This window comes from Mustela nivalis (genome assembly GCF_964662115.1).
Source record: "Mustela nivalis genome assembly, chromosome: 13".
NCBI classification, from domain to species: Eukaryota; Metazoa; Chordata; class Mammalia; order Carnivora; family Mustelidae; genus Mustela; species Mustela nivalis.
Window position 1 is genome coordinate 26,832,420 of NC_139032.1, and position 288,358 is coordinate 27,120,777.

At 38.8% G+C, this 288,358-nt stretch overlaps 1 protein-coding gene across 10 annotated transcripts; it reads right to left on the reverse strand.

The window, feature by feature from the left end:
* Window positions 1-81,571: 81,571 nt before the first annotated feature.
* Window positions 81,572-239,196, reverse strand: AGTPBP1 (ATP/GTP binding carboxypeptidase 1). Of its 10 annotated transcripts, none has more exons than XM_082696534.1 (26): window positions 238,945-239,196; window positions 212,526-212,590; window positions 200,868-200,992; window positions 190,526-190,593; window positions 187,090-187,153; window positions 186,505-186,651; window positions 185,563-185,694; window positions 183,202-183,295; window positions 176,016-176,053; window positions 172,683-172,891; window positions 170,511-170,688; window positions 161,835-161,932; window positions 156,775-156,891; window positions 145,133-145,848; window positions 136,439-136,522; window positions 134,785-134,871; window positions 134,555-134,703; window positions 116,097-116,184; window positions 112,805-112,949; window positions 110,189-110,342; window positions 108,832-109,012; window positions 106,776-106,905; window positions 105,659-105,790; window positions 103,204-103,380; window positions 99,318-99,478; window positions 81,572-82,325 (listed from the first exon to the last, which is right to left on the reverse strand). In XM_082696534.1, exons 2-26 carry the CDS (start codon window positions 212,555-212,557, stop codon window positions 82,148-82,150), a joined length of 3,684 nt encoding a protein of 1,227 aa, XP_082552660.1. In that variant the 5' UTR covers window positions 212,558-212,590; window positions 238,945-239,196; the 3' UTR covers window positions 81,572-82,147. The 10 variants fall into 10 exon arrangements, with proteins under 10 accessions (XP_082552660.1, XP_082552664.1, XP_082552666.1 ...); XM_082696536.1 differs by lacking the exon at window positions 81,572-82,325 and adding an exon at window positions 87,937-88,094 and having other exon boundaries at window positions 238,945-239,180; XM_082696538.1 differs by lacking the exon at window positions 200,868-200,992 and having other exon boundaries at window positions 238,945-239,162.
* Between the last annotated feature and the right edge of the window lie 49,162 nt (window positions 239,197-288,358).

Consider the following 288,358-nt stretch of genomic DNA (forward strand, 5'->3'; position numbering starts at 1 on the left):
GGTGAATATCTGCATACATGCTGCCCAGCAATTCCCTTCCTGGCATATACTCAAAGTCAATGTGTCCACAAGTGGACCAACAGACGTGTATAAGAATGCTTTGGGTGTTACTCCTAACATCCAGAATGTTAAACAACCCAGATGTCCAGCAAGAGTAGAATGGAGGAGTAGAAATGTAAATGATACACCCACTGTGGAAATGTTATAGTGATTCCTCAAAAAATTAATCATATGGCCCAGCAATTCCACTTCTGGGTATACACTCAAAAGAGCAGAGATCTGAATGGATAGCTGTGTACCCATGTTCCCACCAGAACTATTCACATCTGCTAAAAGATGAAAATGACCCAAGTGTCCCTCAACAAATATGGATAAACACAGAGAAAACAAAATGAATGGGAAAAACAAAAAGATTCTACACAAAGGAATATTATTTAGCCTTAAAAAGAAATAATCTGACTCATGCTATGATGATAGCAGATGATGAACCTTGAAGACAATAATTATACTAAGCGATGATGGGAGAGGATTTGCCAGTTCGACATTGTTTCCTATAAAACACACGTTACATAAAAATCTTAGCTTTAAAAAATAGAATGAACATGGGACGCCTGGGTGGCTCAGTCCGTTAAGTGTCTGCCTTTGGCTCAAGTCATGATCCTGGGATCCTGGGATCAAGTCCAGCATCAGGCTCCTTGCTCAGCGGGGAACCTGCTTCTCCCTTTGCTTGCTGCTCCCCCTGCTTCTGCTCTCTCTCTCTCTCTCTGACAAATAAATAAATAAAGCTTTAAAAAAAAAAAAAAAAAACCAAGAGGAATGATTTTGCTGAAATAAAGGCAAGAAACTCTTAAGAGTAATGTACAACAAAAAAAAATTAATTAATTAAATTACACTGCGTGAAATAAGCCAGACACAAAAAGACCAATATAACGATCCCACTTATATGAGGAACCTGGTGTAGTCAAACTCTTAGAGGCAGAAAGTAGAATGATGGCTGCAAGGGGCTGAGGAAAAGGGAAATGAGATGCTATTGTTTAATCCCCATAGATTTGAGTTTGGGATGACAAAGTGGTGACGGTTGCAGAACACTGTAAATATGCTCACTGTCACTGCAAGGTACACTTAAAAATGATTAAAATGGTAAGTTTTATGTTATTTATATTTTGCCACAATAAAAAAAATTTACCAGTGGATTTGATAACCTGTCACTCATGTAATGGAATAATATACAGCAATGAAAATGAAAACACACATAGATTTTAAATTTTTAAAATCCAGTAGCAAAAAAAAAAGTGATGTGTATGTTTGAAAATACATAAACAATGACAAAAATAGATGCAAAAGGACACTGTTACATCCTTAGAAATATAGAGAACATATTTTTAGCCATGGTAGAATTGCATTATGTTCCAGCTTTATCCAGGAAGCCTTCTGAAAACTGAGGCCAAGAAAAATTCAAATGATTGAGACAAATACTTAGATGACTTTTCTTTTAATATTTCTTACTGAATAAATTCTAAGCTACCCAGTTCTATCCTGGACCCTGGCATCCCTTCCCCGGCTACACTAATCATTCCCAGGGGCAGGGTACTGAGGCCACAGTCACTGGCTAGGAGCTGAAGTAGACAAGGCAGTGAAGACTGGCTTCTCAAGTGTGAGATTCCAAGGAGGGATGGACAGAGTCAGGAATGGCCCTTAGAGAGGATTCTTGCCAAGACTGCAATTTTTGATTAATGTTTCTGAGGCAGGCAGAGGAATAGATTGTTTCAAGTGGCCAAGAAATACAATGTATCAAGTTACTCAACCTTCCTTTTGGGGGAGAGAAGATTCCTGAGGCTCCCATCAAACAGTGACCCCGGTGAGATGCACACATGCTCATCCTCCTCCCTTGAGAGGGGAGAGGAGGAAGACACTGGCAGCACAGTGTGCCAGGTGGGAGTTAGGGGGAGTTCAAGGACAACTCATACCCAGAGCCAGGTGAGCCAGGACCCTGACAAGCCCTCACTACTCCAACATCAAGTGGGCAGAAAAGAGCCACCGGGAGCCACAAAAGAAGATTGATCCAGAGAAAAAGGAAATAGTATACAGTTTGCTGAGGCTAAGGAATCTCCACTGTGTTTATTCTTTTAAAAAAATGACAAACACTCAAATAAGCAGAAAAGTTATTACTGAAACCTGCAGCCCTATACTAGTCTTCTAGGATTCTCTCCCAGAGCCCTTGGAAGGAGCGTGGCCCTGACCACACTGCCAGAAGTGCGAGAATTAATTTCTGCTGTTTTAAAGCACCTACTTTGTGCTGGTTCCTTAGAGTAGCCCTAGGAATCTATTACAGTAAGATATTCTGAAAAGTGTATTTGATGTAAATGGGTACAGTTCAAAGTCAGTAACAATGAAATAAACAACCTTTATCCACAACCTAGTTTACAAAAGGGAAGTTACTGGTAGCTTGGAAGCCCCTCCAATGTGCTCTTCCCAGATCACTATTCCCACCCTTACCTCTACTATCTGAAATTTTGTGTTGAGCACTCCTTTCATTTTCTTTATAATTTCTTTACATATACATATATGAATCTATCCCGAAATAACATGGTGCTTAGTTTTGCCTGTATGGGCTTTTGTAAAAATTGAGTCATACTTTATATGCTCTTCTTTATGTATTTGCTAAACAATTTGGTTTTTTTTTTTAAGATTTTATTTGACAGACAGAAATCACAAGTAGGCAGAGAGAGAGAGAGAGAGAGAGAGAGAGAGAGGAGGAAGCAGGCTCCCTGCTAAGCAGAGAGCCCGATGCAGGACTCGATCCCAGGACCCTGGGATCATGACCTGAGCCGAAGGCATTAACCCACTGAGCCACGCAGGCCCCCCAACAATTTGGTTTTGAAGAGTAATTTATGATGATGTGTAATATTTCACATACAATCCATTTACTTCACTACAAATAATACCTCAGTGGTCTCCTAATTTTGTGTTATTATAAACAATATTACCATGAACATTCTTGTGTAGGTCCCCTAAAACACATGGACATTACAATTATAAAAACGTGGGTTACAACAGGTCTAGCATTGAAATAGAGTTTCTACCTAACAGAATTGCTGAATTATAGAATGTGTTTATGTTCAACTTTATGAAAAGTACACTTTAAGTCCATAGATAATAGAATTAAAAGGAACTCTTTATATGTCAAAGTCACAGACTCAGAACAAGATAGAAAAGATGAGATTAAAAAACCAATCAGTTAATAATCCAAAACATCTGACAAGGACACGAAAGAAATACAGACCAATCTCACTTATGAATATAGATGTGAAAATCATAAGTAAAATATAAGCAATTCAAATGTAAAAATACCTAATAATAATATACCAAGTTGACTTTACTCCAGGAATGCATGCATGACTAAATATTATGAAAAATTCATATAATTTATAAAATGAGTCACACTATAAAACATGAAAGTATATGATCACCTCAATCAGTATTAAAAAGGTTTGATAATATTCAGAATCTATTTCTCTTTTTTAAAAAAACTCTTTATAAATCAATACTAGATAAAGTGATTTTTAACATGATGGAAAATATCCACATTAAAATAGGAACAAAGATAGAATGCTTGCTTTCACATCCATTATTCAAACTAAAATCTCTAGTCTCTGTATTAAGAGAAAGTAATATATAAATATAAAGGAGACAAAAATTAAAAAGGAGAAAAGTTATTATTCAGAGATGACATACGATTTGCAAGTGATTTTTCACCTAGAAAACACATGATTAAAAATCTTGGATTGTAAAACTTACCTTTGAAAAATGTTCCCATAATGGAGACAGATAAACATACCACTTGGTAGTGTGTCCTGCAAAGACAATTTGTCCTATGGTATTGGCACAATGTTTTTAGTGGAGCAACAGATTAGGGAGAAGACTGGCATTAATAATCCATGTTGTACGAAAAATGTTAACTATTGACACAGGTATCATGACAAAATGGTCACATCATTAGATGAAACAACTGGTTCACCTCCCCCTTCTCGTACTCACTCTTAGAACTGTATTGGGTGGAAGGGGGAATGGAATTGTCTAACATTTGTATCATTACCTCTTTTCTCTCTATTTTTTTTTCCTGACAGAGCAGACATTTGAATTTATGTACTTCAAATGTATAAATAATCTAACATCATTATAAATAAAATCTTAATATCCAGGTGTGGCGGCTTGCAAATTCTGCTTTTGCTTGATGCCGGGCTTGGTAACAAAATCTAGCCCTGCTACAAATCCTATCTCTCAACAAATAATCCTCTCACACCAAAAATATTACTAAAAACTAGAATTTGCTAAGATATTGATAGTGCCGGAGGTTTTGCATGTGTGGAAAGTGGGATATATGGGAAATCTCTGTACTTTTCATTTGATTTTGCTATGAACCTAAAACTGCTCTAAAAAATATATTTTATAATTAAAATATAGAATTTGCTCATTATGTGCAAAATTAAAGAGTTGACATCACAGAGTGCATGTTATTTCCAATAGGCAACTCCTTTGGGCAATTAGGACACCAGCTCTTGGTTCCAGAATTAAGAGGCCCAATTGTGGCTTTTTCCAGCTGAACCCATGTCCATGACCTGTGGTCTATGGAGTCAAGAGCTGTACTCTTGAGATCACATGTCTTCAAACTGTCCTTTTGTCCCTCACCTACTCTCTCTTCTTTTCTGCCTATGCAATATTTCTATGCCTCCCTTATTTTATTTTTTATTAGAAAAGCTTCTTGTTATTTTCATGAAACCCCAAAACCAGCTACATGATCATTTTTACCCTCAACCTTCTTAGTCTTTTTGCAGTGAAACCAGGCTCTACGTATAAACAAAGGTTAACATCAGCAGTAGAGATGCTAAGACAGTCTTCACCTAGCTTACAAACACAAACACAAATTCTTTCTATGTATACGCATTAATTTGTTAGAAAATATTAAGGAAAATGTCCTTTTGCATAGCAACAAAGACAAAATAACCTGAAGTCAAATCAACAGAAAATGTGCAGGTTTTAAATGAAAAGAATTGGCAGCATATGGAGGTACCCAAAAGCTACAAAAGTGGAGGGCTATACTGTGGTCCAGATTATAAGTTTCTATATTGTACAGATGACAATTATCACCAAATTAACAATTAATGCAGTGAAATTCCAAACAAATTCTCAATGGTGTTTTTTTATTTTAAACAATAAAGATAAATAGGATAATATAACATGTATACTATCTTGTAGTGAAGAAGGCCCCAGAAGCATAGAATAAAACCCAAAATCCATCTAGAAACTCTCTCAATGGACCGCACACATAAAAATTTAGAATTTCTGCCTGGAAAACAAAAGCTATGTAAAAGTAAGAAAATGCAAAGGCAGAGGACACGCTAAAATAAGTTTACAACATAAAAAACAGAAAAAAGTTGACATATTTGGAAGAGGTATTTTTAATCAATAAAATACTACATAACAAGAAATCAAGAAACAAGTGAAGAACACAAATGGGTCACAAATGGCCAATAAAAATACAAAGTACTATTCAATATCAATAGTAACCAAAGAACGCAAGCATTCTTAAAATAAGATAATTATCCTTTATCACTAGGCAAAGATTTTTTTTAAGTATTCTTAAGGATTCGGGAATTGCACATTCTCATACACCATCAGCGTATGACAGGGTATAAACCTGCATAATTTAAAAAGTGCTTTGGCAGTAAACATAAAAGCCATAAAATGTGCCTAACATTTGACTTAATAGTCTTTCTTTCAGGAATTTGTTCCATGGAAATAACTATACAAAGGGTCTAATTACCTGAGCAAAAGAATGATTGTCTTGACCTTTATGGAAGGTGAAAATTTAGAAACAGTCTGAATGTCCAGCATCTGCCAGGCCCATTAAAATTAAGCATCGCGGGGTGGACTATTGGACGGCCGTGAAAAATGACGCTGCCGGCTCCAGGATGTTAGCAGGAGGAGTCGCGGCAGCCAGGCACCTGCCCTCCCCACAAGCACCGCCAAGATGCCCAAGAGTAAGGGCAATTCAGCCCACAGGCAGTAAAGGAACCCCAAGCTATCAGCAAAGTGGTCCACCAAACCCATTTCTGCGAAAGTTTAAACCAACCCCCACCTCACAAAGGCAACAGGGAACTCTCAGTCTTCAGAATACAAACAAGTAAAGGAGAAAAAGGAGCAAAAGGAGGGGCTGAAGTGGGTCACAAAAAACCATAGACTGATCTGCAGAAAACAGAACAAACAGGAGCAGCCAGGCTCTGAGGAAGTCAAGCAAAAGCCCAGTCTGGTGACGAATATCCTATCCCAAGACTTCTCTGTGCTGCCTGCCCTTCCCTTACTTGTCAACTGTCTTGTAAAGACAAGATTTTTAGAAGCTCTGGAAATAATCATTAAGAGGTTTTGGGGGATTTGGGGGTTTTGTGTGTGTGTGTGTGTATGTTTTACATCTTTAGGTAAGTGTCAATGCTTTTTTCTTCAAAGGCTAAACTAAGACCTGTTGTTCAGTGTTTCTGTACAGCCAGGAGTCTCAGGAATATTGGAATGAAGTAGCCTGTGGCATCTTATGCACCAATTTAGCATCCCACAGGCTGGTGCTGGGGAGGGTTAGAGCCCATTATACAAAACACAATTAAATGCCATGCATACTCATAATCATGTATGCAGTATGTCTCAAAGATTTCAAATTGTGAAGCTTCTACCCCCATGTTCTTTGAGAGCACAGTTTTTTCAAGGCACCTGCTCCCTGACTTTGGGTCACCCACTTAGACGTGAGTGTCACCTGTGACATTTCCAGTAGCAGCAGTCCAGTCTATCTTACAGCTTTGCTAATACACTGCTAAGATGGGACGTTTTTTAGAATGTATGATATTAAGAAGATTTAGAAGTATGATATTAAGTCATGAATTCATGGAACTTTAGACTTTCACTGAAGTGACTGGGCAATTTTTTAGAAAACAATTACAACCATTCTTTTTTTAGATTGTTAATACTTGCATAGGAATTACATTCAGATTCCTCCATGTATAGATTCTTACATGTAAGAATTGTATACAGATTGTTTATAGTGTCTGTGAACAGAAGAGGCAGAAGCCTTAATATCTTAATTATTACCCAAATGAGGGGGAAAGGGGAGGGAATTCTTGGTGGCTCAGTCAGTTAAGTGGCCAACTCTTGATTTTGGCTCGGGTCCTGATCTCAGGGTCCTGAGATAGAGCCCTGCACTGGGATCCTCACTCAGTGGGGAGTCTTCCCTGCTTGAGGATTCTCTCTCTCTCTATCTCTCTCTCTCTTTCTCTCCTTCTGCTCCTCCCCCCACTCACGCTCTCTCTCTCTCTAATAAAGGAATAAATCTTTTTTTAAGAAAGGGGTGCCTGGGTGGGTGGCTCAGTCAGTTAAGTGTCCAACTTGGTTTCAGCTCAGGTCATCATCTCAGGGTCCTGATATTAGGACCCATGTCAAGATTTTCTCCCTCTCCGTCTGCCCCTCCCCTACCACCACTTGCACTTGTTCTCTCTCTCTCTCTCTCTCTCAAAAAAAAAAAAAAAAAGTGCATATATACTGTATTTTATTGACTCAACCACCTACATTTTTCACACAGGTCCTGCTATCCTTCTAACTGCTTGTTTGTGGACATGCACAAACCCCAGCAAAGCTTCCATACAGTTATCATTTCAAATCAAGTTACACATTTTATTGGTAATAGAGCCACTGAGTTTCATTCTTATTTAAAATACCTTTCCAAAGATTTCACCATAACTTCATTGGAACAAATGTCCATAATGTATACAGAAAGATAGGGAAACAAAAAAACAAGGAACAAACTTAATATTATTGAAGAAAATAATCTTTGTTGAAAGAATGAATTTAAGTTCATTTTTTGTCCTAGAGAAGACACAACCAAATGCTCAATGGGACCCAAGGAAGAAAATATGCAGAAGTGGCTAAAGATAGGAAAATACAGAAAGATAGCCATCACACACCATGCGATGCAACTGAAGGGTGGAGAAACACAAAAGTCAGAAGAGATGAAGGAAATTTTAAAGCATCAGGAAGCTGCTTCTGTCAGACGGAGAAAGACAAATACCATATTGATCTCACTGATATGAGGAATAAAAAAAAAAAAAAAAAAGCCAAACTCATGGATACAGAGAACAGATAGGGGCTTGCCAGGCGTGGGGGCTGGAGAGTAGGCAAAATGGGTGAACATCAAAAGGTACAAACTTCCAGTTATAATATAAGTCCTGGGGATATAATGTACAGCGTGGTCACTACAGTTAATAATACTGTCTTCTATTTCTGAAAGTTACTAAGCGATTAGATCTTAGATCTTAGATCTCATCACAAGAAAAGACGTATAACTATGTGTGCTATTGAATGTTAACTAGACTTACACTGATCATCTTACAATATATACAAATATCGACTCATACTGTACACTTGAAACTCATATAAAAAACAATATAATATATGTCAATTACACCTCAATTTTTTATAGTTTTTTTATTCATTTATTTGAGAGAGAGAGAGAGCAGAGTGAGTGAGAACATGAGTGAGAGGAAGAAGGGCAGATGGAAAGGGAGATGCAGGCTCCCTACTGAGCAGGGAGCAGAGCCCTATGTGGGGCTCGATCTCAGGACCTCAGGATCACCATCTGAGACTGCGGACCCTAACTGACTGAGCTACCCTGGCGCCTCTACACCTCAACTTAAAAAAAATAAAAAAAAGAGGAGGAGGAGAAGGAAGAGAAGGAGGAAGAAGGAAAAAGAAGAGGAGGAGGAGAAAGAAACTGGTCATGACACATAGGACTATCAATGAGGCATTGTCCCATAATTTAAATGGCAGCATTTTTTTCTTTCTTCCTCAGCAGAACATAAAAAAAAACACTAACAATAATGATATCTTACATTCAGTGAAATATAGTTTTTGTGTTAACATGAAAGATAACCTTGATACACTGTAAGCTTCCCTTTCAGCAGCACACAGGCTAAATAAAAGAGAATGATCCAGAGTCGATGTAGCACCTGGATAAGGGCAACATGCAACCTCACAAAGTATTCCACGGTCTTTCTATTTCTTAATCTAGGTGTTTATTTGTGAACATCCACCCATCTGTACACTTAGGTTTGGTGCACATTTCACTAAGTGTGCCATGATTTAATATAAGTTTCTTGAAATATCAGTGCAGAACAGTTTATAGAGCATGGATACCTTTTTTTGGTAACTCGGTGCAGGTGGGCACGTATTCTCCCATTTGTGTGCACGTTCGTGAATGCAGGCATAGAATCTAAATGTCAATAGGAATGAGCGGAAGGCAGGTACCTTTCACTTTCTTCTTTCTCCTTTTCTGTGTCTGAAGACTTTCTACAATGAGCACATTGTTTACAATCGGAAGAAAAAGAAAGGCCTACTGTCACTTTACAAACACATGCACATAAAACTGGCATATTGTGCTTCACAGAAATTGTGTAGAGAAATAATGAAGGATGTGTACAAATCAGCTATTAGAAGACTCATCACATTCATATGTTCTACCCAGTATTTTCATTTCTGAGAATTTAGCCTACAAATGATTAGAGATATCAGCAAATATTTATTTACTAAGTTGTTCATCACAGTGTTTTATAAAGTATCAAACACTTCAATAACATATGAATAGTTAAATTACTGTACATTCATACAATGAATGCAACCACTAACATGGGTGTGGATTTTGAAGAAAATGTGATGACGTAAGAGATGCCTATTCACACCTGTCAAATGAAAATGTGCAACACGAGACTCTAAATGCAGTATAAAAGATTTTGTAAAATAGGCATAAGATAAATATATGAAATACACATGCAAATAAAAAAGAAGAAATACATGTAAATGTTTATAGTGGTTATTTCTAACTGTGAATTTTACCTTTTAATTGTCTTTTTATACCTTTCTGTATTTTCTAAATCCTATAAAATGAGTATTATATATTCTGTAATTTTTACAAAGTCATTTTTTAAATCACTGCAGTCACACACTTAATCCAGAGAGCAAACATCCACACCAAAATAAAAAGCTGATTCTACAGAGAAGTACAGAAAGTGGCCAAGGCCCTGCTTTGCAGCCTTGTACTCACCGTAACTGAAAGATGCCCTGTTATTTAGAGTCTACTGGGTCCATTGAAATGCAGCCCTCTTACTCCCACTCATCTTATTTCCTTCCCCAAAATAAATTACAAAAACTGATGGAGGCAGGCAGAGGAATGTAGTTGCCAAGAGATACAACAATCAATGTAAACATGAGAAAAAAGTAAAATGAAAAATAATAGTAGACACAGTCATAATCCAGGGTTATTTAGTAACAAGACATAGAATCCCATAGACTTGAGGGCAACAATGAACTAAAACAATCCATATCCACATCCAGAATGTAAGTCAAGTCATTAAAAACTTTTCTATGGAACATTTCTCTATTAAAAACTCTCAAGTTATAAAATTTCATAGAAGTGAGCAGAGTTATAAAAGTTAGAACAAGGAGTTTTATAATTTTTTGAATGCATAACAAACATTTCCTTTAATAGATTAATATTGTACTACCATATTTATAGAGAAACATAAATAAAAAATATAATTTTTGAAGGATCAGAGTTTGAAATGTGTCTTACACCATAAATGGATCATTTTGTGCATTAATTTGGTTCAGAATTCAGCAAACTAATATCTATGTGTTTTATTCACTCCTTTTATTACTGAACACTTTATTAAAACATAAGATAAATTCAGAGAATCATTTTATTCACATTTTTACTGAGAATTTCTGTATTAAAAAGAGGGAAGTAGAAAACACCACCTGCTCAGTATTTAATTTATCTGTCACCTTGTGATTCTTCTGGCAATCTTATAAGAGATGAGAAGAACAAACTATAGCCCTAGTCTAACACTATTGGATGATTAAATCTGGCTGCTTTTTGATACATAATGAAGCCCTTTTTACCTGACAGACTCCCTTTCTCTTACAAAAAATAAAAAGCAAAATAGATCATCTTTAATACCTATTACGTTACATTTTACATGGGGGAGGAAGGGTCTTTACTTCTATCTGCTCATGTCTTCTATACATCACAAATTTTTCTCAAGGTAAGCACCTAGGATTTGAGACAAAGAAAAGCAATTTTGTAACCATAACAATAATAATCACATATACAGATCTATCTATCTCTTTATCTACCTATATATAGTAAGTTATGCTAATATGTGAGTCTTGTATTACATAGTAAGGGCAGTTACATTTAGAAGTGATTATAGGCAAAGATGACTTATGGATAAGAACTGCACTAATAACATACAACAGTGTTTTTCCCAACAGTAGCTTGTAAATTATGGAGGAAAGTATTCGAGATAAGAGATATTTGCCTAATTTTTAAAATATTACGTGAATGGCTGAATAATGATTATCATTTATTAATGTTTGTAAAAACTTTTACATTTTATGTCTATTATCCCACTGTTTCCAAAAGCATGAGAGATGCAACAAGCAAAAAGAGACATTAAAGATGACTGGACTGAAGGCAACTGTGGTTCAGCCACAACAGTAGCTACAACAACATGCAACATACATAGGAGGCACCCCTGAAGCACCAGGTCCTGGTGAACAGGGGACACTACACTGCAGGGCACTATAAGATCTCCTCTTCACAATGCCACTACTTTCAAGAGCAGGAGACATAGCTGACTTTCCTAACACACATAGGGAGTTAGACAAAATGGGGAAACAAAAGAAATATGTCCCAAATAAAAGAACAGAACAAAACCACAGCAAAAGAGTTACATGAAACAGAGATAAGTAACATGCCTGATAGAGAATTTAAAGTAATGGTCAAAAATATACTAAGTGGACTTGAGGAAAGAATGGAAGATCTCAGTGAAATCCTCAACAAAGAGATCAAAAACAAAAAAGAACCCATCGGAGATGAAGAACTCAATAACTGAAATTTAAAATACACTAGAGGGAATAAATAGAAAACAAGAGGAAGCAGAAGACAGATCAATGACCAGGAAGACAGAGAAATGGAAAACAATCAGGCAAACAGGAGAAAGAAAAAAGAATAATAAAAAAAGAGAATAGATTAAGGGAACATCAAGCATAACAACATTCACATTATAAGAATCCCAGAAAGAAAAGAGAGAGAAAAGGAAACAGAAAATTTATTTGAAGAAATAATAGCAGAAAACATGCTGAATCTGGGGAAAGAAACAGAAATCTAGATCCAGGAGGTAGAGAGGGCCTCCAGTGAAATTAATCCAAGGTCATCCACATAAAAACACATAAAAATTAAAATGGTAAAGTGTAGGGATAAAGAGAGAATTCCAAAAGCATCAAGAGAAAAGAAAACAGTTACTTTAATGTAGCTTATCAGGGAAACCTGATAAGCCTATTCACTGATTTTTTAGCAATAGCTTTGCAGGCCAGAGCAAGTGGCATCATATATTCAAAGGGCTGAAAGAAAAAAACCTGCAACCAAGAATACTCTATTCAGCAAGACTATGAGTCAGAATAGAAGGAAAGATAAATACTTCCTCATAGAAACAAAAGTTAAAGTAACTCATCACTTTAAACCAGTCTTATAAGAAATGTTAAATGGAGGGGGGGACGCCTGAGTGGCTCAGGGGGTTAAGCCTCTGCCTTCAGCTCAGGTCATGATCTCGGGGTCCTGGGATCGAGCCCCATGTAGGGCTCTCTGCTCAGCAGAGAGCCTGCTTCCTCCTCTCTCTCTGCCTGCCTCTCTGCCTACTTGTGATCTCTGTCAAATAAATAAATAAAATCTTAAAAAAAAAAAAAAAAGAAAGAAATGTTAAAGGGGATTCTTTGAGTGGAAAGGAAAGACCATAAGCGGGAATAAGAAAAGTAGGAAGCCCAAAGAAATAAGGGATTTGCAAAATAAAAAGAATGTAAAGTATGACACCATATATCTAAAATGCGGGGGGAAGGAGTAAAAATTTAGTACTTTTAGAATTAGTTCAAACTGAAGCAACCATCAATGGTAATATAAACTGCTATATGCAGAAGATGTTATATGTAAATCTAATAGTAACCACTAATCAAAACCAGTAATACATATGCAAAATATAAAGAGAAAGATCCAAGTATATCATTAAAGAAAGCAGCAAACACTAAAAGAGGAGAGCAAAAGAAGAAAGGAACATAGAAGGACTACAAAAACAAGCATAAAACAAGTAACAAAATGGCAATAAGTGCACATCTATCAATTGTTACTTTGTTAATAGACTAAACACTCCTAGCAAAAGATAGAGGGTGACAGAATGGATCAAAAGCAAGATCCACCTGTATACTGCCTACAAGAGACTCATTTCAGACCTAAAGACATATGCAGATTGAAGTGAAGGAATGGAAAAGTATTTATCATGCAAAAGGAAGTGACAAGAAAGCTGGGTAGCAATACTTACATCAGAAAAAAACAGACTTTAAAACAAAGAGTGTTATAAGAGACAAGGAAGGAAACTATATAATCATAAAGGGACCAATCTGACAAAAAGATGTAACAATTGTAAATATTTATGTACCCAACATGAGAGCACCCAAATATATAAAGCAACTACTAACAAACATAAATGAAATAATCAATAATAATATACTAATAGTAGGGGACTTTACATCAATGAATAAACCATCCAAGCAGAAAATCAGCAGGGAAACATTGGCTCTGAATGATACATTGGACCAGATGGATCTCACAGATATATTCAGAAGATTCCATTCTAAAACAGAATACACATTCTTTTCAAGTGCACATGGAACATACTCCATATGCCACAAAACAAATCTCAACAACTTCAAAAAGACTGAAGTCCTACCAGGCATCTTTTCTCACCACTACATTATAAACTAGAAGTCAACCATACGGAGATTAAATAACATGCTAATAAACAATGAATGAGTCAATCAAGAAAAAAAGGAGGAAATTTTAAAAAATGGAGACAAATTAAATTGAAAAAACACTGCTTCAAAATCTTTGGGATGTGGCAAAAGCTGTTCTAAGAGGGAATATTATAGCAGTACAGGCCTACTTCAAGAACCAAGAAAAATCGCAAATAAACAACCTAAGATTACACCCAAAGGACATATAATTTAAAAAAGGAAGAAACCTTAAACCAGAATAAGGGAGGAAATAATAAAAGATTAGAGGAGAAATAAAGGAAAAAGAAATTAAAACACCAATACAACAGATCAAGGAAACCCAATTCTTTGAAAAGATCAACAAACGATTTAGCCAGAGTCACAAGAAAGAAAGAAAGAAAGAAAGAAAGATGATTCAAACAAAATCAGAAATGAAAGAGGAGAAATAAAACCACCAGAAATACAAACAATTATAAGAGAATATTATGAAAGGTTATATGTCAGCAAACTGGACAACCTAGAAGAAATGGTTTAATTCCTAGAAACATAACCTCTCAAAACTGAATCAGAAAGTAGAAAATCTGAACAGACTGATTACCAGCAATGAAATTGAATCAGTAATCAAAACACTCCCCAGAAAATGAAAGGCCAGGACCAGTTTCATAAGTGAATTCTACTGGACATTTAAAGAGGAGTTAATACCTATTCTTCTCAAACTTTTAGAAAACGAACCAGAAGAGGAAGGAAAACTTCCAGATTCATTCCATGAGGCCAGCGTTACCCTGATTCCAAAACCAGATAAAGACACTACAAAAAAAAAAGAACTAGAGATCAGTATCTCTGATGAACACTGATGCAAAAATCTTCAACAAAGTATTAGCAAACAAAATCCAACAATACATTAAAGAAATCATTTACTGTGATCAGGAGGGATTTCTTCCTGCAAGACAAGGGTGGTTCGATATTAACAAATCATTCAACGTGATATGTCACATCAATAAGAGGATAAAAACCATATGATCATTTCAAAAGATGCAGAAAAAGCATTTGACAAGGTACAACATCTATTCATGATAAAAACTCTCAAAAAAGTAGGTTTAGAGGAAACATAGCTCAATACAATAAAGGACATATAAGAAAAACCTACAGTAAACATATCCCAGTGAAAAGCTAAAAGCTTTTCCCCGAAGATCAGGAAAAAGATAAAAATGTCCTCTCTCAACACTTTTATTCAACACAGTACCAGAAGTCCTAGCTATAGCAATCAGACAAGAAAAACAAATAAAAGGCATCCAAACTGGTAAGAAGGAAGTAAAACGTTCACTATTTGCAGATGACATACTATATACAGAAACCCCTCAAGACGCCACCAAAAAATTGCTAGAATGGATAAATGAATTCAATAAAGTAACAGGAAACAAAATCAATATACAGAAATCTGTTGCATTTCTGTACACTAATAAATGAAGTAGCAGAAAGAGAAATTAAGAAAACAATCCCATTTACAACTGCACCAAAAATAATAAAATACCAAACAATAAACTTAACCAAGGATGTGAAAGACCTGTACTCTGAAAACTATAAAACACAGATGAAAGAAACTGAAGATGACACAAACAAATAGAAAGATATTCCATGCTCATGGGTTGGGAGAACAAATATTGTTAAAATGTCCATATTACCCAAAGCAATCAATTTAACAGAATCCCTTCAAAATACAAACAGTACTTTTCACAGAACTAGAACAAATAATCCTAAAATTTTTTTGGAACCACAAAAGACCCCGATAGCCAAAGCAATCTTGAAAAAGGACAACAAAACTGGAGGTATCACATTCCTAGATTTCAAGATGTACTACAAAGCTATAGTGATAAAAACAGTATGGTACCAGCAAAAAAACAGACACAAAGATCAATGGAACAGGACAGAGAGCCCAGAAACAAACAAAATTGTAGAAACCTACAATTATATGATCAATTAATCTATAACAAAGGAGGGAGGAGGGAAAACTCTAGAATTGGAAAAAGACAGTCTCTTCAACAAATGATGTTACGAAAACTGGCAAGCTACATGCAAAAGAATGAAGCTCAACTATTTCTTACACTATACACAAAAATAAACTGAAATGGATTAAGGACCTAAATGTGAGGCCTGAATAAAACCCTTAAAAGAAAGCACAGGCAGTAATTCCTCGGACATAGGCTACAGCAATGTTTTCTACAAGATGTCCCTCCCCTAAGGCAAAGAAAACAGACTCTTAAATACAGAGAACAAACTGGTAGTTACCAGAGGGGAGGTGAGTGGGGGAATGGGTCAAATAAGTAAAGGAGATTAAGAGTACACTTACTGTGATGAGCACTGAGTCACACATAGAATTGATGAGTCACTATATTGTACACCTAAAACCAACATAACACTGTACATTGACTGTACTAGAATTTTATAAATTAAAAAAATAAAATAGAAGCATGAGAGATACTCTTCAACAAAGCAGTTCTGTGATCAAGTACATTTAGGAAATACTACATCTTTCTTGGAAATTCACAATGTCTTTAACATATCAAAAGCTCTGAGAAGGACCAAGGTAAATACTTTGTCTAAATTAGAATTGCCCAACATAGAATTTCCCAAATGTATTTGACCATGAAACCTTTTTTGTTTATTTGCCACCTACTAGAATTTCATGGAACTAATTACCTGGGACTATACTAGAGAAGCTTTATCTTCAGTTTCCAATCATGAAATTGACTGTGGAGAAGTTGGAAAACCTGCCCAAGATTTTATCGTGGTAAAAGACAGAGCTAGTCTTCTGAACCACATCCATGGTCTTCCCCCTAGCAATTTCTCCAACACTTGCTTTATGATTAATAATAAAGAAGCCCAGTAAAGAAGAAACCTACCAATTCTCATTTAAAATATATTCTCCTTGTTTTATATTCTTGTTTTGTAGTTTTTCTTTTGAAAATGAGTCTATAGTCTTGCCAATAGTCTTGTCAATTATTAATGAAAAAATGAGGGACTTGTAGCAGGAAAATGAATGCCTTATGAAAACTGTAAAAGCAACGAGGGTGTACTTTATTCTGAACATGATTAATTTTCCTCCCTTTAAAAAACATTGCATTGTGAGCTTTCATGCAAATAACAAAATGTACAAGATAAATTACAATAATACATTATGCTCCAAAAACCAATTCTTGAAACTATACAATGGAAAGAACTATAAGAATAGTCACTATGCAGATCAGTGGGCATTTTCTCGTATTGCTTACTAAATGGCTCAAATAATACTAAGTGTATTTCTTGTTTTATAAAAAATGTTTAAGTTAAATGCTATGAACCAACCGTCTTACTGAGTTTGTGTGACAGGCCAAGTACTTTGTATACATTATCTCATTTAATTCTCAGTGGGACCCTGCCAAATATAGGAAGTATATGCTCTTAATCCCATATGAAAGGTAACAAAATAAAGGCTCAGGGAGTTAGCACAGGTTTAGGAGCTCAGAAATCCAGAACCGATGTGCTTCAGTTTAAATCCTGTCTCTCCCTTCTGTGTAACCTAGCAAGCCCCTGAGCTCCTCTGTGCCTCAGTGTCTTTATCTGTTAAATGGGGACAATAATCCTCAATGAGAAGCTGCCATGATTAAATAAGCCTCGAAAAATGTATGTTACTTCTAGGAATGCCTGGGTGGCTCAAGCTTACTTGGTTGAGCGGCCCAACTCTTGATCTCAGCTCGGGTCATGATCTCAAGGTCGTGAGATCAAGCCCGGGATCGGGCTCTGTGCTCAGTGCAGAGTCCGCTTCAGATTCTCTCTCCCTCCTCTCCCTCTTCACTCTCTCTCACTGTCTCAAATAAATACATAATTTTTTTTAATGTATGCTATCCCTATTTTTAAGTAAATTTCACAGGCTCACTGAGTGGATGCTAGTTTTTCTCTCGTGACCATAACCAGCTCCCTCCACCTTCTGCATTTATTATCCTGGAAATGCTTTAAGTCTCTATTCAAAAGCAGCAATGGGAGTGTTACTTCAATCCACTACACCCCAGTCACAGAATGAGCGCCCACGCTTGGCATTCCATGTGTGTCACTTTGATACACCAAAGGAAACCATGGCGCCCAGAGGTCTGGTTCTGAAATGCAGACTGGAGGCAACAGGGCATGCCCCCGAGAGGATGGGCCAGCCAGGTCCCCAAACCGCTGGCTTCCTGATGGCTTCACATCCCTCTGTGTTCTATGAAGACGGGACTCAACAGAGCACATGCCTGAAATCAGGGCTTATCCAAAGGCAAAACAAAACAAAAAATCTCACCAGAAAGGATGGAGAAGCTTGCGTTTAATATGCTAAACTGTAATTTTCTCAGGCTTGTGAAGGGGGAAAGGAAGAAACATCAAAAAAGCATTCAGAAAGCTGACTGCGACCACAAAGAAAATTCACTTCAGCTGAGCAAATATTTATTGAGAGTCTACTTGCTCAGGCCCGGGCAGATGCGAAGGAGTATGGGACTGGAATTTTACACAGTTTATAATTGGGCTTCCTATTACACATGGCAGGCTGAACACCTGTGTTCCCTCCTTAAATCCTTCTCAAATGCCTAAAAGGATTTCTGAAAAAGAAGAAACAAAGTTTAAGCTCACCGCCTCAGCTTACCCTCATCCTCACTCTCCGCTGATGACCGCACCGCGTGTTCCATGAGAGACCTGAGGCAGTCAGAGAAAACTCCCCCAGCTCCCATCACATCTACCCCCCTCCAGCTGCCACAGCATCTGCACCCATGAGTCCTTCCTTCCTCTTCCTGAAAACGAGCTGAGTATGAGCACTTACGGCTGCACGGCAGTTGTGAGGCTCCCCACACTACGTGCTAGTTCAGGGACCCACTCCAACGTTCTCCCTGTCCTACCCCACCATGTCTGTGTCCTGGGCCATCTCATCTGTCAACAAACTAGCTGGATTTCTCCTTCCTCCTTCAGCTCCCTCCATATTTCTCCATACAAAAGGTCTGCAAAGTCATCTTACACACTATTTTATTCAATTCCTTTCCCTATTTAGGTCCACCCCAATCAGTTCTCCCACCCAACAATCTTATTGTTGTGCCTCCAATGATGTCCACATTACTTATTCCAATAGTCAACTCTCTCCTTTCCTTCCCTGGCACAATTTATCACTCCCTCTGACTTGATACACTTCTCTACCTTTGCTTCTCTCAGAACACACTCTTCTGACTTTCCCACCTTACTGGTCCCATCCCTCATGTTAATCCTCTGTTCTCTCTGCCTGTTCCAGGGCAACTCAGAGGCCACATATTGAAGATGGTGGCATCAAGAGATGGAAGGAGCCTGAATTCCGTGAAGGTGTGGAGAACCACCTTCTACCTCCCTGACAATCTACACTGCAAAAGAAAGAAGACTTTGTTGGCAGGGTCTTCTTTCTTTTCTTTGTTCATTCTTTTTGGTCAAGCCAGCATGATGGGGAGGTTGTTTATTACAGGAGTGAGCATTACTTAGCCTAATATTCTCAACCACTGGAAGACAATGAAAATGTGATAAATCAAGAAACAGACACTGAAGAAAATACTTAGATATACGGATGTACATAGGGGAAAGAGAGGGGGGGGGGGATGATCCATCCAAGGAGTGGAACTAGGGTGGGGTGGGGTAGATGATTGCTGATTTTCATTAAAAGCCTAAAAGTAATACCAAACTTCTAAGTATATCTTTGCATCATTTAAATAAATTATTGATTTAAGAGAGATTTCTAAGCTTCCAGGAGAAGTAGATAGTAAGTAGACAGAACACGATCATAGAATACACACTATAAATACCCAAAGTGAAGCATGATGTGTTATGAGTAAAACCACAGAAAAAGTTCTCACAAGGAATCAAACACACTTGCGTGTAATAAATGTTGTGTTCAATTCAGTTAGGTTGTTTCACTGTAGATTTGGGCTACGATGGCTTCACAGAGGGTAAAAATCTTGGCAGCATCTTCTTTCTTCTTTTCATTCTTTTTTGGGGGAAGAGGAACATGGAAGAGGCAGATACTTTAAATAAGTAGAAGAATGCCCAAAATCAGGGCTTTGCTAGCACACCCTTTCTTTGTGCAAATTTTTTTAAAGCACCCCTTCCTCGTGATACTTTCATCTGTTGGAAAATTGCCTCTAACAGACTTCTACTGTTAGAATGAGACACTTTACTGACATCTGGTGGATAAACATCATAATTAATACTCAAGTTCAAATACTCTTACCCACCAAGTGAATTGCCCTCCTTAGATGTGTAATTTGTTCTGTGCACAACCTGTACAACTCACGCTTTGCATGTCATTGTTCCTAAAATATCTGTTGACAACCCCAGGCCTTCTAGACCCTGGCCCCTCAACTGACCCAGTTTCTAGCTCCTCTCTTTCCCCTTCTCCCTTCCATCGTTTTCTTTCTCTCTGGCCTCTTGTTGAAGAGCGCCTCTCTCCCTCAACTTACCACCCACTTCTTTTGCAGAGCCAAAGCCTTGGTTTCACCAAATGAGACCCTTAGAGCTTCACTGTCTACCCAGACCTCTATCCAAAATGAAGGTGTAAATCCAGAACCTGTCGTTAATAAAATATTTTCCACCTCAATATAGATATAGGCCACAATTCAGTATGTCTTCTAATTTAAGGCCCTTGCGCCAGCTGAAAGGGGTCTGCCCATAGCAGTATCTTGCCTAGAGGCTCCATCCCTGGGACCAGGAACACATCTGGCTTGGAAGTGAGTATTTGCCGCATCCATTCGGATCATCTTCAAAGGCTCACCTCAACCAGGGAGGGACCAGAAAAGCAATGAGTGTGCTTTCTTCACTTCTCTTAGAAATCTAGGCTGGTTTTGCTGAGGTTTGCATGAAGCCCCTGCCTGATTCAGCTCAGCTGATTAAAAGGGAAGCCTTACTTATTTCCCTCTGCTTTTTCTGGTTCACTAAAGCCATTGGCTGATACACATCTGCAGAAAAAGTTTCATTCTTTCTGGGCCTAACTCACCTCTTTATCTTTGTGAGGAACTGAATGAACCGGCCTATGATTTGAGAATGTAGAGTGTCTCAATCCCTTTTACCCATATGCATGACTTCATGCCACCAATTCTCTGTATTACTCCCTATAAACCATAATCCCAGATTAAAAGATTTATCTCCAATGAATCTCTTTTTTGTCTTCCATCTCCCCTAACACTAGTAAAGGGAACTAAGGTGCCTTCAAACAGGCAACCCAATCTCAATGACTACCTTCTGAATTATTTTGATTCTTAAACATGCCATACTATGGGAAACATTGTCTGTAAACTTGGGGCAGTATAAATTCGAATGTCTTTAGCCAACTGCATCACAATCTACTGAGTTTGAGTCCTGGGGAAATTTTAAGAAATTGGGCTAGCCTCGGCCAGAAAGGAAAAAAGAGAAATTAGCCAGGGAAGGTATGGATACCTTCAGATATAAAAAGAGTTACTGTAAGGATCTTACCATTCATTTTTATTTATGTTCAATAAAATAAGCTTAAGTTGCAATTATACAGCAATCGGTTAGAAAAGATTTTAAACATGCGGATGAATAAACTCTGGAAGGCCGTCCTTACTCACACGGAAGAGCTTTTTGCTTTGTTATAAACCCACTGGAGGCAGGGGGATAAAGAGACAGCCTCCATCGCCGTCGGACCCCCTGGAGCCCGAAGTCTACACTGCTCGCTCAACAAGCACTAATTGGGTGTCTCTATTCAGCAGACACTGATGGGAGATGAGGAGTACAGAGTAAATCAACTAAAATCCTTGCCCTTAGGAGCTTGCAATCTGCCTGTGGACTCCAGCTTTGCCAATTCTGAAACAGCTCAGTTTCCCCTTTACCAACTGGTAAGGGGAAGTCACAAGTTACTCCTTTAAACTAAAGTCCTGCTGATTTGAGCATCTCTCAGACTCACCTGGCAGTGTAAGTGTGGCTGTAATTTACCCCAAATCACCAAACACCTGGATTCTGTGCCCTTCCGAAGAAGACCCCTTGGCTCTCTATTAGCCAGCCAGCATGGGAGCAAGGAGGGTTTTATTTTAAGTGTCCTAGAAGTACCTTCAATTACACTATACATCAGGAGTGTCCTAGAAGTACCTTTAATTACACTATACATCAGGAATGTCTTAGGAGTAACATAGGGAGGGATTCTAATCCCAAACTGGAAAATTCAATGCCGCTCTGTCTCTTCTGAAGCTATAATCAAGATTTTCCCTGCCCGTCCAGGATTACAAGGTTTGTAAGAAATCAGAGCAAGTGTAAAATCAAGACGACACACACTGAAATGTGAAAATGCTATATTACCTATTATATGATTTACCCTTCTTAGTCCTCGTAAAATTAAATCATTATTATCATGCTTAATTAATGATCATTTTTCATAGGTCCTATATCAGCATTCTAGCAGAAAAGACTAGAATATTCAAATGAGAATATTTCAAGAAATATTAAATAAAAGAACAATTTTAAGTTGCACAGTGAAACCACAAGGAAGAGAACCGCCCCCTAAACTAGTGGAATTGGTACTAGACACTTGGGACTCAAAGTGGGAGGGAAGGAGTGGTTACCTACAAGAAGGTGTAAGTCATCAGAGGATACCTTTTGATGAGGAGCTGTGACTTCTGTGAAAGGGCACAGCCATCCAAGGCCAGCCCACAGGGAGCAGACATCCAGGAGAAGAAAGATCCCAGCCCCACCTCCCTCCCTTTCTTCCTCCTTCCCTCCCCAAGTGGAGCTGAAGGACAAAGAAGCCCATTGCTTCCTTCAGGATTATCACCAAGAGGACGAGAGCAATGCACAGTAGACATGGATGGGCAAAGAAAACATCTAGACCAGAATCCCAGGTCTGAAACCTACATCCAGTTCCCAAGATATCACCAAACAACTTTAAAATTAACTCAGTCCACCCCATGGGATTAGAAAATAGATGTAGCAAATTCTCAGTCCAACCTGGACCATGCTTCTGACCCGTCCTGCACTTTTTCTAACAGTGTATCATCAAATGCCAATGGACATCCTTAGTAAGTCACTTGAATATGTTCATTAACTCCATGTGGGAAACCCTTTCACAAATCGTATGTCTATCAAGTCTCATGTTGTACACTCTAAATATCTTACAATTTGTTTGCAATAAAGCCAAAAGAAATACTAAAATAATTTCTTAGAAAGATAGAAAAATAATAATAAAAAAAAGAAAAGATAGATAAAAGAAAAATAATAATAAAAATAATAAAAGATAGAAAAGATAAAGATACTGGTAGCAATTTAATAAATGTATTTAAGATGCAGGGTCAGAAGCATGATTAGTAAATGGAGGAACACCAGTTAAAAACCTAAAAAGCTTCTGCTACTTTTTCTTCTCATGTTTCTATATAATCTATACTCTTCTATCTGTATCTATAGATACTTACTCTAAAATAATAGAATAAGACTTTACATTCAAAATCCACAACCACATACAAATATTTACTTTTTCTGTCAATCAAATCCCACTGAAACAATAAAAGAAAGAGTAATAAGTAAATCCACAGCAATTCCCATAAGCCAGGTAAGTGTCACCAGAAGAACTGACAATGACAAACTGAGAGATAAAGCAGAAGGGAAATAGTAGGTACCAAACTGAATGGACCTGAGGAGCTCATAAACCCAAAGTCAACAGAGAAGGGCATCCAATAATAGCAAGGATCTCTCTTCAGAATAAACCCAAGCCAGCAATGACGGCCTGGAGAAAGAGCTGTTAGGAAGCTAAAATCTGATCACTGGCTCAAGCTTTCTGAAGATGAACTTCTGATGGGGCAGCGACCCAGGGTGGTAGGTGAGGCCATCAGAGCTGACGTTTATAAGGAACAGGCAGTGGGCTTGGAACCCAGAAGACAAGTTACCAGCACACCTGCTAAGAGAAGGTCATGTACCATGAGGGCTGAGGCTCTGGCACCTGCACTGGGGCCCTCTGGAAAAGCTCATGCCTTCCAGGTCCACAAATCAGCTGATGCTAGAACCTTCCCCAGCCCAAGGAGTCCAGAAGGTGAGCAGAGGGTAAATTAAACCCACTGTAGCATTATTTCACTTTCTAACTGAGTGGGATTGGTAGAAACAGCTCTTGTTACATTATTTATACTTCTTACATGTGTGCATACTTCATTATATTTAAAGAACTGCAACTTTAAAAGAATTGTTTAAAAGTTTTAAAGAACTCTTGTGATAGAAAAACATTTATCTGAGTATTTCCTTCAATTTCATTTCAGCTGCCTTTTATAATAATTTCAAATAATATTACTTAATAAATATTGTTTTTAGAAATACATGTGGTATAATCCCACATTTCTGAAATTCTTCCTGTATGTGTGTGTGTGTGCACGCACGCACACACCTGCATAGATGCACAGAAATGTATCTATTTTGGTGTTCAAAAATATTAGCACAGGTGTGCTGGGGATAGTTGGGCTTTAATGTGGTTTGTCCCCTTCATTTTGTAGTTTAAAAAAAATCATGTTAATTTTTTATAATGAGCATGTTTCACTTATGGAGAAAAACAGTCATTAGACCAAGGAGCTGAAATCCTGGGGATCTAGACCACTTGCCCTTAAACATAATGCAAGAGGGAAGGAATGTTCTCCCGTTCTTTGAGGAGTGACTGAGGCTGGTCAGGACACCGGATTTCTGCTAGTTCACTGAGACATGGTCAGAGAGAGGATCCTGGCCCCAGCAGCCCTTTCAGGGTATCCCTGACCCCAGCACCAAGCCCAGCCTCCCACTCCGCTGAGCACCGCCAGGAAGAGAAGCAAATCACCAGCAACACCGGGCAGCAGCTCCCTCACACTCTCACTCTCTTCCCACCACACCCTCCTCTCTCTCTCGCTCTCTCTCTCTCTCTCACACACACACACACTGTTTAAAGACCAAATGAACCACAGGAGGAGGCCTACCCTCTTTTTTTTTTTTAAGATTTTATTCATTTATTTATTTGACAGAGAGAAATCACAAGTAGATGGAGAGGCAGGCAGAGAGGAAGGGAAGCAGGCTCCCCGCTGAGCAGAGAGCCCGATGTGGGACTCGATCCCAGGACCCTGGGATCATGACCTGAGCCGAAGGCAGACGCTTAACCCACTGAGCCACCCAGGCGCCCCAAGGCCTACCCTCTTTACCGTGGCACAGGAGAACTGGGGAGGAACTAAAAAGCCTCTTAATCCCACCACTTATGGGCCAGCCAATCTTCAGCCATTCCAACCACAGCAAAAACACCCTTAACAACCAGCACCAGAGACTCGGGCCTCCAGAGGAACATGGGGCACCTGATCCACCAGCAAATGTGATTCTTGGAAAATCTGGAGACAGGGACATGATGCGGGATTCTGAGAAAATCAGGGGAGAAGTGGCCTCGAGAAAAGACTAAACTTCCTGCCAAACTAATGATTTAGGGCTTTTTAGAACCAGAGAGATAAAAGTGACCTAATCTATTCTTCCAAGCCGTTCTCATCCATTCTCTCTCTTGTGTTACTTTTCTTTGCACCTCTGTCTGCTCATTAGAAGGACGGAAGGAAGGATTGCCACATATTTATACCTTTTGTTGCAGGTCCCAGCAGAAAAATTAACAGTCATCAGTTCCTTGAGATACTGCAAGCAACAGACGTGCTCTCACAAGAATCTGAGAAGGAAATCCACACTGGCTGCCGTGGCTTGGCAATGTGTCGGCTGGCTGGGCCGGACCACAAGTCCCAGAATTCCTTTCCTCACGTATTTCCGGTTCGGGCGGAAGACAAGAGACTTGTGGGAGATTTGGAGGGAGGGAGAAAAGTCCTGCTGTGTGGTGGCTCACACGTGTGCCTCCTTTGCTGGGTTATCTCGCTGTCAACAGGCAGCAGAGGGGCCTACAGAGGCCCTCCTTCCTCTGGAGCCTCCTTCAGCTTCTCTGTCTCCGGCGCCACGTGTGTGTTTAGCTTTCTGACGAAGGGCCACCAACATCAAAGGTAACACGAAGGGACATGGGTTCCCGCGTGTCCTCGTGGGAGGTTCTGGTATGAATTCGAGCTTGCCCTTGTTTTCCCTGTTCTGTGCTCCTGTTCTCTTCCTGACTGCCTACAGGACTTCAGGCTCCAGTGTCAGAGGCAGAGAGCGATCGTGATCAGCCTGCGTGAACAGTGGCCATAACTGCACCAAGTCGTGGTCCTCCTGCCCTAGTGGCACCCTGACTGGTCCTGATCCTCAGAATTAAGAACAGAGTAACAGAACCTCAAGGATGGGCTCCCTGAATTGGTTCTGGGTTTTCTTTTTTTAATTATTGTTATTTTAAACTTTTTTTTAAAGATTTTATTTATTTATTTGAGATCACAAGTAGGCAGGGAGAGAGGCAGAAAGAGGAAGGGAAGCAGGCTCCCTGCCTAGCAGAGAGCCCCATGTGGGGCTGGATCCCAGGACCCTGGGATCATGACCTGAGCCGAAGGCAGAGGCTTTAATCCACTGCCAGGTGCCCCTGTTACTTTAAATTTTTAATTGAAATAAAATTGGCATGTAACATGTATTCATTTTAGGTGGATAACTTAGTGATTTTCTATGATGACCACAATAAGTCTACTGAACATCCGTCTCCACATAGTTATAATTTTTCTTTCCTTGCCATGAGAACTTTTAAGTTCTCCCTTAGCAACTTTCAGATATATCATATAGCATTGTTAACTGTAGTCACCGTGCTGTACATTCTATCTCCGGATTTATTCATCTGGTAACTGGAAGTTTGTACCTTTCACCCATCCTCCTCCCCACCCCCTCACAACCATCAATCTGTTCTCTGTATCTGAGTGACATCATACAGTACTTGCCTTTCTTGGTCTCATTGATTTTACTCAGCATTATGTCCATCCATGTTGTTGCAAATGGTAGGATTGCCTCCCATATATACTGCATCTTTATCCATACATAGTTTAATGGACACTTAGGTTGTTTACATATCTTGGCTATATAAACAAGGCTGATGTAAACATGGGGTGCAGATTTCTTTCTGAGATAGTGATTTAGTTTTTTTCAGATAAATGCCCCAAAATGGAATTGCTGTATCATATAGTAGTTCTGTTTTTAATTTGGGGGGAGCCTCCATACTGTTTTTCTATAGTGGCTGCACCAGTTTATATCCCCACCAGCAGCGCATAAGGATTGACTTTTCTCCATATCTTTTCCGACACTTGTTATTTCTCATCTTTTTGATAATAGCAATTCTAAAAGGTATGAGGTGCTATCTCATTGTGGTTCTGACTTGCATTCCCTGATGGTTAGTAATGCTGAGCATCTTTCCATGTACCTGTCAGCTATTTGTATGTCTTTGGGAAAAAATGTGTATTCAACTGCTTCCCATTTTTAAATCTGATTGTCTCTTTTCTATTAAGCTGTAGGTCTTCTATATATTTCAGACATTAACATCTTATCAGAAATCATTTGTAGGTATTTTGTCCCATTCCTTAGGTTGCCTTTTCAGTGTATTGATAGTTTCCTTTGCTGTGCAAAGTTTTTGTTATAGTTGTTATTTTTTTTTTGTGGTCCCACTTGTTTGTTTTTGCCCTTATTGCCTTTGCTTTTAATGTCAGATCCTAAAAGTCATTGCCAAAACTGAAGGTTCTAGGGTTTCTGATCTTTAGTTCTCTGGTCTAATTAGATTTAAAGACATTAGTAAGTCTGTTTCTAATGGTAAAGAGAGGACTGGTTTGGGGGCTCAGAGGGTTAAGTGTCTGCCTTCGGCTCAGGTCATGATATCCGGGTTCTGGGATTGAACCCCACGTGGCTCCCAGCTCAACGGGGAGTCTACTTCTCCCTCTCCCTCTGCCTTTCCCACTGCTCATGCGCTCGCTCGCTCTCTCTCTCTCTCTCTCTCTCTCTGTATCTCAGGACTGGTTTTTAGTTAAGCAGTAAACTGAAACAAAGCACTGTTTATCTCACATTCTCTTCATTAGCCCTGCTCTGGGTCAGCAGTTCTGTTTTTTGAAAGGTTTGCTCCAGGCCTAAGATTAGAAATTAGTAATTACATTATTCTTCAAATAGTTGTCCCTGAAGATTAGCAATTATCATTTTAAGACATATAATTTTCATGCTTTTATTTGATTTCTTAAAGCTTAATTTACCTTTTTATCTTTACAAATGTATACATAATATCTACTTTTTTTCCTCTCTTCATTGATCTATGCTTTCGATTAATCCTGTTATTCCTTGTCATTTGGTATCTATACACCCAGAGCCTTTCTGTGGAAAAATCTCTCTATTCACAGCCCCTTCAGCCTAATTTTATAGCATTTGGATGCTTTACCCACCTAGTCTTGCAGATTGGATTAGAAATAAACACTTAACCCATGGGCAGCCAATCCATAAACTTGCCAGCAATGACATGGCCTACCCTAAGAAAAGCCAGAGTAAGCAGACCTTCTTTCTCTGTAATTCAAATTGGGAAAATCAGGGATAATGATAGTCACATGAAAACTAAAGCAATTGAGGGAGTGTAAGCTGTGTGTAGGTAGACCAGCCCTGGCCATAAATGCTGTGAAATAAAGCAGGACACACAGAAGGCTACACAGATCCTGAAAGGGAGTGGGTGGCTCATGATTTAGAGTAACTGAATCCTGGGGGCTGTTCAGTTTTGCCACTTTCCCAGTTCCAATTCCAGATAAGGTCCTTGTGTGCCATTTTCCTGAGTCATTTTCCTCAAGTAACAGCCATCAAAGGCTTATCAGCACATCACAGATCAATATTTTCACTATTAATTAATAAACTTGAAAGAGAAGCAGCTGTAAAACTGTCCCCAAAATGACAGTGTTAAGGTCACTGATCTGTAAATAGCTCTTATAGACCAAGAAGCAAAATAGACCCCAGCAGAAATATGGGCAAAGGAGAAGAGACAATTCAGAAATAAAAAAGAAAAAAGAAATTGTTAATGAACATAAGAAAAAAGTAACCAAAATCAGCTGTAAAGGAGAAAGCCAGTGATTTAGGTAACATATGATTTTTTTTTAAGGGCACGGAGTGTCAGAGGGAGATGGGGAGAGAAAGAATCTCAAACAGGCTTCAAGCCCAGCACAGAACCTGCCTGGGGCTCAATCTCACAACCCTGAGATCACGACCTGAGCCAAAATGAAGAGTTTAATGCTTAACTGACTGAGCCACCCCAGGCACCCCAAGTAATATGTAATTTTCAAAATCTCAAATAGCAACACTTAAAAGTGAATACTAGAGATGAGGGAATTCCAGGGTTGGGGCAATAGTGCGAAGTGCGCACACATCTGCCAGCCGAGGGAGTGGTGAGGAAGGGAGGTGGTCACTGAGGACAGGCTGGTCAGGAGCGGGTCCCACTGCAGAGAGACGGGGCTGAGGTTGGCCAGTCTAGTCTATCCCGGTCTCTTCTGGCCTCCCAGGGCAGAGCCCTCAGGACACCATTTCCCCAGTCTTTGGGGTGGTCCCTGATAGTCCCCATCCACCCGCACATTCATCTGCATCTCCCCTCTGTCCTGGGACATGAAATCTTTTGAAAGTTTAAAGCCAAGTTTCTGACCATACTTAAGAGTGTTTGTGTTTGTTTTGTTTGTTCATTTATTTTGTATTTTAGATTTCACATATAAGTGAAATCATACCGTATCTATCTTTATCTGACTTATTTCGCTTGGCATAATACCCTTAGGTCCATCCAGGTTGTCGCAAATGCAGGATCTCATCCTTTTTTACGGTGAGTAATATTCTATTTATACACACACACACACACATACACACACACACACACACATCTACATCCGTTTGGTTGCCAGAGGGAAGGTGGGTGTGGGAATGGGAAAATAGATGAAGAGGATTAAGAGGTACAAATTTTGGGTTATAAAATAAGTAAGTCACACAGATGGAAAGTGCAGCATAGAAAATATAGTCAATAATACTGTAATAATGTTGTTTGGTGACAGAAGATGACTGCACTTATGGTGAGCACTGAGTAACGTACAAGATTCTTGACTCAGTGTGTTAAAAGTTGAATCAATATGTTGTACATCTGAAACTAATATAACATTGTATATCAACTATAGTTATAAATGAATAAATAAAGCTGCTATAAACCTCCTATGAATAAACGAATGTAGAGTATCATTAAATTATGGACCTCACCATTTAGTTATCAACTTAACTTATCCTTTCTAGTCTGATTGTCTTCTATCTTTCTTTTCAAGTTGCTTGTTACACAGTTAAGCAAATGGTTGGTGGAGGCTTGGTCAGAAAATCCACCAAATGCCCCAAGTGTTGCTGATGCTCAGAGAAGACAAGCTTTGTAAATGTTTTTGTAAAACTAAGATTTCTCCCATTTCGGGGGTGGAAACATCAGATACATCCAGCCTTGGTAGTTCAGAATTTATAGTTTCACCAGACAGAAAAAAAGAAGAAAAAGAAAGAAAAAATTGCCAGCAAAGACATTGCCTCTGGGAAAGATTTATAAACATTTAAGATTCTAATCTCAGTGTAGGTTGACATCCTCTCCCCCAGTCCCACCCTTTGGGGCCTTGTCAGCTAATTCATCACCCTCCCAACCAGGAAAAGAACACTCTTTTTCTCAGAAGAGCTCTCAAGAACCTCCAATGCGGGGAGAGAAACAACTCAACAATAGTAGTTTCAGGGGGAAATTACAGAAGGAAAATGCTCAGATGGAGGCGGGTGATTGAGCTACTCTTCAGCAAATCTGTGACTTCGGAAGAATATTGAGACAAGAGAAATTTGAAGTGGTCCCTGAGGCTGCAGACAAGGAAATGGGAACTGAGTGGGCAAAGGCTGAAGCTCCCCCGTGAAGTTACTGAGGTGGGCTGAGGTGGGGGTGAGCATCACAAAAAGCGTAAAACCCGAGCAGACTGTACATCTGAAGCAAGTGTTTGAGACTCCTGAGTCATCCCTATAGTGGAGCTTTGTGAGGAGGGAGAATTCAGATTCCGAGAAGGCGTCAAGGTAGATCATCCAAAGCCTTGCTCACACCAGTTAGAGCATACCTTCACAACAGGGCACACTGAGATCTGAAACAGGAGGGCACAATGGTTTAAAGCAGCTTTATGATGCTAACAACTTCCACATAAAGGTAATTTACACTTAGATGTGGGGAAGCCATGCTGTGCCTCACTGTGGGATTCCTGCAGCTAGCAATGCCCATGGCCATAGCCAGCAGTGTGACATCAGGGCATAGGTGCATGAGGACACATTCTTATGTGGAACCTACCCTTTATGGCAAGCTCAGAAGAGAAATTTTTGAATTAATAAAAGAGAACTACATTTTGAAGATCCACTTTGGGACTCTACAAGTGACAGTGCTAAAAGCATTCCCAAACAACTTTAAAAAGTGGATCTTGCTCCCAGAAGCACATCTGAAGAACTGCTGGATAACCAGTGGGTAGCAGGCAATATGCTTTGTTTAGCAAGATCCACCAAGGTGCTAGAGATTATCTAAGAATGGAAAATCAACCTGGGGACTGATGAGGAAAACAGATCAATCATTCCATTTAAGAACCATTGAAAATTATCAACCGAGGAGAAGTGTCACTGGTTCTGAAGACTGCCATCGAAGTAGAGGAAGCCAGCCTTCTACTTAGGAAAAGGCTGGTTGGACAAAATGGACAGTTTGGAAATGTTCTGTCCAGGCTCCATATCTAGCAAAGTCTTCCACTTGGGTTTGAGGAAGAACTAGAGAAACCCTCTGTAACTTCAAGCCAAGAAAGAGCAAACCAAGGCACTACTAAAGATGATGCCCATGTAGAATTGAAAAGAAGGTTTACTGTTCCATCCCATACCAACAGAATGCTCTTTCTATGGCTAATTCAAGGCTGGGAGAAAGGACACACTATGCCAAGCCTGTAAGTGCTGCTGACCCCTATGTCTGCCTGCATCAGTGTAAAACTGAAGCCAGTCATCTCCAAAGCCACAGGCCCTGCACAGGGGGATCCAAGGACAGCCACCATTTGGCTTGATGGCAGACTGCAATTGGAATCCAGTTAAGCCATATGCAAGGGTTATCGAAATAGACACCTTCAAAGCAGCAAGGCTAGTTGCAGAGGCTTCAGATCTACTTGCTCAGCTTTACTTATATTTATTTTATTTTTAGTCACAGGTATTTATAGGTGAATAGGAGAAACCAGATATGATCATGGAGGGCACAGGTTAGGCGCATTCCACACCGGAAGACTTGGTTGGCACGTTGCTCATAAGCTTGCCGCAGTCATTACGGGCAGGTGCTCTGGCCACCTACACGTGTTCTCATGGCTTGGGGTTACTAGACATTACTCAAGATGACATAGTTTAATTTTAGAAGAACAGGAGATTTTATACTACTCGCTATTAACTTACTGCTAAATTCCACATTTTATTGATTAAAACAAACAGAAATATATCCTAACTGTGCCTCTCTTCCAAAAAAAAAAAAAAAATGAATTCTGCAAGGGTTTGGTGAGATTCACCACTGGTCATAATGTAATTCAGAACACATTTTCAGAAAAATAGAGGAACATGCAGCAAAAACCTTAAAAGCATGTATATTCTATACATAATCGTCCTGAATCTCAGTCTTCTCACCATAAAGAGAGGACGATGATGACCCCTCCTCAGACTGCTGTGACAGTGGAAATTCTGTGTTTGGATAACTGGAAGGAATAGCTGCTCCGTAAACGCCACTTCCATTCTCCCTTCCCTCTGTTAAAAGCCCATATGTTCATCACCCATGTCCCTTTCCTAGGTCCCACATACGCCCAGCAACTCAGTAGAGACCATGATTCCCTATGTTACTCTGGAGACCTGGTGCCACATGACATGCACGGTGAGATGGCTTTTCAACAGGGAAGATGACCAGTGTGAGTCCGAGGCCAAGAAGTCTGGTGCAGCCAGCTCATGAGACATTAAATTCATGATGTGTCCTCACTTTGTTAGCTTTATGTTCTGAACAAATAAGCCAAGGAGATAGAAAATGCACCAAGACCATTTGTTGTATACCCAGGACTGCCACATGTCTGACCTTATTTAATCTACCCAGCAACAACCTGAAATAAAGCATTAACTCCATGGCACAGTTGAGGCATCCAGAGCTCAGAATAAATATGTGACTCCTACATGGTAGTCAGAGGTAGACCCATAATCTGAACCTCGGTCCTCTGACTCTTGAGACCCATCCGGGATCTTCCTTCCACCGTGCCCCCTCAGCGATGCTCCTGATTCCATCTCTGACCCAGCTGACCCAACAAGCTGTGGTGTGGTGTTGCAGAGAGGGCAGTGGCCTGTTTACATTCATCTTTCATCAGATACTAACTGAGAATGTTCTGTGTGCAGGCACCATGGTAGATTCCGGGAATGCAGAGGTCAGTGAGCCAAAGCCCCTGTTCAGCACATGGACTTAGTTTCGGCTGAGGAGTCAGCTTGTGGGGACCTGGAAGTGTGATGAGGGAAGCACTTGGGATGGGGAAGCCACAGCATCCAAGTAGACTGCTTTTGAAATGAGATGTGGAAGAAATGACATGTAAAGATCTGAGGATGGAGAGGTCCAGGCAGAAGAACACAGACATCAGAATCCTAGAGGAGAACATAGGCAGTAATCTCTTCGATATCAGCCACAGCAACTTCTTTCAAGATATGTCTCCAAAGGCAAAGGAAACAAAAGCGAAAATAAACTTTTGGGACTTCATCAAAATCAAAAGCTTCTGCACAGCAAAGGAAACAGTCAAAAAAACAAAGAGGCAACCCATGGAATGGGAGAAGATATTTGCAAATGATAGTACAGACAAAAGGTTGATATCCAGGATCTATAATGAACTCCTCAAACTCAGCACACACGAAACAGGCAAACATATCAAAAAATGGGAAGAAGATATGGACAGACACTTCTCCAATGAAGACATACAAATGGCTATCAGACACATGAAAAAATGTTCATCATCACTAGCCATCAGGGAGATTCAAATTAAAACCACATTGAGATATCACCTTACACCAGTTAGAATGGCCAAAATTAACAAAACAGGAAACAACATGTGTTGGAGAGGATGTGGGGAAAGGGGGACCCTCTTACACTGTTGGTGGGAATGCAGGTTGGTGCAGCCACTTTGGAGAACAGTGTGGAGATTCCTCAAGAAATTAAAAATAGAACTTCCCTATGACCCTGCCATTGCACTCCTGGGTATTTACCCCAAGGATACAGATGTCTTGAAAAGAAGGGCCATCTGTACCTCAATGTTTATATCAGCAATGGCCACAGTCGCCAAACTGTGGAAAGAACCAAGATGCCCTTCAACGGACAAATGGCTAAGGAAGATGTGGTCCATATACACTATGGAGTATTATGCCTCCATCAGAAAGGATGAATACCCAACTTTTGTAGCAACATGGACGGGACTGGAAGAGATTATGCTGAGTGAAATAAGTCAAGCAGAGAGAGTCAATTATCATATGGTTTCACTTATTTGTGGAGCATAACAAATATCATGGAGGACAAGGGGTGTTAGAGAGGAGAAGGGAGTTGGGGTAAATTGGAAGGGGAGGTGAATCACGAGAGACTATTGACTCTGAAAAACAATCTGAGGGGTTTGAAGTGGCGGGGGTGTGGGAGGTTGGGGTACCAGGTGGTGGGTATTATAGAGGGCACGGATTGCATGGAGCACTGGGTGTGGTGAAAAAATAATGAATACAGTTTTTCTGAAAATAAATAAATTGAAAAAATTTAAAAAAAAAAAAAAAAAAAAGCACAGACAGCACATACCCTGGGGCGGGTGCGGGGTGAACAAGGAGAGGATCAAGAGAATGACAGTGTGGCTGGAAAGGAAGGAAGACGGAGAGTGGCATGAGAGAGGGCAGGAGGTGAGCAAGGTCTAGGGAGTCACCACGTCGTGGGCCATGGTTGGATCATACTCTAAACTATGGTGGGAGGCCACTATGGGGTTTTTAGCAGGGGGATTACACCATCTGATTCATATTCTTAAACAACTATTCTGGCTTCTGTGTGGAGAGTGGAATGAGAGCTGTAAGACCAATTAGAGGGCCCATTATAGTACTTCCTAAGGGAGCTGATGGTGGTCAAGGCAGAAGCAGTAAAGATGCAGGAAAGTGAACCATTTTGACACCTACGTTAGAGATAGCATTGAGTCAGTTCACTAATAAATTAAATCTGTGACTATTGGGAGTAAGGTGAGGGTAGGGGAAAGAAAAAAATTGAACAAGGTGAATGGTGAGGCCATTAACTGAGGTAGGGAGGCCTAAGGGAGGAAGCTGGGAATCAAGAATTCTATTTTGGGGGCGCCTGGATGGCTCAGTGGGTTAAAGCCTCTGCCTTTGGCTCAGGTCATGATCCCGGGGTCCTGGGATCGAGCCCCGCATCGGGCTCTCTGCTCAGCAGAGAGCCTGCTTCCTCCTCTCTCTCTGCCTGCCTCTCTGCCTACTTGTGACCTCTGTCTGTCAAATAAATAAATAAATCTTTAAAAAAAAAAAAAAAGAATTCTATTTTGGCCGTTTGAGATGCCACTTAGAAATCCAAATGAATGTGAGAGAGGTAGGCAGGTGAACTCGCCTTTTGCCCTGTGGATGGTCACTGTGAGACTGGATCAACTAGGAAGTGAGTTAGAGAAGAGGAGGAGTCTGGGCCCTTGTTTAGAAAGTTGGAGCAATGCTTCCTGCCTGGTCTGCCTTAAACATTGTCTTTCCTAAGAGGAATGAGGTGAGGGCAGATCTCTGTTGCAATGCCAGGGATTGTCGCTGAGTTGTAAATGCCACCTTCCTAGAGGTAAGATGGCTGATGAGGATTTTCCAATGTGGAAAAGCCCCCCAATAACTAAAGAAATTGGAAGAGGTGCTGGAGTGACCTCTTCCCTCCCTCTAAGAACAGCTGGTTTCTCTGAGCCTTAGTTTCATTCCAGTGACCCTGAAACAACTAAAAATGAGCCCATCTTCTTCCCCATCCTGCTGTTGTTTCAGCGACTCTCACCATCATTGCGCTGAAATGCAAGGCACACCAGGATGCTGAGATGCTCCCGGAGCCATTGGGCAGTTGGTTGGAGAATTCTGGGTGAAACCAGTGCTCCCTTTTCTCAAACTTTATAGGCACGTGGAATGATTCATTTTGTAATTGCCAGATGTTCTTTAGTCTGTTATCTACAAGGAAGACAGATTCTTTTTGTTTGCAGTGTTACACACACACACACACACACACACACACACACACACCACACACCCCCTTCCTCCCATCTAGCAGCAAAACAGAGAACATCTTTTCTTTGATTTCATCTCCTCTCCTGGGGAATGCCGACCAAGCATAGCAAATTTCCAGTCGATGGAGCAATTCCTCCCAAAGCTGTGATACCCATGAAGACAGGGTGCGGTAATGACCTACACCTGCACCCGGGCTGCATGCTCCTCGCCGTTGGCCCGTGGGGCAAGCGCCGGGCTGGAAGGCAGCCACCTGTGTGTTACTCGCACCTCCGCAACTTGTCCAGCCTTCCACCGAAGAGGATGAAAGCATTGTTTCCTCGCCAGGGGTGCTGTGGAAAATGCATGGGAGAATCCACTGCGTGTGGGCTTGTGGTCTGAGTTGCTCTAAGATGGGAGAAAATGAAGTATAAAATAAATGCCTTAGCAAAGTCTTCTTTGATCTTACTCAGTGACTAAATAAATAATAAATCATATTATATTATATCATATTATCCATGTTATTCACTCCTACTCATTCCCTCAAAAACACTGTATTGAAACGTGTCTATGTACATCTATTTACACAGACTCTTACATTTGCCTCTTATATACAATATACACAAGGAGGCTGTAGGTTACACAAATATTAAATATCTGGAAACTTTTCTGAAGTCCTACCCTGTGTCAGGGTCTATGCTAAGTACTACTGATTCAAAAATGAATAATGTACAAAATATCTTTTCTTGTGGAGTTCACTGTCTCATAGTAGATACAGACTCTTAAACAATCTCATTCTGCTTACCAAGGACAATATGAGGAATTTTTTCAGGTTTAGAGAATGTGCAGAGGACAGAGCAAAGCGATGTGGCAGAAAAAAATAGGCTGAAATAAAGGCCTCCAGATATATTCATGTCCTAACCCCTGACACCTGTGGATGTGCCTTACATGGCAAAAGGGACTTTGCAGATGGGATTAAGAATCTTCCTGTGGGGAGATTATCCTGGATTATCCAAGCGAGTCCAGTGTCGTCACAAAGGTCCTTGAAAGAGGGTGGCAAGAGAATCAGAATGAGAAAGAGAAATGAGGACAGAAGCAGAAGGGAGAGGGATGTATTAGGACAGGGAGGTGGGGGCCACAAGCTGGGAATGTGGTACCTTCTAGAAGCTCGAAGAGCCAGGGCACGGATGCATCCCCTGACGCCTCCCCAAGGAACACAACCCTGCTAGCATCTTGAGTTTAGACTTCAAACCTCTAGAACTGAGAGAATAAATTTGTGTTGTTTTAAGCCACTGAATTTGTGGCAACTGGTCACAGCAGCAGTAGGGAACTAGTGCGGAAGGATTGGAAGTGATGCCTGGAGGAGAGTAGGTTTAGGTCTGAAAACTAAGTGGGATGGTTCTGGAAGCCAACACGGGAGTGACACATTGAGGCAGCCAGGCAGAAGACCATCTCAGCAATGGATGTCCCTGTAAAAACACATGCTGACGAGGCTTTGCTTTCATGTAAATTTTGTTCTGCTGGTAAAGGCAGCGGAGGGAAGAATGAGGTGACACTGAGCACACCGTGGGCGCCTTGAAAGGGGCCTGTCAGTTACCTATGGCCACAGCCAGGCTACATAACCAACCACCCCAACACTGTGCTTCCAAGCACTACCCTCTTACCGTTTCTCACCAGTTGGGTCATCTGGGTGGTTCTACCCACCTGAGCAGACAAGGCTGTTTTAGCTGGACTTGCTCATGTGTGCGCAATCAGGTTGGCTGTGGGCTGACTGGTCCAGAGCAGCCTCAGCTGGGAGGTCTTGGCTCTCCACCACGTATCTCTCACATCCTTCCAGGGGGCTAGCCTGGGCATGTTCTCTTAGGAGCAGCCAGGGTGAAAAGAGAAGCAGACATTCAGATCAACTTTTTCAGTCTTCTCTTTGCTTGTAGATTGCCCCTGTCCCATTGGTGAAAGCAAGTCACGAGGTGTATTGGTTTACTAGGGCTGCCAGAACAAAGTACAGACTGGGTGGCTTAAACATCAAAAATATATGTCCGCACTATTTGGGAGACTAGAAGTCTAAGATCAAGGTGTTGGCACAATTGTTTCTTCTGAGGCCTCGCTCCTTGGCCTGTGGATGGCTGTCCTCCTCCTGTGTCTTCGCATGGTCTTCCCCCTACCCATGTCAAGTTCCTAATTTCTTCTTCTTCTAAGGACCAATAGTGTTGGATTAGGGCCCACCCTAATGACATAATTTTAACTCACAATTCAGCCTATGATACGTGGCCAAATCCAGAGTCATTGTGAGAGGGGAGTATCAAGGCCATGGACCCTGGGAAACATGAAAATGTGGGACTGTTAATGTAATCAATGTCCCACATGACTGAGAATTTTGCTTTAAATCCATTAAGTGATTGGAAGTCTAAAGATTTTTAACTGGAAAGTATACGGATTTTTTAAATATGTTTAAAAAGGTTATAGTTCCAAACATATATTTTTGGTATACAGAACACTACATGCATAATATGAATCCGAGTGGATTCTAAATGTCATGGCTCTGATCGAACATGCCGATTTCAGGTATCTATTGTAAAACAGCTCCAAACTTATGGCTTAAACAACCACTTTCTTAGATTGCATGTTTTTATGGGTTTGGAACTTGGCTGGACCACGCTAAGCCCCTCAGAGCACCCAGATAGAGTATTACAAGAGAAAGTCCGGCCTTGTAAGGACTATGCCCAGAAACAGGCACAGAGTTACTGCCACTGCACTGTGTTGGGCCAAAAAAGTCACAGACCAAATCAGTCTCTTCGTTTCTAAAACCCTGTTGCTTCCTCAGGAAAACAGAGCCTGAGTGGCTGGGTTTACATTATCCTTTTTGCACATGTTTGAGAAGGGCTTTACAAGAACATGAGCAATACTTCACACCTGTGTGGGACAGTACTGGATCTGGAAGGTGGGTTGGTAGCCTGTTCTCAGTCCTACTGTAGATTCACTCTGGAGGACTGAGCCTTGGCTTGTATCCAGACCCAGCATCTCTGAGCGGGGGCTCTGTGCTCTTGACCACTACCAGCAGCAGTGGACTCCAGACTGTCTCTTGTGTGGAAAGGATGAAGGGACCAACTTTCTGGCCCTTCCTTACTGGTGCTATTATTCTACAGCACCAAAAAAGGAGCAAGGGGCACAGGCTCCACATCCTCACCTGACTTCCCGGCTCAAAAGAGAAAGGCAGTCCATCTTCCCAGGATACACACCAGAACTTAGGTCTCGGGTTGGCTTACCCCAAGACTGTGAGTCGAGGATTCAAGTGCAAGAAGTTAACCTGGGAGGTGATCGCAGGAAGCTCCAGGAGTGCAGTGGGGAAGGGAAGGAAGCCCAAAGAGAGCATGTTGTTGAGCAGATGGCCATTGTGGGCAACCGAGACTCGCTCTTGCTGGGGGCCTCTGGGGCTGGGGTTGCTGTGGAGCGCACCTCAGAGTGGCCCCACGCACAGGTGGGAGCCCCCATGCATTCTGCTGAGGACTGCTCTCAGGACAACTCCCGTGCATATCAGGCCTGCCCCCTGCGTGGGGCTCGCAGCCAGAGCAGGCTCAGGCAGAGCGCAGGTGCTCACAGCGGCAAGCTGCCAGCAAGGGAATAAGGGCAGGACACCAATAAGATCCACCAGAAACTCATAATCCAGGGGCCCACATTAGACCTCACATCCTGGCTATTTTTACCAATTACATCACTGAGAGATTTTTTTACCAAATAAGAAAAGAAAGGAAAACTTGAATGGCAGATACATCCCAGCGAAATAAAATACACGGAAGTGAGTTGGAACGTTACAGAAACGTATGCAATCAAAAATAAAAGTCCCTCTCATCTCTTTGTTCCTGTGCCCCATTCCACAGAGGCATCAACTCTCTTCACTGTTTCTGTTTTCAGTGGCTGGTTACAATCATTCCTCTAAATCATATACTTAGACAGAAGGTCCTCATTATCCAAGTACAATTGGCACCGGAAAAAAAGCCACTTAAAGTGAATCCATTTAAAACAGATCAAAATTTCACAGTAAATGGTGATTAGGAGATTATCTTGAAAACTGAAACTAAAATTATAAAAATAAGTGTGTTTTTATTTAATAAAACTTAAGTTATAATGGCAGCTGGGCATTAGTTCTTAGAGTAAGAAGAAATCAAGCATTTAAGGGGCTTCGGGAGTCATTTTTCAGACAAAATTGTACAATAGCAGGAGACGACATCCTTTGTTACATATTTGACCTTCATAGTTCAATCATAGGACAATCATTTTTGCCAAGAGCATTCGGAGAGTCTATAAATGTTCCCAAGGACTTCTCTTTATTATGAGATATTAAAATTCATTTCCAAGCAATGGTACCATTGCCATTCTGGCCAGCATTTCCCTTCCCAGTTGTTAACTCGCCTCTGCCTGCCAGCCCTTCATTTGCCCTTGGGTTTGAGGGTGATACACGCAGCTATGCTTCTTACTTTAGAGTTTACACGAACTCCTACATCTTCTTTAGGATTTTGATTGGATTAAAGTGATAAAGGGAGACAACCATGAATGTCAAGAAGGGAGGGTACTGGGGCGCCTGGGTGGCTCAGTCAGTTAAACGTCTGTCTTTGGTTCAGGTCATAATCCCAGCGCTCTCTCTCTCTCTCTCTCTCTGTGTGTCAAATAAATAAATAAAATTTTAAAAAAGAAGAAGAAGAAGAGAGTGTCAGGGAGATTACCACATAATCCAACATGTCATGGCTCTGATCGAACATGCTGATTTCAGGTATCTATTGATACCTGAAATTGACAACTTTTGATTCTCTGTACAACCTCATAACTACAGAGACTGACATAATGATAACTCAGATAATAGGGGCCACTGTCCATCCATGTCTTATCATCTTTAGACAGATCTACTGACATTCCCACTATGAAAGATGGAACATTGTTGCCCTTAATTTGCCTGCTGTATCCCCATCCTATACCTCTTGATTTTTGCTATATAATCTTCTAGGTCTTCTAGGTTTGCCTTTGTGGTTTTTCTTAGATTTTATTTATTTGACAGAGAGAGAGAAAGAGAGAGAGCACAAGTAGGGGGAATAGCAGAGGGAGAGAGAGAAGCAGGCTCCACGCTGAGCAGGGAACCCAATGTGGGGCTCAATCCCAGGACCCTGAGATCATGTCCTGAGCCAAAGTCACTTAACCAATTGAGCCACCCAGGTGCCCCAGTTTGCCTTTATGTTTTTAGATACACTTCAACTTCTTTCGATCCAGAGATCTTGAACTGCAACCACTGACTCTGCCCTGAGAACCACTGCCTTAAGCCCCCACAGAGCTTGCCCAGTGGACCAAGAGCACAGATACAAGTGTAGGACATCAGGCCTCTGGGCTGCTGAGAAAGGATCCCACTGCACAAGGGTGGGCCCTGCTGTGCATGGGGAAGGGCAGCGCTGAGCCCCAAGGCAGCTGAAATTGAACTTGATTCATTCTGGGTTTCTTAACCTGGTCCATTCCTAGTTTCAAGGGGGAAACTAAGGTAGCCAACTCCACCAAAAAGACACATGCATGTGTAGCAGAGAAAAACATCTTTGAGGTAACAATCTGTTAAAAAAAAAAAAAAGAAAGAAAGAAAGAAAAAGAAGCAACAGCTAATGTTGATGAGAATTTTCCAATCAATGTACCTAGTCTGTAAAGGGGATTAAGTCTAAAATCCGAAAGAACAGCAACCTCCAGGGCAGCAGTGCCCAAACCTGGTTATACATCCCAAACATTTGAGGAGTCCAGTTTCCAGGCCCCACCTCTATCTCTGGAAGTGGGGCCAGGGAGTCGGGCTTTTCATCAGGAACCCCAGGTTTCAGATCCTTCTGGGCACTCTGCAGCCCAAGACCTCTGAAAGGCATTTAAGGACAGATTCTGCAGAAGTGCTCAGCTATCCTGGCTAGGCCACGGCACCGAGAGACCGGAAGGAGGAAGAAGAAAGAGGCCACCGATGTTTAGTGAAGGCCTCTCCCACGCCTGGCACGGGGCCAGGCTCTCTACATACACTATCCCCTTTCATCCTGACAACACCACCATGAGGTGTCAGTGTTCCCATTTTACAGATAATATATCTGAAGCTCAAAGAGGTTAAGCAAGTCATCTGGATCATTCAGCTTATAAATGGTAAAACCAAGATCTGAACTCAGGCCACTTGATTCATCAAGACCATTTCTGAGAACGGAAGTGCAGAAAAGGGTTATTATGGTCTGAACTGTGTTCCCTCAAAATTTATATATTGACGCCCTAACCCACAGTACCTCAAAGCAAATTTGGAGATGGACATTTTTAAAGGGAATTCAAGTTAAATGAGATCACAAGGGTGAAGCCTAATCCAATAGGACTGATGTCCTTATTAGACAGATGCACCAGTACAGAGGGGAGAACAAGTGAGGACCCAGTCAGAGGGCAACTGTCGACACACCAAGAAGAGTGGTCTCAGGAGAAACCAAACGACCCAACACCTTGCTCTTGGACTTCCAGTTTCCAGAACTATAAGAAATAAATGTTAGTTGTTTCAACCACCCAGCCTGTGGTCTTTAGTTATGGCAGCCCTGGGAAAGGAATACAGAAGGGAAATGGAAAAGGAACAGAGGAAGAAGAAAAGGGAGGGGCAGAGGAAGTGAGGAAAAAGGATTCATCGTTGGTCTCGCTTGGGTTGGGAGAGAAGCTTGCTTCATGAATCAGCAAAGAAGCAACAAACAAAACTTTAAGGAACACTCTCTTAACCATTGATAAGGAAAGCCTCTAGAATGTTCTGTGAACAGACACCAGCTCTACACACATTCTGGTCCCTCGGAAGGACTTGCTGATCCTAATAAGGATGGCCTTTGTTTTATTTTCTCCTGCGCCCTTGACCTGACACAATGCCCTCGAAGGGAGGCATCAAAAGGAAATCATACCAAATGCCTACTAAACAAGCAGTTCTGACTTCAAAGTCCCTGGGAGATTTAAAGAAGCAAACTGAAGACAAGCTCCTTTGTCCCCATCAAAAGCAGTTTCCACAAAGCAGCAGCCCTCTCCACAGTGATTGCTCCATGTCCACGGTGACCAGCATGGCAGCCGGGAAGGGGTCCGCGCCAGGAACCCGAGGCCCCTGCCAAGGTGTGTTCACAGCAGACGCAGGATGCTTGCTTTAATGTCATCCAACCATTGGAGGGTGCAGAGCTTGAAAGAGCTTCTGTCTGAGGATGTGAAGGGGTGAGCCCCCCACACTAGCAGCTGAGAAAACCAAGTCTTCAAAGGTGGGCTCAATTCCTGACCACAGAGCAGTGTTGTTAGTTCTGAGAAAGGAGGAATTCTTTAAACTTTGCAGTAGAGATTATGAAATAATAGACGGGATGGATGTATCTGGAGGTGTGGGTGGGGTGCTTATAAACAACAGACATTTCTTTCTAATGGTTCGAAGGCTGGAAGTCCAAGGTTGGGGTGCCAGCACAGTCAGGTTTTGGGAAGACCTCTTTTTTCCAGTTATAGATGGCCACCTTCTCAACTGGAGGGGTGGAGGGGTGGGGAGATTCTCCAGAGTCCCTTTTATAATAAAGAACACAAATGCCCATTGTGAGGGCTCTACTCTTATGACCTATCACCTCCCAAAGGCCCACCTCCCAAGACCATTATGTCCTGGGGTTAGGATTTCAATATATGTATTCGGGGCGGGGGGGGGGGTGACACCAACATTCAGATCATCGCATAACATGACAGAACCACTCTGAGATGGTCAGTCTGAGATCTTCAGTGAAGCAGGACTTTGGCTGTTGCAGGCCTTGGAAACCCAGCTCCAAGGAAGAATCACTCAACACACACCAGAAGGATGTAGTGACTTGCCCGATGAGGAGGTCTAGGAGGGGCTGACTTTGGGCCCACCTGAATTTGAGACAGGATCGTCGATTGTCTTAATAGTTTGTGTTTGTTTTTCGCTATTTTTTTCCCTCTGAGAGCTAAGAAGGCAGCCATGGCTTTCTTGCTGCCTAACTTCGGAGAAGTGTTGTCACAGAGAAAATAGCAGAAATTGCCCGTACACCCTCAGCCTTCTGTTTCTCTGAACCAGGGTGTTCTTGAGAGGATGTCTGGGTTTGGGAGCCTCCAAAAGAGACCCCAAGACAAGGATGTCAGTGCATGTGGTTATTTGGGAGGAGATGTCAGAAGACACTATGGGAGTGCCGGGAGTGATGAAGGGGAGGGAATTGGCAAGTTAGCAATGCGGGTAACAGGGCTCATGCCTGCAGCAGAGCTCTGGGAAATGGTGTAGACCACACCTCGGAGATATCCCAGTCAAGAGGAGAAGCACTGGGAGCATCTGTCCACCACATCCCTTCCATCATCATTTGAGGGCTGCTCCTGGTGGGACATAAATGATCATGTGCCTCCTGCCCTGAGAGCCTGCCCTGAGAGCGCGCCCAGGGGCTGCAGTGGCCAGAGGAAGGCACGGTCTACACACACTTGCAGTTGGAAGTGGGCTTGTGGAGCGTGTGAGAATGATGAGGGTTGTGGGAACGTTGATAGAATACCACAGTCTCCGCCCCAGGGTTTGGGCTAAGGGAAGAGAGAGATGCCTGGCAAGTTAGAACTGACACTCAGCTGGTCGGAACCAACAATGGCCAATAACAACGGCTTGTATCAGGGGAAGAGCTCTAACTGTAGACAAACCCAGACCTAAATACAAGCTTGTGGTCAGTGGACTCTGACTGCCAGCCTCCACTTTCTGTATCTTTTCTCTGCCTCCCATTCTACCTCTTTCACCAATCCAATATCTTCCGGTGGCCCAGTGCTCTTTGCTTCAGATTCTCACTCAGGAAATGCTCATGTGTCAGTCATTTACACCATAGTATGAATTTAAGATAATAAAGCATCTGTGCTGAACTTCATCTCGACTGTGGAAGAAAAGGCAGAATCTCTATGAAAGACACATTCACAATTGGGGTGAGGGGAGATACAACTTTGCCCTACAGCAGCTCCATGGTAGCATCCCACGAGGATAGGGATAAGGCAGGGTAGGCTGTAAGGCAGACCAATCTTACTTTAGGGTTTTGAGGGAGCTTGTGGCGTGTCTTCCCAGATCTGTCAGAGCCATTGACCCTTACAACCCTTACCCGTCAAAGCCTGATGACCTTCTAGGACACTGATCGAGCTCTTCCTTGGTGCCCACCCAACCACATAGCACAGCGTCTCACCAGAAACCAGCTCGGTGCTTCATTCCTCCACGGGTCGGGTGAGGAACTCTGGGCTTATTCAAAACAGAAGCCTGCTTTTGTAAGACTATGCCGGCTGGGTCCCAGGGCATGCCTGCACGGGCTCTGTCCTCACCATGGGGTGGAAGAAGAGGAAGAACTCTCTAGCCTTGCACAGCTCTCAGTCCCCATGGCAGTGCTCGCCCGAGACTGTGCCTCTTCTAAAGCCAGAAGTCTCCACCTCTCTTTCCAGCCTCTACCCACTACTCTGCCCTGTGTTTTGCTGCAGATTTTTTTTTTTTCCTAAAAGCACACTGAGCAGTCTTTAAAAGCACAGCCGGAGGTAAGCTGGGTCCCCCAGTAGACCTTCCAGTGGGTTCCTGCTGTTTTTTCGTAAGTCCCCCAAGACTGAACTTAGCTTGGAGGGCATCAAAGAACCTGTGCCAAGCCGCTTTCCCACATTCGGGTCCCGGAGTCCATGGGACAACCACCCTCACCTCGGGGGGAAATACAGAGATCTCTTCACATGCCCACTGCTCAAGGGCCCACGAGGTTGGCCTACCTCTACTGCAGCATGTGTGGGGCGTCCTCTGGGAAGACATGAGATTGGGTTCATTCCAACGGGCTGGGAGGAGGTCAGGACTGCCCGCCGGGGCACGAGCGTGCACCTGCTCTAGGTGGAGTGGCTTCTGCATGCTCAGGGGGTAGGACTTCTTCATGGGGATTCAGAGCTCTGTATGTGAGTGTTCCCATTCCCAGGGCAGGAACCGCAAGTCCGGTTATGGCCTGGCCTTGCAGGTCCGGCATCATCATTGATACAGCCTTCCAGCGGCTACATATGGGGCACCAGCCACACTCTTCAGAGAAAGAAGAGAAGACCTCCCATGATGCATGGGAGATGTTGCTGGGATCATCTTTGGAAAATACGATCCGCCCAATAAGTAGAAGCCAAAGGAAACCTCTAGCTGTTAGCAAAGTGTGCCCATGCTCTTCCACCCCTGGCCCCCCGGTGGGAGGCCTAAATATTCTAAATATGGTCTGGCCTTTAAGGTCCTCCCGCAGCCAAAGTCAGCCCTTCCTTCTCTGCTTCCCCCACACCATAGCTGTTTTCAGGTGACTACCCACTTCTCCCTTGTGTGGTAGGTACCTGGGCCCGCCTGGCTGCCCTAGTCCCCAGGGCTCGTGCCCCACACCTCTTTGTGGCCCCTCTGAATCTGGGGAATTGGCCTGATTCACAGTAGATTTTAAACCCCAGAAGTATTCCAAGAGCACCCGTGAGGGGCCAGGGTAATGGGAACAACGTGTCCTGGGGGTGTGTCTGTTGGTAAAACATGCCCTTGGCAAATTTATTCAGCCTCCGAATGCAGCCTCGGCCCTGGCCCAGCCCCAGCTGGCAAGCTCTGGAGAACAAGCTGGACTGGCTGGACATCGTCACTGACGCTGTCCAGGCCCATACTCTCGCCCCTGGCTCCTTAAACACGATGCTCTCAAAACAGGCTCCCCAGCCTTCTGAGCTAGACAGACATCGCCTCCAGGCCTGCATGGAGCTGGCTGGCGCTCGGGGCTCTTGTGTACAAATGCTGGGGTCCTCTAGAGGCTTGGATCGCCTAAGATGTCTTTTCTCTCTGGGCGATGGTACTCATGTGAAGGCTATGGCCGCTCCCCCTTCTTTTTTAAATTTTTTTCCAGCTTTATCAAGGTATATGTGATAAGTAAAACTGTAAAATATTTGAAGTGTACCCAGCGACGATTTGATAAATGCACACATTGTGGAAGGGGTCCTCCCATCAAGTCCACCTTCTGGACCAAGGATGGCAAACCACACCTGGGGCCCAAATCTGGCCCGTCACTCGTTTTCATAAACTTAGATTGGAGCACAGCCCTGCCCGTTTGTTGCACGTTGTCTGGGGCTGCTTTCCCACTCCGATGACAGGGTTGGGTATGACAGAGATTGTACGACTTGCAAAGCCAAAAATACTTACTATCTGGCCATTTACAGAAAAAGTCTGCTGACCCCAGCTCTAGACGCTTGTAGATGATCTCACCATCCCTCACTGGGGAGGATGAGCCCCAGTTGGCATGTCCAACCTGTGACTCAGCCCAGGAGTTCAAGCAAAGGAGGAAAATTTCCAAACAGCACACAAGATAGAGTCTCCCATGATACCAGATCAAAGGCATAAGGAGAAACCGACTCCTGGACCAGCAGGCCGTCCAGCTCGACTGCTCCCATCTCCTCCTCTAGAGATAAGCAAGTTTTTTTTTTTACCTGCCTCATCTAAGAGCTGGGATTGAAATTGTATTCGAAGAAAACCCAGAGAAATAAAAAATGAATTGGGGTGAGCTAAAAAAAATCAGTGTCCAGCTTCAATCAGCTCAGTGAGAACTACCTCCAGATTCGGAGCCCACAGCCCCCCTCCGCCAGGCTGGAGAATAGTGACCGACCGGCAGCAAAACCTGGGTCCCCAGCATGAGATTCATGCCCGCCACCAGGTCCTGGTTGTCCTTTTTCATCTGGGGTCCTTTTTCATCTCAAATCTCAGCTGACCCCATGGTCCCAGCACCCCTCAGATGGGACAGGTAGACCCATTCTCTTTCACCACAGTGAACCACCCCACCAGGCCACTCTACAAAGACACCCTTCTAGTCACCCATCCGCAGCAGAGAGGTGACAACCTTACCCTGAATCAGAGAAGGCTCCGAGGCTTTCCTTCTCAGGTGACCAACTTGTAGCCTTTTCCTTAAGGAAGGAGGCGCGCAGAATTCTATTCCATAAGGCTGTCAAATAATGAGTTCCAAGAATGAATCTCTCCTTTGCCAGCTTTGAACCTCAAGCAAATTATTTAAATCTCTCCCAAGCCTCATTTTCATCTTCTGGAAATGGGATAATACTGTCAACCTCATATGGTTAAATGGCATGTATGAGGCCCTCACTAGAGTGACCAGTGCAAAGGGTGAATGGGGGCTTTGAACAAACAGGAATAATGACACCTGTATGTCAGGGGAAGTTTTGTTCACCAGACCTCTCGGGATTATGCCTCTTTCCCTTTGTCCTGTTTCATTCAATTTATCCTCATTTATCCCCACAGAAACATCTTTCCCTTTTTATTCCATTCTCAAGGCAATAAAGAATAAAAGATACACTTGTAAATTAAATGTATATTTAGTTCATTATATTATACCGAAATACAAAATTTGGCAAGACAGCCGTACATTGCTGCTTCCTCTCTTTCTTCCCTTGGACCAAAGTTAGCCCCTACATATGCAGCCAAATTTATTAATGCCCAATAAACATATGTATGTGTACCTCGTTTGCATAAGGAAGTAACTAAATAAAATTTTTTAAATGATTGAAAGGAGTGGCCAAAGACTAGAGTCCAAGTTTCTGCTTTGCCCACAGATATGTCATGTGACCTTCAGAGACTCACTTGACCTCCATGAGTCTCAGTTTCCATAGCTCAGCATAGGGGTTTGGACTAAATTCTATTATGCCTGGCCCTCTTATAAGACCTAACATTTGAGGGAAAGCATTTGAGTTCTTAGGTATTTTTAGAGAACTGAGACTTTTATCACTGTGTAAGGTCCCTCTTGATTTCCGACAACTTTCCTTGCTTTGAAGTCCGTTCTGTCTGAAATGAATATAGCTACTTCTGTTTTCCTTTGAGTGGTGTCAGTGTGGTGTACCTGTCTTCATTCCTTTACTTCTAATCCACATGTGTTTAAAGTGAGTTTGTTGCAGGCAACATAGAGGTGAGTCTCACGCTTTGATCCACTCTGGCAATCTCTGCCCTTAAACTGGTGCCTTTAGACCACTGAGGCTCCGCGCGGTTACTGAGAGAGTGACAGCCCCCGTGTTTATCACTGTCTTCTGGTGGCTGCCCTTGTTCGGTGTGCCCATTGTTGTCTTCCACTTGCTCCACTTTTCTCTTTTTTTGGCCTTGTGTGATTTTATTTATTTTTTTTTAAAGATCTATTCATTTATTTGAGAGAGAGAGAGAGAGAGAGAGCATAAGCAGGAGGAGCAGAGGAAAGAGAGGGAATCTGAAACGGACTCTGTGCTGAGCGTGGAGCCTGACATGGGGCTCGATCTCACGACACTGAGATCATGACCTCAAGAGATCAAACCTGATATGAAACCAAGAGTCAGATTCTTAACTAGCTGTGCTACCCAGGCGCCCCTGTTTGGCCTGGTTTTAACTGATCACTTAATATGGTTTCCTTTCCTTTCCTTTCTTAGCGTGTCAGTTGTACTTCATTTTCTTTTTTTTAGTGGTGGATTCAGATACGCAAGAATCTCATGCCTCACACTCACAGGTGCCTGCCAGCTCAACGTCACCGTAACAGTCACAGCTTGGCTGTAGGACTCAGCGCATTTCTCTGCAGACCAGGCTTTTGTACTCAGCGGATGGGAACATGAAACACTGGCTGGCATGTAAATCCTTCTTCTTGAGCTGTATAGCATTCTGGATAACTGAGAATTTGGGAAGATATTTTCATTCCAAACTTTCAGTCTTCCTCCCACCCAAAGACTTACACAGGAGTGGCCAGAGCTGCATTGTTCATAGCAGACCAAAACTGGGTACAATTCCAGCAGGCAACAAGCTCTGGATGAGTAAAAGAATGTGGTATGTCCATACAATGGGATATTTTGCGGCAATGAAAGCAAATAGACTGCAGATCCGTGATGAGATATGGATGGACTTCGAAAACGTTTTGTTATGTGAAAGAAGCCAGACACAACAGACTGTAGAGTGGATGATTCCGCTTATAAAAAAATGTCCACAAAAAGGCAAATCTAGACACACAAAGTAGATAATTGGCTTCCTGGAGAGCGGAGAGGGAGAAATGGGGATTAACAGTAAAGGTGCATACGTGATCTTACTAGGGGGACAGAAATGTTCTAAATGTGATTTTATGGTAATGATCACACAACTTGGTAAATTTACTAAAAAATAAATCATTGAATTGAGCACTTGAAATGGATAAATTAGATGATATGTACAATATGCCCCAGTGAACTTTTTTTTTTAATTCTAAAATTCGTAAACTTGTCTTTTAAAATATTTTTTGCGTGCTTCTGCCTCCCAGCCTCGTTCATTCGGTAGAGAGGACCATAGCACATTTTCAACTGATTATTGCTGAAGATTTTACACTAAAGGTCAGAAGCTTCAAATAGAGGGCTAACATCCTGAATCCATAAGACCTACCCAGAAAGCTTTTTTTTAAGTCTCCAGCTTCCACACCCCTGCAACGTGTCCATATTTCTGTAAATGGGTTCTAAATTAATCAGGATTTTTATCATTTTTTCCTTTTTCTCCCTCCAGAATCTTCTCCTGGGGAGAGGCAGACCAAAAGCATTGGGCGCAATTCCAGATGGGGTCCTCGTCAGTGCTACACCCCCCCGCCCTCCATCGCTTAGCGCTTAGTAGGACCTCCATACTTGTGAAGCCGTAGAGAAAGGCAGGTTGCTTGCATTCCATCTGGGAAATTTCATGACCCACTTCCAAAGCCCCTCCAAGTGGAGCAGCTGGTTAAGCACAGCACCGGGGAGTCAAATTTGTGTTTGTAGGAGAAACAAATAATTAAAACAGATCAAAGACTCGATGTGATAATTAGAAAACATGTTCATCGCTGTTCACACACTGGGAAGATCTCCATTCTCCAAGATGAAGAAACGGCCACAGGCATTATTTTAAAACTGTCCTCATTCCCGGCCCCCACCACCTAGGTTCACTCCCCCACCCCCGAGGGGGTTTGAGGTTTCTGCTTATCATATTTGCAACCTAAGCCTCGGTCTTCTTTCTCAGACTTTTACACACACTTTAAGACAACCTCAAATGCCACATCGTCTGTGAAGCCGGTCTTGGTCCCTTGGGGCTCCGGCTCGTGGCCGTTGGAGCCCTTCCGTTGTGCTTCATCGGGCATCTGGGATGAAGCTGCAGATTCCACCACCAGGGCATTGCTCTATGAAGGCCAAACCTGGGACACTCATCTCCGGGCCTTTGCACAGCCACTGGCCCCCGGGGCCCAGCAGGCGTGCAATACGGTTCACCCAGCACTGGCCACTGGCCACACAGCGTCTCTCCCACTCTTCCCAGGGCCACCAACATGCCCACAGTGCCCACAAGTCATCCACCTCTCCCCGCCAGACTCACTGAGAAAGGAGAAACATTGGGAGCTAATATTCTCTCCACCCCCAATCATTCCCCACCGCCAGTTCTCACCTGCTCCCTTAGTGTCGAGAAGGAGACCCCCTTCCTCTCTTTAAAGTGAAGTCCTCTCTCCCATCTTTTTCCACTTCTGTTTCAAGTATCTGGCATCTCCCCAAAAGCTTCCACCTCTCCCCCTGTACTTACCTCACCTCCCAGCAAACTCCAGAGGACCCCACCTTGATCCCACCCAGGTACGTGCTCATGCGCTTGCCCATGGGGCGTGCAACACGCAGCAATAAGGGAAAGGCTGGAGGGGAAGAGAAGAGGAAGTGAATAGACTGGGGAGCACCCAAGAGGGGTTACCAGGGCCTCCCCAGGTCTCTGTGCTCTGCTTTCTCTCCGGGCAATCTCATTCCTAGCTAAGGCTCCGGTAGGTGCTGCACCACACTCACTGGCCACCCCTAACTCAGTTTCCGGCAAGTTCTACAGGCAGGTAAACATTCGCCCTTCCTTCATCCTGCCCTTTTCCTCACCGGCTCCTCATCACTCGGAAATCAATGTCACAATCCTTGGCTTGGCATTTCACCATCCTATGCCTTCCTGCCATCCCGCACCCTGCATCCCAGCCACACCAAACTTCTGGCCTCTCTTACTGCGCCGCACCTGCCCCAGCTCTGTGCTCTGTGTAGGCTTGTCCCCTTCTCTTCTTTCAAGATGGGCTCCGAAGCAGCCATTCCAGGCCCTGCCTTGGTGTTCATGGCACAACCATGAATGTAGTGTTTCCTGCACTGTGTTGTCAATCTGTGTTTGCTTGTCCGTGTCCACATCCAAATTGCAAGGATCCTTACTGCAGAGACTCTGTTTTGCTCATGTTCACGGTGCCGTGACTACCCGATTTTAATAGGTTTTTAATATTATTCTGGTATGCCAATGCCAACAGACCAGGAAAGGACTGCCAGTGAAATGATGGTATGTTAGTCCCAGTTCCCAAGAGGAGAGAGCACAGCACGCCACCATGTCACCGTGCGCCATCTGGGGAAGCCCCAGAGTGGGCAGGGATGCAGAGGGCCTCAGGAGAGAACAGGGGCAAGAGCCTTTACTGTGGTTTCCGTGGGAAGAATGAGGGGATAGGGTGAGCAGGTTTAGCGTTGCCTCGTTGGAATAATTTCAGACGACAATGGAATATAGGAGCTGTTCTTAGAAGTCTAGCATCTGGGGTGCTAGGACACGTTGATGGTGGCCCCAAGTGTGCAAGTCCAATAAGGAAGGTAGCCGGGTGTGGGGACTCTGGCTGGACTTCTTTGTATTTGAATAGCACAGCCCTGGGAGAAGGACTCCTCCCAAGCAAGCGGGAGATATCAAGGGAGATAGACACAGAGGCCAGCTGATTCAGGCATATCACCCAGTTGTCGAGAACAACGTGTGTCTGACATGTGCACGCACGGCAGATGTTATTAAATCCTCAAGTTTACCAAAGCTGGAAACATGGTTAATACCATAGATGCTTAAAAGAAGTTGAGACGATAACCAAATGGGTAGATGGTTGGGTGGTTGGACAGATGGGTACATGGCTGGTGGGCGTGTGTGAATGGAGAGAGGGGCGCTAGATAGATGAATGCATGGTTGGGGGTAAATGGACAGAGAGTTCACATGCCAGTAGTTTCAGGTAGTCCAGAGAAATCACGGAGGCATTTTGGTCTTCCATTCTTTAGAGTTTTGCATATTAAAAAGTATAGGAGAATTAGGATTTCTCCCTAAAGCAGTGCCCAAAAAAAAACCAAGGAAAGCTTTTGTGCATAGATAGCCTGATTGTGATAGATATTTTACAGATGCTATTAACTCACAATTTTTCCTTCTAATTATGGTTAAATAGAAAATTCATATTACAGTTTTGATTGGGGGAAGAGGAGGCCTCCTCGTTTACTGCCCCAGGAAATGCAGTAAAGACTGTAACGTCCTGCGCTGAAGAGCTCATTGGCACTGATGGAGTCCAGACCTATCTGGACTGGGATGTTCAAGGCCAGAGATAAAAAGGCTTTGAGGAGGCTTAGGCTCAGCCTGGAGTTGGTGGCATCAGAAATGGCTCCACCGAGGCTAACAGCCAAGTAAGTCCCTGATGACGCCTGGTGCCAACCACCTCCCTGTCTCCCTCTCTCCTTGTCTGTCTCCCTCCCTCTCCTTCTCTATCTGCCCCCCCACCACAAATACAAATTTTTTTCACCAATTAAAAATTACTGATGATTTTAAACCTACTGCAAAGATGTTTCAAAAGAAAGCCACACTCCGGAAACAGAGCAGAAATCCAACTTTCAGACGCATCCCAGAAATATCCCTGTGGTGCATCCCCCACTTTAATCTGTTTTATGTGATTATAAGATTTTAACTTTTTTGTTTTTACATTGGCATCATCAGTCTCATAAAAAAAAACACCCTGCCTGCTTACATAATCCAACTTAATATAAATCCAAACAAATATAAAAGGAAAAGAGATTGCATTTATAAGATCAAAGACGGCAAACCACTGTCATTGCTAAAATCTCACATTCTTTCTTTTCCTTCCTTCTTTCTCTTTCTTTCTTTCTTTTTTTTTTAATCTCGTTTTTAATGGCTTTGGTTTACCACTGCATGAGCTTTCCACTGCTCCCAAAAAGAAGGCCACAGGGGCTCATGTAGCATAGCCTTTAGCTGAGAGCCAATAAAAAGTGGGGAAATAGGGAGCCTGGGTGGCTCAGTGGGTTAAGCCACTGCCTTTGGCTCGGGTCATGATCTCAGAATCCTGGGATCGAGCCCTGCATCGGGCTCTCTGCTCAGCAGGGAGCCTGCTTCCTCCTCTCTCTCTGCCTGCCTCTCTGCCTGCTTGTGATCCCTCTCTGTCAAATAAATAAATAAAATCTCAAAAAAAAAAAAAAAAGAAAAGAAAACAGGTACAGAAAATAAAACATAAATTGTTTAAAAAAAAAAAAGTGGGGAAATAAAGCACATTATTGCAGTCAGTGCAGGAGAGACGGTACTCCATTAAGCAGGCCAGAAAGTTTAGTGCTCATTCCTTAGGCTACAGAAAGACATGGTGGTTCCAAGTTCCCAATGAAGTGGATGTTCCTGACGAGAGTCTCAGGGAACTTGGGGCTCACACTTTGTTTGGTTTTCTCCTCCATGGGGAGTCAGAAACGGGCAACAGAGCACAGGGAGCAGACGGGAGGGGGGCAGTCTGCACACACAGCCCCACCTCACGGAAACTCACAACCAGCCTGTGCAAATGACCAAGGCGTCCTTGGGCTCCCACCGGGGTCGCCATCTCAGGCATCCTGACACAGCATCCCATGTCCTGCAGCTGTGTCGGCTCCCCGCTGCAGGGCTCACGGTGGCAGGGGCACCCGGGGACAGTGACTGGAGCGCCCCAGGTGGTCACTTTTCTCCTGCCCTGTCACCGTCCCTGCATCAGGGGCCCCTCGTATCTCGTCTCCCATGTGTGTGCCGATTGGCAGAACAACTTCCCATTTTAGCCAGATTCTCTCCTCCGGCCTCTACCTGTCAAGGTTCTTTGAAGAATTTTGAATTCAAGGCCCAGCACCTGTTAAAAACGTAGCCCCGAGTTTGTGATGTATAAGCCAGGATTGAGAGCTCTGAATGTTATTGCTACGTGTTATATAGTGAAATAATACTTCGCATGTACTGGGTTACCTTAAACATGGACTAGACGTCAGCTGTTATTATGAAATTATGGATATTTTCTTAGTGTGATAATAGTGCTGTGATTGTTAGGAAAATTTAAATACAGACTCCTATAGAGCTTGGTACATCCTATCCGTAGCAAAATGTAAATGAATCTAGATGAAGTATATGGGTATTCCTTGCACTATTATCTCAACTTTCTCACAGTTTGAACATTTTCTTTTCCTTTTTTAAAAAAGATTTTATTTATTTGAGAGAGAGCAAGAGAGGGCACAAGCAAGGGGAACAGCAGGCAGAGGGAGAAGCAGTCTCCCCACTGAGCAGGGAGCCTGACTTGGGGCTTGATCCCAGGACCCTGAAATCACGACATAAGCCAAAGGCAGAGGCTTAACCAACACAGCCACCCAGGTGTGCTCTTGTTTGCACATTTTCATAACACACACTCACACACACAGAAAAACCAAACTGCAATTAGCAAACAGCCAAATAAATACTATTATTATAATAATCAGAAGCTTATAACCATAATTTAAAAGGAGAAAAAAAATCTTTATTACATGAAAATTTCCCATGTTAGGATATGCTAATCATTCAGACATCTAAGAGAAGACAGATGCTTGCAGAAAATGACCACTATGGTCCGGAGGGTCCAGGGGTGGGGGTGGGGGTGGGGGTGGTGGGGCTGTCGTAGGCGCAGGCATCAAGGAGGGCGCTCCGGCCGGGTGCCCGGCAGTTCCACTGCGAAGAGGTGAGCCTGGGCAGACTGTAAAACAAAGGGCCGGATAGACGCACCTCGAAGGATAAACACAGCTGGCAACTTACCAACAGTCCCTCGGGGCTGGGAGAGCCCCACAGTGGAATGATACTCAGGCATCACCATTTCAGATACAGACCACATAGGCTGCCCCTGAAAGATGTCCCTAGTTGAAAAAAGCAGCTTAGATAATAGATAGAAACAGACAGGGAGACATTATGGCTCTTTTTTTTTTTATCTTTACTTTTTGTTTCCTGAAAATTTTAAAATTATCATATTTTTGTAATGAGGGGGAAAATGGCCAATGAACCAAAAGGGCACAGGCCTGGTTACCCAGGGTAAAACTGTGGGGGCACAGCGCGTGCCACGCGGGCTCGCCTGTCTGCAGCGAGAGGCGCCGGCATTCTGGCCACAGCTCCCTGGTCACCCGCATACGTCGGCCAGGACCCCTTCCGGGCACTGACGGGTTAACCGAGTGTGCAGCTCTCAGGCTTCTCGGAAAGAAGAGCACGCAGTGTTATTCTTTCTCTCTCTCTCTCTCTCTCCAGGCATGCCAGGCTGCATTTCATAGTTTGATTGAAATTGTGCCATCCAGTCTGTGTCTCCACAAACAAATGGAATATTCTGAGCTTCCAGCATTTGGAGGCACACAGCTTGCATCTTTTTATGAAGAAAAATAAACACCGTGTATGGTAACAACCAAGTCATGATGGATCCAACACGCCTGCCACGCAGAAGCCCTCCCGCAGGCGGGACGGCCGACCGCAGCCAGGTGAGGACGGGCTGGCGGCGATGGGGCCCGGCCCCGGCGTGGGGAACACGTGGGGACGTGCCCCGGGGAGCGCACCCTTATCTGGTCACGTGCCCACCTTTCCTGAAGAACAAAAGGCGCATGTTGTTTATCCCAATGGTGACATCGGAGGAGTCCGGTTCCCTCCAAGCTTCTGGTCACGACTCCTGTCACCCCTTCCCCCCGGACATCCCCCCGGCTGCTCTGGGGCTAGAAGGAATCCAAAACCACTCCCGTGCGAATTTCCACCCCATTTCTTAGGGTGGCCCAGCAGTGGTTCCGCAAGCTAGGTCTCTGGGTGGGCAGATCCATACGGGCAGGAGCGCGTGCAAACTCCAAGTTCATAAGCTCCGCCCCAGACCTACAGGAGGGGGTGGGCCAAGGGCAAAGAACGCATGCCCTGTGAATCTGCACCCACTGACAGACTTTCCAGAAGGTTCAGCCAACAAGCTCAACGGTGTCTCTTGGGCCAGAACTGTGTTGTATGGACATTACTCACTGCAAGGGAGATGGAAAGTATAGCTTTTTGGTTGGGGCCACTGCACACATGTCCCCAGGAAACAAGGGTTCTGCCAGCATGGCTGAAGGAAAAGAGGTTGCTGAGTAGTGGCTGGGAATGCCTGCCGCCATCTGTGTCTCTTATTCACCCTTCCTCTTTCCACCCCTCCAGCAAAAAGACCAAGGAGAACTGGTCCACCACCTACACATGCGCAGACTGGAGGGTCCTGGAGTCATCAGCTTTCCTGAAGGTCAACTCCATGTTGTCCCTAATCACCTCTTCTCATCTTTGGATAACACTGTCTCCCTTGGCACCTCACCACTGGCAGTAGAGAGACGTCCCTATCCTTAGAAGAGTGCCTCTTTCCTCACAAGTGCACTTTCTGCGTTTGGGAATTTCCCACGTCATCAGCATTCTCTCTCTGTGCCAAGAGGCTGTGTGTCACCTCACTGCACCCTTGAACGCCATGTGGTTAGTCCTTGGTGTACTCGACCAAGGCTCTTGACTTGCTTTCATGGGACGGTTTGTCTTTGTACTTAGAGCATTTAGGAGAGCTTAGAAAGTCCCTGTAAAGGATGTTGGTACAAATCCTTCGTGTTCCAGTCAACCGCTGCTGCACAACAAACCAGCACAGAACTTGACTTGAGACAACAACATTATCTCCCATAGCCCAGTGTGTTTATGGACCTCAGCTACAGGTTCTTACGGGGACTCTCGTGCCATTGCATTCAGATGTCGGCTGGGGCTGCGTCACATGAAGGCCTTTCCATGGACATAGCAACCTCCTGGGGTAGGTCCTTGGTGCTGGCTCTCAGCTGAAAGCTCAGCCAGGGCCGGAGACTGGAGTGTGCTCCCAGGGCTTCTCCATGGTGGAGGGAGGGGGGAGGCGGGGAGGGGAACTTTAGGTAAAAATTCCAGGCTTTGGGGGAGTCTGGGTGGCTCAGAGGGTTAAGGCCTCTGCCTTCGGCCCAGATCATGATCCCAGAATCCTGGGATCGAGCCCCGCATCGGGCTCTCTGCTCAGCGGGGAGCCTGCTTCCTCCTCTCTCCCTCTGCCTGCCTTTCTGCCTACTTGTGATCTCTGTCTGTTAAATAAATAAATAAAACCTTAAAAAAAAAAATTCCAGGCTTTGCTCTAGGTTATACCCATCGAATACAGATAGACTTCTTTTCGAAAGATCATGAGATCTCTCCCTATTTCAAATATGATGGACAGCTGTGGCCGTCCATGAAGGTTAACACTCACTAGTAATAAAGAAATAGCAGTATCGTGGCCATTCAATTCAGAACTAGATCCTGGAGCAATTCTTCAAGTATTTGTGACAAGTATTCATGGAGCCTTCCTATTTACTGAGTCTTTTTAAAACTAGACTATAAAGGGCGCCTGGGTGACTCACTAGGTTAAGCCTCTGCCTTCAGCTCAAGTGGTGATCTCAGGGTCCTGGGATTGAGACCTGCATCGGGCTCTCTGCTCAGCAGGGAGCCTGCTTCCCTCCCACCCCCCGCCTGCCTCTCTGCCTGCTTGTGATCTGTCTGTCAAATAAATGAATTTTTTAAAAATCTTTAAAAAATAGACCATAAAGGGACGCCTGGGTGGCTCAGTTGGTTGGACGACTGCCTTCGGTTCAGGTCATGATCCCGGAGTTCTGGGATCGAGTCCCGCATCGGGCTCCCAGCTCCACGGGGAGTCTGCTTCTCTCTCTGACCTTCTCCTCGTTCATGCTCTCTCTCACTGTCTCTCTCTCTCAAATAAATAAATAAAATCTTAAAAAAAAAAGTTATAAAAAATAGACCATAAAGAAGATCTCTACCCATGGAGGGTTAGATTCTAGGGCCAGAAACTGAATGAGTAAGTTGTGTTAGAAAACAAACGATCCTAAATGCCTCCGTCACATCTTTCTCAGATACTTCAGAAAGTACTAGGAATTTTTGCCAAAGTGACCTCCTGGTGATGTCCCTGAATCGAGTCTCCAATGTTTCCACAAGTTTTATCTGGCCACGTGGCCACTCACATAAGAACTACAATTCCCAGGGGTGTCTGGGTGGCTCAGTTGTTAAAGATCTGTCTTTGACTCAGGTTATGATCCCAGGGGTCCTGGAATCAAACCCCGCATCAGGCTCCCTGCTTGGTGGGAAGCCTGCTTCTCCCTCTCCCACTCCCCCTGCTTGTGTTCTCTCTCTCACTGTCTCTCTCTCTGTCAAATAAATAAATAACATCTTAGAAGAAAAAAAAAAAAAAGAACTACAATTCCCAGCTTCCCATGCATCTCACTTGGCCTTGTGACACGTCTGGACCAATCGGATGACCACTGTCTGGATCATGACCTGAAAGGGAAGAGGCAGGCCCTTTCTGCTGACTCTTGTCCCCTTTCTGCTGACTCTATCTCCTCCATGATAGGAGATAGAGCAGCCATCTGAGACCCAGAGGTTGGAAGCCCGCTGTGAATGGCATGTGGCCACCCTTCACGCTGTTTGTCACTGTTTAGTACTCACCTCTGTCCTGGCACACCTGTTGGAGAATTTCTGCCCGTTTAATTGTGTGTGAGCATGTCACTCACTGATGTGAGGCTGCTGCTGTGACCACCAGAAATGTTCTAGTAGTGGCTGTTGATCAGTCTGAGTCCCAGATAAGGACAACACCCCTTTGCTGACCCTCAGTGGATAGGGAGCATAACAGGGAAATAAAACTATCCTTTTAAGGAACTAAGATGTGGGTTTTGTTTGTCACTGCAGCATAACCTCGCCTCTCCTGACTAATCTACCAGCCAATGAGAGAAAAGAGGGATCTTGGGTCCTTGAACTCCCAGCACCACCATCTCTCCTGTACTGCTCACACCGGAAGAGAAAAAAATTCTTATATTTTTTTACAGCACTATGATTTTGGCTGTTCTTTGGCAACCAAGCCACTAATTTACTAACATAATTCTCGATCAGGAATCAAATTTTGGAAGGCACTCATCCCCCTGGTGATTTAAAAAAAAAAAAAAAAAAGGAGGGGTGAAGTTGGGGGGTGGGCACCAGGATGTTGAACTTTGAGTTCCGATCATATCTGCATGTTCAAGTTTGGACAAATGGGGTTTAATCCCATAAGGGAAACTCTGAAAGCCAGGGTCAAACAGCCCAGTTATCGCACCCATGGTAGCCAGGAAGATGGGGTATGTATCCACCAAGCCCTGAGAATTCCTGGTTCAGTGAGGCTCCCGGGACATTAATTTTTCAGAACTTATAGCCCGACATATTGGCGGCAAAGTCAAGGCAGAAGAAAGAGAAGGCCATCTGGTGAAGCAGGGAAGGTGCTGGTATTGTTACAGGTGGGACCTGTGGGTGCTAAGGTGGGAAGAAGGTCCAGAGGAGGTGGTCAGCCCATATGCCATGTGCCTCTAGGCCCCCATCTCTATCCCAAGCCTCAGCAAGAGCTTCTATGTGCAGGTGCTGACAAGGAGGCCATCTTCAGCCCAGCAAGCAGAGTTGTCTGAGTGAAGGCCCCGCACAGCCTAACCCCTACTGCCCTCTCCAGCTTTCTCATTCCCTCCTTCCACACGGTGCGCTGAAACCCACAGTTTCTCCCAAGCTCTGTGCCTGTCTCTGGCCTTCTGCATATCCTGTTCCTGCCACTCAGAATGTTCTGTTCTGGCTGCAGAGGCTGAAGTTCATTCTGTAGGTCTGGACTTAAAAACATCATTTGCTCTAGAAAGACAGCTGCCCACCTCCGGAGCGCCCTCTGCCCCATCTCACCAGGTCTCCCCAGCCTGCTGGGCCGTCATTCTGTGGGGCTCGTCCTCTCATCCTTTAGGCCACTGACCCAACACTAGAGCCTGGTCAGCAGATGAAGCAGGCAGGTCAGCCAACAGCAACAGTAGGCAAGAGCCTCATCCTTCCAGGAGGGGACCTTTCCTGTCAGGATAACTGACCAACTGACCCCTGTACCATGACCACCAGATGGGTCATTTGTGAGGCTCTTTCTTCCATAAAAAAGAAGTCAGTGAGATAAAAGGACTATATGAGCACTAAGTAGAAGAGGAGGAAGCTGGGTCAGTTTCCAGGTTTTGCACAATAGTCAAGATATTCCTACATACCTCACCCAAAGCTGACCAACGTTCTCTCCCAGAGAGGAATGAGCAGGCATGACCTTCCATGCCAGGTTCTGAAAGCAAGGTCTCGACTCTTCCTCTTAGGACCTGCTTTGCTCCGTTCTGCCTGGGAGCTGGCTGTGTGTCCCCCAGAGCAATAATCAACTATCTCTAGTTCCCTCCGCCCCATACAGACAAAGAAGAAACCCAGGCAATAGGGCAAAAGCAAAATAAATGATAAAGAATACAGTTCTCACTGAGAAGCCCACCAACAGTCTGAGCCTCCCTGAAAGCCTGTTGTCTCACACTGAAATACCAAAACAGCCCCAGGTGGCTCTGGGAGTGCTGGCCAAGAGAGGCAACCTTCCTCTCTCAGACAATTTCCATCCCCATGGGAGAAACGCAGCCCCTGAAGTCCCCGGCCATTGCATGGACCATGTCAGGACCGCACTCATCTGCAAATAAAACCCCTATTTCTCGAAGACAGGTGAACCCCCACTCCCAAAGGGAACAGGACACATAGACATATTCTTTCTCCTTCTTCCCCCATCCCATGGCTTTATTTCTCCTACCTTAAAGATGGTAGGCCAGAGTAATTTGGAGAGATCTTTGTAACACGTATTCCCTCGTAAACAGTGGGGGGCCCAAAAACATGCTGATGGAACAAAGTCAAAGGAGAGCAGAGACAAGAGTTAATGCTTGTTTAACCTAGGATGTACCATGTGCTAAAACAGCTGCTCTCATTCATTAACTTATCAATACCCACAAAAATCTTCTGAGGTCCAAATTGCCATACGTTACAAAAGAGATAACTGAGAATCAGAGAGGTTCAGCAACTTGCCCAGATCACACAGCAGAGGTAGGAAAACCTAATAGGATCATCTTTTTGTTGTTATTATGGTTTTCTCCTCAACTTAACATGGCTGTTGGCCTTCTGCTCCCCCGGAATGCGAATCCGTCTGCTGTCAGGAGAACACCTCTCCCCTCGTGCCTTCCCACCAGCTCCCCCATTCCCACCCAGGCCTGTGTGTTTGACAAACTACAGGAGGGAAAGCTGCTCCAGGCACAGCTCAAGCTGCAAAGCTTTTAGGAATGTGGGGTTTAAGACACCTTCTTTGAATGATCCCAAATCTGTGAGACACAAATAAAACCCAGAATTCTTCAGCTGTGGTCTATTGGAATATCTGGACCCTTTTCCCAGCATCATGACATCATTTTCCTTCCAGACTTCGATGTTAAAAATAGTCTAGCAAAGCCTTTGAACCACTGTCTCCTTAAAACACAATATGGATTGTATGTGTGTTTAGCACTTTGAAGAAACACTCTGTGACAGGAGACAGGCTGGCCGACTGCCCCCTCGGAGGATGCACAGGCTCGTTGCACTTACACTAAACAGACACGCACACACACTCAGGCTGCTCTTATGTGAGACAACCACTCCAAAGCCACGGCTCACATGCCTTAAAACAGCCCTGTGAGGCGACCAGCACTCCGGACGACCACCCCGTGTTCTGTCTCCCATTCAGGTAGCTTGAAAGCCTGATCAGGCAGAATTTTAAGAAGCTGCCATTTTAATATTTCTAACAGCTTTTCTGTCTGGATGGGCACAACACATTTGGTTCGAGAAAATGTTACTTTCTGGCTTCTCTAAAGCGAGGCGGTTGGCCTCCTCTGCTCTGGCGCCTTCACGAAGGCCTCTCCTGGAGACACTTCATAGGCGGGACAGGCGCTGACAGGACATGAGAACGTTTGCCGGAAGCCAACACACTTCCTGGGGGGCGCAAGGACGGGGCACCGACCTGAGTCCTTGCGGTTCATGATACAGGAGGCCCTCCGTCGGACTAGAACATTCCACCTCGGTCAGATGACAGGACAAGAGCAAGCCCCTCAGTGGAAAACGGGTGTTTGACTGGAAAGCCCAGACCAGCTAGCTGGGCAGCCCTCCCAAAGCAGGTGCCCTGGCACAAAGGCGGCTGATCCTTCAGCCTCGTGGGTAAGCAGCTTCCCTCAGAGAAACACAGAGAAGCTTGCCGGAGATCCCGGGGGAGGGCTCGTCACAGCGCTGAGCAAAGGCTCATCAAACCCTGAAGAGCAGTTTTTAAAGCAACGTGAGGTAGTGTGGCATTCAGCGAAAGACGTGGATCCCCCTAGTTGTTTTGGGGGGATGTGGGAAGCGGCAGGGAGGGCCTGACATTTGCCAACACCACTGCGCCAACCCCAGGGGGCAGGGATACCCCAGGATACCCCAGGTCACCCAGTTAAATTGGAATTTCTGATAAACAATAAAGAAGGTCTTGGTGCAAGTATGTCCCAAATATCACACTGCTGTTTCTCTGAAATTCAAGTTTAATTGTGCGTGCGATCTTTCTGTTGGCTGAATCTGGCAACCTTGGCCTCACTGCAAAGTCTGCTGTGGGCCTCTACCTGCGCAAGGACCAGAGCCTTCTGCCCATGAACCCAAGGGGGCGGTTGGGCCCAGCAAGGATGAGGCTGGGGAAGAGGAATGATTTTTTTATTTAGTCAAGAGGGGGAAGATATAAAAGGACTGATGCTGTAGGGAAATAGGCGTGAGGACGAAGGCCCATGGAATCTTAGCACTTGGACCCCTAGGTTCTTTGGGGCCTCCTGAGCCCTGGGGCAACTAGATGATCTCATATGTGATTTTGGGTTTCTTTCTTTCCCCCAAATCTGAAATTAGCAGCAACCAGCGCACAAGGTCCCACAACCAAGCTCTGGAGGTACCTCCTAACGGCCCCAGGTGACGGCTCTGGGCCTGGCCTTTCCCACTTGCAAAAGTTCACGTCCACCTCACACCACAGCAGAGACGACCATGTGGGAGGAGAGGTGGCCGGCCCTCCTGCGAGAGCAGAGCCAGGGTGGCCTGAAAGTCAAGGGCCCTGTGGGTGGCTGTCACCACCACACCCCCCTTGGGAGGCCTTGGGGCAGACCCAGTGCAGCAGCTAGTGCAACTGTTGTCAAACAGCGTCACGGCCACAGCCAGCAGGCGGCGGGGGTCCTCAGAAGAGCCCACCCCAGGCCAAGCAAAGGCAACCGGAGAAGTCCAGCTCCAGTACCACCGACCTCCAGGCCCTGACCCCTCTGGCCAGGGGCATCCGCAGCTGCAGACCATCCCCCATCTGCCCTCTGAGTCTCCTGAGCTACCTCTGTGCACTCACCTCTCCCAGGGTCCCCGAAGAGGCAGAAAAGCCCTGGGTTTGGAGTGACTTTAGGGAGCATCTATGTACTCCGATTTCCTGTCAGCCCGCCTCCTTGAAGACACGAAGAACTCATTCTTCCATGGTCAGCTTCTTCTACCTCCGGTCATTCCTTACACTGAGTCCAAACCCATTGACTCTCACACCGTTACCCAGAACCTGGAGCCCGTGTCACCCTTCTACTGTATGACACCTGTATCAATTTATAGGACAGTTCTCAACTCTGTGGGGATAGAAGCATGAAACAGTTTTATTTTTTCCTCCAATGATTTTTTTTTTTTAAATTGAGGTGTAATTGACATAGAACTTTAAAGTTTTTTTTGTTTTTTGTTTTTGTTGTATTTTTAAATAATCTCAACACTCAACATGGGGCTTGAACTCACAACCCAGCCAGGGGCCTGTGACATTGAACTTTAGATTAGTTTCAGCTGTACAACATGATTCACTATTTGCATATATTATGAAATGATTATCACGGGAAGGTCTTGTTAACCTCCCTCATCACATTTAGTTACAAATTTGTTTTTCCTGTGGTGAGAACATTAAGATCTATCTACTCTCTTAGCAACTTTCAAATATGCAGTACAGTATTATTAACTATACATCATGCTGTATATTACATTACCAGGACTTATTTATTTTATAGTGGGAAATCTGTACCTTTACTCCCTTCACCCCCCCTTTTGGTCCACCTTTTTTTTTTTTTTTAATTCCACACAGAAGTGAGATCATATATTATTAGCCTTTCTCTGTCTGACTCACTTCACCTAGCATAAATTAGTCCAGTGGTATTTTCTTTTTTTTTTTTAATTAATTCATTTATTTGATAGAGAGAGACACAGTGAGAGAGGGAACACAAGCAGTTTAAGTGGGAGAAGGAGAAGCAGGCTTCCCACCAAGCAGGAAGCCCGATGCAGGGCTCGATCCCGGGACCCCGGGATCATGAGCTGAGCCGAAAGCAGACGCTTAACGACTGAGCCACCCAGGTGCCCCAGTGGTTATTTTCGATGATACTGTGTCAACTCTCCTATTTCCTCCCCTTGATGCCATTTTGAGTTCATACCATGGACTTAACCTCGAATTCTATTTCAGGCTCATCTTCTCCCCTCCTCAAGGACTAACTTGATCAGACCCTGAATGTTTGCAGAGACGGGTCAGGGTTGAGCTCTGAATCAGCTCCTGACCCTCAGGGCAGGGCTCCTCTGGCCTGTTGGGGATGGCGCAGGGAGAGGGAAAAGAGCCGCTGTTCCTTTAGTTCACTGGGTCCCCATGTGGTCCCTTTCCTATTGGTTGCCTCCACTTCTTGGACTAAGAGTTAGGGGTAAGATTAGGCCCAGCTATACACCTCCTGCTGGTTGTTGACGTTTTCTGGCTCACACCGAGTTGCTATTGGTGCCCTTTGCGGTGTGGGCATTTCAGGGGGTTTGTGTCTGAGTCCTTCAGAGCAGCCTGAGGGGGACTCCTTATGGCTCAGTTCCCTGCTGTCTCTTTAGTGCCCTCAGCCTGTGCCCCCAGCATACAGCCCCTGGCCCTGGGCAGGGGAGGCCCAACTGCTGGGCAGTGCCAGTGAGTGGGACAGTGCAGAACCGTCGCCAGCCCAGCTGCTCCCCCAGCCCCCCCTCCCTGGGCCCACCGACACGCACATATCCCACCTCACCTTTTCTATAAGGTCCACTGGCTCAGGGAATTTTGCTCATTGTAATCCCACATGCACTGAACGCACAGGTGTGACCACGCTCGGTAACCGGCAGCTGGAATAGTCCACCTTTCTGATATTAAAAAGGGTAAAAAGGCCAAGGTCATTCTGACAAAGTGGAACCTTGTACAAGATTCGAAATCAAGGAAAAAGCATATGTGGCTGAGAGTCCTATGGAGTTATGCAATTCTCGGGACATCTACATATTATCAATCACTCCACACAAGTAAGGACACCCAAACTGGCCTAGCTGTTTGGGGCCAGCTGGGTGAGGCAACTCCCAGACCCCCGGGCAATCCTAAAGGACAGCGCCAGGCTGCTTCATGGTATGTTTTTCTCTCTTTCCACCCAAAACTTCAACCGAACTATTACTCCACACTGAGTGTTAATCTCATAAAATGCCTGAAACGTCAACGCATTTGGAATGATTTGACTTTTAAATGAGGAAAGTATATTTTCTCCTAACTCAGAAGGGGATTAAAATAAACTTTCCAATATGCTTGCAAACAAACAGAAAGCAGCACCTCGAAGCTGAGGCCAAACGTGCAAGTTAGAGCTCGAGCGACAGGAGAGGTGGTTCGTGTTGTCTGTCAAAGGAGTCGCGTTGCCAGCCCATCCGAAACCCGCGGGATGGCCCCGGGGTGGCTGGGCGCTGGCTTTCCGTTCTTTCCCCTCCCTCCTTCTCTAGATACCCCCTTTGGATTATTTTGAGTGAAAGTTACTTGAGGGGGGGAATATCTGGGCGGCTCAGTCGGGTAAGCGTCTGCCTTCGGCTCAGATCACAATTCCGGAGTCCTGGGATCGAGCCCCACGAAGGGAGCCTGCTTCTCCTACTCCCTCTGCTCCCCTGGCTTGTGCTCGCTCGCTCGCTCTCTCTCAAATAAATAAATAAAATCTTAAAAAAAGAAAAGTTACTTAAGAAACAGCAACATAAGAAGGACATTCTGACCCTCCTTGGTCCTCCTGAAAGCAGGAGATTAATCTCCCAAACGACGGAACCCCCCAAGTACAGGGAGGAAAGCGTCCTTATGGCCAGAGATGGGGAACGGAAGGCTGAGGAGACGCGATCAACCAGCTTCGTCGCTTCTTCATAAATTTGCTACCCCAACCCCCAACCCCCTGTGTTTTGTCAGATCTTCACGTGCATGGAAGCGGGCGGCTCTGGTTCCTTCTTTGGGACTCCCAGCTCTCGGGCTCCCGCACTCTCCCGTCGATCGGACTTAGGCCAGTGTAATTATTAGTCCAGCCGAAGAGCCCCGACGGGAAGAGGGGGCGATGTCGGTACAGAACATCCCTAGAATCCTGCCTCCCTCCCTCGACTTCTGCTCCTATTTACTGACTTGTTTTTCAGGTTAATTTTCTTCTTTGTGCGGACGGAGAGCCAGGTAATTTGAATCTATGTTGTCACTTTCCCTCTGCTCTTCCAACTGGACGGCCATCCGCCTGGCCGCCTCGGCCGGGAAGCACCGGGCTTGCAACTACACGCCAGGGCTGGGGGCTGGGGTCACAACACACTCACACACACACACACACACACACACAATGTCGGTGGAGCTCAACACCAGCTCCTTTGTGAAGCCTTCCCGGCCGCTGGAGGGGAGCTTTTGGGGTGGTGTGTATTGCCATCCTGCACAAAGTTGGGATCCCGCTGCGGAGGGAAAGCAGGGTGGCCCGGTCAGCCGTGCGTCCCCGGCCACATGACCCCGCCAGCAGCGAGGCGCCGCCTGTTCTCAGAGAAAACGAGCACAGTCTTGCAAAGAATCCGATTCTGAAAACACGAGTGGAGCGTCTCTGCCTCCGCCAGAGTGAGGGGTGATGCCTCCTGCTAGCTCCTTTCTCACCATTCTCCATCAGCACCCACCCACCCACCCACACAGTACACACATACCCCACACAACACACACAACATGCCGCACACACACCACACATCAGACATTCACATCACACACACCATACGTACACCACACACACACGTACACCACGCACATATATGACGCACACATACCACATACACCATACACACACCACACGTGCACTTGCATATCCCCCCACACCGTATACACACACCTCTTAAAAGGAGATAGGCTCTACAAACCTTCAGATGAGCAATAAAATATGTAAAAATGGCACCATTTGTTCAAATAGAATGGTTAACAAGGAAATTCCTTCTAAAGACAGTAACATTTCTCAGGAAAAATGGCCAACGTCGCTCTACTACAAGGAAAGCACCTGCCTCACAGGGGCCTGATGGGTGGTCTCCAGTGAGAAGTGGCCAGCGGTGTCTGTCTTTGGGTCTTTCAGGGGTGAGAGCTCCACCCAGAGTGGAGGTCCCTGCCTTCTCCCCAGCCCACCCTGTCCAGAACCACAGCTTCTTCCGCTTCCTCAAAATTCAGTCAAACCTATGCACCAAAGCAGAGAATTCCGAAGGTACGAGAGAATCTGGGGGAGCCGGAGCTCTCACTCTGGGCAGGGGGTGGCGTCACTGTAGGACAAGAGAGCCAGACACTGGGCAGGGAAGAGCGTGAGGGAGGCCTGGTGGGGGGTTCAGAAGGACAGGCACCCTGCGCTATGGGTCACCTTGGAAGGACCACCCAGGAGAGCTGCCCCTTGCTCAGCCGCAGGAAGCGGGGGAGGAAGACCAGTGGCTCGACACTGTTTTCCCCACCTTCCTTCTCCTCTGCACCTGCAAGGCATTTGCACACTTTCTGGAAGCTTCAGCAGTATACAGGGCATGCTCTCGCTGGGGCCCGGTGAGCCAGCAGTGGGCACAGCAGGTGCTGACCAGCTGCAGGGGACAGGGACTGAGTCCCCCAACGGTCCCCCTGGTAGGACAGAGAGGAGGTGGCCCACCTCTAGATCTTTCTGGGCAACGGAGCCCAGCCCGAAACAAAGAGGCGATACAAGGGTTGGACACACGCCTGCAAACCTGACTTAACTGTTCCTCCTTCACGTGCTCCCCCCCTCTCTCCCCTTCTCTCCCTCACCCCCCCTTTCTCTCCCTCACCCCCCCTCACCTGCCCCCTTTTCACCTCCCAGACAGATGTGAACGTCATCCACCCTGCCTAGTCAACCCACAGATGTTAATCCAGCATTTCCCTCCAGTCCTACTAAGAGGGCTTCTAGATTTTGCATCTGAGAGATAGAGAGCCAAGTTCAATGTGAGACATAGTGACAAGAACGAGCCACATACTGCTTACCACACCTGACGTTTGTTTCTTCAGTTAGTCCTGGCACACCTCCAGTTCTTTGTCAGAGTCCAAAGCAGATCCCATGGGAAGACCAGCTTCAACCAGGTGGGGAAGTCACTGGCCTGCACTGGGAAGTGGAGGGTGCCAATGTCTGCGTAATGATCCCACTCGGTCCAGAGGGGGAGGGGCGGTCACTCTGCACCCCGTTAGAACTAGCAGTAGGAAGTGTCTATATGTACCATGAATTTATCAGACTGTCAAAGTTGATGTGATTGATTCAAGTCCTTTCCATTATATGTAAGAAAAACCAGAAAAACCTATCTAATACATGTTTTAACAGATAAAGTTGGGCCAAACCATCGAATCAAAGAAACAAGGGACCTTAGGATCTCTCAATACTTTGACGTTATAGACAAAAAAGATGAATTTCAAGGAGATGCACTATTTGCTGAAGGTTTGACCAGGGTGCATTGATTAGACCAGCTGGCTCCCCTCGATTCAGTTCTGTCCACTTCCCGAAGATGACTCCCCTTAAGGATTCACTCAACAAATTCATTCATCGGGGATTTGTTTGCAGCTCTGGTGAGAAGGAGAATTATTTGTCAGTTTCTGTAAGACCTGCCAGCCTTAGGGAACTTCATTCTGTGCCCACATTGATCTAGCCTGGAATCCTTAACTGACACCTCAAGATCCCTAGCTCGCACGAGCTTATGAAATTCGAGAAGCAGGAGTTAAATTTGGTGTGATCATCACTGTCACTCCCTCTGGGCTACAGCAGGCACGGCAGGCCTGGCTCAGAGGGAGGCGGGGGCTCATCTCCGAGGGCTCGGGAGGCTTGCTCCAAAGGCGCAGCCCATGGCCAAAGGGAGCTGGGAGTCGGAGACAAACTCCTACCCAAAGAAGGGAGGTAGAAGCATACCTAAGAAACCCCACTGGGTTGGTTATCGGATCCAAAAGTGCAATCAGGAGATTATACCCTTCTGATCACTTTTTGTCTTTCTACAATTTATTTTTACTTTTATTTTTTTAATGTGTTTATTTGACAGAGAGAGAGCACAAGTAGGCAGAGTGGCAGGCAGAGGGAAAGGGAAAAGCAGGCTCCCAGCTGAGCAGGGAGTCCTATGGGGGACTCAGTCCCAGGACCTTGGGATCATGACCTGAGTTGAAGGCAGACACTTAACCGACTGAGCCACCCAAGAGCCCCCTATCTGTTTACGATTTAAGGCAACTCCCCTTACTTCCTTGCTCAAGATCCATCTGTAGCCTCCCACTGACCTACAGGTACAGATTCCATCGCAGAACTTCCAAGGCCCTCTGTGACCAGACCCCTGCTTCCCTCTCCTCAGCTGTCAACCAGCCTCCACCTTCTCTCACCTCATTCCCTCTGCCTGGAATGCTGACCCTGCTCACCCGCTCTCGACCTGCCCCCTGCTGCTAAGTCCCATCTCCACATTTCATAATTCCCAGCATTCCTTGAGGTCCAGCTGGGACTCACATTGTGACCCCTTTCCCAGAGGCCCACCTGGGGATGAGTCTGTTCCTGTGACCCCTCGGCATGGTGTCCCTTGTCCTGGCATCGTGTTCTGCCTTAACTCATTGCTGTTTATTGAAACCAGGCCCTTCTCCTCCACGAGACTCAAGGTCTCTGAGGGTAAGGACCATGTCTTACTTGCTTTTGTGTACCTTCACCCCTCTGCTGCCGTGCACATCAGTACTTGCAAGAAGTTTGACGAATGAATGAACGAATGAATGCTCTCAATTAAGAGCTGCCAAGCACACAGGCCAATGTCACGTGTCTCAAGTCCAAGGGCAGCTAAGACTTTGACTCCTAGAATAGAGCAAATTAAACCACTGAGGCAACAGGAGAGAAAAAGTTGTTTGTTTGTTTGTTTGTTTGTTTGTTTGTTTTTTGCTAGATCTACAAACAATAGCAAGCACCACTTATAAACAAAAGACAGAAACATCAAACAGAAAGCTCTGAAAATGAAAAGTCAGTCTTGAGGTACTTCGTTATGATTCTGCAAAATAATCAAAATCTTAATCAGTCTTTGGGCAATGACCTGACACTTTGTGCCTTTCAAAATACAAAATGTGCCCCCGTAACCACGGACCAATGATCAGAAAACTGGTGTCACTGACTCCATTACCAAATCCCATCTGCCCAGATTCCCCATTTCACATGAGCTGTCATCATCTTGCTGCTCTCCTATGCCGCCACTTAAAAGCCTCATTATTAGGCAAGGAGTGTGCACATTTGGATGGGTAGAGCATTTGCAATTATATTTTAAGGTGCTTCCCAAAGCTATAAAGTCAAGGCTATAAATGAAAGATGGGCGATGTAATTGTCAACAGAATATGAAACAAGTCTGAAATTAGACCCGGCTCTGCTCAGCCTAAAAGCATGTGCCAGCAGAGCGTGCACATCAGAAAGGATTCGGAAGGTTTGAGATGCAGTCAGAAAGCGGGTGGCCTCCCTCAGGCAAGTCGCTTTTCCTGGATGAATTTCTTCATCTAAACAAGAGCGGGACTGGAGGACCTATGAAGGCCGAGACGAAAAAATTCTGAAATACTAAGCAGAGTAAATGGGATGGAGTCAAACGGGCCGCCACCCACAGTGTCATGCTATTTATTGAGCTGTTATTTTGTGCAGGGCTTTGTGCCTGACATCCTACGAATCTGGGTCTCTAAAACTTCACAAGCCATGTTGGGTGGATTAATTAAACAGACATGAGCTTCTCCCCCCACTTCAAACTAATTCCAAATTAGAAAAGCCGACCCCTGAAAGGACAGCCTGTCGCACAGTTTATTGACTTTAGATCCCACTTACACAACAATATGAGAGACTTCCCAAGCCCACACCAGCCTCTGAACCCCTCCTGTGAGAACCTGATGCAGGGAAACACTCATATTCCGGGGGTGGGGGGGGGCGGGAGGCGGGTATTGCCATCAGTTTCATCAATAAAGACACCAAGATAGGGACATGGGCCTGATAGAGATGCAAAGGCTGAATTAGGTACTAAGAGCTCTGGAGTTTGGACTTTTCGTGGTTCATTGACTAAAGTGTCCCAAGTTTCCAAGAAGTTTAGGGGCATTTTTGACCCAAAGTGAGGAGGCAATTTTAAAGCAAGATATAAAGACTGCAGAAAAAAAGAGAGCGAGCGAGAGAGAGAGAGAGAGAGAGAGAAAGACTATCTCTTGCTTTCCTTCCCTCTCTCCACTATAAACCCATACTATTATGTTAGGGGACTCGAGCAGACTAGTACCATCTTCCTTTAGCCAACAGGTTGTTGTCGTTACTTTGGGCCACCAGAACTTCACGTGCTGTGACAGTAATATTTGGTGAATTAATTAAACAGACATTAAATCTTTCACCAACTGCAAACTAATTGCAAATCAGAAAGGTCGGCCTGTGGAAGGACATCCTCTGTCCCTTTGAACAGAGTCAGGTAATTTGAAGGAACCCATGCTGACGAGATTCCAGGGCTCTCAAGATGGGACCACAAAGCAGACCTACTGGGGAGGATGGGAGAACATGTGGGTGGGGTCAGGGAGAGGTTAAAAATGAAAACAATCATCCCAAAGACCTAGTGGATTTCTGAGGATTTCCGCCTCTGGGTGTTAATTCTGCCCTTGTCAGGTCTGAAGCAGGTAGCTCTGACATAGGGTGGGCACTATGTAATTAATTAGCCAAGAAAGTAGTCTTGTTATATCTAGCTTTTACCTGTATGGACCTATCAAATGACACCATTTTTTAAACAATTCCCACCTCCCTAAGCCTGGAGAAACATTTCATGTTCCTATACAAGCTGATAATAGTATATAATGCAAATGGGACAGTTCTGTGGGCGTGGGGTGGTTTCCTGCTGTGAGACGCTGCCCCCACACTGCCCCCCAGATCACCCACTGATTCTCCTCCCTGGGCACTGGGAATCTTCCCACCCCTGTGGGACACCTGTTATTGAAAGACTCAAGAAGACAGTTGAGGTGAAATCAACCCTTCATGGAGCGGACAGTCTCTCTCCGTTTGCTGAACTGCCAAGTAAGGCAGAGACAGAAAGCTCTTACAGGATAAGGAATAAAGAACAGGAAAAGAAAAAAAAATCCAGAAAATGTCTGATGGGCAGGAGCCAATGTCAAACCTGTTTAAGGGTGAGAAGGAACAGGGTGGTAAGTACGGAGCCCAGGGCTGGCTTGGGCGTTGGGGAATGGCCGTCTGGATATAGCACATCTGGCCAAGCCATTTATGGAGAAAGAAGGTTATCTAAATTTCCATTTGCTGTTGTGGCATCCTGGACAGCGGCTGCCCATCTTCGGCCTAAAAACTTATTCCAACACTCCCTCCGCCCCAGGTTCCCTCCAGGTGGCATCTGTACGGTGATCAGGTAGACAGTCCATGGCTGGTCTCCAGAGTGAGCTCCTCCCCGCCCCACTCTGCCCCCACACGACCGGTTCAGTGCACCCCAGGCAGGTGCCTCCCAGGGAAAGGAAGTACTGGAAGGTATGGCACCTCCCCCAAGAGGGGATGAATACTCACAACCCAACCTCCAGATTTATACACAAGTAGCGTGGGAGATATTTATTTTAGAAACATGTATTTGTTATTTTTTTTTCTTGGTCCCAATTAACCATGTTCTCTTTATTCTAATCAAGACAACAGGACAGTTCTGATTCTATTTTCTCTCTCCTACAACAACAAAGGCTTATGATGGCTGGACTGGACAGTACGTACGTGGCTGAGTGACTATTGAATTCCATCATTCTTGGCTACAGGGAGGCCTGTGATGGGGGAACCACAACACAGACTGCAAAGTGAAATATGATGGAACTGAGGCCATCCTGCTACAGTTCCCAAGTCACTGAGGTTCCTAAGCTGGGACTTATGTGCTCCACTGCACCTGGTCCTGGGGTTAATAGGCAAAATGGCAGGCCCATGTCCATAAGCTTTTCTTGAACTGTATCGGTTATGAAATGTGCCCCCTGGTCAGACACCGTGGAATCTGGGATGACAACTGTAAAAACCAGTTTTTAGGTGGTTCTTAGTTGCCACTTTCCTGCTTGACTTGAATAAGAATCAACTTATTTTTCAACATTTATTAGCTGTTGATCTTTAACAGGTTAATTTCCACATCTATAAAATGGGAGTAATAATACTGTGCAGTACTGTGAAGATTAAATAGGTACACAGATCAGTATTGGTGGCTTAGTAAGGCTCTCAGTACATGCTAGCCTTTACTATCACCAAAGCAAAAAGTCACTATTTTGTTCACTCTAAGTGTTTGACAGATTTGCATGCTTTGGTCTTACTGAAAGATTTTTATTTAGGTTTGATGGGTTTACCTGTAAAGACACAGTGAAACCTACCTGACCCTATTAACTAGGAGTAATGTCATGAAGGATCCTAGGGCCCTCTTGCTTGTTTAGGAGGCTCGTGCTTTTGAATTTCCTATACACACCCTAAGACTTATCTGTAGGGGGGTGGGTATCTTCTGCAGGCAGGCAGGACCTTGTCAGAAACGTCACAGAAGCCTCAGGTGCCCAGTTGCTAAGTTCCATGCTCACACCCTTACAACTGCACAACTTTGAGGACAATTGAATCAGCTTGCTTAGCTTAATCAACAAATTTTTAAAAGTCTCCATAAAAATTTCGCCAACAAGGTGATCAGACACGAGTACAAGTCCAAGTCAGGGTGTTGAGGTCATCTTATTCTTGTTTTGAGTTATAAAAAAGATTATGTTGCTCTAGAAAACAGATAACTGTGGGCTTATTTCTAAAACTGATTTCTTGGCCCTGCCAGTTAAAGTGATAATGAAGCTACAGATTAAACTCTTTTCCCAATAAAAATGGAAATTTTTTAAGGAAGTGAAGCAAAATTTATTTTAGGTTAAGTCTATCAGACAAAATGTACTGTTCCCTTACCATCATGGCTATAAAAGCAGCCTTTCCAAGCCTTCAGAAAAACAAGAAAAGACAGAGTAAAGCTCCTACTAAACCATTACCTATTCTGTTAAAATAAAAAAGACTCAAGGGTCTCTTTCTTTAAAAAACAGAAAACAAAAAGACCCCCGCAAATTGGTTAGACACAAAAGCTGGATGTACCACTTTCTAAAACTGGATGTATATTTTCTGGATGTACCTAACCATCCATAAAAATAGTGATTTGGAAAATCTGAGGGAAAAGGTTACCATCAAGATCATTTCCATAAACCCCCAGGAGAGTGGTCAACACACACTAGATAATATTGTCAGGTTTAGCTCATCCCGCCCTCTGTAGGGACCCTATGATGATGTAATAATAAAACAGTTGCAGATTTTCAGAATCATCAACCTGTTTACCAGACTCACAGGGCTGGGACAGGCCACGGGTTGGCGGCATGTGGAGAGAAAGCACGGGGCCACCAGCAAAGGGCCCGACACCCGGGCGTAGGTCCTCGCTCTGCTGCACACCAGCTAGCCTGGTGGAGGCCTATGCCCTAACCCTCATGCATTCAGTGGAAATACTAGTGATATCTGCTTGTCAATAGTGATGCTCAAGTAAGGGAACCTGTGGGAAATACTTCTTAAACTTTAAAGGGCTATTTAGACACTCCTTATATATGAATCCTGTGTGCAGATAAGGCAGGGATTTGTAGTTCTAATCAGTGGGGGGATAGAAACAGCTCGGAGACGGCTAACTAAATACCACTGAATCCTCATCCCATTATATTTGCTCACTGGTCTAACTGATGTAACTCAACAAAGGAATCTCTGCTCCTTCTCAGCTTGCTCTCTGGGTCCATCCTATTAGGATGTACCATCAGAGAGACGCGCTCCCTATTCCATATGAGTAGTTCACGTTTGTGTTCTCCGCTGCTACAACAGAGAACTTTCGAGATGTCGAAAAGTCAGCTCTTGGGCTCATGCTACCTCTGAACACACCAGTGACAAGTCTCAAAACTGGAGGAAGTAGTTCCTAAGTTTAGAGCAGGATGACAGAAATATGGCCCATTTCTGGCCCAGTAAATCTTTCTGGTAGACATAAAATAAAAACTAGTTTGACATGTTCAAGACGACAGCTGTTTTTGCCTTTCCAGAGTGTCCCTTTGGGTAAAGGGATTTGTCCCTTTCTTTTAACCACTCTCAGGATGTGTGCTTTGGGTAGGGCCATCCCGCCAAGGATGGACACTAAAGGTTGCTGGTTTTTCAGATAGGTTTCAGACACACCTGTGTAAGACATACCTTCACCAGTGAAATTCAATTTTAAAAGCCTGAACAATGCAACTGCCTAATTCAAGGTTTCACAGAAAGCTCAATACAGGGTTCCAGTGATAAAAGGACCCAGTTTCTCTCACTTTCGGCTCTGTTCTTTCAACACTGGCTCGTCTTGGGAGTGTTCTCCTCTCAGGGCTGCACAGAGGCCAGCAGTAGCTACCACGTTCCTTTTCATGGAAGGGCCTTTGTCCTAGCATAACTAGCCGAAGTCCCGATATTTGCTGTTTGGGTTCACGTGGATCACATGCCTGCCTGACCATCCTTGTGATGGGCTGCATGGGTGGGGGGCTCAGCTCTTGCGCCCCACTCCTGAAGCCTCAGGGAAAGGTATTGGCCGCAGGACACACAGGTCTTGAACATGGTTTGGGGCAAAGGGGAGAATGGATAGTTAAGAAGCAAGCATGCCCGGGGCCATTCCATCCGGTAAGCGATCTGGATTGTCATGTATGTGAGAATGGTGGTTTAGTTTGGTTTAGTTTTGTTTTAACTTATTTATTTTTTTCAGTGTAACAGTATTCATTGTTTTTGCACCACACCCAGTGCTCCATGCAATCCGTGCCCTAATACCTACCACCTGGTTCCCCCAACCTCCCACCTGCCCCCCCCACTCCTTCAAAACCCTCATATTGTTTTTCAGAGTCCATAGTGTCTCATGGTTCACCACCCTTCCAATTTCCCTCAACTCCCTTCTCCTCTCCATCTCCCCATGTCCTCCATGCTATTTGTTATGCTCCACAATAAGTGAAACCATATGATAATTGACTCTCTCTGCTTGACTTATTTCACTCGGGTTTAGTTTTTGATAGATTTTCATCTCATGTAGCCGTTTAGGAGGGAGAAGTAAACCTTGACAAAGGTAGATGTGCACTAGACACTCCTCTATGTTAAACACAAATTATAATCCTTTAAAAGGGATCTTCTCAGATTTTGAAATTTATCTTTTTAAATGAAATTATACAATTCGTATCTGGCTCCTTGCTTGGCAGGGAGCCTGCTTCTCCCTCTGCCTCTGCCTGCCATTCTGTCTGCCTGTGCTCGCTCTCTCTCCCTCTCTCTCTGACAAATAAATAAAAATTTAAAAAAAAATTATACAATTCGTTCACTGTGTTTCAAGTGCCCACAACTGAAAAGAAAAATAGATGAAATGTCAAACATTTCTAAGAATTAACAGGAGAAAAAAGCAGTCATATAGATGACATGGAAGAAAGCATAGTCAAGACACTGCAAAGAGAGTATGTAATCTGACTTTAGTAACCATTTAGCACTGAACATGAAGGTAAGTTTCCAGTCTTAAAATTTAATTACACTTTCTGCTGGAGGAACAGCTACAGAGAAGCTGTAAATAAAGTGCAGACTTTATTCGTATTTATTAAACTCGAGTCTTTCCCATTTGTTTTTCAGTAACAAGCATCCTTGCCTTCCATAATTTCTTCCCATCTGCCATTCATCACAGCTCTGTATGTAGCTTAAGAACACGATAAAAATGTTCGGAAACCAGCGTCATGATTCCCCCAGCCAGATTTTTGTTACTGTTTGCTTCATATTTGCTTGGCATCCTATCAGGACATCTTGGAAAGGGACAGCCCCACATTTGTTACTGTAAAGGTAAACCTTCTGAGCATCTGCAGCAAAGTGTCCCAAGCTGCTGGGTTTACGAAGCGAAGGGCACCACAAGTCCACCCCCGCTCTGCAGGGGTTTGGGAGTGCGTATGCACGCAACTGCTCAGGCAGAGCTCACTTCAGTTCTCACAGCGTCAGCCAGGCCCCAGACTCCAAACTGTCACCCTGGCTGGCCTGCACGGTGCCTCAAATGCCACCACAGGAGGCCCATTCATTAGGATTTCAGTCCTGCCTATGCATCCACCTCAAACTGCAAAGTTTATTCAATGACCCCAATAACCAGCCATGCTCTGAAGCCTAAGAGCTGATAGAAGGTGCTAGGAGGTCGAAAGGACTTGGAGTGTGAGGAAGGCTATGAGGTGGAAGGAGTGGGGACAGGCCTAAGTTACTTCTTAGGGTCTCAAAAAAGAAGGTCCTAATGGTCAGCCCCATATAGGTAAGTACAAAGGCTATATATAGACGATTAATGGTGGAAAACAACCGAAATTTGACATTCCAGGAACAGAACCCTCAAAACACGAATTTTCATAAAGAAAATGAGACTTTCTTCTGAGTTTCCCTTTTCCTGTGCAGGAATTCAAATGGGCTTTAGCCGGAGAAATATTTGCTTCATGTTAGTAAGAACATTCCATTGGATGAAGTAGAATGGTCTTTCAACTGAAAATATCGCTTCACCATCTTTTTCCAAATGGAGAGACCTAGGGCTTACATGTAGCTGATTCACTGAACTCACGGATTTTCAATTAATATTTTATAACGATTCAAGTACATACAGGAAGGGCACCTGGCTGGCTCAGCCAGTTAAGCATCAGTCACGACCCTGGGATTGAGTCCTGCATCAGGCTCCCCACTTGGCGGGGAGTCTGCTTCTCCCTGTGACCATCCCCCTTCTCATGTTCCCTCAAATAAATAAAACCTTTTTTAAAAAATGTACATATAGGAAAACAAAAGGATTTATAAAGATACATTTATGGTTTCATTAGTGTCATTTATTTCTGGATCATGCACAAAGACAATTCCATCAGTACATTTATTATATTATCCACTTTAGTGCTTATAATAATACGGTCATCTTCACTTGGATATTTGAAATGTTGAAGTAGCATATTCACTGCTGTTAGTGCATATCTCAAGTGGAACTCCGGGTTACTTATTTGTAATTAGAATTCAAACAAATGTCCATGTCTTTGAACAACAAACACCACTGGCAGACGTGGCAGGAACTGAGTAAGGATACTCAAAGCAGGACGAAACCCTTTCTTCAAACAATAGTATGACTGCAATAAAGGAAATGCCGATGTGAACCACAGGTCTTTTGCATTCTGCCTTTCCTGGATAAATTTCACAGACTCAAGAAACAAAGACCCTCAAGCTTTTCACGTTCCTTACTCTTTGAGGGAAAGGCCAAGGACAGCACCTCCTTCTGAGGCAAGAACTTGAAGCTAGTTGCCGGCAGACCTGGGGTGAAACCCTGAACATGGTGACCTTGCCTGACCTCTGTGTGTCTACTGTCTTGATTCTACACCTGAGTCTGATCTAAACCATCCCTGGTGCTGATCTACAGTTCACAGGTCCTGCGACTCCTAGGAAACTGGAGGCCGAGGGAGCACATCAGATAGGACAGGGGTTCTCCCAGTGTGGTTCCTACAGCATGACCACGTGAGAATTTTTAAGAAATGCACATTTGGGGCCCTGCCCAGAGCCACACTGGATCAGCAATCTCTGATTTGGGAAGCAAGTCCTCCAGGTGATTCTGACGTACACAACACAGTATGAGAACCACTGGATCAGACCAAAACCACAGTTAAGAAATTCGCAGTTCCAAACACAAGGCAAATTAAATCAGTCTAAACTCTATCACTAGGTTCAGTTTGTCAGCTACGCATTACTTTTTCAGGGTTATGTCACTGAAGGCATTTCAAACATTCTTTGAAAATCCTGAAAAGAAATAGCCACAGAGATAAAATGTAGGGCAATTTTAGCTACTAATAGTCAGTGACAGTTTTACCCACTAATTCAGAAAGTTAGGATTTTAAGTTTTTATTTTTATAAATGAAATTTTATAAATTTTTATAAATAAAGCTATTTATTAAGGAAAAAATCATTTCCTAACTATAGAAGACTTTCTCTTCAACCTTGTGAATAATGATTTAATAAAAGGCATATTCAGGTTTGTAACATATACTAAAAGATGGATGTCACCCATACGAAATTTTATAATAGTACACAACAAGGGATTTTTACACTGTCAACATAATAAATTGAAGTTGTGAGTTATCTGCACACTATAGTAACTGTAATTACTTCTCATATGTGGATACCTTGTGTTTCCATTTCTAGTTTTATAAGTATCAAGAAAAATTTACATACGTAGTAGCTCCATATTCCACTCTGGAAAAAAAAATCATAATTAAATATGCAATTATTTTCTATGTGAAACATATAAATTAAAATAAATAACTTTATGAATTATTAGATAAATTATTAAATAAATAATATTTTACTTCGCTAAAGTATCCTGATCTTTCCCAAATTAGCTAACCAACACACCAAGAGGACTGTCAACCCTCAAAATCTAGTCTTCTATTTTCTGAGATTAATTAAGACTTAGGCTACTAAGAGAAAAAGAACTCTATGAACTGCCCCATACTATGTTTTTAAACATAGCTGCTAGGACGTCAAAAATGAGCTACACTATGGAGAAAATGCCTCAAATGATACAGTGAAAATCACTGACTTGGAAAATGCAAAAAATCTGACATACATTTTATCATTTCTTTTCCATTATTATAGGTTTAAAAAAAAAGATTAAAAATTTCTAATCAGGAATAATGTACCAAAACCGAAGCACCAAATGTACCAAAATCTGGCAAGAATCTGTTAATGAGGTAACTCTTTCAGATTTGTTTTATTTTAACAGAACCTTAGTTCTTAGGGCATTTATCCAAAGTCGCTGAACTAGTTTTATTCTACTTGAAGACAAAGTCATTTCCGCAGCAGGGCAGCTTCAACCGGAAAGATGTCACTACAAGAAATGGCTTACGGTCACTGCAGTCATCTAGACTCAGACGCCAGGGTCAGCATCACACAACTCAGGAAATGCTAAATACGCTTAATATACAGATACACATTTAACACTGTATCGTATCCTCACTGCATGTTTCAAGCTGAACAAACTATTGTGATACACACTCTATTTTCTTTTAGAGAAAAGAGCCTTTCAAATATATTGTTTACAACACTCAGAGGTACACCTATACCCTAAAAAGTCTAACACTAGTAAATTCAGCATTTTTTTTTAAACAAATTTTTATCAATGTGTTCAGATGTTGGATTTCTAGAATATCTTCACAAAGATTCTATAAACCAAATAATCTGAGCTGGTTAAAAAGGATGACGAAATGAATTCAACATTTAATATAGCTTTTATTTGTTTTAATTTGGTAAGTGGAGGATGTAACGCTTTCAAGGCAAACTCTGGGTTATTTCAGTCACAAGTCCACAGTTAACATGATTCTGAAGCACAGTCTTATCTTCAGTATCTACTCACCCTACACAGTCACAGCTAGAGAAATCCATGTACATATATATTTGTTTTCAACAACTCGGGATTTTCAACAACTCGGGATTCAGATTTTATAGTCTCACACACTTCAAAATGTATCCATCTGATGCAGGATATAACCATAAGAAGATAAAAATTCATGCAATGATACTCAGGTTTTGTTTTGTTTTGTTTTAAAAATTAAATCCAGTATTTGATCATTCAATGCCATATCAAGTGCACTGAATATCTAAAATAAAACAAGTGCCAATTTTATCATGAATTAATAACATATTTATTGTCTTGAAACCAAACAGGCCCCAAGTTACTTTTTTCTTTCTTGAGTCAGCTATTAACTCATTTCTCTCAAACTTCCTGTGTAAGAAAAAAACAAGCTAGTTCCTTTCTGTTTTGCACTTTCAAGAGATGGTAGAAGGTTTAAGGTAGGTATGTTCTTGATAATTCAGAGTCAGAAAGTACTTCCTCCTGAGCAGAAGGTTCATAATCCCCTGCGTTTTCCGCCAATTCAGTATCTAAGTCGTCATTACTTTCTGCACTGTAATCCACTTCTTCAAGGAATCGAGGCTCATCTTCATCCAAAACGTAAGTGGTAGGGCTGTGGCCAGAGCACATAGAGCACACGAGACTTCATTAGATCCTAAGGTTCTAATACAAGGTTATTTGACCACACAGGGTTAAATCTGATTTCAAAATACAAGTAATTTGTGTTAGCTTTAAAAGTGTTATCCAAATGAAAAAGTTAAGAGATTTATAATAGTTGAGACTATAAATGGTGACATGTTAAGTATTAATTGTACAACAAGGTTGTTGACATATACTCTACAATTAGACAGCTATAAAAAACAAGAGACTCCCCTATTTGGTTGCTTTTTTGTAGGACTTTTATCAATTTGCAGGGCTAAACAGACCATTTCAGTAAGCCTTACTTTATTTATTTTATTAATTCATCCTTTATAAGAAAGTGCGGTATTTAAACACTAAAACCACTTATTCTAAGTCTATACAATGATTACTTGCCATAAAACAGCCCTTACGTGCTTCCTCCCAGTTTCCATTGGTCAAGAATAAAAATGAAAAACAAGTGAATGCTCCACACCCAGATTAATTACTTGCCCTTGGGACACAGAATAAGATATTTGCTTAAAAGCACTAAGTGCTTCTGAATATTTCATTAGGTAGGTTGGGATAAAGACAGCCTTTCCATCTTGATTTCTCCCCATCTGGGAGATTTTACACACACACGTGCTTGCGTGCACATACAGGGCGTTATCAAAGAAACACTACACAAACATTTCAATGTCCCCATTTTGTGACCAAAACCATCTTAATTTCACACAGATGTATGTTTGATATCCCACCTGCTTCCAAAAAGGATTTCCCATCATGGATGCAATTAAAAGCTATAAAATCAGACAACAAAAAGGGAACAATAATCTGTTAAAATGAGCAGAGAGGCAAATGTCATTAGGCATCTAGAATGAAAAAAGTCCTGCACTGAATATGAAATTCAGTTCAGATTATCTCCAAGTCTAGGCAGGAAAGACAAGTTATTGGATTATACTGTTCTCGTTTTCTAAAAAGAGAAAGCAAAATTCATCCACTGAAATTATCTTTTTTCCCTAGAATTTTTTTTATCTTGCTCATTAAAAATATATCGCAAAACCCCCTTTGTCTTATGTAGCAAACTTCTTTAAAAGTTCAGAGCTTGCTCTGCGATGGAGTAGCCCTGATAAGCCAGCTGAGTGGCTTAAAGGACTCCGTGAGACTTTATGACTTACCTAACACTCACAAGTTTCATAGCTTTCAGGTATGCAACTGAAATATTTATGATGAATCTACTAGGTCTTTGGGGGAAAAATTGAGATTAGAAGGAAAAAATCATTTTTGCCTTCTAAAATGACCATTTTTTTTTTTTAAACAGTAATTCACTCCTTCTTGAGTCTGGTGTTTCAAATTCTCAGGGTGTCCCAGGTGAATCACTGCATACGCTGAGGACTATTAGAACAGACTCTCGGGACAGATGGAGGCTTCTGCTAGAGCAAAAGAGGGGGAAGGACAGAAATGAGGGGGGAAACTTGCTTACTTTCTTCCTGGAGACTGTCCTAATAAGAAGAAATGATAGTGGGGATGCAAGGGAGGGGGTAGATCTCCTCCAAAGCCATGCACTCCACTGGTACAGGGGCTGGGGAAACCAAGCAGGACTGGAGAGGCTCACTCCACAGCAAGGAGGCACCGGGACCAGAGCAGCGCAGTTACCTGCAGCTTCATGGGGTCTCCTGACAGGTAGGAAGAGCACAGAATCCATGTGGTGGGTGGGTAGGTGGGGGGGCAAGCATCGTTCAGGAGATCTGCAGACAGCAGAATTCCACCCCCCATACCACCACCAAAGAAAACAGACTGGCACAAAGTAAACTGGTTACCGGAACCTCAGCCACTACACCGAGGTCAGGGCGAGGACCTAGTTCTATATGGGAAGCTGACTACTAGAACATTAATCAACATGACCTAAGAGAAAGGGTTTAAAGAAAAAAACCTAGTTTACAGGCTAGAAAATAGTCTTATAAGTTAAGGAAACAGAAGAAGTATGATTCAGAAGCAATAAAAATGCCCAGGATCAAGCCAAAAAAGTTCCTAGCCATCAAGGAGACTTGGAACAGTGCTAGGATCAGACACTTAATAAGCACTTTTGTTAAGTCTTCAAGAAGCACAAGAAACCCCATAATAACGAATGCTCAGAAAATACTTTGAGCCTGTCAATTCCTGATCTTGGCTCCTTCATATGCTGCGACATAAACTCCATCCACGTCGTGGCATCAACCCTCGTGATACCTAGCAATGGACCAGTTTCACACTCTGAGTCCATTCTTGGAACCCACACTGACTCTGCTATTTGATGCCTGTTTCTGCAGGTCCTACCGGACATGTTCCTAGCCTCAGCTTCATGAAAGTGTACCGTCTGTCTGAAATGCAGTGAGTCCATCTAGCAACGGCAAAGCAGCCCTCAGCGCTAACCTATGCACCTGTGGCAGCGGGGAGAGTGCTGGGTAGGCCTAGGGTCAGAGCTGCGGGAATCCTGAGACAGCAGGAACAGAGGAATTCAATCCCCATCACTCCCCTGAAAGCAGCCTTCTGGCCAGTGTTCCAGTTGTCACTCTCCAGTCCATTGTTTCTTGCCCTTAACTGGTAGAAATTCCAGCACTCCTCCCTTCTGGTGTGCCGCATTCCCCTCTGTCCCTGCTCACTGCTGATCAAGTGCTCTCCATCCTCCCTCCTATGCCTCAAAAACAAGCACTTATAAAAATGCTCTCCTGGCGCGCTCTCTTTGAGTAAACTCCCATATTTTAAGTTGCATTCTGGTATTTCCAAATTCCAAATTTCAAGCCCTGACTTCACCCCTGAACTTGCACTGTGCACACAAGCACTTGCGAACAGGTTCGCGCGGCTATCTCGCATATACCCCCACTGTATGTTTGCAAGGGAACTCATCAGACTCCCCCCTGCAAGCCTGCTTCCGCTTGCCCTCGTCCCAACATCATCCACTCAGTGAGTCATAAAACCACAATTCTCAGCAAGCAAGTCCTGCCAGCCAAGCTCTTGAGCTACTTCTTGCCTCAAATTTTACATCACAGACCTTCACTGATGTTGCTTCCTCTCTCTGGACATGCTTCCCACCTTTTATCTCCCACCGACTCGTATTTCCTTCAAACTATAGCTCAGGCTCATCTGCAGATGTTCTTCCTTTATGAAAGCCCATCTGGGGCTAAGCGCCCTTTCTCTGCATTCCGTTTGTACCCCGCACATTCTGTCTGGTCCCTTCTCCCATGCAGGTGAAGCCACCTATTTGTGGGTCCATCTTCTCAAAAGCATGTTAAGGTCAGGAGCTGTGACTTACCCACATTAGTAACTCCGTTCAGCTCCTAAGAGTACTCGACACATTGCAGGCGCAAAAAAAATATTTGCCGAACTCCTTACGAGAAGCCTCAGGGCCCACAAGATCACTGCTTTTTATATTACCCCATCCCACTTATTATACTTTGTGTTAAAAAACAAAAAAACGTAAGGCACAAGACCACAGCAATTCAGCTTTGCTTTTATTAGTAATTCCAACATGTTTTGAACAATGTACAACTTAGGAAGAGCCTTCATATACATTATATCTCACAATAACCTGCAGGGAAAAGAAAGACCTTAAGATAATCTGCCCTAGAGTTATAAAATAATCCCTTGACATCAGTAGAAAGGAATTCAATCACAAAATTCTGATCACAAAAAGAAACTCTAATCAGCACTCAATTATTTCCTATCACTATTACCTTTTTCCCATCACAACTTCTTTGTCCCTCTACTTTTCTTCATGTAAGCTTACTCCGGTTTCCCTGTTCTGCTTCATTCTCCAACAGCTGGCCTCTGTATCGTTGCCCTAACATCCTTCTTTTCTGGATTTTAATCAATAAGAAACATTTCATTCTAAAAGAGAATAGCATTTTAGTCCAAAACCAAATCCTTCTCATGGTGCTTCAGGAAAAAAAAAATCAAAACCTTCACCCAAATGGCTTTCTCACAGGATGAATTTGTTGAAATTCCCTGCTGTATGGTGTCACTACGATGTAGAAAAGGTTTAAAATTCCAACTGATTTCCAAAGATGAAAAATTGTGCTTCATTCAGATTCTGAAAGTATTCTGCCTATCACTATATTAACTAGTAAGCATATGCAATATTGAACCTAATAAATTCACCAAATCCCCTGATGTATGCCCAGCTACTTGCAGGAGAGCTGACTGGACATCTGAGACACCTGGACGCAGATCTTCAGCTCTGTTACCTATATACAAGCATGAAAGAAGCAAAACACTGGACCTGGAGTCAGAAATTCTGGGCCTGTGCCTCTCTTCTCCCACTAGCCAGCTGTATGACCCTGAACAAGTCACATACTCTCTCCAAGCACTGGCTTTTCTCCAGAATAAAAGCAGAGATAACAGTGTCAGCCCCACTACCTCACAAGTTGTTTGACTCCAGTTAGGTAGTAAGTGTGAAAGCATCTGTAAATTCTTAAACTGTACAAATATAAAATGCTATTATAAAATTAATAAAACCTACCTTGTTACAGAAAAAAGCTAATCAGTTCCTAAAGGGCCCAGGTAATGGGCTGGCACCACACCAAAAGGACTAAAAATACTGCCTTACTTTTGTAACTTCGAATCCTCCCTTAACCTCATACTCTTCTACAATTTTGAAACTAACCTACCTGTTTTCAGACAGCACAATAAAGATATCCTAGGGGAGAACTTCTGAAACTGATACACAAACAGAAATATACTCCATTGCCCAAATTAGCAGCAATTTGTGACTTGCTGATTATGTCTTTCCTGTATCGAATTATCAGGTCTCATGTGAAAGTAAAGGCTCTATCTGCCTAAATATCAGAGAATGTTTTATTTATATAATTTGATTCCCAGCTCATAAGAGATGTTTTATCTACTAAATATCAAAGCAAACAAAATTATCCATAGAAAATACAAGTTAACAATTTTGTCAGTCTTAAATGTCCACAGTGGTAGTATTTGCACATTCCTACACAGGTATATATACTCAACACACAATTAGAGTACAGAATTTCTAACAGGATCATCTATGGTGGAGGGGAGGGAAAGAAAGTTGTTAATTTACTGATATTTTTTGGACCACAAATATAACCAAGCTGCCTTCAAAAAACAGTCACTAAACTCCAACTGACTTTATATTACTATTGATCTAAAAACATTCCTTATACAAAGCGAAAAGGTTAAATAGTTGTTTCCTCAATAATACAGGACACCCTCAAAAGCTGAAACCATTCCCTTTTAGTAATTTTGCTTAGTCACTTGGAAGATACAAGATACAATGAAAGCACAGGGGAATTCTGGAGTCCAATCAATCTGGGCACAATTCCTGGTTTCGTTGAGAATTACCAGACAGATGACCATGGGTCAATTCATCTCTGAGCCTCAGTTTACACATATGAAAAGGGGTAACAATACCATCTGTCTCTGATGGCTCTCAATAGAACAGAAAAATCTCGGAGATAATAATCAAACTTAACAGAAACTCAAAATGGGCATGTGTGTTTGGGTCCCAAGGCCATCCCTGGTCTAGTGATGCGCTAGCCAGACGTACAGGATTCCGCACACAGCTGCATTAACAGCTGTGACGGATATTACAGTGAAAGGATACAAAGCAAAATCAAGAGAAAAGGTGCATGGGGCAAAGTCCAGAAGAACCCAAGGCAAGGCAAGGGCAGCTGCTAAGAGGCAGAGAAGTCATCAGAGCTTTCAGCAATTTCAAAGGATTGGAGGCAAAAATTGGAGTTCAGAGCTGCCACGTTTCCTGAAAAAAGGGAGTTGCAGAGATATGACCCCAACAGTTCTCCCCTGGAGGCGTGTGACAAATTCATAAAATACACAGTGCAAGAGGCTGAAAAGCAAAGCAGAAAGCAGCAAAACAAACAAACCAGAAAATAAACAAGGGAATCTGGGGCAGTATTGTGGTACTGAGGAAAGGCGAAGCCCTAGGCCTTCCACAGTGACCTTTGAAGGGCAACTACTTAGAGGGGGACACGTGAACCACGGCTAGACAAGTTTGACAAGTTTTGCAAACCCACCTCCAGTTAGCTCCGTCCCTTGCCAGACTGGGACCACCTGCCTACTCCACAGCCTGCCAGAGGACAGAATGAATCCTCTTGGAAACAATATGTATTCTTCCTTATTCTGATATACCATTTTCTTACTTTGGCGTCTCAAACAGGCACTAAGAGGAATAACTTCATTCTTCCAAGAGGCTACTGAGAATATAGCTTATAAATATTAATAAGTACCTAAAATCATCAAATTCTTTACACTGCTGTCTTAGAGATTAACAATTACTAACTTCATACTTATCTGGATCTCAATGGTAAGGATCATTTCTTTTTCTTATGATAAGCCTCAAAGCTTTCATTATAATCAAATCTGGCCTGGGGTCCTTAAGTATTCACATTAAGTTCCCAACTTATTTTCCCAGATGATTTTAATATCCTCTGTATTTGTAGGTATAAGAGCATTTCATTGACTTTGCACAAAAACACAAATGGTTCACTTTTAGTTATGAGCAACTATGATTTCCAGTGGACAGAAGAGATAATATGATCTTCAATTACATGGCATGATTTATCTCCCTAGAAAATATTATAGCTGTAAGAATTTCTACACAGTTACAATAAATGACACTCACAAATGAACACCAGACTCAAGCATGTGCCTCACAGCCATTAAAAAGGATTTTTTAAGGAGCAGCTTGATTAAACGGTAAACTGTACATTTGAAATAAAGCACATTAATAACAGTAAGTTTGACTGCATTGCTGTAAATACTGCCATTAACTTGTGGCCACAAACGGTCTATACTGACAGACTCTGTCCCTGACCAAACTTGAATTAGGTTCTTCTGAGTCCTCTTACAGACTAGGCCCTGACCTTGGGCTCTGTCCTCAGGGGCTCCCCTGCTTAGTCTAGCTGCGGTAAGAATCTTGCTGAGTCAGTTTTATCAAAATCCCTCACTCTCTGTATCTCATCAGTCTGGCCTGCTTTAGCAAAAACTCCATCAAGTAGGTTTAGCCAGAATCTCCCTTATATGTGAGTTCCTCTCAGTAATTTTCCATCCACCAAGCCCCCTCCCTACTCCCTGGCTGTAAATCTCCACCTTGCCTCACTGCCTTCACCCCTAGTAGTAGTCCTCCTGAACAGTCTGCCTTCGTAGTCTGTAACAGTGTCACAAATAAATTTCTCTTTAATAATATTAATTTAATTTTCTCAGAAGAAAAAGTTCTTACATATTTACAATAAACACTAGCTTCACATGAAAAAAGTACAGAAAATACAGAGGCTAATATTTCATTCTAGTGTTAACAGTCTGTAGCAATGAGTATCTTTGTACTACCTTCCCAGTAACTTCCAGCCAGTCTCTGTGATAATGCTAGCAACAGAGGCAGAGCCTTTAACCAAGATGATGTTAACTCATTCACAGGCCTGTACTCATTCTCTATACCTGATGAGAAAAGTACTCTATCTTTATCAAAATGCATCAAATTAGATTTTTTAAAAAGTATTAACAAAAAAATAGAACAAATGCTAAGCATATTTTAAAGATTTTCTCCAGCTTAAGTCCTACTTATTTTATTAGTTGCATTAAGAACAATTTCTCACCAAATTTTCTAATGTCCATGCTGTATGCACAAATACAAATTAAGTGCCGACACATGCTACACCACAGATGAACCTTGTAAACAAGCTAAATGAATGAAACCAGACATAAAAGACCATAAACCATATGATTCCATTTATCTGAAATATCCAGAACAGGTAAATCCAGAGACAAAAAGCAGATGAGTGGTTGTCAGGGTCTGGATATGACTGTTTAACGGGTATGAGGGTTTTCTTTGGGGGTGCTATGAGAAGTTTTGGAACTAGACAGAGGTGGCTGGTAGTTACACAATATTGTGAACATATTAAACACCATTTAATTGTTCACTTTAAAATGACTGATTTTATGCTGTATGAACTTCATCCCAATAAAAAAAAGAAAGAAAACAGGTCAAAACACTGATTAGAAGACAGTCATTAGGCTTCATTTAAACACAGGCATATGTTTTTATTATAAGACACTGTATAGAGTTTGGCATTTTTCAACTTTGCTTTCCTATAATGTTTTAAATATATTCAAACTTCAAGTACTTCTTCTGTATACATGATATCCTGAATGTAGTCCCCACTAACCATATCCTGATGTGCAGCACTGTTAAATGTTTTATTAATTCTCAAATACTTTAAATGAGACTCGCTGAGAGGACTCTTTAATAGCTCAGGTGACAGGTAAAATAAAACACTTACGCTAAGTACAAAAATACTACCTAGTTGTAAGTTTTAAATGAGCTCTACCAATATTCCCAGCTTTGACCTAAAATAAACACACGCCCCTAGGAAAGATACAATGCAGACTTAGTGTTACAGCCGATGAAATTTTTATTATACAACAGATACAATTAAGTAAAGTTAAAATGATTTATGTATGGTAATTTCCAATGAATGCTCTGGGAATATAAAACGTGATTAATTTTCAACCACAGGCTTTGCTGAAAAAGAAGTTCTATAACTTCTGGTAAATACAGTGAATCTCAAGAGCAACAAAGATGATTGTAAAAGAGTAACTTTTTAAAAGGATAATCCACAGGAAAAAGAAAACTGAAAGGAAATAATAGCAGAGAAGAGACATCAACAAATGTTAGAAGATGAAAGCAGATGGATGAAAAATGAATGGGGTCTGAGTACCAACCTCTACTTTGCTCAAGTACTTACAACAGGGGAAGCCATGGGGAAAACGCTGATTCGCATTACAAAGTCAAAGGAAAGCTAAAATAATCTGGGCGATAATCTGGTTATCAGGGTGCAATTGAAAAGAGAATAATTGATTAAAAGATTTTATAAAGAGCAGTTAGACCTTCAGATCACCTTCCTCAGGTTATTCCCTAGTTTAGAAAGTGGGAAAGATGACTTTCTAAAAACTTTTATCAGAGAGGCTATTCAGTTAGGGCCAAAAAACAGAAATGAAGGTCAGGAGAGTAAGTGAAAGTCTGCTCAAAGGTAAGTCCAACTGGGCCTCCAGAATGACAGCTACTGGACATTATGCCCCACGGCAACATTTCTCAAAAACTTTTTAAATCACCTCCCACTGCCCTGCAGGTATTTTTTCCCCTTAATCCCCCTAATTAAATATAATTAATAATTAGAAAGCTAAAAGATTAGACCCAGCTAAAGAAAGGATAGGTGAATTAAAAGTTGGTTAGAAAAAGCACCTAACTCTGACAGTCAACAGGACTTGTGTTCACAGGATGCACAAGGTTATAATAAACAAAGAACCAAGTCTTAACTGGAATGCACAAGCACGCATGTGTGTGTGTGTGTGTGTGTGTGTTCAGCACAAAGGAAGCAGGCAAAACCACCCGTCTCCCAGTCTTTCCCTTAAAAAGTTTCATTGGCATATTTTAGAAGCTGCAGCCTGAGGGCCAGACTTCTAATTTAGCAGGGATTGTGGACTGCCATCCTCTTCAGAGACTGGGGAAGTCAGCAGATACATATCCTGCCTTCTTCCAGCAGGGTGCTCCAGTAACCAAAGTACGTTACATCTGACGTCTCAGCTATTGTGGCTGCCACTGAGGAGACAGATCTACAGACAGCCTGATTCTAGCAGCCAGCAGGGCTTGCATCCAGGAATCCCATGTACCCTATCGAACAAACAGATCTTAGGCACAGAGGCACGTCCTAATAGCCATATAGTCAGGCTACCACAAAGGGAAGAGGCAAAAATACCCATCTCCCAGTTTTTCCCCGGAAGGGCTTAACTACAGACTCTTCAAGATGCTGCTAAAAGGTCCAGCTTCTAATCATCCTGCATCTAAGCGCGATTATGATCCTCCTTTTTGGGATACTACTATGACCTGGGACCCTCAAGCACTGGCACTAAAGACAAAGAAAGAGGCCTGGGCAATCACAAAAGCCTGAGACACAACTAGAAGCTCAAGTCAGAATAATGAATGAAGTTTATCTCCTACACAAGAACATTCTGCCACAAATTGGGAGAGATGGCTATTTCATCTAATGTGCAGAAACCAAAACAGAGAGTCATGGAAAATGAAGAAACAGAGAAATCTATTTCAAACAAAAGACCAAGATAAATACCTAGAAAGAGATCTCAAAGAATGCAGATAAATGATATACCTGATACAGATTTCAAAATAATGGTAATAAAGATTTTCAACAAAGTCAGGAGCAATGCATGAACAAAGTGAGAATTTCAACAGAGAGAAGATATGAAAAAATATTGTGTAGAAATCATAGAACTGAAGAATATAATAACTTAACTGAAAAATTCAATAGAGGCTTCAGCAGCAGGCTAGAGCAAATGGAAGAAAGCATCAGTGAACTCCAAAAGGGAAGCAGGATTCATCCAAAGAGGAACAAAAAGAAGAATGAAGAGTGAAAATTACTTAAGGGACTTAAGGGACATCAACGAACAAACCAATATATTCATTACACAGGTCCCAGAAGAAGAGATAAAGGGATAGAAAGCTTATTCAAAGAAATAATGGCTGAAAATTTCCCTACCCTGGGGAAAGAAAAAGATATCAGACATCCAGATTTACAAAGATCCAAAATGATGAATCCAAAAAGGCCCACACCAAGACACATTATAATTAAAGTGTCAAAGTTAAAGACAAGGAAAATCTTTAAAGTAGCAAGAGAAAACCAACCTGTTATGTACATGAGAACCCACATAAGATTATTAGCAGATTTTTTTCAGCAGAAATCTTGCTGGCTAGAAGTGAGTGGAAGGATTCCTACAAAGTGCTAAAAGAAACACACTCCCAATCAACCAGGAATACTTTTCCTGGCAAAGCTGTCAATCGGAATTGAAGGAAAAATAAAAAATTTTCCAGACCAAAAAAACTGAAGGAGTTCATCACCATAGGACTGGGCTTAAAAGAAATGTTAAGAGAGTTTTTCAAGCTCAAATGAAAGTATGCTAATAACAGAAAAACAAGTGACAGCATAAAACTCACTGGTAAAGGTGAATATATAGTTGCATTCAAACTGAATGTGAATATATATAAATATATGTATATGTATATGAATATATGTATATGATATATAATTACAATTATATTGTTAAGGTGAATATATAGTTACATTCATACTGTAATCTTTCAATGGTAGTGGGAAAATCATTTATGAATCTAGTATGAAAGTATTAAAAATAACCATAACTACAATAATTTGTTAATGGATACACAATGTAAAAAAGATGCAAACTGTGATGTCAAAAACAAAATGTGGGGAAGGAGGAGTTTTGGTATATATTTGAAGTTAAGTTATTATCAGCTTAAACTAGGCTATCATAAATATGTTTTATGTAACCCTCATGGTAACCACAACAAAAAACCTATAGTAGACACACAAAAGATAAAGAAATCAAAGTATACCACTACACCATTCTCTGAAGTCATTAAATTTTTTATAGCCATGTTAAAAAAAAAGTATACCACTACAAAAAATCATCAAGTCACAAAGGAAGCAAGCAAAAAAGGAAGAAAGGAACAAAGAAATTACAAAACAGCCAGAAAACAATGAACAAAATGGCAACAGTATGCCTATACCTATCAATAATTACTTTACATTTAAGTGGACTAAATTCTTCAAGCACAAAATATAGAGTGACTGAATGGATTTAAGAAAAAAAAATGTTAACACCCAACTCTATGTTCCCTGTAAGAGATTCACCTCAGCTTTAAGGACACACATAGACCGAAAGCAAAGTGATGGAAAAAGATATTCAATGTAAATAGAAACCAAAAGACAGAAGGAGTCAGCGGCACTCACATCAGGAAGAAAAAAAAAAAATGAAAAAGAAGGTCATCATATAACGATAAAAGTGTCAATTAAGAGGATATAATAATTATAAATACCTATGCACTTGACATAAAAGCACATATTAAATAAAGCAAATATAGATAAATCTAAAGAAGGAAATGCACAGCAATACAATACTAGCAGGGGACTTGAAGTACCCACTTCCAACATGGATAGATCATCCAGACAGAAAATCAATAAGAAAACACTAGAATTAAACTACATGTTAGACCACATGGATCTTAACAGACATATACAGAATATTCCAACCAACAACAGCAAAAAAGGACAAACTAAGCCCAAAGTTAGCTGAGGGAGGAAATAACAAAGGCAGAGCAGACATAAATGCAAGAGAGACTAAAAAGAAAAAAGAAGATGAATGAAACCAAGAGCTAATGTTCTGAAGAAAAAAAATATTGTTAGCTAAACTTTCCAAGAAAAAAGAGAATTCAAATAAAATTATACATCAAAGAGGACATACTACAACTGATACCAAAAATTACAAAGGACTGTAAGAGATTACTATGAACAACAATATGCCAACAAATAGAATAACCTAGAAGAAATGGATAAATTCCTAGAAATGTATAATCTACCAAGACTAAATCATGAAAAAATAAATAGGAAATTCTAACCAGACCAATTGTTACTAAGGAGACTAAATCAGTAACCAAAATCTCCCAACAAAGAATAGTTCATGACCAGAGAGCTTCACTGATGAATTCTTCAAAACATTTAAAGAAGAACTAGTATCAATCCGTTCAAGCTCCTCCCCAAATAGAAGAGGGAACACATCCAAACTCATATTACAAGGCCAGCATTACCCTGATACGGTAAGGACCTATTTAGCCAGAGGCTTCCATCAAGGTTAAAACAATAATGTTGTTTAAACTATCCCACTCCCCTTTCCCCAGGGGACTTACTTAAAAACAAGTCCCGGAAACAAAGCTAAAATACAAGGGTGGGTCAGGCCAGGTGGATACATCTGATCAGTAGGGGGATGTATACTGTCTCTCTAGTTACCAAGGAGTATGAGCCCTGCCCTTTGGGCACATTTTGGGTGCCAATTCTGACGAAGGTCATAGGCTGGTTCAAATGTCTACTAGGGTAAATTGTAATTCAGTGGTCACCTAGCATGACTTTGCAGCTTTTTCTGTGTGTTACAGTTTCATTGGTCACCTATGCGTGGCCAGGCCCAACCGCATGGCCTTTGCCCTTAAAAGCTAGTCTGTGAAACAGAGAAGGGTCACCCTCTCTTGTAAGAGGTGCGTCCCCAAACATTCGGTCTGATTCTTGATGCATGGTACGCAATAAATCTTTACTTGACCTTTGCTTTATATCAGTCTCGCGCCTTTAATCATGGACCCATTTTGAGGGGGGAGGGCATAACAATACTAAAGCCAGACAAGGGCACTCAAAAAAACAAATTACAGGCCAATATCCCTGATGAACTTAGATGCAAAAATCCTCAATAAAGTATTAGGAAATTCAACTCAACAATACATTCAAAGGATCAAACATATACCATAATCAAGTGGGATTCATCTCTGGGATGCAAGGATGGTTCAACATTTGTAAACCAAACAATGTGATATACCTCATTAACAAAATGAAGAATAAAAATCATGTGATCACCTCAATGGATGCATAAAAAATATCTCGACAAAATTCAAAACCCATTCCTGATAAAAACTGAAAGAGGATGACACACACCTTTACATAGTAAGTTGATATATTATAAGCCCACAGCTAACATCATATCCAGTGATAAAGTGCTACAGCTTTTCCTCTAAGGTCAGAAAAAACACAAGAATGCCTATTCTCACCACTTTTATTTAACCTAGTACTGGTAATTCTAGGAGCAATTAGGCAAGATAAAGAGAAACAAAGGACATCAAAATCAGAAAGGAAGAAGTAAAATTTTCTCTTAGTACAAATGAAAGGTTATATATAGATACCCTAAAAACTTCATAAAAAAATGTTAGATATAATGAACAATTTCAGTAATGATGCAGGAAACAAAACACACAAAAAACAGTTGCATTTCTATACACCGACAATGAACTACAAAAGAGAAGTTAAGAAAACAATCCTACTTACTAAGGCAGCAAAAAGAATAAAACAGGACTAAGTTACCCAAGGAGGTAGAAGATATATACTATAAGAAAGCGATAAAAGAAATTGAAGAAGACACAAATAAACAGAAAGACAGTCTGTGCTCATGGATTAGAAGAACTAATGTTGTTAAAATGCCCATACTACCAAAAGCAATCTACAGATTCAATGCAATCCCTATCAAAATGTCAATGACATTTTTCAAAGAAACAGTTGAACTACAAAAGACCCTGAATAGCCAAAGCAATCTTGAAAAAGAATGAAGATGGAGGCATCACACTTCCTGATTTCAAATAATCCTACGATAGTGGTGCTGGCATAAAGACCAGACACATCGATCAATGAACAGAATAGAGAGCCCAGAAGCAACCCCCTGCATATACAGCCAATTAATTTTTGACAAAGGAACCAAGAATATGCATTGGGAAAAGACAGCCTCTTCATTAAATGGCGCTGGGAAAACTAGACAAATACAAAAGAATAAAACTAGACCCCTACCTTACGCCATATACAAATATCAACTCAAAACAGATTAATGACTAGAAAGTAAGAAATGAAACCATAAAACTCCTAGAAGAAAACAAAATGGGTAAACTCTTTTGACACTGGGCTTAGCAATAATTTTTTTGACACCAAAAGCAAAGGCAATAGAAGCAAAAATAAACAAGTAGGTCCACATCAAACTACAAAGCTTTTATACAGCAAAGAAAACCATCAACAAAATAAAAAGACAACCTATGGAATAGGAGAAAATATTTGCAAAGCACACATTCAATAAGGGGTTAACACCAGACATACACAGAATTCACAGCTCAAAAGCAAAAAAACCCCAATTTTTTAAAATGGAGAAAAGGACCTAAATACACATTTTTCCAAAGAAGACATATGAATGGCCAACAGATATATGAAAAGGTGCTCAACTGTACACTGCTGGTCACCACACAGACTGGTATAGGCACTATGGAAAACAGTACAGAGGTTCCTCAAGAAATTAAAAGTAGAACTGCCATATCATCCAGCAGCACCACTTCTGGGGACATAGCCAAAGGAAATAAAATCATTAGCTGTCAAAGAAATATCTGCACTCCCATGTTCAAAGCAGTATTATTTGTAACAAAGTATCAAAATAACTTAAGTGTCCATCAATGGATGAATGGATAAAGAAAATGTAATATACAGATATATAATGAAGTATAATTTAGCCTTTAAAAAGAAGGAAATCCTTTCGTTTGCTACATGGATAAAACTGGAGGGCATTATGCTAAGTGAAATAAATCAAAGACAGACAGTTACTACATGGTGTCACTTACATGTGGAATCAAAACAAAAACAAAAACAAAAAAATGGACCTCAGAGAAACAGAGAGTAGGCAAGTGGCTGCCAGGGGACTGGGGTATAGGGAAAAAAGGTAAGACTGGTAAAATGGTACAAATTTTCAGCCTTGAGATGAATAAGGTCTGAAGGCATCACTAAAAAGGAATGGTGACTACAGCTGATAATACTAGACTGTATGACTGAAATTTGAAGAGCAGAACTGAAATGGTCATATTCATTCACACACACACCAAAACGTGCACTGATGGATGGGTATGTTGGGAGCAATCCTTGTACAATGCATACATATATCAAAGCATCACAAAATCTTACAATTCTACAAATCTATATTTGTGAATTATACTTTGATAAACCTAGGAGAATAAAGAACACCTGAAATAACTTGGAGGAAGGCTTCTAAATATTAGTCAGAACAATGGACAATCTTTATAATAAATATGTACTTCCAGTAGAGAACTCAGGTGATTACTGTCTCGATGATCACATTAAAAAGAACAGAGTTCTAACTAATGTTTCACCACACATAAAACTCCTAAACTAATATATCTAACAGAGCATAGCAATAAACTGACAAATGACAAGTCAGTATCTAACAAGAAAAATCATGAACATTCCACAAAATGAGAATTTTCTTACCCATATCCATCAAACTATAAAATGCTAAGATCTGGTATTATGATTAAGATTTATAATACTGGGGGCGCCTGGGTGGCTCAGTGGGTTAAGCCTCTGCCTTCAGCTCAGGTCATGGGATCTCAGGGTCCTGGGATCGAGCCCCATATCGGGCTCTCTGCTCAGCAGGGACCCTGCTTCCCCCCTCTCTCTCTGCCTGCCTCTCTGCCTACTTGTGACCTCTGTCAAATAAATAAACAAAATCTTAAAAAAAAAAAAAAGATTTATAATACTGAATTACATCTGAGGCTGTAACTGATCAAAATTTTATAAATATTTAAGGAGCAAAGGTTTATCTATTGAAAATATTACTTGGTAAACATAAATAAGTTAATTAAATTATTTGGCAGGATATTAAATTAATTAGCTGGTTTTAGTATATGTAAACAGAAAGTTACTGGAAAGCCATTTGATGTGTGTAGATATCAACAAAATAAAATTTCAAGTATGAATCCTGATTCTAAGTCCTCTTAATTTAAATATAACCTAAGTACTCTTTTCCACATTGCTTTTTTGGGGGTTTAAAGGTAAACCACTGGGGCACCTGGGTGGCTCAGTGGGTTAAGCCTCTGCCTTCGGCTCAGGTCATGATCTCAAGGTCCTGAGATCGAACCCCACATCAGGCTCTCTGCTCAGTAGGGGGCCTGCTTCCCCCTCTCTCTCTGCCTGCCTCTCTGCCTACTTGTGATCTCTCTCTCTCTCTCTGTCAAATAAATAAATAAAATCTTTCTTTAAAAAAAGGGTAAATCATTAAGATCACTAAAAATAGCATTCAAAACACAAGGATGTTTCATTACAATCTCAATCCAAATAAAAGAATGAAGAATATTATCACAATTTGAAACAAACAAGTATGTAATCTAGACATTTAAATTTAATTATATTAATCCTAAAACTATTCTTGGCTATCAAAATCTCTGTGCCTTTCCTCAATTTAATGAAGTCTAATAGTATACTGCACATAATAACAGAAGGAAACAAGTGTGTCTTACCTAGTTACTTTGCAGTTCGATTCAATCAAGTCATTTTCAAAGTCAAGCAGGCTGGAAGGCAGATTATATTCCAATGGGGACGTCAGTCTTTTCAAACGCAACAGACCAACACAAAATTTTGCTCCCATCTCTTCCAATTCTCGAGTACCAATCTGTAAACCCTAGAAATAAAGCAATTTCATACATAAAATTAGGACTTTTTTTAAATTTAATTTTTTTTTCAGTGTTTCAAAATTCATTGTTTATGCACCACATACAGTGCTCCATGCAATACATGCCCTCCTTAATACCCACCACCAGGCTCATCCCACCCCCAATCCTCCCTCTCAAAACCCTCAGTTTTTTTCTGAGTCCACAGTCTCTCGTGGTTTGTCTCCACCTCTGATTTCCTCCAACTCACTCGATGTCCTCTGGCTGTCATCATTATAATTACATAGGTGAAATTTATAATTACATTAATAAAATTAAAAGGTGCTTTGTATGGGGCTACAACTCAATAAGCGCAATGTCTTAACAATGTAAGATCATTTTAGGTCACAAAGGAAACTGTCTCAAAAAACCATTTCTAAATGTTTGTTCTCATTCATGACATGTAAACTATTTTCACTAACACACAGGGGAAAAAAACATTCTGTGGTTATATTACTCTTGGGAGTTCATGTGTGGGATTATATTTTTGCAAGACATTGCTAGTATTTCTTGTAATCCACTACTTTGGATGCCAATGTTGAAATACTGTACTGTCAAAATCAAGGCCCTAATTTGTATATCTGAACATTACCATATATCCTTTTTACTGTATGATAAAAGAAAATGGTAAATAAAAAACAAACAAAAGAAAGGTAACAATGTCAAAAAAAAGAAAAAGAAAAAGAAATCAAACAGATCTAGGTCAATGAGGTAGCAGTAAAATAAATTTCTACATTCCATGTCAATTAGGAATGCCCATTTCAAATTTGGTCTACTGCAGCAAAAAGAGAATTTTACTGCAACTCATTATCCTTTTCTAACTGACAGTTCCCCAATAAATAATATAAGGCATATCAAAAGTTTAATGTTATCACATAAAATGATAAAAATGGACTACAAATCAAAACATTGCTTATTGTTTAATTTTCAGATTAAAATTAATCTCTAAAATAAGTGAAATCCTTACACCAACAAAAGTTGCAGTGAAAATGAGAACACACATCATGTAGAGAAAAGGTACTTTAAAATAGTTTTACAACAACCAGACTGAAAGCACAGAGTAACTGAAGAAAATAAATTGTAAAAACTGTTACTTACCCTACCCTGCACAAAACACATGCCTTTATAATAATGACTATTTTTTTAAGATTTATTTTTTATTTTATATTTGAGAGGAAGGGGGAGAAGGGAGGGAGAGAATCTGCAAGCAAATCCCTCACTGAGTGGGGAGCCTGACATGGTGCGTGGTCCCATGACCCATGAGATCATTACCTGAGATGAAACCAAGAGCTTGACATTCAAACGACTGATCCACCCAGCCACGCCAGTTGACTGACAGTTTAGACAGTGTATCCATCTCCAAACAGTCTAACCTAACTTTATTAGAAGATTCATTTGCCTTCCTAATTTAAAAGCTTTAGAAAAGCTATGACTGTTTCTGAAGTAACTCACAGAAAATAAAAATAAGGATCATTTACAGCCTAAAATTCAGTAATATAAGAACATTCTTGAGGTGAAGAGAACTGTTTCTTAAAATATCATTAAACTTGTACAACTTAGTAGCTAACATTAACAAGTCTGAAAAGTATATATTACATGGGTAGGGGCAGATGGGAATATATGGGAATTACGTACTTTCCACTCAATTCTGCTATGCATCTAAAACAAAACCAAAGTTTATTAACAATAACAAAAAAGGTTATAAAAAGTAAATGTTATGATCACAGTATTGAATTTTAGACACTAAAAAAATGGCTTAATAAGGACATTTCTCTGCATAAGAGTTTTAAATTTAAAAAAACGTTTTAAATCAACATTAACTCTATTAACTAAATCATATAAAAAAGAAATGAGTATTTACTAGGTACCCATTTTATTTTTTTAAAAGTCTACATTTTTTAAAAATAATTTTTAGAAAACTGGTCTAACATTTTATGTTTCAAAATATATTTTAGCTATTTTTTAAATGACCAAAAAATTTATCAAAATACAAATAGAATGTCTTAAAAAACCCAATGAAAGTCTATCAGTAGAATCCAAATATAGCAAGAAAGCACTACTGCTATATCTTATAGTTGATTTCAAATGGCATGTAACCTCAGTTTCCCTACTTCTCTGCCTACCCCCAGGGGCCAGTTTCAAAAACACTGACACTTTAGGTTGCCTTCTCCTGTCTGACTGCATAAAGGATCTCTTTAAGAAGTAATTTACAGTCTATTTCCATAAATCACACAGCATAAGGGTTTTTTCCTCAGAGACACCTATGGTCTTAAACAAAAGTGATTCTCAAGCTCTGTTCCCATCCTACACACAGAACGTGAGACTCTTGTCAAAGTTGTCCATGACAGCACTGATTAGGAGACAGGGACTGGAAGCTAGAGGAGTACTCTAGGACATCTTATCTCCTATCACCATCATGTCCTTAGTAGATGAGAAGTCATTGTTTCACAGTATTTGAAGAGAATTCAAAAGACATTTTGTAAGAATAATATACTCTGGTCAACCTAAAATTTAGAGAAGTCACTCAACAGAAAGTACTGAAATTTCATTAACTTCTACTCTACAAGGCCCCTAAAGTTTGAATGTCAGTTGCAATATCTCTACAATTTTCCCCCAGTTTGGTACAGACTGAAAAAGTCATTACTTAGGCTCTCCATTTAAGCTTTCAGTCAACTATAATATGTTGACATTTTTACTACTAACCAATTGGAAATTTTTTAACTCCTTCCAAAGTTACAACCATTTTTATGTGAAGTATATGAAAATCACTCTTAGATTCAGTTTCCTCTTGCCCTATACCAAACCAAACCAAATCAAACAGAATGAGGAATAATTAGCATGACACCTGAAAATCTTTCTGTGGCAAGAAAAATAAGTACTTATAATATTTGTTTGCTGTTGATTATCCAAGGTTCAAACGATTGCCCATTAGGTTCTCAATCTTCTAAATTAAAAACGTCAAAGTCACCTAATATTTTATCAGTCTTTAATTTCAAAAGTAAACTTTAAGCTCCAGTTGTTTCCAATAAAAGACTATGCACCAGGGGCACCTGGGTGGTGCAGTCAGCTAAGCATCTAACTCTTGGTTTCAACTCAGGTCTTGACTGAGTCCAGTGGTTGGCTCTGCACTCAGTGTGGAATCTGCTTAAGATTCTCTCTATCCCTCCGCCCCTCCCATTCATGCTTCTCTCTCTCTCAAATAAATAAACAAACACATCTTTAAAAAAAAATCTACAACACTAGAGAAGAGCAGACTTAGTAAAGAAAACATTTTAATAAAGGAATATGCACTTAAAAGTCACACACATACATCTAAATATACAAAACTTTATAAATAAATGTATTTCTAAATGCATATAAATATACCTACATCCAACAAATTAAAATGATAGAAAACTTTTATTCATAATGTACTACTTACACTGCTCATAAGTTACCAGTCAATATTTAATATACCACAACATGCCTCCTTAAAAATTATGATGTAGATAGGATCAACCAAGATTTCATAAAGACCAAAAGCAAGCTATTTAAGTACAGAGAAGTAAAAAGAAATTGCATATGATTCCGTTCTATTCTTGCAAATTACATTTAACTCAGTATAACAAATCTGTCATACTTGAAAACCAACAGCATACTATATGAAAAGGAAGTCCTTAAAATAATTTTTACTGCTTGAAGTCCTGAGATGTTTTACCTTATATTTTCCCTGATCACAGCCACACAAGGTACTTTCCATGGTATAGCTTCTTTGTACCCCGATCTCCCTCCAAACTACAACACGTGCTGTAGATTCTTTAGATTTTTCTACTACAAAGCTACAGCTGCTCATGCAAAATGCTGGGGCAATATGGCTCAGTATCTTAGGCAAAGTCTGCAAAGGTAAGAATGACATAAGATTTCATGAAGTTTTTTAAAAAATAATATTGTTTTTGTAATTTTTAAAAATTTTCACAAAAGCACAGTGATTAGAGCAGGGCTATGTGGATCTTCTTGCTTTATCCTCTGCTTTTCCAAGCATCCAAATCATTCTTTACTAATTCAGAATGTTCTGCTTTCCTGGACGAACAATAATTAGTTAGAAAACAGAATAAAGGATCACATTCATAGCAGCAACCAATAAATGAACAAAAACTATGTTAAAAAATGTTTTAAAACTATGGAAAAAAAAACCCATGTTTAAAAAACAAAGCAACTTTAGTCATGAAAGATGGACTACTAATTAAGGGATTTCAGTGACCTCTAAATTAATCAACAAAGCTAAGACAATCACAATCAAAATGCCCACAACCTTTTCAACTTCAAATTATTCTCAGGTTCTCTTGGAGTGTGTAAGTATGGGGGCAGAGCCAGGGCAACTCTGAAAGAAGAGGGTTTGACTAGAGACATGATCCAACAGATATTAACCTAATTACATATGTAAGGGAAGTAAAATTGTGATAGTGTGTGGGAGTAGATACCTCTCCAGAAAGAAAGAGAATTCTGAATTAGAACCAAAGGCAGATGTTAAAATTAGAATCATTAGTGGAGAGAAGACTGATCACTCCCTAACTGCTGGCACCACTGGAGAGCCACTGGGATAAACAAGCTGAAGCCACTCTTCAGTAGTTCAAGTTTAGCTGGATCGTAAATTTAAACATACAATTAGTAAAATTGCAAAATGAAGTTAAAAACAGTAAACATGGGGCTTTAAAAAAAAAAATCTTGGGATAAGAAGTCTTTCTAAGGCTCAAAACTCAGAAGTCATTTAAAAAAAAAATCAGTTGGGCACCTGGGTGGCTCAGTGGATTGAGCCTCTGCCTTCAGCTCAGGTCATGATCTCAGGGTCCTGGGATCAAGCCCCACATCGGGCTCTCTGCTCAGCAGGGAGCCTGCTTCGCCCCTCTCTGCCTGCCTCTCTGCCTACTTGTGACCTATTAAATAAATAAAATCTTTTTTTAAAAAATCAATAAACATGATGCAAGTTTCAAGTTACCACATACACACAAAAAATGTTTTAGTGTATTTGTGATATATATAGAGTTGTTAGCTTAAAAACAATAATGATTAGATGACCAGAATAAAAATAAGCTAAGAATATAAGAAAAGGCCTATAAAAGAGAGGGAGAGGTCATAAGTGGCCAAACATATGAAAAGATACTCAACCTCATTTATAATTACAAAGATGCAAATTAAAACCCTCAGTTTTTCCCTGGCAGAGACGACCACATGCTGTAGTAAGGGTATGGAAACAGCACTGTCAGCTGTTGTACGGAGCAGTATCAACGTACACAACCTTTCTGTAGGACAATCTGGCCATACCATTCAAATAGCCACTAACAGGTTGGACTACTAAGTAAACAAATTTTGGTACGTCTGTACAGTGATAAAAATGCAAAGCAATGCACACTGGCCGTGGTATGGGAATTAAAAGAGAACTTCATGGGCTATACGTACATACATTTAAGAATAAATGTTCTTAGAGGCAATCTCCCAACACACATGGTAGAAATGATTTGTGACTGAGAGATAACTTTTTTCACTTACTACTTTTGTTTCTGGAGTGTTCCCGTTTTTTTTCTTTTTATATAACCCTAATAATTTTATTTATTTGGGAAAGGGGAAGAAGAAAGCAGACACCAAAAAGAAAATGTGAATTTGAATTTCTGCGCATGGCAGTGGTACGCTACTAAAACTCTTTTGGGAAAATAACCTGGGGTGCTTTTTTTGAGCACAAATACAGTAAGGAAAGCCACTGTGCCCAAAAGGAGAGGACCCAGGGCGTGAAGCAGTCGGATCTCCTTAAGTCCTGGGCATGCCTCAAAACATACCCAGACGCGTAGAAACATGGTATGTAACAGATGGCTTTATAAATTGGCAGAGGAAGGATGTACTGTTTAATAAATGGGGCTGAGACAACTGGCTACATATGGGAAAACTAAAATTAGATCCCCAACCCTCATACAAAAATAAATTCCCAATAGATTAAGAATCTAAATATGAAAAGCAAAAATTTTAGAATGCTTAACTTGAAAAAATCTGAAACAAACAAACAAAAAAACGGCAAAATGGCAACACTTGCTGAATCGGAGTATTTCGTGTTTGTTAAATTATTTTCTATAGTGCTATGCATGTTCGAACTCCAAAACTCCACACACATCTGTAATAATTACCCTGTACCCTCCATCTTCCACAACGTCGCAGGAAGCTGCATTATCACTGGTATGCCATACAGTCTCTTTGATGCTGCAGCCATACATAAATACATTCTTCTTTCGGGAATGGCCATGATAATCACAATAAACCTGGAAAATATGATATATTTTAAAAGTTAAAAAGTTTCAAATTCATATACTGCCAAATAAAGCTAATGAATACCAAGACAATAAATGGGTCTGTTTCTTTGTTTTTACATTGTAACTGAACCACCATTTAACAAGTACAACTAATAAAAGTAGTAATACTGTGTTCTGGAAAGGGTCTGCGATTAATTCCAGAATGGCTAAATCCTTTCCAGGACCTGTATTTTAAGTCACAAGTTCCACTCTTTCTTATGTATCTACTATTTACGATTTAAAAAACAATAAAGTCAATTATAGTTCAAATCTACAACAGCAATCATCACTGATCCAGGGTTGTTAAAACATTTATCTAATTTGAAAGAACATGAAAATGCTCTCATGAAAAACACTATTTTAAAAAGGGTATGGTTTCAATTTAATTTTTAAGAGCATCATTTTTAAAATGAAGAAGAGGCTTGCATGTCACTGCTGCTCCTTCTCTACAGATTTCCTATCTTTCCCAAAGGAAAATTACCTCATTTAAACCATAATACAACGGAAACATTCTGCGGAAAACAGAAGCAGCATATAGCGTCTAAATGTTTGGAAGTCAACCACTGTGCCTACGCCACCTTTCATATATAAACTGGAGACCTACCTCCTTCAGAGTTGACTAAAGAACTCAGAAATAAGCTTCTTCCAGTTTGAGAATTTGGAAGATACATCCTGTTACCTTAGTATTGTTTAAACAATGAAGTTAAATACCTAAAACTTACCACCAGGAGTTACCAATATTCATAAATAAAAAAAGAGCTCATGCAAACTATAAAACTTAAACCTGATGAAATAAGCATATGGATACACTGTATTAATTTGGTATCATAATACACTGATACTATGTAATTGATAACAAGTAATTGATAATAGAAATTAAAACTTAACTTTTATAACCATGAAATGGTGAGTAGTTAATTAACAAAAGCATCTCTGTGACTAGACAAATACTTACCAGTGGCAAATGCTTCACAGCAGCCAGGTATTGTAGCAGCCCCTTAGCATGATAAATTGTAGGATGTAAATCTGGATTTGGACTTTGCCACTGTCTATTCAGATCCTCTCCACTTAAAGAACAGCGGTGACTACACATATGTAAACACAACCACAAACATCAGTACTGATAAACTCTTACCTATGTTTAATTTGATGATTCTAGTAACTATTAATTATTTCCAGTAAATACATTAGTCATTAAATAAACACTTAAGTATTTGCTTTGTGTAATATCTTGTTTTACATGCATTTAACCTGGTAAGTTTTCAGATACTTAGGCTAACACTGCCAACCTATTTTAAAAAAAAACTTGGGGAAACTAAGAGGCGCCTGGGTGGCTCAGTCTGTTGAGCCTCCTCTGACTCTTCATTACAGCTCAGGTCAAGATCTCAGCTCAAGATCTCAGTTGTTAAGATCAAGGTTAGTGTAGGGCTCTGCGCTCAGCCAGAAGCCTGCTTGAGAGTCTCTCTCCCTCTCGCTTCTGCCCCCCCACCATGAGTGCACATGTATTCGCTCTTTCTTTCAGATAGATAAATAAGCAAATAAATAAATTCTTAAAAAAGGAAAAAATTAATTCCCATTTTATTCCAGGCTCTCTAAAATTTATTTTCCATTCTGGCTATGTAATAATCACTTGTTACATACTAATATCCTGTACTTAAACTGTATTAGTTACTATGTAAAAGTGCTATCTGGGGGGCGGCCAAGCAGCCCAGTTGCTTAAGCATCTGACATTTGATCTTAGCGTGGGTGTTGATATCAGGGTTGTGAGTTCTACCCCACACTGGTCCCCATGTTGGGCTCCAGACAGGTCATGGAGCCTACTTTTTAAAAAAGTAAAGAAAAGGAAAAGAGAAAGTGCTATCTGAGCTGGGACCTCCTAAAAAGGAGAAGTATATAAAAAGTTTACATTATTGAAAAATTCAAATATATTTTCATTTAATTGCAGGTATTAAGTATTGCAACTGAGCAAAAATTTAAGCAAACTATCAGAAGGTGATAACAGAAATATAAACGGAATTCTAACTAGCCAATATGTTTCTAAATTAAAACCAGTCATAAAAATCTCATTTTAATTCCAGAAGTTACTACCTAAAAGGACATTATTCTAGCTTTGTCATTCAAAAATCCCCTAAAATATGAGAACTACCCATGCTATCTTTATTAAATAAATAAAATATGGCATCTTCAGCTCTCCAGATGCTCGTAACATCAAGACCAAATTCCCATCTTTCAGAAACAGAGACCTTTCCTAATTCCCACAAAAAATAAATTGCACTAACTGTTAAGCCATCTCAACTTAAAAAGAAGCTATCTTCAGGAGGGAGACAAACCATAAGAGATTCTTAATCTCACAAAACAGACTGAGGGTTGCTAGAGGAATGGGGCGGGTAGAGAGAGGGTGGCTGGGTTATGGACATTGGGACGGGTATGTGCTATGGTGAATGCTGTGAATTGTGTAAGCTTGATGATTCACAGACCTGTACCCCTGGGGTAAATAATACATTATATGCTAATAAAAATAACAAAACAAAAACAAAGAAGAAGATATCTTCTAGTATTTCCAGTCTAAAAAATTATTTCTGTCAAAACTATACCTCTTCCTACCAGGAAGAAGCCAGTAGATAGAGCCAAACCATATCAGTGGAAAGAGATCCCAGAAGATTCTAAATCTTAGAACAAGCCAAGATCATGCCACTGACAAACAAAAAGGAATATAAGAGGATATGTTAAATATCTTTCTCATATCCTGACACTGATTTTTCTAAAACAATTCAAGCAAGACATACATTTCATAAAATCATACTCTTGTGGGATAAATACAGAATTTCTCAAAATACGATACTGCTACATAAAATGTATTTTCCTTTAAACATTTATCTTAGATGAATTCCCCAGCAACAATTTCTTTGTTCTAGAAAAACCTCTCAATTTGTTTTCCAAATTAACCTGGATTCTAGTATTTTGAACAGCCACATTGTCAATAGCATGTCTCTAATGTTTGCTTCACTTACTTTCCATTGATGACGCCATCTGGATTTAGCATAGGGACAATTTTAAAAATATAGGATTCTCGTAGGCTCTGGGCAGTAGGGTTATTACTCATGAGGTACTCCAGTGTTCCCTTCATTACCCAACTTGCATTAGTTTCTCCAGGATGTACCCGAGCAGATAAAAAAACATAAGGGCGGTTTCCTAAAGTACACATAAAAATCTCAAGTTAAAATGAACAGCTACTAAGAATTTGTATGCTGTCTGACTTTGGGATTTAGAAATATTTCCATTCAATTGTAAATTCTCATACACATTCATAGCAACAATTTCCTGTGCACCTACTATATAGAAGAGTGGCACAAGGCCCTCCAGAGAAAACAGATAAAACCCATATAAGCCATGTGCTAAAGGAGTTCATAGTGTAAACATAACACAACAAATACTATTGAGTTGCCTATTTATTTCCCAATAATTAATCTGACATCTAAAACTAGTTCTTTTATATAATCTCGCTTTTTATAAAGAACAAGTTATTGGGGAAGCTTTAAATATAAATTTATTTTTCATAAAGTCATGGGGGGGAGGGAAAATGTCATTTTACCCATTTTATAGTTGTTATAAGCACAGATAAAATAAGGTATATCTGCTCAGAGATTTACAAAGAAAATTTTTTCAATTTTTCACTATACATTTAGATATATAGGTCTACAATATAACCATTCAGTCCACACATTCATAACCTTATCAAAAGTAGAGCAGTTTTCTTATTTTTTCTATTACAGCTGTGCATCTGAGACAATTTTAAAAAATATAAATGGCCGGAAAAAACAAGTAGCTATTCACTGCTGGCATCAAAGCATTTGATAGGTTACCAGTGGTTTTACTTATAATAAAATTATTTTATTAGTTTAATAAATAAACTACTAAACTTAATAAAATTAGTTTATTGTAAATTTTTAAATTTTTAATAAAATTAGTTTATTATAAATTTTTAATTGCAAAATTTACATTTTAAATGTTTAAATTTAAAATGTTTACATTTTAAACATTTAAAATGTAAATTTTTAAATGTTTTAAGAGTTCATGTAAACTCTTCAAACATTTTGTTCTATTATACTTTGGATAGTATTTCTAAGGATAAGAACTACAGAATATTCATATTGAGAGAGACCTTAGAGATAATCTCACACAACTCCACCATTTTCGAAATGAGGAAAATGTGGCCCAGAAGTAGGCCAAAGGCCAGGCAGTAATAGGACCAAGACTAGAACCCAAGACTTCTGATGCCTATTCCTAGTACTGCTGCCCTTACAAAATATATACGAAGAAAAGAAAAATAAGAATAACTGGTATTTTGAGTGAAGAAGACAGACTTACTGAATTGACAGATATGTTCATAATAATTAGACTCTGGCATTGCTGTTATAGTCACCAAGGGACAGGTGTTTCCAGACAGGGTTTCACATAACACATCTTTTCGAAAATAGATTTGCTGAGGATTGTGTGCTGATTCCAATTTTTGAAGATGCATCTTGATAAAAATTTAAAAGCAAAGCATACAATCATTTAAAAACTCCCTAGGATAAACAGAAACAAACGTATCCAGAGCTCCACACAACAAAAGTGAATCAGACTCCTAATTCCTTCTGTGAAACCCTCCAGGAGCCAGATGTAGTTCAAACCTCAGTTATTTGAGGCAGGTGAGAAAGGATGATAGATACAGTACATATACCGTTAATTCTGCAATACCCCAGTGGCATCAGTGCCAGCAGCCTGCAATAAGCACATTATTATTTCTGCAGCAAAACATACGTGGAGTCACTCAAAGTGGAATCAATATTCTAAAAAAGCTAACATCAATTCAGGCCAGGCTTTGCTGCCAAATAGGCTAGGAGAAAGCTTTTGGTTTTAAAGCTTTCTGAACTTTGAAATTATAAAAGTGACTACAGACCTGCAGAATGAAATATGTAGCAGAAATTTTTTAACAACTTTTCCTGATTTCAAGATTAATTGTAAAATGTATAGAAGACACAGAAAGTACAAAGAAAATAATTTTAAACACCCATAACTGCATCACCTAGATTACTAGTAACAAATGCCAATATAACCTACTTTTATCACTTAATAATTTGTACACACACAACATTCATAATCATGAACTCTATTATCATAGCATTCAACATGTGAATTATGTGTCTTTTGAAAACACAAATTTTAACGGTTTTAGTATATGGTTATATCACACATAAATTGTTCAATCCCTTATTTAAGAAACTGAGTTGGTTTCCAAACTATTGCCTACGTTTGTTCGCATAATCACGATTTACTATGTGGTCACTATTTCTGTGCAGGAAACTGTGCCTGGCATTGGGGATGTAACAGGGAACAACTAGACCCTACCTTCAGGAAAATACAGGGTGCCATGAAAGCCTGTGATCAGGGGCAGGAAGCCTAGTGGAATCCGGACAATGAGGAAAGGTCTCCTAAAAGAAGTCACATTCAAACTGAGATCCAAAGAATGAGTGAAGAGGGAAAGGGGAGTGCTGCAGGCAGAGGGAAGGTACGTGGGAAGACCAGGACAAAAGAAAGAGGAATAAAGAACTGACAAAGATGCCCTGGAAAGAGGACCAGGAAAGCTGAGAAACAGAATTAACACAGACTGAAGGGCCTCGCAGGCCATTCTCTCACAAGGCACAGCATATATATGTACGGCTGGTAACTGATACAGAAATAAGTGACATGTGGGTAACCTTAACAAAAAATGAACAGGCAAATATTTTACTGTGAATTAATACCACAAATATTAACTTAGCTGGAGGATAAACTTTGAAGAATGAGTTATTTTAAAGTCCATTTAAAGATAAATATTGGCATATAAATAGTTCAAACAATACGTGGATATGGCAAAAATTGTGAAAAACAGTAGAGAAATGATGACATGAAGATCTTATGGGATTAGATCTTCCCACCAAGGAGCCCTCCTGCTCTAATGTGAGTGAAAAACTAATGAAGAGGAAAGGGGACAGAAGTGAATTCTAGAACACCAGTGAGAAGTGGCCGAGTGGAGAGGAGAGGCAGCAGTAATGCCTGCAAAGCTCATGGCAGTGCCATTGGAAAAAAGGAGGGGAATTCAAAATACATTAAAAAGGTAACGTCAATAAAGAACAACAATATATAACCCTGTGAATAATAACATTATATAGTCTGATGTTATGTTATTTGGCACAGAAAGATAAATGGTAATATCTTTATTATAAATTGTAACCGTTATTAAAATGTCAGCCCATTGAATGTTCTCAGCCTTTTTATCTCTTCTGTTGGGCAGAGTATGTTTTTCTCTCCTTTTCCCCTCATAATTTGGAATCTTATTTCTAAATCACAGTGTTCCAGTGTCTTTCTGGGTAAACTGATCATATCCCTATGATCCTTGATCATTAGGACAGACATTCTGTATTGAGAAAAAAAAATCTACCACAGTAATTGCTCAAATTCATTTTTCAGTTTTGTTTTACAATGCAAACACTCAAATATCTCAAAAGAACCCCAAAAAACCCAACATTTATATCCTAAATTCTAAAGAACCTGGATCTAGAACTCCATATCAAACCACTAAAAGAAATGAATTCCCTACAGAAAAACTTACACATTTTTCTATTGTTAGATTTTCTATGAGATTTAATGCCTCTCATTAAAACAAGTGGAAATCTCACCTAGTTAAAATGTGTAAATCATGGAAAGCTATAGATTTCTACACAAAGATGGAGAGTAAACATTTTTCAAAATTTTTAAGTATTTTTACTAAATAAAAATGAAGACTACATTTCCATTTTACTCCTTTTAATGTTTTCAACAAGTACTGTATTTTCTAAAATATTCAGCCTTGGATTTTTTTTCTCAGCTTATTAAGATATTTCATTAATCCATTTTTTTCCCAATTATCTGACACATGCATATAGCTCAATGACAGCCATAATCCAACTCAATGACTCTCACCTGTAAAGTCGAATATGTGTATGGATAGTGATAAGCAAAGTAGCAAACATCATCTTTATGTGGAAAATTGACAGTAAACGTAATTGTATAGTAGGATTTTCCCTTTTGCCCACCTGCAGCAACTGAACTTCTTGAGAAGTGATTTCTACAATAGAAAAGCAAAAAACATGTTTATTTCTTCCACACAAAAGTTCTGATTTTCCTTACTACTTGTTTAAACAGAACTTTGGGGGGAAGCCCATACAGTTTATAAAAAGTTTAGCTTAAACATTTTATAAAACTTAGACTTGGTACTAATGAGCAGTTAATTGCTATCAATCGACGTTAGTTTTCAGCTTTGGATTTACTACTAAATGGAGTTGAGACTCTACATATCAATAAAAATCTTAGAACCTAATTCCTCGTTAGCCATTCACATTACTGGATGTCACCAATTACCATGGGTGACTGCTACCACACTAGATGAAAAGCTAATAATGGCAACGGTTCAAGTGGATGGATCAGAGAGGACAACAACTAAATTCACTGTCAATCTTAAGATCACAAAAAAAGAAATAACCAGACAGGATGTGTTTCCTGATGTGATGCAACAGGAATTCACTGCACCACCTATGAAGTACTCTTGCCAAAACTCAAACCTGAAGTTGATCAAGCTTCTAGATTTAACTACTACTTTACAGGAAATCAGTAAGATAGAAGAATTAATTATCACCACAGGGATGCAACCAACAAAACCCAAAATGTGGAAAATTTTGCATGACAAATGACCCAGTTTCTTCAACAAATAAAGGAGAAAGAATAAGGGGGGAAAAAGGCAATGTACATATTAAAGGAGACTTAAGGGACATAGCAACAAAATCAAGTGCAATGTGCAGCCTTGGTTGGTCGGATTAAAACAAATCAACTATAAAACAACATTTATGAGGGGCGCCTGTGTGGCTCAGTCTGTTAAGTGTCTGCTTTTGGCTTGGGTCATGATCAGCTCGGGTCATGATCTCGGGGTCCTGGGATAGAGCCCTTGGGATGCCTGTCAGCAGGGAGCCTCCCTGCTCAGCAGGGAGCTCACTTCTGCCTTTCCCCTGCCCTTCCCTGCTCCTGCTCGCTCTCTCCTGCTCTCTCTATCTCCCTCTAAAATAAATAAATCTTAAAAAAAAAAACAAAAAAACTTATGAGACAGCTAGGGAAGTCTGAACCATGACAGGATATTTTATCATATCAAGGAATTTTCTGAGGTGATAATAGCATCATGGTTAAACTGTCTTTAAAAATCTCTAAAAGACAAAGATCTTTGAAGTATTTATCATAAATATGATATCTGGAAATGCTTTTAAAAATTCAGTGTGGTGGTAGGGGTGAAAGTATTCCTAAAACAAAGCCAAACACGCATTGGTAACTGTTGAAACTGAGTGATGAATAGATGTGGTCTCATTATCCTATTACCTGCTTTTGTAAATGTTTGTAAAAGATTTCCCTAATAAAAAGTTTTTTAAAAGTGCACATTACTTTCTAGACTTTTAAATATCACTCACATTTGATGGCCTGACAGTACTTTGTCTATCAACCTAATTTCTAAAATTTCAAATCATCTTCTATGATTTAAGTCATAAACTGAAGGAAATCCATGACCAACAGTTTATTTCCGTGCATGCACATACACATGGGCAAGGTATTTTCAAACTGCTATTGTCTTCATTAATGCAGCCACCATATCTTGAGTACTCAGTGACAAGATGCTATGGGTTGAGGAAAGCACAAAATAAATTCCAGAACTTCTGGCCAACTCTCTTCCCCACTAAGTTTAACATCTAATTGGAGAGTTATTAATAACAACCACATTACAGCTATATGGTAGTCTGTCAGTTATATTGTCTCAGAGACTGGTGGGAGTAGTTTTAGTCTCATTGTGCAGATGAGACAAAGAAGCACTGGAAGACTTGGCTGACAAATGAAAAGTTAAGACACATGCAAAAACAGATTTTAATCCTATCTGGATTTCAGGTTTCAGGAAAGCAACTAGGATACTGCTTGTTACATGGAAAACAGTTAATAAACATCTGTCGAATTGACCTGAATTCCAGTTCCAGGTCTGGAAGTAGCCAAAAGAAGAAACAAAAATGAAACTAAACAAACAAAAACCCTTGACGTCACCCCTACACAAAACAGAACCACCACCTGTCATATTATGACTTTTCACTTGACTATGTGAAAAAGCAAAGCACTCGCCGACTGATGATTTCAATTTCAATTTTATGAGAAAGAGATAAATTAAGGGTACTTTTATATTAGCCTACCATTAAAAGAAATACAAAATGTATTCAGGCACAGATGAATTGCATATCATCTTATATTTCCATCCCTCATTTACGACTTATTTTGCTATTACAAGCAGGGGAAAAACCCTGCTGAAATGAATTCTAAGTAACACTGTCCTCAGAAAGTAATAGCACTTAAGAGCTAGGTTTTTCCAAAGCCATGTCTTAAACCAGTAAGAACATTTAATTTCAGAAGTCTTCTGATTAAAAAAGAAGGAATATTAGAGCTAGTTAAGCACCATATAAAAACCCAAAATCCACTTAACAAAAATGTCAGGATTAAGATTATTAACAGAGAAAAGACAGGGATGTCAAATGCATTCGGTGGAGGAAGTTATCTAGAAACATATTACACATAAAAACAGTAAAAACGGGAAGCAAGACACATAATAATGCCAGATTACTTAGACATGAAGTTGAAGAATAATCCAATCATTCCAATGAAGCAATAAATGATTTCAAGCACTTATTTCTGACTTGATAAGCAGATGGCCTATTTGAGGTCAAGTTGAACTGCATAGGCTGCTATAATAATGTAATTTGGGAACACATCTCCATGTAAAATATCCTGGAAATTCAAATCAAGTAAATATTTGCATGCAAAAGAGAAAAGATAAGAACTGCACTTAATATCATCAGAACAAAAAGGCACTGATAATTACTTCCTAGAATTCCTAATTTCACTTTTATTTAAGTTTTCAGTCTTTTTAAAGTTAAAAGAGTTGAGGACACATAGCTACCTAAGTGGTGAAGATAAGATTTGGACTAAGTAGGTCTGTCTATCTTTAAGACACATTTTATTTCCACGAAATATACCACCTCCATAAATCTCAAATTTTAAAGGACTCTGTTAAAAGTAACAGTACAGCATACCATCATAGTTCAAATAATGCAATGACTCTACTTTCTAACCTTCAAATTGAAAAAGAATGAAGATCCCCTTGTGTCACCTGATGTCCTATTATTCTTAGAATACTTACTTATAATAACAAATGTCCGTTCCCACACGAATCCACCACGGTCTTGCGTTTAATGCTTCCTGAACCGAATACATGAGTGGTTGCATACCTTTGACAGAGAAATAGAAATAAAAGGAAAAAAAAATCTTTTCAGAGTTTGAGTTGAAAATTAATCACACCATTATAGAAAGCACCAAATGTTCAGCAAAGCTAAAAGAAAATACATTTCAGTTTTTAGTATGTATTAAAACAAAAGGTATTTCTTTAAAATCTCCTCTAAGTCCATCAATGATATGCTTTTAATCCCAGTTTACCTAAAATGGGATTACAACTTTGATGAGTGAGAAGTTATTAAACCTTATTAACGGATCTCTGTATGAGATCAAGTAAAAATAATAAGTAAAATGTATTCCTTAGAGCAAGTGAGAGTCAAAAAATATACAAAGAAATAGTATATATCCTCTCTGGGCCGGACCTAATTAGCAGAAACATGGCTAAATGCACCAAGAAGGTCAGAACTGTGGGGAAACATGGGACCGTTATGGTGCCTCCCTCAGGAAAATGGTGAAAAAGACTGAAATAAGCCAGCACACCTAGTACACTTGCTCCTTCTGGGGCAAAACAAGATGAAAAGAGAAGTTGTGAGGATCTGGCATTGTGGCTCCTGCATGAAAACCGCTGGTGATGCCTGGACCTAGAACACCACTTCTGCTGACACAATCAATCTGCCTTCAGAGGAGGGACAGAGTTTGAAGACTGGTAGAAGCTCCATCATTTGAAACACTGCTAGCCTATAATACATGGGCTAATTTATATAAAAAAAAACTACTTGGGCTTGTTGTTAAATTTATTAATTAGATCTTTCAATTTGTGGTGCATTAGTTTTGCTTTCTCAAAGGACTTGGAAATTAAAAATCCTTCTAAATTTTATTGACAAAAAAAAAAAGAAATTGTATATAATCACACTTTTAACTCTACACCGAGGTTAAGGAGGAAAATATCACAAAAATGTCAAGATTGTTTTCTTTTTCAAACTTCTCCAAATTATGTGCTTATAGAGAGGAAGAGGTGTAAAGACTATTAACAAAAATAGGATTAAATATATAGTGTATCTTCTTAGGTAGTTATGGAAATATATTCTATATATGAACTTTCATATTACCTTACCCAATTTCATAAAATAATACACTAGACTTCTAAATGGAATTAATAAAATTCCTATGTTAATTTTAGAATTGTTGACAATTTTTTTTTTTAAAGATTTTATTTATTTATTTGACAGAGAGAATCACAAATAGAGAGGCAGGCAGAGAGAGAGAGAGGGAAGCAGGCTCCCTGCTGAGCAGAGAGCCCGATGCGGGACTCGATCCCAGGACTCTGAGATCATGACCTGAGCCGAAGGCAGCGGCTTAACCCACTGAGCCACCCAGGTGCCCGTTGACAATTTTTTAAGACCTACTTTGACTTTCCTAGAGACAGAAAAATTTTGATTGTCTTGCTACAGAATAATTTTGTTAAATTTACCTCTTGAATATTTTTATTAGTCTTTAGTAGTCTTTTGGGTTTTCTCCATATGAAAATCATATAATTTGTAATTCAAAGTATTTTACCTCCTCTTTTAGTGTTTGTATCAGTTATTCATTTTCTACTTTTATTGTCTTAGAGAAATGGAACAACCTCAAAAATGATTCCAAATATAGAGGTAAGAAAACAAACAACTCTGTCTTGTTTTTCATTTTAATCAAAATGTTTTGCCATTCAATACAACATCTGCCAACTCTTTTTGCATATCAACTGTACCATTTTTTAATAAAAAGAGCTCAGGCTGAATAATTTCTGTGTGACAGACACTGCTCTTAGCATTTTTACATGTGTTAATTCATTAAATCCTCACAACAACCCTCTGTGGCAGGTGCTATGATTACTCCCATAACTAGAGTAGTTTCTTTCATAAAATTATTACACTTAAGTATTTTAATTATTTTATCAAATGCCTCTTCAGCATCCACTAAAAGAATTACACAGCTTGTCTCCTTTAATCTGTTGATGCAGTAAAATGTGTTGATAGGTTTCCTAGTGTGAGCTATCCTTGCATTCCAAGAAAATGCTATTCTTTTACTAGTATATAATAATATTAGCTAAAATCTCATTTAGAGTTTCTGTATCTAAAAATTGACCCCTTTAAAAAAACTACCTTTACCAAGTATCAGTATAAGATTACACTAGCTTCAAAAAAATATACTGAGAATCTATCCATTATTTACTGGAATAAATAAAAGTATAACCTATTTTTTAAAAGATAAATATAATTCAGCTGAAATACCATCTAAGGTGACTAAAAAATATGTTTTTTTAAAGGTTTTATTTATTTATTTGAGAGAGAGACAGCAAGAGCACCAGCAGTTGGAGGAGGAGCAGAGGAAGATAGAGAAGCAGACTCCCCACTGAGAAGGGAGCCCATGTGGAGCCTGATCCCAGATCATGACCTGAGTCGAAGGCAGACACTTAACTGACTGAGCCATCCAGAGACCCCTAAATACATTTTTATTTCCCTTTTCTAAAGTTACAGTATGTTCAGAATCCCTACTTTTTATTAATCAATTCTGGCACGTTTTATTTCTATCATTATTTTCAGCATTTTAAAAAATTCATTCTCTTTATTTTTGGTTTATTTTCCTGTTTTTCTACTGTCTTGAGTACTTAGTTCACTTACTTTCTGTCTTTTTTCTTTTCTTTTCTTTCTTTTTTTTTCAGATTTTATCCATCTATTCAACAGAGAGAGAGCACAAGCAGGGGGAGCAGGAGAGGGAGAAACAGGCTCCCTGCTGAGCAGGTAGCCCAATGTGGTACTCTATCCCAGGACCCCAGGATCAGGTTCTGAGCCAAAGGCAGATGTTTAACCAATTGAGGCACCCAGGCATCCCCTTTTATATTTTTTATATATTTTATATTTTAAATAATACAAGTTATTAAAGGCTTTCAATTTCCCTCCAGCTACCAGTTTAGTTATGTACCATAAGTCTACAAAGTGTCCTCTTTTGAAGTACTCCCAACATTAGAGATGTTCAGTTGAACTCTACCAGAACAGAGATGTTCTGTTATCTACAACATCCAAGACGGCTGCAACCTCTGGCTATTAAGGATGGGAGATGGGCAGAGCACCACTAAAATAACAGAATTTTTTACTTTAAGTTTACTTAAATTTAAATAGCCACATGTGTATGCTGGACAGCATGGTTCCAGTGATCTGAAACACCAATTTTAAATTTTCAGATTTTTTTTTTAGAAGGAATTTTATATTTCCAAGTACCCACTTTGTTGTTGTTGTTGTTTGAAAAAACTAATACTCTGAATCACAATGAAATGTATAAAGTATGAGTATTTTAAAATCACCAGTAAGTTGTGCCTTTAACAAAATATATTAAAAGTTTTAAATGTTTCATGAACATAAGGAGGATACCTTCTTGCACTCCTTTTATAAAGCAGAATGTAAAATGTGAAAAACAACAGTACTTATATTCCGATTCTCCAAGTATAGTTCACTGCTCACCCACCCCCCAAAATAAAGAATTTCCAGGCTCAAGTTCAAATGGATTCTTTCATACACTTCATCAAATACTCCAACTCATGTGACATTTTGTTTCATTCACATTTGTAGCACGACTTTTTTTACAGTTCTGTTTTATCCTTCTGTGGGAGAAGATACAAAGGACTTTTGTCCTATGTCCCTAACATTTCTCAGTTTCATAATCATATTATAGCATACCATTTCTTGGGACCACTTCAATTTTTTTTTAAGGTGTGATTTCAGGATCCCACTAACTTCCAATTCTAATTTGGATGAGCTGCTTTCTAGAAATGCTGCTCAGCTTTCATCCTGCTCACAGTGGAATCCCAGATTAGTTCCACCGTTTCCCCCATCTCAGACCTTACATCTCACTCTCAGTCAGCTGGAACACATCTTCAAACATATTCTCAAAATTGAATCCTAATGAATCCCAAAACCAAGCTTGTTGACTGTATTACTCAAATTTTCTATATCGTTTATGTAGTGTTTTCTTGATATGTTAAATTCTGAAAGGGGCATTTTAAATTCTTACAATAGCTGTCTTCTAATTAAGTTGTATTTATTGGAGCTTTTGTTTGATCTATACAGATGACCTGTGGTTTTGGTTGCTATTGTATTATATAAAGGTTTGTGTCCTACAAAGCAAAGGAAACCATCTACAAAATGAAAAGGCAACCTACCAACTGGGAGGAAATATTTGTAAATCCTGTATTCAATAAGGGGTTAAGACCTAAAATATATAAAGAACTCATATAACTCAAGAGAAAAAAGTGATTAAAAAATGGGCAGTCAAAAAAAGAAGGAAATCTTGCCATCTCCAACAACATGAATGGACTATGAGGGCACTATGCCGAGTGAAATAACTCAGACAAAGAAAGAAAAATACTGTAAGATCTCATGTGTAGAACTGGAAAAAAAAAAAATCTCATAGAACAGATTGGTAAGGCAGAGAGGGAGTAGAAACAGAGGTGGGCAAAGTGGATGAAAGTGATTAAAAGACACTAACTGCCAGTTATCAAAGAAGTAAGGCTGGGGAGTGTCAAGTATGGCAGTAGGACTATGGTTAATATATAATACTATATTACGCATCTGAAAGTTGCTAAGACAGTAGATCTTCAAATTTCTCATCACAAGAAAAAACTTCATAACTGTGTAGCAACAGATGTTAACTAGACTTCTTGAGAGGATCATTTCAAAACATATACAAATATTGAAGCATTATGTTATACATCTGAAACATAAGGTTTTATGTCAATTATACCTCAGTTGAAATAATGTCTGTGATTGGGGCGCCTGGGTGGCTCAGTCAGTTAAGCATCAGGTCATTATCTCAGGGTTCTGGGGATCAAGCCCTACGTAGTGGGGCCATTATCTTCAGGGTTCTTCAGCTCAGGTCATTATCTCAGGGTTCTGGGGATCAAGCCCTACGTAGTGGGGTTCCTTGCTCAGTAGGGAGTCTGCTTCTTCCTCTCCTACTACCCCTCCCCCAACTGGTCCTTGCTTGTTCTCTCTCTCTCAAATAAATAAATAAAATCTTTAAAAAATGTTTGCGATTATTATACATCTTCAAGAACTGCAACAAGTACATATGAAGTATCTATTCAGTGCTTCTGAACCTGAATTTTTCTTTGTCTGGATGGAAATGTAAACTAACACCGCCACAACATACAACATGCATGGAGGTTCTTCAAAAAATTGAGAATGGATATACCATATGATCCAGCAATTCCACTTCTGGCAATAAGAGAACCACTTCTGCTGTATTTTATTTGCATTTGGCTAGTTTATCCCTGCCTAAGCACTTATTTTCAACTTTGTCATTTAATCAACACTGCCCTTCCTCCTACTGTATAATTTTTTTTTAAAGATTTTATTTATTCATTTGTCTGAGAGAGAGAGAGAGAGAGCACAAGCAGAGGAAGCTGTAGGCAAAGGGAAAAGCAGGGCCCTGATGCAGATCTCAATCCCAGGACCCTGGGAGGACCTGAGCTGAAGGCAGATGCTTAACCAAGTGAGCCACCTAGGTGTCCCCTATATAACTTCCAATTTTTTATTTTTTATTTTATTTTTGAAGACATTTCAGCTCACAGTTAGTGATGACAGATATACACTTCACCTCATTCCTTTCATCTAATTTTCTTTCTACTATTTAATGTTTCTTTCTTCTTCTTTACCTTATTTTTACTGGCCTGGTTACATTTCTCCAATTTCTTTTTCTTTTCCATTATTTGGAAACTTTCTATTGTGCTCATCAATTCCACCTCCCATCCTCATAGTTAGGATTAACTGGTATTTCACTGATACTATATCAGTAACTAAGCAATCCCACCAAGATAAGTTAACTTTTCGTTTCTCCCATGTCACCCCCCCCATAGAACATTTTACCTTTTAACACATTTTATAAATTCCATTTCTATCTTGAGATCTTTTACTCATTTATTTTTCTCACAGAGGGCTCAGGGGTAACATTTTCTGCATTCTACATACACAAAGATGTAGTTTGTTGCTAGTGGCAAACAAATGACAGATTTCACAAAAGACATTTGGCTATCCTCTAACTTCCAGTGCCACAGATGAGAAGTCCAACACTAACCTAATTTTTTCACATGCAGAACACAGTGATTAAGAACATACAATCTGCAACCAGACTACCTGTCTGAATTCCAACTTCATCACCTACCAGATGCATGATCCCGGGCAGATTACTAAACTTCTGATGCCCCCTTTTTCTCTGCTGTAAAATGGATTCTGTTTAATGGATGACATTGTGTTAGCACTGGATCACATGTGTTAGCACTTAGAACAAGGCCTGGCACACAGCAAATATTCAATAAATGTTAGCTGCTCTTATTATTATCATTATTTAAGTAACCAGTTGTTTTAAAGTGGAAGTATGTTAAGATTCTCTCTTTACACCTGAAATTCAAGTATTTCACTGGTGCATATAATGGAGTCCAGGATCTTTATTCCTTCCTAGGATTCACTGGCCCATTTCAATCTGAAACTTCAAACTCCTCTAGACACATAAAACGCATAATCAGAGTTAACTATAGTAAGGTTCTAGCTGAAGTCAGGGCACATTAGATTTATCTGAAGTATTCTAATTTTATAGAAGACAATGTATTCTTAAAGTACTTTTTTAAATGATAGTTGATTTTAGTTAGAGTGGAAGAAGGGATATTTGAAAATTCTGACTATAACAAAACCATTTGAACCAAAGAAGTAGCCCCAGGAAGAATCAATCAAATGAGGTAACTCAGACTGAATAAACAGTCTATTCAGCCTGACATTTTGGCTGTAACTGTTGTCATCAGCCACAGGATAAACCTGTATATGCATAAAAAATATGCTAAGAACAGTCAACCTTGTCACTTGAATACAACCAAAATACTAAATCGCCACAATGAAACCAACAACCTTTGGCATTGGCTTCTAATAATAGCTGTGTAAAGGCCAAAGCTGTAGGGAGTAGATGCTTAGTAACAATACAGACACAAAGAAAGACAAGATGTTTTAGGCCTAATCATCAAATGTACTATGAATCACAGATTCATGAAATTTTCAAGTTGAAGCTATTACTCTCACATTTAACAGAGAAGGGGGACAAGTAAAGTTTAAAATGGAGCTCGAATAACCTTAAGGCACCTATCACAACTTGCATATATTATCTGGACTTGGTAATTCCACCTAGAAAAAATACACACTTCTAATATGGCTAGTATTACAGCAGAAATTTATACTAAAAATAGGAAGACCACATTGTTGGTCTGAAGGATAATGGTGGCCACTTAAATCTGAATCTCCACACATATCCTCACCACCAAAAACTAAATAAATAAATTCAACAAGTAGCACAAATAAAACCACACATAACTCCAGGTTTTCAGCATTACTAGAAGACAGACTATATCAAATTTTTTAATTAAATTACCCTAATCTAAAAATGGGCAAAGATGTTGAACACAATATCCTGATAATACAGAATATATATACCTTATTCTAACAGCACGTGAAATACTCACAAAAACTAATTATATATTAGATCAAAAGGAAATGTCAGGAGTTCCATAAAAAAGAAACACTACAAACAAAACTGTCACCATGTAATAAAACTAGAAATTAAAAACAAAATGAACACAAGCAGAGAGATACACTTGCAGGGTCGGTGGGAAGAAAAGCTGACTTGGGTGTCAGACCCTGAATGAGGTGAGGAGGGCATCTGCCCAAAAAGGCATCAGAAGGATTTTAACATACACTGGAATTGATCACTATGTAAATGCACTAGGGATAATGGAAGCCCAAATTCTCCATGTTGGAGAAGGACACTGTAGATATAGGGAAAACCACCAGAACAAATCTGTGGAATTAAAGGTGTAAGTCTCCATGACCTCATGGAGATTGTATGGGGATGTGTGTACACGTGCACACACACAAACATAAATATATACATACATGTGGAGAAACTACTACAAATGAAAATTCCTGTATATATATTGTATATACAAACATACAGTCCTCAGCTCTGTCTACTGAGAAGTCCAGTAACAATATGCGTACAGTGCACACAGACCTTGGTTTTTAAATACCATTCAATACTAAAACAAACCAGGGCTCTTCCTAGAAATGATTGGTACCAGGCAAGGGGAACTCTGAGCACCGTGTGCCAAAAAGCAAGGACACCCATAGAGAATGATAGGGATACATGAAAATAAATAATGACAGAAACAAATTACAATCCATCCAGTAAAACAGGAAACCCATTCTGCACTGATATTCACATATTAAAAGTCTGAAGAGGAAAAAGATATTTACATAGTTTCAAAATACTTCCACCTAAAATACTTACTAATTACAAAAAGAAAAAGGGTTAAGTTTACAATGGAAAAGCCTGACAGACTCAGACTTTTTTTTTTTTTTTTCAGACTCAGACTTAATCAAGTGATAAAATGATTATTATCAGTAATGGACAAACACATCCTGTGTCACCAGAGTACATCACCTCTCTAACATTCCTGCCACAGACACCTAACTTGAATTGAGCCACGAGGAACATGAGACAACTCCACACTGAGAACCACTCTACAAAATAAGAGTCCAATAACTTTCAAAAATGTCAGGTCATAAATGTTAAAGCCTGCAAAACTGTTCCTGATTAAGAGTTTAGACATCTAACAACACATGGTTTGAGCTGAATCCTCTTGCTATTAAGCACATTATTGAGAAAACAGATGAAACTCAAATGAGGGCCCTATGGATTAGAGAGGATTCACGTATCAATTATAATTTCCTAATGTTAGTAGTTATATTAAAATATGCCACTGTTTTAGAAAATATACCAAAAGTATTCTAGGGTAATGAGGCATCATTTCAAATCCTCAATGACTGCATTAAGGGAACAACTTTTCTATAAATTTGAAAGTATTTCAAAACATTAAGAAAAAGTTGATCATAAATTGAACTAGAATCTTTTTTGAATCTTCTTTATTTGAAGATTTGTGTTTTTTTTAGGTGGGGGAGGGGTAAAAGGAGAGAGAGAGAGAGAATCCTCAAGCAGACTCGCCGCTGAGCATGGAGCCTGATGCAGGGCTCAGTCCAGGACCCTGAGATCATGACCTGAGCCAAAATCAAGAGTTTGCCACTCAACTGAGTGACCCAGGTGCCCCAAACTAGAATCTTCTTGACATACTATTTTGTGCATATTCATTTTACATTCCTAATGGAATTTTCTTCATAGTTCATCTATCCATCGCCTCATTCATTTACCAATCGTCCATTCATGCCATACTGTAAGTACGGCAGTCAGCAACAGCGACACTGTCCCTGATTGTGTGGAATTTGTAACAAGTGTGGGGGGGGGCAGGAAAGGGATTAATCAGCCACACACATAAAAAACATAAAACTAGTATAAACACCCCAAAGGAAAAAAAATACAAGAAACATTTATCAAGGGTACTAATCCAGCCTGAAGAGTCAGGGAAGGCTTCCTTAGTTGAGATAGCTCAGCTCAACTTCCAAGTATGGAATTAACTATCATGGGCAAGGTGGGAATGCTACAGACAAGACTCCAAAATTCTATTCTGTTGCCTGGTTCCACACATGTTCAATTTATATAAGAAGGTGGTTAAAAATCCTCATGTCTCTGGGAGACATGGCTGGGGGGAGGGGGGAAAAGAAGGGTGGTGGTGGGAGCTAGAGAAATGGAGTACAAAGGCAACAGGGAAGGAGCTAGAAATGAAAGCTCCAAGTAACTAAAATGCAAGACTGCCATCTAGCGGTAATCTAAGCAAACCCCTTTCAAGTAATGGGGGGGCGGTGAGAGAGAAATAGATTACAACAGATAACAGCATTATTATACAGTGACAAAAATTCTCAAATTAAATTCACAAATAAGATCATTCACCTGTGATAAAACTAAGTATTTAATACAATCAACTGAAAAATTCCCAAGCAAAGGGCAATTTCAGAAACAAAAGAGTAATTCTGCCTCTTCTGGGGGCAGTGCAAAGGAAGATATTTTTGGACATATTTGGTAGAGCCTAATACTTAAATACTCCTGCAACCAGAACGTCCCAATCAAAAAAAGAAAAACAATTAATTAAAACTAATTAATATTATTTCCTGATTTCAATTATGTATGGCAATTAAACAAATTCTTCTGGCTGAACAAGTTTCCATTGCAAATATTTTTAATCATCAGCACCATCCCTGAAGGGAAGTCAAAATGAATCTAATGACGATAACATTAAATACATAGCTAGTTGCAATTTCTTAAAATGTTGAATTCCAGTTTACTAAAATACTAGTCCCTTCCTTCTTCTATTGATGTTAAGAAAAACCAAGATTTCCTTTATGTTGTACTAACAACAAAACTAATGACAGAGTTTAACTTAAAAAAATACATCTACCTAAAAGCTCATTTTACAGCTATAAACAACTTCTGAGTCAAATACTTATAAATAATGGAAATAAGAAGAACTCATAAGAGGTCACTTGTTGTCAGAATTTGGGAGGAGTTTCCAGTAAACTTAAGGCAGATGGAGCAGGACTGAGAAAAATCCAATGCAACATGCCTCATGCTCTATTTTTTCATACATGTATTTTGGATTTCCACAGCTAAAAAAAAAAGTGCTGCATTACACCTTGAAGTCCCTTAAAGAATAACAGATAAAACAATAAAGCACAAAAACAGGAAGCATTAAAGAAACCAAACATGTCAATTATAAAAATAATTTTATATAAGTTAATATCATATTAAAGACAAGGGTCAAATAACAAAATCAACCTCTATTTATAAGAAACAACAGGCAAAGATATATCAAGCAAATTCAAACCAAAACAATATAAAAATAGAATTCAAGGCTAACAATACTGAGGTATGGCTATTAATTTATACCATTAAATGGTACATACAAAAGGAATATGGAAAAGCTATAACTATGTGCCAAATAATATTGCTTAAGTAGAAAATAAATATGTTTTCGTAAATGAGGGATTGACAGAAACAAAGAACTGAAAGACAATTTTTTTAAGAGGCAGAAAGAGAAGGTAAAAAAATAAATAAGGACAGAGAAAACCAAATAAATGAACTTATAACACTAAACTAACAATGTATATTAAGTTGTTGCCAGGAGAGAACATGAAATCAGAAACTGACCTGATCTTAAGCCACAAAAAGTTATTCCAAGTCATAAATTTTCTATGTATATGAACAAAATGCATTAAAACTTGAAAATAATTTAAAAATTTTAATCAAATAACCTAATCAACTATAGGAATATAACAGATGTTTTCCTAAATAATTCTTGGATCAGAAAGGATACCAACACTACATACAATTAGAGGCAATCTAGAAAATAATAAGGAGTCTTAATATTAAAATCTAGAGGGGAAGGGATATAGAAATAAGTTATAATCAAGAGCAAATACTTGGTCATCAAAAATAAATTTAGGTAAACAAACCGAAAGTTAAAAATAAGAAAAAAAAGTCAAACTTCAGGGAGGAAAACAGAAAAATTAATAAATAAAAATCTTTGAAAGGAAATAATGAATAAAACCAATACCTAGGTTTTTAAAACAATAAATTATGTTGTGAGCACAACAAAAGGGAAATAAGCAAAAGTAACAAGAAAGCACACATACTGCAGATATTGTATAGAAATCTACATGATTTCTATGCAATATAGTATAGAATTTTGAAAATCTGAATGTCATGTACATAAGAAAATATAAATTATCAAGATTGCCACAATAAGTAATAGAAAACTAGGTGCACTTGGGTGGCTCGGTTAGTTAAGCCTTCGGCTCAGGTGAAGATCCTGGGTCCCTGGGATCAAGCCCCATGCGGGGCGCCCTATTCAGCGGGGAACCTGCTTCTCCCTCTTCCTTTGCTTCCCCCAACCCCGTTCATGCTCCTGCTCTTTCTCTTAAATAAATAAAATCTTAAAAAAAAAAAAAAAGAAATAGGAAACTAGACTAAGTGACAGATATCTGAAAAAGTTATCCAGATACTGCCTTTCCCACCCAAGGGGCACACAATCAAGATAGTGCTGGAGATGCATTCTTTCCAAATTTCATTAAGACATGTAAATGCTATACTGCTCCAGAACACAGGGTGGGGAAATAAAACCTTCTCCATTTAAATGTTCAAAGTTAGCATCATCTTGCCTCCAAAACTGGTTGAAGACAGCCCTCCAAAAACAAAACTGACTTGCCTAACTTATGACTAGTGATATAAAAACCCTTTAAAACAAAATACTAATAAATTAAAAATAGATGTATATTAAAATATTAATTCACATGGCAAAGTGAATTTACTTCTGAAACCCAAGGATGATTTCATAGTAAGAACATTAGTACAGGCACATTAACAGTTCATAGTATTACATGGTCACATCATATTAATAAATAGAAAAAAAATACTTCTGATTTTTAAAACTTAATAAAAACAAAAATTCTTCACTACAAAAAAGAATCCATACTCAAAAGAAGAACTAATGTATTTAATGTAAATACTAGAAAAATTCACATTCAAGTCAAAATAAAACAAGGATGCCTAACGTCTCCTTTTTACTTTAAACATTCTCGTAAGTCATATCTGGAAGTTATGAAACAATGAAAGATACACTGTCTAACTATGGATAAGGAAAAATTCTAGGGACCTACTAAGAAAATCCACAGTATCAACTGAGAAACTATGAAACCTAGTAAGGAAGTTCAGTAAGGAGGTTGATTTTCAAGTGAATATATAAAACTTGACAGCTTTCTTAATTATAAGTAATAACAAGCCTGAAAACAGGGAGTACTCTTTCCTAAAAGAAACCCCAAAAATACATAAAATACTTGAAAGTAAGTAGAAATGAACAGAACTTACAAAAAGAAAACAAAAACTTAGGTGAGGCCATAACAAATGAATAAACAAACCTATACACCATGTTCCTAAGCAGTAAGACTTAATACAAAAAATTCAGTTTGTAAAAAAAAAAAAAATCAATTTCTCTCAGATTATTCTACAAGTTTCATGCAATGGAAATTTTTTGGCACTTGAAAAAACTATTTGAATATTATTTAGAATAAACTATTCTAGAAAAATAAGGAGGAAAATTCTTAAAATTTTTGAAAAAAGTGTTAGCTGTACTATACAGTCACTTACATGACAGTGGTACTAGAGCAAGAAAGACATCATGGTGGGTATTAAGGAGGGCATGTATTGCATGGAGACTGGGTATGGTGTATAAACAATGAATTTTGGAACACTGAAAAAATTAAAATAAATTTTTTTTAAAAGATGAAAAAAAAAAAAAGACATTACACTAAACAGAAAGTCTCGGATCATTAAAATCAAGTGGTACTAGAGCAACAAACAGCTCCCAAACAAATGCTAGTCCACTGCTTCTGAGAACTGTGGTATTTCAAACCAGTGGGGACAAATAATATGAGTGGAAGGTCAGAATAATTCAACCTAGATTCAAAAAGGCAGTAACTATGTGCAAGTTAATAGTGCTATCTCACTGACCAGTTTCTGAACTGTTTTTACTAACCACACCATTTTTCTGTAAGAGCTCCCACAGACCAACCACATATAATGTCTTCTAAGTAATGTTTCCTCCCCTTCTTTCACTAGAGGGTCAGGAACAGAGTTATAAATATAAACATTTGAGGAAAGAACTCAATTTGTCAATATTGACAAATACTGACTTAACTACTAACGATAGGATTAAGTGAGATCCCAATTCACAGAATACACCAAAATAAATCCTAGATGATTAATTATTAACAATGAAAGCATATTATCAAATGCACTTGAAAAAGGCTGAACTAATTTAACACTCCTACCAGCACAAAAAGTACCCCTGTTCCCTAGTCTTCGGGAATCTATATTCATTTTCTTTGATAAATTCTACTTGGAGGAATTGGTGGCAATGCAATAATCAGAAATATACACACACACAAAATAATTAAGGATATCAAGCACAGCACAGCTTATAATTCTGAAATGCTGAAAACTTAAATTCCCAAACTGTTATCATTAAAAAATCATTGTACATTACTCAACAAAATATTATAAAAACATAGCAATGATGTCGCTGAAAATACTGAATGGCATGGCAAGATTTCTTTTATAAAATATTGTGCAATTAAAATAGTTTTGTGTGAATTTTCATATTGTAAAATGAATCTATAAAAGAAAAAAATTTAATATTAAAATTATGTGAATAAGTTTGAGGATAACAAAATGCTAAATGGTGGTTTTCTCTTCTTCCTGTAAGATTCTTCTCTAAATGGGTTTTTAAAAAATTTTTTAATAGATTATTTATTATTTATTCATTTAACAGAAAGAGAAAAATGGCAAGTGAGGGAATATAAGCAGGGGGAGTAGAAGAGGGAGAAACAGGCTTCCTACTGAGCAAGGAGCCCCATGTGGGGCTCAATCCCAGGACCCTGGGATCATGACCTGAACTGAAGGCAGATGCTTAACAACGAAGCCACCTAGGCACCCTTAAATAGTTTTTAATTTGTCAAATTTCCCACATAAAGATCCACTATTTAGGGCGCCTGGCTGGCTCACTCAGTTAAGTGTCCCACCTTTGATTTCGGCTCAGTGGTGATCTCGAAGTCATGAGATCAAGCCCCACATCAGGCTCCCGCTCAGTGGAGAGTCCGCTTAAAACTCTCTCCCCCTCCCTCCTCACTGCACATGAGTGCTCTCGCTCTCTCCCTCTCTCTCTAAAATAAATAAATCTTCAAAAAAAAAAAAAAAAAAAAAGATCCACTGCTTACTTGTCAGAAAAAAAAGTATTCACAGCTGGCAGTCAATGATATTCCACTTTCATGAATTTGTAACTAAATAATTATATACACAAATATTTTATACAATAATGTTGATCTCACATTATTTAAAACAGAAAATAATTAGAAACTTAAATGTACAACAAAGAAAGGTTTGGTTAAGTTCTAGTAACTCTGTAGGATGTCCATTTAAACTCTGTTTCAGAGTAATATTTACCAGAAAAAGCATTAACAATATAATGTTTGGTTAATATACAAACTGTAAAACTGCATGGGTTTCATGTCTTATTTTTTTTTTAATATATACCTAACTGTGTATATGTAGAAATCATATATTGCCTTAATAAAAAAAGAAAAAGGTTAGAAAAAAACAACAATATTAAAGTGATTATTTCTGGATGATGCACTGTTGATGGTTTTAATTTTCTTGACACCACCCAAATCCCTATGAGGTTGAGTTGGAAAGTATGACAAACACACAAGAATACCCAAAGGGCAAGTACTAAGGAGAAGGGAAAATTTTAAAATAAAGTAGTCATCTGTCTCATTGCTTTGATTTGGTTTCAGTTATAAAATTTTATTTATTTTAAATTTAAAATGACACTAAAGGAAGAGTTGTTGTTGTTGTTGTTGTTGTTGTTTAAATGTATCACACGGAGGTACAGGTTTCAAAAAAAAATAGAAAAGAATTTTAATTAAATAAATAATTTTTTTTTTTTAAATAGAGCACTGGTTCAAAACATAAGCTTTTAATTTTATGTATGTAGTATGTATTTATTTTTGGGAGAGAGAGCAAGCATGAACAGAGGGAGAAGGGAGAGGAAGAATTTCAAGCAGGGTATCTGCTGAGCATAGAGCCCAACATAGGGCTCAACCTCAGGACCCTGAGATCATGACCTGAGCCAAAATTGAGTCTGCCACTTAACCAACTGAGCCTCCCACCCCTATAAGCTTTTAATTTTAAAAATTAAAATAATTAAGTTTAAAGTAGTAAGAGTATTATTTTATAAAAGTAAACAAATAAGAACAGTTAGTAGAGAGGTCATCTACCTATAGATCTACAATTTGAAAATGATCATTTCAGGAATCGAAAGCCTTTTTATATTTATATGCTCTTATGGAGCACCCAAAATACAAATATAATTCCATTTCATTGATTGTCCTTTTCCCCTCTAAAATACTATGCTTGCATTACACTTACAAGTTAAATATGGAAAACATGAGATTTTCTAATTGCTGTAATAATCTGAGTTTCAAATAAGGTAATTTTTAAAAATTATATGAAGGTTTAGGGTCAAAAGTAAATTTTTCTAAGAAACGTGACGTCCAGTGATTACTAGTTATGCTCCCAAATCCCAAAAACAAAGAATGTTAAATAGATTTGTATCAAGAATATTCATATCACTCTCCATGCAAAATATAACCATTGACTCCTTAATACACATTAAAAATGGATTAAAGTAAGATTATAAAATATTTAAAAACTTTTAAAAATGCTTATAACTAAACCAGATATTAGTTTATCCAATCTTCCTATAAATACTGCATTAAATTAGTCAATCTGCCTAAAGCTTTTATCCCACACATGTAATCATCCAGCATATACAGTTTCTTATTTTCCACGAAAATAATGACAACTGAATACACCATTTTCAACTCTTGAAAGCTGTAATTTCCAGAAATGCCCCTTAAAAAGCATCATCATATTCACACCTAACAACTATTAATATTTTTGCTGGTACAACACTAGAGTTTTAAAACTGTCTCATGAGAAAAAAAAAAAACAATGAAACTAGAAGCTGGTTCTTGGAAAAAGTTAAGAAAATTGACAAACTTCTAGCAGGACTGACAAAGGAAAACAAAAAGAAAATAAGGGGTGTCACTACAGACAATGCAGACCTCAAAAGGTTAGTAAGGGAATACTGTGACCAAATCTACACACACATTTGACAATTTAGAAGAAATGGATCAATTCCTAAAAAGCACAAACTACCACATATCACAACCCACTCCAGATGAAATAATTTGAACAGTCCTAAAACTATTAAAGAAATTTAGTTTGTAATTGAAAGACTATCAAAAAAGACATCCTTCCAGATCCAGATCGTTTCACTTGGAAAATTCTATCAAATGTTTAAGAATTAACACTGAGAGGCACCTGGGTGACTCAGTGGGTTAAGCCTCTGCCTTTGGCTCAGGTTATGATCCCAGGATCCTGGGATGGAGCCCCGCATCGGGCTCTCTGCTCAGCGGGGAGCCTGCTTCCTCCTCTCTCTCTCTGCCTGCCTCTCTGCCTGTTTGTGATCTCTGTCTGTCAAATAAATAAATTTTTTTTAAAAAGTTATATTAAAAAAAAAGAATTAACACTGAATCTATACAAGTTCTTCCAAAAAACCAGAGGAGGAAACATTTCCCAACCCATTTTATGAGGTTAGTATTACCACCATACCAAGAAGAAACGGAATACAAAAAGAAAAAAGAAAATTATATCTCAATATTCTTCCTGAACATAAATATAAAAATTCTTAACAAAATGTTAGCAACTATACACAATGACAAAGTGGACTTTATTCCATCGTTTAAAAAAAGGCTGGTTCGGGGCGCCTGGGTGGCTCAGTGGGTTAAAGCCTCTGCCTTCGGCTCAGGTCATGATCCCAGGGTCCTGGGATCGAGCCCCACATCGGGCTCTCAGCTCCGCAGAGAGCCTGCTTCCTCCTCTCTCTCCCTGCCTGCCTCTCTTGCCTACTTGTAATCTCTGTCAAATAAATAAATAAAATCTTTAAAAAAATAAAAAATAAATTAAAAAAATAATTTAAAAAAAGGCTGGTTCAATATTCAAAACTCAATCAATATAATATACCATCGTAACAATCTAAAGAAGAAAAACAATCTAAAAGAAAAGAAAATGATCAGACCAACTGAAACAAAGCTTATGACAAAGTTCAACACCCACTCATGATTAAAAACAAAACAAAACAAAACAAAAACCTCAGCAAAGAGTAATAGAAGGAAACCTCCTCAACTAGATTTTAAAATCTGCAGAAAACTACAGCTAGTATCTTGCTGAAAGGTGAGTGATAAAGGAGTGGCACAAGGCTGTGTGGTGACAGAAGTATTCTGCATCTTGGTTTGCCATGACTGGTTCAAGAACCTACAAATGTAGTAAAATGGCATGAAACTCTGCACCCGCACTGCACCAACGTCAAATCCTGACTCTGGACGTAACCACTTGAGGAAATTCAGTGAAGAGAATGTGAGAACTTTCCTCAACTTCTATCATATTTCTGGGAGATTATTAAAAATGTAAAAAGATGACTTTATGTAATTCTCCTCTAGATAAACTGACATAAAAAACTAGATTTTATGCAGCATTAGTAATAAATCTTTGGTTGTATTTGATTTGAATAAAATCAAAGATATTCACTACATTTTAAAGGGTTTTTCTCCATCAAAGCAAAACTCAGTTTATTTAAATTCTGCATAATAAATACCTGAATTTTGAGAACTAGAGAAAAAAGAACAATGAACCTTTTTAAACAAGTCAATAATTAAAAAAAAAAACTCCTGTCCCTCGGTTAAGATGCCTACATACTTTTTAAAATTAGGGGAACAAAACATGTCTTACCATAATTAAATTGACTGTTGGATTTTTCACAGTTAATGATGTTAAACCTGTAAGCAACACCCGGTCGCATTCCACTGACTTCAAAGTAAAACCACTGGTGATAATGATTGCTATTTATATCTGAGTTCAAAATAAGATCATATTCATTTCTGAAAATAGAAAATATAGAAATCTGATTAGAATTAGGAAAATATCTATGTATAGACAAAATGTGAACTTAAATGACTTACTTTCTAATCTGAATTACTTTGCGCAGATTCCCAGATTCAAATTTGGAGTTAAACTTCAATATATCTCCTTCTTCTGGTATAGTGTAACTAAACAAAATTTTTGAAATAAGTTTAATAAAATACATTGCATGTAAATAAGTAAACAAAAGATAAATAAAATTACACTACAAATTAAAACTATACCACTATGGCCACTTCACCCTCATTATTTTTAAACCAAAAAAATACAACCAACACAAGCAAAACACAAACTCTGGCTAACATTTATAGATTTAAAAATTAAAACTACAAGTAGAGATGTGTTCTCACATTTACAGTGAATGATAATCAAAATAAGAAATCCCACCTCACTGAATAAATGTCATTCCGAAATACTAATAATCATATAAAAAGGCCAGATTTTTTTTAAATGCACATGACCTGTATTAAGTAGCAATAATTCTAATTAAACTATGTAATTCTCAGGTAAAAATTTCATTTTAAATTTATAGTGCTATATTAGATAACAGATATTATCTTATTTAATTAGTACCAAGAAGGTAAAGGTATTATCTTCACTTTACATAGTCACTACTTAGTATTTACTGATTGTCTACTAGGTTCCAGATTCAATTTTAGTTGTCTGTCTGTCTGTTTCCCTGATTAAATACAAATGTTTGCTCTTTTGAAGCTTACACTCTAATAGGGGGACACTAAGACTCCAAGAAGCTCAAGGACTTTGCCAAAGTCGTTTAAGTTAGAAATAGCACTGGTCTCTATGCTATCCTCAAGGTTCCTGAGTTTCTCTTTTTATCACACCTGCTTGATCTGACACAGAATTACAACTGAAATAACTAAGATATTTTGAATAAGGAGATCTGGTTTCCATTTTTAAGATTATTCCAAATTCAGTAATCAGTTTGATACAGCTTTTATCCTTATTTCTCTGACAAAGATCTTTAAAAGGTGTTTTATTTCCTCCAAAAAGACCAGTAAGATGTGAAATTTCCCCCCAAATATTAGAATGTTAAAGGAGGGGGAAACCCATTGAGGGCTAATTAAATTTCTCCTCTGAGAAGGCAAATAATAGTCACATTCATCATTTCTAATCTTCATTTATTTACTTATATTTAAACCCTAAAATGTGATGATACCAGTGATAACCATAAATAATACCAATGCATGAAGCATCATAAGCAAATGGCCTCAAAGGTCTGGAAAGTAATAGAAAGGACCAATGCATACTGTAAGCAGTAAAAGATGAGAAAGAATAACAGGGACCACGGAGAAATTAGCAACCACATATTCCTTCTATAAGGGATGGCAATTTGTTGTCCCAAGGAAATGAAGGTTCAGTATTACAGGACAAAACTGCAGCCTTCCATGTGAAATCTCTACTCTCTCCACTGCAGATAATTAGAGATGTTTTTATCAGTTTGTGACCTTTCCCTTATTAAGCCCATTGAAAGTCTACCTATGAACAAAAGCAAAAGGCTGTGATATATTCAAATTAACATGATTAACTTTACCATTACATCCCTGCTAAAAGATGAAAATGGAATAAGGGCAAACTAGGTGGAATTTAGCTCTATTTTTTTTTTTATCTTTTACAAACAACACTGAAATTTGAGAGTACAAATAAAATTAATAAAAGTAAAAGCAACAACAGACTTACTTGGGGTTATCTAAGTCATACACCACTCGATCTATGATATCACTCTGATGTATTAACCTCTCAATATCTTGAGCAATTTTTGTCCTGAAATCATAAAAGAGAAGTGTGACCACCGAAATTCATTATTATTATGCCAAGGCACAACTTTCTCCAAAATAAGTTTTGGATGAAAAACGTATAAAATGACAAAACTTTCTTAAAAGAAAAATTATCCCTCCTCTATGTATTTTGTACACACAAAAAATTATCAATACATAACAAGACAAAAATCAGGATTTTCATGTAGCTGTTAAGTCGAACAGCTTAAAAAAAACTTGAATGTTTATGACAACTTTCTACATAGAAATAGAATGAAGCTACACTCTAGTCCTTAAGCAAATAATTTTACATGCATAATAACAGCAGTAAAGATCTAAGAAGCCAGAAATTATATACAAAGGAGATTTTTTAAACCCACCCTTACTGGAATTCAGCTAAAACGCAAATGGCAAACAGTTTACACATTCCACAAAATCTGTGCTCTCTTCTGTGGCTGGAGAGGAAATGTGGAGGGAAGGGGAACACTTGTGTCAGGAAGCAAGTGTGGACCCTGAAACTCCAGGATTCTCTAGGCCCGATCTCCCCCTATTTCAGTCCAACAAAATGGACACCAACTAATTGAAAAATTCCTAAAATCCCTGCCACTGTCCTAGAAGAGTGAGCCACACATAGACCCCACAATTCTCCCTGTCAGTAATTAAGCCAAGGAATATACCAATCACTGAAAGTGGCACCAAACTGTAACCAAACCAGAATAAATGTTGACCGTAAAACCGGATGCCTGGAATTCCAGGTAGGCTGGCCTCAAGGGTCCTGGTGGGAAGATGTCTGTTGGTGGTAATAGTCACAGTGTCACTTGTCATATTAGCACTTATTCTGAAAGAGGAAGCCAATTATATGAAATGATTTAAATTTTAAGTTTGTCTGTTTCAGCTAAAGATTGGTAATGCAGGAACACCTAGGTGGCTCCGTCGGTTAAGCATCTGCCTACGTCTCAGGTCATAATCCCAGAGTCCTGGGATCAAGTTCGGAGCCAGGCTCCTTGCTCAGTGGGGAGTCTGCTTCTCCCTATGCCTGCTTCTCTCTCTGCTTGCTGTCCCCCTGCATGTGCACGCACACGCTCACTCTCGCTCTCTCTCTCTGACAAATAAATAAATAAATAACTTTAAACAATAAAAAGACTGTTAATGCAGACTAGAACTGTGGTCTACTGATTTACTAATAGAGCAAAGTGGGAAAATTTGCCAAAATGGTTATAATAAAATGTTAAGAATCCACTAAAGAACTTCAGGTAGATGTGAAATTGTCTCCTGCACAAAGATACTTCTTTGTGATTATGGAGTATTAACTCTCATATAATTTAGAAATATATCTAATCATATCACAGTATAATTTCAGAATAAGCTAAGAATCTATTCTGATGAACTCAAAATTATCAGGAAAACATTAAAAGGTGTGATAAATATAATACAGGAAAAATTAAGAATGTACAACTCTAAATTTATTTTTAGGTTTATTCTACAAAAAATAGTTCATCACTGATAAGCAGTCTATCAAAAAAAATGAGTATCAAAGGATTATGATATAAATCCTTGAGTTAGGCTCAATATCATCACTTTCAAATGCCAAATTCTTCCTAAACCTTTTAAAAAGCTATTAATTATGGAGGCGCCTGGGTGGCTCAGTGGGTTAAGCCTCTGCCTTCAGCTCAGGTCATGATCCCAGGGTCCTGGAATAGAGCCCCCATCGGGCTCTCTGCTTGGCGGGGAGCCTGCTTCCCCCCTTCTCTCTGCCTGCCTCTCTGCCTACTTGTGATCTCTGTCTGTCAAATAAATAAATAAATAATCTTTAAAAAAAAAAAAAAGGCTATTAATTACAATAACAAACAAGTCCAAATTTTGTATCGCCCAGATCTTTGACAAGAGATGGCACTCACATATATTCAGATATGCCATATCAAAAAAAAAAAAAAGTGAGTATTCAAGTATGTGTGAAAGACTAAATATATCCACTCGTCAGAATAATTTAGTAAATAAGGTTGATACCACAAATGTGCAAAAAATAGTACCTACAAAAGTCTGAGTTTTGTTTTGTTTTTTTTAAGGAAAATGTTATTAACAGGCTGATACAACAGCTCAGTTCTACAGCAAATTCCCTTAATGTAAGAGAGGGTCAGGAGTGCCTGGGTGGCTCAGTGGGTTAAGCTTCTGCCTTCGGCTTGGGTCGTGGTCTTAGGGTCCTAGGATCAAGCCCCCCATCCAGCTCTCTGCTTGGCAGGAGGGCCTGCTTCCTCCTGTCCCTCTGTCTGCATCTCTGCCTACTTGTAATCTCTGTCTCTCTGTCAAAAAAATAAATAAAATCTTTTTTAAAAAAAGAGAAAGAGAGAGAGTGTGTGTCAGAACAGCACTGACAGCCATGTAGCAGGCAGCTCTAACTATGTGAGCTGACCCAGTGACCATTGTGGAGAACTGTAGAACACAGCCTCTATCTAAAACTGCCAGGTATGAACCATAGGTTAAGGCTATCATACCAATTTCAAGAAACATCAGAAACTTAGATTTCTATGGGGAATCTCCCAAATCTTAAATGCTAGCAATCAGCAAGCCAAAACAAAACGAAACAACAAAAACCGGTCTGCAAGTGAAGCCAAAAGCATGAGCAAGTTAATATAGCCAATGGGCCACTGGTTTTCAACCTGTGACATTGTATTTTAGGGGACATAGTGGTCCATGTAAAATTACATTTGAGGGAAATATCTCCCCTGCCATCAGCCCTCGTTAATAAAGAGGGAAACCAGTCCTTTATTCAGATATGGATTTGTGTGAAGCAACACAACTTTCATAAAATATCAATCCTTCCTTTACCTTACCTGCTTATTAAAATATACAGATCTCCAGCCAAAACAAAACAATAAAAATTTTCCAGGTACCCTCAGGGACTGTAACCTCAAACCTATTGACATTCAGTATATATCAAAGGCTTCGCCCAGAAGATAATTCCCGCAGGGCAGTCTGAACAGAAAATACTCAGAAGGTCATCCGATATGCGGCCACCAGCAACACTGTCCTGTGTTAGTTAGGTTTTAACCAGTACAGAGCAGCGTTACAAGAAAGAATTTAATACATCTCAATGCTATATTTACTCTAGAGGTATTATGGGAAATGTTGCTCATCACACAAGTACTCCCTGAGGATCCACAGAAGATAATCTTTATAGAGAGTATGGTTTAACCACAACCACATATACATGATCACTCTATCTAAAGGATGGACAGGACAGGCTCTTGACCTAGACCAGAGTTTGACTCTTGGCTCTGCCACTTACTAACAATGTAATCTTGGATAAATTGCTCAAAAACGCTAGCTTCAGCACAGTCTTGTATAAAGTAAGAGGAAGAATAGCAAGTTCCTCACAAAAGCCAAGTGATACACCTTACTTTATTTTTTACACATATACATGGCATAAAAAGTGCTGATTACTCAGTTTTCTGTCTGGCCCATAAAAAACACTCAAAAAAAGTTACCTGCTGCTGTTGCTCCTACTAAGAGTTCTGCTATTATGTCTGTTCCAGAAGTACTTACATTTCCCCTGAGCCATTCTAGACTTAATATAAAGAAATTCCGGGTTTTGCTTTCCTTATTTTTGTCTTTCCCACAATTCTTTCATCTACTTTTTATTTATTATTTTTTTAAAGATTTTATTTATTTATTTATTTGACAGATAGATCACAAGTAGGCAGAGAGGCAGGCAGAGAGAGAGGGGGAAGCAGGCTCCCTGCTGAGCAGAGAGCCCAATGTGGGGCTCCATCCAGGTCCCTAAGATCATGACCTGAGCCAAAAGCAGAGGCTTTAACCCACTGAGCCACCCAGGTGACCCTCACCTACTTTTTAATTTTAAATTTATGAACAGGTAATAAATTGACACGGAGCCAAACAACCCATATCCTCCCTCCATCCAGTTAACTACTATTATTACTTTCCCTCTGTAAGCATCTTATAGCTCCTTCCATCAGTGCCTAGAGATCTATTTTTTAATCACTGCACAGTAGTCACAGAAAAGATACACCATAATGTATTAAACTAATCTGGCATGGGAACAACGCTGCAACAAAAAACTTTGAACACCATTTCACGTATGTGTAAATTATACCATGCATATAACTTATAAATTCCCAGATGTGGGATTACATGTCAAAGGAAATGTGTATTGTTCATTTTGACAGACCCTGTAAGACTGCCCTCCACAAGAGGTACTATCAATCTGAAATCCCATTATCAATGTATAAGGGAGCCTGTTCCTCCACAGCCTCATTAATAGAATGAGCTATAAAATGTCTAGATTTTGGCAATTTTTATGTAGGACATGGTATTTCAGCACTTTTTAATTTGCATTTCTTTTATTTTGAGAGAAGCTGAAATACTTCTGTGATTAAGAGTCATGGTATTTCTTTGTCGTATATTTCATTTTGATAAAAGTATGTTGGTACAAGGTCTTAAATGCTTTTTAAAACAAGGCATTACAAATTATATTCTATTATAAAATACAGTTAGACAATCTTAAAACACACAGAAAAATAATGGAAAGTAAAATCAAATGCTAAAAGTTACCACCTCTGGTGAATGGGGCAAAGTGACCTTTCTTCTTTCTACGTTTTCTCATTCTCTATTTTACAGAATATGAAAAACAGGAAAAATGCACCCAAAAATACTATGCACACTTTATTTTTTTTTAAAGATTTTTTTATTTGACAGAGAGCGATCACAAGTAGGCAGAGAGGCAGGCAGAGAGAGAGGGGGAAGCAAGCTTCCTGCTGAGCAGAGAGCCGGATGTGGGACTCGATCCCAGGACCCTGAGATCATGACCTGAGCTGAAGGCAGCAGCTTAACCCACTGAGCCACCCAGGCGCCCTGCTATGCACACTTTAAAACACAAGAGGTAAGTTACACTTTTTTTTTTTTTTTGGTAAGTTACACTTTTAATTTGTAAGCCAACTTAAATAAAAAATACAGATTCAAGTAATTATCAATACGTGATTACAGTTAAAAAAAAATTCAAGGATTAAGTACAATGAAATATGAAGCTTATAATAGGTTTTACCCCTTCCATATGAGGTGAAGAAATTTTTAATGAAGTTTTATTCATTTGCTGCATTATTTTCAAAAATATTAATGCTTAAAAGATCAGTGATAGGGGCGCCTGGGTGGCTCAGTGGGTTAAAACCTCTGCCTCAGGTTGGCTCAGGTCATGATCCCAGTGTCCTGGGATCAAGTCCCACATCAGACTCTTGCTCAGTGGGGAGCCTGCTTCCTCCCTTCTCTCTCTCTCTTTCTCTCTCTCTCTGCTTGCCTCTCTGCCTAATTGTGATCGCTGTCTGTCAAATAAATAAATAAAATCTTAAAAAAAAAATAAAGATCAGTGATATTTGGAAAGTAGAAATTCAAACTAACAGAAATATTTTTACTAATTTTAAAAAGTCTATTGCTTCCTTTTTCTGAAAATGATCAAACAAGAAATTCTTATTAATTTTGACATTATTCATTTATAATTTTACTGCATTTGAACAGGGGCTGGGCTATAAGTTGGCAAATAATTTATAAAACGTTTATCATTTGCTCAAAACCTAAGTTGCAGAAGACTAGGCAAATAAGATAAGCAAACTAGAAACAACCTCCTCAATGCAGTATTTCAAAAACCAAGCATTTCTGGGTAATAAGAAATACTTACTATCTGGCCTGTATTGGATATTTTATCACATATACAGAACCAGGAAGCCTTCATACCTAGCTACTGGGGTCAAGCAGACTTTTCCTTTAAGAAACAAATAATAAATATTTTAGGCTTTGCAAGCTACACGGTCTCTACAACAATCATTCAACTCTACCATAGTGGCACCAAAACAGTTACAGATCATACATAAACAAATAGGAATGGCTGTGCCCCCAAAAATCTTTACTTATTAACACAAATATGAATGTCATATAATTTTCATGTGTCACAAAATGTTTTGTTTTAGAACCATTTAAACATGTAAAACCACTCTTAGCTTGTGGGCTGAACATAAACAGGCAGTAGTGAGCTATATTTGATACAACAGGCCATAGTTTGCATATGTGTTTTCGAGGTGAATGACAAAGTTTTCTGATCATTACCTACTAGAAATACATTTTAAAATTCACTGTACTGGGTGCCTGGGTGGCTCAGTTGGTTAAGCGACGGCCTTTGGCTCTGGTCATGATCCCAGAGTCCTGGGATCAAGTCCCACATCAGGGTCCCTGCCCAGCAGGAAGCTTTCTTCTCCCTCTCTTCCCTGCTCCTGCCCTATCTCTGCCTCTCTTGCTCCAATAAATAAATAAGATCTTTCAAAAAAAAAAAATCACTGTCCTAATAGGTCGCCTGGGTAGCTCAGTCAGTTAAGTGTCCAACTCTTGATTTTGGCTCAGGTCATGATCTCAGGGTCATGGGATCAAGCCCCACATCACGCTTCCCACTCAGTGGGGAGCCTACTTGAGATTTTCTCTCTCTCTCTCTCTTTCCCTCTGCCCCTTCCCCTGGGCACACTCTCTCTCTAAAACAAATCTTTAAAAAAAAAAAAATGACTGCTATGTGTGTGCACATGCACATACACACACATGCCCCTGAAACAAAAGTTTATGAAATAATACTTTGCTGTACTACATGACACACTAATTTTATACTTAATACGGGTTACTAATGGGCATCAATCCATTGTTCGAAAATAAAATTGATATCTAGAGAAATTAAGTTATTTTGTGCAAACATACACACACAGAATCAGTGAGAGAGCCAAGCCTAGAATCCGAACACTCTGACTTGATTTTCAGAGTGCCCTGTCCTGCCAGGACACACCCCACTAACTCGTCATGCCTATCAAGTCAAACCAACTGGTTCAAGTATGCTTGCTACATGCATTTGTTCCTCCAGGCTCAAATTATTGTCACTTGAAGGAACAAATGCAGTTCCCATGCAGTTCCCCCACAGTTCCTGTGGGCATCTCCTAAGGAGAACCTGAGAAGACAAATGTGACCAGGATGAACTTTGTTTCCAACACTGCAACCTCCCCAAGGCTGCAATGCCTCATCTCAATCCTCCAGCATCAATCTAAACCCCCCACCCACTCAGCTCCACCCTGCAAGTGACCCAAACTTAGAGGAGTTTGAGCCCCTGGCAATCATCTCTTCTCATTCTGAGGGGCTGTGACATGCCCACTCATGCTTAAAACAAGTGAATCACTTGAGTTCCACACATAGTCGACCTGCTGCCATGGTGTACAAGCAATCTCACCTCCTTTAGCTGATCTGGGTCAAGATGCCTGCTGGTCCTAGACCCAAGAGTCTAAAGACACCCTTGGCAGCCTGTAGGGAAGTTGTACCCTTATTACATCCCCCATGGAAAGACAGCATCCACTCTGGGAAGCAGGACTACTAACCCTGCAGAGCTCAGAGGTACAGGGACAGAAAGTACCAAGTCCCCTAGTGGAACACTGCGAGCCACAGGTAGGTAGGACTACTTTCTGTCCCCACCTCCTGGTCCTCCTGGTATGAGACTTATGCATTCTTTCTTTTGGGAATACAGAACCACATGGAAGTTTCTAATTTAGTACATATACTTCATTTTGAAAGATGGCAAGCCATTACTACACAGTATTTCCTCCTAGTTGGGAGCTTCACTGGCCTTTTGAAGGCCATTCTGGCACTCTAAGAGGCCAGGTGCCTCTGGACAGTGCAGTGTGTGTGTGTGTGTGTGTGTGTGTGTGTGATGCATCCAGTGGATGCCAGAGCCACGCCCACTTCTACACACCTTTCCCAGTTCTGATGCTACATCTTATGTGATTCCATACCTGTGGGTCAAGGAGCCAAATGGTACCATTAAACACACACTAAGTTGCTAAGTAAAAATGATTAATTTATATAATACATTAAATATAAAAAAATTAAGAAGATACAACTGTTGTTTTAAAAAAGCCTACAGTCCAAGGAAAATCAAATGCCCACAGCAGTGTCTTCTGTATCATTATGTGCTATACTCATAACAAGAGCACAGAGATTAGGCACTAGTAAACCATCATCACAAAACCCTAAACATAATCACTGAAAAGAGTCAAGTTGCACCACAAATGTACTTAGAGGCCAGGTATTACTAGATGGTAATAGTTAATACTATTTGTAATTTATAAAATTAATTGGCAAGATCTAATAACTTTAGTTACTGTTTTTATGAGACCCAAATTTTCATACTGAGTATTTCCAATTTCAATTTTTGCAACAAAGTAATATGTGTCCACATTTCCATTTTTAAATCATAAATCTAAATCAAGTTCAAATTATAATAAAATACTAAATTAATATATTGCTACTAATATTTATTAAAGATTAGTAAATAACCTATATATTCAGATGCCATCTAAATAAAAATTTCTAAATTGTCCAATGGTCAGGTTTATTATGCTGGCTCCATCTGAGTAAGTAATGAGCTTAGAAAATAAAGTTAACCCATAAGAACAATTGCAAATAAGAGCAAATTTCCAAAGCAGGATAAAAAAATGACAATAACTTTAATTCAGAATACTTTTCTTCCTAAGTACCCATATTTTGACAATGGGCTTGTTTTAAGAGAAAGAAGAAACCTGAAACTCACCTTTGTACACCATATGGTCTTTCTAAAATAGGCTCTTTGAATGGAGGTGGAATGTGACCAAAATAATCAGGATAAGCCACTTCTGAATATTCTGGGACAGACTTTGTATTTTTCACAATCTCAATATAGAGATCTGAGTCGTGGAGTGTGGGTCCATCAGAGACTTCCACTGACGCTTGCTCCACTGATGAAACAGACTCTGTATCTTCATCATCCTCAGTTTCAACTCCAGTACAACACAGTTTCCCTAGCTGAACTGTTCTTCCCTCAAAAAGAACATTTCCACAAGCGGCCATGTGTGGACAAGCTTTAGTGCACGTGAGGACGGTAAGAGGGAGGTTGTAGTCCTTCTTGGCTCCTGCAGTAAAACCTGGGGCTGTCTGGGAAGGGATATTCTGCAACGTAATTCGGTCCAAGGCCTTCACAATATCATTGTTTACGCCCTGAGTGGATGTAATAGTTCTGTTTTGATCACCTAGCTGCTGTTGTGATGTTCTGTCATTATTCTTAATATCTTCTTTTGCCACATCCATACAGGTAGGTTTCTTATCACCTTCCTCTCCTTTAGGAGACACATTTGCATTCCTGACAACTCCTTTTTTTAAGTTGCCTGGATTCCCAGATGCTTCCTCTCCCCCAGTAGGAACAACAATAGGACCACGTACTTTTCCCTCAAATACGAAAGGCTTTGGTTCTTTGGAGATTAAATCATAGTCCTTTGAAAATTAAAAAAAAAAAAAAAACACATGTTCAACCTTTTACCTGTAAATATTAAAATGTATTAACAAAACTAAGACTATATTCTTGAATATGCTGCTTCAGAAACCTAACATTTGAAAATCAGGAAGATGGATAAAAGAGTATGTTTTAATTTCACTAAGAAAACACAAAGTATTTAGCCACAAAATTCATTACACTTATTTTACTTTTTCAATTATAAAAATAATGCCTACATAAGAGAAATATGGGAAATTTTACAAAAGCACAAAGATATTAAAAGCATCCAGGCTCCTATTAAAAAAAAACACACACACACAACTGAATTGTTATTCATTAACTCAACAATTAGAGTGTCTGTTTTGTGCCAAGCAATGTTTCAGGCACTTAAATACCATCAACTTAAAAACAAAAAGAGAAACAAAAGCCTCTTCCCTCTTGCAGCTTCCTTCTTTGGAAGGAAGGGAGAGGACTGTCAACACATCAAGTAATAAACATGACACAGGCACGCCTGGGTAGCTGAGTCGGTTAAGCATCCACTCTTGATTTCAGCTCAGGTCAAGATCTCAGGGTCCTGACATCAAGTCCCCAACCCCATGAGGCTCTGGGCTTGGCAGGGAGTCTGCTTGAGGATCCTCTCCCTCTTCCTCTGCACCCACCCCTATGTGCACCCTCTTTTCCTTTTCTAAAATAAATCTTTCTTTAAAAATGACAAAAATGTATGCTATGGAAGGTGAGTAGGCTAAAGCATTAAAGAGGGGAGAATGGGGTACTGGTACTGGGAGTGCCAAGGGGAGGGAAGATGGGCTACAATTTGAAATTCCATGGATTTGTGAAGCCTCACTGGGAAGATAACATAAAAGCAAAGGCAGAAAGGGCTGCCATGCTCAGGAGCCAGAGTAGAAGAATGCCTGATGTATGCAGAGACCAGCAAGGGAGTTAGGATGGCTGGCACAGAATGAGCAAGATAAAATCCAAGATGTAAAAGAGGACCAGATACTGTACGGCTTTGCAGGCTACACTGGCAGCCAATGGACAGTTTGGGGAAGAGGAATGCCATGAGATGACTTATATTTAGGAAAACAAAAAACACACACAAAAGAAAACAGAACCTGTGTAAGCACAGAGTTCCTTAACTACCTAGAGTACAGGGTTTCATAACCAAAGGGGTTGAGACATTTGATCTAGATAATTCATTTTTAAAGAGAGGGAAACAAACCATAAGAGAGTCTTAACCATAGAGAACAAACTGAGGTTTACTAGAGGGAGGCGGGCATTAAGGAGGGCACTTGGGATGAGCACTGGGTGTTGTTATACATAAGTCATGAATCACTAAATTCTATGCATGAAGCCAATTTTACCCTAAATGTTAACTAGCTAGAATTTAAAAAATTCAAAATTGTGTGTGTGTGTGTGTGTGTGTGTGTGTGTATTTCTTTTTTGTTGGGTTTTGGTTCTGTATTTCAGGGGTCAGAGGTGGCAAGATAGGCAGCACCATCTTGCACGTTATAGGATGTTTGGCAACATCCCCGGCCTCTCTCCTCTATCCACCCTAGATGCCCGTAGCATCCCCACCCATTTGTGATCACCAAAAATATCCCTAGATATTGTCAAACACGCCCTGGAGACAAGCCCAGTTGAGAACCACTGTTCTATTATCCTTCTGAGGACTGAGGACCAATTAAGAGTCTAGGCAAGTTGGTGAGAAGGGGTTGGATTCCAAATGCACGGTGAGCCAGAAGTGCCATGACACTGCAAAAGACCAGAGGCAGGACAGAAGGTACACATATGTGACAGAGGTGTCACATATGGCACCCAAGTGCTTGCCTGAATAAACGAAAAGCTTTAGTTTAGCTCTGAGTGGTTAAATGTGAGCTATTAAAGTAGGCAATTAGACATATGAGTTTAGAATGGAGAAGAAATATCCATCCAGAAGACAAATACTTGAGAGTCATTATCATGCAGATATTATTCTGAACAATGAGAATGGAAATCATCATTGGAAAGAACTAAAGAGAAGAAAAAAAACTGAACACCGGGGCACTAAAATCAATCTACAGAGGTTGAAGAGATAAAGATAAAACCGAAAAGGAAACAGAGAAGGAAAAGTCAGTCTGGAAAGACAAATACCAGGAAAGAAAAATGTCCTAAAAGCCAAGTTTAAAAAAAAGGATGCTGCTGACAAATCAAGTAAGCTTCTCTCCTTTTAGATTTATATAAATATTTTTTTGTCTATATAAGACTCTATAAAAGAAATATACCGCAATTGACTTAACCTTTATTCCACAGTTGGGCATTAAGTCCTTTATACAACAGAGAAGGATTTAAACACATAAAGCATGTAAGTAAGCCATTTCCAAAATTATTACTATAAAGAATTCTGTAATGAACATCCGTTTGCATAAAATTTTTCTTTCTTTAGCACGATTTCCTAAGCACAGACATGGAATTACAGGGACAGATACTACAATCAATTTTAATATTTAATACAAATTGTCCAAATACTCTCTAATAATACATATCTTAATATTTATTCTCACTCTGTATGAGGTTATCTATTCCAACTGATCTTCTTCCTTGCCAACATTAGCTACTATAGTTTTAAAACACTTCTTTAAAAGTGGTAGTTAAGAAGTATCATCTCCTGTCATTTAAATTTTAATTTCCCTATGAGAAAAGCAAAAAATTGTCTATTCATCTGTTAACTGGTTTAATTCTTCATAGATAGCTTATTTGTTCCTGAAATATAGGGTTTTTCTTATTTTGTTGTATAAATTCCTCCATTAAAAAAATACAGACATACACACACACATAAACTAATCCTCTAACCCGTTTTTTGCAAATATTTTTCTGTATTTGCACTTCTTTTAATTTTCTTTAACTTTTTAAGACTCATTATGTCATGAAAATTATGAAACTTTTCCTTTGGGATTGATTCCTTAAATATCCACTGTATAAAAACCAGGAACTTGGGCGCCTGGGTGGCTCAGTGGGTTAAGCCACTGCCTTCGGCTCAGGTCATGATCTCAGGATCCTGAGATCGAGGCCCGCATCGGGCTCTCTGCTCAGCAGGGAGCCTGCTTCCTCCTCTCTCTCTGCCTGCCTCTCTGCCTGCTTGCGATCTCTCTCTGTCAAATAAATAAATAAAATCTTTAAAATAAATAAATAAAAACCAGGAACTCAAAGATGATTCACTTCCAGCCCCTCTACCACATCTAATCCAAGGAGACAGTAGAGGCACAAAGGAGGTAATAGGTAGGTGGCTGTGCATTACAGCTGTTGAAGAGGAAAACACTCTGTTGATTTATGAACACTGGCATTCAGAGAATAGTGCTGAATTAAGTGGCATCTAATATCTAGATGCCATTTTGATTCAAGAAGTTACTTCAGTATCAAAGTAGGTATGCAGCAGAGGAAGTTTCCCCATAAACAAGAATGTAAAATGAAAGCTGCATTTTTTAAAAAGAGTGTAAGCACATTCCATGTACATAAATTAATTTAAAATAATAAGTTGAGGCAAACAGTTAAGAGGTCTGATTTTTAGAACAGCAAGTTAACTGTAAATATTTTGATGTTAATCTGCTCATCTATGATCTGAGATCATGCTGAACTGAGAACAATTCAAAATACAATTTAATGCATTAGGGTAAAAAAGTGAAAATAGTAATTCTACCTACAATCTTCAGATCACCCTCGTAATATGTGTTATGAGTCCATTTTTCCTGAGAATGCCCTTATTCTGAAAAATTCTATAGTTAGAAGAGATTGTTCCGAAAAGATGGGCTGCCGTGTATATATGAAAGATAGTTTTTTAATAAAACAGACATTTATTTTGTATCAAAAATACCACTGCGCTTATCTTATACCATCTGTACACACATGGTGATATTAATGCTGAACTGTAAAATTCAGGAATTAAAATATGACCCTGTAATTCTTTTTTTTTTTTTTTTTAAAGATTTTATTTATTTATTTGACAGAGAGAAATCACAAGTAGATGGAGAGGCAGGCAGAGAGAGAGAGAGGGAAGCAGGCTCTCCGCTGAGCAGAGAGCCCGATGCGGGACTCGATCCCAGGACTCTGAGATCATGACCTGAGCCGAAGGCAGCGGCTTAACCCACTGAGCCACCCAGGCGCCCCTATGACCCTGTAATTCTTAAAAAAAAAAAAAAAAATCCTGTTGTAGGAAACCTGGTGAGTAAGGTATCACCCCTCAGAAACTCTTATAATTGCTGGGTAAGATATTAAAATATTTTAAGTACAACAAATGAATAAGACAGCAAAAACAAAGAGGAAATAGTAATGAAAATGGGATCCCAAAGTAGTAACTTCCACTTGGAAAACATTTGCTAAACCAGGTGACCTGGGGTTTAGGTTTTTCTATCTCAGAGTATAAAGAATAAGAGACTATCCCAGGACCTGCATAAGATGGGAAGTCTACCAAAAGGTCCTCCTCCCATAAAGATGAAACCTCATAAAGAACGAAACCTTTGCTATAAATCCCCTAAAAATAGTCCCACCACAAAAGAAATAGTGAAGAAAACCAACAGTCTCAAACCTTAGAACTAAGAGGGTAAAAAAAAAAAGACTACTCATAAATTGGTACCAAAAGCCTAACATCACACACCACACAAACTGAAGCCTGAACTCACATTACTTGAGTATTCCAAAAACCCTCAAGGAGGAATGTAACCTATATGAGTGATTGTCAAAGGAAATAACAAAAATGTCTGGTGTTTCCACATAAGCTCCACAAACAGAATTATAAAGAAAACAGAATTATAAAGAAAATCAGCTCACAGGGAGGAAAAAACAACAACTAAATGAAAAATTAAGCAAGTAGAAGAGAACTAACTAAAACAAACAGATGTAGAAAAAGACCTACAAGAATTTCAGACACTAAAACTATAAGACTAACTAAATGGCTATATGTAATATGTTGAAAAGAAATAAAAGACAAGAAACAAGAAGTTTAAGAGTGACTAAACAGGGGCGCCTGGGTGGCTCAGTGGTTTGGGCTGCTGCCTTCAGCTCGGGTCATGATCTCAGGGTCCTGGGATCGAGCCCCGCATCGGGCTCCCTGCTCCGCAGGAAGCCTGCTTCCCTCTCTCTCTCTCTCTCTGCCTGCCTCTCTGCCTACATGTGATCTCTGTCTGTCAAATAAATAAGTAAAATCTTTAAAAAAAAAAAAAAAAAAAAAGAGTGACTAAACAGATCTTTTATAAACCTTCTACACCAAAAGAGAAAACAAGTTTCAGTGCCCAATGGATGTTTATAATGACCAATCAGATAGAGCCAAAAATAAAATGACAGAACTGGCAGACTGTTTGAATGAATTCAGTTGAATGCAGCACAGAGAAAGAAAGGGAAAACATGAAAAAGAGTTAAAAGAAACAGAAGAGAGTAAAAAAGTCTGGATTACCATCCAACTGGTAATGCCAAAAGAGAGAAGGAAAGAGAAAAAGGCACTTTCTGGAGAAGAGGTGGGTTTTTCCAACCCCTAAGAGAAAACAATTCAGATTCTAAAAGACAGTGAATTCCAAACAAGATTTAAAAAAGAATACCCACCTTTAGTCAACACTACTGGGAAACTGTGGAGCAGGAAGCTAAAGAAATTATCCCAAAAGTCACCACAAACAATGTGTTATAAAGTGAAAACATACAATTCCCATACATACTACCCAATAATTTCACTCATAGTTATCCACCCAAGAGAAATGAAGGCAAATCTCCACCAAAAAAAAAGCTTTTTACACAGATTCTGGTATCAATCTTATTCACAGTAGCCCCAAACTGCAACCATTCCAGTGTTCAGCAAGTGAATAGATGAAGGAATTATGGTACATCCATACAATGAAATACCACTCAGCAATCAGGAAAGAGATACTGATACATACAACATCAGTGAACCTCAAAACCCTAAGACAAGCACAGAGGCCTTACACAAGAGTACATTCACATAGGATCCTGGTTATGAGAAGTTCCCGAACAGGCAAAGTTAACCTACAGTAACAGAGAGTAGATCAGTAGTTACCTGGGCAGGTAACAGACACAAGGGCCCAGGGACACACCTGGAGTGACGGAAATAATTCTGTATCTTGGCTGGGTTGGTAGCTGCACAGTTGTACAAATTTGTCAAAACTCACTGAACTTAAATATGAATAATATACTGCATGTAAATTATATTTCATTAAAGTTGATTTTTAGAAACCAGCCAGAGAAACTAACTTTCAAGAATGATTACAAAGTAAAGACAACTTTCAAACCAAGAGAGACACTAAAAGACATAATTCCAGCAAAAGGAAAGTAAGTCAGACTGAAAGACTGAGAAACAAGAAGTAAAAAACAAAAAGTAGTAAAAATGTCTGTAAATCATAACACTGAATGTAAAACACAAAACAATACCATCATATAGGTTTTTTTTTTAAAGCTAGCGTTAAAACATAAATTAAAAATATGTACATTGGTTTGGGAGGTGATTATACTTAAAGTATTCCAAATTTCATTTTATCATTAAAAGAAGAAAGGTTCCGATTAACATCAGAATAGTAAAAATGTATGTTACAACACCAAGAGGAGCTAGAATTTCTGTATATATGTCAATATTCAAACTTATACTTCAAAGGAATAGTTTATTGTATGTAAATGTACACCTCAACAAAGTTGATTAAAAAAATGACAAGACCGTACAGCTTCCAAAAGGATAAGGGTTAAAAAGTGAAACAAAAAGAGTCAATCGAAATGAAGGCTAAAAAAAAGACAAAGATAACACAGGTGAAACAAATGAAAATACAAAATAATATCTCATAAATATAAATCCAAATACAGTAATAATTCTATGTAAATGAACTAAATGCTCCAATTAAATGAACTAAATGTTCCAAGACTCGGACTTGATTTTTTTAAATCCAACTATACACTGTTTAAAAAGATATACATCTAAGGATATCAAAAAGCTGAAAGTAAAAAGATCTTAAAAGATACCAGGCAAGGGGCACCTGAGTGGCTTGGTAGGCTGAGCAACTGACTCTTGACTTCAGTTCAGGTTGTGACCTCAAAGTTGTGGGACGGAGCCTGCACTGGACTATCAAGGCTGCTCAAGATTCTCTCCCTTGGCCTCTGCCCCTCCCCCTGAAGCATGTGCTCTCCTCTCTCAAAAGTAAAATAAAATAAAAATAAAAGACACCAGGTAAGTCATCAAAGTTAATTTAGCTATATTAATATTTTATTGAACATTTTTTGCCTTAAATTCTTAGAGATGAGCAACTTTACAGCATCAGCAACTTCGTAACCATTAAAATTTCATTTCAGGGATGCATGGGTGACTCAGATGGTTAAATGACCGACTGTTGGTTTTAGCTCAGGTCATCATCTTAAAGTCTTGGGACAGAGCCCTACGTTGCACTCTATGTTCAGCAGGGAGTCTGCTTGGGATTCTCTCTCTCCCTCTCCCCCACCCTCAACCTGCTCGTTACTTGCTTGCTCTTCTCTCTCACTCTCTCTCTAAAATAATCTTTTAAAAAAAAAGTTCATTCCAGGAGGAACAGAAATCAATTCACATTTATATGCAATAAATAAATAAACTCAAAAATACATAACAAAAACTGACCTACAAAAAGAAGGAGACACATTTGCAATCACAGTGAGAAATTTTTAACACATTTTTCACAGTAATTGATAGGGCTGGAATAAAAATCCAGGACAGAAAAAATCTTCTCAACATGATGACCAATCTTATCCCAATGGGAAAACATACCACTGTGCCTGACAGTTACAGAAGAGTTCTTTCCAAGGATACAAAAATAGTAACAAAAGCTGATCAAATTCAATGCCATAAAATAAGCCTCAAAATTTTCAAAAGATTCTAATTATAAAGAATGTCCTCTTAGGGCACCTGGGTGGCTCAGTTGGTTAGGTCATGATCCCAAGATCCTGGGATCAAGATCCTGGGATCAAGCCCCACGTTGGGCTCTCTGCTCAGTGGGGAGTCTGCTTCTCCTTTTCCCTCTGCATGTACTCGCTTTTCCTCTCTCTCTTCCTAACTCTCTCTCTCAAATAAACAAAATCTTAAAAAAAAAGTAGACTGTCCTCTTCCTGCTACAAATGCTAGAAGTCAAGATAAATACAAAATCGGAATTTTAAAAAGCTTACTTTGACATGACTAATGAATCAAAGAAAAATCATAATGAAAATAAAGTTTCAAAACAAAGATAATGAAAATACTAAATATCAAAATATGTGTGATGTAGCTAAAACAGTAACTGGAGAGAAATTTATAACTTGAAAATATACATCCTGGAAAAGAAGACTGATAATTACTGGATACCTATCTTAAAAACTGGAGGAAAAAGGAGGGGGGCAGTGACCAAAAGCAGGAAAATCAAGAGATGGCACTCTAAGCCTACCGTTTAGATGCACGGGGATTTCAACTTCAAAAACATGCTAAAATTGATTCTAGGAAACAGCAAGTAGGAAGGGGACCCTGTTTTTCCTGATTAAACTGTAAAATTATGTGACTCTTTAAAATCTGTCCATACATATCTTAAATAAAAATTTAAAGCCAAATTAAAAAGAGGAATAAAAGAAAAACAAAAGTCCACATGGTAACTGTCATCATGCTACCAAAGACATGAAAAAAGAGCTGTGAAAATTCAGAATTTTGACACTGCCAATATTCTGCTATTAAGAAACAAAGCAAATAAAACTGTAACTGTCACTATGAATAAATAATCACAGTTTTAAAAGCATGATAAGAGCCTTCAAAAAGTCTGTTGATAATTACTTTAACAATTCTATATTTTGTCTTCAAATGCATTCAATGTGCCTCCATCTGGCCACTGAGTAACTGCCTTAACACATCTGGAAAAAAAGTGGATGGTGTACAGAAAACACATCAAGTAATTTTAAGCTCCAATGGTGGATACTGAAAATGACATGCAAATCCAAATGGAAAAAGTTGTAATTGAACTTAATTTCATTTAATGTTTAATATGTCATGATCTGCCAGTATTTGACAATATGATAGCTGAAAAAATCCTTTCAAATACTTATCTGGAACCAACCAATATTTTCAATTCTCAAAAATCTTTCACTTAATAATTTAACTGCTGCTTAGATATAGTTCCAACACACACTTCAAATAATAGAGACCAAAGCGTTTGAACAATGCATTCCTCTGAAACTGAAAAATGAGAAAGGTAGTCCAGTGCCAACACAACTACTTCAGAAATGATTTTCCAGTTATGTAAATAAAAGACAATGTGCTATTCCCCATAACGTACGCTACAGAAATACAGCTGTTCTACATTAAACTTTATGGCAAAGTAGAGAGACACAGGGATAAATACATGCTATCTGAAATACTTGATGCAGGTTTTTTTGCTTAAACATAATAAAAAGAAGTGACTCACTTGGGGACACTTTTCAGAGCACTTACACTCTGACTAGCCTGTCTTTACCATCTGACCTTGGCCAAGTCAGACCAAAAGTAGGAACCTGCTCTCTTCAGCAACCAAACTAAAGGACAATCTGGCCCAGCAGGAAAACATCAAGGGTAGCCTGTTCCAGGTGATGTATTAACAGGCAGACCTACAAGAACTCACCATCACAACCTACAAGAAAGAAGTGGCCTGCAAAAGAATGAGAATCAAAATCCCAGCCTTGACACCCATTAAAAAAATTTTCTTTACTCTCACATCAAAACTCTTACCATTTTTATTCATGTTATATAGTTCTTATACACACAGAGAGAAGAAAGTAGGTGACTTCTTCACATAATAATCAATTCCTTCCCCAAATTCCTTCCATATATATACATACATATATATATATATATATATATATATATATATATACACACACACACATATATATGTATATATATATACATACACACACACACACACACAATACATATATATAATACACACAGCATACAAAATGTGTTCATCAACTGCTTACATTATTGGTAAGAATTTCAGTCAACAGTAGGCTTTAAGTAAGTTTTGGGGGAGTCCAAACTTATACATGCATTTTTTTACTTTATTGGGAGGTTGGCACCCCTAACCTCCATGTTTTTCAAGGGTCAACTGTACTTCCTTTTTTTATTTTTCACATATAACCTTACAATGAAGTCTTTTTCTTTAAGCAACTAGGAATTAAATGCATGGATCTGGGAGGCATGAGGACCTGTAGTAAGAGCTGAATAAATCTGAGATTATCTGGTCCAAATGCTTTATTTTACAGGTTAAGATCCTAGACAATTTCAGAGACTTATTCAGGAACCCACCATAAGGGAGCAGCTGAATGAGAGTAAGAAACTCTATCTACTAATTCCCATCAATTCAATCTGGTTTACTTGCTGCATAACCCACGCTAAGTAAGTACACTCCAGAAAATAAATGAGGGTAAGAAATGTTAACAAGGAGTCAGTCTCCCTATGAACCAACTCAGATATGAAGACTTCGGGCCGTCCTCCCCTGGCCCCACAGTCCCCGCTTATATGGTGATTGTCAGGAAAAACAAGCCAACCAGCAGAGACTCCTGTTTTAATTCAGCACTTGCTCAGCTTCTACCTCCCCCTTCAGCTGGACGGAACTGACAGACGACTTCAACTTAAGACTTTAAAATGCCATTTTAAAGATTTCTTTTTTTAAATAAAAAACTATGCTAATTAAAGCAATGAGCCAAAGTGATGATAAAATGCAAAAGCTAGTCCAAAAACTTAACAAGCTAGTCCCTTCATTTTACAGATAAGCAGTTTGCAGCTCAGAATGCTAAAGTAACTGCCCAATGACACCCAAAATACTTTCATATTAGAAATAAAATCCAGAAGGAAAACAGTGATTTTAGGCCTAAGGAAGGAAAAAAAAAAAAAGAACTGTTTCTTAAAATCAATTAAGATGCTGTATTTTCTATATTTATACCTGAAAATCATCAACAAGCTCAGGGAAAAGGTGTTCATACATTTTAAGTTCTTCTATCGTTCGTCCGGGTTCCTGCTGGGGTTTTAGTTTGTTAATATCCGTTTCAATATCATCATTCTGAAATAATAGAAATGTAACCAGTTAAGAAAAATACATTCCAGATTAAAGTTTTCCAAATTATTAATTGCATGTAGAGAATAATCACTGAATAAAGGTTGTACTAATTTCACAGTAAGTTGAAATCTGCTTGTATTGGACCACCGTTGTGTTGTTGCTGTTTTGGTTACTGCACTGTATTTTGTTTTTCTCAGAGTTTATTCTAATAGAACACAGTATTTGGGCTCCTCAAGATAGAAAACCTAATGTCAAGATCCAGACTAAAGGATGCTCCCCTCAATCTCCTTAGTTGCCATATTTTTACTCCTATTAAAGGTCAGTTAAACTTAAGAAAATTAATTTAAAAATATAAATATATGATGGTGGTGGCAATAATCAAAATAACTAACATTTACTGAGCACTGAAAATGTGAGAAGCACTATGCTAAGAATTTTACATAATTTAATCTGCAGAAGAACACTATCAAGTAGATAGTATCAACACTTCCATTTCACTGAAGAGGAAACTGAGGTAGAGGTTAAGGGGCTTGCTCAAAATTACACAGTGCGCAAAGAGCCAGGATATAAAACTAATCACTTATTTCAAAGCATACTCTGTTAGTCAATGCACTGCTTCAAGAAAACCAATGATTACCCTGTACTCTTGTATTCCACGTTCAACAAAGTTCCCCTAGAAAAGTTCAGTGTCACCACACAGTTATGTTTTTCAGGGTGGATGGGGAAGGGCGGGTGGGGGGGCAGTATGTAGAAAATTGAAATACAGCCAGAAATTATTTCCATGCTCCTTTAGGAAGGAAGAGGGTAAATTTAAAAGGGAGATATGACCTCAGAAAAACAGGACATGTATCTGGGATTAATTCGATCTGTTATCTACTCGAAGACCTAATATACACTGTGCCAGAAAGACAAGTGTCAGTCTACCTACCATCCAAGCTATTCTCTATGACTTTCAACAAATCTGACTTCACATAAATACAAACCCACCATTATCTTCATTGCTAATGAGAGATATAAGATCTTAATATCAGAGTAAACCTACTTTTAGCCTTAAATCTGTTCTACCATGCTTCAATCCTTATAATGCTTTATATACATGTATCAGACTAAAAGTATATATTTCATATTACCAATTAATTTAAAAGGAAAACTGTACTTTATGTTACTCATATTTCATATTCAGGAGGTTAGCTATTATTTGTATAACCAATAAAAATTTTCTCCCTTGCCATAAATAATAAACACTGGTTGTATATAATATAATAATTAATTATTGTATAGTTACTAGGACATGAATATGTAATTTCACAGATCTTTAAATTATGCACTGATGAACCAAAATATATAACTTCCTTGACTGGCATGTAATAAAGTAGACAATGCTTCAAAATAACAAAAAGTTTACAAAAGTATTCTTTCTCTAAACAGACTAGAATTCAACATTCAATACTACTTTAAATACAACATCCAATATAACATTTCAACACTAGTTTGTGAAAACAGAGCCTTACATATGTGCTCTCTACTTCCAAAAAAATTAATTTATCTGTAAAACAGGCACCGTGAAATAAAAATTACACTTTGAGAAGTCAACAGCAGGAAATTTTGTGTTTTGGTTTAGGGGAAAACAAAGATGAAGAGCTACTGACTGCCGTAGGGGGAAAAAAACCCAACCACCTCTCATCACTCCTTAAAGCTCTTCTAAAGTAAAGGAAGGGAAAAGAATGCATGTAAGTTTATAAACTGACAAGTGCTGGCTACTGGAGATGAGTTTTCTAAATCTCCAAGTTTCTATAAATGCTACAAGCAGAAAAATCTGGGAAAAAGAGAATGGAATCACTATGGTGAGGGAAAAACAGTCTCTAAAGCTACAAACACAATCAAACACAAACAAATATTAAACCTGTATGTAGCACCTAACACAGGAAATAACTAACAAGATTTAGATAAAAAGGAAAAATTAAGTCCAAATGTAACTGCCAATGACAGTAAGCCAAACTGTGGTCAAGAAGAAAAGATAATACAGCTCAATAGTCTCAAAGAGCCAACAATTCTGTAGTCCTTTAATAAATAAATAAATAACATTTTGGCTGGGGCACCTGGGTGGCTCAATGCGTTAAGCATCTGCCTTTGGCTCAGGTCTTGATCCCAGAATCCCAGGATCAAATCTCAGGTTGGGCTCCCGGCTTGGCGGGGAGTCTGCTTCTCCCTCTACCTCTCTCTCTCTGTCAAATAAATAAATAGAATCTTTAAAAAAAAAAATAGATTTTGGTATGGTATGGTGGTAGAGAGAGCTGACATTCGCATCAGACTGCTTTATTCTAAATTCTGGCGCCACATCTTTAAGCTACATTAATAATCCTTCTGTGCTTCCTTCTTATAATTATTAGCCCTGTAAAGCAGAGGTAATAATATCATGTACCTATAGGATAGACGTGAGGCTTTAATAGTTATTATAGGTAAAGAGCAGGGACTAGCATAGACGGTAAATTCAAAAGATCTAATTAAACTTATTGTGGTGAACATTTCATAATGTCAAATCACTGCTTTATACCTCAAACTAATAAAATACTTTATGCCAACTGTACTTCAGTTTAAAAAAAAAAAAAAGAGCATGGGCCCCTGGGTGGCTCAGTCAGTTAGACATCTGCCTTTGGCTCAGGTCATGATCTCGGGGTCCTGGGATTGAGCCCCGCATTGGGCTCCCTGCTGAGCAGGGAGTCTGCTTCTCTCTCTCCCTCTGCTGTTCCCTCTGCTTGTGCTCTCTCTCTCTCTAATAAATTTTTTTAAATAATATAAATTAATTACTTTTAAAAAAGGGCATGGACTAGAATAGGATTAGATGTTGAGTAAATTCAATATATTATTTTTTCTCATTATAATAACTGGTGTGTTAAGATAAAGTGGGAGAGAATGTAAGAAATCACGGCTACTCCAGTGAACAATACAGCTAACAACTATATTTTTCAAAGATATGAATGTCACAAAAGAAAAAAAAAAGGAAAATATTCTAAATTAAGGGAGACTTAAAGGACAAAATAATTAAACATAGTACCTGATGGTAGTTCCTATTCTAAAGAGATGGGGAAAAAAATCTCATGATGGACATTTATTATATAGTGGAATATGGATGACAATTAGCTAAAAATGTTGTATCACTATAAATTTATTAAGTTGATAATGGCATTATGTTTACATAAGAGGGTACCACTATTCTTAGGAAATATTCACTGACATATTTAGGGGTAAAGGGCCATGATACATAATATATGTAACTTACCCTCATATGATTTTTAAAAAATTTTTAAGTATGTATTCATGCATACACACTGACAATTTCCAAGCAGCAAAATTAGAATCATTATTATAGTTCCCATTGAGTTCTATTTCCCCATCAATCTCTGTCTTTACATCTGTAGTGATCGCAACACAGATATTTTTAATGAGGATCCTGAGGCATAAAGAATAAATTACACTAGGGTTGCTGGGTGGCTCAGTTGGCTAAGCGACTGCCTTAGGCTCAGGTCATGATCCTGGAGTCCCAAGATCGAGTCCCACATCAGGCTCCCTGCTCAGCAAGGAGTCTCCTTCTCCCTCTGACCCTCCCCTTCTCATGCTCTTTCTCTCTCTCTCTCTCTCTATCTATCTCTCTCTCTCTCTGTCTCTCTCATTCTGTCTCTCTCTCAAATAAATAAAACCTTTTAAAAAAAGAATAAATTATACTCAATATACTATGTTTTTAATAACAAGGAAACATACAGAAGAGAAAGGTTTCAAAATACAATATATTAAAGTATAAACTTAGAAATTTTACTAAACCTAAACACTCATTTCCCAAAGAATCCAAACAGGTGATTTTTAATATAGCTCCTATTATCTAAAGAATACTTTACATGATAGAATTTAAATTCTCATAGCTTGGATCGCATAGTTCTTTCACTTATATCTGGTCCAGAACCACAATCACAGAGTTAACCCAGATTTTTTTCCCTTGAAAATCAGAGCCTGTGCTGTTTCTCTTCTTTCTACCTTCTTGAGGCAAGGCTACAGATCATTATGCTGCCTAGACTGGCTAATGAGACAATTCTGCCAAAGCTTGCCTTGGTGATTGCATTTAGTGATAATGAAACTAGAACTACATCTACTATCAAAATGAATTATCTCCATCCAGTATCTTAGACTGTCTCCAGAGAGGGTTAATATTCAGTGTTTCCAATTCTGATATAGAATTTCAAGAGAAAAATGGCCAAGCAGGCAAGGGTCAAATGAATCCCTCCCCCACCACCAAAACAGACTAAGCTAAACAGCTGAAAACTGAAGGAGTTAAGCAGGCATTTCTCCACAGATACCAAAATGACCCCCTGACACTAAATTAAGCAAATATCTCTACACTTCCAGAAGTGCCATAAAATTCTAAAATCTCTCCTGCCTCTTTACTTAACATCGCATTTATATCATGACAATATTTTTTTTATCTTGTCTCCATTCAATAAACACTTTTGCCCATTTCTTCTCCAATTAACTGAAACATAAGAATCATTATATAAATACTAATTCTTACCAAAAAGCCAGCAGTTACAGATTATTTTCCTACTATTTTTATATCCCCAAAAGATTGCTAAAAGAGGCACAGATTGCCACTTAGAGTCTCAAACCACTTTTCTTCAAGTTCAGATTTCCTCAGACTTTGAAACCTAAGTCAGATGGGCTACCTGAGGTTGTCCTGGTCAAGAAGAGTGAAAATAAGTTATTTTAAGAACCTTTTCAGACCAATGCATTCAAAGCAACATTATTTTCCCTTTCCTTAGTGTACACAGTCATCACAATAAAAAGATGTGGACAAAACCAATTAATTTACCATTAAGCTACACCTATTTCCCCAATCTTTATTTTACAACTGCATATCCAATTTATAAAGTAGACAGAAGATAGAGATTTATACCAACCTTAAAATTCTGATCTACGTCATCTTCATTTTCAGTTTCATTTTCAGCTTCTAAGTCAATATCATCATTGTCGTCACTTTCATCTACTACGTCATCCACTGTGACACAAAACATGCTATAAGTAGGTCAGAGGTAAGCATTCTACAACATGCACATCAGAAGGAAAGATGCTATTTACATACAACATTGGTATTTCAATCACCAAAGGAAAAGTAAATGAAATTCATTATTAAAAATGTCCCTAGGGGCACCTGGGTGGCTCAGTGGGTTAGGCCTCTGCCTTTGGCTCAGGTCATGATCTCAGGTCCTGGCATCAAGCCCCACATCGGGCGCTCTGCTCGGCGGGGAGCCTGCTTCCCCCTCTTTGCCTGCTGCTCTGCCTACTTGTGATCTCTTTCTCTCTCAAATAAAAAAAATCTTTTTTTAAAAAAATGTCCCTAAGGCTGTCCCAGGTGTTGAAAAACCTATGAGATATTAAAATTTGGAAAAAGCACGGTAGAAATACATGGGTATTCTTACTGATGTTCTCAGTTTTTAAAAATGAATGTCTTCTTTTGCAACAGACTAAATCAAACTGCTTATTTCCTCTACATGATAAATTTCAAGAACTGATTTTACTCCTTTAACAACTGATTACCCATTTATTTGTTTCGATGGCAACCGTGTGCCATGAATGCAGTGTTGTGCACTGGGAATTCTTTAAATACATGTAAATACAGTCCGTACCCTCCAGGGGTTCATGAGGTTAAAGAGCAGAAAAGACTAAAGTACAATACAAAAGTGTATGTTAGTGAAGGCAATGTTTGGGAAAACAAAGGAAGGAATAACTAACTGCAAGGTTACGTGATCACTCCACAAAACAGGTAGTAATTAAGCAGTAACCTGAAGAAAACAGAGCAGCTTTGAAGGCCAAAATAAGGGTAGGTGAGCGTGGCTTTTAAGAAGAAAAAAAGAATTGAGATGATATCCTTGAAAAAAGGCAAGTGTAACTAAATGTGTATAATTGGGAAAGTACTAAAAAAGGCGAATAAGAATGAGAAAACAAAGGGGCCAAGTAGATTACACTTCTAACCTACTATGGAAGACAAGCAGTGAGAATTTTCAAGAGGAGAATGGCTTAACTCAACTTAACATTGCTCAAAAGATCACTCTGGCAAGCGTGAGAGAGGGAGCACATGCATGGAAGGGGACCAATTAACAGGAGACAGTAACTGAACCAGTACAGCAGGAATGGGGATGAAGAAGGAATATGCATTAGAGAAAAACTCAGGGCACAGAATGTAAAGGTCCATGAGGACCACGGCTGTGGGGGAGACAATGCAAGACGAGTGCACGAGCACTCAGGTAAGTAACTGAGTGCTTTAAAACAAAGGAGAGAATATTTTAAAAGGACATTTTTCTAAACTATTTGACTTTTGTTATTTGAAGAAATAACAAATATTAACCGTATATATTAAGGTGTACAAATGTGATGATCTGATATAAATACACATGGTAAAACGATTACCAAGATGAAGATAATTAACACATCCATCACCTCACACAATTAACATTGTTACTGTGTGTGTGTGTGTGTGTGTGTGTGTGTGTGTGTGCGCGCGAGCACGTGCACGCACGTGCAAGAGCTCCTCTGGGAAAATGTCCAAATATGCAATATCGTATGACTGTAGTTTCAGTCACCATGCTTGCTGTACATTAGATCCTCAGAACTTAATCTTCTTAGACTGAAAATCTGTACCCTTTGATCCCAGCACCCCATTTACCACACTCCTGACCCCTGGAATCCAACATTCTATTCTCTATTTCTACGAAATCTTGTTTTTTTGTTTGTTTTTAAAGATTCTGCATGTAAGTGATACCATACAGTATTTGCCTTTCTGTCTGGCATATTCCACTGCCCTCCAGGTTCATCCATGTTGCTGCAAATGGCAAGATTTCCTTCCTTTATATTATCTGAATAATATTCATATCCTTTATCCATTTATCCATCAAAGGACATTACGGTTATTTCCAAACCTTGGTTAGTTGTACAGAATATCACAGGGAAGATGGGTGTACAGATCTGTCTTTAAGATAATGATTTTAATTCCTTTGGATATATATGCAGGAGGACCGCTAGATCATAGGTAGTTCTATTTTTAATTTTTTTGAGGAACCTCCATGCTGTTTTCCAGATTAGCTGTACCATTTTACATCCCCACCAACAATATTAAAGAGTTCATTTTCTTTAGAACCTAGCAAATAGTTCCTATGTCTTGTCTTGGGTAGCAGCTATTCTAACAGGTGTGAAGTGATATCTTACTGTGGTTTTTATTTCCATTTCCCTGATGATTAATGATGCTGAGCACTTCTTCATGCACTATTGGCCATTTGTATGTCTTCTTTGGGAAAATATTTATTCAGGTCTGCCGAATTTTTAATTGAATTACTTGCTTTTATACTCTTCAGCTGAGCCCATAAATATATATATATATATATATATATATATATATATATATATATATATAGGCACACATACGTGTGTGTGTGTATTAGACAGTAGCCCATTCCCAGATAAATGTTTTGCAATATCTTCTTCCATTCTGTAGGGCAATAAATTGAAATTGCTGTTTCAATTTATTTGTTTCCTGGGCTGTGCAGAATCTCTTTGGTTTGTGATAGCTCTAATTGTTTATTTCAGCTTCCACTGCTTGTGCTTTTGGTATCTTATTCAAGAAATCATTGTCAAAAATAATCCCCAAGTTTTCTTCCAGGAGTCTTAGAGTTTTAGGTCTTATACTTATGTTTTGATCCATTTCAAGGTAATTTTTTGTGAATAATATAAGACAGGGATCCAATTTCATTCTTTTGCATGTGGATATCTAGCTTTCCTGATACAATTTATTGAAAACAATGTCCTTTCCCTACTGTGTATTCTTAGTGCCTTTAATCAAAAATTAGCTGACCACATATTCATGGGTTTGTCTGGGCTCTCTATTCCATTCCACTATAGGTCTATGTACCTGCTTTGAGTACCATACTGTTTGGTTACTATGACTTTGTAATGGTTTGAAATCCAGAACTGTGATGTCTAGCTTTGTTCTTCTTTCCCAGGATTTCTCTGGCTACTGGGGGTCTCTTGTAATTCCATTAATTTGAACATAGTTTTTTCTATTTCTGTCAAAACTGCCATTACAATTTCAAAGGGATTACTTTAAATCTATAGACCACTTTGGGCAATATGGGCATTTTCACAATATTAATTCTTCCAATCCAAAAACAGAGGGTATCTTTCCCATTTATTTGTGTCCTCTTCAATCTCTTTCATCAATGTTTTATAGTTTTCAGTGTACAGGTCTTCAGCTCCTTGGTAAATTTATTCCTATTTTGTTTTTAATGTTATTGCACATAGGGTTACTAAATTTCTCTTTCAGATATTTTACTGTAATTGTATAGAAACACAACTGATGTTTATATATTTGATTTTATATCCTGCAACTTTACGGAACTTGTTTATTAGCTCTAACAGTATTTTGGTAGAGATTTTAAGGTTTCGTATATATAAGATCATGTCATCTGCCAACAGATGATTTTATTTCTTCCTTTCTGATTTGGATGCCTTTTATTTCTTTTCCCAGCCTAATTATTATAGCTAGAATATCTAGTACTGTGTTGAATAGAAATGGTAAGAGAAGAAAACTCTTCTTCCTGATCTTATACAAAAAGCTTCTAACTTTATATCAATGAGCACAATGTTAGCTAAGGATTTATCATATACGGTCTTTATTATGATGAAGAACATTCCTTCTGTACATAATTTGTTTAGAATTTTTATCATAAAAGGATTTTGAATTTTGTCAAATGTTTTTTCTGCATCTATCAAGATGATCATATGACCCCTCATCCTTCGTTGTTAATGTGGTTTATCACATTTTGATTTGTTGATGTTGAAATGTCCTCGTATCCCAAGACTATTTCCACTTGATAATGGCATATTATCCTTTTAATTTGTTGCTAAAATCAGTTTGTTGTTACTTTGCTATGGATTTCAGCATCTAGGTTTGCCAGATATTATGGTCTGTGTAGAGTGCTAATAACATGGACTCCGTCTCCGGCCGTCCATCTTGTTCATGTCCAAGCAGCGATCTCCCTTGGGGCCCAGTTATGCCCTGGCCATAAAGCATGAAGGCTTATTCTGATCTTCCTTGAAGCGGTGCGCAGATGACACCACTTTGGATACCAAGGAGAGATCCTCTGGCGCATATATAGATAGCACCACTTGAGGTACTTACCCTTTCATTTCACAACAACTGCCCCTTGCTCCATAAAAGCTGTGAATTAAGGTCTGAACTGGGCAAGAACAGCTGTGTAGCAGCACCTGGATTGCCTGACCTTGTCAATAAGTTACCCTGAAAAAATTTTTCCCAAAGGAAAAAAAATACATAATTTTATAGAGAATTTCAAAGTGTTTGTAGTCTTTGAAGTCTATTCATGGATTCCTATGGCTCAATAGATCCCAGGCTAGAGATCTCGGTTTCGGACATACTTTTACATTTTAAAATGCATATATGAACCACTATTCCTATAATTCTTTTACAAATGCAAAAATAGTGTAATATTCCTAAGAACAAGAACTCTATCAATATAAGTAATATAAATTATATATAATATAAAAACTAAAAATTTTAGTTTATGTAAAAACCCCAGTTTGTTATAGCTGTGTATTATGTATCCTTGGCCAAGAGTTGGTTGATGTATTTCAAAATAGTATTACAATTATTTAGTATTAGATAATTAACAATTTGTACTGTTTAATACAATGATTCTGCTACCATATTGTCTCTATTCTTGTCATCCTAATTCATCATTGGCCAGATGAGTAATATTTCATGTAATTACTTCAGAAAGGGTACCTGGGTATTCTACTCCCATACCCTTACAGGCCTAAGAATATGTCACCTTCACATATGGATGGCAACGCAAGTGTTCAGAAATCTAGAATCAGGACTCTTTCCTCCAAACCTCTGTTAGATGCTGCTTCACTATCTTTTGGCATTTAACGTTCTAGATAATAAGTCTTGAGGTCAGGTCAATTCCTTCAATAATAAATGTTAAGTGTACACTAACTGTGTACAATGAAGGATTAAAAAAAAAACAGTTCTATCCTCCCAGAACTTATATTCTAGCTGAGGAACGTAAAAAATAAAGAAAACTTTGAGAAATGTAATGAAGTCTGATATATGAAAAAGTAACAGTGAACAGAAAGAGGATATTTTCCTTGTGTCTACACAGTTGCTGTCAAAACCCTCCTCTCACATCTTAACCATGAAGTCTTGACCATCAGTGTAAATCTCCCTTTCTAATTTAGTGAGCCATTAGTCTGAAATGAGACAGGAAAGTAGCCCTCAGAAAAATATTATCTGTCATTTATTCCCTCATGTTTGGTGAATTCACTGCACTAGAAGAAGTCAGCTTCCTCTACCTATGTGATTATTCTGTACACTGAATAAAGAACACTATAGGAAGATCCTATATCCTATCTCCCTCCTGTATTATCACCAGCTGTATCATATAGAACTCTCGCTGGCTTTCTACCAGTTACAACCACCGCTTAAACCCCCATAATCCTACACTGAGATACAGGAGAGAAAGGGACTCCAACTGCTCCCTGACTGTCCACCCGACTTAGGTGTTACTGGTGCCTCAACTTGGAGACATACATAACTGCATTCAAGAAGGGAGAGCAGAGAACTGGTGCTCTTCAATACATCCATACCTCCACCATGTACGGTGCATGTTCTACGTGTGAATCATGAGAATGTTTCTTTTACCTTGTTCTCACTTCTGGTACAGACTTTCCCCTATTCTTAACGTCTGTGGGTAATTTTATATCAATCGGAAAGAGAAACTAGACCACAGTTTTCACTTCACTATCTTACTCAGGTTTCAGACTGAGTTGTAGACTTTTAAAACCCTTTAAAGAAGTTTCTGAGGGGCGCCTGGGTGGCTCAGTGGGTTAAGCCGCTGCCTTCGGCTCAGGTCATGATCTCAGGGTCCTGGGATCGAGTCCCGCATCGGGCTCTCTGCTCAGTGGGGAGCCTGCTTCCCTCTCTCTCTCTCTGCCTGCCTCTCCATCTGCTTGTGATTTCTCTCTGTCAAATAAATAAATAAAATCTTTAAAAAAAAAAAAAAAAAAGAAGAAGTTTCTGAATAATCCATTTTGGTATTTTACATAGACTAAAGGTGTACTTTAATAATAAAATATTTTTAAAATAAAATCATAACAGTGTACTCTGTGATATATACTACTAATAAATCTGTATCAAGGATAATAAAACTAATTATAATTACCTGAAAATTCTCTTACATCACTTATTTCAAGTAATTACTTTTAAAGACAAATATAAAGAACTTTCCATTTTTCTTGCAAAATATTTATCAACTGATGAGAAAATACTTTAGAAATTGTAATAATAGTCTAGACTATATTCTCTTCCATTTAACTAGATCTTACCTCCCAAAATTCTACTTTTCCCCATACTAAAATTTCAACTCTTTCTTCTTTTACTATGTTCCCAATATTGTACTGAAATGGCAAACAGCCAACTTCTGATAATTTCATTATTTTTATTTAGGTAAGTCACATGCAAGTTTTGTTAAGCATAAACCATAATATTTTGGTTTCCTGTGTTGTTAATTTTTGCCATTCTACTGGCATAAGGTGATATCTCATTGTGGTTTTGATTTGTATTTTTCTGATGGCTAGTGATGTTGAACATTTTTTCATGTGTCTGTTAGCCATTTGTATGTTTTCTTTGGAGAGGTATCTGAACCTTCTTACACTGTCAGTGGGAATGCAAGGTAGTACAGCCACTCTGGAAAATAGTATGGAGGTTCCCCAAGACACTACTAGGGATTTACCCTAAAGATACAGACATAGTGAAAAGAAGGCATAGTGGCACATGCAGCCCAATGTTCATAGCAGCAATGTCCACGACAGACAAACTTTGGAAGGAGCCAAGATGTCCTTCAACAGATGAATGGATAAAGAAGATGTGGTTCATATATACAATGGGATATTACTCAGCCATCAGAAGGGATGAATATCCACCATTTGCACTGACTTGGATGGAACTGGAGGAGATTATGCTAAGTAAAATAAGTCAAGCAGAGAAAGACAATTATCATACAGTTTCACTCATACATGAATCATAAGGAACAGCATGGAAAACAACAGGAAAGGGAGGGAAAACTAAATGGGAAGAAATCAGGGAGGTAGACAAATCCTGAGAGACTCTGGACCCTGGGGACCAAACTGAGGGTTACAGAAGGGAGGAGGGTGGGGGAATGGGATAACCAGATGATTGGTATTAAGGAGGGCACATGAGGTGATGAGCACTGGGTATTATATGCATCTAATGAATTGCTGAACACGACATCAAAAACTAATGACATACTATATGCTGGCTAATTGAACATAATAATAAAAAAATAAAAAATTTAAAAAATTTTTAAAAAAAGAAAAATATTGGTAAGTGGTTTTCTATTTTCACCTTCCCTTTTCCCAAGCATTATAATACTGTGCATATTTATATGCAAATTCTGAATCATTAGAAAACACTGCTGTGAACCATATGCACTAATATTAAAACTTTTTCTTAGGACAACTATGAATTTACATAAGGAAACTAATCCTGATAATAGAAATTGTAAAATTTTTAAGTATTATTTAAATAGCTGAACCTTACTGCAGTAGATAGAAATTACTCTGTTAATTTGGACTAGTAATTTTTTATGCTTCTTAAAGTACATATTACCTTCTCTTTTCAATTTTTTAATCAGTGAGTCATCTGTTAAGTTCTTTCTTGCCACAGAAATTTCATGGGAATATGTAGAAACTCTATGAAGAGAGATGAATTATTTTATAATAAAAAATGAGTGCAGGGGCACCTGGGTGGCAAAGACATTTAAGCCACCGACTCCTGGTTTTGGCTGAGGTTGTGACCTCAAGGTCCTAAGATTGAGCCCTGTGTCAATCTCTAGGCTCTGCACTTCCCTTCTTCAATCAATAAGATTTTTTTTTTTTAAATCATATTTTTGGGGGTGCCTGGGTGGCTCAGTGGGTTAAAGCCTCTGCCTTCGGCTCAGGTCATGATCCCAGGGTCCTGGGATCGAGCCCTGCATTGGGCTCTCTGCTCAGCAGGGAGCCTGATTCCCCCTCTCTTTCTCTGTCTGCCTCTCTGCGTACTTGTGATCTCTATCAAATAAATAAATAAATAAAAATTTTTGAAAAAATAAAAAATCATATTTTTGGTCACTAGGTATTCTTAACTTGAAAAAAAATGAAGTTCACCAGAAAGTTATAAATGTAAGCCCAAATATAATTACCTAAATATTTAATGTTTACACTCTTATCCTTTGAAAATTTATGTAAACTATGAAATAATGTTCCTATGTAATGCTTAAATTTTTTCAAATTCAAATTTACATAAATATAACACATTCTATACTATTGCCCTTAATTATCAGATCTCAATTTCTTATATTTGAAGAAATATTTAACTAAAATATAATGTGAAATTTTCTTGTGCTTATTAATGTGCCTTCTTTTGCTGAAGAACTAGAAATGAGGAAAAAAAGTCAACAGTCACACAATTCCAAGACCACTGAAAGCCAGCGGGAAACATACGGTCTTACCTTCTGGCGGCAAACTGTAGAGCTGGGCCACAGGCCCAGTCACAGGAATAACTGGCAGCTGGAAATGGAAAGAACTTTTAATCGTTGGGAGTGGCAGGCGATTTTTAGGAAAACACTTCCTCATTATCAGACTAGAGGTGTTGACAAGGGGATCAAGGGTCCTGACTGCCAAACATTCCTGTTTTTTAAGAAAAAGAAAAAAAAGATCAAAGATATTATGCCCTTGGTGAATAACTGAATCAACTTTACTTCATAAAGTAATACATCAATAATTTTCAAGAGACAAATACCACAAAAACCTCTATTTTAATGTAATATGATTATAAAATACCTCTGATAATTCAGAAGTATCTCTTCATAAGTAAGAACTTCATATGGCAAATTTAATAATACTCTTCCTAAAATACTTTAAGCAGAAAACAGTACCATCTTTGGTCCCCGAAGTCACCAAAGTCTATGAGTCCTGCTTTGTCCCTGGTTTCAGTTACCCATGGTCAACTGTGGCCCAGCACTGATGATCTTCCTATGACCTCAGGTCAATACTAGCCCTAATGCTACAACACAACATACCTACAGCATTTCACCTCACTTCATATCATCACAGACATTTTATCTTCTCACATAATCACTGTACGGATGAGTACGGTACAATAAGATATTTTGGGAGAGAGGGACCACATTCACTTAACTTTCATGACAGTATACTGTTACAGTTGTTCTGTTTTACTGTTAGTTGTTAATCTGTTACTGAGCCTCATTAATAAATCAAACTTGGTCACAGATATGTGTGTTTAAGAAAACACACATTGTATATATGAGGCGAAGTACCATCCAAGGCTTCAGGCATCTAAGATCCAAGGGATCTTGGACCGTATTCCCCACAGATAAGGGGGGACTACTATGCTAAGTAGTATCTATGAGTGACCTACAAAACAGTTAGCAAGCCAAGGCACAAAATAAAAATTCTTTTTAATTTAAGGGAAGATGAAAAAAAACATTAACTAAAAAAGACAGTAAGAAAGGAATAAGAAATAAGGAATGTGCACTGGCTGAGCTTTTCTCAGAACTGTATCAGTTATCATATAGCACCTTTAATAAGCTAACTCTTCAACTTATAAAAAATAGTCTGAATACCATGATTTTAAGTGCAAAGAGTTTAATATGCTGTCCTGGAATCCAATCTTGACAAGGGCTAATAGACAGGGGATTTGAACTTGTAACATACAACACTATAATTTTTATTATTATTGACAACTGGCATTTAGATAGCATTTTCATATCCCATAAAATTTTCAATACAAACTTTCACATCTGACCTGTCAGAACAGATGAGAAACTAAGGCTCAGAAATGTTAAGTGGCATAAACAAGGTCACCCAACTCTTCCTGATATATCAATTATACATGACTGCCTACATTAGGAATAGTAAAAACAAGTGCATATGATTGACCTAGAATAGAAAAAGATTAAGGTAAACATCAATTGTGTTTTCAGGTACCATGTAAAAAGAGACTGCTGTGTGTAAGACCAGGAGGGCACAACTAAGATGAGTGGCTACAGTTTTAAAAAGACAGATTTCCTTCTAATAATTATAACCTTCTAAAAACAAAATGGTTGCATTGTAACATCCCCATTGTCCAGGGCTGACAGTCTCCTTGCTAAAGATACTGTTAAGAAGGTTTATTATTAAGATGGCCGGCAGAACTAAAATTCCTAACTCCAGGTTTCACTCTTGTACTTTCTCTGTGTAAAAATGCTCTATCCAGAAAGAAGACCCTGACAATGTTCCCAAACAAGAGAACTGCCTTACACTGCAGTTGTAAAGGACCCATAAATATCTTATGAGGGGAACATGTAAAACTGAGTACAGCCAACTGCACATCTTAGAAAACATGGCTATACAGATTCCCCTCCTGCCCACTGGATGGATTTATACAACCCCCTTTCACGTAAAATCTCATATTGCAGAGATATGCACGGAGCCCTTTCTCCAACTCAGTCTGAGGAGGTCACGTGTGAAAGGTTTATTATGCCTTTTGGTTTTCAGATTTTTTTCTTAAATATATTTATCATACTTTTTTGAGTATTTATAAGAAATACTAAGTTTTCTTAAGAACCAAATAATATCATTAACACATAACCACAATAATAGGAAGAAAATTAAGAACTCACTTGTGAAGTGTTATACAGAATTTTCATGCCATTGGCATCTATAAATGCTTTCCTTCCCAACTTGATGTTTGTAACACTTTTTAAACTCTGTAAAATTCCTTTCCGAATGAGCATGTTTCTATGCCGGTTATCATGGCGGTGCCAATCTACATAAATTGTTAAAAGGACCTGGACATATCCTCTGTCTACAGCTCTTCTGGCGTTTGTTTCTTTAACAAAAGAAAATTGAGAAAGAACATTTTTTAAATGACAAGAGAAAATGGTAGAATAAATTAAATTTAAATTATCACAATACTGTAATGAGTTACCTTTTTTTTTCAAAAAAATATACATAGCAGACACATATTTAAATGTTTTTTTCCTCTGACAAAATAAATGAAAAGTCCCAGATGGCAAACTACATTACCATTGTTTTAACTTCTATTATAAACCTTGTTTCCACTGAAATTAACTCTATTGAACTGTAGCTTCCATTACAAACTGTATATATTTCCACTAAAATCAAATGCTTTGATTACCTCCACAATTATATAAATATCCATGCCATAATAACACTAAGTTAAAAATACTTATAAAACTTTTAGTAAATGAAATGTAAGAACCACTTTACTGTTTTCTGGTCATTAATTATCTAATGCAATAAAAACTAGATTAAAGAGGTTTCTTTTGTAAATGGTTGGTTTTACTGGGGTAGAATTAACAGAAATCCACAAATCTGATGTTTTATTAAAGTGTTAATATTTTAGATTATTAATCAAAAGGGGAGATTTCACTAAAGTGGACGTAGGGAAATCCTACCACAGCAACCTCCTGAGCCCGTACAACACTGGTGGGCCAATGATAGGAACACAAACTGATGGGGATTACCAATCCATCCAAGCTTGTTTAGTTACAAAGAAACTCCAACTCTCCTTAACCTAAATTTACCCTGGCTCATGGCATAAGCACCAAGATAACGTAAAGGGAAGGCTCTGCTACTTTTAGTTACCTGAAAGAATTACTACAGCTTCCAAATTGCTAATATGTACCTAAAACATAAAGATGTAGAGATTAACAAACTATTAATGCTCTTTCAGAAATCCTGTTCTGACTTCAGGGAGCTGGAAAAAATTCACAGGGTGGGAAGAGGGGCTTTCTTATATAAAAGCTTTTAAAACCTCTTCTGCGTCTTCAAGAGCTAGATGGCCAAGGCTGTGGCTATTTACACAATCTGGTCAACAGTTCCGACTAACAGCAGTTTCCTGTATCTTAAAGGAATATACACTTCGTTTACACCACCTGGAGCATATAAGCCTTCAGTTTACTGGTTATGACTATGATTTTCTTAAAAGACACTATGAGCCTAAATGGTATTTATGTGAAATATTTAAATTCTTATTAAAGGTCAAATAAGAAACTTGCCCATAACTCAAACATAGGTGCTAAATGAAGAGATGTTGAACAGAGCTATCTGCAATCTGCAACTGAGCACAACTAAAAAGTTTAGTGAAGGGGTCTTTTTTCCTGTGCTCAGGACACCTAACTCACTATCAGCCTATGTCTCTTCTTCCCTCTCCAGTTAAAAGACAACTCAGGTTCCCCTTTAGACTGCAGCATCTCATCTATACTCTAGCGTTGTCCCTAAGGCTGCCTGTCCCTCTGCACTGTGTACGTATACAGAGGTTCTTTGCTTTATACTTGCTCAGGGATATTTTGGTAGCATCATTTATCCTTTTGTTTTTCTCTTCTCATTTAACCTTTTAAAGTAAGTAATTGCCCCCTCCCAGAAAGCAGTTAAAAAAAAAAAAAATCAATGAATGAGAATGTTCCAAAATGCCCCAGTACACTTAAAAATATGCAAGTGTTACTAAACATTATCTTGCATTATTAAATTTTTATTCTATTTAGTGCCATGTGCCCTAAAAAAACATACCTGATATAAATTAGACGCATCCTACTGGTCGGTTACTTTTTTTACCTGACAAAGTAAAACAGGTATGTTTTTCCACCATCCTCCTTTGAAGGAGGAGGGAGTAAAAGGAAAACTATGATACCAGATTATCCAATTCCTATATATAGTTGAAATTTATGAGGGTTTTAGAGTTTTTACTAACTTAGTGATTTTGTCATCAGTGATTCTGAAAATTAGTAACTTCAGTTGTAATAGCTATTTTAATCTACTCTAAATCAAAAATATATGCCTATATTAATTTAAAAATTAATCTTTAAATGACCATTTGAACCGCAAAGTCAGGGCACAATAAAGCCAGGCTACAAACATCTTTTAAAATTAATCCAAGTACTATTCTCTGATCTTGGTCTGAAGTTTATCACATCATACATGAAAATAAAACTACATGGCTCATCTAATTGAGTCCCACACATTTCATTTCAAAGATAAAACTCTTAACTGAATTTTATATACTCTGGTATAGAATACTAATACCTAAGATGACTTTTTAAATTTAATGCATGTAATAAATCATTACTTTACCAAATACCAGATTTTCAATCAATCATTCGCTACAATTCAAATGAACAATTCTGGTCATTCAAATTTAAGGGCAAGTTGGTCTCACCATTGATAGACAGTTTTTGGGAAAAATAACATTAAAAGCCATCATATCCTTGGGTCTATATATTACTGTGGTTAAGATGTTAATTTAATCAACCAATGAGAATGGAAGTGCTAACAAAAGTTAATATTTAAACCACAGATACTGAATACCCTGGAGAGAGAGAACATATAATACAGATAAATTGCTCTCCAAAGGAATCATATCAAAAGACACATTTACTCCAAAGCTTCAATTCTAAAGATAAAGAACACAGTTCCTTTAGTTTTTAAATGAACTTAGTAAATTATAAATTTACATTAATAGTCATTTTTTAATGCTTGAAACTTGAACTTGATAGAAATAAAACTTCTAATAAGTGGTTTCTAAATAACAATCATGTGTGTTCAATATACAGTAGTTGTTCACAATATACTTCATAGTAAATATCCCCAATATCATGTTAGCTTCATTTTTTAAAAGATGACACTTACATAAGATTTACATGTTACTTGTCTCTATTAACAGGACTTTATATTTCTATAACTGAACTTATAAAAAGGAAATTAATGTAGAATAAATTATATAAATGTACTATATTATAGCTCAATAAATGTAAAGGACATTAGCTATGATGTGTATCAATCAAGTATATGAAAAGACAGAATCAACTTTGACATTAATTATAACAAGCTAGCTTTGTAACTACAGACTAAATCTACATTTCCAGTTTCTTTAACATATTAGACAGAATACTCGGAAAAATAGTATCTAGTATTTCTAGTATTTAAAAACTTACTTGATTTTAGCAATGCAGCAAGAGTGTCTAAAGCAACCCTGTCAATATGAGAAAACACAAACAACAACAAAACTAGTAAAATTAATCTACAATAGTAAATTTATACAGTCTTTTCAGATAATTATTATCTATTCCAAAAGTCATTCCTATTATAGTCAATTACATATGGTGTTTCTCTGATGCATCTCTCTCTTCAGGTTAAAATTGGGTATGAGGAAGACTGAAATTTTAACAGGCAAGTATCAAAAAAAATATTTTTAAGGAAAAATAAAAAACACTGTTTAAGTCTTTATATAGGAGATTAGATATATAGAATCAATTATTGTACTTGTATCTGACCCTGACAGAATTCACAAAATAGCAGTATTAAGAATCAGAGGCCCTGATTCATAAAATATTAAAACAAAAACAAGTTTTAACACAAAATTCATAACTACAAAATTCTACAGACACTCTTAGCTATCTAACTTTAAAGAATTTTAGCTCTATCAAGCAATAATCCTAATATTCAAGGTCGTAGCAAATGTAAAATATTTTGGAACTAAGAGGTTTGGGGAGAAGTAGGAGCCCTTAACATTTTTCAACCATAAGGCACCAAAGAGAATAATGAACCCAATTAATATCTCAAAAACTCTTACTGCCCATTAGAGGACAAGGAATCACCCATAAACTTAAAAGTTCTTATATTTTCTTTGAACATAAATATACAATATGCACAGTGAAATCAACTGCCATTACTTAGCTTTAAAAATGTGCAAAACATCACTGTGGAAAATCTAAAATTCAAACATTTAAAAAAAAGTAAGTCACTGAGGAAATGGTACTTAATTTCAGTAACTTTAAAAATCTAAAAATGTAAGGCTACAGATTACAGTACCTGTTATGATGGAGATATCAACAACTATAATTTGCATAAAAATACACACTTTGTCAAATGTAAGCATGTCACTCATCATTAAGCATTTGTTGAATGCCTACTAGACACTAACAATGGCAGGTTCTTCGTTGGTATAAAATTAGAAAACTTATCTCTTCCAAAAACAATTTTACAAACTAGATAATGTGATAAAATATACACACCTATGAAAAAGCTGCTCAAGAAATTAAAACAAAAAACAATGAAGTACAAGCCACACACACTAGTGTGTTTGGAAACACAGCATGACAGAGTGTTTAACAGCAAAGAGCACAATTGACCAGAAGACTGAAGATGGATGCTAGTTCACAGTAAAACCTGCAACGACTGTCTAGAATTAGGCACAGAGTAAGTGCTCATTTATAATAAATGCTCATTAATGCTACCCTCTAGAGCAAGTCATTAACAGCTATGCTTTGGTTTACTGACACAAATAAAGCAATTATACAAACCTTTATTTAAGATAGCATTCATAAAAAGAAAAATAAAAGTATATGCTTTAAAGAAACATTACAAATTCAAACCTGGAACTTTCTCAAAACAATGTGAAGTTCTTGTAATGGTGAGTTAAAAGTAAATGAAAACTATGAAATTACATACTGACTTTTCATGGCACTAAATTATCAGTAAGAAAGTTTCCATTACCTTACAATTATGCACTAAAATTTACCTAAGATTTACAACCATGAGCATAAGGATAGCTTTGAAATTGGTCAAAATTAAACACAGAACTAAAGGGATCTTCCAAGTGAAACAGCAATACAAAATAAGAAATAGAAGAGAAGATTGGATAAATGCCAGAAATAGTTACAGATACCTTACATATGGGGTTTCTAGTTTATTTTTTTATAAGGATTTTTATTTATTAGATAAAGAGACAGAGAACACAAGCAGGGGCGTGGCAGGCAGAGAAAGAAGCAGGTTCCCTGCTGAGCAGGGAGCTCAATGCAGGACTTGATTCCAGGATCCTGGGACCATGACCTAAGCTGAAGGCAGACGCTTAACCGACTGAGCCACCCAGGTGTCTCTGAATGAAATTTCTAATTTAATTCTTTTTTTTCCCCTAGCTTAATTCTTAAAACAATCCAGGTCCATAGAACGGGCACATTTTATGAATAAAGAAACAAAAGATTTCAAAATACAATATGCCTAGGGTCCCATAAAAATGAGATGCTATGGAAAAAGAATAATAAAAGTCTCCTGTTGTGAAGGAAACTTTCAAAATCAGAAATATCAGTCTCTGCCAAAGAGAGGTTGAAGTCCTAACCCCCAATACCTCAGAACGTGACCTTATTTGGAAAGAGGGTCACTGCAGATGTAATTAGTTAAAATGAAGTCATACTGGAATACGTGGCCATTAATCCATTATGACTGGTGGTGAAGAGGAAACTATCTGAAGACAGACACACAAGGAGAGAACCTCATGCGAGCATAGAGGCGGAGGTTGAAATGCTGCAGCTCCAAGCCAACAAACACCAGAGATTGCCAGCAAACCACCAGCCAGAAAGAAGCAAGGAAGGATTCTCCCTAAAGGTTCCAGAGAGAGCACTGGCTCTGCTGACAGGTTAACTTGGATCTCTAGCCTCCAGAACTGTAAGACAACACATTTCTATAATTTTAAGCCACCGAATTTGTACTAGGTACTTTGCTATGATTGCTCTAGGAAACAAATACAATCACTTGGATGCAATCAGTTGCAATGAATTTACAGGATTTTCCCACCTACAGTTAAGACTGTTTTCAAAATTTTAAATATCTTAGAGTGCTTTTAGAAATAGTCTTACTCCCTGGTTGATAGTAGTTTAAAATGTATTTGAACCAAATAAAGTGATTCTGACAGCTTCTAATCCTTAAACTACATGTTTTTGGGTTGATGGTTATTCTTTAACACTGGCAAAACTAGGATGTTAACCCAATTCTTTCTGACTCCAAAGCTCGTCATGCTTGTTTTACAGCTGCACTAGATTAAAAGAAATTATGAAGGGGCACCTGGGTGGCTCAGTCGGTTGGGTGTCTGCCTTGGCTCAGGTTGTGATGCCAGAGTCCTGGGATCAAGCCCCAGCCTGGGCTCCCTGCTTGGCAAAGAACCTATTTCTCCCTCTCCCTCTGCCTAGTGTGCCTAGGCCTCACTCCCCCTGCTAGTGTGCTCTCTCTGTCAAAAGAATAAATAAAATCTTAAAAAAAAAAAGAAAAGAAAAGAAATTATGAAATTTGGTGCAAAGTCACTTGACATTTTTTTACCAAAATGTTATTTAAAATGTATTTTTAGGGACACCTGAGTGGCCCAGTTGGTTAAGACACTGCCTTTGGCTCAGGTCATGATTCCAGGGTCTTAGGATTGAGTCCTGCATCAGGCTCCTTATTCGGCAGGGAGCCTGCTTCTCTCTCCACCTCTGCCACTCTGCCTGCTTGTGCACGCTCTTTCTCTCTCTGACAAATAAATAAAATCTTTTTAAAAAATAATAAAATAAAATAAATTTTTTAAAACTTCAGTACAAAAAAATTTCTGAAATTCTCTGACAGTTATAAGCCAGGACAAATTTATAAAAAGGAACAGAAGAATTTTAGAATAACAAATTTATCAAAATACACAGTCCATATTATGTTAATACATAATACTATTTTATATTTCCTCATATATTTTTCATATATTTTTCCAATCTTTCTATGTCCCACACAGAATAATACAACCAACAACTGCTTAAAAAGCACCTTGTAGCTTATTCATTTGGGAGCAGAGAAGGAAGAAGAAGAGCTTCAGCTCCAGGTACTTAGGAAAGCTGTATCTGCTTTAAATTGCAGGGGAGGGGGGTGTCAAGCCTTAAGGGGACATTCAAGAAGAACCCATTACTTCCTGGATTCCCTCCATCTGGATTAACAGTGTTTAAATCCAAAACCTAAATTGGAAAGGAAAGGACATCTTCAAAGGCAGCATCATCCTTCAAACATAAATAATATGTATAATAAATAATAACCCTAATCTTATTCCACTAAGCACAGGGCATTGTTTTAGGGGAGGAAAAACAGCAAAAAGAGTGTTCCAGATGTCAAGATTTTTTAATTAAGGGAGAGACCCTAAGATTCTTAAAAATGATAGAGAGCAAGATACAGATGTTTGATCAATGAATCTTTTGTTCTTTTTAAGGTAAAAACAAAGAAAAAAATTTTCTTTTTTAAATATAAATACAGGAAGGAATGAAGGGATAATTCAGATAGCTCTATTCTTTTCTCAGGAGTTTAGACCCATTGATTTCTGCCTAATTTTGGATATATCCCCATACTGTATATTATAATGGCACTTGTGAAATGTTCTGTTTCTCCCAGAAACATTATACTAGATTTGGTAACTGGTTAGAATAGGCTAATATACACCTTAAGAATGAGATCGTAACCACTAGATAAAAAAACAAATTAAGAAGTACATTACAGGTCAAGGAGAGAAATGGAATATAAATTTTAAAATACTGAACTATACATTTAGTCCTAACTAGAATTAATTCACATCCACATTACTAGATTACTTACTTAAACTGATCACATTGCATTCATAGGCATTGTGTTAATTAGAAGAATCATCTCATTAAAACCTAATATAAATCTTCTGCTATAGGGGCTAATACTATTATTTATAGACATGAAACCAGGGCATAAGTTAGGTAGCATACCAGGTATCAGTGAAATCCAGGTCTCCCTACCTCCAGAGCCCACTCACTACAATTACACCAATTCTGTAAGTTGGTTTTACTTAATTGTGATATAATCACTTTTTGGTTTTTTACATTTCATCAGATGTTCCAGAATTATGATCTTTACATAAGTAAAAAGTTAAGACATCCCACCAAGTAAAATTTCATGAATAAACATATGTGCAAATAAGCTCCCATTTTCAAGAAGGATATAAGCTAAAATATTTGACTTTTTTTCTTCACCCTGATCTTTATTTCAAAAGAGTGAAAAGACTGGAAATGTTCTAAACTTATTTGTAAAATTTAACCAAAGAGTTGATTTGAGTTCTTCCACACAAGAGTCACAACTAAAAGAGGTAGAAAGAATGAGAAAATTAGAAAAGTCACTATTTTGCAACCCCTAAAGAAATATGGATCTAGACAATGTCATGAAATACTGCTAACTTATTAGTTGAGAAATGGAGGGATCATCTCAAGCCAGTGATCTTAAGAGGTGCAAAACAGAGTACTAGTACCACGTATGAAATATTTTTGACCAGGAAAAAAAAAGAACCCAAATCTAATCAAGCCTCCCGATCTATTGGCCTACAGGAAATTGGAGGGACATACATACATGGTAAAGGGCCCCAGGATACAGTCATCTTAATCAAAAATGGTGGGACAATCTACAAGACATCACCCAAGTCCTTCAGCAAATAAATAAAACAGAATCCAAAAATAGAGGAACTGTTATTGATTGTTAAAGATTTTTTAAGATTTCAATATATAGCAATCAAATAAAATGTATAGATCTTATTTAGATCCTGACTGGAACAAGCCAACTGTAAAGAAGACATTTCTTAAACAGCCAGAAAATATTAAGGAATGATATTAAGGGATTATTAATATTGCTGGACAAAGAAACAATAGTCCAGAGACAGTAAAAGAAAAAAGTTGTGTCTGATAGTGACCATACCAAAGAATTCACAGAACAAATGTAATGGCTAATATTTGCTTTGAAATACCCCACCAAAAAAAAAAAAAAGGAAGGACAGGGAAGGGAAAATGGAGATCAAAATGGCACAAGATTGGTTACTGCTGAAACTGGGTGGCGGGTACATCAGTTCTCTTCTAGTTTTGCATAGGTCTGTAATTATTCTATTTTTGTGTAGGTTTGGAAATTTCCTAAATGTGATAAGGAATAATGTGTGCACCTTGCTTGGATTCTGATTCAAACAAACTCATTATAAAAGGGCACTTTGAGACAATGGGAGAAAATTAATAATTTGGTTGAGTATGATTTTAGTATTATGGTTATTTTTTAAGTTGCTATTTAGTAGAGTGATATACTAAAGTATTCAGGGAAAAAATGATAAAATATCTTGGATTTTTTTTTATAGAAATTCATATAGGAGAATGACATCTGGGATTTGCTTTAAAATACCTCAGGAAAAATAAAAGCATAAAGGGGAAATAAATGAAACAAAAGTGACAATATTAGTAACTACTAATTTCAAGTAAGTGATTAATAAACCTAATTCAAAATAATTTCAGCCTAATATAATATAAACTCCAGGTATCTTTGAGTAATTCCACAATAAAATATTTTCTTAAAAAATGATTTCTAAGGGGGCGCCTGGGTGGCTCAGTGGGTTAAGGCCTCTGCCTTCAGCTCAGGTCATGATCCCAGGGTCCTGGGATTGAGCCCCACATCAGGCTCTCTGCTCAGTGGGGAGCCCGCTTCCTCCTCTCTCTCTCTACCTGCCTCTCTGCCGGCCTCTCTGCCTACTTGTCTGTCTGTCAAATAAATAAATAAAATCTTTAAAAAAAAAAAAAATGATTTCTAGGGGCACCTGGGTAGCTCAGCAGGTTAAAGCCTCTGCCTTTGGCTCAGGTCGTGATCCCAGGGTGTTGGGATCAAGCCCCACATCGGGCTCTCTGCTCGGCGGGGAGCCTGCTTCCCCTCACCCCACTCTTTCTCTGCCTGCCTCTCTGACTGCTTGTGATCTCTGCCTGTCAAATAAATAAATAAAATCTTTAAAAAAAAAAACGACTTCTAATATGGTTTAAAAAAATACTAAATATAACCAAATAACTGGAAATTGCTCTATTTTCTGAGGCTGAAAGATCTACCAAGAAATAAATATGTATACCTTATAATATATATATACATAATTTAAAATAAGAAAAAAGAAAAAGAATGACATTATTTTGACAAAAAAGAAATGTATAAATTTAAAATACATTCAGATAATTGTGAGAATAAAGGATGCCATCATTAAAAGACTGCAAACCTGGGTAGGGAATATAGTAGGCATTCAATAAATGTTTCTGAATGAATGCTACTCTGTCAATGATCATTTTCCTCTTAGATTATCTAGGAATGTTGACATTTAAATTTCCAAAACACTATAGTCAACGAATTTAAAGGTTTCTAATTTTGATACACCTCCGTTGAAGAAAACCTTTACCGTAATAAAAATCAATACTTAAGAACTAAGAAAGGACCCTAGATATAATACAATTCAACCTGTTGGTTGCACAGATAAGATGATGAGGCCCAGAAAAAAATACACCTCTATTTATACCCAAAGTATTTACTCACTTCATGAGACCCGAATTCTTCTTACTAAATGGTCCAATGATTTTAAACAGCAGCTCCACAACTCCATTTTTCCCTAAGGATACTGAATTCACAGCTAGGAGGCAGAGGAAAGGATGCAAAATGATTTTAAAACCTCAACAAGTAGAAATGTGTATTCTTGGTGCTATAGAGCTGAAAACATACACAAATTCTTTAGCAGACCCAAGTCACTCATAAAGACTACCTTAGCCAGTCACTTGAAGGGAAGACTATTGTTTTTTGTTTTGGCTTTATTTACTACCTTGCAGTTATGTAAAACAACAAAATGTTACTATTTTAAAGTAAGAGTTTTAAGATGCTCTATTTATTTCTTCAATAATTTAAATACCAGGTCATGGAGATTCAAAGACAAAAACTAACAGTGTGGGCCCTCAGAGAATACAGTCTAGAGGAGAGTGACAAAAATAAACAAATAATTAATAAGTTACTTTCGAAACAGATTAAGTGCTGCAGGCTATTTAGTTATACCAGTATGGAGCCTCAAGTCCATAATGAAACAGAAGGCATCTCTGGAGAAACTGATGCCTGGGCTCACTCTGTACCAATGAAGAGGAGCTAGCTAGGACAGGGGCTGCTGTAAGGACATGTCTCTGGAGACAGGGATAACACAGCAAACAGAACAGAGTCAGTGAACACCATGGGTATAAAGTTACACATTAAGACTTACAGTACCAGATAAAAGCTGGTGGATGATGAGGTGGGAAAAGAAGATAAACAAATTACAGAGCCTAGAAGTTGTTCGTTCCTGCAACTACATGGAATTGCCCAAAAGGACCCGACCAATCAGACATGCATTTTAATACACAGGTCAGATGCCACAGCACTGTGGGGAAGACAGATTTGAGAGACACGGTCGCAGGCTGTGGTCCAGCTGAAGGGTGACGAGGACCCTGGCTAAAGCAGCTGTAATAGGGAAAAAGAAAACTCTAACAACTGTAGAGTTTCACACAGAATATGCAAACAATTACCTAACCAGAAAAATGTGCCTAACATTTTCACTCTGAACAAATATATTTTAAAAGTCATAGATAAAACATTTACTAGTCTTCAAATGGTAAATTCAGTAAGATGCCGCCAAATATGTCAGCTAAAGTCTTATATGATTTTAAATTCCTCAGTATCTATTTTTCTATTATCCTTTCTAATTTTATCTCTCTGCGGTCTTCCTTTTCCGTAATTGGGGTATTCAATGGTTTATCTGTTTTAGTTTTTAATTTTATCTGAGTATAGTTGACACACAAATGTTACATTAGTTTCAGGTATGCAACTTAGTGATTTGGTAAGTTTATACATTACGCCATATTCACCACAAACATAGCTACCATCTGTCCCATTATATTACTAATACAGTATTATTTTATTTTTAATCCAATCATTTTACTTCTTAAATCAACTGGGGTTTTTTCCCTAATGTATTCTTTTTTCCTCTACATTCCTCTGTTTTCCTTGTGTTTATTGCTCCCTTCCTAACTTCTTTGGTTAGATATCCAATTCATTCACTTCCTTCTATCTTTTTAATTACGTAAGTGTTAATTATTTAAGTGGTCAAAGCTATTTTCCTATGAGCTCACCTTTAGCCATACTGTCAAAGTATAAATATAAATAAATAATCATAGACATACATAAAATGTTGTATACACACACACACACACACACACACACACACACATATGTACACACCCCCATCTCTACTGCTTTGAATGCCATTATTCTGCAATATCATGTACTCTCCACAATTTCAATTTCAGGTGTTTTGTTAACCACCCTAATCCTGTAGTCAGGGAATAGGAAGAAAATCCATACCTTCTAGGTTTGGGACCTAATATTAGAGATAGTGTATATCTGCGCTGGGAAACTCACTGTGATCTCTCTTCTCTCCAGCTTCCTCGGAGGATGCTATACTATTCATTTTTCTGTTCTTCTACTTCCCTATAAATAATTAGCTCCAGGTAACTAATCTTCCATACGCCTTCCTTCTCAGCTTTCCTCTCATCTGCGAAAATCCAAACAGGCTCAGCAGTTTTTCCAGCTGCCAATACCCTCCAATTCTTCCACATTTTTCCACGGACTGCCTACTCATTCCCTTCACTACAAGCTTTTACAAACCGCAGGAAATGAGAATTCTCAAGATTTTGTCAACTCACCTTCCTACTCCACATCACTTTCGTGGTGGTGGGATTAGGAGTTACAAAGGGTCATATTACGTATTATCTTTTCTTGTCTACAATTTTTAGAGATTTAAGGAGTTCAGGTACTTTTACATTTTCATTTTGCGTAAGCTGACAACACTGAGCGAACTGAAAGATGCTCTAAAATACTTACAGTTGGCAGAATATACTCGTAAAAGCTGAAGACAAGGCAAAACCAAGCGATGATTCTGCAAATTCTGTTTGACCAAATTCAGGGTTATATTAAGAGCTCCATTAATTCTAGCTTTCACTCCAAATTTTTTGTCTGTTTAAAAAAAAAATGAACACACACAATTTATTCATGTATAGTTTTTGAATGAAATGAAATGTCATAAACTGTATACACACTTTTTAGAATAAGCATTTTAACCAAACACTTCAAAATTTATCTCATATGTATGCCACAAAAGCACTGGGAGAACTCCTAAATGATCACTATTCTAAGAGCTTAGAGAATCATTTTAATCTGTGTAGCTAGATAACTATAAACTGAACTTGGATTCTACTCCAAGGATGCCTTTCTCTGTTAACCTAACCTAAATCAGCTTTCTCCTTATTTCAAATCCCATGTTTTCTCAATTTCTGTTTTTTAACACTTTGCATGTCTTACTATTATGATAATCAGTCCTACAATTTTTATATCTTTTGGTCTGACTAGATCATAAGCTTTTTAAGCACTGAGAGTGTGCAACACCAATATGAGTACTAATGAAAAGCAAACACATTTTACCTACATGTTCCTCAAAGCATTCCCATCCATACTTCCTCCTTCCAGCTTCAACCATATCCATGAAATATGTATCCTTTGCACACATACAAATGCAAACTACACACACACTGAGACACACTTGTGATTCTGATATCTTTCTCCCTTTTTCCAACCTATGCAACAGAATTCCTCATGAATTTAGGATCCTCAATTTTTTCAGGTCACCAGTTGGCTGTAAAAGCAGTCCATGACTAAGACCAAGAAAAAGCAGTACTATTTTAGATTTTCAAAATTTACCAAGTTTCAAGGCAAACAGAATCAATGTCACAAATGGTTCTATGATAAACAGACAAGTGGAAGCCTTACCTTTAGGTCCAATCTTTGCGAGAATAGAATGAATCTGCACCATCAACTCCTCATTTGGGGGAGATTCCTTGCTCGCATTCACGAGTAACTGCAACAATATTTGTGAACCACCCTTGGTGACCAAGAAACTTGCTCTTCGGCCTCCACCTAAAAAAAAAAAAAAAAAATTGTTTTTAATTGCTTAAACAGCAAATCTTCCCATAGCATACTAGACATCACAACTTGTTAGCATTCAAGAAATATTTCAAATTTCAAATGATGACTTCTGAAATCAAACACCTCAAAATCAAATTTTCTTTTATCTCATTTAGTATTTTAGTTAGAACATAGCAATGAGGGTAAATACAAGTGATGTCAAAATTCTACATTCAAGGCTCTGAAAATGGGGTTTGATGGTTTGAGGGATACTGGAAGAGCCCTCAAATCACAAACAAAGCAAAAATAAGAGTATGACATTTCGGTTTCCAAATTCTGATACTCAGAATAGCCTCTATAGGAGTATCAAAAAATTCCAAATAAAGTACACGATATACTGTTGATCACTGCTTACAAACAGAAATTAGACCAAAGGAAACAAAAACTTACCAGCTGACACCAGCTCAACAAGAATGCTTAAGATATTAAGTGTAGTTTGAAGATCTTTCGTGTTCTGAAATAAATAGTTTATTTGCTGTATTAAACCATTGTAAATCTATGATTCCCAAACCTTTTCTGATCCTGTTGTGAACTACCTATATTTTTACAAATGACCCTTCCAACTTTCCTAAGCACAAAGGAACTATTCTCGCTTAACACTTCAGTAGCTTCTTCTTGCCCCTGAGAATGTCTACAAGTCATCTGAGCTATTGTTTTCTTAGTATCAACATTATTACAAGAGGAATTAATTTGTCATTTAAACTCACCATCTTCTACCAAATAGATAACCCAAATGAATTAATCAAAATGTAAAAGGCACAACAATGTGTATATGGTGACTACTCAAGTCACCTAGCTCCCCTCTCAGAAGGCAATGCCATTATCAGTTGCTTGCATATTCAGCCAAAGATAATGTGCACACAGGAAAGAAATCCATGTAAATATATGTGTATATACAGATTCATTTCTCTAAATGGTATTGCCCTATGGATACTATTTAATACATCAATATTTTTATATATCAATAAATCATTTCTTCACCCTTTTTAAAGGAAAACCATATGGCTATGCCATTATTTATGAAACCAGTAACCTACCAGTGGAATATTTGATTTTTTTAATCATTTGCTACTAAAAAACTGCAACAAGAAATTAACATGTTTATACAGAATCAAGTACATCTCCATATGGGATAAATTCTTAGAACTTCTGAGTCAAAGAATATGGGCCTTTACTTCGATGAATATTTACTAAATTGTCCTTCATGGGAGTAATTTACACTCCCACCAAACAACGCAGAAGAGCAACTATGTCCAAAGGTGTGGATAACCAATCTAAAAGAGAAAATGTTTAAACACTGTACTTTGGTTACATCCCTTTTATTAAAAGCGATGCCTGGATAAGAAAACCAGAGAAAGCAGAATTATGACCTATTTAAGGAACTACTTCTCCTCCAAAGTAAAGGAATTTTAAATGTTTATGCAGAGGAATTTGAGAAGTGCTGTGTGTCAGTAAACTGGCATGGGACCCTTATTCTTTGCCCTTCCAAAAGGGAGTGAATGTTGTCTCTGCTTCACCATTTGACTTTATAGACTAACAGAACCAAAAAGCCACATCCATACCAGTTAGAGGATTACATATTAACCAGAAACCCCTGTCTCAGCATTGCGGGTATTACATGCACGACCAACTCACTAGAGAGGAATTTGGAGGAATGAAAGGGATAGACATGTGTTAAAGAGAAGAGAGGACTGGGGCAAAATATTGCATGTGTTTGGCAAACAGATCTCATCTTCTTCCTGGGTACACAGCCAAATGACATTTTCTAGCCCTTCAGTAATTAGATTTGGGCCATGTGACTGAGCTCAGATTTGACCCTGAATGGAAGTTGCATTGTTATCTCTAGGCCTTACCCAGACAAGTTTCCCATATATAATTCACCACCTCCCACTCCTGCTGATCTCAATAAATTGTGATAGAGTAAACAGACAAACCAAGGAATGGTGTTCAAGCTCAAGTGCCATTTGCATTTCTTTTCCTGGGAACTGTCCATAATGTCTACACATTTAAATCAAAGTCTATTGATTTAATTTTTCTTTACTGATTTATAGAAGTTCTTTATATGTCAAAAAATTAAACAATTTGAAACATTTTTCCTCAGTTTGTCAAGTGTCTATGGTGTTTTTTTCCTCATGTACTTTTGTTAATATAGTTGAATTTAACAAACTTTTCCTTTAGAGCTCCTGGGTTGTTTGTATTAGAAAAGCCTTCCCTGTTTTAAGATTATTTAAAAATTTTTCCCATTACTTCTTCTAGTATTATGATTTTATTTTCCATGCTTAAATCTTTGCTACTGATATGGAATTTACTTTGGTATAAGAAGTAACGATCCACTATTATTTTCTAAGTGGCTACCATCTGTCCCAGCTCCCCCTAGTAAATAATCCCTCTACTCCTCACTGATCTGAAATGCTACCTTTCTTAAGTGGTTTTAAATTGCCCTATGCCAAGATGCCCTTCAACAGACGAATGGATAAAGATGTGGTCCATATATAGAATGGAGTATAATTCGGCCATCAGAAAGGATGAATACTGAACTCTTGCATCAACATAGATGGGAGTGGAGGAGATTATGCTGAGTGAAGTAAGTCAAGCAGAGAAAGTCAATTATCATATGGTTTCACTTACTTGTGGAGCATAAGGAATAACATGGAGGACATCAGGAAAAGAAAAGGAAAAGTGAAGGGAGGGAAATCCAAGGGAAAGAGGAACCATGAGAGACTGTGGACTCTGAGAAACAGACTGAGGGTTTTAGAGGGGAGGGGAGGGGAGGGGATGGGAGGGGGATGGGTGAGCCTGGTGGTGGGTATTAAGGAGGGCATGTATTACATGGAGCACTGGCTGTTATTTGTAAACAATGAATCTTGGAACACTACATCAAAAAATAATGATGTACTATACAGTGACTAACATAACAAAATATAAATAAATAAATAAATAAATAAATAGTCCTGTGATCTTAGTTTATTTTTGGACTTTCCACTCTGCTACACTTATGTCTATAACTCACATACAGTTTCTAACCCATCTGAATTACTAAAGTTTTACAATGTTCTCTGATATTTGGTACAGCTAGTCCTTTCTCTCTTCTTTTTCAGAAATGTCCTTTCTACTCTTATTATTTTCCCAGTGGACTTTAGATTTTAGTATTTTTACTGAGATTATGTTAAACTGACAGATTAATTTAGGGGAAAATGACATCTTGTACCATTTTTAATAGGAAGTAATTCCTATCAAAAAATATGAATTCAACTCTCTTTTTTTTCCCAGTTCTATTGAGATAAAATTTGACATATAATACTATGTACTTTTAAGGTATACAACATACTCCCTGTTTTTAACATAGCACTGAATAAAATTTAAAATTCTGATTCTAAATATATCCTTCTGATCCACCCCAAAATTTCACACTGGGATAGAAATTTAATTGTTACAAACATAATACAGTTATTCAACCAATATATGTAGTAAACTAAATCACAAATATGTATCACCTAAAATAATACAATAAATGAGAATTTCCAATATCAATCATTTATCTTAGACTAAAGCTTTATTTCCAGTTAATGCTTTACTTTTTTATTACCAAGTGGCATATTAAAATTATAAGTATGGTTAACATTATAATCATAGGGAAATACACTTAGAGGTTTACCTAATATATATTAAAATGCTTCTGCCACTGCTTCAAGTGATAATTTAAAACATAAAATTTCCATTCATTTGCTTTACCTCTAGGATAAAAATTTTGTATTTTGTATATACATTTTTTCCTTCTGCTTGTTGGTATTAATAGTTACATAATTAAAGCCTGTCCATGATTTACCTCTAGGGTTGACAGCAGAACTTCCATTCCTGTAGAACCTTTGGCTGTCATTTCTCTCCTTGTCTTTTCTGAAAGGTATAAAAAAGTTTTCTTCTAAAACAAGAAAAAATTACATATGCCTTTATCCTATAGCTAATGTAGAATCAACATGACTCAATTGGTTTAGTAAACATTATAAATTGGTTCTTAGATGTTTCTCCCTCTGACGCTGCTAATTCTACCAGGTAGGAACTTCCAGATCTCAGTTTATAAGCCCTTTCTTGCATTTAATAACATCTCCTGTCATGAATTAGATGAATCCCTGTCAATCCATCTACAATCTTAAAATCAACAACAGAGTACAAGTACCAGAACGAGAGTTGAGGTAGAAGGTGATAATGGCAGGTCTCTTTATTATCTTTACAACTAGAACTAGAAAACATCAAAATTGGTAAAAGCAAAAATTTAGTACCATTTTCAAATGTTTTTACTGAATTAATACTATTTTAAAATTCTGAATTACACAAAAATAAACAAAACTAAGGAATAAACAAAACTTGCTGCTTCTGCAAGAATCTGGAGACCAGATCACGCAAATAATCCCTTTTATGGGTGGGGAGGAACCAGTATAAATTTTTATCCTATTTAAATGTTTCTAGAATTTCTCCACTATTATTTCCCTTCGATTAACAAGATAAGAAAGGTAGATCATAGGCCAACATTTAGGTAGATCACATACAAATTATATGTACTTGACTTTTATTACCTCATTTATGACTCACTTTAACACCTCAGGAGAAAAATCACCCTTTTTATAGACCAGGAGTTTGTGTTCAGAAAGGAGAAGAAACCTGCACAAAGTCACTGAGCAAGTAAGAGAAAGAAACCAGGTGACCCAGGTATTTCTGAACGCAAAGCTTCACTGATTTCATGTATTTCTAAAAGACCCACAGGACTCATTCTTTTCGGCAGGATTGTTGCACAAGAGACTTATTAACCCTCTCCAACTGTTTCACACCTGGATATTAGTGCCAGAAATAGGATGACAATGCCATTTCTTTCACATTTTCAGATTTTAAAAACAGAACACAAATAACCTATTCTCTATACAGCACAATTACACAGTAAAGTTCAAGTGACAGTACCAAATCTGTTTTACATAGAGATAATCAAGCAGTCTAAGATTAAAATGAGCCCTGAAGCCCTGATTGGGGGGGCGGGGGAGGTAAAGTCAGGCTAGGCCTTTAGAACATCACACTTTGGCCCAGAGCAAATCCTGTTCAACTTCCATTACAAATGAACAAAAATCCATAGGGGTATAGTTTTGACACATACAAATTACACATTTAAAATTTCACAAGAACATGAAGTATATAATGTATAGAAAAGGAGTCACAAAATCTCAGAAAAAACTCATTAGTCTGATATTCACCTGAAAATCAGGTTATTCTAAATTAGAAGCTATTAAAGAAAGGGACAAATGTGCTACAGAGAAGTAACAGGATCATATTATTTATGACAACTATCAGTAACTACCTACAAAATAAAAACAGGAATTAGAAATATTTTTCTTTAGGGGCACCTGGGTGGCTCAGTGGGTTAAAGCCTCTGCCTTTGGCTTGGGTCGTCACCCCTGGGTCCTGAGATTGAGCCCCGCATTGGGCTCTCTGCTCAGCAAGGAGCCTGCTTCCCTTCCTCTCTCCCTACCTGTGATCTCTGTCTGTCAAATAAATAAATAAAATCTTTTAAAACAACAACAAAAAAAAGAAAGAAAGAAAGAAATATTTTTCTTTAAAACAACAATCTCATGCCATCATGCATCATTTTGGATCCAGATAATGAACTTTATAAAACTGACAAACACCTTACTATCTTTCTAAACATAAACTTGCAGAAGAGATCTAAAGATCTAAAACAAAGGGAAAACTCATTAATATTTGTAAAACCCAATTCCTTTTTTATTTTTTTTTTTAAAGATTTTATTTATTTGACCAACAGAGATCACAAGTAGGCAGAGAGGCAGGCAGTGGGGTGGGGGGAGCAGGTTCCCTGCTGAGCAGAGAGCTTGATCCCAGAACCCTGGGATCATGACCTGAGCCGAAGGCAGAGGCTTTAACCTACTGAGCCACCCAGGCATCCCCCCAATTCCTTTTTTAAAAGTGATTCCTCACCTGATTCTTCATCATTTCCCTGGCCCAGCTACCTCCATCAGTAAGTATTAAGTTGTAAAATAAATACTGTTTACAAGACCAGTGCTCTAACCCCTGTGCTATGGAGCCAACTGCTAAATACTGTTTAAATATCTACAATGTACCCATGATTTAACATTTTAAAGATTTTTTTTTTAATTTGACAGAAATCACAAACAAGCAGAGAGGCAGCAAGAGCGGGGGGGTGGGGGGGGTGGGGGGGTGGGGGGGGTAGGGGGGGAAGCAGGCTCTGCCAAGCAGAAAGCCGGATGTAGAGCTTGATCCTAGGACCCTGAGATCATGACCTGAGTCAAAGGCAAAGGCCCAACCCACTGAGCAACCCAGGCGCCCCTGATTTAACATTCTAAATAAGACAACTGATTTAATGTTAAAGCCAAATGATTTTTTCAATATTAATCACACAGAGTAGTCAGAAGACTGAGATCTCCTCTACTAACAAACCATTGTTTTTTCACCTTCATGGGACAAACCAAAAACTCCCCTTACTGTAACATCCACAATCATGGAGTTTACTCCCCGCACTAAATGAAAACTAGGCACTACAGTTTTCTACTCTACTCTAGACTCTGTCATCATCTAAGGAGACTTCAATCTATGTAAATGATTCCTTCAACACCTAACTACATAGTTTTTTGACCATGTAACAACAACAACAAAAAAACCCTTCCCACTTTGTTCCAATTTATCAACTCTCTCAATTCTCAAATCTCAAATTGCCCTACCTCTGAAATCTTAGCCTCCAATCTCCCACTGACAGATCACAGCCTCCTAACACTCCCATTTCTCTTTGCTTTCAGAAAATAAGGGAAGCCTCACTGTCACTTTCACTGAAACTTCTAACTCATCAGTGGTAGTGCTGTTCTCCTGTAAAATCAGTTCTAGACATGCCCACTTGGATACCAAGGCTCTCCCCTTAAACTTATCAGCATGAACCCTTATAATTAAGTAAATGCTAAAATGTGCACTTTCTATTCCTACATCACAGTAAAAATAAGGCCACAAGAATTTCTTCTCCAAGTTTAAGATTCTTAGTACCAAAAAAATTCACCATTTCCATCCTCATTTGGAAACACAAAACTACTGTTCTTACTCACCTCAACTCTCAGCCATGTCCATCTGCCCTGCCATAGCCCACAGCTATTCCAAAGTGTGCCAGTTCTCAACCATACCTCTCAATCTCTGGACCCGTTTCTTAAACTTTTTTTTTTTTTTTTTTTTTTTTTAAGATTTTATTTATTTATTTGACAGAGGGAGATCACAAGTAGACGGAGAGGCAGGCAGAGAGAGAGAGAGAGGAGGAAGCAGGCTCCCTGCTGAGCAGAGAGCCCGATGCGGGACTCGATCCCAGGACCCTGAGATCATGACCTGAGCCCAAGGCAGAGGCTTAATCCACTGAGCCACCGAGGCGCCCCTCTGGACCCGTTTCTAACTCTCAGCATCTACATTTCCTCAGTGAACTGAGACAAAGTGATAAGTCAACCAGAGATGAAATTCTATAAACAATGACCAAGCTCCACACACTCGTGTATCCAATCCTTGACGATTCTGCATTCCTTTTTCCAGCCTTCGGGTGGAAAATGAGGATGTATCGTTTCTACTGTGTTCTAAATCCCATCCTTCCTCCCTACTTACAAACCTACAGCTTCAACCTCTACCCACATATTGTTTTGTTTTCCCACATAGGTAACAAATCTTATTTTAACTTGTCTCCTCCTCTATTTCCTTCTTCTTTCTCAGTAGAACTCCCCCATGACAGAAAGTCTATACTTCCTGTCATTATTTCATTTGCCATTCACATTACAGCATAATGCAATCTTCCTTCTAATTCCACCACTTGAAAGTGATCTTACTGTGGCCAATAATTTATTAATTGTCAAATCAAAAAGATCTTTATTTTAACTAACCTCTCTATGTTCCTAACATCCCAGACAATGTTTCCTCCCTTGGCTTTTCTAAAACAGTCCTTCCCAGTTCTTATACCACTACATGCTAATAATAACCTAAATGTTATAACAGGCAAGAATTTTAAAGCAGCTACTATAATTACATTCAATCACATTAAGGAAAACAAGCTCACTATGAATCAAAAGAGAAGAGATCACAAAACAGAGAAACAAAAAGTATAAAAAACACACACACATTTTAGAAAAGGAAAATATAGTATGTAAATAATTACCAGACAGACATAATGGCAGAATGCAGAGGAAAAAGGCAGTAGCTTCAATAAAGAAAAAGGGAAATTATCCAATCTGAACAACACAGAGAATTAAGATTGAAAAATAGGAACCTCAGGGAGCCTGGGTGGCTCAGCCATTAAGCGTCTGCTTTCAGCTCAGGTCATGATCCCAGGATCAACCCCCGTGTTGGGCTCCCTGCTTCTCCATCTCCCTCTGCCTCTGCCCCCCTCTGCCCACCCCAGCCCACTTGTGTTTTCTCTCTCTCGTTTTCTCTCTCTCTTAAATCTTAAAAAAAAAAAAAAAAAAAAAAAGGAAGAAAAATAGGAGACTCAAGGACCTTTGAAGCAATCTCCAAAAGTCTAACATATGTATAATTATATACAAAAGAAAAATGAAGAATAAAAAAATTTTGATCAGGAAAAATTTCCTAAAATTGATAAAAGACAAATTTACAGATTCAAGACACTCAGCAAATTCCAAGCATTACAAAGAAAACTACACACACATTCTGAAAACCAAACTAATGGAAAATCATGACCTCAACCAGAGAAAAATGACACATAATTTTCAGAAAACAAAGATTCAAATAATAGACCTCTCCTTTGAAATTATGGAGGCCCCAAATAGTAGAAGCACTGTTTTACATGTAATTTATAGTGCTGGAGGACAAAAACCATCAACCCAGAGTTCTACACCCAGTAAAAATATCCTTCAAGAATTAGGTGAAATAAATCCTTGGTCAGATTAAAAAAAAAAAATCTCCCACAGCAAACTTCCACTAGAAATACCAAAGGAAAGTCTAGAGCTAAAGGGAAATTATGCCAGATCAACCTCATGTCCTTGGCAAAGAAAAAAGAGCTTCAGAAATGGTAAACATGTGAGTAAATATAAAAGCAATTTTTCTTCTTCTTAATGTCTTTACAATACACATGGCTGTCTAAAGCAAAAATTGTCTTTAGGGTTAACAGTGTATATAGATGTAATACATATCAAAGCTATAGAGAATAGTAAACACAAATGGGTATGCAAGGTTCCAAGGTTTCTGAATTTCATATGAAGTTACAATATTAATTATAAGCAAAGTACAAAAAGTTAATGATTATTTATTGTGCTCTCCAGAGGAATGACTTTTAAAAAATGCAAACAGGTATAACTTAAAAAAGTCAATAGGTAAATTAAAGTGGAATTCCAAAAATTGTTCAAATAATAGAAAAGAGGGCAGGGCAATGAGAAACAAGAAATAGAAACAGAAAACAACTGTAGATCTAAGTCGTCACATTATATTAAAAGTTATCAAACTAAATGCTCAAATTAGAAGGCAAAGGATGTCAAAGTGCTATCTACAAAAGACGCACTTTAGATTCAAAAATACAAACAGGCTAGAAGGAAACAAATGGGAAAAGCTAAACATCAAAGCAAAGAAAATCACCACAGATAAAGAGGAACATTCTATAATGATAACAGGGTAAATTCATCAAGACAACATAAAAATCATAAAAATGAACTTGATCATTTTCACAGGACTCTACTGTAGCAAAATACAAAATGTAGGCAGTTCCCAGAATACAAATCTCAACTGTCTCCCTCTACATCTCCTCCTGAGACAACTTTGCTGCATTTCCATTACTTTAACAACCAAGTTTTGGGTCTAAAACCTGTTCTTCATTCAGACCTCTGTACCGAATTTTCCACTTTTCTCCTAACTTTTTTTTACAAGGCTTAAAACTGTGGAAGCAATAATGATAATAGAGTATCACTGGGGTCTATCATCTATAAATATAATATACATGACAATACAGCACAAAGGAGTGAGAAAGAAATGGAGCTATACTGAAAGAAAGTTCCAATATTGTACCAGAAAGAAGATGGTACTAATCTGAAATTCAATATATATTGTAATCACTACAGGAGCCACTACAAAAATAACTAAAAATTTAAAAACTAAAAAAATCAACAGATGATACAAAAGAAGTCAGTAAAGGATGAGAAGAATATAAAAGACATGAATCATATAGAAAACAAATGGCAAAAAGGCAGATGTAAATCCAATCACAGGAATAAGTACACTGATTTGGAAACAAACAGATTAGATTTTTAAAAAGCAAGATCCAACAATACTGTCTTAAGAGAAACAGATTGAAGGTAAAAGAAGAGAAGGGTATAATATGCAAGGAATAGCCATAACTGCTAGAATGATTGTACTATTATGAACAGACTTTTTTTTTTTAGATTAAACAGACGTTAAATCTGGAACTATTACTGGAGACAGAGACATTTCACAATAATGAAACAATCAAACCAATCCACCAAAAGATTTAACAATTTAAATGTTACACAGCTAACAGAGTTTCAAATATATACAAACTAAAACTACCAAAATTGAAAAGAGAAATATATAGTTCAACAATAGGTAGGGAATTCAATACTCAATTCTAATACTTAATAGAGCACCTAACTAGAAAATCAACAAGGTATGGAAGATTTGAACGATACTATCAACCAGCCTGACCTAACTAACATTAATAGAGCACTCCACCCAACAAACAGCAGATGGAACATTCATGTGCACATGGAACATTCTCCAGGAATGACCATAAATTAAGCCATTAAACCTATCTCAATAAATTCAAAAGGACTAAAATCGTACAAATCTCCAACCACAGTGGAATTAAATTAGAAAACAGCAGAAAGAAATTGGGAAATTCTGAAATAATGGGAAATTAAACAACACACTGCTAAATAATCTGTGGGTCAAAGAAGAAATCAAAAAAGAAATTAGAACATATGTGAACTGAATGAAAATAAAAATACAACATATCAGTATCTGTAGAATGCAGTTAAAGCAGTGTATACAGGGACATTTATAGCTTTCATCACCACATTATAAAAGAAAGTTCTCCAAATCCATTATCAAAGCTCCACTTTAAGAAAACCAGAAAGGAAGCACAAATCAAAGTGGAACCAAATAGAAGGTAGGAAGCAATAAAGATAAGAGATCAATGAAATAGAAAAAAGAAAAACAGGAAATCAATGAAACCAGAAGTTGGTTCTTTCAAAAAACTGACAAATGTGTCTAGCTAGACCTGGGTCTCTCAACCTCAGTACTGTTGACAGTGGGGCCAAATAATTCATTCTTATAGGGAGTGGTACTGTGTGTTATATAATGTTAGCAGCATTCCTCGCCTCTACATAGTAGATGCCAGTAACAATCCCCTTCTCAAATTTCACAGCCAAAAATATCTCCAAACATTGCCAGTGTCCTAGGGCAAGTGGAGGGGGAAAATCACCGCAGCTGAGAACCACTGAGCTAGACAGATCATGAAAGAGACAGATGACACAAATGACAAAAATCGAGAATGACAGAAAGAACATCACTTCCTTCCTTAAAGAAACTCACAGGATTATAAAGGAATTACAACCAAAAGATGTATGCCAACAAATTAGACCACCTACATGAAATGGATAATTATTATATTTCTAGGGAAAAAAATCAAGGGTAAATTATAAAAAGTACCGTGCATGCTATAAATGAGTAGTACATTATTAAAGGTAAAAAATGTGGGGCGCCTGGGTGGCTCTGTGGGTTAAGGCGCTGCCTTCGGCTCGGGTCATGGTCCCAGGGTCCTGGGATCGAGCCCCGCATCGGGCTCTCTGCTCAGCAGGAAGCCTGTTTCCCTCTCTCTCTCTCTCTGCCTACTTGTGATCTCTGTCAAATAAGTAAATAAAATGTTAAAAAAAAAAAAAAAGATAAAAAGTGTAATGCACTCAAGAAAACTAGCACCAAATTGTGGAAATGTGTGTCTCCAGTATGTGAACAGGTACTGTAGGAGTTTGTTTTTTTTAATCTTTTAAATACATAAGTAGTATGTTCTTATTGCAACAATTCTAACAGTAGAAAAGTACTTTAAGTACATCAGGAACTCACCTCATTCCCCTCCATTTCCATCCCACTGATAACTACTGCTAAAAATTTGGTATCATTCTTCTGGTTTTGTGTTTGGTTTTTTGCCTTGCTCATATAAACATTTACATACATATTTAATGGTTTATTTGTATAAAAATGAGGCTACACATATAGTTACATGAACTAAAGAAACCTGCTCTTTCATTTAATACATTAAACTTAGGACTCCAGAACAATTCACAGAGTTCCATATATAAACTATCTGTCCCAAATATCACAAATAACTTCATGATAATAACTACATAATAAACTTTTTAAGTTCCCCCATTTGACCACATCAAAATTAACTCAACCATTCTCTCACTGATGGGTATTTAGGGGGTTTCCTGATCTTTGATATTACAAACAATGCTGCAAAACATCCTCAAACATTCAAATACATTCCTGAGAGTCAGCCGGCAAATGCATTTTAAATTTTAATAAACATTGCCAGATTCTTATCTCCAAAGTTAGCAGTAACTACTGCACCACCAACAGGTTAGAGAATACCCTATTTCTCATGTCCCCCAACACTGGATGTTGTCATTCTTTAATTTCTGCCAATCTATTAAGAAGTGTATCTGTTATTTTCATTAGCAATTCCTGACTTTGGAGGAGTTAAAGAACCTTTTCATAGGTTTACTGGTTACTTGCATTTCTTCTTCCTTGAACTATAAATTTCCAAACTATTTCTCTCAAATGGATAGCCAACTGAATTATCCTATAATGATGATGGGACCCTCTTCCACTACTAATTGACACTGTCTTGACTGGCTAATCCAAGGTAACATGAACAAAGTCACTGTCTTACACAACCCAGGAGTGAGTGGGGTATCACTCACCCCAGAGGTGAGTGATAGCATACAAGGGCAGTGGTGATGTTGGAGTAGGGGCGTCCAGACTGCACTGAGGAAAGTATGCAGGAGTGGGAGCAGTGTATACAAGTGTTAGCTACACTCCTAAGAAATGTGTTTTCTTTTGTTTTTACTGGTTTTGTTTTGAGGAAGTATTTCATATAACAATACAGTGAATATACTTGGTATCTCTAACTCTGCACTAATATAATGTACATCCTTGTACATTGACCTTGGATAATAAGCACTGTACTTTCAAAGGCTAGAATCCAGCACAGTGACTTCCTGAACTAAAAAGTATAGACAGGTATCTTAGATTTTGCTAGAAACAAATGTCATCTATTAGAGACCTCACCTAGGTTTTGGAGTGCTGTCAACTACCCCCTAAACACATGGACTGCATAGGAAGAAGCTATCAAAATACATCTGTGACCATGAATAAGGGTTAACAGAGTTCCTGAACACAGTAAATACCTACTAAACGACCTAAAACCCCAGCATGAAAGAATTCCAAAAATTAAATACTAATTATAAAATGTCTAGACTTTAATTTTAACAGAATGTGTTCAATATATTGCTATTAAATATTAAGGTAGCTGCTGGTTTAACCTTATTTTAAAAGAAAAATCAGGTGTCATCTTGTTTTGTTTTGTTTTAATCAACCAGAGTTTTGGAACCTTAAATTCCTTTTTTAGTATCTACTGAAGTGATGCCTAATTACAGACATCATTTATTGAACACTTTAACATTCTTTTTACATGCTTCACATGTAAATCTCATGGTAATTACTGATATCTCTTATCTCTCTTTCAGAGATGGTGCAGCTGAATCCTAAGAAATTTCCCTAAAATCACCCCACCACTGAATGACAGAGCTTGCATTTGAAGTAGGGATCACACTCGTAACCATCTACTTGACATCTTTTTTCCAACTTCTAGAACAAGTAACACTGGAATTAAGTATTGTTTGAAAATGTGGTGGTGTAATCATACTCATTTTTAGAAAGAATGCTTTGAACAGCAATTCATTCCACGGTTACTGAGTTTTCTACTTCTTCAGTCTATTTGAGAAAGTGCAATTTTTACAGAAAATCATCTATTTATCAAAAGTTTGAAAATTCTTAACATCTACATTTAAAGAACTGAAAAAGTATTTCAGAAGCAAAAGTTTAAAATTTACCTTGACTTTGAGCCAGATGAAGAATTTTTGATGTGACATATCTGGCAGTATCTGATTCTGAAGATTCAGTATTGATCTTCTCCAGCTGAGCCAGGAGTCCCACGACCCGAGAATTATTGGTAAGACTAGAAAGAATGTTAATTTACATTACGACACATTCTACATCACTTGTAAATTCAATACAATAAAGATCACTGTTTAAAAAACAAAAAACTGGGGCGCCTGGGTGGCTTAGTTGGTTGAGCGACTGCCTTCAGCTCAGGTCATGATCCTGGAGTCCTGGGATCAAGTCCCACATCAGGCTCTCTGCTCGCCAAGGAGTCTGCTTCTCCTGATCTCGTACCTCTCGTGCTCTCTCTCTCTCTCAAATAAATGAATAATATCTTTAAAAAAATTAAATTAAATAAAAATAAATTTAAAAAAAAAAAAAAACTCTGCCCTTTCCTAAAAACGTAAAGCATTTATGCCACATATCCTTACTGTTTTATAGCTTAACATTGCTATAATTCTATTAAGTGAGAAACATATTCCATTTCAGAAAACCACAAATGTGCATTCAACCATTCAACCCTGTCCAGCAATCTTACATAACACTTTGAAAATTCACTTTTTCACTGAGATTTTCCTATGTTCTTACATTTCCTATGTTCACCTCAAAACTCTAATCATCCTTCCCACCCAGTCCCTTCTCAGAGTCCTGCTTTATTACTGTTACAAGCCCAAAGAGGAACACACCATCTCCCCACAACCACATCCTTAAACCTATCTGCTTTTCTAACTACTTGCTTTCTTCCCTGTTCTTTCATTTGCTCATTTGCACATTCTCTACATTTACACATTTGCACATCTGCTACCATACTAGGTATTACCAACAGTAAACAAAACAAAAATTCCTGCCCCCTACAGACTGAACATTCTAATGGTAAGAGGCAAATTAAATATGTAAATAATCATACAGTATTTAAGGTGGTGGGAAGTGTTTTAAATAAGAGCAGGCTAGGGGGACAGATGCAATTTCACACAGTGGTCAGAGAAAACTACATTGACAGGATACCACCAAGGGAAAGGTCTGAGAGAAATAAAGGAGTAAGCTGCGCAGAAACCAGAAAGAGCTGTCCAGGAAGGAGTCACAACCACGGAGACCAAGGCAGGGGTCTGCTACACTGAGTTAAAAGTGAGGTAGCCAGCGGTGAGGCTGGAGCAGACTCGAGGAGGATTACAGTAAGAGGAGGTCAGAGGTGGGGGGTGAGGTGGGAGAGAGCACCATCATTTAAAGCTTTGCAGGCCACTGTAGGAATTTTGACTTTTACACTAAGTGGGATAGAAAGTTTTTGAGCAGGGGACGCCTGGGTGGCTCAGTTGGTTAAGCCACTGCCTTTGGCTCAGGTCCTGATCCCAGGATCCTGGGATCAAGTCCCACATGGGGCTCCTTTGCTCAGCAGGAAGCCTGCTTCTCCCTCTGCCTCCGCCTGCCACTCTGCCTGCTTGTGCTCTCTAATAATAAAATCTTAAAAATAAAAAAAAGAAGGAAAGAAAGAAAGCTTTTGAGCAGAAGAGTGATACACTCTGTGTTTTTAAAAGGCTCTCTTTGGCTGGTATGTTGAGGCAAAGAACAATTCCTCCCCTGTATACATGACCCAGTAACCCTTCCTGCATTCTCAATGCATTTGCTCCTTCACTTAATCTTTCCCTGATTCATCATCTCTCTCCCCCTTTCAACTGGATCATACCAGTGGCACACTAATAAGATGTAGAAGAGCTCCCACTCGCTACCACCCTATTTCTCTCCTACGAATGAGGTACCTCATCTTCTCACATCCCATTCACTTTTCAAGCTTGCCTTCCCCACCCTGAGGTCTCCCAACCTCCTCTGGTCACCTCCTTCCTTATACTCAGTACCTCAGCAGTATCCAAATCAGAGAGCTCCCTCTTCCTTCACCTCCCTTCTCTGGGTTTCATGGACTCCACTCTCTACCTTCTTCCTATCATCAGCTCTCTGAGATACCTTCTTTTAGTTCCTCCTTCTGTGACACATTTCTAGCTGTTGATTCATGGACAGCTGTATTCCCAGGCCTCTTCTTTCCACTCTCTCCACTCTGACAGTGTGATCTCGTCTAATCCCACCACTGTAATTATGATTTAAATGCTGCCTGGCTCTGACAATCAACTACAGCTTCCCTCTGATGGCCTACCCAACCTAACAAGCCCAATATAAAACAATTTCTAGTTCCTCCTCTCAACGTATTGCTCTTCCGATCTTAACCCTCCCAAACTCAAATGAAACCATTAGTTACTCGGGAAAAAATCTGGATTCTCTGCCTCACACACCAACCCCTTACCAGCTCCATCTCTGAAACAACTCAGCTTCATCCACTTGTGTCCATATCTACTATGACTATCCAAGTCCACACAATCATCATCTCTCACTTGGAAATCACAACCTCATAACTAGTCTGCTTTCATTCTTGCTTGCCAATAATCCATTTTCTCAGTGATTACCTTTATCTTTTTATTTCAAAATAATTGTAAATATTCATAGGAAGCTACAAAAACTGTGGAGTGGTCCCTTCTGCCTTTCACATAGTTTCCCCAATGGTTACATTTACATGAACCACAGGGCAATAGCAAAAGTCAGGGAACTGGTTAAGTATGTATTTACAGGCCAATTCATTACATTTGTAGATTTGTAGTACCACTGATCTAATCAAGTTGCTATCCAGCTTAAAAAAAAACCCTTCAATGGCCCTTCAGACTTTAGGTAAAATCTTAAATTTACTTATCACAGCCTTCTAAGCCCTTTGTCATCTGCCTTCTGTCTACTTCTCAGACTTTATTTCTCACAACAATCCCCTCATGCACTGGGATCCAGCTCAATGGCTATCAGTTCCCTGAAGACAGCAAGTTTTTCCACAAGGTCTTAACTCCTCTCAATCAGAAGGGTGATTTCTCCCAACTCTCTTTAGAGCTGGCAACTTCACATTTCAGGCTGCAACCCAACCATCTGACCACTTCCTCACCGGCCCCTCCACTCTGGTATTAAAATGTACCTACAGAATGTATTACTATTTGAAATTATGTAAATTCTCTAGAGGTAGAAGACCTTGCATATCTTATTCTATATATCTAGCATTTCAAACATTGGCTGGTACAGCACAGACAATATATATCTAAAAAATGAAAAACAGTATTTTTTTTTCAGATGAACTGTGCCAAATGCTTTAAATTTGGAGATATTTCAACTGAAAAGGTATCGGAGTTTGAAAATACACATTAAGCATACATTTGAAAATGGGCCTAATGTACCATTTAAAATAATGCAACATTTCCCATATTTTAGAGAGCCAACATAGCAAAGACATATATTCGTATGTATAAATCTTCAAGTATAAAAATAACCCAAAAAACTTTAATATGTTCAGTATAATATCATTAAGTTTTAAAATACACAAATTCAACATAATATATTCTTTAATGTGTGTATATATATGAAAACATTTTATATACACACACACACATATAAAAACATGCACGGAAATGATGAACATCAATTCAGAATAGTAATTACCTTGGGACAAGGGAAAAAATGTTATTAGGCAATAATACACACTGTGTTTGTAATTTTTTTTACCTTGGGTGGTAAGTACACAGGTGTTCCTTAAAGTATTCTCTATCCTTTTAGTTTTCAGAAACATTTCACAAATTTTTTAAATAAAAGAATTCTGTAGAGATAAAACTATGTTACATGTTTGTACATATTTGTATATATTTTCTTTTTCTTCAACTGTTGCAGGAGGAAGGAATGGTTCCTTAAAACTGCTGTAAGTCTGAATGAGCAAAAACATTACTACTGAAAATTCTATAATGAACAAAAAAAGAAAAAAATTGTATAATGAACCACCATATCCTCATCACCCAGCTCCAACAATCATCAATCCACAGACAATCTTATTTTACACATACATACCTACCTACAAGTGCACACGTCAATGGACTAATTTTGAAGCATGTCTCAGAAAGATCATTTCCTCTGTAAATACTTTGGCATCCTTTATTTCCCAAAATAGAAAAACTCTTCAAAATATATATAACTACACTATCACTACCATACCAAAAACAGTAACAATAATCGATTAATACCAAAATCTAGTCTGAATTCCATTTTCTTAAATTTATTAGCTCATTCTCATTCTCTCACATTTTCTTTAACAATCTGGACAAATCCGAAACCAAATGAAGTTTGGTTATATATGTATTTGTCTTTTTATCTACAAGTTTCCTATTACACTTTTTTTTTCCCTCACAATTTATCTGCTGAAGCAGCTTGATTAGTGGGCTTTAGTTTCCCACATTCTGGATTTTGCCAATTACACATCCACAGCATAATTAATATGTTTATTTCCATATTTTCTGTAAACTGGCAGTTGAATTTAAAAGCCTAATCTGATGAAGGCTTGGAGATGTGAATTCTTTAAAGTGGTACTATAACCTTCCATAACAAGACAAATAGTGTCTGGTTCTCTTACTTTTGTAATATAAGCAATCACTGGTCACCAATGGCTACATCCATTACTCCACTAAGGATCAAAAAACAATGATACCTTACCATCCCACTCCTTCTTCATGTGTTAACTAAAACAATTCCATAAAGAGAAAAATTTCTTATTTGATGATCCAGAGGTACAACTCATCAAATAAAAGCAAAATAAATGCTGGGTTGTTTGGGGTTTTTTTTTTTTTTTTAACTTACTTGTATTTACCAGTTTCCAGAAGAATGAGTTATTCCCTAAAATCTGTATCAGATAACCAATGAAATATTTTAGTTTCATGCATCAGTATGAACTTAAAAACTTAAATACATTTGGTATTTATTCACTACAATTATAAACACTCAATGATCAATAAATGGGAGCTTCCCAAGTTGGTTCCGGAGTCCTTTTGGTATGATCCTAGCCTTTGATAGGTTTCTGGCTTTCAGGCATGACAAGACTACTACTGGCCAAAAGTCTTCAAAGTATTCTATAATACCCTGTCGAGTACCTGAGACCCTATCATAAAATCTACAAAGTCAAAGTCTATTTTCATAAAAATACTATCTGACTCTGTGTTGAGATTTGCCTTGATGATCTAAAAGCACTGGTGGGTAAAGGGCTAGCACCCTGACACAAATCAAGACAGTGACACCAAACTGTACTACCAATCACTATGTTTTTCACCACCCTGAACTCAGTTAAAAACAAAAATTCCAGGGATGCCTTGTTTCATCAGTTGGCTGGACGACTGCCTTCAGCTCAGGTCATGATCCCAGAGTCCCGGGATCGAGTCCCGCATCCGACTCCCAAGTCCATGGGGAGTCTGCTTCTCCCTCTGACCTCCTCGCTCGTGCTCTCTCTCACTGTCTCTCTCTCAAATAAATAAAATCTTTTTAAAAAAAAAAAATTCCCGCTTCACCCATGAGTACGAATTTCTTTAATATTGTGTGTGTGCATTAAACATTTCAGCTGCATACTAAATACGATGGTTACCTTGAGGGAAGAAAACCTGTGATTGTTTAAAATGCAAGCTGAGCTAGCCACTTTTTTCACAGAACATGGTTACTTCAAAAAACAAGTCAAAAAATAATAGTAAAAGAAATTTTAAAAAATTGACAAAGATTATTCAGACTGGAGAATTCAGGCATACATTTTTTAGAAGTAAACAAAGTGAGTATATCATTTCAAGAGAACAACTGACCGATCTGTTGCCAATGATAAAATCTAGCTTTTGAGCAAACAATAGAATTTCGAAAAATGTGGATCTACCGTCATAGCCTTGTCAGCTGCCCTAGAAAATTTTCTAGGCACCTGCCTGACTCAGTCAGTTAAGCATCTGACTCTTGATCTCTGCTCAGGTCTTGATCTCAGGATGGTAAGTTCGAGCCCCACGCTGGGCTCCATGTTGGGTGTGGAATCTACTTAAAAACATCTTTTTTTCCTGATAAAAATCAATGGTGATATTAATACATGTAATTTTTCAGTACTGTGTAATAAAATGTACTATTCAGAAGATCTGCATTAGTCATGGAATCAATTATTTCTAAATGACCAATGCTGGATGTTACAAACTTAAATATGGAAAAAAATTATTCAAAGTGCAAAAAAAGACCAACAGAATTTAACAGAGAACAGAAAGTTCACTAATACAGTTTCAGATTCCACCCTGCAATTAACTTGTAAGAAAACTATTACTTAGCAAGAATATCCACTTCAATTTGAATTTCAAGCAATACGGCTTTATTTCCAAAGAATAGTATCATCATTTATATATATCTATTCCTCATATATAATTATTACTCTTGCTTTAATCATATTTTTAATGTTTCTCTACAAATACTGAACACACAACTTTATTTTCCTTCACCATAAATCAAACGACAATTATCCACAATTATCTATAATGGCCTTTTGGGATATCTAGGTGGCTCAGTTGGGTAAGCACCTGCGTTCAGTTTCAGGTCATGATCCCAGTGTCCTGGGATCGAGTTCTGTATCAGGCTCCTTACTCAGTGGGGAACCTGCTTCTCCCTCTGCCTGCTGTTCCCCCTGCTTGCACCCACTCTCTTTCCCTCTGACAAATAAATAAATATAATTAATTAATGCATTAAAGGGCCTTTGATTCAAGTACTTCCTCCTTTTCTAATCACATATCTATGTAAGCCCAGATTTTCTTCATATTCTATAATAACAAGAACACCACACATGCACAAACTACATACACAAGTATAATATGTGCACATATTACATGTAACATAGATCAAGACAGATTAAACTCAGAAACAGATAAGAGAATCTAGCCATCTTCCATTATGCCACACATCAGATTTGCAAAAACATAATAAAATAATTCTAGTCTTCCAAGTGGTGATGCAACATGGGGGCTTAAGTGGGTAGGAGAAGAATCAATGAAACAAGATGGGATTGGGAGGGAGACAAACCATAAGTGACTCTTAATCTCACAAAACAAACTGAGGGTTGCTGGGGGGAGGGGGGTTGGGAGAAGGAGGTAGGGTTATGGACATTGGGGAGGGTATGTGCTTTGGTGAGTGCTGTGAAATGTGTAAACCTGGCGATTCACAGGCCTGTACCCCTGGGGATAAAAATATATGTTTATAAAAAATAAAAAATTTAAAAATAATAATAATAATAATTCTAGTCTTCCACAGTTGAAAATATAGTTATTTCTAAAACATTGTTATACAATTGGTTTATTGTTATTTTTAAGTGAATAAATAGAGGCTGTGGGTGACAAAAGGCAGTTAAGCATCAGACTCTTGGTTCCAGCTCAGGTCATGATCTCAGGGCCATGAGATGGATCTCCTTCCTCATCAGGCTCTTCACTCAGGACGGCATCTGCTTAAGTTTCTCTCTCCCTCTCCCTTTGCTCCCCTCCCTCAGCCTCCACATGCACAGGTACTCTCTCTAAAAATATATAAATCTTTAAAAAAAATGGTTTTAATTTCTCAGTTTTAATATATAACAATGCAAAATATCAAATAGATTCTTCACATCAACAAAAACTTTCTGGAGCATTCATCACTTTAAGAGAGCACCAAGAGGTTCTGGGCTAGAATATGTGAGAACTATTCCTCTAGGTTTATCTTGCACATTTTGTGCTCCTGACCTAGAATCAGCCCTTTCTCCAAAGAGTCCTGGTTCTTTTTGGTGAGAAATGATATTAAGAGAGCACAGTTTGAAAACTAAGGAACAAAGTACATCTTTAAAAACAATTCTATAACCTGGGGTGCCTGGGTGGCTCAGTGGTTTAAAGCCTCTGCCTTTGGCTCAGGTAGTGATCCCAGGGTCCTGGGATCAAGCCCCGCATCAGGCTCTCTGCTCAGCGGGGAGCCTGCTTTCTCCTCTCTCTCTGCCTGCCTCTCTGTCTACTTGTGATCTCTGTCAAATAAATAATTAAAATCTTAAAAAAAAAAAAAAAACAATTCTATAACCCAAACTTAAGAGAAATTTGCATTAAGAAAACCAAAAAAAAATTTTTTTAATTTATTTATTTGACAGACATCACAAGTAGGCAGAGAGGCAGGCAGGGATGGGGGAAGGGGAAGCAGGCTCCCCGCTGAGCAGGGAGCCCAATGCAGGGCTCGATTCCAGGACCCTGGGATCATGACCTGAGCCAAAGGCAGAGACTTTAACCCACTGAGCCACCCAGGTGCCCCAAGAAAACCAAAATTCTGATATTTAATAATGGAGTGCTTCTTAAATTTTCTTCAATTCACATTTTTCTTAAAGATCATCTCACTGTTTTTCAGTAGTTAATAAACATCTGCTATTCAAAAAATTCACAAACATACAAGACACACTAAGCATAAGTAACACACAGTCAATTCTATCCCCAACTAAGAATTTATCAGTAACTATTAAAATTTTAAATTACATTACATATTAAAAAAAAAAGAAAAGGAAAAAACCTTTCATTGAAGTAATTCCTTTCTAAGAATCATGCTATTTCAAATGATGGATGGATGAACAGATGGATGGATTTTTTCAAGGGAGGCAAATAAATGGAAATTGAGAACATAGGCAAATCAGTTTCCCTCTCTATTTCTACTTTTTTAATCTACAGAATGAAAACTGAACAAAATATCTTAAGCCACACCAACTCAGCTCTAAAACTGTAAGGCTGTTGACACTAATGTTGAAAGAATCTAGGGTGAACACCAGAGGGCAGCTCTACCTTCTGAATAATTTTTAGACGTTGGAAATTTTGAGGGTGGGGTAAAGCTATACGGCTATTCAAAGGACAATCTGAACTACACTGAGAAAATTTTTAAATAACACAACTCAGAAAAGGATGTATCTTCCTTACTTACCCTGCTTTTAGATGAATCAAAATGAGACCAAACTTCAGAGATTTATGATTGTTAATTACCATATAGTGAGAAAATCATCAAATTAAAAATATGATCAGTATGAAATACATCAAATCAAGTTAGCTTTCAAATGGTAGTTTAAAGACAGTATCACTCAAATATTTGTTTCATTGTAGTAGTCTCCTACTATTTGATGTTTGAGTTTACTCTCAGTCTTACCTATTTTTCTGAAAGCATAAATGTTCTTGGATATTACCAAAGTCCCAATGATGTGCAGATACTATCTTTGCAACAAATAATTTCCCAAGTAAGTGCAAGTGTTATGCAATCTACCTTCATATTATAAATCAATGTTACCACCTTTTTTACCTTAAATTGCAGGTAACAGAGAGCTGTCCTCATAAAAAAAAAGAATAAATAAAAACATCTCACAGAAAAAAAAATTCACAGAAATATACTATGGTTTTAGACTTAAACATGACTCACAGAAACTAAGATTTAATTTCAAACAGTATGGTTTTATTTTCAAAATGCACATTATCTTTCAGAAACATCTGATCATCATTTATAGGCCTTTTTTAACCTTTTATTACTTTTGCTTTATTTTTATTTTTACTGTTTCTTTCCAAATTCTGAACACATAACTTTATTTTCTTCCACCATAAATCAAAGGACAATGAAAAATAGAAATTTCATTATCATTCTTTTGTAGAAAGTTAAATATTTAAATATGTAAATTTGGAACAATATTCTTATAACTGGAAGAGAAGAGTAACTAGTTCTCTACTTCTTATAATTAAATGCATAAAAGACTTAACAATAAATTCTAGTTCAACACTACCAAGTGACTTGTTATAGACAACCAGAAAAAACTTGCTAAAATTTTAAACTGCCTAAATTTATACTAGCATCAGCAATAACTAGCCATTATCCTTTAAATTCCTTTACCAAAGTTAATTAAATGCTAATTATTTTATATTCATTATTTTCGTAACTTCTCTGGTCTTGTTCTACAGGGACTGTAGGTACGTGTTTGTGGCTAACTGCTTTGCCCTGGTATCTGTTCTATCTTTCAGAGTAACAAGTTTCAATCAGGCGTATGGCCACCCTATATATCACATTTCTCATTTTTAGCTTAATATTACACTCAAAAACCATTGAGGAGACACAAAAAGCTGTTATTTTCATGGGAAAAAGAAATAAATCTAACAAACAACCTGAAAGACCAGTACACTAAAAACTACAAAGCATTGCTTAAAAAAAAAAAAAAAGTTAAAGAAAGGTCATAAAAAAAGAATATGCTGTACTCAAGACTGAATGTTGTTGGGGTGCCTGGGTGGCTCAGTGGGTTAAAGCCTCTGCCTTCGGCTAGGTCATGATCCCAGAATCCTGGGATCAAGCCCCACGCTGGGCTCTCTGCTCAGAGGAAGCCTGCTTCCCTTCCTTTCTCCCTGTCTGCCTCTCTGCCTACTTGTGATCTCTGTCTGTCAAATAAATAAATAAAATCTTTAAAAAAAAAAAAAAAAAAGACAATGATTCTCTCCCTCTGCTCCTACCCTCACTCCTCAGTGTGCACACACACTCTCTTCTCTAAAATAAGTAAATAAATTAAGTCTTTAAAAAATAAAAATTTTAAAAACTGGGGCACCTGGGTGGCTCAGTTGGTAAAGCACTTGCCTTTGGCTCAGGTGATCCCAGGATCCTGGGATAGAGTCCCACGTTATGCTCCATGCTCAGCAAGGAGTCTGCTTCTCCCTCTCCCCCTCCCCCATCCCCTACTTCCCTGCCCTGCTCTTGCCCTCTCTCAAAATAAATAAAATCTTTTTTTAATTAAAATATAAATAAAACACAATCACTACCTAATCCTTTCCTATAGAAATTACAAAAATACTTAACAATGAAATATGTTGTATTACATAGTTAATAACTGGAAACCCTAACAGTTTAAGGAACAAATCTTGATCTAAACTGTGTATATATTTCTCATTATAAAACAGAGTCAAACCATACCTGAAAACACAAAGTTGTAAAAATATAAATATAACATACAATACTACAAAGCAAAAACTGATTATCATCAATATTAATAAGTTGTCATTTACTGAGCCTGCTAGACACTGTTTAATCATCACAAGTTCAAAATGATAGCATTAGTATTTCACTCATTATATAGATGAGAAAACAGAGACTTAACAGAGTTAAAGCAATCTAGCTTAAAAAATTCCAAAACAGTTTGTCTGACTTTTAACTGAAAGAGTCCACAGTAAAACTTTGCTAAGGACAATTTCTTGGTACGTAAGAACTTTAATAGAAATAATACTTTAACTGAGGGGTTAGTTAAAAGTTTGAGGGAAAGAGCCAGACAGAATATATTTTAAGCACCATATGCCATATAGTCTTTGTCATTACTACTCAACTTTGCCACTGTAGAGCAAGTGTCCAGACAATACACAAAGCACAGCTGTGTTCCAAAACTTAATGTATATATACAGAAATTTCAATTTCATATAAATATTCTTTTTAATTTTTCCCCCAACCATTTAGAAATGTTAAAAACTCTTCTTATTTCATGAGCCATCCAAAAACAAGAAGTAGATCAGATCTGATCCATGGGTCGTCATTTGCTAACTCCTGCTTTAACTGAAAAGTTAAACATTAATAAATATTAATTGTAAAATATAAATACAACACACAATTATTTAAACATAAATATAATAAATTCAAATAAGGAGTTTCAAATAACCACTTCATGTAATATTTCCATAACTGATACATACTGGTGTTTAGAATTACAGTACCTTTTCTCTGATATCACTTTTAACTTGCTCATCTTGAGTTACTTCATTTCAACAGTGCAGATAATCTAAAAGAAAAAATGTTAGTTGTATTAAATACACAATAGTTTGTATATATTAGACATCACAAAAACCATACCACTGAAAGTTATTATGGGAAACTGGAAACCAAAGGAGAATGTTTGAGTTTTATGTGCTTCTGGCAAGTTACTTCAAAATGCAAAAATGGGGGCGCCTAGATGGCTCAGTGGGTTTAAGCCTCTGCCTTCATTTCAGGTCATGATCCCAGGGTCCTCAGATCAAGTGCCACATCAGGCTCTCTGCTCAGTGGGAAGCTGTTTCCAACCCTCTTTCTCTCTGCCTGCCTCTCTGCCTACTTGTCATCTCTACCAAATAAATAAAATCTTTTAAAAAATGCAAAAATGTGTGACTATTACATGATCTAAAACCAGTCAGTAAAATTTATCAAAATCCTAGAGCTACAAAAATGAAAAAACCTAACACAACAATCTATGATCTAGTGTTAAGATTTCTTTTGAGACAATTCACATTATCTTTTCCTGTTCTTGTAGTCCTATACTCAAACTATAGCATTGTACTTAGTGTCCACTATTCACACAGTGGTCAAATACTGGTAAATATGTAAGATTATTTCTATGTAAGAACAATTTTTAATAACAAACTATGTACACAGTAAAAACCACCTATAATGTCATCTCATTTAATATACTTAATACATATTTTCCTTCAGGGCACCTGGGTGGCTCAGTGGGTTGAGCCTCTGCCTTCAGCTCAGGTCATGATCCCAGGATCCTGGGATGGAGACCCACGTAGGGCTTTCTGCTCTGCAGGGAGCCTGCTTCCTCCTCTCCCTCTCTGCCTGCCTCTCTGCCTACTTGTGATCTCTCTCCCTCTGTCAAATAAATAAATAAAATCTTTAAAAAAAAATACATATTTTCCTTCAATCAATACCAGTTTTGTTATTAGAAAGTACATATTGGGGCACCTGGGTGGTTCAGTAGGTTAAGCCTCTGCCTTCGGCTCAGGTCATGAGATCGATCTCCACATCAGGCGCTCTGCTCAGCAGGGAGCCTGCTTCCCCCTTTCTCTCTGCCTGCCTCTCTGCCTACTTGTGATCTCTCTGTCTCTGTGTCAAATAAATAAATAAAATCTTAAAAAAAAAAAAGAAAGTACACATCATTCACAGAATCTTTACAACTTTTCAGATTTATTTTGCAACCATTCACCCCCTAAAAAAAGAAAAACAAACAAACAAACAAAAAACAAACAAAAGATTCTGGACATCTTTTAATTTTACATATCACTGCTTATTGAAGCAGAATTTTGTGTTATCACTAGACAGTAAAACAATGACAGCCAGTTCAACAAGTTTCTCACATATTTATGCAGTATTTAGTAAAGCTATTTAAAGGGAAACAAATATACAAAAGAATGTAGTAGATTTTAAAACTACAGGTATTCTGGATGTTTTTCTTCAATTAACAAAGAACTTTCAGTAAAACACACATGATTTCAGTAAAATATACATGATTATTTTTTCAGTTTTTTTCATTAATTCAATCATAAAAAAGAAACATGTATTTAGGATTGTGTACAAAAATTACAAAAACAAGAAGTAGATCAGATCTGATCCATGGGTCGTCATGGACTATTTTTTAGGCTGGCAAGAAATTTAAAACTGCTGACTATTCTTTCTTTTAACTGACTTAAGAAAAGATTACAAAGTCAAAGTAATCTTTTCCTATCTCCAAATTAAGAATCAAAAATCCAAAGGAGGGGGGGAAAAAAAGTCCTGTGATTTCAAAAGCACTACTGCAGCCATAAATGTAAGGTTAATTAAATTACTTCTACTTGCTGGGTGGTAGTACTTTCTCTAAAAGTACATTAATAGCACCTCTCATGAAAAGCTTAGTGTGACTCTTATTAAAGCTGACAGAGTTGGAAAGGTTAATGCTGGTTAACTTAAATCACAACCAATTCTATTTCAACAGTTAAGAAATTATTCAAACTTCCAATTCAAAACAAAATACAGTCAAACAACAGGCATTCCTGTCCTCTCCCTCAAACAGCAAAGCAATAAAGAGAAATTAAGATATGTTTAAGCCCACAGTGACAAAAAGAAAAACTAAAGTTGTGAGGGGGTACCCTGTCCAGAAGAACTCAGGAAACTTGGAAGCCAAGGACTTGGAGGTGCCAATCACAAGGCAGGAAGAGACTGCTCAACAGCTAATGAAAACTCTGTAATTCCAAATAACCTCCTACATCCTCAATACCCCATACCTCATCATTGTGGGAAATGTTCAACAGCCAGTCCTAGAATTTCTGACAAATCATCTCCACTGAAGAAACTGATAACCTCAAAGAATTCTGCTTTCTGGGACTAGAGAGTCCCCCAGGAAGAAGGCCAGCTCTCAACCCCATCATCATCTTAGAGCTAAGCCAGTTTTGTCCCTTGTGGTCACTTTTTATAGCCTAAGGCCAGAGTGGCCCCAGAGAACACAAAAACTTTCTATTTTCAAAGTCTGTGTTTGTTACAGCATTGTGTAATTCAGAGAACAGGCACCTGGAAGAAGTGCTGCATTTCACCAAGTTTGTGGCAAAGCAAGAAAGAGGCAAAGAAACTGAGACTGCATACAAGGGCATAACTATAAAAACTGACCATGAAGTTTAGGTATAAGCCCCTTAATTGAGTCATTTTCATCATCATAAAATCATGTTGCTATTTCCCTGTCTTGAAGGAAAAAAAATGAACTCTCTATGCTCCACTTCCTAAATCCAGCTTCTGTCCCATTTCTCTTCCCTCCCAAAAGCAAAGTATTGTTTACCCACACTTGTTAACAAGTCCCTTCTTCCCCTCCTCTCCTAAACACACTCCAGTCGGGTTCTCCCCACCCCACTTGTCAGTCCCAGGGACCTCCAATTCCTGAATTCAACTGTCAGTTCTTAGTCCTCATCTTACTTGTCTTAACAGCCACATTTGATAGAACTGGTCACTCCCTTTTCTTGAAAATACTTTCCCCATTTGGCCGTATTATCTAAGTTTCCTTCACTGGATGCCCCAAGCTCAGCTCTTTCCTGTCCTTTTCTAACTCCAATCCCTTCCTTAGTGATCTCATCAAGTCTCATAAATGTTCAACATCTCCACGTGGGTCTCTAATAATACTACAAACTCAGCATATCCAATACTGATCCCTGATCTGCCCTTCCCTACTCAGTGTGCTCTCACTTCGGCTTTTCCAATTATAAAGAGAATTCTCTCTCCAGTTCTTAGTCCAAAACCTTAACCTCCTCCTTCACTGTCTTACATCCAACATCCAATCCATCAGCAAATCCTGATAATTCTACTTTCGAAATATATCCAGAATCTGATCACTTCACCATAACTACTACCATGGGCAAATCAACCATTCTAATTAATCTCCCTTCCACCTTTGGCCTTCTCCAGTCTATTCTCAATAAAACATCCTGACTGATTCTTTTTAAACCCCTAGGGGGAAAGAAAGAAAAACAAACAACAGCAACAAAAAACCTTCGGTAATTCTTATCACCACTCTGCTCAAAGTCCTGAGATGTGTCCATTTCAGGGGTATTAAGAGCCTTAGGGAACACCCTCAGCCTTCCTTCCCTGACCTCATCTCCTACCTACAGCTCTCCTCACTCACACTGCTCTTGACATACTGGCTGTGCCTTCTTGCTTTCCTCCAATTCTTACCTTGCCCAAGCTATTTCCTCTACCTGAAACGTTCTGCCAGATATCCTAATGCCTGAGTAACTTCCAAACTTCCTTTGCTTGAGTATTACTTTTTCAATAAACCCCACTCCAACCATCCTATTTAATTCTGTAAACTACCTCCACATTCCAGCATACCCACTGCCCCTCGCCTGAATCTACTGTCTTTTTCCAGAGCACTTACCACCTTCTAACACAAGATGATTCAAAAATAACTGAACACTTTGAAAACTGAACTATTCAATAACTGATTACATATGAACCTGTGTCAAAACAACTTTTAAGGGAACAATCAGGTCAGTTCTATAAACTTCTGAATACTCAATGGATGCCCCATTACATCACATATATCAATCCTGTAATCAAATTCATCCCATACCCTTACCAGCTTATCACCACTGATAATGACAAAAGCAACCACAAGGGGTTCCTTCATTTCCTCAAGGTTTTGAGGAAAAAGTAGTAGCAACCCAAGGTTCTTGATATATCCAAATAAGAAATCACACGGTTTAATATCTAGTATCTCACTGGTCAATATGTCAGTCATTTTATACAACTTGTACACTAGACCATTTATTTAACTCTGTGCATTGCTTACTATCTGTATCTCCCTGCTAGAATTAAAGCTCCATGAGGGCAGAAATCTGCTTTGCTTTAAATGCCTCTAATGTATCTAAAATAGAGCAAGCACATGGCAGGTGCTAAAAAATTCTGAATGAACAAACCAACATTTTAAAGACTTGCTTTAAGAAAATTTTACTACAGGGCGCCTGGGTGGCTCAGAGGGTTAAGCCTCTGCCTTCGGCTCAGGTCATGATCTCAGGGTCCTGGGATCGATTCCCACATCGGGCTCTCTGCTCAGCAGGGAGCCTGCTTCCTCCTCTCTCTCTCTCTGCCCACCTCTCTACCTGCTTGTGATCTCTGTCTGTCAAATAAATAAATAAAATCTTAAAAAAAAAAAAAAAGAAAAAGAAAAAAAAGAAAATTTTACTACACAAATGGGCAAAAAAGTCTTCATTTAAAAAAAAATATCTAACAATATGGCAAATACGGTGTACTGGCATACAATATATATCCCAATTTCCATCTAGTTGTACCTTCCTGTACTATAAGAAGTTGAAAGCTTAAAAAAATAAAAATATAAAAAAAAATTTTTTTAGGGGCACCTGGGTGGCTCAGTGTGTTAAGCCTCTTGCCTTCGGCTCTGGTCATGATCTCCAGGTCCTGGGATGGAGCCCCGCATCGGGCTCTCTGCTTGGCGGGGAGCCTGCTTCCTCCTCTCTCTCTCTCTCTCTCTCTCTCTCTGCCTACCTCTCTGCCTACTTGTGGTCTCTGTCTGTCAAATAAATAAAATCTTTAAAAAAAATTTTTTTTTTAAAAAAGCATTTCCCAGACTCCCCTGCAGCTAGAGTTCCAGATGTGACTTAAATCCACCGATTTCAATCTCATCATTTGAAAGATACTTAAAAGCCTGAAAGGATGCCTGACTAAGGCTAACACAGACACACACAATTGGTTCTTAGACAGCAATGTATGCAGAGGTCCCAGAGTCTAGTCCAGCGTTTCTCATAACCTATAGCTAGAATTCTTTTTTTTTTTTTTTAAGATTTTGTTTATTTATTTGACAGAGATCACAAGTAGGCAGAGAGGCAGGCAGAGAGAGAGAGGGAAGCAGGGTCCCCGCCAAACAGAGAACCCGATGTGGGGCTCGAACCAAGGACACTGAGATCATGACCTGAGCCGAAGGCAGAGGCCCAACCCACTGAGCCACTCAGGTGGTGCCCCTGTTGCTAGAATTCTTTGAGAGCTCACCGTGGAGTGAATATTTCTTTCTCACTTTTGCGCACCAAGCCATGGCAGCATTCACAGTAACTAATGATTGTGTAGAAATCAGCCATATAGGAAATATCTGGATGGCTCAGTTGGTTAAGCATCTGCCTTCGGCTCAGGTCATGATCCCAGGGTCCTGGGACTGAGTCCCATGTCAGGCTCCTTGCTCAGTGAGGAGTCTGCTTCTCCCTCTCTCTCTGCTCCTCCTCCCTCCCACTCCTGCTTAGTTGATCTCACTCTCTCTCAAATAAAAAAAGCTTAAAAAAAAAAAAAACAGCCATATGGGACAGTGCACAGTAGGACCATGTTCATTTGGTTAGAGTCTGCCTTCAAAGTTGGAGGCTGCGTGGCACAGGAGTAGGATGGTAGACTGATGAACACCAGTTTCTCCCTTTCAAGTTACCTCCCCTAATCCAGTAAGATTAGCAATGAAGAATTGTATACTGTGAATCATTTCACTAAATGAGCAAAACAGGAGACATAAACACAAAGCCTCATCTTTACAGTGAAAACTACTTATCAGAGATGCCTGGGTGGCTCAGTCAGTGAAGCATCTGCCTTTGGCTCAGGTCACGATCCCACCGTCCTGGGACTGAGCCCTGCATGGGGCTCCCTGCTCAGCAGGGAGTCTGCTTCTCCCTCTCCCTCTGCCCCTCTCCCTTCCTGCCTTTTTCATGCCCTCTCTTTCAAATAAATAAAAATCTCAAAAAAAAAAAAAACTATCAATGGGCTGACAATTTTAATTGTCATATTCTGTTTTACATGGGCTGTGGAAAACCGCTTTTCAAGTGCAGCATGGCTCCAGGAATACTCAGAAAGCATGTAAATATAAATTACTGTCTTCTGACAAGTTAAAGATACTCAAAACAAACATGATAAACCTTTTGTTAAAAAAAAATTACAGGGAAAAGGCTGAGGTAACAAGTTATATAGTTAGCAGAAATTACTGAACAGAAAAGGGAAAGCCACCCAATTACAGAGACCTTAATGAGGCCAAAAGTTCTCTTATATAAGAAATATTTTTGTTTTTTAAGAAGCATCAAGAGCAAGGAAGAAATCATCTTACGTCAATTGAAAATGAAATCGGTGAATGGTTATTTCAAGTTCAACACAGAAAAGAAAACATTCAAAAGAAAACAAAAGTTTAATACGAGAGATAAACTTCATTCTTTCAGTTTTAAAAAATAACTATTTGGGGGCACCTGGATGGCTCATCACTGAGTATCCATCTTCAGCTCAAGTCATGATCCCCAGGTCCTGGGATGGAACCCCAGCTTGGGCTCCCTGCTCAGTGGGAAGCCTGCTTCTCCCTCTCCCTCTGCCCCTGCTTGTGTTCCCTCTCTCGCTGTGTCTCTCTATGTCAAATAAATAAAAATATTTTTAAAAATCTTAAAAAAAAACCCTATTTTATTGTATAAAGACTTTTCACAAAAAATCAACACATAATCATTTGGAACTTCTGGACCTATATTTGAACCTCATGAAGTTAGTAAAGGAAAAAAAAAAAGATTGTGTTTCTTCCATTTTCTGGTATAAATTATGTCTTAGGCTCTATTTTTATTAATAGTATTTTGACTTGGGGCGCCTGGGTGGCTCAGTGGGTTGAGCCGCTGCCTTCGGCTCAGGTCATGATCTCAGGGTCCTGGAATCGAGTCCCGCATCGGGCTCTCTGCTCAGCGGGGAGCCTGCTTCCTCCTCTCTCTCTGCCTGCCTCTCTGCCTACTTGTAATCTCTCTCTGTCAAATAAATAAATAAAAATCTTAAAAAAAATAGTATTTTGACTTATGGCTTTTTGTAGCTTTGCTATTTGACACTGTTAATGTTCACATTGTAAAAAACATTAATTAGAATCAACTTAGAGTGGTATTGGCAAAAAAAAAAAAAAAAACAGAAAAGCAGACCAACAGAATGTACATTAAAGTCTAGAAATAAATGCACACATCGATAGCCAGGTGACTTTTGGCAAGGGTACCAAGTCTACTCAATGGAGAAAGAATACTAGCATACCTCAGAGATACTGCAAATTCAGTTACAGACCACTGTAATGAAGCAATTATCACAACAAAGTAAGTGAAATGACTTTTTTAGTTTCCAGTGCATATAAAAGTTATGTCTTCACTATACTGACAATCTATTAAGTGTGTAATAGCGTAATGTCTAAAAATAACAATATGCCTACCTTAATTAACAAGTACTTTATTGTTAAAAAGTGTTAACCATCCTCTAAGCTTTCATCAAGTCATTATCACTGATCGCAGATCACCATAACAAATAATGAAAAAGCCTGAAATGTGAGAATTACCAAAATGTAACATACAAAGTGCTCATACAAAGTGAGCAAATGCTTTTGAAAAAAGGTACCAACAGTGTTGCCAGATGCAGCATTGCCACAAAATTTCAATTTGTAAAAAACACACATATCTGCAAAATGTAACAAAGTGAAGCATACTAAAATGAGGTATGCCTGTAGTCCCTGCTGCTGCTGGGACAAATGGATTTCCACATGTAACAGAATGAAGCTGGTACTCAAAACCATGTTATAAAAATTAACTGAAAATGGATCAATGACCCAAATATCAGTGCTAAAACTTAGAAAACATAGAGGTAAATCTGCATGACCTTGGATTTGGAAAGAGATTCTCAGTGACGGCAACAAAAACACAAGCAAGAAAAAAGAAGACGAAGTGGGCTTCAAAATTAAAAACTTTTATGCATCAAAAGGACATTATCAAGAAAGTGAAAAACAAACAGAATGGAAGAAAATATTTGCAAATCATTTATCTGATAAGAGTTTAATAGCCAAATATATAAAGAATTCCTACAATTCAACAACCAAAAGATAATTCACTTTAAAAATGAGCAAAGGACTTGAGGGGCACCTGGCTGACTCAGTTGGTAGAGCACGCAATTCAGGGTTCTGAGTTCAAGCGCCATGGTTACTTAAAATAAAATCTTTTTTATTAAAAAAAGATTACTTTTTTTAAGTAATTTTTAAAGTAAGAGGTTACTTAAAAATAAAATCTTTTTTTTTTTTTTTTAATGAGCAAAGGGGGACACCTGGGTGGCTCAGATGGTTAAGCATCTGCCATCGGCTCAGATCATGATCCCAGGGTCCTGGGATAGAGTCCCACATTGGGCTCCCTGCTGGGTGGAGAGCCTACTTCTCCCTCTTCCTCTCCTGCTCCCCCTGCTTGTGCTCCCTTGCTCTCTCTATTAAATAAATAAAATCTTTTTTAAAAATGAGCAAAGGAAACTTGAACAGACATTTCTCCAAAGAAAATATTCAAATGACCTATAAAGCACATGAAAAGATGCCCAACATCATTACAGTCATTAAAGAAATGCAAAGCAAAATCACATGTATTACTTCATACCAACTAGCATGTCTATAATTTTAAAAACGGTAAATAAGTGTTGAAAATGTACATAAACTAAAACCCTCACTTGTTGCTGGTGGGAACATAAAATGGTGTAACCACTGTAAAAAACAGTTTGGCAGTTCCCTCAGAAATCTAAATATAGAACACCCAGGAATTCTACTCCTAAGTATATACCCCCAAAGAACTGAAAACAGGGACCCGAACAGATAATTGCACATTAGTGTTGGTAGAAACATTATTCACAATAGCCAAAGACAAAAAACAATTTAAGTGTCCACTAACAGATGAACAGACAAAATGTGGTATATACAGACAATGGAATGCTGTTTGGCCATAAAAAGGAATGAAGTTCTGACATACACTATAATATGAACCTTGAAAACATTATGTCATAGTGAAATAAACCAGAAACAAAACATCAAATACATGTTTCCACCTATATGAAATATCTAGAATGGGCAAATTCTAGGTATATTAGAAGTTTACCAAGGGCTGAAGGCAAAAGGGAAATAGGGAGTCACAGTATATCAATAATTACAGAATGTAAGTTTGCACTGACAAAAAACTTTGGAAATCGTAGTGATGGCTGCACAACTTTGTGAATGTAATTAAAATTAATGCTACTGAGTCAGAGGTTTAAAAATGAGTACAATGGCAAATTTTAAGTTAGGTATGTTTTTGTCGTTGTTTTTAAAGATTTTATTTATTTATTTATTTGACACAGAGAGAAAGAGCACAAGCAGGACGAGTGGCAGGTGGACAGAGGGAGAGGGAGAAGCAGGCTTCCTGAGGAGCACAGAGCCCACCACGGGGCTCGACCCCAGCACTCTGGGATCATGACTGGAGCCTAAGACAAATGCTTAACCAACTGAGCCACCCAGGTGCTCCAATGTTAGATACGTTTTACCACAATAGAAAAATTATTAAAATTGGCTTACATTATTTATTTAAATTAAGCCCATCAAGCCTATCTTTATTTTTTTAAGATTTTATTCATTTATTTGAGAGAGAGAGAGAGCATGAGCAGCAGGGAGAGGCAGAGAAAGAAGGAGAAGCAGACTCTCTGTTGAGCACGGAGCCTGACACAGGGTTCATTCCCAGGACCTCACTATCTAAGCCAAAGGCAGATGCTTAACCAACTGAGTCACCCAGGTACTCCAAGCCTATCTTTAAAAAAACTGAATCCCATTTTAGCTGAAGTCAGTTATTTAATAGAAATTTACTGGGGTGCCTGGGTGGCTCAGTCGTAAGCACCTGCCTTCAGATCAGGTCGTGATCCCAGGGTCCTGGGATTGAGCCCTGCATCATCGGCCCCCTGCTCGGTGGGGAGCCTGCTTCTCTCTCTCCCACTCCCCCTGCCTGTATTCTCTCTCTATCTGTCAAATAAGTAAAATCTTCATAAATAAATAAATAAAGTATATAGCACTAGGCCATAAATTTTACCCTTTCAAAAAAAAAAAAAATTATAGGGCGCCTGGGTGGCTCAGTGGGTTAAGCCGCTGCCTTCGGCTCAGGTCATGATCTCAGGGTCCTGGGATCGAGTCCCACATCGGGCTCTCTGCTCAGCAGGGGGCCTGCTTCCCTTCCTCTCTCTCTGTGATCTCTTCCCTTCCTCTCTCCTACTGTGATCTCTCTCTGTCAAATAAATAAATAAAATCTTAAAAAAAAAATTATATTTACCATATGAGATTTTAAAATTCATAAAAAGGAAAAAACATTAGTTCCCAGAATGGTAAGATAAGTTTGACCACCTACCTGCTTCTCATGTAAGGTTCATTAAAAGTTTTTTGGGTGTGCTTCAAATAAAGAAAAATAAAACTACTCTTATATATATATATCATATACCTAAGCCATAATTTATTAATATCTTGTATAGTAAAAATCTGTGGTAAGACTCCTAGACCTACTTAAATAAAGTAAAAAATAAAGTGGGAATTTTCAGAAATGGAAAACCTGCTTCTCCTACCTGCATTATTAACTCACATTAGAGCTTATATCCTTTATGGGAATAGAGATTCACATGAAAGAGTAGACTAATCAAATGGCCAAAATAAACAAATACACAGTTTGGCAGTTCTCTTTCAAAAGGGCATTAACAATCATTACTGGAGTACTATCACACAGACCTAAAATTTCAAATGCTGTCCCACCAGCTTTGAGCCTCACAGTGCCCCAAAGGCATATGTATTCCCACCTAGCACAAAAGACTTCACCCAGCTAACTAGCTGAACCAGCTGCACTCCACTCAGTCAAGCTGTCAGGCCTGAGCATTATTCAAACTAATCATATCCTCCCATGAGGGCAACAGTCCTTCTTACTTCATCCTTTTGTTATTACAAAGCCTGCCAAGGCCTCTGTGACTGGTTCACTCTATTCCCAAGTGCAACCCCCATGAGACATGTGGTATCCTCCACTCCCCCGCTGTGAATATATGACTAATGAACTGTTGTTAATATCATCTGGTCAATGTCAGGTAGCAGCTATGTCACACTATTTAAGAGAGAAGATACCTCGTTCACCAATGAATAGGTGACCAAAAAACAATTATTGTATCTAAAACTTTCTCTTTACACTAATATCACAGCTGTAAATGTTCTAATTTTTATGAAGGAATTCCCTGAGACCTGAAAATTATTTCACAGATCTTACAGGGTATAAAGAAAGAAGCCAATACGCAGGGCTGGTGCAGACCACAACAGGTACTGGTCCACTGTGGATCTACAGCTATACAGAAGGACAATCCTGACTACCATGGCCTCCTGACCAGCACAGTTTCCTGATTTTATTATTTTTTTTAATAAAGAAAAAATTCAGTTTCTTCAACTGTTTATGATACAGGACACAAAAGGCAAAGTGTTTCACATTAAGATTTCACTTTCAACTCCCTGGAATGTTCATTTCTTTGGCTAATAGGAGACACTAGACACAAGAGGCAGGCCATGCTCAGGCAACTGAAATGAACATAAGGAAGGGGCAATGCTAACAACATCATCCTCGAAGGGAGGGGCACACAGGACTGTTGGTCACATGCCATTTTCTGGAACAAAGGAGCACCACCTCTGGATGCTCATGCCATCCTGGGCCTCAGTCATCCCCACCACACAGGTACAGCCTGCAGGCAGCTGCCTTAAGTGTCTTGCTGGGTACAGTAGTACAAGAACTTGCCATACTTTCTCTTGAACTCAGACCTAATTTTCAACACATCCATTTCACTGTGAGAGATACCAGGACTCTAATCAGGACTTTATCGGGGCACCTGGCTGGCTCAGTCAGTAGAGCACGTGACTCCTGATCTCGGGGTCAGGAGTCTGAGCCCCACGTTTGGTGCAGAGATAACTTTAAAAAAAATTTTTTTTAAGACTTAATTAGGACTTTGTCACGAGTCCCCTTGTCATTCTTGGAATCATACAGTTGGTCAGCAAAGTTTAAGGGCTTGCTCTGAATGCTCTGGAACAGGTTCAGGAAAGCACTTTCCAGGTCTCCTTTGCCCTCCTTTTTGATGCTCTCCAGCATGTCATAAGGATTCAGGAAAAGATTATTCAAAGTATCATTTATGTACTCTTACCAAGTAAATGCATTATTAGAAGTGAGAGTTTGGAGAGAAGGGAGTTGAGGGAAATTGGAAGGGGAGGTGAACCATGAGAGACTATGGACTCTGAAAAAAAATCTGAGGGTTTTGAAGAGGGGGGAGTGGGAGGTTGGGGGAACCAGGTGGTGGGTATTGGAGAGGGCACAGATTGCATGGAGCACTGGGTGTGGTGCAAAAACAATGAATACTGTTATGCTGAAAATAAATAAAAAATTTCAAAAAAAAAAAGTGAGAGTGTGGAACATGTATTCTCAGATTAACTTTCTTTCTTTTGACAGAATAATTAATTTGTAAAAGAACAAGTGAAAATTACAGTAAATCTTGACTTCTACAAGGTCTTGGAATAGTTTTCTTATTACATCTTTCAGACTCCAAGGTCCTTGAGTGCAGGGGATTAATTAAGTTTCATTTGTCTTTGGGTCCCCCAATGCCAGGAACAGTTCTCAGTAGTTTGCTAAAGTCTGTGCTCCAGATAAACAAATACATTAACTGAATGAAGGATGCAGAAACAGGCTCAGATGCTGGTAATAACCGAGTGGTTACCGGTTAGACAGTCTTGCCTAAAAGATCCAGCCAATGGATCAATATCAAACTAGACAAATGAGAAGTTCAAACTGTGAAACAGGTAGAGGACGGTATCATTTTGTTTTGAAAATCACATATTTGCACGGAATAACAGAGAAAATGTTATTTCAGCAGGGAGTGTAAATTCGTATAGCTGTTGTAGAGGGCCATCAATATTAAGTGGAATTAAAAGTGTTACAGTTTATATCCCAACAATTTGACTCCTGAGTATGTATCTCTTCACAGATCCTTGAGGAGACAGAAATGAGAGCTTTTATCATAATGCTGTTTGTAGCCAAGGACAGCAAACAACACAAGGGCAGTACCTTAGACCTGGGCAAGAGAGGCCTCTGCTCTGGATCCTACACTTTAGAAGTCCTCACGTATCACAAAAAAACAAAAAGTGTATTTCATGAAGTACATATGGGCACCTTGGGCACCAACCTGGTACTTAAGGCTGGCACGGCCTGACCTGTAACCAACCGTACCTATACTCAGTTCTAATTCCTGTCTCTGCTCATTGCTGCAGTTGGTCAAAATGTTGGCAATAGTGACTGCAGCACACTTACAGTCTTAATGACTATTTCAGTGTTCAGAGGATCACACTCACTATCAAATTTGATGTACACTTTAACCAACCCATATGCACGTGGGGGTATGGAGGGGTCACCCTCTAAGTTGAGCTTGCAGAGAATTTCGTGAACAGGAGACACTTTGAAAGAAGCTGGGTCAGATGTCAAGAGCAGCAAGCATTCCCAGACGTGGAGGCAACAGCTTCCTAATTTTAAAACATCAGTGCAGATCTAGAAGCAATTTCATAGACAGGAAGTCTCTTAATCATAAAAGAGACAGTGTCTCCCTTGGTTTCTCAGTTTTAGGTAGGGAATTTGGGAGTTGTTGCTTACAGTGCAACCTAGAATCTCTTTTTCTACAAAGCTCCAAACAATTCTGTAAACCACTTAAAACCTGTGCCAGATATTGATGTATTGCCCCTCATCTCCAAATTCACCCTTTTTGCCTGCTCTGTGAAAATGGATTTGTGCCCTTAAAATATCTTCCTAGCCAGCTGGCAAGATATTAAGCTTTATCAAGAGGGCATTGGAAAGATACTGCAGAGGAAAAGGATTTTGCTTCCTGGCTTCAGGGTGTTCACGGCTGCAGCAGGCAAGGCCTCTCTGGGACCCATCCCTGCAACAAGGATGGCTTCTATAGCACCGGACTCCTGCAGCACGTGCAGCTTCTCCAACAGGAGTCTAAGCTGTTCTGTAGCAGGGTGCCTCTGGTGAGATATCTCCCTATAAACAGCCTTCCCTGGTACCCTAGAGGGCAAACCCTCAGCAAATTCCACTAGGGTTACACCACACCTACTTGCCTTGACCTTGCCCCTTCTGACCTTGACCTTGCCCTTTCCACCAAGTCTTCAGGGGAGGGAGGGGCTCACTCTATCTCAGCCCTGGGGGTAATAACTGGTCTCCATAACAGCTATTCCTCTATTTAGAGCTATCTTTATTTCTTGCTGATAAAGCCTTCAATTATCTAATCCCTGTTATAGCCAAAATATTTTTGCATTAATTTTTCCCTGTTAAATTACCATGTGGTTTCTATTTCCTGACTGGACCCAGACTGGTACATCCCAACAACTCTTTAAATTATTTAGTATCCTAAAATAAATAAACCCTCTCTGCTTAAGGTATCTAGAGTGAATTCTGTTCTCCACAACTCAGACTTCAATTTTCTTTTTCAATAAAGAATTTCGTGGGAAAAAAAATCATACAATGCCTTCAGAGATTAATCTATGACATCATTTTTTTAATTAGTAAGTGATAACAATTATGCATAGCCAGGGTTAAGAATGGCTTCTGGTGATTATCTTCCTAGGTCAGCCTATTAAATATTTTAATTGTAATAGTAACTCCATCTTAGAGTATTATCACTCCTGTTATGCTTAATCACTATTTAAAAACTTAACCTGCAATGAGATACCACTCCACACCCACTAGAATGGCTATAATAAAAAAATACAGACAATAACAAGCTTTAGCAAGAATGTGAGAAACTAGAACCCTCATACATTGCTGATGGCAATGTAAAATGGTACAGCTGCTTTGAAAACAATCCAGCAGGTCCTCAAAAGGTTAAACATAAAGTGACTGTGTGACTCAGCTATTTCATTTCTAAGTATATACCCAAAGAAAAGAAAACTTCTATCCACACAAATATTTGTACACAAATTTCACAGCAGCATTATTCATAACCAAAAAGTGGGAATAACCCAAATATCCACCAACCAATGAATGGATAGATAAAATGTGGTATAGCCATACAATACAATATTATTCAGTGATAAAAAGAAACAGTACTGATATGTATTACATGAATAAACTTTGAAAATATTATGCTAAGTAAAAGAAGCAAATCATGAAAGACCACATCATTATATGATTCCACTTTATATAATAGCATAAAATACCATTTATATGAAATACCCAGAACAGGTAAATCTATAGAGACAGAAAGTAGATTAATGGTTACCTAGGACTAGAAAAGAACGGCATGGAGGAGGGGACGTACTAGAAGGATGTGGAGTTTCTTTAGGGGGTAATAAAAATGCTCTAAAATTCACTGTGGTTATAGTTGTGATGTGGGAAACAAAGGTAGAAGGAAATGTAAATAAAAGTATAATTATAATTATAACGGGCAGCCCACTGACAAATACTTGGGATACGCAGAGTATAAGATTCCTCCAAGATCCTGTGAGTCTTCTTCAGCCTATGAAAGTCATTTTGGAACTTCCCTCATCTTTACTCCCCCCACAACCCCAAGGTGTATAATCAGCTGCTCCTCCCAATCCCCCAGGGCATCAGGGAGCCACAGCAGGGAGTCAAAGCAGGTAGCAGCAGCAATTCATTCAGCCCATGGGTCCTGTCCCTGAGCTTTAACAAAACCACCATTTTGCACCAAAGACACATGTCAAGAATTCTTTCTTGGACATCAACTCCAGACCCCACCAACACCAACATTCCAAAAACTACATCAGTTGCACAACCCTGTGAATGTACTAAAGGGCAGTGAACTGCATATTATAAAGTGAAAATTGACAGTATGTGAGTTTTAGCTCAATAAAACTGTTAAAAAGAAAACAAAAACAAGAACTTAGTCTCTGCTAGAACCTTCTAATTCAACCCAACCTTAAATTAGGGTCAAGGGTTTACACCCTCTGTAGTTCAGCACCTGATTCCCATAATAAAATATATCCTTTTACACTAAAGCAAAACTATTGACCCACCTGGGTCATTAGAAAATGTATTCTAAGTTATTCATCCAGCAGACTAAAAAAAACAAAAACAAAAACAACAACAACAAAAAAAAAAAAAAAACACTGGCACCTGTGTGGCACAATCTTAAGCAGTCTGCCTTTGGCTCAGGTCACGATCCTGGGGTCCTGGGGTAGAGCCCCATGTAGGGCTCCCTGCTCCGCGGAAAACCTGTTTCTCCCTCTCCCACTCCCCCACTCCCCCTGCTTGTATTCCCTCTCTTGCTGTCTCTCTCTGTCAAATTAATAAAATCTTAAAAAACAACAAATAAAAAAAACCTTCTGTGCTATACATAAAAATTCACAGTATACATTTCCCTAAGTGGGAGGAAAGAATTTATGAGTTGACTTTTATATATCTAAAGATGGCTTGAACTAGAATTATATATATACTACTAATCTTTACATCCATAAGCATTATCTTACTCTAAATCACTATTACTGAGGTATACATTTTCATCCAGTTACCTTATTCATGTGTCATTCACAACACAGGATTGGGGCAAACACAGACACCGAGGCACTCAAAAATCCACATAAAATTTTTGACTCCCCCCAAATTTCACTATGAACAGCCTACTATTGATCAGAAATCTTAACAATAATGTAAACAATAACACATATTTTGTGTTGTATATATTATATACTGTACTGTCACAATAACGTAATACATATTTTGCATTCAATGTATTATATACTGGATTCTTATAGTAAGCTAAAAAATTTTAATAAAATCGTATGGAACAGAAAATATGTTTACAGTACTGTATTAACCAAAAAAATATGTGGATAAGTAGACTCACACAGTTCAAACCCATGTTATGGGTCAACTGTAGTTTATGAATGTTTTAACCCAATCTGCAAACAGACAACTTTATTTCACCTACATTATCATTAATTTTACAAAAAAACTGTGGGTAAGAGTAAAGCTGTAAAAATTATACCTTTTACCTTTCTTTATCAGGCATCCTCATTAAAAACACAAGTTTGGATAGTTCACACACTATGCCACAAAGATGTTTCAGCACTTACGGAAGGTCTAATTTGCTATGAGATGTTTTAATTATACTACAAATAATAAGGTTTTACTGTTTGGGGAGAAGGATTACACCACACTTAGATCTAACTAACAGTAATAATTTATTTAATATGATGCTTCCCTCAGCTCAGATTCCAACTATTTTTAGACTTAAACAAATGCCAAATTTTCTAAGTATCAAATATCAAATAGGTGATATCTGAAATTAAAATTCTTTCCTTGAAACACACATTTTCCTTGTCCCTAACCTATGACTGACTCATCAAAATGGTTCGTTTTTTAAGTATCACAGCCGAAGTCAGCTCCAACAAAAATCAAAATATACAGGATATGAGGAACTCAAAAAGTCATAAGGCATATAAAAAATAGCAAGATGATAAAAGCTCCTCCTTACCAGTAATCACTGCAAATGTAAATGGATTAAAACCTCCAATGAAAAGGCAGAGAATGGCAAATGGATTTAAAAATACAATCCAAAAAATTTGTTCTCTACAAGAAACTCATTTAGATATAAAGGCACAAATAGGTTGAAAGTAAAAAGACAGAAAAAGATATTCCATGCAAATAATAACCAAAAGCAATAAGGGGTAGCTATACTAACATCAGACAAAATAACTTCAAATTTTAAAAGATTACAAGAGACAAAAGAGGACACTAATTATTAATAAATGGTTCAAGAGGGCAAGAAGATATAACAATTACAAACATTCACATACCTAATAACGGAGCACCAAAATACAATAAGCAAAAATTGACAAAATTAAAGGGAAAAATCGTTTTATAGTAATTGTTGGGGACTTCAATACCCACTGTCAGTAATAAATAGAACAACCAGACATAAGACTAATAAGTAAACAGAGGACCTGAACAACACTATAAACCAACTATTGTTTATATGACCAACAGTCGGATATAAAACGCTACCAAACAACAGAATATGTTCTCAAATGCACATGGGACATTCTCCAGGATAGATCATCTTTTAGGCCACAAATTAGGTCTCAACAGATTCTAAGAGATAGGTATTATACAAAGTATCTTCTCCAACCACAACAGAATGAAGTTAGAAATAAATAAGAAAAAGAAAACTGGAAAATTCACAAATTTGTGGAAATTAAACACACTCTTTAATCACAGGTCGAAGAAAAAAATCAAGGCAAATGAGACAAATGAAAATAAAACATACCAAAATTTATGGGATACAGAGAAAGCAGTGCTAGGAAGTTAGTTTACAACTATAAACACTTACATTTAAACATTTAAAAAAAAAAAAGTAAAGTTTTAAAAAGGGTGGGCGTGCACCTGGGTGGCTCAATCAGTTAAACATCAGCCTTAGGCTCAGGTCATGATCCCAGGGTCCTGCGATCGAGCCAGGCATCATGCTCCCTCTCCCTCTCCCCTGCTCATCCCCTCCCTTGCTCTCGCTCTCACTCTCTATCTCAAATAAATTAAAAAAATAAATAAAGATCTCAAATGAACAACCTAACTTTACAAATTAAGGAACTAGAAAAAGCAGAACACAAAGCTAGTAGAACGAAGAAAATAATAATTAGAGCAGAGATAAATAAAATAGAGAATAGAAAAATAGAGAAAATTATCAAATAAAAAAATTGGTTCTTTATAAAGATAAATGAAATTAATAAACCTTTATTAAACATAAGAAAAAAACAGAAGACTCAGATTATTAAAATCAGGAAAGCATGTGAAGACACTGATTCTACAGAAATATAAAGGATTTTAAGTGAATAGTATGAAAAATTGTGCACCAACAGAGAACCTAAATGAAACTGACAAATTCCTATACACACAAAACGTACCAAAACTGAACAAAAAGAAACAGAAAATCTGAATAAATTCCTAACTATTAAGGAGACTGGATGAGTAATCAAAAACTTTCCAAAAAGAAAAGCCCCAGATTTGATTGTTTCACTCGTGAATTATACAAAACATTTAAAGAACATCAATCCTAATTCTTCCAAATAACTTAAGAGAATACTCCCTAACTAATTCTATGAGGCCAACACTGCCCTGATACCAAAGCTGAACAGAGAAATTACAAGAAAACTACAGATCAATATCCTTTCTGATCACTGATGTACAAAATAGCAGCAAACCAAATTCGGCAGCATGAAAGCAAATCAAAACCACCATGTGAGGGGCGCCTGGGTGGCTCAGTTGGTTAAGCAGCTGCCTTCGGCTCAGGTCATGATCCCAGCGTCCTGGGATCGAGTCCCACATCGGGCTCCTTGCTCGGCAGGGAGCCTGCTTCTCCCTCTGCCTCTGCTTGCCATTCTGTCTGCCTGTGCTCGCTCTCTCTCCCTCTCTCTCTCTGATGAATAAATAAAATCTTTAAAAAAAAAAAAAAAAACCACCATGTGATACCTACCACGTCACATCCATTAGAATGACTGCACAAACCACCCCACCTCCCACCCAGTCCCCGCCCAAGAGAAAGACCAATCACACAGAAAACAAATGTTTACAAGGATGTGGAGAAACTGGAACCCTCATACACTGTTGGTATGAATGTAAAATGGTGCAGCTGCTATGCAAACAGTAGGGTTGTGACACAGGAACTTAAAATAGAATTACCATATGACCCAGCAATTCCACTTCTGAATATGTACCCAAAAGAACTGAAAGCAGGGTCTTGAAGAAGTATTTGTACACCCATGTACAAAGCAGTGTTAGTCACAATGGCCAAAGGTTACTGAAACAGCCCAAGGGCACAATGACAGATGAAGTGGTATATACAAACAATGGAACATTATTCAGCTCTAAAAAGAAAGAAATTCTGATGAATCTTGAAGACAATGCTAAATGAAACAGCCAGTCACAAAAGGGCAAATACTATGAATCTACTCATAAAAGGTACTTAAAGCCATCAAATTCATAAAGACAGAAAGTAGAATGGTGATTGTCAGAGGCTACAGGAAGAAGAAAATGAGGAGTTATTGCTTAATGGATACAAAGTTTCAGTTCTGCAAGACAAAAAGATCTGAAGATGGACAGTGTGATGGTTGCACAACCATCTTAATGCTAATAAACTAAACACTTAAAAATGTTTAAATGATAATTTTTATATTATATATATATACAGCCATAATTTTTAAAGTAAATTTTTAAAAATCAAAATATGAACCAAAAATATGAATATAAATCAATGTTAAGAATTGGGAAAAATAAGTTTCAAATAAAAACACAAATTATAATTGGTAAAACAGAATTAACAAATGAAAAAGACATTCTCAACAGGCAAAGAAAAAAATCCAGACTTCTAGAGTTGTAGGAAGCTTCAAAGATCATCTGGGAGTCAAATTCTCTTACTTTGCAAATAGAGAAGCTCATCACAGAGGTTTGCTATCTTGCATTACCCATTATCACTTCTACCTACATGCAACTAGAAACTGTGCCTACAACAAATTAATAAATCTGGAGAATTCCCATCAAAAGTAGTATCCTTTTCAATTCATTAAACTCATTATATGTAGGCAGTGTTCACACTTTTATTACCGTTATTGCATCATAAATCTTCACAAACCTTATTACTTTTATTCCCCATGTTACCTATACCCTTAGAATCTTCGTAATCTTTTTTTTTTTTTTTTTAAGATTTTATTTATTTGTCAGAGACAGAGGGAGAGAGAGCGAGCAAGCACAGGCAGACAGAGAGGCAGGCAGAGGCAGAGGGAGAAGCAGGCTCCCTGCCAAGCAAGGAGCCCCATGTGGGACTCGATCCCAGGACCCTGGGATCATGACCTGAGCCGAAGGCAGCTGCTTAACCAACTGAGCCACCCAGGCGTCCCGAATCTTCATAATCTTAAATCATTTTCTCCCTAAGGTAGGATGTGAGGCAAGGACAGCAAGTGCTGGGTACCTCTTCTTAGGATGGTTCATCCTCAGCATGAATTAGGTAAGAAATGAACAGAGATTAAGAAGGGAAGCTAAAATGCTTATTTTAGCTTAAGAGCTCAGTATCAGTTGAGATTTTCACACTGTGCCTTCACTATTTGTCTAATATGCAAGCCCCCCATATTAGATTTGAACATTTGTGTGGATACATAAATCCCAAATCTTTTTGTTTTTAGATAATCTAATTTCGATTACTAGTACTGTAGTTCTACTATACTAGTATATAATACTAATACTATAGTTCCCCCGTATCAGCACCTGACCAAAAGAAATCTCAAGAACCCTAAACTTCCTGTGAATAACCTCTATTGAGCCTTTAAAAAAAAAAAATTAATACAGCCTTTACTGGGGACCAAAAGTCTGAAGCAAAAACAGACTAGTGATTGTCACCACCACTTCCCTTCCTTATCAAGGTTTGGTAAGAATCAACTGATTTATACCAGAAGTCCTCAAAATGTGGTCCATAGTCCCCTCGGCACCTGATACCTTTTCAGGGGGTCCACAACGTCAATACTATTTTCATAGTAACACTAAAATATCATTAAACTTTTTAACTGTATACATTTATACTAATGGTACAAAAGCAATGATGTATAACATTTCTGGCATCTCGGAACAACTTCTGGTACTGGCAACAAACTGTACTATTAGTCATTATATTTTTCAACATCAAGTACCAGTTGCTATTTAAAAAAAAAAAAAAAAAAAAAGCCTTTTCACTTAAGAATGTCCTTCAAGGGGCACCTGAGTGGCTCAGTTGGTTAAGCAACCCTTCAGCTCAGATCATGATCCCAGGATCCTGGAATCCAGCCTGATGTTGGGCTCCCTACTAGGTGGGGTGTCTGCTTCTCTCTCTCTCTCTCTCTCTCTCTCTCTGTCCCTCCCCCTGCTTGTGAGTGCATGCTCAGTCTCTCTCTCTCTCTTGCTCTCTCTCAAATAAATAAAATATTTCAAAAAAAAAAAAAAACAGTAAAGATTAATTTTATATTCTCAGCCCTTGAATATATACCTTTACATCTTTTTAAATATTCTATGTGACAAAATGTTAAGTACACATGAAGCATTTCTGGCCACATACTGAATTACAATAGTTGATGGCTGTCTCAAGGTAAAGTACTTGCGTGACTGAACTAAGGGCTGACACTAGTCTCTTTTTTTCATGAAACACCATTTTTACTTGAAAGAATGACTACGATTATTCACACTTACGTATTTTGGCAGAGGTTCTCTCAGAGATGAACAAAATCTGCTTGTCACTTCTAGGAAACAACTGGCAGTCATATTTCTTGCCAATGATAAAATCTGCACTTTCAAGCAAAAATCAAATTTCTGGAAAACTCGTATCCACCATCAGTCATATCATGACCCGGACAGCTTCCCAATAATTTGTTTCTGATAAGTGGTAATATTAACAAATGTGATTTTTTAATAACATAGGAAATGTGTCAACATTTGGAAGATCTGCATAACTGAGCCAATACTTAAAAAGGACCACAGCATGATGCTACAAATTCAGGCATAGTTATGTAAGATCCATTCAAAGTTCAGACCAATCGATTTTAATGTAACACTATGAAAAAAGTCCATTGACATGATCTCAGATTCCACACTGCAAATAACTAAAAAACCAACACATGTTGAGTTGTGATGTTGTACCAAACAAGAAAATCCATTATTATCTGAAAAGGCTATTAAAATGCCTCCCTCTCTTTTACAGCCATTAGCTATGTAAGGTAGGATTTGTCTTTCTATATACTTCAAACCAAAAAACACTGCAAAAGACTAAATGCAGGAGTAGACAGAAGAATCCAGATGTTCCTATTAAACTAGACATTAGAGAAAAAAGTAAAACAAAACTGCTCTTCTCACTGCCTTATCTATTTTGAAAATACTTATTTTCAATAAAAATGTTTACATTAACAAATTACTGTCATATATAAGTAAATTAATAAAAGTCATACATATCTTTTTAATTATAAGACAATAACTACAGGCATAATCCACAAAAGCTCTTTGGGGTGCTCAGTAACTCTTAAGAATGGAAAAGGATCTGAAATCAAAAGTTTGAAAACAACTGATTTAAAGAACTGAGTATTAATATCAGATCCTTGCAAACAAAGAACAGTTAAGTACATAAAATCATTAATTTAAAAAAAAAAAAAAACCCTTCCTAGAAAAATTACATGAAAGCTGAAAAGGAATACAATGTCAAATCAAAACCAACCTCACTCTCTAACACCAATAAAGAAGAAAATAAAAGAATGCAAAGATAAAAGTGATTTTGTATGTCCTGGAAACATCATGCAATATCTTGATCAGATAAACTCATATATACCTATTAATAGTTAGATAACATTTTTGATAGCAGCACATCACAGTCACAGAAAACACACAGTCACAGAAACACACCATCACAAAGTCAAAAACAGGTGATTAAAATAGCAGTCATGACCACCAAGAGGGAGACAATCCAAGGTTCTGTCAGAAGGGACAAACAGGGATACTTCAGCACCTCTCCAGCAGCATCGCAGGGCACGCAGCTCCGGGTCTAGCTGTTCTATTTAAAACTAAATTACATGCTTCCAAGGCAAGATAGTGAGACTAAATTCTTATTTAGCCCCAAAGAAGCCAATGGGTCACCATGGAATTATTCTACAGTAATAATGCTCCATCAATCTTAAGTCCTTCTTCAGCTTATTAGACCCCTTGGAAGAGTGAGGAAAAGCAATAGCAGTAATATTTACTGAAAGATTACTACATGCCAGGCACTGTGCGCTAAGCACTTTATGTGCATTTAATATTCAAGATCTTCAGGGCATAACCATTATTACTCCCTTTTTGGAACTGAGAAGACTGAAGCACAAGAGGATAAATAACTTGCCTCAAGCAAAGCCAGGCTTCAAACCCAGCCAGGATGGCTACGAAGCCCAACGTCCTAGGCACTACACTACAGTACAAAGGCACAGTAACCAAGAACAACAGATAAAATTTAAAAGTCCGTGTTCACTCTAAACAACTTCTGTCATTCACATCAAGAGCCACCACCTAAGGAAGGCTCCCAACTTGCAGAGAGCTCTCTGACAGTTTCATCCATAACTACTGATAGACTGTTCAACTTCCAGGTACCGAAGGACCTTAAGCAAGAGTACATTTTGGAAGGTGAACACTGTGGAGATTTAGTGAAAACTCCAAAATGTAGAACCTAATACAAATTAGATAATTTCAAAAGTCTTCGATCTCTTTTCCCTCTGCTGTTGGAGATAAAAAAAAAAAACATTATTATATAATAGTCTAGCTAATCTGTTTCAAAGAGAATAATGCTTCAATGCAAGTCAACGGGGAAAGCTTCATAAAAATTGCTTCTACAAAAGCTTAAGTTACATTAAAACACTTAAATATTCTGCAGAGGAACTCCAAGTCCATCCCCTTCATTTCAAAGTTCAGGGTAAGACTGCAGTGCTAAGTGTAGAAGCAATTAAGGCAGAGTTTTGAGGTCATTAGAAATGAATCTATAGCTTCACTGCAGAACCTAACTCAAGCCAGGTGGAATGGGAAACTAAAGAAATCATATCACAATGAGAAAATAAGCAGTAGATAAGACATGGCTATCTCACAGCAATTACAGGACTAATGACAGCAATTATAGTAAATACTTACACATCTCCCGGAGTTTTGTTTGGTTTTGATTAGTATTTGGCACATGTTTTGAAATAGGTACTATTTAAAGTGCCTTAAATAAACTACTACTTTTCAGCTTACTGAACTGAAAACATTCCACTACACTATTACAAAAATAACTTTCTAGTTTTCTCAGGAAAAAAGACAATTTATAAGAAGAATTCAGAGGTTACTAAAGAAAGTGATAGAACTCGATTTACATAAAGATTACAACATGGACATAAAAGTGAAAATGAGTGATCAAGAAGACTGTTCATGTCCTTTCTCACTGCAAACTGTCATGCATTATAATTAAACACTGCCACAATTTTCAACACCTAAAGAAAAACAAAACACCCACAAGGAATTAACATTGCCAAAAAAAAAAAAAAAAAAAAAAAATCCGGTAAGTGTTACAACACATTATCATCAGCAGCGCTGGACCTTCAAGCTCTGAATTGAGCAAGCCATGTTAAAACAAGAAATGGCCTTGAAATTATCAACATTCATATCGATTATGCTAAGGTGTATTAAAAACTCCACTGTAAAATGGGTAAATGCCCAGGAAACCAACCGATTCAAAACTGCACTAGTACTAATACTAGCTCTAGTACTAATAAGAGGCTTAACCGGCACAAGCGGAAAACAACAGTAGAGACAAGCCTTTGCGCGGGGGTTGCAGAAGTCCTTGAATACTTGCAATGAAGAGCCCGCAACTCAGGAAGGCAGGCTGTAAGGAAACTCTGCACTGTCATCTAGGGCGATCTGATTCAGGTTCAAACCAAACCCAAAAGGCGACAAGTTGTAAACAGAGAACACACTTCAGGCCAAACCACCCCGTGAAAGGAAGCAAACCTAGCCACCGCCGAAATCACACAACACCAACCCCACTGCCAAGCAAGGCGCACCTAGACGGTGGGTGCCAGGGTGGGTGGGGAGGCAGGGCGCGCGCCCGCCCCCGGCCCGCCGCCCCTCGGCTCTGCTCCGAGCTGCAACGCGGCGACCGCCGCTCCCGGCCCCAGAGAAAGGGCAGGGCACCGGGGCTGCCTCTGCCCGAAAACTGCGTCGGCGACCCTCCGCCTGGGATTGAGGCGGGGGCCACCGAATGCCCGCAGGTGGGGGCGGGGTGGGGCGTTTTCCAAAAACCAGCCAAAGCCCCTAGCCATCAAGGGCTTCCCTCCAGCTCGGGTCCACTCGCCCCGAGAGACACGCGTTACACAACCTGTCAGGTGAGGGGCGGCGGGGTCCCAGAACGCAGACCGCGGCGGGCCCGGGGTCGCTCCTTCCCGCTTCTGCCGCCGCCGGGAGAGAGCGGAGGGCAGCGGGCGGGAAAGCCGCAGCCGAGAGGGGGCCGGCCCGGACGCACGGACGGTGGCGGGGCGCTCACCGGCTCAGGACGGGGCGCTGGCAAGGACTGAGCAGAGCCGCAGCACCCGGCTCGGCGTCGGCAGCGCCAGCGGCTGCTCTCTGGAAGAACGGCGGACTCCTCGCCGCCCGCCGCCCGGTGTTTTCATACAAACCCCGGTGGCAGGCGAGGCTGAGGCAGCGGAGGCTGAGGCTGAGGCGGCGGCGGCGGCGGAACCTGCCCGCATCCCGAGCAACGTCAGCGCGGCGCCCCGCCCACCGCACGCCGGGGGCCAGCGAGCTAGCGCGCGCCGGGCAAGGGAGGGCAGAGTGCGCGTGCGCGCGGGCCGTGTGGGCACGCGCTGGTGGGAGGGAGGGGCAGGCGCGGGCCTGAGCAAGGATGGGGCTCAGGGAGCGCGCGTGGGCAAAGAGGGAGCGTGCGCAGGAAGCGGGCAGGGCGCGCGCGCCGGCGTTTGGCGCTGTAGGGCGGGGAAGGCGCGGCCGGGGTCGGAGGAAAGCGATTGCACGCGCCGGGGGCCCTGAGCCTTCTGCCGGCGTCCAAACGAACCAATTCGGTTCGCGGGCGGCTTCCCACTTTCTGCAATTCATCTTCCTCAACGGTCCCAGTAAGAGCCTCCCCCCTTTTCCCGGAACTAAGCCGGCTCCCATCCCCACCACCATCAATCACCCCCCTCTTCGGAGGCTGATAGCTGCACTGGAGGAGCGGTTCTTAATTCCTCCACGTGGAATCAGCCCCTGGGGACCGTGGTAAAGCTCAGCCTTTTCCTGACCTCAAGCAGAGTCCATAAGAAGCAGCTGGAAGACCTGCAGTTACCACAGCTGTGCTCTCAGAACCCAAGGAAATTACACCTTATGGCCAAACCTCAATAAATTACAAGCCTGGAGCTGCGGAGAAAAAAAAAAAAAATAGCATGCTGATTTATTTTTTGCTTTGTCGTAATGTGCCTGCATAGAGTCACGAAAATGGTAATGTTAAATTAGCCCCTGAACGCAGAGTGTTTTTTTAATAAGAGCCTGAGTAATGTGTCAGAGAGATTGAATACTGATACACCCCCTTCTGTTTTGACTGCACATAAAGACACTATAATAGATTCTTAATAAATACTCAACATTTACTTTTTTCCAAGATCATAGATCATGTCTGCTGCTGTTTATACTAGCTGCTACAGAATGTAAAATTATTACAGCCAGATAGAGAAATAAATTGAGAGCTGTGATATTTTTGTTGTGTTTTCTTATCACCATGTTTAAACGAAATTAAACAGATGTGAAGGCAGTTCACAAGGTAATCTGAGGTGCACCACACATGCTTCTCACAGTATGCCCTTGAGAGATAGCTTGACTAGGATAAACAAGGGAAAGGGACTGCCATTTTATAAATGCCATAATTTCCATGGCTGTGAGTACCAAAAAGTTGATAACAGTATTTTAAGTAACTTTAAACAAGAGCCACCCCAGATCACATATCTGAAAAGCATATCTGACAACACCTAATTACCTAAGAATATTTAACATTTTACAGAAATCAAGTACATGTAATATACATAAGACTTTATTTAAAGAGTATCTTCCTTAATGAATCAACCTGCAATATATAAAGATACAGACATAAATGTGAATGTATGTGTACATAGAATTTGAATTCCACTTAAGCAAAGCATTGTTAGTGTGGTTTGATGGCCAGGATACAGGCCTGGTAGATTAATCTGCACAACTAAGGAAGAAGCAGAGCCACTCCCTGTCTGTCACCTTTTTCCACTATTTTATATGGTTTCCTTAACACACCTTGTTACAATGTATAAAACTAAATATAAATGATTGTTTGATTTAGATCAGAGTCTGATCATCTACTGATACTCATTTAACTCCCAATTCCTCAAGTCAGTCTAGCCACTGCCTTATAGGAATTCAATAAATGTTTGCTTTTTTAACTCTGGACTAGTCAGACAAAGAAAAATGAACAGTGGAGCCCAGCTATCTCTTTCTTCTCTTTTGCTTGTTTCCCTGCCTCCATCCAACTCTTGATTTTGGTTCAGGTCCTGATCTCTGTCTGGGTTATGAGGGGGAGCCCTGCGTCAGATTCTCTGCTGGGCATGGTGCCTGCTTAAGAGTCTCTCTCTCCCCCCCTTTCCTTATGCCCTTCTCCCCACTGCTATCCCTCTCAAAAAAAAAAAAAAAAAAAAAAAAAGTAACATCCAAATTGCAACAAATATTTGACAAAACTATATAAGCCCTAAGGTTTAGAACAGCCATGGACCCTCTCAAAGGTCTACAGCCATTTCCATCTTGAACCACAAATATTAAGAGCACAATCTTGATCATGAAGTTTCTGAAACATACCCAGGCCTCTGAAGTTCTAAGTCTGTTACAACTATTCAACATCAGTTAACATCAGTTAACAAAATCAGTTAACATCATACACCACATCAATAAAACAAAGGATAAAAAATCACTTGATCATCTTAATAGACATAAAAAAGCATTTGACAAGGACTATACCCCAACATAATAAAGGCCAGCTATGAAAAACCCAAAGCTAATACCATCCTCAACAGCAAAAAACTAAGAGCTTTCCCTCTAAGGTCAGGAATAAGAGAAAGATGTCCACTGTCACCACTTTTATTGAACATAGTACTAGAAGTCCTAGACATAGCAATCAGACAAGAAAAAGAAATGAGACATCCACATTGGTAAAGAAGTTAAACTGTCACTATTTGCAGACAACATAATACTATACACAGAAAATTCAAAAGATTCCACCGAAAATAAATAAATAAACTACTGGAAGTAATAAATGAATTTAGTAAAGTGGTTAATACATAGTCTTTCTTTCTTTCTTTCTTTCTTTCTTTCTTTTTTTTTTTTTGTTAGATTTTACTTATTTATTTGAGAGAGAAACAAGCAGGGTGGAGGGGCAGATGGAGAAGGAGAAGCAGACTCCCCAATGAGTATAGAGCCCAACACGGGGCTGGATCCCAGGACCCCAAGATCATGGCCTGGGCTGAAGGCACATGCTTAACCAACTGAGTCACTCAAACGCCCCTCCCTGTGTTTCTACGCATTAACAACAAAGTCTTAGAAAAAGAAATGTAAAAAACAAGACCATTTACAATTGCACCTAAAAAGTTAAAATACCTAAGAATAAACTTAAACAAAGAGCTGCAAGACCTATACCCTGAAAACAATAAAATGCTAATCAAAGAAATTGAAGATGACACAAACAAATGGAAAGATATTCCATGCTTATGGACTTGAAGAATTACTATTGTCAAAATTCCCATATTACCCAGAGCAATGCAGAGATTCAATGCAATCCCTATCAAAATACCAATAGCATTTTTTGCAAAACTAGAACAAGTAATAGTAAAATGTATATGGAACTCAAAAAGACCTTAATAACCAAAGCAATCCTGGGAAAGAAGAACAAAGCTGGAGATATCACAATACCAGATTTCAAGATATAAGAAAGCTGTAGCAATCAAAGCAATATGGTTCAGGCACAAAAGTAGACACATAGATCAGTGGAACAGGATAGAGACCAGAGAAATAAACTCACAATTATACTCAGTTAATCTACAACAAAGAAGGCAAGAATATATATACTATGGAGAAAAGACAGTCTTTTCAGTAAATGGTGCTGGGTAAATTGGACCACTTTCTAACACCATACACAAAAGTAAACTCAAAAATGGATTAAAGACCTAAATGTAAAACCTGAAACCACGAAATTCCTAGAAAAGAACGCAGGTAGTAATTTCTCTGATATCAGCCACAGCCACATTTTTCTAAATATCTCTCCTAAGGCAAGGATAATAAAAGCAAAAATAAACTACTGGAACTACATGAAAATAAAAACCTTCTGCACAGCAAAAGAAACCACTAACAAAACTAAAAGATAATCTGAACGAGATAAGATATTTGCAAATGATACATTTGATAAGAGGTTGATATCCAAAATATATAAAGATCTATACAGCTTGGGCCCCTGGGGGGTTTAGTCAGTTGAAGACCTGCCTTTTGCTTTCAGGTCAGGTTGCAATCTCACTGTGGTAGGATACAGCCCGGTGTCCATCTCTGTGTTTAGTGGAGAGCCTGCTTCAGGTTCTCTCTCACTCTCTTTCCCGCTCTTGTGCTTGCTCTCTCTCTCTCAAATAAATAATTAAAATCTTAGGGAAAAAAAGAACTATACAGCTCAACATTAAAAAAAAAACAACACAAAAAACTTAGTCCATTAAAAAATGGACAGAATACCTAAATACACACCTTTCCAAAGAATGCAGACAGATGGCCAACACACACATGAAAAGATGTTCTACATCACTGATCTTTAGGGATACACAAATCAAAACAACAATGAGATATCACCTTACATCAGTTAGAATGGCTAAAATCAAAATGATAAGAAATAACAAGTGTTGGCAAGAATTTGGAGAAAAAAGAACCCTCATGCACTGTTGGTAGGAATGTAAGTTAGTACAGTCACTGTGGAAAACAGTACAGAGTTTACTCAAAACTTAAAAATAGAAATACCATTACCAAAAATTCCACTATCGGGAATTGACCTAAAGAAAACACAAACACTAATTCAAGAAGATATATATACCCTTCTGTACATTACAGTATTATTTACAATAGCCAGGTTATGGAACCAACTTAGTGTCCACCAACACGCAAGTGGATAAGGAAAATGTCATGTGCGTGTGCTCACACACACACACACAGAGGAATATTACTTAGCCATTAAAAAAGGATGAGAGGTTGTCATTTGAGACACTGTGCATGCACTTAGAGAGTATTATGCTAAGTGAAATAAGCCAGACTGAGAAAGACAAATACCATATTATCCCACTCATAAGTGGAAATTTTTAAAAAAATGAATTAACAAACAAAAAGAAGAATTAAAACTATAAATACAGAGAACAAATTAATGGTTACCAGAAGGGAGGGGTGAGGAGGAATGGGCAAAATGGGTGAAGGGGAAAAGGTGATACAGGCTTCCAGTTATGGAATGAATAAGCCATGGGAATGAAAGGCACAGAATAAGGAATACAGTCAAGGATGTTGTAGTAGTGATGTAAGGGGACAGATGGTAGCTCCCCTAGGGTTAACACAGAATAACATACACACTTGTCAAATCACTAAGTTGTGGGACGCCTGGGTGGCTCAGTTGGTTAAGCAGCTCAGGTCATGATCCCAGCATCCTGGGATCAAGTCCCACATTGGGCTCCTTGCTCCTACTTCTCCCTCTGCCTCTGCCTGCCATTCTGTCTGCCTGTGCTCCCTCTCTCTCTGATAAATAAATAAAATCTTGAAAAAAAATCACTAAGTTGTATGTCTGAAACTAATTGACATTGTGTGTCAACTATACTAAAAGTTTAAAAATGAACAAATAAAAATAACCTTTAAAATTTGTAAATAGAAAATAAAAAGGACCAGAATCTCTGTCTCCAGCAACATAGTGTGATTACTACTTCTACCAAAAACATTCACATTTATATATAATTTTGTGGTTTTCCTTTTAGAGCACTTCCCACAGTGTGAGGAAAAAGAAAATTTTCCATCATTTTTTGGGTCAGTTTCTCAATCTTACAATTTAGACACTGTTTTAAATTTTAATTTAAATTCCAGTATAGCTAATATACAATGTCATCTTAGTTTCAGGTATATAATATAGTGATTCAACACTTCCATACAACACCTGGCACTCATCACAAGTGTACTCCTTAATCTCTTTGTTTTGCTTTTAATTACCAAAATAAAATAAACTTTTTAAACAAGAATCATAAAGACTAGAAGTACTTTTATTCCCTATTTAATAAAATTGCTCAGCATTTCCAAAAGATTTCTTCATTAATAATTAACTGATTTGAAAACATTAAGGAAATTGTTCATATCAGCTGTCCAGAGCTTCCCTGAGGCAAACTGAAGCTAGCCCCCTTATTCACCCCCCACACAAGGTGGAGGTCATCAAGACACCAAGGAAAGAGACAATCCACTCCAGATTGGTAGATGATAGGCTTAATAAGCAAGAGAATTTACATAGAGGCTTGTCTTGTGCAGCCACGAGATGAGTTCTCTGCAGCCACCCAACAATTCTTAAAAGTTTCTGCAGAGGCCTTAACTAGGTTCAGTCGCAGATACCATCCAGACAGTCTCAACATCAAGTGTCTTAAGGCTATGTCCTTGGGATAGCCTCTGGGAGTAGAGAATGCACATTCCAAAGACAAGCAAGAAGGTAAGGAGGCTGTGATATCAGGGGTCCAGCTCACAGGGGTCATGTCCTCTCAATAATCTTCCCCCAACACTAACCATTAATGAGACTGAAACTTAGAAATGGGGTCAAAACTAAGTTCACTTTTTCACATTTAAGAAACTTTTCGGGGCACCTGGGTGGCTCAGTGCGTTAAAGCCTCTGCCTTCAGCTCAGGTCATAATCCCCATGCTGGGATCGAGCCCCACATCAGGCTCTCTGCTCAGTGGAGAGCCTGTTTCCCCATCTCTCTGCCTGCCTCTCTGCCTACTTGTGATCTCTGTTTGACAAACAAATAAATAATATCTTTAAAAAAAAAAAGTAAATTTTCAATGCTTAATATATCATTAAGTGAGAAAAGCAAGTTGATGAACTGAATGGATTATATGAGCCCATTGGTATTGTTAAAAAATCAATACTATAGAATATACTATGCGTTTCCAGTTTCATAAACAAAGTTAAAAGAAAAATGGGATTCTGTTTTCTAAGAAAGAGATAATTCCATTTACTAGAATTACTTACGGACAGGTTGAAGTAGGAGCTGCTGCCTTATATATTTTGCACTGTTTAAACATTTTTAAAGCATGAAATGTAACAAAAAATAAGATAAAATTGAAAACAAGAAAATAAAAGAGAGTCTCCAATATTATGTAGGTTTCAAATTGCTCGAATTCTAGATCCTCCTCTATTCATTTACTGATACATTTTAATTGATTATTTGCATAGCTGCTTGTCTGGGCCTTAGGTAAAGTAGCTTTCATTAGGTTATTAAAGACTTCCTAATTCAAAAGGATTAGGGACATGGTTTAAAAGGAATACACTCGGGGCACCTGGGTGGCTCAGTCATTAAGCATCTGCCTTCGGCTCAGGTCATGATCCCAGGGTCCTGGGATCAAGCCCCGCATCAGGCTGCCTGCTCAGCGGGAAGCCTGCTTCTCCCTCTCCCACTTACCTTGCTTGTGTTCTCTCCCTCACTGTGTCTCTGTCAAATGAATAAATAAAATTTAAAAAAAAAAAAAAAGGAATACACTCAGGGACATAACATATTCATGATATATTGTTATGTAAGCTAACAAATTACATGCAACGTGAATTCATTTTTGTAAAAACATGTCTATATACATAATAAGAAGACTGGAAGTATATACATTGAAGTTCTAACAACAGTTATCACTTACTAGTGGGATTACAAATCATTTCAAATTCTTTTTATTTCTCAGTGTTTATCACATTTTCTACAATGAATTATAATATTTTAACAAAAAAAACTAAAATGTTACATAATTTAACTGTCGTGACTAACTTTGTGTGTAGATTAAAAGGTAAGAGTATATGTCAAAGCAGGCGACAAATCACAAGGCACTTACAAATATTAATTATTGTTTTTCAAGCTTTAAAACAGGCCCAGAACACAATAGATTGCATTATCCTGAAACCAAATGTGAGCATTGGAAAGTCTCATTCACACAGTAATCTCTTCTGTCACAATGAAACTTGTGGACAAACACCATTTAAAACAGGAGTTGATGGGAATATAGAGGATTTGGATTTTTTTCTAATTATAAAGAAAATTCATCCAGAATATCTTGATATATTTAGCCTCAGGTTTAAACATAAGACATACATTTTCACAATTTCTTGAAGAAACACTATTTCCTATTTAGAATATGTGAAATTTGGGGGATTCCTTCATCCTCCCAGGGCTAGACCTGGCTTTAATCCCTGATTCATCACTTTGCATCTTTTGACGCATCATGTTGAGATGGAAATTTCAGGACAATAATCAATCAAATTAATGAAAGGGCCTCTTTATTCTCTATTTGTATCAGTCTCCATGTTGGAGATCCAGATCTTGGGAAGAGTCCAGCAGTGGCTAAATGGATGACAGAGAAGTCACTTTGGTCTGTTAACAGAGATGGCTGGAAATCCGCTATCTAGGGTGCTGGGAAAACTTGTTCATGCGAGGTGTCTCACTGGAGACACTCTGCTGTGAGACTGCCTAGAAGGGTCCCAGCTACTGGCCTTTGGGTGCTGGTAGTCATCTGCTGGTGGTGAAGGTGACCAGCTGGGTGCTATCGAAGCCATGTGTTGGAGAAGGCAACCAAGGGGACAAAATGTTGGTCTCTTCTGTGGCAAGCCAGGCATGCAACAGTAACTTTAGCCAAGTCACCCTCAGGAAGTATAAGTCCGTGTTGTTGAGCATCCATCCCTCCCTCCCACAGTCACTTTGTTCCAGGATCTGCTGAGCCAACACTGGGGTGGCTAGAGAAACTGTCTGACATCTCAGAGAGCATCATTTTGTCCATCTGATAATGAAGAGCCTTCTCGGCTGTGGCTGCCCTTCCGTGGACTCCTGTGGAGCTCATGAATCCTCCCAGTTTGTGCCCTTCCTTGTCATCAATCTTTCAATCCTGTTTCTTCCAAGTCCCTGACCCACTAGTCCAACAATTGACAACTGCCCAAGAAGCAGTGTAGACCCACTCTGCTGGCTGTCTCCCTCCAGACATGGAAAACCAAATCTATTACTCGAAATCCTGCCCACTGAAAGTATTTTTCCTCACCCTTGTCCTTCGGCATCACTGCTAAGTTGAGCCATCCACTCTCGGCAGTGCTAGCACATTCTACAGACCTAGCTGTAAACCAGCCTTGATCTATTTTCTTCCTCAGACAACTAGTCATATACACAATGTCCCCAAAATATCTAGGTACTATTTGTAATGCTTTCAGTCTTCCTTCTATCATGGGAACCCTCAATTTCCCAAAAGATTCTAGACCTGTAATTCCTCTCTGAGAAATTGAAGTTTCTCATGGCCTTACTGTGGAGTCTCCGTAGTCTGAACAGGCTTTAATTCTGGGACACTGGTCAAAGTAATTTATAACTTCCCTTTGAATGGTTTGATAGTCAGAGTGAGAAGCTTATAACTTGATTATTTATAAAGAAACACATGTCAAAAACATAAGGAAACAGGATTCATAAATAAGAAGGATTTCAACCAAAAGATTACCAGATGTTTCTCAGTGAGGCATGGAAACATCTTACAGAAAAATACTCAGTGACTTTGGCCTGCCTTGCTTTTAAGAACAATGGTCACAATATGCTGATTATTGTTTCTATAAGAAATGAAAAATTGCAATTTAGGTAGGGTCAGACATCTCAGGCTCCATTCTGGGATTTCCTTGAGAATCCCTCACAACGCAGGATAACAGAGAAGGAATGCTTCTTTCTTCTGAGAATTCATTTCTCTTGATCTCTAGAGTGTGCAGAATAATGAACCATGAAAGATATCCACATTCTAATTCCCAGACTTTGCAGATTTGATTAAATTAAGGGCCTTGAGATAGGAAGATTATTCTGGATCATCAGGATTATTCCAAATTCTCTGGGCCCAGTATAATCACATGAGACCTTAAAATCAGAAAGCCTTTCCTGGCTGTGGTCAGGGGAAGATGTGGTTGCAGAGGATGGCTCAGAAAGAAGCAACATTGCTGGCTTTGAAAAAGGAGAAGAGGTCATGAGCTGGAAAATCTGGGTGGTCTCAAGAAACTGAAAAAGGTAACAAAAGGGATTCTCTCCAGAACCTCCAGAAAGGAAGGCAGCCCTGTCAAAAATCTTAATTTTCACCTAATAAGACCTATGTCAGATTTCTTTTTTTTTAAAGATTTTATTTATTTATTTGATAGAGAGAGGCACAGTGAGAGAGAGAATACAAGCAGGGGGAGTGGGAGAAAGAGAAGGAGGGTTCCTGTGGATCAGGGAGCTGATGCGGGGCTCCATCCCAGGACCTGGATTATGACCTGAGCTGAAGGAAAATGTTTAATCAACTGAGCCACCCAGGCACTCACAAAAAAACTTTTTAAAAAGATTCTAAGAGATTTACAAATGCTGGAGTTCTACTCTCACATACAAGCCAGAAATCTTTTATGTTAACTATTTAAATTTAGAGATATGATTGCATATACTCAAAAGATCTCAGAAAAAATAAGCAAGGAATTGATAACAATGTTTGCTTCTGGGGACAAGTGGCAGGCTACAGTTTATTGAATACCATATCGTGTTTGTAAATGATACCATATGCCTGTGATGTCCACCATAATTACTACTCGATTTTTTAAAATGTGAGGCTTTTACATTAGCTATTCTTTAGAATTTTATATAGAGAGATCTTTCACGTAGAGATCCAGTGCACCTGTGTATAACAGATAATCACACTGATAAGAACAAGTCAAATGACATTACATCATGATCTCAAAGTTGAAAAACTCCTCTTTAAAAGAAAAGTCATGTGTATGTGGGTGTATATGTGTGTTTCTAAAGAAGCTACTGGTTTTGGATGGTGGATAAAGTGATTTTCATTTTGAACTTTTTGCTTCTTAACTGTCTAAAAATTTATAAGCGACATTCGGGTTGCTTTTGTAATTAGAAGAGGAGCCATTTTAGAAGGTGTATTTAAAAGGTTAGAACCTCCCATGATTTCAGCCCAGCTCACCCAACTGACTCATTTTCCAGTTTCCTTGTAACAAAGAGAGTTTCCCAGTTGCTACCTATAAGACAGGGACAGTGTGCTGACTACCGCAGGCAAAATCTCAGAAGGAAAATTCCTAATCAATGGCTCTGGGGTTCAACACGGTTACTTAAGAAATTTTGAATTTTCCATTCGTGGGTCCCTACTTTATCAGTTGGTGAGAAACTAACTGATGTTAACTAAACTCACAAGTAACTGAATTATGCCCAGTAGAATGATCATTTGTTAACAGTAAGATATGTGATTTTCGGGGGAGCAAAAAGCTCTGGCTTACTATTTTCCAAAGTTTTGTCGTAGTGGTCTGCTTTCTTCACGCAATGGTTAGGTTGGCTTGTTTTGTTTCTGTTTTTGTTTGCTTGTCTGTTTGTTTCTGTTTGGTGGGGGGACCAACATGTAAAACAAAGAAAATGAAGCTGCTCAGGTTGCAGATAGATAAAGATCTGTTCAGCCTCAAGCAATTCTTCTCCTCCCTTCCCCAGATGTCCCCCAGGGAGTTCCTTAGAATCCCCAGGACTTTAAAGGACACCATGGAGCACCAATGCATCTACAGGTACCAAAACAACAACAACAAAAAAAAACAACAACACCAAGAATCGCAGCAAGCTGCTCAGGGAGAAAGAGAACTAGAGGAATGCTAAGTCCGGGTTCTGGGAAATGTCTGATGAGCTACTGCAGCTCCACAATAACACACACCCCCCGAGAGGTGGAAACACGTCTAACCTGACTGACAGCACTAGGCAGTGGTAGGCTGGTAAACTAGCTTTCTGAAGGCAAAGCAAGACCAGCCTACGCAATGATATGCCCTAGTCTCCAGCAATTGCCAATTTCTGTCATATAAACACTGCCACCATGGTTGATTTCAAACTACCAACTGAATTTAACATCAACTGGCAAAATTCCCAAGTATTTCACATTCAAGCCTGTAAGCCTGTTCAGCTGACTCCAGCACAACACTATTTTGTGTGCTCGTTGTGCCGGGCACAACCTGCAGAGTCTTCATTTGTTCAGACGTTGGGGCTATAATAGAGTTAATTAGGCCCCAGCTTTCTCTGGTGATGTTCTTAGCTTGGTGACCTATGTAGATCTTTCCTAAAGGTAGTGGTTTCCTGAATCTCTAATGATACCATACCTACAAACCATCTCTACAGGAGGGTTTCTGTAAAGGGCAAATCTTCCTGTCATGTGATAATCCTTACAGTCCCTGTTCAGAGAGCATCCCAATTCTGAAAGTCACACTATTTGTTGACAGCAGTGTTTCTGGAAAATTGTGATGATTTCATACCATACAGACCTTTTTCTCCCTTATGAATCATACTGTTGTTTACTTCTGGAAGGGAGATGGGCAATTTTTAATAAATGCTGTGTTCACACCACTGTGGAAGAATTGGATCTAAACAAACAAACAATTGAGCAAGTCTCTTTTCACTGTGTCCCATCCCTTTGCTTTTGTTTCACACCAAGGACCTGGATGACCAGTTCTGATTTCCAAGATGAAGAAGCTCCTGCTTCAGATTTTTGCACAATCGTGTAAGATTACCATCTTGAGCAGAATCACAAACTCTGTAAAATATTTTCATTCATCTCTTAGGCAGTGTTAGCTAGCATTCATGGCTGATGTGAAAGAAAAAAAGCTTAGCATTACTGCCTACTCCAAAATATCTCTAACTGCAGGTACATGGAGGGACCTGAAATTCCTAGGCTAGGAGTCACCAATTTCAGATCAATTACAATTCTCCAAAGGAACTCATAGCTAGGGTATATTTAACCTACGAGGAAGATGCCTTAGCAGTTAGAAACACAATTTTCAAGGAATTATTAATTTAATAGAAAGGAAATAGACAACCAAAGAGATTATCATGAATGAAAGGGAGGTAGGTGCTGAGCTTGGCAGAATGCCATGTGCAGGCTCTGTGCAGAACAAGTCACAGTGAGCTTTTAAATTGAGTATAGGGGCACCCGGGTGGCTCAGTGGGTTAAGGCCTCTGCTTTCGGCTCGGGTCATGATCCCAGGGTCCTGGGATCGAGCCCCACATCGGGCTCTCTGCTTGGCGGGGAGCCTGCTTCCCCCTCTCTCTCTGCCTGCCTCTCTGCCTACTTTCTTTCTCTCTGTCAAATAAATACATTAAAAATACTTTTTAAAAACATTGAGTATAAACTCACAGTAATAAAATGCAAGGGAATGGAAGACAGACTGCTTCTGTGATTTTTCTTTGTTTCTCTTTCTGGCTGTGATTCCAGCTCATGCATGCTTTGGAAAACAGAACACTTCTAACTGAAGTGCTTCAATTTCCTTTGGCATTGCCCCTGAAACTGACAAGGGGCTGAGGACCCTATGAAGACATACCAGCCCCGGAAAGAGCCATCTTCCCTAGGAATCAGCAGTAATTGTATTAGTCAACAGATGACACCTGGAAGGCCGTCAGCATGTCATGTAATCAGGTATTGCTAACTGTTACAGGAAGATGAAAGGATACAGCAGCCGAGGCATGCGGCCTGAAAGCAACCTTTCAACCAGAAAGCTGAATCATACTACATACAGAATCAATCCTTCCGGTCAGTTTTTGGGAGACTCCCTTCTTGCCAAGAAGGGTTTAATTCAATTAACAAAGAGCTGTGGGGAAAGGTCTGTGCAACCTTGAGCCTGGCTGGATATCCTTAGCTCTAAAGCAAAGTTATTTTGGGAGAATCATCATAATTCACTTGCTTCAGTATCTAAGCCCATTCTGGACATGCTCCCTGAAACAAAAAAAGCTCTGTCCTACATCCTGTGTTTGTTTGTTTGTTTCTTTCTTTCTTTCCTTTTTTTTTTTTTTAAGATTTTATTTATTTATTTGACATAGAGAGAGAGAGAGAGTGAGAGAGGGAACACAAGCAGCAAGCAGGGGGAGCAAGAGAGAGAGAAGCAGGCTTCCCACTGAGCAGAGAGCCAGATGCAGGGCCTGATCTCAGGACCCTGGGAGCATGACCTGAGTCAAAGGCAGGCACATAATGACTGAGCCACCCAGGCGCCCCCACAGTGTGTTTCTGAATGTAAGTTTCCATGAACTTTGTTACTTCTCCCTATGCCCATGCCTCTCCTAGTTTCCACTGCCTCTCTACCGAGTACCTTCACTTCATGGGCACAATCTAATTTGTCTTCTGCATCCTCTGTACACACCCCTCTCCCTGAATCGGCTGGATCTGTATCCCCACCAACAAGTCCCAAGTTACACCCTCCAGTCTTAGCCACAGGGAAGGCATCACCCACCAATACCGTGCATGATGGCTGGATACCCCTCACAGAGCATTGCGCACAAGACCCTGGAAATTTTCCATTTACATATGAAGAAACTGAGACCCAGATAGGTTAAGTAACTTACTCACGGTCACACACCTAAACGGAACAACAGCCCTAATAACTATTATTTATTAAGCATTTACTATGCGCTGAGCAATTTTTATACATTATCTTAGAATCAGAAACCTAGGGTTTGGCTCTGGCTTTAGTGCTCTTTCCACTATACCCGATCTATAATTACAGTTAATAAAGAAAGTGCTATATCATGAATCAATGTGGGGGTGCACACCAGCTTAATAGTCACAATAGTCAATTTACTTGAAACAGCTAAAATACCCATCAACAGGTGAACAGTTAAACAAATGTCGGTCTATCAGTATGATGGATACACAGCCACAAAAGGAAAAAACTACCAATTAGGTCCTGGGGATTGAGCCCCACTTCTCATCAGGCTCCCTGCTCAGCGGGGGTCTGCTTCTCCCTCTGTCCCTCACCCTGCCCATGCTCTCTTACTCTCACTCAAATAAATAAAAATAAAATCTTTTTTAAAAGTTTACTGAGCTGTCCACTAAGAATGGATTCATTTCATTGTGTGTAAATGATATCTTATTGAAGCTGACTTTTTAAAATTTCATTAACATATAACATATCATTTGCTTCAGGAGTACAGGTCTGTGAATCGTCAGGCTTACACAATTCACAGCACCCACCATAGCACATACCCTCCCCAATGTTGATAACTCAGCCACCCTATCCCTCCCCTCCCCACCCCCCAGCAACCCTTAGTTTTTTTCCTGAGATTAAGAGTCTCTTACAGTTTGTATTCCTCTTGATCTCATCTTGTTTCATTTTTTCCCTCCCTGCCCCCCACAACCACCCACCCTGCCTCTCAAAGTCCTTATATCAGAGAGATCATATGATAATTGTCTTTCTCTGATTGACTTATTTTGATTAGCATAATAATGCCCTCTAATTCAATCTACATCATTGCAAATGGCAAGATTTCATTTTTTGATGGTTGCAAAGTATTCCATTGTGTGTGTGTGTGTGTGTGTGTGTGTGTTTATGTATATTTCACAACTTCTTTATCCATCCAACTGTTGATGGACATCTAGGTTCTTTCCATATTTGGCTATTGTGGACATTGCTGCTATAAACATTCAGGTGCACATGCCTCTTTGGATCACTACATTTGTATCTTTAGGGTAAATACCCAGTAGTGCAATTGCTGGGTCATAGGGTAGCTCTATTTTCAACTTTTGAGGAACCTCCCTACTGTTTTCCAGAGTGTCTGCATAGCTTGCATTCCCATCAACAGCACAGGAGGGTTCCCCTTTCTCCACATCCTTGCCAGTATCTGTCATTTCGTGACTTGTTAATTTTAACCATTCTGACTGGTGTGAGGTGGTAGCTCCCTGTGGTTTTGATTTGTATTTCCCTGATGCTGAGCGATGTTGGCACTTTTTCATGTGCCTGTCTTCCATTTGGATGTTTTCTTTGCAGAAATGTCCATTCATGTCTTCTGCCCATTTCTTGATTGGATTATTTGTTGTTTGGATGTTGAGTTTGCTAAGCTCTTTGTAGATTTTGGACACTAGCCCTTTATCTGATATGTCTTTTGCAAATATCTTCTCCCATTCTGTCAGTTTTTTGGTTTTGTTGACTATTTTCTTTGCTGTGAAAAAGCTTTTGATCTTGATGAAGTCCCAATAGTTCATTTTTGCCCTTGCTTCCCTTGTCTTTGGTGACGTTTCTAGGAAAAAGTTGCTACGGTTGAGGTCGAAGAGGTTGCTGCCTGTGCTCTTCTCAAGAATTTTGATGAATTCCTGTCTCACATTGGGGTCTTTCATCCACGTAGAGTCTTTTTTGTGTGTGTGGTGTGAGGAAATGGTCCAGTTTCATTCTTTTGCACATGGCTGTCCAATTTTCCCAACACCATTTGTTGAAGAGACTGTCTTTTTTCCATTGGACATGCTTTCCTGCTTTGTCAAAGATTAGTTGGCCATAGAGTTGAGGGTCCATTTCTGGGCTCTCTATTCTGTTCCATTGATCTATGTGTCTGTTTTTGTGCCAGTACCATACTCTCTTGATGATAACAGCTTTGTAATAGAGCTTGAAGTCTGGAATTGTAATGCCACCAACTTTGGCTTTCTATTTCAACATTCCTCTGGCTGTTGTGGGTCTTTCCTGATTCCACATAAATTTTAGGATTATTTGTTCCATTTCTGTGGGGAAAATTGATGGTATTTTTATCAGATTGCTTTAAGTAACATAGATATTTTCACAATATTTATTTTTCCAATCCATGAGCAGGAACATTTTTCCATTTCTTGTGTCTTTTTTAATTTCTTTCATGAACTTTATACTTTTCTGAGTATAGACTCTGCCTTTTTGGTTAGGTTTATTCCTAGGTATCCTAGGGTTTTGGTTGCAATCGTAAATGGGATTGACTCCTTAATTTCTCTTTCTTCTGTCTTGTTGTTGGTGTAGAGAAATGCAACTGATTTCTATGCATTGATTTTATATCCTGACACTTTAATGAATTCCTATATGAATTCTAGCAGTTTTGGAGAGGAGTCTTTTGGGTTTTCCACATAAAGTATCATGTCATCTGCAAAGAGTGAGAGTTTGACTTCTTCTTTGCCAATTCAGATGTCTTTAATTTCTTTTTGTTGTCTGATTGCTGAGGCTAGGACTTCTAGTACTATGTTGAATAGTAGTGGTGATAGTGGACAGTGCTGTTGTGTTCCTGAAAGTAGGGGAAAGCTCTCAGTTTTTCCCCATTGAGAATGATAGTCACTGTGGGTTTTTCATAGATGGCTTTGATGATTTTGAGGTATGTACCCTCTATCCTACACTGTGAAGAGTTTTTGTCAAGAAAGGATGCTGTATGTTATCAAATGCTTTTTCAGCATCTATCGAAAATGTCATATGGTACTTGTTCTTTCTTTTATCAATGCATTGTATCACATTGATTGATTTGCAGATGTTGAACCAACCTTGCATCCCAGGAATTAATCCCACTTGGTCATGGTGAATAATCCTTTTAATGTAGTGTTGGATCCCATTGGTTAGTATTTTGGTGATAATTTTTGCATCCCTGTTCATCAAGGATATTGGTCTATAATTCTCCTTTTTGATGGGGTCTTTTACTGGTTTGGGGATCAAGGTAATGCTGGCCTCATAAAATGAGTTTGGAAATTTTCCTTCTTGTTCTATTTTTTGGAACAGTTTCAGGAGAATAGTTATTAATTCCTCTTTAAATGTTTGGTAGAATTTGCCTGGGAAGCCATCTGGCCCTGGGCTCTTGTTTTTTGGGAGATTCTTGATGACCGCCTCAATCTCCTTACTGGCTATGGGTCTGTTCAGGTTTTCTATCTTTTCCTGGTTCAGTTTTGATAGTTTTTATGTCTCTAGGAATGCATCCATTTCTTCCAGATTGTCAAATTTGCTGGCATATAGTTGCTCATAATATGTTCTTATAATTATTTGTATTCCTTTGGTGTTGGCTATGATCTCTCCGCTTTCATTCATGATTTTGTCAATTTGGGTCCTTTCTCTTTTCTTTTTGATAAGTCTGGCCAGGGGATTATCAATCTTATTAATTCTTTCAAAGAACCAGCTCCTAGTTTTGTTGATTTTTTCTACTCTTCTTTTGGTTTCTATTTCATTGATTTCTGCTCTGATCTTTATTATTTCTCTTCTTCTCGTGGGTTTAAGCTTTCTTTGTTGTTCTTTCTCCGGCTGCTTTAGGTGTAGGGTTAGGTTGTGTGCTTGGGACCCTTCTTGTTTCTTGAGAAAGGCGTGTATTGCTATATACTTTCCTCTTAGGACCGCCTCTGCTGTGTCCCAAAGACTTTGAATATTTGTGTTTTCATTTTCCATTGTTTCCAATAATCTTTAAAATTCTTCTTTAATTTCCTGGTTGACCCATTCATTCTTTAGTAGGATGTTTTTCAGCCTCCATGTATTGGAATTCTTTCCAACTTTCCTCTTGTGGTTGAGTTCTAGTTTCAAAGCATTGTGGTCTGAAAATATGCAGGGAATTGATCCTAATGTTTTGGTACTGGTTGGGACCTGATTTATGACCCAGGATGTGATCTATTCTGGAGAATGTTTCGTGTGCCCTCGAGAAGAATGTATAGTCCGTTGCTTTGTGATGGAATGTTCTGAATATATCTGTGATGTCTGTCTGGTCCAGTGTGTCATTTAAAGTCTTTATTTCCTTGTTGATCTTTTGCTTGGATGATCTGTCCATTTCAGTGAGGGGGTGTTAAAGTCCCCTACTATTATTGTATTATTGTCAATGTGTTTCTTTGATTTTTTAATTAATTGGTTTATATAGTTGGCTGCTCCCATGTTAGGGGCATAGATATTTAAAATTGTTAGATCTTCTTGTTGGACAGACAATTTGAGTATGATATAGTGTCCCTTCTCATCTCTTATTATAGCCTTGGCTTAAATTTTGGCTCAAAATTTATCTGTGATGTCTGTCTGGTCCAGTGTGTCATTTAAAGTCTTTATTTCCTTGTTGATCTTTTGCTTGGATGATCTGTCCATTTCAGTGAGGAAGGTGTTAAAGTACCCTACTATTATTTTATTATTGTTGATGTGTTTCCTTGACTTTGTTATTAATTTTTTTATATAATTGACTGCTCCCATGTTGGGGCATAGATATTTAATTGTTAGATCTTCTTTTTGGACAGACCATTTAAGTATGATTTAGTGTCCTTCCTCATCTCTTATTATAGTCTTTGGCTTAAAACCTAATTTATTTGATATAAGGATTGCCATCCCTGTTTTCTTTTGATGTCCATTAGCATGGTAAATTTGTTTTCCACACCCTCATGTTAAATCTGGAGGTGTTTTGGGGTCTAAAATGAGTTTCTTACAGACAGCATATTGACGGGTATAGTTTTTTTTTATCCATTCTAATACCTTGTGACTTTTTAAAAAAAAATTTATTTTTTATAAACATATATTTTTATCCCCAGGGGTACAGGTCTGTGAATCACCAGGTTTACACACTTCACAGCACTCACCAAAGCACATACCCTCCCCAATGTCCATAACCCCACCCCCCTTCTCCCAACCCTCCTCCCCCCAGCAACCCTCTGTTTTGTGAGATTAAGAGTCACTTATGGTTTGTCTCCCTCCCAATCCCATCTTGTTTCATTTATTCTTCTGTATATATATGTGTGTGTATATGTATGAATAGACTGATTAATAGAACAAAGCACAGACTTAATTTGGAATGTATTTTGGTCTGTTAGAAGAAACTGTCTCACAAAATTTTAAAGAAAGAAAAATATATATACAAAAATAAGGGTAAAAATGATGAAGGGATGGGGGCGCCTGGGTGGCTCAGTGGGTTAAAGCCTCTGCCTTCGGCTCAGGTCATGATCTCAGGGTCCTGGGATCGAGTCCCACATCGGGCTCTCTGCTAGCGGGGAGCCTGCTTCCTCCTCTCTATCTCTCTATCTCTCTGTCGTCTGCCTCTCTGCCTACTTGTGATCTCTCTCTGTCAAATAAATAAAAAATCTTAAAAAAAATGATGAAGGGATGGAATATGAATATAAAGATGAAAATTTTAAAATTCTAAAAAGGAATTGATAAGAAGTTGGTTGAAAAAATAAGAAAAAAGGAGAGAATGTGATCAGGCTGGAGACTAGAACAAAACCATATGCTAGATTTAGGGTATATTTTGATCTGTTAGAAGAAACTGTATCCCAAAATTTTAAGGAAAGAAAAACTTATATGTATATAAAAAATAAGATTAAATACAATGAAGGTATAGAATATGACTATAACAATGAATAAGAAAAAAGATTTTTAAAAAGGTATTGATGAAATAGCTTAAAAGGGTTAAAATAAGAAAGAGGAAAAATTTTTAAAAATAGAGTAAGAAAAAAATTAAATTAAAAAATTTTGACTTTGAAAGACTAAAGAATCCTGGGGGGAAAAGCCATGAATCCTATGTGCTGCATTCCCCTATGTCTGGAGTTCCGCAGTTCTCATTGATCAGTGAACTTGGTCTTGGCTTGATGTTCTTAGGGATCTTCTGGAGGAGGGGCCTGTTGCTGTGATTCTTAAATGTCTTTGCCTGAGCTGGAATTGCACCGCCCTTGCCAGGGGCCAAGGTAAGCAATCTGCTCAGGTTCACTCTCAGTAGCTTTTGTTCCCTGAACACTTTCCATACAGCTTTGGAGAACAGGAATGAAAATAGTGGCTCCTAATCTCCAGCCCTGTAGGAGCTGAGAGCTTAGGCCCTACTCCTCACTGCACCCTCAGAGAAAAGCAGTCAATTCCTCCTGTCTCCCTGGTTTCTGGCTGCACTCCAAGTTCACCTGGACTGTGACTGATGGTTTCTATCTCTGGTGCAATGCCCCCTTTGGAGTCTTCAAACCCAGTGGATTCCTGCAGCATGCTCCCTCACTGCTCCCTCTGGGGGAGGAAGGTGAGTCTCCCCAGAACTGCCACTTGTGGGGTCCCTGAGCAGTGGCCCGACTGTACCTCAGACCTCAATTTAAGCTAACCCTGAGCTGAGAGCTCACTCCTTGGCTCCATCTCTATAGCTGGCTTCCCTACTCTGATACCTGGGATCTCTACCACACTCAGACACCCCTGGTCCTTTGTGACCCCATGGGTCCTGAGACCACACTGTCCCCACTAGGGCTCCACCACCTGCTTAGCCTCTGGAGCAACATCCCTCAGTGGAGCAGACTTCTAAAAGTTCCCATTTTGTGCTCTGCTGTCCCACTGCTTGCGGGGAGCTGGCCCCTCCCCCCTGGTCTCTCTTCCCATATATTGCTTTGGATTCACTTCTCTGCATGTCCTACCTTCCAGAAAGGGGTTGATTTTCTGTTCCTAGAATTGTTGCTCTTCCTCTGTTCGATCTCCTGTTGAGTTTGTAGGTGTTCAGAATGGTTTGATAATTATGTAGCTGAACTCTGGGGACATGATGATATTTAGGTCTCCTGCTCTTCTGCCATCTTGCCCTTCCTCCCTAAAGCTGATTTTTTAAAAAAATAAATCATTGGTAAAAGACAAGGGAATGAGTAAAAGAGGAGGAAGTGACTAATAGTCCAGAGTGGCTAAGGAAGATTAGACAAAGGAGGTGAAAAATCTAACTGGTTTTGAAGGTTGAATAGGAGGTTACCAAGAGGGAAGAAATTGGAACAGGATAATGGAATGGTATTTTTATGTTTATCTATTGCCTCCACTAGACATAAACAAAGGAACAGGAAGGTGGGGAGCCTGGACTAACAGCATCCTGAGAGGACCTGGCAGCAGTAAAGAGTCATCATCTCTAAATAGAGCTATTGGGAGAAACTCTAATTCAGTATTTGCCCTCGGGTAAGCCACACCAATTCTCTGGGCCTTGGTTCTTTTTTTCCTAAAATTGAAAGGCTGGAAAATAATCAAACTAACAAATAAGGGGCTGAACTAAACCTGGGAGAAGGTAGTATTTCCAAGCATGTATGCTAAGTAATATTAACGTAATGGGGACAGCTTTATGGGTGAGCAGTCATGTTGGTGTCCAGTGTGCACTCTGATTGGTCAATGCCCGGGCAGTAAAAGTTGTTAAAAGTGCGAGGCCCACCCCTGGTTATGGGTCTGCTGGAACCCCAAGGTCTACTACTTTGAGCCACAAACCTCCTGATTCATTTTCTTGGTGTACAGTCTATACACCAATGTCTATGAAAAACACTAGAAAATATAAAAATCCCTTTCAGAATTAACATTCTGTGAATCTGTGAGATAAGCATTTGCATTTTCCAGAGGGAGAGATTCCAAAGCCCCAGGATTATGCATGGGAAGCGATGAAAAAGACCAAATTTATTTTCTTTTGGAAATCTCAGAAAGGCAGGAAAGATGTTCATGGCAAAGGTAGAGAATTTGCAGGTAGGTGTAAGAAACTTTGGCCTTTGAAGTCACATTAATGTTTTTCAAAACTGGATAATAATGATAAACATTAGAAGTGCCTCATCAAATCTGGCATAAAAATATGCTCAAGGAAAGGTGAATGAATATGACCTTTACTAAGTGGCCACAGGGTACTAGGATTATACCCATAAACCTATAATTCCGTTGGTAAGTCTTATGCAAGCCATTTATGTATATCTGTTGCCTCCATTAGACTCTGAGGGCTTCTTGAGCAAATACAATTTGTTTTACAGCACTTGGCAAAGTGCTCTGGATATACTTTCCACTCAATGCAAATTTGCTGAGTTTAATTTAATTTAGAGATAACAGTATGGATGGAGCACTTCCTGCTTTAAAAAATTTGCAGTGCATTGGATGTGTGAATAAGGCTAATCAACTTTAATAACTATACACATTACATTTATTAACATGATAAATTATGTTTATTAATATGTAAATTATAAGGATGTTTATTAATGAACTGTACACACAATTCAGTCTTACCTTCATTAAATGCGCTTTCTTGTTTACCTTTCATAGGTCTCCCCTGTGACCTGAAATTGATGTAATTTTTCCTATTTGATGAAAGAGCTCTATTCTCCTTTTCAAAACCCTGGTCTTCTTCTTGCCCTCTCCATGGCTAGCACCTTTGCAGGATTCTGGGCTCAACTGGGTTTTAGGAGGACACCTCCAGGGCAGAGACTGAGATAAGCACTTTGGAAGGGATTCTTGGTAGCAGTAGTGATGGGAGAGAGGAATGAGACAAGAAAGGAGGAAAACCAATCACAGTACCCACAAAGTGGCTGGTTATGACTAGGGGAAACTGAGACTTCCACCCACCCCCATCCCAGGAACCCTCTAATGAACCACATAGATACAGAATTGTCCTCCTAGAAGGATCAGAGGCTGGGACTTTTATCCACCAACTTTTCTCCTTTCTTGTCTAAGGGTTGCTCATGGTGCACACTTCCACTTTGCCCTGTATGTGGAAAACCTTGGTACCCAAAACTACCAAGAAAGAGGCAGAATCAGAAGTGGAGGTCTGTCCATCCAAAAACAGGAGAACTGACCCCTGGAGGTATAGTTAAAGTCAGAAGTGAGTTAAGCCTTACAGAGACTCTGCTAAAGTAGGTAGTCCTTCCATCATCTTGCATAACGATATAGATTATCTTTTATTTACTGATCAAGTTACATTATTGTTGATCTTTGTTCATGAACAGCTAATGTTTGGGGAGAGTCTGAGAAAGTCTCCTTTGTTATTCTCAGTCCAGGGGCTCCACGTGTAGACTCCACTTGGGTCTAATAATGTCTGGGAGGGCCAGGCAGGTCAATCGCAGCATCACGTTCCCAATCAGCCAATGAGAAATAATGAGAGGTATTCTGGGACTTTCTCCTCCCCAAACTGCTTCCACACCTTTGTGCATCAGGGGCAAGCTTGTTAAAAGTGTGCAGCCCACAAACAGAAAGCAAAACCAGAAGCCCTAGACAAAGAGAACTTGGGTTCCGTTACTTAAATTGAAGTCCTAGATAAAACTTCATAGGAAGCAAGCTCTATTTATGGATTTAATTTTTTTTAAGATTTTATTTATTTATTTGACACACACAGAGAGAGTGCACAAGTAGGCAGAGAGGCAGGCAGAGAGAGAGAGGAGGAAGCAGGCTCCCCGCCAAGCAGAGAGCCCAATGTGGGGCTCGATCCCAAAACCCTGAGATCATGACCTGAGCTGAAGGCAGAGGCTTTAACCTGCCAAGCCACCTAGGCACCACTGGATTTATTTTTTAAATTACCCTTTTCCCATAAATCACTTTGGGTTTAGATTTTCCATTACTTGCAACTCAAAGGATCTTGTTATAGTGCCTTACTAACCTCCCACCCCTACCAGTAGACAGTGTGTCCCATGAGGGCAGAGACCTTATCTTTCTCATTCACCATTGTATAAGCAGGATATTTGCACAGTGCCCAGCACATAGGTGCTTAATAAATGGTTGTTGACTTAAATCAACTTCACCTTTGAGCAGGGTAAAATACAATAAGGAAGAGAATTCTAATGTTGAAAACAGAATGTAAGAGAAGTGGAGGAAATTAGGGTATTTCCTGGTAGGAAATTAGGCTTAGGTGTCTTAACTGAGGAGGCTTTAATGAATAGACTTTTTAATGAAAGGACTATTGGTCCTTCACACAAGGACCCAGCAAGAGATGTTGGGGCATCTAGAGCCTGCAGCAGTTGGAATCCAGAACTATGCTAGGGCTAAAAGAACAAGGGGAGGAAATCATGTCATCAGAGCTTGGGAAGAGCAGAGCTGGGGAGAAGGAACCATCCTGGGAGAGCTGGAGCTATGGAAGGAAGCTACCAGTGTCAAAACCACATTGCCCCAGGAGGTAGGAAATGGTGGAATTAATACCCTGTCCACTATCTCCTCCACACAACTCTGGCAAAACCCAACCAGAAATCAGTCTATAAGTGAGCCTGGATAACACAATCCCTAGAGGTAGCACCCAGGAACAAGTCAAAGAAAGGCAAGAGAATGGATCATGATTGGTCAAATGGAGAACAACTACCACAAGTACAAAAGATGGTTTTTTTGAGATAGTAAAGAAAATGGCCACAGATATGAGGAAGAAAGTCAAATATGACAGAAACCTTCAAATCAAGAGTCAATGCTGCTGTGGTTCACTTTCATATTTTTCCCCTTGTAGTAGGTATATTTGTCTTCATTTTTTCCAGTTGGACCTAATTATTGGCCTCATTACTATAAATGTTGTCTTTGTGTATAAAAAATATAACTGTTACAGAAATTCTCAAGCATTTATAAAAGGAGACAGAATAATATATCATTATACCAACCAGCTTCAACAGTTAAAAACTCATGGGCAGAGGTACTTGGCTGGCTCAGTCAAAATTGCATGCAACTCTTGGTCTTGGGGTTGTGAGTTCAAGTCCCATATTGGGTGTAGAGATTACTTAAATAAATAAATAAAAATTTTAAAACCCTCATGGGCAATCTTTCCACCTCTATAATCCCAACCATTACCCATCCCAGATTATTTTAAAGCTAATCCCAGACAACATACACACATATTTCAGTATGTATCACTAAAGACAAAGATTCTTTGAAATGTAAGTACAGTATCATTACTACACAGATTTCACAGTTCCTGATTGCCTCACAAAAATTGTTATGCTTTGTTTTTTTAATCAGAATCCCAATAAGATCTGTCTTAGTTCATTTGGATTGACACAATACCATAGACTGGGTAGCCTAAACAAAAAGCTTGTACTGTTCACAGTGCTGGGGGCTGGGAAGTCCATGGTCAAAGAAGATTCAGTGTCTGTTGAGAATCCACTTCCTGATCATAGACAGCCATCTTCTTCTTATATCCTTACATGGAGGAAAGGGAAAGGATCTCTCTGGTATGTTTTTTATAAGGACACTAATGCCATTGATGAGTGCCCTATCCCCAAGACCTAATTACATCCTAAAAGTCCTATTCTCCAAATACCATCACATTGAGAGTTAAGGTTCAACATATGAATTTTTAGAGGATACATTCAGTTTATTTATTGTAATTGTTCGATATGTCTTAGGTCCCTTAATCTATAGGTTTCTCCTTTTTTTTTTTTTTTTTAAATACCTTGTGACTTTTTGTTAAAGATAAAAACTTTAGTTGTTTCTCACAAGGCTAGATTTTTTGGTTTTGTCCCTAGGGTGTCATTTAACACACTCCTTTGACCTCGACACTGATGCTTCAATTTAGAGTGTTGACCAGATTCAGGTTTGATATTGGGGGGGTGGGGAGAGTAAGATAATTTCCCAGGTGGTGCCATATTCTTCCCCCAGGAAGCCCATGCTGACTAATAGTCTTTGCATGTATGTATGTGTTAGTAATTGAGGATAACTGGCTAGATTGATTAATTTACCAGGAATTGAAAAACGGAGATACTCTACTTCTGTCATTATTCTTCATTTGTTAGCTGGTATACTTCTTCTTCTTTTTTTTTTCTTCAATATTTTATTTATTTATTTGAGAGAGAGAGAGCGCACCAGCAGGGGAAGGGGTAGAGCAAGAGGGAGAAGCAGGCTCCCCGCTGAGCACAAAGCCTAACGCTGGGCTCAACCCCAGGACCCTGGGATCATGACCCAAACTGAAGGCAGATACTTAACCAAATAAGCCATCCAGGCACCCCTAGCTGGTATACTTTTAGAAAGAGAAACTTTCCATCATCAATTATTGGATTACTTTGTGGTACAGCTAATATAAGAAAGACTAAATAAATGCTTGATTCTTTGTCCTTTACCAGTTTTTAAAATAATGAGTTCATTCCCTGGCATCCTCCAAAGATGACCAATGTTATTTTTTTCTTTAGTGTCATTATGAACTCATGGATTTTCAACACACTTGAAGTATTTTAATATCTTGCAGTTATTATCCTTATTAATGTTCAAATGTCTCCATTTTTGGCCAGTGAAAGTCTATGTAAGTTTATTCCAAGCCCTTCCCCTCGTTTTTAACTAAGTGCAGTGTCTCATAATAATAGTGTATATCCTCATGTGTGTTAGGAGGCATTTTTTATTGAGGTAAAATAGACCTACAACATTATATTACTTGCAGGTGTACAACATAACGATTTTATATTTTTATATCTTGCAAAATAGTCACCAGGTAAGACTAGTTAATATCCATCACTATACATAATTATAGATATTTTTTCTTGTGGTAAGTTATAAGATATACTCTCATGGCAATTTTCAAATATACAATACAATATTATTAACTATGGTAAATATACTGCACACTATATCTCCATGACTTATTTATTTTATAGCTAGAAGTTTGTACATTTGACAGCCTTCATCCTTTTTGGCCACCCCCCAACCCTGCCTCTGGCAACCATCAATCTGTTCTCTGCATCTACGAGCTTGTTTTTTTTTTTTTGGTTGTTTAGATTTCCCACATGAGTGAAATCATATGGTATTTGTCTCCCTCTGACTTATTTCACTTAGCATAATGCTCTGAACATCCATACATGGTTTTGCAAATGGAACACTTTTCTTCTTTTTTCTGGCTGAATGATATTCTATTACATATGTCTCACATCTTCTTTATTCATTCATCTGTCAATGACACTTAGGTTGTTTTCATATTCCAAGTCCCTTTGATACACACTGTTAGTCCTGGTAGCTTTCTTATTATCTTGTATTATAAAGTATCCCAGCCTTATTCTTTACTTTGCTTGCCCCAGACCTGAAATCAGCCATTTCTCCAAAGGTTTCTGGTGCACATTCCAACTCATTTGAAAATACCTAGAAACAATGGCCAACCAGGTGACAATGAGGACCTGTAATGGCCAGATTATGATCTCAAAATAACATTTTATCAGTAGATAATTGTTTCCAGGTCTTTTAAATATTGCCGTGCTTAATATGGTAAATACTAAATTTTGGTAAATTGTAAAAAGGGGCCCAAGCCCCTACTCTTCCTGTATAGGACATGTCTCTTTGCACTGTGAATTTGACACTCCTTCCATCAAGAGGTGGAATCTATTTCTCTAACCTTAGAATCTGGGCACAGCTGTGTGATTTGCCTTGGCTAATGGACCACAGTGAAGGCAAAAAAGCAGGGACTTAAAACAGCACATGTGCAATACGGGCTTACTCACCATAATGCTGGGAACTAGCCTGAGTTGGCTTCCTTGAGGATCAAAAACCACATAGAGAGGCACCCACCATCCAGCCTGTCCTGGCTGAGGCCACAGATATGTGAATTATTCTAACCTACACAATCCCTCCCCAAACTAGCCATCCCAAACCAGAAGACCCACCCAGCTAATCCACAGAATCATGAGATATAAAAATGTTTGTTATTTGAAGCCATTATACTCTGGGGTGGTTTGTTAAGCTGTAAAAGCTTACTGATACAAAAATATGTATTTTAAAGATACAGTATATCATGGGTTCACATTAATACCTTAAGTTAAATTCCAAATCTACAGAGTTTTTAATGTAAGCCTTGATCTTCTACTGAAATGTCTTTCTCCTGCCTCAAAAATTCAGATTTAAAACAAACTGGACATGATTACACATTTGTTTTATGTCAAACTACAAATATAAAGGTCTTAGAATAAAACAAATACTACCTCTGTCACAGGCTGACTTTTCTGGAAGCCGACACTGAGAAAGAGTTAGGATAGAACATAAGAAAGGTGGGGGCCAAGAGCAGAATTCGGCAAACTCTACCCATGTTTACCATGACCTCCAACAATATGATTCCTGAAAACAGTTGAGGATTAATTTAATTTAATTGAGAGAGAGAGAGAGAGAGAGAGGGAGAAGGAGTGGTGGGGAAGAGCACATGGAGAGAGAGAAGCAGACTTTCCACTGAGTAGGGAGCCCAATGGGGGGCTCGATCCCAGGACTCTGAGAACATGACCTGAGCCAATGGCAGATGCTTAACCAACTGAGTCACCCAGGTGCCAGTCGAGGATTATTTTTACGGTTCTTAGTCTTTTGGGTTATATACCTCTATGCAATCAAATTACTATATTTTAGAGACATTTAGACTAACGTTTCTCTCTGTAGTTATGCCATTGACTGGATCTATTTTTAAGTTCATTTGATTATATTTTAATTTACATCTAATTTTATATTATGATTATGTGAAACATGTACATGGCTCCAAAATCAAATATATGAGCAAAACACATTTGAAGAAATCTCTCTCTTTCCCCTCTACTCTCTCCCTCCTTATAGGCAACCTACTTTTTAAATGTAACGGTTTGTCCTTCCATTATAAATATATTTTTAAAGATTTGTTTATTTATTAGAGACAGAAAGAAAGAAAAAAGAGGGTAGGGGCAGAGGGAGAAAGAAACTTTAGCAGACTCCTTGCCGAGCTTGGAGCCCAACATGGGGATCAATCTCACAACCCTGAGACCATGACTTCAGCTGAAGCCAAGAGTCAGATGCTCAACTGACTGAGCCACCCACGGGCCACCTTCCATTAATTGTAATCACTTTGTTAAGTAGTTTTAAATAAAATAGATTATTTTTTTGATAATTAGAGTAATTTGATTAAGCCTTACATTTATCTAGAACATCACAGTTTACAGAAGTCTTCTTTGATCCAGAAAGCTTCAAAGCCCCTCACTTGAGAGGTCTGATTTTAAAGACACACATTCTCCTCTGCTTTAATTTGAAAAGACAAGGGAATCTGTGCTTTTTACATCCAAGTCATCACATGCGGTATGCACTCCAGAGTACAGGAGAGTCTTTCTGAAGAATTAAGGAGGTGCCATAGGTTAACTAATGCTTTCTTCCAATGGTTGGCTCAGTCTCCTCTATTCTAACTTGGTTCCACTCCAACAGCTAAAGTAAATGAATAGGAATTTGTAATCCACTTCCACAGTGCAGCACATATGATTTGGAAAACGGTTGCTAGGTACTGTGGAGGATAGAACAAAAGGCACGATCAGTGCTTGACTTGAAAAGCTAGGCATCAAGCGGATTTCTGAGACCATTTCAACAACCTCCCAGCATTTTTGTCCTTGAAAACAGTCCTACTTCACCTAGAAATTATATTGTCTAGAAAGCGTTACCAAGCATAAGACTTTGAACCTAGAGTTTGGAAATCAGCAGCTTCTGCTTTTCTATTTTTCTTCAGATTTATTGTGGAAAAACTGCCTTCTGGCTTTAGGGTTATACCTATGATTCTCTAAAACCATACCTTTGGTTCTTCAACATTTCCATATACTGTGCTAGCAGTCAGGGAATGCACAGCAGCTCCCCCAACACAGAATGTTCCCGAACAGCGCCTAGAGAAAAACAAGCTAACATGCTGTCAGAAACACTTAATTGTTCCACATAGTGGTACTTATTTTCTCTCTGAGGCTTGGAACTAGAATCTCCAGAGCTGATTGAAACAGTTTGGCAAAGGATCTATAAAGTAAATGAACAGACTGAATTTTTTTTTTACTCCATATCTTATTTCTAAAAACCTCATATTTATGAAAGAAGGTGAAGAAAATGCAAAATTACTTTAATTTTTTCCAATGTTATCAATCCTTTAGGAAGTTAAGAGTGCCAAGGTCTGTGATTGTAAAACTTGAGGTCTGTGGATAGGAAGGTATTGTTTTGGTGTTTTTCAACGAGAACATTGCAAAGATACAATTGAAATTATAAAGTCAAATCTCAGGATCTGTAAGCATTCACTTTCTAGCTATAGTTATAAAGGAAATAAACGATAATACGAATATTACTCTACTATCAAATACCTTTTGCATTTAGTGAATACTATCTAGATTTAGACCAGGGTCGGCAAACTATGGTCAGTGGCTAACTCCAACCCACTGTCTGGATTTAAGATCCTAAAAAAAATCCTATCCTCATATCTATTTAAGATTTTTCTTAGTTTGCTAATTTCTTTTTCTTTTTCTTTCTTCCTTTCTTCTTTAACAATTAAAAGAGCTTTACTTTCCCGCTAGCTAACTTTGATGCACGAGCTCCAAAGTGAGCTTTAGTTCCTGCCTAAGAATGGTTTTACATTTTGAAATGGTTAAGGGAAAGAAAATCAAAGAAAGAGTATGTTTCTTGGCACATGAAAATTATATATGTAATTTAAATGTCAGCATCCATAAATAAAGTTTCAATGGCATCTTACCATACCCATTCACTTACATATTGTCTAAGTCTGCTTTTGTGCTCCCAAAGCCGAGTTGGTGTAATAGAGACCATGTAGTTCCTAAGGCTTTAGATATTTTCTATCTGCATTTTTATACATAAAGTTTACTGACCAATGTACCAGGCAGACCAGGGGTAAAGGGTACACTGATCACCAATAAGTCATAAAAGACGAGATTCCTTGACCCATGGAACTTACCACCAAGATACGAATTCATTTAAATCTCACAAATCTAGGAGAGGAGGTATAACATTATTATTTCCATAAAGTAGCTGAGACATGTTATTCTGTCCACAAGGCCACTGATGTAGAGAGAGGCTAAGAACTTTGTCAAAGCCCACATGGATCCCTGAAGGATGTGGGCTGTGCAGCTCACTCTAGAATCCACAACCGTCTGCACATCCAAGTGGGCTGCCTATTAAGTTTTATTCCTTACACTGGAAAAAAAAAAAAAAAAAGAAAGAAAGAGAAAGAAAAAAAGAACTGACTATGAAGACAGTGGAATAATAATGAAGATATTATTCCATTAATGGACTGATTCAAGAATTGTTCTAGACTTACAGAAAATTTGAAGAAATAGTACAGAGAGTATCAAAATACAGCCCCACCTCTGCATATAATTGCATATAATTTAGTGTGCTAAATTTTTATGATTAATGAGTGATATTGAAATATTATTAACTATAGTCCACACTTTATTCACATTACCTTGCTTTTTCCAACATGTTCCTATTTTGTCCCAGGATCCCATCCAGAATATCACATTACATCCTGTTGTCATGTCACCTTAGAGTCCTTTTGGTTGTGACAGTTTCTCAGACTTCCCTCATTTTTGATGATCATTACCATTTGGAGGAGTACTAGTGAAGTGTTCTGTAGAGTCTGCCTCAGTTTAAATTTGCCTGTATTTTTATCATGTAACTAGGATTATGGATTTGAGGGAGGAAAACCATGGAGGTGTCATTTCCATCACATCACCATAATTTTTAACTGTTGATGTTTACTTCCATCACCTGGCTGAAGTAGTATCTATAATGTTTCTCCACTGTAAAGTCATTCTCCCCACCAACCCACCCACACACACCCCTTTCCAGGCTTTGGAGGGAAGTCACTATGCACAGCCCACACTTAAGGGACAAGGAGTCATACTTTCCTCCTTTACAATGGAGTTTCTACATAAAGTATTTGGAAATCTTCTTTATAGAAGATTTGCCTCTTCTCCTCTGTTTATGGATTTACTTAATCATTTAATTATATTAGTATGGACTTTTATATATTTATTTTAACCTTTGGGTCATAATCCAATACTAATTTAATTATTTTGTTGCTCAAATTTTTCCAACTTTGGCCATTGAGAGCTCTTTCAGTTGACTTCTCTGTCCCTTTAAAAAGCTCCCATAAATTTGTTCTGTTGTTGCTGCTGAAAACTTCCTTACTTTCCAGTTCTACAAAATGTTCAAGACTCATTTTGTATAGCTCCTGTCCCAATCCTAGAATCAGCCATTGCTCCAGGAACCCTGATTTCTTCTACTGGGTAATGGTATTAGAAATCAACATCTGGGCAATGGATATACTTGTTGTTACTGGGGTGTTCTTTTCTAAGTTGCCAGGGTGAAGAAATGTGTATGTGTATGTTAATCTGTATGTGGTAAGCCAAAAATTCTCTCTCTCTCTCTCTCTCTCTCTCTCACACACACACACACACACACACACACACCCCTGTCAAGTTCCCTACCTCAAATCCCTGGAGCCTATGAATGTACATTATCTGGAAAAATTGTCTTTGCAATTTTGTGACTAAGAATCTTGAGATGAGAAGATAATCCTGGAATAACTGGGTGGACCCCAAGTGCCATCACATGTATCTTTATAAAAGAGACACAAAGAGGAAAGACAGCCAAAGAGGAGGAAGCAGAGTGATCACAGAGACAAAGACTGGAGTGATGCAGTCATAAACCAGGGAATGCCTGAAGCCACCAGAATCTGAAAGAAGCAAGGAATGGTCTCTCCCCTAAAGTCTCTAGAGAGGGTACAGCCCTGCTGACACATTGATTTCAGACTCTTGGCTTCCAGAACTGTGAGAGGATAGATCTCACTTGTTTTAGGCAATCCAGTTATAGTAATTTCCTACAGCAGCTGCAGCAAACTAAAACACCCTATATATACACATATAAAAATATTTCTCTATATGATCTTCAGTATTTACATCATGCTAAACCTGAGTTCTTCCTTATGTCTCCAACTCTAATTGATTACCATAGGGGCCATTCTAGCCTCCTCCCTGATCTGTTGTTTCCTATTTCAACAGTGAGAAGCCTGGCTCCCACATCTGTCATCAATTACTTAACTGCTCAAGCACAATATACATGTATAATATCAGCATTCCTATCCCGCCAAAGGAAACATTGTTATCAACTAGAATATGGGACTGCATGCAGTTCCTTTTGCCCTTGGTCACACAGACTCCATTCGTTGCCAAAGTTATTTAGGTCAGCACCTTTTCCTTGGTGCCTTCCGAGAGTTTGTTTCATTTACTCATAATGCAATTAGATTCTCTCAGCAGAGCTTGGATGCTTTCCTGGTATCCCCTAACCTCCCAAATGGATTTTTAAATGTGTGTACATTACAATTCACTCTTTGTGTTGTAAGGATCTGTACATTTGGACCCATACATGATGTTGTGTGAACACCATTACAATATCATGAGAACAGCTTTGCTTCTCTAAAAGTCCCCACCACCTCCCTGAACTCCTGGCAACCACTGGCCTCCTTACTACGGTTTCTATACTTTTGCCTCTTTCAGAATGTCATATTGTTGGAATCACAGTATGCAGCCTTTTCAGACTGGCTTCTTTGATTTAGCAATAGGCATGCAAGTGTCCTCCATGTTTTGTGGTTTAATAGCTCATTTCTTTTTATTGCTCAGTAGCATTCCATTATATGGATGGGACACAGTTATTTTGTGCTCTCATAGATTTACAACACAGATAGGTAAATACCTACCAGTACAATTGCTGAATTGTTTAACAAGACTATATTTAGTTTGAGAAAGGCAAGGGTATCTATGAATACTTATTCTAGAAAACAAAAGTATTTCAGTGATATCTTTACTTTTTAAAAAAGATTTTATTTATTTACTTATTTGAGAGAGAGAAAATGTGAACAGGGGGAGGAACAGAGGGAGAGGGAAAAGCAGACTCCACACTGAGTGCAGAGCCTGATGCTGGGTTTGACCTCACCACCCTGAGATCAGGACCTAAACTGAAATCAATAGTCAGATGCCCTAGAGGTGCCTGGGTAGCTCAGTGGGTTAAGCCTCTGCCTTTGGCCCAGGTCATGATCTCAGGATCCTGGGATCGAGCCCCACATTAGGCTCTCTGCTCAGCAGGGCGCCTGCTCCCCCCACTCGCCTGCCTCTGTGCCTACTTGTGACCTCTGTCTCTCTGTGTCAAATAAATAAATAAAATCTTGGGATGCCTGGGTGGCTCAGTTGGTTAAGCAGCTGCCTTCGGCTCAGGTCATGATCCCAGCATTCTGGGATCGAGTGCCACATCAGGCTCTTTGCTCAGCAGGGAGCCTGCCTCTTCCTCTGCCTCTGCCTGCCATTCTGTCTGCCTGTGCTCGCTCTCTCTCCCTCTCTCTCTCTGATAAATAAATAAAATCTTTAAAAAAAAATTAAAAAATAAATAAAATCTTTAAAAAAGAGAGAGAGTCAGATGCCCAACCAACAACTGAGCCACCAAAGTGCCCCAGCCTTACCCTTTTAGGCAAGAGAATTCCCTATGTTTTAGCATCTGAGACGCCTTATCTCAGACTCCCTGAGATTGGGTCCGGAGCTAATTACAGCCTGAGCCCAGCAGGAGTAGTGTACCATAGCATCTGATTATCTTCTCTATGTCTTTTTATTCTCCATGCCATTTATTACCATTTATTTAAAAACTCTGAATTAGGTAGTTTTTAAAAATAATTTTACTACTGGGGTGCCTGGGTTGCTCAGTCTGTTTAGTGTCCGACTCTTGGTTTCAGCTCAGGTTGTGATCTCAAAGTCATAAGATCAAGCCTCACTTTGGGCTCCGCACTCAGCTCAGAGTCTTCCCTGCACCCCCTAAAGTAAATAGATAAATCTTTAAATAAAAAATCATAATAATTTTACTACCTTCATATGTGTAGAGTTAGGAAACATTTGGCCACATTTGCACTGACTAATAAAGTTCTCATTTATTAATAAAGAAAATGCTTCTCATTAACAGATAAGAATTATATAGTACAATATATGTAGTTGGATTTGAAACTATGAATGCCATTTGTTTATTAAAATATGACTGACATTCTTTATACTTTATTTGGATTATAAGCTTTCCTCTTCTCTTCCCTACAACCAATAAGGTAACTTGTGTGCCTACAGTCTGCTTCCATTATTTTCCTTACACATAACTAACGTTAAATATCTCTCTGACCTCCTTGAAGCAGAGACTATACTCATTTCAAAGCTAATTTTTAGCTCAAAGTCTGATATATATTGGCCACTCAGTAAATGTTCATTAGGAGGAGGGATGGATGATCTTGAAGCTAGAAAGAACTTAGGCTGTGAGTTAGACACAGACAAACAACCATCACCCCAGACCTTGTCTGGACTATCACATATTCTAAATCAGTGGAGTCTAAATTAGTAAGTTAACTATTGAAGATTTGTGCCTCCATACTCAGCACCTTTTACATTTTACTTCCACTCAGTATTTATTGTTTATTATGAACTCAGCAATGTGCAGCCAAACACAGCTTGTACATCTTGTTCCCTAAACCAAGGTCAGTGCTGCATCTGTGGTAATTAACTACCATTAGGTGTCTGGACTCATGAGATCTCATAAAGACCAAGCAAGCCAGAAAATTTCTGGAAAGATGGAGGAAATTTCAAAACACCAGAGAAATGTGAAATTAGTAAAAAGGGAGAGATGTAAAAGGTCGTTAAAGGTCTTGCTGCCAGGGGGCGCCTGGGTGGCTTAGTCATTAAGAATCTGCCTTCAGCTCAGGCCATGATCCCAGGGTCCTGGGAATTAACTCCGCCAGTGGGGAGCCTGCTTCTCCCTCTCCCACTCCCCCTGTTTGTGTTCCCTCTCTCACTTTCTCCCTCTCTCTGTCAAATAAATAAATAAAAAGTCTTTAACGACAGCAACAAAAAGGTCTTGCAGCCAGGACAAAAGAAATCACAGTACCAGAGGAAAGGTAAGACCAGAGATCAGATGGACACAAGCCTTCATTATGGGTGAAGCTAGCCACAGGGGAGGGCTCAGCCCTCTGAGAGGCAGACTGGTTGGCAACCTAGAGCAGATTAACCTTGACAGTGTACTAAGAAGAAAGGAGAAATATGTATTATTTCAGGATTTCTCAAATTGTAATGTGCACACAAATCACCTGGGAATCATGTTAAACTGCTGATTCTGACTCAGGGAATATTGATGAGATCTGAATTCTGACTCAGCAGATCCAGGGTGCGGGACAAGAGTCTGCATTTCTAGCACACAGTCAGATGATGCTACGCAGCTGGTTCAAGACTACACCTTGACTAGCGAAGCTGGGTTTGACTGAATTTCAGTAGAAATTTATAGGAGCTCTCTACATTTGGCTGAGTTTATCTGGAAGTGTATAGATTCAATTTTCTGACACGAGGCAGAAATGAGGAACTGAAATAGAAACGAAGTTTGGTTTTAGGAAAATTAAAATGTACATTTTTATACAATCGATGCTATGAGAAATCTTGGGTCACCACCACTATTATCCTTCAGTGTCCAGTTCAAATACACCCTCCTCCCTGAAGTATTTCCAGATTATTCTTCTGGTTGAAATTATTCTTGAGAACCTATATCTCAGGGGTTATGGGCTGAATATTTATGTTCCCTCAAAAAATCTATATGCTGAAATGTGATGGCTTGGGAGGGGGGCCTCTTGGAGGTAACTTACTTATGAAGGTGGAGCCTTCATGAATGGGATTAGTGCCCTGACAAGAAAAGAGCCAGCTCACCCTCTTTTCAGCCATAGAAAGACACAATGAGAAGTCAGCTACATGCAACACAGAAGAGGATCCTCACCAGAGCTCGACCATGTTGGGATCCTAATCTGGGGCTTTCAACTTCCAGAACTATAAAGAAATAAATTCCTCTTGTTGAAAAACCACTCAGTTTATGATATTTGTGATAACAACCCAAGCTAAGACATCACTTTGCTGGTAAAACTCATTTTAGCATACATTCCACATACTTCATGCATCACAGTTATTTACTATAAAGACGAAGATGTCATTGTCTCCTCTTTTTTCTCCCACATACAGTGATTCATAGGAAAGTACGTGGCGATTACTTCTTGAATTGAAAATATTAGCTTGGCAATAGAATGAGAATAGTATCTCAAGAATTAAAGACACCGTAAAATCAAGCAGTTAATTAAAAAGCATTTGAGGGTGCCTGGATACCCCAGCTTAACTAGCGTCTGACTCTTGAGTTCAGCTTGGGTCATGATCTCATGGGTCGTGGGATCGAGCCCCACGACAGGCTCCCCTGACAGCTGGGAGTCTCCTTGAGAGACTCCCCTTCTGTCTCTCTCCATGCTCACACTTTCTCTAAAATTATTAACTGAATCTTTTCAAAAAGGATTTGAAGAAACGAAAGTGAGAACAGAGACAGTTGGATGGGAACTTCTCGAAGTAATAGAGGTTGGGAAAATAAGGATAATTTAGGTGAAACCAGCCCAGGGCATTTTAGGTGACTAAGTGTTTAATCTTTAAGACAGCTAAAAGACTTGAACAATGTAATTTTAGATTTACTGAAGATAAAGGGTCGGCAAGGATATGAGTAAAAGGAACACTCATGCACTGTGGTGAGAATGTAAATAGAGGCAGCCACCAGAAAAACAGCATGGAAGGTCCTCAAAAATTTAAAAAAGGAACTACATATGATCCAGCAATTCTACTGGGTATTTATCCAATGAAAATGAAAATATTAACTAAAAAAGATATAAGCAACCCCTTGTTCATTGCAGCTTTATTTGCAATAGTCAGGATACAGAAACAATTCAAGTGTCCGTCAACAAACAAATGGATGAAGAAAATGTGGTATATATATATATTTATATATGTGTGTGTGTATTTATATATCCTTATAAATAAATGTATATATCTTTATAAATACATATATATATATATATATGCAATAGAATATTATTAGGCTGGGGTGCCTGGGTGGTTCAGTTGGCAAAAAGGCCAACTCTTGATTTGGGCTCAGGTAATGATCTCAGGGTCATGAGATCAAGCCCTGTGTTGGGCTCTTGTGCTCAGTGGAAGAGTCTCCTTCTCTCCCTCTCCATCTCCCTCTGCCCTTCCCACCAGTTGTACACTCTTTCTTTCTCAGATAAATAAGAAAGTAAATAAATAAATATTTTTAAAGTAATATTATTTGGACATAAAAGGCAACAAAATCTTGCCATGTGCAACAAAATGGGTGAAACTTGAGGACATTATGCTAAGTGAAATAGAAGAGAAGGACAAATATCATACAATCTCACTTATATGTGGAAACTGGAACAAACCAAAAACCAAAATCCCAAGATCATAGATGTAGAGGACAGACTGGTGGTCGCCAATGGTATGGGGTGAAGAGTGAGCAAAATGGATCGAAGGTGTCAAAGGGTACAAACTTCCAGTTATAAAATAAATCAGTCAAGGTATTTTAATGTATAGCATGGCGACTCTAGTTAATAATGCTGTATTCTATATGTGTAAGTTGCTAAGAGGGTAAACCTTAAAAATTCTCAGCACAAGTAAAGAAGTTGTAATGATGTACAATGACAGGTGTTAACTAGACTTATTGTGGTGATTATTTCACAATATATACAAATATAGAATCATGTGTTGTACACCTGAAACAAACAAAATATTATGTCAATTGTACCTCAATAAAATTTTTAAAAATAAAATCAAATTACATTGTAAAGGCCCCAAAATTAATAATTGTTATCACATGCAAACTTTAAAAAAATATGAGCAAAGTTAGATTATACCTTACAGAAAGTCTTCAAGATTCCTCTTCTTAATGGTAATGATATTTCTTAAAAAATAGATGCAGTAAGGGGAGGCTGGGTGGCTCAGTCAATTAAGTGTCTGCCTTTGGCTCAGGTCATGTTCCTAGGGTCCTGGAATATAGGCTCCCTGCTCAGGGGGAGCCTGCTTCTTTCTGTTTCCCCTGCTCATGCTCTCTCTCACTATCTCTCTCTCAAATAAATGAATCTTTAAAAAAAAAAAAAAGATGCTGTAGAATTATTTCATACATGGAAATTAGGTTCTAATCTAAAAGACAAAAATTGAGATAGTTAAAATTCCTCCTTAAAATCCCTCAAGACCCAGAAAAAAAATACTATACCTATATTTGTAATCAATTTTCTTTTTTGTCAAGTACCTGAAGCTGAATTCATATCATTTAAATTCATGAGGTATGCTGGACCCCCAATATATAGCACTGGGAACATAGGCACGCTAAAAATGTATTTCATTAATATCTACTCATAATTTGTTCTGGTTTTGTTCAATTAGCAAATAGCTGTTACTCGTTTGGTAAGTCAGTCTAGTATATACAACAAAGGAGAAAAGGTCCAGTGGGTTAGAAAAACATTCCTCCATTCCCTGAAATTAAGATCACAGGCATTGGGGTACACAGTAGGAAGTCCTCCAGGGATCTTAGTTAGCAATAAGATTGTACATATACACATGCGCTCACATAGGAGGAGGGAACATAAGCTATGTAAAGATCATTGAAAATCCGGAACCTATTTTGTTGGCCATGAAATCCTGCTGTAATTATCACATTCCTCATAAAAAGATGAAATATGCATTTCATGGTTTACTAGCCTTACCAAAGTCAAGAGCGAAATTCTTTTTTGACCTTAGGATTTCATGGTGTCCACCCGCAAGCTTTTGGAAATGTTACACAGCCTGCATTTGTTACTGAACAGCTGCATCTACTAGACCACAGTCTAGAACCTGGGTAGAGTGACCTGATTTTGAATGTGTAGGAAAACCAGTTTTAGTTGGCTTTAGAGAACACGCAGGAGTATGGCTGCCATACTGTGGTTAAACGCATGCCTCTGAGAACCTGAGTCCACTGAAAGAAGGAATGGACGTTTTCACACTACCATGATGTCAGCTCCAACTCTTCAATCATACTCTCGGAGTCTTTCTAAAATGTCCCTGATTACTCTCATGACTGGTGGTTTTGTCTTGTTTCTTTTTCCCACAGGTCTCAAAATAGCTATTCATTTTAGTAGTACTTGAAGTCTTTGAGCACTGGAAACATCTGCACATTTTATGTTTTAATTTCTGTCTTTCCATCCCCAAAATTAAAAGTAGAAATGACTTCATTTTTGTTCTATAGTAAATGCTTTATTATAATTATTAGCTTTGGCATTTCTGAGATAATTCTGAGTCCTTCAGAAATGTACACACCTTTTGGTATTGACTGTTTTCATGTTTAAGAATGTTCAAACCGGGGTGCCTGGGTGGCTCAGTTGGTTAAACCACTGCCTTCGGCTCGGGTCATGATCTCAGGGTCCGGGATCGAGCCCCACATCCGACTCTCTGCTCAGCGGGGAGCCTGCTTCCTCCTCTCTCTGCCTGCCTCTCTGCCTGCTTGTGATCTCCGTCTGTAAAATAAATAAATAAAATCTTAAAAAAAAAAAAAAAAGAATGTCCAAACCAATTTTTAGAACCTATCACCAATTAATGTGCTAAAGTTATTTGTTCATAACTTATTTATTCTGTGTTAAATTATAAGCAAACTGAGAGGTAGGGTCCCATACTATGCCTTACCAAAAAAAAAAAAAAAAAAAAAGCATAGATGTTCTTTTTTTCTTATAAAAAACATACATTCTAGAATATTCTTTGACAATATTTGGGAACCACCCTTATAAAAGTGAGAGCATACGATGCAAAAACGTAAGTTTTACAATTTTGGGGGAAAACTATTAATATATTACTTGGAAACAAGTATTAATTAATTACTTCTTACCAGTATTACTCTATAAGAAAGATTTAAGTCAGTATCTGAATTTACTCAAGATTTAAAATATCCGAGGGGTGCCTGGTGGCCCAAGTCATGATATTGGGATCCTGGGATCAAGGTTCCCCCTACATCCGGCCCTGCCTCTGGGTTCCCGCTCAGTCTGCTTCTCCCTCTCCCTCTGCCCCTCCCCTGCTCATGCTCTCTCTCTCTGTCTCTCTCAAATAAATAAACAAAATCTATAAGGAAAAAAAGATTAGAAATATCTAATAGGTATTTATAAATGCAGACAAAAAATTCAGAAATGTCAATTTTAACATGATCTGCTGAGTAGTATTTTATCAAGTGTAGTGTTAGAGTAGGCTAAACTGCTAGAACAAAGAAACCAAGACGGGCGCCTGAGTGGCTCAGTAGGCTGAACCGCAGATTCTTGACTTGGGCTCAGGTTATGGCCTCAGGCAGGGCTCTGGGATGGTGCCCAGCTTGGGGCTCTGCACTCAGCAGGGAGCCTACTTCAGGATTCTCTCTCTCCCTGTCCCTCTGCCCCACCCCATGCTCACTCTCTTTTTCTCTCTCTCAAATAGATAAATCTTTAAAAAAAAGAAAAAAAAAAAAAAAGAAACCAAGAAATGCAATTGTTCAAACACAAAAGAACTAGGCTTCTCACTTGGTCAGTGGGATCCAGCCTCTGTTCTCCAAGAGGTGACTCAAAAACCCAGACCCCTCTAGTGGGTTTAGTTGAGGATCTTGTGGCTCTAGTTAAGGATCTCCTTGTCTGCAACCTGAAACAGGGAAAAGGGGACAGAAGGCATACACTTGTCTCTATAATGTCACCTCCGCTTGTGAGCCATCAGCTAAATTCAGTCAGGTAATCACATCTAAATGGCAGGAGAGCTGGGAAATGTATACAGTTTGTGCCTTTGGGAAGCAGAAACGCATTATCTGTGAACAGCTAGCCATTCCTGCCCCGTCAGGTCAGGCAGCCACGTGACTACGTCTACTGGGAAAGCTATCTCCTAGGTTTGCGAGTTGTTGCGGTTAGAATTTAGGCGAGTCTTTCTTTTTGGGAGTTTTGTCTGGAAGAGTCCATTGCTTCCGGTCTTGGTGACTCGGGGCATCTACCACAGAGAGACCCCTAGACACGGAACCGGAGCTGACCAGATGACCTTTTCTCAGGAACAGGGACTGCTGCCACCTGGAGGATAGACACCAGAGGGAAGCTCTGAGCATCCGTGGGAATACATGCTCTCTCCCTTCTTACAATCTCATCTGCAGGAGGCACATTGGCACGAAGACTTTTTCTTCCTAAACTCTCCCCAAGCATCTCTCTGCTTTTCAGCCTCGGAAAAAATAGATACATTTCATAGAAATACAAAGATGAGTCAAGTCAAACTGTGGGGAAAAGTTCTGAGTGCTAGCAGCATGGATTTGCCGTGGGGTTTTCAAATGTTTGCAGGAAGACCTAGCTCTCTCGCGATCTGATTGGTTAAATTTGTTTTCTTTTCTTTTCTTTCTTTCTTTTTTTTTTTTTTAGGTGCATAATGGAATAGGAAGAAACAACGTGTGCTATTCAAGAATTCCCAGAGTCAGAGATCTTTAACTGGACAAGGATCCAGCTCTGATGTGCAGCTCTCATATGCTGTCTGGCCATCCATCTCTGCCACATCCACAGTCCAACATTTTTTTTTTAATTTTTATTTTTTATAAACATATATTTTTATCCCCAGGGGTACAGGTCTGTGAATCACCAGGTTTACACACTTCACAGCACTCACCAAAGCACATACCATCCCCAATGTCCATAATCCCACCCCCTTCTCCCAACCTCCCTCCCCCCAGCAACCCTCAGTTTGTTTTGTGAGATTAAGAGTCACTTATGGTTTGTCTCCCTCCCAATCCCATCTTGTTTCATTGATTCTTCTAATGTCACCCTGCTAAGTAAGGTCTCCATCCAAGAGTCGTTCTGCTAGACTAGAGGTAGGGACTCCTGACCTCAAAAGAGGGCCTCCTTCAAGTTATATTTTGATAGGATGCCTCTACTTTGTGAATACATATTTTTCCCCACTTGGATAAAGACTCTTTTGCTCCCAAGCTGCTATGGGGACACCACTTCTGGTAAAGGACATGTGCTTCCCTTGGAAACTATCCTTGAAAAAGAGAGGTGGCCCGCCTCCATAGAGAATTAACAGATAAAATTCCTGAGTCCAAAATTCAATGGCTCTTCTCTTTTGATTGATTTTTAGACACTCTCAAGAACTTATACAGATCTAAAATAAGAAGTGTCAAAGTTTGCCAGGAAAAAAAGAAAGAAAGAAAGAAAGAGAGAGAGAAAATAAAATCTTTAATGCTTTATATGAGCTATGCTTCTTGAGAAAATCTTTCCAGGATGGAAGAAATAAAAGTGTGAACGTCATGAAAATGCCAAGCAGTAGAATATATTCTGTAACTTGCACAACTACTTTAAAATAGATTAAAGAGATCAGTCTTTAGGGAGCTAAATCTTTTTTTTTTTTTTTAAGATTTCATTTATTTATTTGACAGACAGACAGAGATCACAAGTAGACAGAGAGGCAGGCAGAGAGAGAGAGAGAGGAGGAAGCAGGCTCCCCACAGAGCAGAGAGCCCGATGTGGGGCTCGATCCCAGGACTCTGGGATCATGACCTGAGCTGAAGGCAGAGGCTTTAACCCACTGAGCCACCCAGGCACCCCGGGAGCTAAATCTTATAATGGTTTTCTACCTGGAGGAGATCCTCATTCTATTCCAAGTAAAAATCAATTACTCAACTGAATTATGAGATCATTGCTTAAAGGTAAATATCTTTACCAAATGAAAATATAACTTTGGTTTATTAAAGTATTCTTTAAGATCCTTGCTTCTGAATTATAAGATCAGGACCTAAAAGAGGCACATTAGCACTGCTGGCATTGGGCCAACAATTAGTAATTGTAAGAGATCTTTAAGGAATTTTTCCTGTGTTAAGATCTTTTATTAAGGTTTGGAGGGTTTTAATTCTAGACCATAAAATTAATTTGAAGAATTCTATTTTAAGCATTGGCTAGGTTTACTTAACACTTCTAATACTGAAAAATCCTTAAATTAACTTTATTTTATGAATTGGAGTTAAAGGCTAGTTGAATGCCTTCTCTCTGATTTATATCACAGTGCAAAACTTAAGTGCAAATGTGACATTGTCATTTGTGCCAAATCTGAATTTGTTTTTTGGCAAAAAGGTTAATTAACTGTAACCTCCTAAATTTGTTATCCTTATTATTTACACCATTATTTAGAAGTATATAGAGGGAAACAGATTTCGTTAAACTGAATTTTTTAAAATGATGGTTATATGATTTGCTCTTGTAAATTTCTGACATTACTGAAGATTATGTAGACCTGCAGATATCCTCCAATTACATCCTGTGATGTTTTATTTTTCTGATGTCTTCTTAATATTAATAGTGATTTAATAATTTAATGTCAACTTAGATTATACATTCTAACTGATTTTGAGACCTTGGAATACACTAAATTAATTAGTGAAGAATCTTAGGTTGCCAGGGAATTTTCTAAAGAAGTTCACATTTTGAAAGACAGAGAAGATAAATTATATGTGTGTGTGTTAATAAAAAATGTTGTGGTTTTTAGATACTGACTAGGATATTGACATTGATAGAGTCAAGATATAGGACAGCTCCGTCACCACGTGGCTCCTTTTAGTCACATCAACTTCCCCCAAGCCCCACTTTGTCCAAGTGACCGCTACTCTGTTCTCCCTTTCGATAATTTTGTCATTTCAGGAATGTTACAAAAATGGAGCCATATAGCATGTAACCTTTTTGGATTGGCTTTCTTCATTCAGCACAATTCTCTAGAGGTTCATCTGGGTTAATATGTGTATCAATATTTCATTCATTTGTATTGCTGAGTAGTAACCCCTGATATGGAGGTACCATAACTTGCTTAACCATTCACCTGTTGAAGGGTCGCTGGGTTGTGCTTAGTTCAGGGCTATTATGAATAAAACTACTTTAAGTATTCCCATGCAAGTTTATGTGTGAACATAAGTTTTCACTTCTATGGAACAAATGCCCAGGAGTGCAAATGCTAAGTTGTAGGTGAGTTGCATGTTGCATTTTAAGAAACTACCAGTTTCCCAGAGTGGCTGTACCATTTTACATTCCCACTAGTAATGCATGAATGATCCAGTTTTTCTGCATCCTCAACAGCATTTGGTATTGTCACTGTTTTTTATTTTAGCCATTCTCATAGATATGTGGTGATATCTCATTGTGGTTTTAATTTTCATTTCCCCAATAGGTAATGATATTGAATTTCTCTTCAAATACTTATTTGCCATCTGCATATCTTCTTCAGTATGATGTCTCTTTATACCTTTTTTCCATATTATATTTGGACTGCTTGCTCTTTTACTATTGAGTTCTGGGAGTTGTTTTATACTCATATATTTCTTATATGTTATATTATATATTATGAAAATATATTAAAAACACATTAAATGTGTGTTATAAATATAAATATATGTATTTTGTCAGTTATGTGTTTCACAAGTGTTTTCTTCCAATGTACAGCTTGTTTTTCATCTTCTTATCAGACTCTTTCACAGAGCAAAAGTTTATAATTTTGGTGAAGGGCAATTTATTGGTTTTTCCTTTTTTTGGATCCTGGTTTTAGCATTGTCTAAGAATTCTCGACCTAGCCATTGATCCCAAAGATCTTGTGCCATGCTTTTTTTCTAAAAGCTTTATAATTTTACCTTTCATATTTAAGTCTGTAATCCATTTAAGTTCATTTTTATATAAGGTGTGAGACTGAAGTCAAAGTTCATCTTCTTGCGGATGTGTGTCCAGCTGCTCCAGAACAATTTACCAAAAAAGTTATTGTTCATCCATTAGATTGCTTTTGTACTTTTGTCAAAAATCATTTGAGTATATTTTTGTGGGTCTATTACCGAGTTCTCTGCTCTCTTCCATGGATGTATGTGTCTACCCCTTCCCAATAGCACAGTCTTTATTACTGTATCTATACATAAGGTTTAAAACCATGTAGACGGATTCTTCCCATTTTATTCCTCTTTTTCCAAAATCGTTTTAGCTAGTCTACTTCATTTGCCTTTCTATATACGTTTTAGAATAATTTATCTATATCCTCAAACAGTTCTTGCTGGGGTCTTGGTAGAAATCATATTAAACCTATGTATTAGTTTGGATAGAATTAAAACATTTACTATGCTGACTCTTCCAAGCCATGCCCGAAGTATGTGTGTCAATTTGTCTATATCTTCTTTGATTTATTTCATTAGTATTACATCATTTTCAGCATCCAAGTCTTGCACATTTTTGTTAGATTGATACCTAAACATTTCTCCCTTTTTTGAGCATTTGTAAATGATACCACATTTTAAATTTTGGTGTCTACATGTCTACAGCTAGTATATAGAAATACAATTGATTTTTGTATGTTTATCTTGACCTTGCTCAACTTAACAGTTTTAGTATTTCTGTATATCCTTTAGGATTTTCTTTTTTTTTTTTTTAAGGCACAAGACCACTTTTTTTTTTTTTTAAATCAGAGAGAGAGAGGGAGAGAGAGCGAGCACAGGCAGACAGAATGGCAGGTAGAGGCAGAGGAAGAAGCAGGCTCCCTGCTGAGCAAGGAGCCCGATGTGGGACTCTATCCCAGGACGCTGGGATCATGACCTGAGCCAAAGGCAGCTGCTTAACCAACTGAACCACCCAGGCGTCCCTCCTTTAGGATTTTCTATGTAGACAATCATGGCATCTACAGATAAGGACTTCATACTGGATAAATCATAACTCTGGACTTAATGTTGACTTGGAGATACAATGTGACCTCTTTTTTTTAGGAATATCTCTGTACTTCTAAAGTATAAATACTTGTCAGATTTCTTTAGCAACACAGAAGAAGATCATTGCAAGCTTGACTCTGCTGGCACATGATTTGAGAATCTATCTTAATTTAGCACAAGAGTGGTGATTTAGACAGACTTTCATTGGAAACCTACATGAATTTTATTCAATAATAAGTCTTATATTTAGATTTTCTACTCTCTTTTAAATACCACTGTAGAAAATAAGCTAAATAATATAAAGCAATTGCTCCAAAGTACTAGTCTGACACTTCTCTTTCCAGATAATCAAATTTTCATTGATCCATGATGAAGGTAGAAAAATAAAAAGATAATGAGCTTTACATAATCCTAATTTATCCAGTTTTGAAGATGATCTTTCATGAGATTATCCTAACTGATATTTTGGCATTAAAATTTTCTTTCTTTTGTGGAATAATAATGGTGGTTGATGTTAATTTTTATTATTTTGAATGTACTTGAGAAAACCAGAATCTCCAACTTTATGTCTACACTGAAAATTTAAATTAAAATGGAATATTTTAAAGTCTTAGAAATTAAGAAGTCTAAATACCCTATTATCATCATAAGCACACCTTACCATTCTATTAATGAAGTCTTAAATGTATCATATATATATTATATAGATAGATCAATAGGCTGCTGTTCTATCAACCAAAATACCTCCAAGTTATAAAAACTAAATAAAAGTACTAATTTTAGTCCTGAGTGAAGAGGCTCAGTGCATCTCCAGGCCAGACATAGAATTCTGCTGCTGCTTGACTGATAACTCACAATGGTGATGATCAGAGAAACTGGACAAAATATAGGAAGCATCTACTTAAAGGCATCAGAAAGCTAACAAGGTAAGGAAGAATTGCTAAAATCCAAGAGAAGACAGGGATCTTGGCATCTGAGGTTATTTGCCTTTGGGGCGTTTGTCAGCTGAAAGACCGAGTGATGTTTTTTGACAGCTTTGATTTAAGATGGGAACAAAAGTTGGAGTTCAGGGCCCACTAAGGGAAAGTTACTGATAAAGCCCCACTTTGGAACAGTACACTTAAAGGTGGTACTCTAGGCCTAAGAGGAAACCAAGGCATAACAGTCCTCAATCAAACTGCAACCCAGCTCCCAGTTATCTAGGTGGCTCATAAAAACTTCAGTCTCTGAAATTGATGAATGTAATCCAAGTTGGTAGTACTTACAGACACTTGATCAAAATAAATGCAACTCTTTTTCTAGAGAAAGATAATATCCTAGGACTTGCTCAAATACAATAACTAGCACATACTTATAGATAACCAGGCACATCACAAGGTAAGACAACATGAATGAAGTCCAGTTAGAAATCATAAGCAGGAAAATTAGATCTATAGAAGTTCTGGATATTGGAACTGACATATAGATATAAACAAATAAATAAATTTTTACATAGAAAATTCAGCAGAGGGGTATCTGTGTGGTTCAGTTGGTTGAGGGTCTGCCTTTAGGTTGGGTCATGATTCCAGGGTCCTGGGATCAAGCCCTGTGTCGGGCTTCCTGCTGAGTGGGAAATGGGCTTCTCCCTAAACCTCTGCCCCTCTCCCCAACTTATGCACTTGCACTTTCTCCCTCTCTCTCTATCAAATAAATAAATTAAAAAAAAATGAACAGAAAATTGAAAATTACATAGAAATGACATAGAAGATTTTTTTTAAAGGAAGTATTCAGAAATTTTAGAACTGAAAAATTATAGTAACTAAAATTAAGAATTTGGTGAGTAAGGCTTGGTGGTGGGTATTAAGGAGGGCATGTATTGCATGGAACACTGGGTGTGGTGCATAAACAATGAATCTTGGAACCCTAAAAAAATAAAACTAAATTGAAAAAATAAATAAAATAAGTAATGAATGAAGTTATCCATGCAGCATTATGCTTTTGAAAACAAAATCTATTACACCCCCCCCAAAAAAAGAATTCAGTGAGTGGGTTTAACATCCAATTTGACACAGATGAAGAGTTAATTACTATAAGATAGGACAGAAGAAAATATCCAAGGTGAAGCACAGAGAGACAAACAGATAAATATTACAGAAGAGAGGATAAGAACCAGAGGACTTGGTGGAAAAAAATCTAACTTGCATTTCACTGAAGTTCCAGAAGAAAAAGAAAAAGGAAGTAGATCAGAAGAAATATATAGGGATTATAGCTGAGGATTTTCTAAACTAATTGAAGACCTTGCCTTAGTCCAGATCACTTAGAAAACAGAGCCTGAAGCAAATGCTTATTTGTCATAACATTTTCTTAATCCCATAGGAGCAGGAGGTAAAAATGGAGCGAGACAAAGAAAGAGATTATATAAATATAAAGAATGTGTTTGGTCAACCTGGCCATAAACTTGTGCCAAGTTCATCATTTGGTCTTACAAGGACTCTTCATATATACGCAACTGTTATTCCAACAGTTTGGTTAGGAGGAGAAAGAGAGAGAAAATTATCCACCAGTTCTCCTCTTGAATTGGATAGAGTCCCCCAGTCAGGTATTAACCCCTGAACTTCAGGATTGTGTATGTGTGAGTGCCAAGTGAGTGCCTTGGTATGTCATACCTCAGCCGCACTGGGAAGCCCCAGGGCAAGAGATGAAAGGACATAGGGAGTGTATGCAGTGAGATGCTGGCAGACTGAGCTCAAGTGTGTCAAGGGACTGGGAACGGTCACCACAGAGGGAAGGGGGGGGGCGGATGGGACTCAGGACTGTGACCTGAATCTGTGGAAACATATGGGTCATAGTGACACACAAAATAACTCTTGTACAGATATCAGCCAACCAGTTTAAGAACCTCTGAGAAAACGAACCAAGATTGGGAAAAGAAAGACTA

What these genes read in the sequence shown, in the direction of transcription:
- AGTPBP1 (XM_082696534.1), bottom strand. Translation starts at nt 212,557, where the DNA reads ATGAGCAAGTTAAAAGTGATATCAGAGAAAAG. An exon ending in ACGGACATTTGTTATTATAA is followed by an intron (nt 112,950 to 116,096) that starts GTAAGTATTCTA and finishes TTTCTATTGTAG; the next exon opens with AAATCACTTCTCAAGAAGTT. An exon ending in CTGTGAAGCATTTGCCACTG is followed by an intron (nt 105,791 to 106,775) that starts GTAAGTATTTGT and finishes CATATTTTCCAG; the next exon opens with GTTTATTGTGATTATCATGG.